Raw genomic sequence first — 288,358 nt, 5'->3', positions numbered from 1 at the left:
AGCTACTCGGGAGGCTGAGCCAGGAGAATGGCGTAAACCCAGGAGGCGGAGCTTGCAGTGAGCTGAGATCCGGCCACTGCACTCCAGCCTGGGCAACAGAGCTAGACTCCGTCTCAAAAAAAAAAAAAAAAAAAAAAAAAAAAGAAGTTAAATGTTGTTTAATGCTCTTTTCTGTGTCCGTTGATACGATTATGTGGTTTTTCTTCTTTAGCCAGTTGTTTTGCTAAATTATGTTAGTTGATTTTTGAATATTGAACATATTTGCATGTGTGGAATAAAGTCCACTTGGTCATGATGTATTATGACATTTGATCCAATTTGTTAAGATTTTATTGAATTCTGCTTTTCACTAGGTTCTGGGTTATGGATATATGGAAGCTATGACCAATAGATTTCATTTTTCCTGTCAGGTGTGGTCTGCTCCAATTATGTAAAGGTAAAGGTGATTTTAGGGGTACTGGAAAGGGTCTTACCGTAATGCTCTCATGCTTTCTGATGACTAAAAAATTTTAAGGAAGAATAAATTATTTTATTCCACAGTCAGAAATAAACAATTTGAAATTTAAAAATCTTTGGGAAAAATAGTATAGTGGCAGGTTTTAACCCTGGGGGAGGTAGTGATACAGACATCTCCAACTTTGGCTACTGTGAACAGCAATGTGCAGAAATATTGGATATTTGCCACTCCCCCTCATCACCTATTATCCCTCTATTTCTCTTCTCCTACTCTTTCTTTTGTTTTACTTTTATTTTAGGTTTAGGTTCAGAGGGTACACGTGGAGGTTTGTTATATGGGTAAATTGCGAGTCATGGGGGCTTGATGTACAGATGATTTAATCACCCAGGTATTAACAGGTTATTTCATCACCCAGGTAATCCACCACCTGATGGATAGCTTTTCATTCCTCACCCATCCCCAACACTCCAGCCTGGCGTTTGTTGTTCCCTGCTTTGCAGGCCCTGGTGTTTATTGTTCCCTGCTTTGTGTCCATGTGTACTAAATGATTAGCTCCCAATTATAAGTGAGAAAATGTGATATTTGGTTTTCTGGTCTTACATTAATTCACTTAGGATAATGGCCTGCAGCTGCATCCATGTTGCTTCCAAGAACATGATCTGGTTCGTTTTCATGGCTGTATAGTATTCCATGACATATGTGTAACACATTTTCTTTATTCAGTCCACCATTGGTGAGCACTGAGGTTGATTCTGTGTCTTTGCTATTGTGAACAGTGCTTCAATCAACAAACATGCGAATGTGTTTTTGTGGTAAAAATCTATTCCTTTGGGTATATACCCAGTAATGGGATTGCTGGGTTGAATGGTAGTTCTAAATTATTTGAGAAATCTCCAAACTGCTTTCCACAGTGGCTGAACTAATTTGTATTCCCACCAGCAGTGTATAATTGTTTCTCCACAATCTTGCCAACACCTGTTATTTTTTGACTTTTTAATGATAGCCATTCTGACTGATGTGAGATGGTATCTCATTGTGGTTTTGATTTGCATTTCTCTAATAATCAGTGATATTAAACTATTTTCATGTGTTTATTGGCTGCATGTATGTTTTCTTTTGAAAAGCACCCATTGATGTCCTTTGACCATTTTTTAATGGACTTGTTTGTTTTTTGCTTGTTAATTTGTGTAAGTTCCTTATAGATTCTGGATATTAGACCTTTGTCAGATGCACAGTTTGTGAATATTTTCTCCCATTCCATAGGTTCTCTGTTTACTCTGGTGATAATTTCTTTTGCTGTGCAGAAGCTCTTTAGTTTAATCAGATCTCATTTGTTAATTTTGGTTTTAGTTGTAATTCCTTTTGGCATTCATCATGAAATCTTTGCTAGGGCCTGTCTCCAGAATGATATTTTCCAGGTTTTCTTCCAGGGTTTTTAAAGCTTGGGGTTTTACATATAAGTCTTAATCCATCTTGAGTTGATTTTTCTATATGGTGAAAGGGTCCAGTTCCAATCTTCTGCATATGGCTAGCCAGTTATCCCAGCACCATTTATTGAATAGGGAGTCCTCTCCCCATTGATTCTTTTTGTCAACTTTATCAAAGATCAGATGGTTATAGGTAAGTGACTTTATTTCTGGGCTTTTTATTCTGTTCCATTGGTCTATATGTTTGTTTTTGTACTAGTATCATACTGTTTTGGTTGCTGTGGCCTCATAATATACTTTGAAGTTGGGTAATGTGATACCTCTGGCTTTGTTCATTTTGTTTAGGATGCTTTGCCTATTCAGACTCTTTTGTGGAATAGCTTTTTAAAAATCCGTGAAAAAATGTCACTGGTCATTTGATAGAAATAACAGTGAATCTGTAAATTGTTGAGGAGTATGGCCATTTTAACAATATTGATTATTCCTATTCATGGGCATGGAATGTTTTTCCATTTGTTTGTGTCATCTCTGATTTTTTTCAGCAGTGTTCATAATTCTCATTGTAGAATTCACCTCCCTATATTCACCTAGCTATATTCCTAGGTGTTTTATTATTTTTTGTGTGTGTGTCTATTGTGGGGATTGCATTCTTAATTTGGCTGTCAGTTTGCATGTGGCTATATAAAAATGCTATTGATTTTTGTACATTGATTTTGTAACTTGAAACTTTGCTGAAGTTGTTTATGAGACCTAGGAGCTTTGGGCTGAAACTATAGGGTTTTCTAGGTACAAAATTATATTGTCTGCAACAGAGATAGTTTGACTTCCTCTCCTCCTAAGCAGATGTCTTTTATTTCTTTTTCTTGCCCAATTGCTCTGGCTAGGACTTCCAGTACTGTGTTGAACAGGAGTGGTAAGAGAGGTTATCCTTGTCTTGTTTCAGTTCTCAAGAGGAATGCTTCGTGCTTTTGCCCATTCAGTATGATGTTGGTTGTGGGTTTGTCATACATGCCTCTTATTATTTTGAGTTATGTTCCTTCAACGCCTAGTTTGTTGAGGTTTCTTTTTTTTTTTTTTTTTTAACATGAAGGAATGTTGAATTTTATCAAAAGCCTTTTCTGTGTCTATTGAGATGATCATATGGTTTTTGCTTTTAGTTCTGTTTATGTGGTGAATCACGCTTATTGATTTGTGTATATTGAACCAACCTTGCATTTCAGGATTAAAGCTTACTTGATCATGGTGGGTTAGCTTTTTGATGTGCTGCTGGATTTGGTTTGCTAGTATTTTGTTGAGGACTTTCGCATATGTGTTCATTAGGGATATTGGCCTAAAGTTTTCTTTGTGTGTGTGTGTGTGTGTGTGTGTGTGTGTGTGTGTGTGTGTCTGCCATGTTCTGATATCAGAATGATGCAGGCTTCATAGAATAAGTTGGGGAGGAGTCCCTCCTCCTCAATTTTTGTAATAGTTTCAGTAGGATTCGTACCAGCTCTTCTTTATATGCATGGCAGAATTTGGCTGTGAATTCTTCTGGTCCAGGGATTTTTATGGTTGGTAGGCTTTTTATTACTGATTCAATCTTGAAACCCATTATTGATCTATTCAGGGTTTCTATTTCTTCCTGTTTAAATCTTGGAAGGTTGTATGTTTCCAGGAATTCATTTCTTCTAGATTTTCTAGTTTGTGTGCATAGAGGTGTTCATAATAGTCTCTGAGGGGTATTTTTTTTTTTTATTTCTGTGGGGTCATTACCAATGACCCCTTTGTCATTTCTGATTGTGTTTATTTGGATTTCTCTTTTTCTTTATTAGTCTCTCTAGCAGTCTATCAATATTATGTATTGTTTCAAGGAACTAACTTTTGTTGATCTTTTATATGGTTTTATATGTCTCAATGTCATTCAGTTCAGCACTGATTTTGATTATTTCTTTTCTTCTGCTACCTTTGGGAATTGATTCACTTTTGTTTTTCTGATTCCTCTAGGTGTTATGTTAGGTTGTTAATTTGAGATCTTTATAACTTTTTGATGTGGTCATCTGGTGCTATAAAGTTTCCTTTTAACATTGCTTTAGCTGTGTCCCAGAGATTCTGGTATGTTATATCTTTGTTTTTATGAGTTTCGAAGAAGTTCTTGATTTCTGCCTTAATTTCATTGTTTACTGAAAAGTCATTCAGAAACACATTGTTTAATTTGCATGTAATTGTATAGTTTTGAGTGATCTTAGTACTGATTTCCATTTTTATCCAATTTTTCTCTCTCCAGACTCCAAGAGTGTGGGTGGTATTATTTCAAATTTTTTGAATTTGTTGAGAATGGTTTTATGGCTGATCATGCAGTTGATTTTAGTGTATATGCCATATGCAGATAGGAATGGGAATAATGTATATTCTGCTGCTAGATGGAGTGTTTTTTTAGATGTCTGTTACGTTCATTTGTTCAAGTGTTGAATTTAGGTCCCAAATACCTTTGTGAATTTTCTGCCTTTGTCTAATACTGTCAGTGGGGTGTTGAAGTGTCCCACTATTACTGTGTGGTTATCTAAGTCTCTTTGTAGGTCTCTAAGAATTTGTTTTATATATCAGGGTGCTCCAGTGTTGGGTGCATATATATTTAGGATAGTTAGGTTTTCTTTTCGAATTGAGTCCTATATCATTATATAATGCCTTTCTTTGTCTTTTCTGATCTTTACTGGTTTAAAGTTTGTCTGTAATTAGAAACGGAGACTCCAGTGTTTTTGTTTTGTTTTCTGTCTACTTGGTAGACTTTTTCTTCATCTCTTTACTTTAAGGCTATGGGTGTCATTGAATGTGAGATGGGTCTCTTGAAGACAGCATACTGTTGGATCTTGCACCTTTATCCAACTTGCTAGTCTGTGCCTTTTAAGTGGGGGCATTTAGCCCATTGACATTCACGGTTAATAGTGATATGTGTAGCTCTGATCCTATTATCATGTTGGTAGCTGGTTGTTATGCAGACTTGATTGTGTAGTTGCTTTATAGCATTTAATGATCTTTTTACTTAAATATATTTTTGTGGTAGCTGGTAATGGTCTTTTGTTCCCATGTTTAACACTCCCTTAATGATCTCTTGTAAGGCAGGTCTGGTAGTAACAGTTTCCATTAGTATTTACTTGTCTGAAAAATATCTTATTTCTTATTTGCTTATGAAGCTTAGTTTGGCTGGATATGAAATTCTTGGTTGGAATTTCTCTTCTTTAAGAATTCTGAATGGAGGCCCTCATTGTCTTCTGGCTTATAGGTTTTTTTGCAGAAATCTCTGCTGCTAATCCGATGAGGTTCCCTTGTAGGTGATTTTCCCCTTCTTGTTAGCTGCCTTTAATATTTTTGTTCTTTTACATTGATCTTGGAAAATCTGATGACTGTATCTTGGAGATGGTTATCTTTTATAGTATCAGACAGGGATTATCTGCATTTCCTGAATTTGAATGTTCATCTCTCTAGTGAGGTTGGGAAAATTCTTGTGAACAATATCCTGTAATATGTTTTCCAAGTTGTTAGTTCTCTCTCCTTTTCTTTCTCTCCAATGTGTCATAGGTTTGTCTCTTTATACAATTGCATATTTCTCAGAGGTTTCATTCATTTTTATTTTTGTCTAAGTTGATTTAAGAACCCATATTTGAGCTGTGGAATTCTTTCCATAGCTTGGCTAGAACTATTCTGCTGTTAATACTTCTGACTGTATTATGAAATCCTTTTAGTACGTTTTCCAGCTGTATCTATCAGTGTGGTTCTTTCTTAAAATGGCTATTTCTTTCAGCTGTTGTATTGTTTTATTGGATTCCTGAGATTCCTCGGATTGGGTTGTGACTTTCTCCTGAGTTTCAATGATCTTCATTTGTATCCAGATTTTGAATTCTATGTCTGTCATTTCTGTCATCTTAGTCATTTCAATCTGGTTATGAACCATTGCTGAGAAACTAGTGCGGTCATTTGGTGGTAAGAAGACACTATGACTTTTTGAGTTATTAGAGTTCTTGCATTGGTTATTTCTCATCTGTGTGAGTAGATATTCCTTTAATCTTTGAAGTTTCTATCCTTTGGAGTTTTTTGCTTTTATGTTCTCTGATGCCCTTGAGGGTTTCACCATGGTATTAGGTGGGTTTGTAACCACCTAGTGGGTTCACTTTGCCCACTGCCTAGACAGTGCCCATTTATCAAGGCAAGGGAATTGCAATGGTGAAAGAGTAACTCACACAGAGCCAGCTGTGTGGGAGACTGAAGTTTTATTATTACTTAAATCAGTCTCTCAGAGCATTCGGGAATCAGAGTTTTTAAAGATAATTTGGTGGGTAGGGGTTTGGGAAGTGGGGAGTGCTGACTGGTCAGGTTGAAGATGGAATCATAGAGGTCAAAGTTATGTTTTTTTTTTTTAATGTCTTCTGTTCCTGGGTGGGTGCTATGGCAGAACTGGTTGGGCCAGATTACTGCTCTGGGTGATCCATTGAGTGCAGGGTCTGCAGAATATCTCAAGCATTGATCTTAGGTTTTACAATAGTGATGTTATCCCCCAGAGCAATTTGGGGAGGTTCAGATTCTTGGAGCCAGAGGCTGCATTACCCCTAAATTATAATTTCTGATCTTATAGCTAATTTGTTAGTCCTGCAAAGGCAGGCTGGACCCCAGGCAAGAAGGGGTCTTTTTGGGAAAGGGCTATTATCAATTTTGTTTCAGAGTCAAACTATGAACTAAATTCCTTCCCAAAGTTAGTTCAGCCTGTGCTCAGAAATGAACAAGGACAGCTAGCTTAAGGGTTAGAAACAAGATAGAACTGGTTAGGTTTGATTTCTTTCACTGTCATAATTTCCTCAGTTACAATTTTGCAAAGGCAGTTTCAATCCCTCTCTTTGGGTTTTATAATCTTAATCTTAATCTATACCTTAATCTTAAAGTGTAGGCTACAAAGATGAGAAAAGGCTATTGATCGCTCTCGCTTCTTCCTGCTGACATGGGACGTAATGGGAATGGGAGTGAACCCCAAGGTGGGAAGAGTGGAACTGCTTTGCAACTGTCTGAGGGTACTCATGCAGGCCTGGCTGTGCTTCCAAGGCTTGCATGGCAAAAGTATTAGTACTCTCAGCTGTAGATTTACTACAATATTTAAGTGAACCACCTACTATAAGATAAATAATGAGTCCTAGGATGAAGAGTACAGTTCTCAACTTAAAAGCAAAGATTAGAAAGAATTAGTTTGAGGACTTTTAACCCACAAATAATTTAGGATTTAGTCCAAACTGTAGACAAAACTTAAGGACAGCTAACAACATGTGTATAATAGGTTTTCTTTTAAAGCATAATTTTTCTCTCTCTAGACCCCATTTGTATAAAGAACAAATCATGATAGAACTGATTTGTTTAAAAAATAAACTTTTGTCTTACTGTAGTTGGCCTGATTATTTGCATAAAGTATAGCAATAATACTTATTTTTCACTTAGGCTCTTTTTTTGTTGTTTAAATTGGTTTTGATGGAACTTTGTTCCATGAGGAATCCCAGAGAAGACTTTTTAAAAGCCGAGCCCAGCCACGGTTTTGTACCCTCAAACACCTATGAGTTGGGTAAATTCCTGTCCTCTCAAGGTCCTAAGATAACTTGGAGCTCCTGAACCTGTTAGAAAGTGACATTATTTACTTACCACAGGTCAGGAACCTTGTACAGGGACTCTGTGTAGACAAGGTATGGGGCCAGATTCCCCAAGGGACTTTTATTGCCTCTATAAGTCATCTTTGATTCTTCAAAGGAAGCATGCCATTCCAGTCAAAGCCTTGGTAAAATAACCAATTTTTCCAATTGTGCCCTGTACAAAAGAAAACAGATTCTTATTGCACTTATGCAATTAACTATATTGCCATAAATTGAGAATACTTACAAATGTTTTCCAAATTCTGGAGAAATCAGGTAGAGAGAAACAAATGTGCTCCAAATTTTTTCACAGGAGTATATTTTACTTATGCATTAAAAGTTGCAAATAGCTGTAAAGAAATAAGTTATCTTGACTCTGAAAACAAAATGATTAGCAATGTTTAACACATCAGCTTTCCATGAGAGTCCTAGAAGTTTCGTTTTTCCCTCTATTCCAACTGCACAATTTTTAAAGTTATCTGTGACCTGCATTCAGAGTCCTATATCTGATTATAAACTGGCTTTTGAAAAGGACCAAAGCAAGACAAAATGTCTGTATATGACAAAAGTGTATAGCCACTATTAAAGCTACAATTGACTAGGAATTTTGACTATTTCTGTGGTATACAACAATTTTACATAATAATTATAAGTATTAATAATGTACACTAAATCATATCAGAATTATAGAAGTTTCCCATAATTTCTGGAACACATGTTCATAACATATTCATACAAATACAGCTCAAAGAAACCAAACACCATTCACTCTTCTATTTGAAAGTTTTTCCTCTATTCTAATGTCACAATCTCCAGAATTATTAATCAGACACCTGCATTTAAGAGCACCTGTTGAATTTTATAGTTGATTACAAAACCATCTGTTAAAGAGGACCAAAATTATACAACCATTATCTGTGGATGACAAAAACATTTTAGGGTAGCTGCAGTTAAGGACACAATTGACAAAGAAATTTGTTACCTCTATAGCACACAGTCATTTAACATAATAATTATAATTATTTTTGATAACATATACTAAGTCATATTAGAATTATGAGTTTTAAATAATTTTACAACATATACCATATAGCCCAAAGAAAGCAAAACACCATTTCATATTTGACAATGCTTCCCGTATAACTTCTATGCCAAAGAAGCCAGATACCATTTTTGGACTTTAGGGGACCTAATACCTAAAATATTAGGTTAGAAAGAGACATAATTTATAATTTGATTTTGGAAAGTTTGTCAAATATCAAAGGTTTAAAACACTGGATATCACAAAATAAAATCCCAGGTCACCATAATTCATTCATTTGGCCAAAATGATAACTCTAAACTTTTTAAAAAAGAAACCTTTACACTGATAGAGCACTTAGCTTTCCAAACAAGACCCAATAAAGATAGTATGAGGCTAACTGAATTTGCCTCTTTTCTCTCCTCCCCACCTTTTTCCTGCCATTTACCCAAAGGGACAAACAAAAACCTTTCTATTATTTTTTAATATTACATAAAAATATCTTCAAAAGATAAACCAAATTTCATGTTTGCATTAGTGCATGTTTCATGCTAAGGCTAGTTTAAAAAAATTATAAATTTACCCAGTTTTAATTAGTTTGACCATAAGGTAAGACTTTTATAAACTTTTTAGAAAACTTTACTATTTTTCCATCAAACAGCAGATTGATTTTCTAAGAAAACCTTGTTGTTCGGACACATGGGCCCAGATTTTGGCCCCACATCAGTATGATTTTAATATTTTATCCTATGGAAAAAAAGCTAAGTAATTTCTTTCAAATCTTAGACAACTTGTTTATACCCACAGAATCTTTACAAGATCAACCCGTTACAAACCCTTCTCACTTTGCTTAAACCTTCGGTTTTGTCCCGTTACTCTTTTAGTTTAAGACAATTTGTAAAACCCTCTGAACTAGACAAAATTATGTTTCCTTTAACAAAAGCCATATTCCCATGCCTTCTGATAATCTTTTACCAAAAACACATTCCCTACACACATGGTGTGTAAAACTGTTTCTCCAGTGGTCTTAATTTCATGTTACAATGTTAGCTCTTAGCAACTTTTATTTTTAGTGAAAAACCTGAAAAGTAAGCAATTTTAATTATATACTGGGGGTGGAGGCTAAGACATTAGACAGAAGTGAAGATAAGGTCTGACTTTTTTCAGCAGGTAAATTGAGCAATATTCAAAAGTCAAGGAAACAGTTTGACCTTAAAGCATTTAGCAAATCTGATATCTGACCTTAATTTAGACCAAATATCTACATTTTCAAGATATAATTTTACCAATAATCTTAAAAACAATCTTTATTTCTAAAAGATTGCTGAAGTCATGTGAACTAAAGGCATTAAAGTTTCTATTTTTTCTGGCAAAATATTTGATTTAAGCACTTATTTTTCTAAGCCAATCAGAGCTTTTTTTATATAAACATACAACACATAACATATATAAATACACACACAGAAAATTCAGCACCTGTAAGATTTTTTATTTGCCAGGTTTTTAACTGGATTACTGGCTTCAGGGTGGAGCCCTTGGAGGGACAGGGGCAGGAAAGTATACATTCTTTTCGGGAGGCCAATAAGCATGCAGAGGTGAAGGCAAAGACAGATCCCCAAAATTAAGGGTGCCATTTTATGCTGGATCCTGGATCCCCAAAAGGAGGGAAATACTATGGGAGGAGACCGTGCCGCGCTTCGGTTCCCGGAACCAAGCCTGGTCCGGCTGCGTTTTCCTGAGACCCAATAACGAGAAGCAAACAAACTAAGAAAGAAGGGAACGTATTGCCGTAACCAGATACAGGGAGGAGGTCGGAGATAACTCCACCAGACCAACTCAAAGTGTTACAATTTTCTTAGTGCTTTTATAGGTTGGTGTTACGTGTCTACATGCAATATAGCATTTGCCTAAGTCTATTGGTAACTAATTCTGTTTCAACTAGAAGATCAGAGGCAAAAAATGCTTGCTAAGTCTGATTAAAAGGGCCCCAGTGCCTTCAAGGCCTGTCTACTGTGGTACGGAGTGATTTTTTCTACCTCATCTCCTTTACAGCTTGGTCCGGAGAGCTGCCTTAGACTCTCCAACGAATCTACTCAAACAGCTGCCTCTGTTACCTTGACTTGTCTCAGATTCCGTCGACCTGAAATGAGTCCTGGCACTAGGAAGGTAAGACTGTCTCTACTATTTTGTTTGCTCCAGGTTAGGGAGAAGCCTGTGCAAGGCTCCTGCTGACCATATGTTTCATTTCTAGCTCTGATGTCTGGGCACTGACTTCCCCAGGTTTAACTATTTGCTCAAATGTTAAGGCAGTGCTGTGAAAATCTGTCTGTGTAACTGGAGTGCTCTGCAGGCCTGTCTGTGTGACTGCCATGCAGGCCCGTCTGTGTGATTGTCAGGGAGACTTGGCCTGCCACGCTTCTAACCCACATTTTATTGCAAAGCAACCCAAAGCCAATCAGCCCGTTTTGTAATCAGCCCATCCCCCATGAGAGTCTCATCTCTCAGTGGGGGACGGGGATGTTTCCGTATCTTCCAGGTGGCCAAGAGTGTGTTTCTCTGAGCCAAGTGTGCAAAGAGTCAAGTATCCCTCCAAAAATACTATTAGCCATCCCTTAAGGTGTATTTCCTACCTAGTTATTGTCATGCACGTCCGTGTGAAGAGAACCCCAAACAGGCTTTGTGTGAGCAATAAAGCTTTTTAATCACCTGGGTGCAGGCGGGCTGAGTCCAAAATGAGAGTCAGTGAAGGGAGATAAGGGTGGGGCCGTTTTATAGGATTTAGGTAGGTAAAGGAAAATTCCAGTCAAAGGGGGGTTGTTCTCTGGCGGGCAGGAGTGGGGGTCACAAGGTGCTCAGTAGGGGAGCTTTTTGAGCCAGGATGAGCCAGGAAAAGGAATTTCACAAGATAATATCATCACTTAAGGCAAGGACCGGCCCTTTTCACTTATTTTGTGGTGGAATGTCATCAGTTAAGGCGAGGCAGGGCATTTGCACTTCTTTTGTGATTCTTCAGTTACTTCGGGCCATCTGGGCATATACGTGCAAGTCACAGGGGATGCGATGGCTTGGCTTGGGCTCAGAGGCCTGACAGTTATAACACACCAAAGCACTCTCATAATGCCAAGTAATTTCTGATACCTCCAAAACTCAAACCATCAGATAACACAATGCAAAACAGAACAGAGCCTTTGATTTCGAGAAGGATCTATCCACTTTTTATTCCTGGGTTTCATCAAGAAAACAGAAGATTTTGGTTTTTTTTCCCTTTTTTTCCCCAAACTGGGTCTGTGGCACCTCCTCTGTTTTTCCCAAGAAGTCCCAGGCTACCAGAAGTTATCTTAGGGACTCTCATAAGTGCATCAAGAGTGGCAAGATGAAAAATGGAGAAAAATAATACAGTTGACTGAGAAGAAAAAACCTTTTTCAGAAAAACAAGATCCAAGAAGAGAAAAGCACAAAAGTCTTTTAAATGTATCCATAGCTTGTTTATTCACTTTTAATTAAGCTGACTTTTAACCATAGTGCTCTTAAAAACATCTTTTAAATTTCTTATTAGCCAACTTTAGCCACGCTGCAAATATTTCCGGCTTTTGAACTTTAGCAAAGGTAACGTCTCAGGTGCTACAAAAACATGGTAAACAGTTTCTTTTTACAGGATTTAGAATTTCCCCAAGGTAGTTCAGAGAAAGGACAATTCAACGGAGGAAATCAGAAGCTATCCGTTGCGGGGTGGGGAACCTCAATGAATGGCAAAGTTATGCACATAACAAACCAGAAAGGAATTATTCTGGAAGTCACTCATAGGTGGGAACTGAACAATGAGATCACTTGGACTTGGGAAGGGGAACATCACACACTGGGGCCTATCATGGGGAGGGGGGCGGGGGGAGGGATTGCACTGGGAGTTATACCTGATGTAAATGACGAGTTGATGGGTGCTGACGAGTTGATGGGTGCTGCACACCAACATGGCACAAGTATACATATGTAACAAACCTGCACGTTATGCACATGTACCCTAGAACTTAAAGTATAATAATAATAATAATAAAAAGAAAGAAAATGCTACTTATAATGACAAAAAAAAAAAAAAAAATAGAACCCAGGCTGTTATTGTCAAAAGGCAAAGCCTTAGCTACTGAGTTACAGCATTGAGCAGCTTCTATTGCTCTTCCCAGAAGACGCCTAGAGAAGCCAAATTCAAGCTTGCAAAAAGTTTTTAACTGCTCAGGATAATTTTGAGGACTATGACACGGACCTGAAAATTCCTGTCCTCTGGATAGTAGAAACCAACAGAAAGTATCCCCACATGGTCACAAGCTTAAGCTCTTAAGGACACAAAACAAGACAGACAGATTTCTTACAGTACTGGTTTCAGAGACCCCTAGCAAAGTTTGTAACTGACCAGACTGCTAAGCTGGCTTGAAAAGCAGGCTTATAGGGGTCCTAAACCCATGTTCTATCCTGTGACACCCTTCTCTCCATTACAGAACACAGAAAGACAAATTCCTAGCACAAAATACACCAGATTTGCTATAGCCTAAGACCAGTATCACAAATCCTTTTTTCTAGTAATCAAACCCTCGCAAAGAGATGAATAGTGATGTTTACTGTTTACACAGATGGAGAAAGAGAGAGACCAGAAACCCAGCTGGTAAGAATTTCTTACCCTTTTTGCTGGCAGGCTAGGTTTCCAGTTCTCTTTCTCTGCAGCTTCCAGAAGAACGGAGTGGCTTCTGATGACCCGGCTCACCTGTGCCATAGCTGTGGGGTTCAAGCCACTTTACAAGAGGAAATCACCCTTTTCTGGTTTACGGAACCATAGGCAAGATTCTTACTTTGCAAGATGCTGCCCAATGGGCTGCATGGGGAACCGAATTAATATTTTCCATCCCAGCAAAATACACATAGCAAAACAGACGCTAGTCACCTCATTCAGCACCCAGTATCAGCCTGGCAAAGCTCAAACCTTTTCCCGTTGGTCCCCGTTGTCTTTGATCCGCTCCAGGTGGGGAGAGACAAACTTGGAACGTTAATTCACAATGGGGCCTCTGGGCAAGGCGAAGAGCAGACAGTCACCTCGAGACAGGCCTTTGAGCTTTCTTCAGGGCTCACCGAATGTAACCAGACGAACAAGGAGGGTTTTCTGAGTTAGGCCTGCTGGACTTCAGCAGTTCCTTCTCAGATCCCCTCCACATATGCAAACACACACAAAAATGAGACAGAAGGCCTTCCAAATCAAATGATCCCTAACCAAGAACTCCAAGAGCATCCCTTCCAAACTGTCCTCCTATTCTCCATCTGAGAAGCCTCCTCAAAATCTTCCTGATTGAGACGTCTGTGGAACCAAGACTCTTCCTACTAGTTAGAAAGAGCCAACTGAGACCCCCCCAGGAGACAAACAGGCAACCCGCAATGGGACTACAGACACAGATACCGGATGGTGGAGCTACAAACAGACACCCCACAGTGGCGCTACAGACACCCCACCACAGGGCTACAGAACTGGTCGGGAGAAGGAAGGAGGCGTTGGCAGTGCCGAGGATACTCATCAATCCAGACACCCGGCAATGGGGCTACAGACAGACACCACACAATAGGGCTACAGGCAGACACTCTATGATAGGCCTATAGTTAGAAGATTTCAAGGAGCAAGGGCTCAGCTAAGCAGCCTGGCTGCATTCTGTAATCCTGGGTGGCTAGTACCAGGCCCACAGCTTTGCTTTCTGGCCCCTCAAGGTTAAGCACTTGCTACACTGGAGGTGCGAGGTGATTCCAGAGTGTTGGCAGTAACACTGTAATGGAGGATACCGGCCAAAGCACTTCATTAGGTGGTGGCAGAGGGGTTTGCCCTCATACACATGTGCACTGGTCAGGGCAAGGTAGTGACAAATGCTCACACAGGTGAGTGCCAGCCAAACGGTAGGGTGAGGCTGTGGGTGTGTCAGGGAAGGGTGTGAACAGGCTGCAGTGGGAGGAGGCTGTGGTTGCATGGGTATGTGTTGGCTGGGATGCATCTGCTGGATCTCTCCAACAGTTAGGCGAGGTCTGGTGGTAAAAGACCTATGGCAACAGCCACCAGGAACGCCAGTGGGCATCTGAGACTGGGCTGCAAGCAGATGCAACCAGGCAGGGACCCCAGATGAGGGTGTAGAGAGGGAGGTGCTCATGTCAGACTGGCCCTGTCCAATGGGCAAGAGTGCCCTGCTCTGTCAAAGTTTGACAGTCAGCAAAGGCTAGAGCCATCTGGAGGAGTGTGGGGAGCCTTTGAGTATGGGCATCCCTGGCCATACTCCACTATAGCTGTTGCCACACCAAACCCTCTGAGCTCTGCACAAGCTGGAGTCCTGTCCCTGCCACCTACACAAACAGTTCTCCCTCTCAGCTCAAATGTCCATGACAGTCTCTTGCAGCTAGGATTCCAGAGGTCTGTGGTAAGAGTGGGCCACTTCTCACCTATTTAAGCATCTGGGGCCAGGAATGAGTCCTCATGCTTAGCAGCCCTATGCAGGATTCCAGCTTCCTCTCCCTTCAGCCCAGGGTCTGTGTCCTCCCTCTATCCACTCTCAATTCCTTCCTTCCAAAGATCTGTTTGGAGGGTGCCAATCTTCTTGGTCTGGTCTCTTGGTGGGAGAAGCTCTTCCCAGGTGCATCTAGTCAGCCATCTTAGCTCCCCACTCCTTCTCTTTCTTAACACACACCACATCAAAGCTCCATTACCAAAACAATCATAAAACTGTTAAAAATTACAAAAAATACTTTTTAAAGTTTTAACATAGATGTGGTAACATATAATAAAATGTATAGATCTGAGTTGTTTTGATAGAAGTGAGATAGTTGGTGAAGAGACTTAAGCCCAACTCATTTTTTCTTGCCAAGAGTTTAAAAACCAGTCTTCTAATCCATGTTCCCCTGGAAAATATGTAGGACGATTGCTTGAGGGGAGAGGAAATCTTCAAGTAAGCCAATTTCTTTTTTGTTAATATCACATAGCTTTGTAAAGTCTGGAGATGAAAGCCTAATCAAAGTTATTGCAAACATTACCCTCTCTTATTACCTTTAGAACCAAAGTAAAATGAAATGATGTGCAAGACTGAAGAAGGAGAATGTCTATGTGGATATGACTTAGATATCACAGTGATCAAAGATAAACTCTAAATCTTAAGTTTTGGCTGCAGACAGGATGTTTACTCTGTGGGCCTGAAGACTCTCCCTTTTCCTAGCATTGTTGTCCATCTGTCCCAATGTGGATCCAGTGAACTTTTCATGCTACCACTGTCTTTTGAAGAATATATTTTGAAGGGTTGGAGTTAAAGTTTTAGTACTCGTCTCTACATAAATATATGTGATACATAAGACCAAAAAATTGAACTGACCATAGTAAAAATAGAAGTTGTGTTAAGGTGCTGGGGTTATGGGGTTTTATTTTTCCATGAATTTAGACAGTATTCAAATTTAGAGTTTAGTAAACTGTATACTCTATAGCCTTGATAGAAAAAAATGTAACTGGAGTTTCAGTTAGCCTAATTTGCCCTTCCCCAGAGAGAACATGACAATGAAAGACCAGTTACGGCACAGTAGAAAGAATCCTATATTGAGGCAGGATGTTTATTTTCTATCTGTGGTCTTGGAATTATTAACAATGTAATTTTGAACAAATCACTTCATATCTCTAGCCACAATTTTCTGCAGAACAGAGCTAATGTTTTCCTCAGAAGGGCACATTTTTAGGTGTTTCAAAGATACATCTGCATCTGTCATGTTACAGGAGAGCAATTTCCTGTATGTAACTAAACAGTTATTTACACCTGATAGAATTTACACATGATAGATAGTGCATGTGAATCACCCAAGGATCTTATTAAAATGAAGACTAATTCAGTAGACCTAGGGTGGGGATGGAGACTCCACATTTCTAAAGAGCTTCCAGTGAATGAGGATGCTGTGGGTCCAAGCACCACTCTTTAAATGGTAAGCGTGTAGACCTCCTGTGCAACTTCCTCTTGGAGAGATCAAGTCACAGACACCATCAAGAATGTTCTTTCTAGGAAAAGGGAAAGAAAAATTCAGCTTGGAAACTAAGTTTGTATTTCAAATGGCAAAAGAAACACATAAATTATTTTGGGCAGGATTGAAATATAAATGGTTGAATTTGTAATTAAAATGTCAACTCTAAGAAGGCACTAAAAGAATGAAGGCAGTTGATCAAATACCATTCCTTATTTTTAATGAGATATGCTGGGAGGTAAAGGCAGAGGTTGTGGTTTGTTTTGTGCGTCTATGCAAAGGGCAACTTGATTATTATCTTGTAATAATTGAGAATCACTTCAGACAATGGTTGGGTTAATAAAATTCTTTTTTTATTGGAAGGTTTCCTCAGCAATGAAAACTTCCATTTTTAATCATTCAAATTTGTACTTCTTATAAATATGGAAATTGGACTAGGAAATATTTCTTTTTTTTTTTTTTTTTGAGACTGAGTTTCACTCTTGTTGCCTAGGCTGGAGTGCAATGGCACGATCTTGGCTCACCACAACATCTGCCTTCCGGGTTCAAGCAATTCTCCTGCCTCAGCCTCCCAAGTAACTGGTACTACAGGCATGTGCCACCATGCCCGGCTAAATGTTTGTAATTTTAGTAGAGACAGGGTTTCTCCATGTTGGTCAGGCTGGTCTCGAACTCCCAACCTCAGGAGATCTGCCTACCTCGGCCTCCCAAAGTGCTGGGATTATAGGCGTGAGCCACCACCACACCCGGCTGGATATATTTCTTTGTGTAGGGGGAGAGGGCATAAAGAGAAATTGATTAATGGGTACAAATATATGGTTTGATAGAGAAAATAAGACCTCAAGTTATATAGATCAGTAGGGGAACTATAGTTTATAGTAATCTATTCACAATAATAATCTTTCACAATAGCTAGAATGAAAGAATCAGAATAGTTTTAGCATAAGGAAAAGACAAATATTGGGCCGGCTGCGGTGGCTCATGCCTGTAATCCCAGCACTTTGGGAGGCCAAAGTGGGCAGATCATGAGGTCAGGAGTTTGAGACCAGTCTGGCAAACATAGTGAAACCTCATCTCTACTGAAAAAATTAGCCGGGTGTGGTGGTGTGCGCCTGTAATCCCAGCTACTTGGGAGGCTGGGGCAGGAGAATCAAGTGAACCCAAGAGGCAGAGGTGGCAGTGAGCTGAGATCTCCCCATTGCACTCCAGGCCAGGTGACAGTGAGAGACTCAGTCTCAAAAAAGAAAAAACAGAAAAAACAAAACAAAACAGAACAAAACAAACCCCAAATATTTAAGGTCATGAATATCCCAAGTATACAAATGGTAGGAATGTACTATTATGCATCAATAAAAAATTAAAATAAACTTCTAATTTTTAAAAATCAGTTTACATAAAAAGCAAGCTCATTTGAATGAATTTTTAGGATCCAGGATCTCATTCTTAACTTTGGATGTTTAAGATGTTGTATTATAAAGGTTAACTATGATATCAATGTTGTTAATTTACACCAAAAAAATAAAACTGTCCATTACAACAGTTGTTTTTTACTTCTAATCAATACATATTTTCATGCAGGCAAACCAGTAATGATGTTATGAGAGAGACATGGTCTCAGAATAGAGGAATTCATTATATGATCTAAATGCTCAATATCATCAAATTCTGACAATTTAATGTTTCAGTCTCCACAATGGAGATGCCTCTGCAATGGGGAAAGTGCGTGCCCCAATCTGTATGAACAGATACCACCATTGTTCAGGATTCTGCCTATAATTACCAAAATGGTACATAACTGCTGAATACCAGCCCAATCTGCAAGGGAGATGGGACACTTGAGTCAATCCGTCAGGATACGCTCATCCTTACACAGCAAATGATGGAGTCATTGTTTTTATTCTATGCTTTTTTCTTGACCACCACAGTCTCTGTTTCTAAACACACACTGAATGCTACTTTTTTCTTCCCTTTGGGACAATAGAATAGAATTAATCATCCTCTTCAAATTGTGGCTAACTCAGGTCATTCTAAGACTTCATGATTATTTGGTGATATTTTATTATTATTTTTTCACCAGCCCCTGTGCCCAGTTCCATTTCCCCATCTCTTTAATAGACACACACTCTAGTATTTGTAATGTATGTTCTTCCAGTCCACTTTCCATATGTGTACTGAGCTTTGAAAAATGTAAGGTGTGATTTTATATACACAGTTTTATATACATATACATTTTATGCCAAAAATAAAAGTTATAATTGCATTCTCTTTCTTACAATTTGTGTGCAAGATTATGTTCTTGATGACCATTAATGTTAGGAAGTCTAGTTCAAAACTTCTGACTTTTACAACAGTGGTTCCTCTCTGTGTATATATTACACATGACATAGCCATTCCACTAGCAATGATCATGTGAGTTATTTCTACCTTGCTACCACAAGCTATACTATGTGAGCATATGGCACACTCAATCTTTTGATAGAACTTTCTGGTATCTATATTCAAGAGTGAAATTGCTAGATTAAAAAGTATAAATATGCACCTAACATTTTCTATTAGGTTTCCAGTATTTTATTGCTCATTTTAGGAGTTCTTTGTGTATTCTCAATATTAGACCTTGTCAGTTATAAAAATTGCAGATACTTTTCTCAGCCTGTCTTCTATTTATTTGTTTTGTCGAGAGGGTCTTTTATTGAAAAACTACTCCATTTTGATGTAGTCAAATGTGTGTATTTCTTTTCACGGCTTGTGTTTTTGGGGTGAGTATGGTTTACAATAATCTATTGTATATTTCAAATTAGCTAGAAAAGAAGAATTTGAGTGATACTATTATAAAGAAAAACAAAACTTTAAGGTGTTGGATATACCAATTCAATCTTTACAAATTATGTGAATGTGTTACATTATCACATGTATCCCCAAACCATATGCATCTATTCTGCATCAATTTTTTTTTTTTTTTTTTTTTGAGACTGAGTCTGGCTCTGTCGCCCAGGCTGGAGTGCAGTGGCCGGATCCCAGCTCACTGCAAGCTCCGCCTGCCGGGTTCACGCCATTCTCCTGCCTCAGCCTCCGGAGTAGCTGGGACTACAGGCGCCCGCCACCTCACCCGGCTAATTTTTTGTATTTTTTAGTAGAGACGGGGTTTCACCGTGTTAGCCAGGATGGTCTCGATCTCCTGACCTCGTGATCCGCCCGTCTCAGCCTCCCAAAGTGCTGGGATTACAGGCTTGAGCCACCGCGCCCGGCTGCATCAATTTTTTTAAAAGGATTTTTTTTCCTGATTACAGTCACAGAGATATCTTGTGTCTTTTTCTTCACTATTTTACATTTACATTTCACTTATAGTTTATTTTAACATATGGTAAGAGGTAGACATCTGGCCTTATTTTTTTTCCACATAATGACCAATTATCCTAACAGCATTTTTATAATTACTTCATTCTCTTCCAAATTGAAGTTACCAAAATATCATATACTAAGTCACATGGCTACAGAAGTCCACTTGTGAATTCTCTTTTTGCTCTACTGGTCTGTTTATCTGATATAATACCATACTGTTTTAATTATATGACTTTGTAATATAGCTTGAGTACAAACCAGAGATGTAATGTCATAAAGATATTAAACTCTTTCTAGTTTAAATACTTAATGTTCTAATAACCATACTGAAACATTTTTTTGAGCCACACAAATTGGTTCTAAAATTTGTATGGAAAAGTAAATTAAGAGTAACCAGAAAAATATTATAGTAGAAAAGAATGAGGGGAATTAGTTCCATAATATGTTAAAACATAATATAAATTCACTATAATCAAAAGATACACTATAATGAATTGTATAATGAATTATATTGTATATAATTATATTGTATATAATTGTATATATTGTATATAATTATATTGTATATAATTAATTGTATAATGAATTATAATGCAAACTAATGGAATAAAGAAATTAAAAATCAATCATAAATATAGTAATTCTGCATATAATAAATTTTAAAACTCATAATAATAAATGAAAAGACAGACTTTTTAATAAGAGGTTGTGATGGCTAATTTTAGGTATCAACTTGACTGGGTTAAGAGATACCTAGGAATCTGGTCAAACATTTTTCCTGGGTATTTCTAGAAGAGATGATCATTTGAATCAGTAGACTGAGTAAAGAAAATCTACCCTCACTAATATAAGCTTGCATCATCCAGTTCACTGAGGGTCCAAACAGAACAAAAAAGTGAAAGAAGAGAGAATGTTAAAAACTGAAGACCTACTGTAACCAGTGAATATTACTATACAGTAAGCTGCTAGAAAAACCTTAACAGAGAAAAGATTTCCTCTACCTGACCTTAGAACAATAGTGACTGTAAATCCCTAGCCATGTGGAAGGAACTAAAGGACTAAAAACTGAGAAAGAATCTTAAATTTCATTTAGTCATTTTATTGTTAGTAAAATTTAAAATAAACTATTACTAGTTTAAAATTACATTTTTACCACGGAATAAAGCACAGAATTAGGTTAATATTGTTAGATATTTAGAATAAGAGAAAAAAGATACAATTATAAAATCAAAGAGGTTAATACTAAATCTGAATGGGAAATATCAGTGGAATTCATATTTTATTCTTTAAAAATATGTATTTCTTAATTCTGGTTGTTAAAAAGGCCTAAAAGCAATGATAACCCAAGCTCAGGGAGCAGGCATAATGCCCAGATTGTGGTTTCTAAGAAATATTTCCCACCAAAAGAGCTTTGGGTTCTTTACAGAAATGACAGATTCCAGCTCTGGGGCAAAAAATACACAAAATAAACCTGTCTATCTTATGCCAGAAGACAAGAAAGCTATCAAATTCTTATGGCTTTGCATAAAAAGGATATAGAAACCAACTTGAAGAAGTTCTCACTTGCCAATATAGAAAAGCATTTTAGCAACCCCTGCCAACTTGCCCCATGAAAAGACTGCACCTAATGAAAACATACTGAATATGGAAATATAATTCATTTGTAAGTGAAATAAACCATGAAGACAAAGATGCCAATGAAAATGAAGGCAAAAGAAAAAAAAAAAAAGCTCTCAGTCACAATTGCAGGATGGCAAGCTAACTCTTAATATTGAAAACCAATAATTAAAGGGAAAAAAATAAGTATTTATCTTTCCCAGCTCGAGATGTGTTCCAGGCAATCAAATAGACCAAATGAATGAGGGAGAATTGTCAACCAAACTATTCCATGTAGTAGATGCAGAAGAAATGGTAAAGTTGGAAAAACACAATTTTGTAATTCTGCAATTAAAAGACAAAAACGGACTCAGGCAATGGTTATTATCTTAGTCCATTCAGGCTGTTATAACAAAATATCATATACTGCATAGTGTATGAACACAGAAAAATATTTCTTACAGTTCTGGAGCCTGGGAAATCCAAGATCAAGGCACTGGCAGATTCAGTGTTTAGTGAGGGCCCCCTTCCTGGTTCCTAGAGGTGACTTCTTGCTGCATCTTCACAGGATGGAAAGAGACAAGGCAGCTCTCTGTGGCTTCCTTTATAAGGGCCCTGGTCCCATTCATGAGAGCTCCACTGTCATGAACTACTCACTTCCCAAGAGCCCTATCTCTTAATACCATCCCTATGGTGATTAGATTTCAACATACGAATTTTGGAGGGACATAAACATTCAGACTATAGCATTTATTAATGGTTGGAGATACCATTAGGTAAAAGACTGATAAGAAACTTTACTGATAAGGAAGTTTACCACCTGCACTTACTGACCAGTCTTAGGATTATTAAAAGAAAAAATAAATTGTGTGCCTCCTGATGTAATGCTATATGAATTACATAGCACCACTTAAGAAATTTTCTTGGCCAGCTCTGCCCTGTCACGCCCCCACACCACCCCTGCCAAAAAAAAAAAAAAGTAAAAATAAAAATTTGAACATGAATTGAGTATTTACTTCTAACTTCTACTCTAGTGGACATACGGGGGAAAAGGACATGTTAAAATATCATGAAGAAGCCATCAGCCAAATCTGGAATGTGGGGTATTTTATAAGACAAATGACTGTTTTTCTTAAAATGTCAATGGTATTTTAAAAATAAGGAGTTGGGATTGCTATAAATTAAGAGACTGAAAGGTGACTTAAGAGATAATCAAATCCGTTGAGTGGGCCTCAATTGCATCTCATAAAAACAAACAAACTTTATTTCTAATTTTGGGACAATTGGACATATTTGAAAATAGCTGGCCGGGCGTGGTGGCTCACATCTGTAATCTCAGCACTTTGGGAGGCCGAAGTGGGTAGATCACGAGCAAGAGTTCGAGACCATCCTGGCCAACATCATGAAACTCTGTCTCTACTAAAAATACAAAAATTAGTTGGGCATGGTGGCGGGCGCCTGTAGTCCCAGCTACTCAGGAGGCTGAGGCAGGAGAATCGCTTGAACCCGGGAGGCGGAGGTTGCAGTGAGCTGAGATCACACCACTGCACTCCAACCTGGGTGACAGAGCAAGACTCTGTCTCAAAAAGAAAAAAAAAAAAAAAAGAAAGAAAATAGACAGTGAATTATGATAATAGGGTATTATATAATACACATTAAGAAATTATTGGTATTTTTGTTAGGTATGGTAATAGTGTGTTTTAAGAAAATGTCATTTATGTTACTAATACTCTTATTAATTTTGCGATTCTTTCTAAAGTAGATATAGATCAAATTTCATGGGATCTAGGATTTACTTTAAAAAAACTCGTAATAAAAGGGGTTAATGTAAGGGAGGGGAAACAAATATGGCAAAGTGTTGATAAACGTCAACCTGGGGTGCTTGGACTCTTTATTTTTGTTATACTGTATATTTTCATGTTTGAAATTTTCTTTTTTCTTTCTTTTTTTTTTTTTGAGGCGGAATCTTGCTCTGTCTCCCAGGCTGGAGTGCAGTGGCGCGATCTCGGCTCACTGCAAGCTCCGCCTCCCGGGTTCACGCCATTCTCCTGCCTCAGCCTCCCGAGTAGCTGGGACTACAGGGGCCCGCCACCTCGCCCGGCTAATTTTTTGTATTTTTAGTAGAGACAGGGTTTCACCTTGTTAGCCAGGATGGTCTCAATCTCCTGACCTCGTGATCTGCCCACTTCGGCCTCCCAAAGTGCTGGGATTACAAGCGTGAGCCACTTCGCCCGGCCTGAAATTTTCTTTAAAATAGTTATCACACAGTATGACCCGGCCAGAACACGGGGAGAACTAAGGGAGGCAGGGAAGCTGGAGAGCGGAAGGAGAGTCCTGACCTCAGGTCTAGGATGCTGCCTGTGCAGGTGACCGCTGACCATGCAGGCTACCTATCACAAAAGCAGCCCAGCAACCAGGAGCAGGTTGAAGGGGACCAGCTGCACACGACAGGCAGTGCAACTCAGACTGCCAATGTTCCAGACAAAAATAATCCATGGAAATCAAGCCAAAGCTGGCCTCAACAGACCAGATAATTAGATACAGGAAGAAAATGTTGCCAAGTCCAATACGAAGTTTGGTTCTTGTTTGACCATTTCAGAATAAAAATGAAATCAACATGTAGTGATGTACTCAGTTCATAAGTGAAGCAAATTACAATTGATTCTGGCACTTATTCAATGAGGCAGAAAAGTTTACGATTGCTCTTCCCTTGTAATAATTTCTTATATATTGAAATACATGATAAACGTACTTCTTGACTTTCTACTGAGATTAAAAAGTTAGAATCAGTTTAGCCTTTCTTATTTTTTCCCAATCCTTTTATTATTTTTCTTCTCATTTGGAAATCTCAAAATCTACATTGTAATTGCAGAGTACATCAACATACTATAAAAAGTAAACTTTAAAGGAAAGATGTAGGGACTCAACGAAGAGCAAGAATTCTGCACATTAAACAGTAATCATAGGAGTGGCATGGACTGATGGGGCAGATAATTGGCCTGCAAATAGATAGTGGCTCAAATTACACTGGCATTTTCCACAAAGCAAATTCCCTTTAAAGTAAATATAATATAATATCCTCCATCCAGAGATGGAAATCCTTCCTTCCTTCCTTCCTGATGGAAATCTTTCCTTCCTTCTTTCCTTCCTTCCTTCCTTCCTTCCTGATGGAAATCTTTCCTTCCTTCTTTCCTTCCTTCCTTCCTTCCCTTCCCCTCCCTTCCTTATTTCATTCCTCCCTTTCCCTCTTTCCTTTTCTCTTCTTCCTTTCTTTATTCCATAACACAGTAGACAACTAAAGAAGCATTTGTGTGTGTGTGTAAAGTCCTCATAAGGATCAGCAGGTTGCCAATTAGATTTGCATATGAGACCTACTCCCTACTCCTTCCAAATATAGGCCTTCTGCCTCTCTCTCACCAAGGCATCACTTTTTATCATTTTATTGTCTCAAATCCAAAAACATTGTCTTCCAGTCTTCCATGGGGTATTCAGTTACCCATCTGGATTTCTTTTTCTTACTCCTTTTTAACTTCAACATACTATGACGCCCAATCGAGTAAAGATTCCATGAAGTGTTTAGGTTGAGAGACAATTTTCCAGGTGACTTATTTTTTGCTTAATGGAAATTGAAAGTTCTATATACATTTCTTCTGCTTAAGGATGAGAAATTACATATCAAAGAGAATAAAAATTGCAGAGGGGAATCAAATAATTCCACTGTTCTTATTTTGTTTAGAATTAAAATATATACTATGTTAAATATATGTAGGTGTGTTGGTTAGTCATTAAACCCTCAGTGCTCTATTTACCATGTGTTTATGCAGCTGATGTGATGCAGTTTGGAAAAATGAAATATTAGAAAAATGGATGTCCTTAGTTTGGTTTGTGTAATGTTATACACTAATTTTTGATTTTTATTTCAGTACCTGCATATGGTTTAGAAATTTAGATAGCACTAAAGTCTCATTTTAAACACCCCTCCCCAACTCCCAGCCCCTACACGCAGCAGTTACATGCCCCATCTTCCCACCTCTGAGTCCCCTTGCTTAAGGAATATTATTTTTCAACATTTTCAGCTACTATTCTAGCATTTACTTCCATATATCCAAACAGTATGCTTATTGGCCATTAAATTTTTTTTTTTCAAATTAGGATAATATCTAATGTCTTTCTACTCTGAAGATTTAACCCTTTTACATTATACTCCACTCCAGTGAACTTCCCCTTTATTCCAGTACATATATTTAATAAATTTTGGTTAAATCACTACTAGGTACTTGGTATACTATGATTACATTTTTTTTCTTGCATACCTTTTCATTTCTCCTGGACTTCACCATCTTTTTTTATTTGCATAGTTTTCTATGTATCTAGAAAATTCAGAAGGTGAGGAGGAGCACGGAACATCACTACGCCTCTCAGGAATTGGCTGAGAGTAGTTCTCTAGCTGACATGCGTCTGCGGTCGATGCGGAAACCGCTCCTAGGAGACAGGAGGCCTAGGAGCACTGTGTGCGGTAGTGCTAAAAGACCTTGGGATCTTCCTAGGGTACAGATATACATAACACTGCAGAGAAAGGAAGGCAATGTATGTTGCTTGGAGAGGTTGCATGCTAAAAATGAAAGGAACTCTACTTACAAGAAGCCTCCCCGTGACATGAGAAATATTTTTACCAAATTTATGCCTAGGGTGCCAAGTATGTGGAGCTTAAAGGGTAAGTTGAAATTAAGACCTTGTAAATATGTGGAATCCAGGAGCAAAAAAATAAAAGAAAACAACATAAAATAAAAACGGCTCAGGGAGACTGCAATGCCTTAAATGCTCTAAGAGATAAGGGGATTGGATATAGATAGGTGTTTTCCCCCAAGATAGGGGACACTTGTGATGAGGACAATTTATCTCTCAGTGTGATGGCTGTTGGAAAGGAATTTCAGCTCCCAGATTGTGAGCTTCAGACTACTGCTCACAGACTTAACGGCCTCCTGCTGCCCTGACGCCAAGACATTTTCCCCCCTTATCTCTCGTATTTTATGTCTACTCTTCTTTCCAAGCTAATACGGAGCTTTGACCTTGGTATACTTCTGTAGGTATGGGTTGTCTTGAGGTCTGGATCATAAATTTTACCTAGGAATTTTGCTATAGATACCAAGGATTTGTTTTATGCCTATGAGGCCAGTGATGTGATAACCTCATATCCTATTTCGTCTGACTGGAAAAGAGATACACACATTTTAAAAGTCGAAACAACAACTTTGGAGGTGTCAGTGGAAGACAGCACAAGATGAAACAGCTGCTAAAGAAACCCAGATTAAGGTAATATCCTGTAACTGAGTTGGGCTAAAGAGAAAATTGATTTTGAACTTACATTTTTTAATGCACAAGAAGGCTCTTTATCAAGGGATTTAATTCTTTCTGGTAACTTCATCTTTGGGGATGTATATATTATTAATTTTCTGGGTATTTTACCATTTTGATATATTATGTTTTTGTTTGGGCATCTCTTATAATCTCAGATGAATTATGGTGAATAAAGTTACTGGGCATAAGTTGAAGTGTGAAATAAAGTTGACTTTTTATGTAGACAGCATCACTGACTTAATGAATGTTCTGATCCACACCAAAGCATTTGAAGGTCAATCATTAAAGGGGCCATTTCACAAATTTCAGGAGGATGTATCAGGGCCCCTGGTGGTAGTGCGGCCGGGCATCCTGAAGGACAATTCATTCCTCCACTCATACTTCCAGTTGACCAAAGGCTTGGCTGTAAAGTCTATTGGCTATGACAGAACAAAAATTTGTGGAATATTGATGAGACTGCATGACCCTATATTACTGTTTTGGCCCAGAGACAAGGGTATTTTTATTTTCCATCCTACTTGCGAAATAATCTCATATGTCACATCCTTACTTATTCCTTCCTTCAGAGGAGCAAGAATAGAGTCTGAACATTCTTTCAGTCATGGTTTTTTACTAATGAATGGGGTTACTTTGATTTAAAACTAGAAAAATGGCACCATCTAGTCAGAAATTTAGTTGCCTTACCTTGTTCTTTAAGTCTCCATGAGGAAAGAGAAAAATAAGGGCTTTTCCCGGGAGGCCCAGCTAAGTCTGCTCTCTCAATTACAGCTTCTTAGTATGCAGTTGGGTGAGTAAATCAGATCAGCCTTGCCCAATTTTGAAAACTTCTTCAATTTGTGGTGCGGGAAAAAATGGCCCATCATGTTGTTAAAGTCAGTGTTGTCAAAGGACGCTGCCCTTTAAGACAAAAATCAGCACTTGATTGGCACTTGATGAATAAACCTGACACTTGAGTCTCATTAGCTATCAACTCCTTGTGCCTATTCTCTATTACTTCCGGAAGGGTGATTCTTCCATTCCTTCCTTTTGCAAAGCTTCCCAGTGTGTCGGGTGACTATGAAGTAACTTGAACCATCACGCTTACATCAGCCAACCATATGACCACATTGGTAGATACTTCGGTAGGCCAAGCTGACGAGCATCTGGCAAAGTGGGTCTCGATCCTGGATTGGAATCATCTGGGGCACTTAAAAAATTATACCAGCTGGCTCTACTCCCAAGGGATTTGATTTAACTGGTCTGAGTTGCACTCCCAGGGTTGATGTTTTTATAATGGTCCTAGGAGTTTCTAATATGCAGTCAGAGTTGACACCTAAATATGATTAGAAGCTGAACAACAAGTACACTTACTTCTGAAACAAGCAAGACATTAGGCTTCTAGGTAACACGACACTACTTTAATTAAGCCTTCTTTATTTTTCCCCATTCCTCCAACCCTAGTTTCCTCAGGGAAGAAGAATAATTAATGATAATTATTATCATTAATAATTTACAGACTTTGTCCAAAGGCTGTAAAGGGTAACATCTCTGGTGTTAATCCTCATCACAGCAGTTATATTTTCATCTTATGGAAAAATCAAAGGCTAATGGTATAATAACTTCCCCAAGGTCACACTGGGAAGTGGAAAAATAGGATTAGAATACTGGGCTGTTTGAATTAATCCATTATCTTATTTCAAACTTATTTGGTAAATAGTTTTACAAGTTTACATTTTAACACCGATATATCTTTATTTATTGAAATTCATTGTATTTGCAACTATTTTAAGAGAAAGGAGTAGATGCAATTTGCCTTTACTCCACTATCTTTAGTTATAAGTCAACAGTACAACTCAAAATTTATTATTCCCAGTAACTTCCAAAATGTCAGAGGTGGCGTAGCTTGCTTAGTAGTTAAAAGAGTATTGGACTTGGAGCCAGACCACATCAGTTCAAATCTCACCTCTATAGTCTGTCCAACCTTGAGTTTACCTAACACCTCTGTGCCTCAATGGTTTCCACATTATGTTTAAGTGTTAATGTTATTAATTAATTCTGAATTATCAACTTAAGGTATTGCATACTAAGGTTTTCTCTCTAATCTTCCTATGCTCCTATCTTTTGCTTTACCCCCATTATTTATTTTTATCATCCAGCCAACAGCCCTTCTAGCCTATTAGCCTAAAGTTTCCAAGACTTAAGGTATTGCAGGCTACCAAAATATTTTTACTTTATGGCAGAACACAAACCAAACCTAATTTGACTGCAGGTGTTAAAACTCATGGAACTTGGCAGAATTAACAGATTTTAGCTGTTTGTGGAACAACTTGAATGTCGTGACTCTGCCCCTTGGGTAGGATGGTGGTTTCGTATGCTGGAAACCTGTAAAGATGGCTGCATGCCAATCCTTTGAGTTAGAGACTTTGAAAGTCTCTGCAGAAGCTCTATTGGCCAGTTTTATTCTCCAATAGCTGCTTGAGAATAAGTAAATAAGTGGCTAACATGCTGTGCTAGTTACAAGTACTGTAGCTTGCTTGTTCTGCTGGTTTACAAAGTAAATGTGTGAGTTTAAAACTTGTCACACAGAATGTTGTAAATTACCTTTGAATCTGGACCGTGGTGAGAGAGAACTTTGGCAAGAGTACCAATGTATATCTGCAATTTGTAAAATTCTTCTTACCTACTCTGATGCAACAATGTCATTACTTGGGTTCCTAAGCATTAGTTTAGAATCAATCTTTATATCTTGTGTCAACCTTTTAAAGATTTCACAGTAATTATAGAAATAGAAAGTCATTCAGTATGCTGAGTATCTCTTATCTATACGTTTATGATATCCGTGTTTAAGAAGACAGACAAAAATATCTGGTCAATATGAGTTTACTGTTTAGATTGCAAGATAACGCATAAAATATAGGCAACATATAGGTAGTAAAGGTAATCAATGCTGTAAATTACAAACACAAGACATGTAGTCAGGTAAGACTTCAAGGAAAAGTAATGACTTAAAGGAAAAGCCTTGAAGAATAGGGTTAGTGAGATTACTGTCATGTGGGAATGACATGAACAAAGGTATTGCCACAAGAATAGTTAGGTATGATCACAAACAGGAAGGAAAGGTTTGTGTTCAATATCAGATCCCTTTTAGAAAATATACATTTAGAATTTTGCTTGGCCTTCTGATTAATCTTTTTCACTATACAAAAGCTATTTTTGAAGTAGCTTCTGTAGTGTACTTCTAGAACATATGCCTTATTCTGACTTTTGTCATAGAATGTTGAGGGAACTAGGGAGTACTGATCTCTAGGATCACCCTTTTCTGGCAATGGCAGAAGGTTGAGGATTACCTGTTCACTGGTTCACTGCTTGTTCACCACCAACCTACTGTTGTAGGTGCCATCATGATGCCAGAGAGCTCATTCTCTACACAGCACTGCTTACACCCTTGCTGATAAGCTAAGTTCTCTTGTAGGAAGTCATATATAGCATCTTGATTTTTAGCTCCTTCTATATCTAATAATGGGGTGAAGATGGATGGATAGAAAGACTTAAGATAATCTTTAGATTTCTACAGATGGGCTTTGTTTTCTCCTCCCTCCAAGTAGTAGTAGCAGAGCCTTGATCAGTACAGGCCTTCTTCCAGACCAAAGCATCAAATGACATTATGGTTAAGGGTATAAATTCTGGAGCCAAATTGTCTCTGTTTGATTCCTGGCTCCCCAGTTTCTAGCACTGTTGACTTGGCCAACATATTTAGTTCCTTAGTGCATTGGTAATTTTATCTGTAAAATGGAAATGATAATAAATGTCTACTTTCTTGGATTGTTCTGAGATATTTAAATATTTAATATATGCCTTTTAAAAGTTCCAGGCACAAAGAAAGAACTCGAAGCATTGTATAATTGTATTTATAATTACATATTTTTGTTTACTAATATTTTTTCTGTCACTGAATATTTCCTACTACATAGGATTAATACAATGGCCAAAACTTCAAATGAATCATGACAGGCTTGTACATATTTTCTCATTTAAAAAATCACCCTATTATATTCACCCCTCTATGTACTTGTGGAAGTTTTACATTTCTCTGGATAAACTGTGCCCTTATCGTCAGCTATCATGTAAATGTATACTCTACTATCACAAAGACTTTTCAGCAAGAAATGTTCTATCTTGCTTCCCCAGTTGCTAAGAAGGGAGAAGGAAAACAATTTTCTCTCCTCCCTTTAGCTCCCTTTCACTCCTCTTTACCCCCCTCAACACAGACATATTGGCACTAATTCTTCTTCAGGAGACTAGAATAAGAAAACAGGAACAAGGATTTTTAGTCTTCCACATTAGAACCTTTTGGACACAAGTTTAAACAAATTTGTCATATGTTAGCCACATGTTTAAAAGTCAGCCAAGTCATTAGATGTCTAATATCCAAACATAAGCTGCAGAGTTTAGAACTACAGTACAAAATTCCCTTTTTGTTCAGAGTTGGGCTACACAGTGGAGTTTTAATGTTGTATGATTTAAAGGGAACCTGACAGCCTTCTTTTTCTGTCCAAAGAATATCCTTCTTTACCCTGTGTCTCTTTTACTAAAGTATTTTTGGGGAAAATGATGAAGGCTTGTAGGCTAATGCAAGTTAGATTACTTTCTGTCCAGGGAGGATTAGGAAGTATGAAACTAGCCAGTAAATTGAAATACTTAGTTGAGTAACAGGAAACATGGGGAAAAAACAGGGCCCTTAATTAAACTTTACCCACATGATTCTCTTGCTGAAAGAGTTTCTGTTTTACTTATTTCTAAAATTCTTTGAAGGCAGATTGGTTCTGTCTAGGCCTCCCTATGTTATCAGGTAAGTAATGGTTACCTCTTATAAAATAGAACCGTAAAACCAAAGTCTATTTTAATTTAAGTAAGGACAGAGATATTTGCCTTTGAGAGATGGTCTAATACTCGATGGTTGTGATGTGACATGTAGACAATATTCACTTAGTGGAAAGCAAGAGTAGAATAACTACTCACTGTTTAGTCTTAAGTGTATTTCTTCAAAAGTGATTATCTTAGTTTACATCCCTTGTTGTTGCCAAGAAGTACGAGTACAGAAGGAAATTAACAAAGTATCTGCAAACCCTGTGAGGCCCCATCTCAAATCTAGCTATGAGACACTGACTCAACCAAATATCATTATCCAGAAAATTTTATTTCCACTTATTCCACTTACTCTCATTGCCAATAATAAGAATGGTAACAGACTAAAACTTTTCTTGTTTCCATTTTACCTTTGGAAACCATCTCTATTTTTGTATAACTGTTAGTTTCCAGTGTATTCAGTGGTCTTACCTTTACTACTAACTACTTTTTTTGGACCTTAGGTTTTTTTTTTTTTTTAAGCTTTAAACTAAAGGTGGCTTGATTAGGAAGATAGAGTAATATACTTTTTGAGTCATTATACTCACATGCGGATCATAGCTTTTTAGCCACCTGTTTCCGATCCTTCAGTCACATTGGGAAATGCTACCTTATATAGATGACCGAATCCATTAGGGCTGGTTAGACCAAGGTGTCATAGTTTGGCTTTGCTTTTGGGGCTATGAATTGTTTGTGGAATAGAGCAACTGTAGACCATAAACACTATAGGTTAAAAATTTAATTCAGTGGCCGGGCGCGGTGGCTCAAGCCTGTAATCCCAGCACTTTGGGAGGCTGAGGCGGGCGGATCACAAGGTCAGGAGATCGAGACCACAGTGAAACCCCGTCTCTACTAAAAAAAATACAAAAAATTAGCCGGGCGCCGTGGCGGGTGCCTGTAGTCCCAGCTACTCAGGAGGCTGAGGCAGGAGAATGGCGGGAACCCGGGAGGCGGAGCTTGCAGTGAGCCGAGATCGCGCCACTGCACTCCAGCCTGGGCAACAGCGTGAGACTCCGTCTCAAAGAAAAAAAAATTTAATTCAGTTGTGGATGTGATAAAACATGAAAATAGCAAATCATGGGTCTTGAAGTTTGACCTCAATTCAGATCTTGCCTCATTACTTGTTATATGACTTTGAGCAAGTTATTTAAACTTTGAATGCTAGTTTCTTTTGTTTAAATGAAGATTTGAAAATATTCCTAGCGGGCTAATATAAGAAGGTAACAAAACAAAACACATTTGTAGATAATCAACAAATAGTAGTTGCTAATATTAACATTAGAGATTTCTAAATTTTCTTTAATCCACTTAATATCAATGTCATCCAAAAGACTGCCAGGAAGGCTAAATAGTAGAAAGGAGAGCTTTATTGGTAATACCAGTTTGCAAACTGGGAAGAGACTGTCTCCTGCATGTACCAAAGGTGCTCTCCCTTTGAAGAACGAAAGGGTAGGTTGATTTTTATGCCTCACAGGATCTACATTATACAATAGAATCATACATATTCAGCAAGTTTAGGATGGAAAGCCATACATATTTATGAGGGGAGCTGAGAGCATGTGGAATGGATAAACATATAGGTAACATGCATTCTATGTTCACTTTGGGGTGGGGTTTCATTGTTGGTGCAAAAGTAATTAGGGTTTTTGCCAGTAAACGTAATGGCAAAAACCACAATTACTTTTGTACCAACTTAATAGCATTAAAATGAGGTGGAATTTTGCTCTTTATGTCAAAGATAAGCTATAAGATACAAAGACAGTTTGTGCACAGTTTCTATAAGCCGGCTGAAACTGAATTGAGGTCTAGAAACATCATCAGGAAATAATGTCTGTAGGGCCAGTTCTTTGTCCAATCACAGTTGTAGTGATCTGGGTTAGTAATCAGAGATAGGAAGCGTCTGACAATTTGCCTGATAGCTCCTATTGTTAGAGAGTTTAGCAAGAGTGTGGTTTGTCTGGTAGCCACAGGAGTTTAAAAAGATGCCATGCCAGTTGAGCCCTGAACTCTTGATCTGCAGGTAACTTTTGTTTCCTTAACCTTAGGGTCCCATTTAGTTGATAAAGGGGCATGCATCTGTTTTGGTCTCTCAGATCACAGCACCATCATGATGAGTCTCTACATTGTCTACTTATTTTTATCCATGTACTTGATGGATCAGATCTTTTTGTAGCCTAATAATAGTTGATACCACACAACGTGAGTGGGTCTTAATTAGCCCATAAAGCAAAGCAACATTCCTTAAGACTGTCTGTGAGTATAATGAACCTCTTATGCTGTGAAGATGTTTTCAGTCCTGTTTTGTTTGGGAGAAAAACCTCTACTCATTTTTTAATTACCTGATCACATACCGCAGATTCAAACTAATTTTGTAAGCTTTTTCTGTATGTTATGCTATATTGCCAACACAAAGATATTTAATCTCCAAACAGAATTCTCCAAAACACCTTGCCCTGTAAGACATTCACTGAAGGCATTGTCCCATCTATTTTGGGCATTTTTTGATCCTTTATCTTGTGCTTAATTTAACAAGTTGGTTAATATTTTTGTTGGAACCTTAGGTGGCTTTAGTTTTCTAAATTCACAGGATGTCCCATGACTAGTGTCAGGCCTCGGAGCCCAAGCCAAGCCATCGCATCCCCTGTGACTTGCACATATAAGCCCAGATGGCCTGAAGTAACTGAAGAATCACAAAAGAAGTGCAAATGCCCTGCCTCGTCTTAACTGATGATATTCCACCACAAAAGAAGTGAAAATGGCCGGTCCTTGCCTTAAGCGATGATATTATCTTGTGAAATTCCTTTTCCTGGCTCATCCTGGCTCAAAAAGCTCCCCGACTGAGTACCTTGTGACCCCCACTCCTGCCTGCCAGAGAACAACTCCCCTTTGACTGTAATTTTCCTTTACCTACCCAAATCCTATAAAACGGCCCCACCCTTATCTCCCTTCACTGACTCTCTTTTCAGACTCAGCCCGCCTGCACCCAGGTGATTAAAAAGCTTTATTGCTCACACAAAGCCTGTTTGGTGGTCTCTTCACACGGATGCGCATGACAACTGGCACTGCCATTATTTTGGAAATAAGACATGAGCATCAGTTAGCTGTAATCATGGGGTTAATCACTTGCATTTACTTTAGAAATATTTACTGTAAGAAAGCAAGTGAAGGCCAGGGAAGTGAGCAGTGCTTCAATATATCCACTCTTTCCAGTCTGAAATAGATTCTGTCTCTATCACTGCCTCATGTCCTATCAAAATTATTCAATGTATTTGTCAGAATTTGAATTCAAAAGGAAAATTCTTCATTAAAATAAAATTGGCTAAATTAATTTGAGTGATAAAACTATTTGACAAATTTAATTTAGGTTCCAATGAGCCAGGTTTGGGGGAATTTATTACAACATCTTTAGAATGGCACGTGGCTTGTCACCGGCATTTAAGTATATAAGTCAATATTCCAATTACATTTCAGAGCTATTTGGAAGTAGCTACCATACTACCATAATGAACTATCTTCTATAAGCTATAGATTTGAACCACAGATTTTTAACTTTCAAACAATTTTAAAAACAAAACAATTATTTCTATTTAGAAATTGTTATACTTTGTTGTATAATACATAAGGTGTAAATTTAAAATGAGCAGGTTCGATGAGGACTGATCTCATCCAGTTAGAATAGGACGGATCTTTTCTAATTCTGGTTTTATCTCCAGTTTTTATGTGGAATGTTTCCTTCTAGTTCATTCTGGGTCGGCTGTTCTACTGCAGGGATTTAAATTCTTGATCTTTAGGCTTTCGATATTAAAGGCTTTCAGGTTTGCTGTTTCCCTTGGCAACCAGTTTAATTGAACAAATAAGAGTCCTTTCTGTGATCATAAACTAAAAGGCTGTTTGTAATTTGCCTTTTAAATTTATCCTCTCATCTAAGATCTCTCATATTCTTTCATGCAATAAAAGCAGGAGTAGACACTGTCATATAAGATGTCTCTCTATTTTGAAGCCCTGAGTATGAAATGTTCGGTTTTTTTTTTCCTTGTGAGTTTGTTTCTGTTACTTGACTCAGTAACAAATCATAACATTTGTATTCTGCCTTATAATTTATAAACCACTTTAATATTCTCATATTAACTTTGTAATAAGCCTATGAAGTAACAGAGTCATTTACTGAACCCTTGGCATATAGTAGGTTGTTAAAGATTAACTGAATGGGCCAGGCTCAGTGGCTCATGCCTGTTATCCCACCACTTTGGGAGGCTGAGACGGGTGGATCACCTGAGGTCAGGAGTTCAAGACCAACCTGGCCAACATGGCGAAACTCCATCTCTACTAAAAATACAAAAATTACCTGGGTGTGGTGGCGCATGCCTGTAATCTCAGCTACTTAGGGAGGCTGAGGTAGGAGAATCGCTTGAACCTGGGAGGTGGAGGTTGCAGTGAGCTGAGATCGTGCCATTGCACTCCAGCCTGGGCAACAAGAGAGAAACTCCGTTTCAACAACAACAACAGAAAAAAAGATTAACTGAATGAAATGTAGATATTAGTATCTTATTCTAAAAACAGGTATTTGAAGCTATGATAAGTTGAAATCATTTTCTAAGATCATTGGGTAGAGTCTGGGCTCATTTTCAGCTGTTCTAGATCACAGGGCTAGGTTTTTTTCCTTTATGCTATATCACACTGACCATATTTGAGGTTTCAGTTTTTGCGTTTGTTTTTAAGGTAAAATTTACATAGATTGAAATGTTCGGATATTAATGTACAATTTGAGTTTTGAGAAGTACATTTATCTGTACAGTGAAAACGTCAACCAAGATATCAAATATTTCCATCTTCCCAGCGCCCCTAGGGATATTTCCCATACCCTTTACCCCATGGCAATCACTGTTCTGACTTTTTTTCCTGCCATATGTTAGTTTTGCCGGGTCCAAAATTTCTTATAAATGAAATCATATAGAAGATACTCTTTATGTCCCAGTTATTTCATGTGGCATAATGGCTAAGATCCATCCACATTGTTGTGTGTATAAGTTGTTTATTCCTTTTTATTGCTGAATAATATTTATTATATGAATATATCACAATTTGCTTATCTGTTCTGTTGATAAGCATTTTGGTTTTTTTTTTTTAGCTATTATAAATCCAACTTCTATAAACATTTGTGTACAAGTTTCTTTGTGAATATAAATGTTTATTTTTATTGGAGACTTACTAGATTATAAGGTAGTTGATGGAGAACATAATGTAGCTACCAAGTCTTTTTCTAAAGTGGTTGTACTATTTTATACTCCTACCAATAACATATAAGTATTCTATTTGTTCCACATCCTAGTTAATATTTACTGTTGTTAGTCTTTTACATTTTAGCTATTGTAGTGGATAGACAGTAGATTTCATTATGGTTTAATTTGTGTTTCTTGGTTAATGTGCTGACATTTTTTTCCTGTTCTTATATGCCATTCATGTATTATTGTTAGTGAAGGGTCCAACGTTTTCCCCACATTTATTTAAGATTCTCTTTTTGTGAGTCATGGGCATTCTTCATATATCCTGGATATACATTTTTGTCAGATATGTTTATTGTGAATATGCTCTCTGAGTTGGCAACTTTTCAATTTGTTTTCTTAATGATATCTTGATGAATAGAAATCTCCCTTGATAAGATTTAGTAGAAGGTTTTTAATTTTATTGATCTTTCCAAAGAAACAATTTTGGCTTTAATTTTTATATTATCTGTCTTTTTTATTTTATTGATTTAAGCTCTTTATTCCCTTCCTTCTACTTCCTAGATGAGCAAATTAAACCCAAAGGACTTTGAGAGATCTTGGTTTTTATTCTAATTTAATTCTGTTGTGTTCAGAGAATGCACTCCATGAGAATTCCTTTTAAAATTTACTTAAATTTATTCTATGATATGTGTGGTCCATATTGGTAAATACTTTAATGCACTTAAAAATATAATATGATTATACATAATTATAGTATAATTCAGTTGTTTCATACAGTGAACAATAAATGTGAACTAGGTCAGGATGGTTATGGTGTTTAAATTTTCTCTCTCCCTACTACTTGATTGTGTACAATTGTTTTATTAATTGCTGAGGAAGAGATATGGACATCAGCCTATTTTTGTCTGCCCCTCCCTTCCCAAGGCATTGGAGGGGAATGTGCCAACCGGCAGTTAGAAGAGAAAGATGGCATTGGGGGAAATTTTAGAGAGTCTTCAAACTCTTTTTTATTCTCATGTTCCATATTTCTAATTTTAACCTAAATAATGTGCTTTTACACTGGATTGTAAAAGGCATGTGATTTTAGAGATTTTATTTTGGGATGTACTGTCTTAATGCTGTATTAAAGGGAAACAATGATTAATGTGCATCACCCTATCTTGTTTTTGATGCCAGGGTAGTTGTATGATTTTGTTACTAGCAGTGCTATACCTGAATGTGACTTGGTTACCTTGGAAATGCAGGAACTTATATGAAAGTACTGTAAAATAAAATGAGGATTGGTTCCCAGGAAAAAAAATTGTATATTTTATTTTTGTAGATTTTCTTTAATTCTGTCCATTTATTGCTTCATGTATTTAGAAGATCTGCTGTTAGGCACACACATATTTATAATTCTTATGATTTCAGTTGAATTGACCATTTTATAATTATGAAATAACTTTGTCTTGGGTAATATTCTTCCTTAGTTTACTTCAACTGCTATTAATGTAGGTACTCTAGACTTCTGCTGACACTTTTCATGGTGCCTGCTTTCCATCTACTTACATTCAATTTCTCAGGGTCTTTATATTTAATGTGTGTTTCCTATACACAGCATGTAGTTAAACCTTCCTTAAAATTTTTTATTGATACATAATATTCGTACATATTTATGGCTACATGTGTTATTTTTGTAACATGCGTAGGATGTGTAATGACCAAGTCAGGGTATTTGGAGTATCCATTCCCTTAAGGATTTATCATTTCTATGTGTTGAGAACATTTTAAGTCCTCTTTTCTAGCTATTTAGAAATATACAATACATTGTTAACATACTCACCCTGTTTTGCTATAGAATATTAGAACTTATTCTTCCTGTATAACTGCATGTTTGTACCCATTAACCAACCTCTCTTCATAAACCCCACAAATACATGTTTCCTAGCTTATGGTCTCTATTATTCTATTCTCCACCTCCATGACATTTTAGCTCCCACCTTGACAATCTGCATTATTTATGTTTCTGTGCTTGGTTTATTTTACTTAACATAATGACCTCCAATTCCAACAATGTTGCTACAAGTGACATGATTTTATTATTCTTTTATAGCCAAGTGTTATTTTATTTTATATATATATATATTCCATATTTTCTTTATCAGCTGAATCATTGATGGACACTTAGGTTGATCTCATATCTTTAGTATTATGAATAGTGCTGTAATTAAAAAAAAGTTACAGGTATCCCTTTGATATACTGACTTCTTTTCCAATGGATAAATACTCAGTGGGATGGCTGGACCATGTGGTGGTTCTATTTTTTTGTTTTTTTGCAAAATTGCAATACTATTTTCCATGGTGGCTATACTAATTTACAGTCCTACCAACAGTATATTAAAAGTTTCCTTTTCTCTGCATCCTTACCAGAATTGTTTTTTGACTTTTTAATGATAGCTATTCTAACCGGAGTAAGATGATATCTCATTGTGGTTTTGATTTGCATTTTTCTAGTGATTAGTGATGGTTAGCATATTTTTATATACCTGTTGGTCATTTGTATGTTGTTGTTGTTGTTGTTGTTTTTCTGAGATGGGGTCTCGCTCTGTAGCCAGGCTGGAGTGCAGTGGTGCAATCTCAGCTCACTGCAACCTCTGACTCCCTCCTGGTTCAAGTGATTCTCCTGCCTCAGCCTCCCGAGTAGCTGGGATTAGAGGCATGTGCCACCACACCCAGCTACTGTTTGTATTTTTAGTAGAGATGGTGTTTCACCATGTTGTCCACGATGGTCTCGATCTCCTGACCTCATAATCCACCCGCCTCGGCCTCCTGAAGTGCTGGGATTACAGGCGTGAGTCACTGCACCCGGACTGTATGTTGTCTTTTGAAATACGTCTATTCATGTTTTTTGCCCATTTTTAATGGGACTCTTTGTTGTTGTTGTTGTTGTTTTCTGTTGAGTTCCTTGCATATTCTTGACATTAGTTCCTTGTTGGATGAACTTTATAAATATTATCTCCCATTCAACAGGTTGTCTCTTCACTCTGCTGATTGTTTCCTTTGCTGTGCAAAAGCTTTTTAGTTTAGTATAGTCCCATTTGTCTGTTTTTGCTTTTGTTGCCTGTGCTTTTGAGGACTTAGTTATAAAATCTTTGCCTAACCATTGTCCTGAAGTGCTGAACTATGTTTCCTTCTAGGATTTTTATAGTGTTGGTCTTGCCTTTAAGTCTTTAACCCATCTTGAATTGATCTTTGCATATAGTGAGAGATAGGAATCCAGTTTCATTCTTCTGCATATGGATGTCCAGTTTTCCAAGCAGTGTTCTTTATAGAGGATGTTATTTCTGCTGATGCGTATTCTTGGCACCTTTGTTGAAATTCGTTTAAACACATGGATTTATTTCTGTGTTCTTTATTCTATTTCATTAGTTTATGATTCTGATTTTATACCAACACTCATGTTCTGGTTACTATAGCCCTGTGATGTTTTGAATTTAGGTAGTGTGATGCCTTTGGCTTGGTTATTTTTATTCAGGATTGCCTTGGCTATTTGGGAACTTTTCAGTTCCACACAAATATTAGAATTGTTATTTTTTTATTTCTGTGAAAAATGACTTTGTATTTTGATAAGGATTCCATTGAATCTGTAGATTGCTTTGGGCAATACAATCATTTTAATAACATTAATTCTTCTAATCAATGAGAACTGGATGTATTCCCATTTGGTTTTGTCCTCTTCAATTTCTTTCATCAGTGTTTTGTAATTTTCCTTGTAGAGGTCATTTATCTCTTTGATCAAATTTATTTTTAGATTTTTTTTTTTTTGCAGCAATTGTAAATGGGATTGCCTTCTCGATTTCTCAGCTAGTTCATTATTTGTGTATAGAAATGCTACAGATTTTTGTATGCTGATTTTATATCCTGTAACATTACTGAAATTATGTATAAGTTCTAAGAGAATTTTAGTAGTGTCTTTAGGTTTTTCTAGATATAAGATCATGTCACTTGCTAAGAGAGACACTTTAATTTTCTCTTTTCAAATGTAGCTGCCTTTTATTTATTTTTGTTGTCTGATTGCTCTAGCTAGGACTTCCAGTACTATGTTGAGTAGGAGTAGTGAAAGTGGGAATCCTGGTCTAGTTTCAATTCTCAGAGGAAAGACTTTCAGCTTTCCCCCATTCAGTATGATATTAACTGTGGGTTTGTCATACATGGCCTTTATTATGTTGGGGTATGTTCCGTTTATGTCTAATTTGTTGAGAGTTTGTATCATAAAGAGATGTTGACTATTATCAAGTGCTTTTTCTGCATTTATTGAGATGATCATACGATTGTCATTCATTCTGTTGATGTGATGTATCACGTTTATTAATTTGCATGTGTTGAACTGTCCTTACCTCCCAAGGATAAATCCCACTTGATCACTGTGTATTATATTTTTGATATGTTGTTGGATTCAATTTGCTAGTATTTTATTGAGGATTTTTGTATCTATATTCATCAGAGATATTGGTCTGTAGTTTTCTTTTTTTGTTGTTGCATCTTTGGTTTTGGTATTAGGATAATGCTGGCCTTATGGAATGAGTTAGGAAAAATTCCATTGTCTTCAATTTTTGGGACAGCTTGAGGAGAATCGGTGTTAGTGTTTTGTAAGTTTGATAGAATTCAGCAGCGAAGTCATCTGATTTGGAACATTTCTTTGTTGGGAGATGTTTTATTACTGAATCCACCTAATTACTGATTATTAGTCTCTTCAGGCGTTCTATTTCTTCCTGATTCAATGTTGGTAAGTTGTGTGTGTCCGGGAATTTATCTATTTCCTATAAGTTTCCCAGTTTGTTAGTGTACAGTTGTTCATAATAGCCTCTGATGATTATTTGTAAAATATTTCTTTGGTATCAGTGAGTATGTCTTCTTTTTTGTTTCTGATTTTATTTGGGTCTTTTTTTCCATTTTCCTTGGTTAGCCTTGCTAGTTGTTTACCAATGGTATTTATCTTTCCGAAAAACCAACTTTTCATTTTGTTGATCCTTTTTATTGTTTTTTAAGTCCCTATTTTGTTTAGTTTTGTTCTGATCCTTTTTTTCTTCTACTAATTTTGAATTTGGTTTGTTCTTTTCTTTCTAGTTTCTTTTTTTTTTTTTTTTTTTGAGACGGAGTCTCGCTCTGTCGCCCAGGCTGGAGTGCAGTGGCGCGATCTCGGCTCACTGCAAGCTCCGCCTCCCGGGTTCACGCCATTCTCCTGCCTCAGCCTCCCGAGTAGCTGGGACTACAGGCGCCCACAACCGCGCCCGGCTAATTTTTTGTATTTTTAGTAGAGACGGGGTTTCACCGTGGTCTCGATCTCCTGACCTTGTGATCCGCCCACCTCGGCCTCCCAAAGTGCTGGGATTACAGGCGTGAGCCACCGCGCCCGGCCTCTTTCTAGTTTCTTAAGGTAAATTGTTAGATTGTTCATTTGAACTCTTTCTATATTTTTGATGTAGGTGTTTATTGCTATAACTTCCCTCTTAGCATGTATTTTTGCTGTATCCTATAGGCTTTGGTAGGTTGTGTTTCTATTTTCATTAGTTTCTAGACATTTTTTGATTGCCTTTATAATTTCTACCCTAACTTGATGATCATTCAGGATCATGTTGTTTAATTTTCATGTATTTTTACGGTTTCTAAAGTTCCTTTTCTTATTGATTTCTAGTTTTATTACATTGTGGTTAGAGAAGATAATTGAAATGATTTCAATTTTTAAAAAATTTTTGAGACTTGTTTTGTTTCCTAACATATGGTCAATTTTGGAAAATGTTTCATGTGCTGTCAAGAAAAACGTGTATTCTGTAGCTGCTGAATGAAATATTCTGTAAATGTCTGTTAGGTCCATTTGATTTAAAGTACAGTTTAAACTCAGTGTTTATTTGTTAATTTTCTGTCTAGATTATCTGCCTAATGCTGAGGGTGGATTGTTGAAGTCCCCAGCTATTATTACATTGGAGTCTATTTCTCTCTTTAGGTATAATATTTGCTTTATATATCACAGTTCTCCAATGTTGGTTGCATACATCTTTATAATTATTATATCCCCTTGCTGAATTGATCCCTTTATTATTATAGAATAAACATTGTCTCTTTTTCACTGTCTTTGTCTTAAAGTTTATTTTAATTAAGTATAGTTACTTTTGCTCACATTTTGTTTCTGTTTGCATGGAATATCTTTTTCCATCCATTTATTTTCAGTTTATATGTGTCTTTACAGATGAGGTGGATTTCTTGTAGGCAGCACATAGTTGGGCCATATTTCTTTTATTCAGTCAGTTTATATCTTTTAAGTAGAAAGTTAAATCATTTTATATCCAAGGTTATTATTTTTATGTGAGGGTTTATTCCTGTCATTTTATTGATTGATTTCTGGTTGTTTCTCTATCCTTTGTTTTCTTTCTCCCTTATTTATCATTGTGATATGGTGGTTTTTTGGTAGTGGTAAAATTTGAGTCCTTACTCTTTCTCATTTCTCAACCCATTTGCTCTGCCAGTGGGTTTAATACTTTCATGCAATTTTATAACAAGAGATATAGTCCTTTCACTTCCAGGTGTGGGACTTCCCTAAGCATTTCTTGTAGGAGCAATCATAGTGATATGAATTTGTAATGGTGATGAGTATTTTTAGCTTTTGCTTGTCTAGGAAAGAGTTTATTTCTCATTCATTTATGAATGATAACTTTGGTCTGTATAGTATCCTTTGCCAGCAGTTTCTTTTTCTTTCAGCACCTTGAATATATTATGCAACTCTCTCCTGGCCTGTAAGTTTCTGCTGAGAAATCTGCTGTTAGTCTGATGGGGGTTCCCTTATAAGTGACTGGACAGTTTTCTCTTGCTGATTTTAAAATGTCCTCTTTGTCTTTGACTTTTTACAGTTTCACTCTAATATGCTGTAGAGATGTTTTTGAATTTTATCTATTTGGGGAATCCCTGAGCTTCCTATATCTGATGTGTCAGTCTCTTGCTAGACTTAGGAAGTATTCTGCCATTATTTTATTAAATGGTGTTTCTATCCCCTTTGTTTTTTCTTCTCCTTCTGGGACACCAAACATTTGATATTTGGTTTCTTTATGGTGTCCCATATCACATAGAATCTGCTTATTCTTTTTGATTCTTTTTTCTTTATTTTTGTCTACTGGGTTATTTCAAAAGACAAGTCTTTGTGTTCTGAAATTCTTTCTGCTTGATTGTGTCTCTTGTTGAAGCTTTTGAATGTATTTTGTATTTAATGAAATAAATTTTTTAGTTCCAGAATTCCTGTTCCATTCTTTTTAATGATATCTATCTTTTTGTAATTTTAAAATTCATATCCTGAATTGTTTTCTGGATGTCTTTTTATTGTTTGTTTGTATAGTCTTGTATCTCACCGAGCTTCTTTCATATCATCATTTTGAATTCTTCTGGGATTTTATAAATTTCTTTTTTATTGGTATGTGTTGCTGGAGAATTATTGTTTTCCTTTAGAGATGTCATATTTTCTTGCTTTTTCATGTCTTATTTGCCTTTACATTGATATCTGCATATCTGATGTAACAGTCACTTCTAATGTTTTTGAATTTGTTTTCATGGGGGAGGACATTTTCCTGAAGATTAATCTATGTTGTTGGTTGGATAGGGCACTTTGGCTTAGATTCTGCGCACAGGCAGTAGTGCAGTTCCTGTACAATTTCTTCAGCTTTAAACAGCATATATGGCATCTGTGATTTTCTCAGTGGTTTAGGTTGCATTCGTATTGGAGGCTGTGGTGAAGTTTTGCTGGGGATGGGGATGTCAGGTGGGCCAATCCTTGTGCCCCACTGGTGGCAATGTGGGCCAATTGTACCTGAAGTGGTGTATGCTGGCACTGGATTAGCAGCTCCTTGCATGCTGATTCTTGGGCATTCGGGAAGCTTGCTCAGGTGCCAGTAGTGGCAGTGGTGGGCCAGGCAGGTGGGCAGGTCCTCTAGCCTCTGGGCATTAGGCATGGCAGGGGTGATGGCCATAGCAGTTGCAGAACATGCCTGTCTCCCAAGTGGTCTGCACTGATGTTGGTGCTTGGTGCTGTAGGCTCAGTAGGCCAGTCCCTGGCCCACAGGTGGCAAGTGAAGGTAGATGCTGTCTGTTGTGGTAGTGGCAGGTTGGTTGGGCTTCACATCAGGTTCCTGGGAGGAGTACCCAGGTACAATGATGATGAATGGGGCTGGGTGATCCCCAGGCTCCTAGATGATATGCTCAGGCCCTGAGGGGGCAGAGCTGGACAGGGAAGGCCTGTCCTCAGGCCCCTCATTGCCGTTTGCGGGCACTGGCTGTAGCAAGCAGGGGTTGGAGTGATCCCTGGGACTCTGACAAAATGCTTGGGTGGGGTTATCAGTAACTGCACTGTGGACCTACTACTGGGGTGGCCAAGGTTGCTTTTAGTAGGAGCAACCATAGGCAGGGGGCTGAGGAGAATGCACTTCAGCTCCAGGTGGCAGCTCTGGGTGCAGCAGCCTCCCGTCAGGGAATTTGTTAATGCACAGTGCCTTCATGACTGGGGGGCAGTAGGGTCATTGTCAGTAGATTGCCCTTCAGCTTTCTTGAGGTCCCCTGTTTCTTTGCTCCAATCAGAAAAGTGCTCCCAGGCAAAAAGTCTAGGTCATTGTTGGACTAATCTCATGCATTCTCCTCCCTGAGGGATCACCATTCTATACTCTCTGTTGTTCATCATCTGACAATAAGCCCCTCATGTATTTTGTCTTAGGTTACAATTTTTTTTTTAATCTCGAAGGCATTAGTTGGATACCAGTTAGTTACTTCACTGTGGGCAAGAGTGGAAATCTCATGGGCAGAAACAGAAGTCTTAATTACTGATTATTTTTTAGCTACTTTGTCCCGACTAAATATCAATAGCTTAAAATAAGTGTTTACACGTACTTTCTACTCATCTTTCCCACATCAGCATAAGCTACTAAGAGAGTTTCCTTGTTTCCCTAGAACAGTAGTTCTTGAAGTATAGGTTACAGACAAGCAACACCGGCATCGTCTGCACAACTTTTAGAAATAAAAATTTACTGGCCTCACCCAAGATCCGATGAATCAAAAAGTGTGTTTGGGAACCAGCTGTGTGTTGTTGTAGCTGTTGTTGTTGAATAAGCTTCCGGTGATTCTGATGTGCAGTGAAGCTTAGCTCCTATCCCATCAGGTCTCCTGCTGTCTCTACAGTATCCTTTGTTGTAATTACTTGATTGGTTGTGTAACTTCCCTGTAAGATCTTAGAGAAAATGTTTCTCATAGTCACCTGATTCCCAAATTTATGACTGACAAAAAATTTGAGTATCTGTGCTATTGCTTTGTCTTCCTTTCTTAACACAATTTTTCTCCTTATACTCTAAAAGGTTCATAAATCTCCCAAGGTTTTTTTTTTTTTAGCATGGAAAGATTATATTTTTTAAATGACTTTAATTGGTTTCATTTCATGGGATTATTATACTTTTTCTTTTGGAGAAGAAAAATTCACAAGTTTATGTAGATACCTGAAAATTTTTTTGTAGAGTAAACTTGTCCAAAGAAGCATATCTTTGTAGTTTTCAGTTTAATGAATGCTTTTAGGTTGAAGTAGATATGGGAGATAGTTCCCATTCAATGCAATTCTGCTTTCAGGAGTCCTATCAGTTGAGTATTTTAGTTAGACCAGCGCCTGGTGGAGTAAGGAATGCTTCAGGATACAGTTATTTGTCTTCCTGTCATGATCCCCAGAAGTAGGATCATGATATCATAGAGTCTCAGGGATGGAAAAGATAAGAAATTTTTGATTAGTATGATAGAAACCACATTCAAATAAAGACTGTGTGGTGAAGATTCTACATCTATTTTGGGCACTAAAGTAAATTACTATGAGGAAATTGTAGAACCTTTTAACATCAGTTTTATTATCTGTAAAATAAACATGATTTTCTTCAATGCAAAGACTATTTACTCTCAGTTTACAGCTTCACTATCCTTCTGCATCATACATTTCTTCTTCTTGACTGGAATGTTTCTGTGAGCTTACTTATTTTGCAATATATCTGATTTTTTATCCCTCTTTTTAATCCCATATCTCCCCACCACCCCAAGAAATAGCTAGCCTTTTACTTAATCTTTGTCCTACCAGGCATTCTGTTGAAATTTGCTTAAAAGAGAAGATGAAAGTCTTTAAATCTATGTTATAAATCCTATCATGAATTGTAAATTAGTTATCATTAGTAGCATTTAGTGTACCTCTACTAACCTCATAGCCTTAGAATTGCATGTATTGCTATGGCATTTATTAATTTTCACCTTTACTGCCAGTAAGGAACGCACACACGTAGTCGTGTGCCACATAATGATCTTTCAGTCAATGACTGAATAATCCCATAAGATGATAATGGAACTGAAATTTTCCTATCACCTAGTGACTTGTGTTACAGTTGCCTACAATATTCAGTACAGTAACATTCCATACAGGTTTATAGCTTAGGAGCAATAAGCTATGCCATATAGTCTAGGTGCATAGTAGGCTGTACCATCTAGATTGCATAATTACATGCTATGCTGTTCATACAGTGACAAAATCACCCAAAGTTGCATTTCTCAAAACATATCCCTGCCATTAAGTGTTGCATTTTCCCCTTGAGTTTCCATATATCTATTCTTAAATTATAAGCTACTCAGTTTCCTAAAAATGTAGTATATGCTTACAGGCAATTGAAATGTAGGAAGTCTAAGGCCTTTTCTGTGTAGCCTATCTGAATGTTCAAATTTATCTTTCATCTTTTGTCTTTTTAAATATACTCAGAAACCTTTAATTTATGCACATATTCATACAAATTTTCTTCTGATATCAGTGGATTCAGAAACATGGCTTGAGATCCTTATTTAAACATTTTGTAGTTTTTTAACATAATACATGCTTATCTACAGCTTTAAAAAACTAACCAGAGTATAAAACATTGTCTTGGTCAGCTCAGGCTGCTATAACGAAAATACCATAGACTGTGCGGCTTAAACCCGGGGAGCCCAACCCCTGGGCCACAGACTGGTACTGGTTTGTGGCCTATTAGGAAATGGGCCGCAGAGCAGGAGATGAGTGGCAGGCAAGCGAGTGATGCTTCGTCTGTATTTACAGCTGTTCACCATCGCTTGGATTACCACCTGAACTCTGCCTCCTGTGAGATCAGTGGCACCATTACATTCTCATAGGAGCACAAACCCTATTGTGAACTACACAAGCAAGTGATCTAGGCTGCGCATTCCTTATGAGAATCCAATGCCTGATGATCTGTCACTGTCTCCCATCACCCCCAGATGGGACTGTCTAATTGCAGGAAACAAGCTCAGGGCTCCCATTGATTCTACATTATGGTGAGTTGTATAATTATCTCATTGTATATTATAATGTAATAATGATAGAAATAAAGTACATGATAAATGTAATGTGCTTGAATTATCCCAAAACCATCTCTCATCTCCTGGTCTGTGGAAAAATTGTTTTCCATGAAACCAGTCCCTGGTGCCACAAAGGTTGGGGACAATGACTTAAACAACAAACATTTATTTCTCACAGTTCTAGAGGCTGGGAAAGCCAGTATTATGATTCTGGGAGATCTGGTGTCTGGCGAGGAACTGCTTTCTGGCTTGTAGACAGCTGCCTTCTTGATTTCTCCTAACATGGCAGAAAAGGGGATCTCTGGTTTCCTTTTCTTCTTATAAGGACACTAATCCCAGCATGGAAGCTCCACCCTCATAATTTCATGTAAACCTAATTACTCCCAAAGGCTCACCTCTTTATAACGTCCCATTGGGGTTGAGGTTTCAACATATAAATTGTAGGGAGACAAAAACGTGCCATATATAATGAATATTTGATCAAACATTCACAATTGCCATAAACATCCCAAGTACCATTCTATTAACAGCAAATATTGCAAATGTTAACAGTAAATGCTTGTTCGTGCCTCAACTTTCTCTGATATGAAATCCAGGTCATTATGAATAAAATGAGAGATTTACTTTTTCAGACAAGCCTGTTTTCAGTAGAGTCACAGAGAAATCAGTTACCATGACTACAAGGTTAGTTGCCAGTTCATTTGCTTATTAAATTACTGTCTAATAGTCATTCCTACTTCCTGGTCCAGATACATGATCTGACCTTTCATTTTGAATTGCTAAGTAAAATTATGAATTCATGTTTTCATTTTCCTATTTGAGAAGACAGGTTTTTGTGTTTCCTTGGTTATCAAGATTAATTTTTCTGGATTGATTCTACTAAGTCCTGTTACATGAACTCTCAGGGTGGAGTTATATAGGTTTCAATGGTTTCACTGATAAAATATAATTGACTTCCTACAATGGGAACTTAAGTTTCTTTTCTATGAAAATTATAGCATGCCGATAAGTATTTGATACTGATATTACTACTGCCTATGTATGGGATTTTACGTATATCTTGAAATGAATTCAATAAAGTCAGCTGGCAATAACCAGATACATTTTACTCATTGCCAAAAGGAAACTTCCTGAATTAAGTTTGAGATGGGATCATATTAGCTGTTTATTTTTACTCTGATGTCTTAAAAGCATTATATTACAAGATATGCTTTAGAAATGAGAGAAGTATGTAAAAATGTTCACATTAATTTGATTTTTTTCTACTTCAACTTTCCTGTAAGGAGTCTTGGTTAAGGCATTGGAAACTGTCAAGCCTCTGGAGGAAGATATAAAATTAATTCACTAAAATGAGACATATTATAATGCATGCTAACCCTTAAAAATACTGAGGGAACAAGAGGAAGAGAGTTGACTCACGAGAGATTGGCATCAAAAGAAGTGAATTGGTTGCCTTTATTTAGATTAAGACTTTTCCTTTCAGTGTATGTTAATCTCCTGTTTTGCAAAATGCCTGGGCATGTCTTTGGATCTTTCTGAATAATTGAGAAGGAAATGATTAATGAATCAATGCAGTGCTAAACTTTATGGTTAATCACCAATATGTGTGACCTACTGCTACTCTGCTATGTATATATCAGAGCACACTGGCTCAAAGATTCGGTTACAGAATGATAACCAAAACAGCATGGTACTGGTACCAAAACAGATATATAGACCAATGGAACAAAACAGAGGCCTCAGATGTAACAACACACATCTACAACCATCTGATCTTTGACAAACCTGACAAAAACAAGCAATGGGGAAAGCATTCCCTATTTAATAAAAGGTGCTGGGAAAACTGGCTAGCCATATGCAGAAAACTGAAACTGGACCCCTTCTTTACACCTTATGCAAAAATTAACTCAAGATGTATTAAAGCCTTAAATGTAAGACCTAAAATCATAAAAACCCTAGAAGAAAACCTGGGCAATACCATTCAGGACATAGGCATGGGCAAGGACTTCATGACTAAAACACCAAAAGCAATGGCAACAAAAGCCAAAATGGACAAATAGGATCTAATTAAACTAAAGAGCTTATGCACAGTAAAAGAAACTACCATCAGAGTGAACAGACAACCTACAGAATGGGAGAAAATTTTTGCATTTTATCCATCTGACAAAGGGCTAATATCCAGAATCTACAAAGAACTTAAACAAATTTACAAGAAAAAAACAAACAACCACATCAAAAAGTGGGCAAAGGATATGAACAAACACTTTTCAAAAGAAGACATTTATGCAGCCAACAAACATATGAAAAAAAGCTCATCATCACTGGTTGTTAGAGAAATGCAAATCAAAACCACAATGAGATACCATCTCATGCCAGTTAGAATGGTGATCATTAAAAAGTCAGGAAACAACAGGTGCTGGAGAGGATGTGGAGAAATAGAAACGCTTTTACACTGTTGGTGGCAGTGTAAATTAGTTCAACCATTGTGGAAGACCATGTGGTGATTCCTCAAGGATCTAATACCAGAAATGCCATTTGACCCAGCAATCTCATTGCTGGGTATGTATCCAAAGGATTATAAATCATTCTACTATAAAGACACATGCACACATATGTTTATTGCAGCACTATTCACAATAGCAAAGACTTGGAACCAACCCAAATGCCCATCAGTGATCGACTGGATAAATAAATTGTGGCACATATATGCCATAGAATACTATGCAACCATAAAAAAGGATGAGTTCATGTCCTTTGCAGGGTCAAGGATGAAGCCAGAAACCATAATTCTCAGCAAACTAACACAAAAACAGAAAACGAAACACTGCATGTTCTTGCTCATAAGTAGGAGTTGAACGATGAGAACACATGGTTACGGGGAGGGGAACATTACACACTGGGACCTGTCGGGAGGTGGGGGGCTAGGGTAGGAATAGCATTAAGAGAAATACCTAATGTAGATGACGGGTTGATGGGTGCAGCAAACCACCATGGCACATGTATACCTATGTAACAAACCTGCATCTTCTGCACATGTACCCCAGAACCTAAAGTAAAATAATAATAATAATAAAAGAATCATCCTGCATTATGTCTCAGCCACTGTGACATTTAAGAAAGTCATATTTTCCTTCTGGCCTCAGTTTCCTTACTGAGGAATTGATTATTGGATTCAATAATCCAAGGATGTTGAAGTACACGATCTATGATTCTTTTTGGTATTTAATATTATATTATCGTTTTCACCAAAAAGCTATATATTTCCTTCTGACCATGGCTCTGTGATCATTTGAATGTACACAGGTTTTTGTGAGAATTGACTTTAGAAATTCCAAGAACATTTGAGTAAATTAAATATTTTAGATTTGAAATCTATCTTGTAACTTTTCTAATTTTGTTTACAATTTTTTCAGGCTACAAAGGCAACCTTTGTCAAGCCCAAAAGCAAAATTGTCATTTTTATACTAGATGCAGTTAATTATAAATGTAAAAAAAGTAAGAGCCCCGTTCTGTATGAAGCTGGTGAATATGGCAGTGAAACTTACAGAAAAAGGAAATAAGCTAAACAGACCATCATCCTAAACCCTAACAGTGATGTCTCACTCTTCGATGAAGAAAAACTACCCAGAGCAGAATTCCAGTTCTCCTCCTTAAAAAAAAACGTGCTTGATCATCTTAAAGTATAAAATATCTCTCACTCCCGTGCTCCTGGAGTTATTTATCTATTCCAGCGTGTTCACTTTTTTTACTTGACTAATGACTAAGTTGAGATTGAAATAGGAATGTGTGGGGACTCGTATTTAAGTCATTAGGAATAAAAATAGCTTGTAGGTTGTACTGTTTCTTACTATTTCAAGAAAGAAGTGATATCTTCTCCACAGTGTTAAGAATAAAAGAGCTTTCTATCAAATACAAACATACATATGTAACCCAAATACAAACCACACATAGGGTGGTTTGGGCCATGGGATGAGTCTGTGATAGTTGTGTACTCTACTGTTACTAGCCAAACACAAATGGAACTATATTACTATTCAGGAAAACTACAGAGGAAATTGATGTCTCATAGGCTCCCAAGAGGTACAATCCTAGTGAATGTCGAGATGATCATGCTGAGTCTTCCTTCCATTCACTTATAATCTTCAATATTTGTATCATGGTTTATAATGGTCAATAGGACCCATAGTCCTCTTACGTGATGAAGAGGTGTAATTATAATGTTGTGGAGGTCAAACCAACTCCACCTTGGATGTTAATCTGCTGTATTGACTTATGATTAACTCGTTTCAGGAAGCCTCTACGATTTCCATTTACCTATTGTTCCTTGTTTAAGAGGATTTACTTACTGTAAATCCTACCCTTAAGTCAAACAACCTTTGTAATCGTAATTTGGTTTTCCTACTCTCCCTTCTGAATCACACTTTCCCTATGGTATATATGCCCTGGGTCTGGGGGATAATAGGATGGGAATCCACCATCTTGTCTTGTGTGGCAGGAGACGTAGATGGGGCTTTTGTTCATAAGTTATTATTAAATATTTCTTTCTAAGAAACTGGATATGTCAGCCTCTTTTTTGGCATCTCAGCTTCCTTGAACTTTGAGAGTAGGTTTGCATGGACTTGCCTACCACAAAACAAATGTTATTATTTATAAACAGATGAAAGAAGTATTTAACATTATTTAAGAACAAAAACTCCATCACAGGTTTCTGAAAGAAGGTAAATTAAAGCAAATTTCCAAAGCATCCTAGTTTTGATTAATCTTAACATACTATGTTGTAATCATATTATGTTAGACTTATGGTTTTGTTAGCCAGCATAGGTGTATGTATCTATATCATTTTGTAAATATCTATTTATATTCAACAATGACAAAATTCAACACCAAACCGGCTTTGCTTATCTGTACCTATTATTTGTTCCCAGTCCGTACAGTATGATAATCGGCCGGCTATTCTCATTCTGTTCTTTTTTGCATGATCCTTCTTGAACCAGTTGTCCTCCTTTCATCCTGCAAACTCTCACACTGCACTAGATTTGGCTTAGCCTTAAAGATGCAGTTCCAGAGTTTATTCTCTGCCGCAAAGCTCTGAGTCCCTCCCACAGCCACCCTGCTTTCTGGATCAGGTGCTTTATCTATCACCATCTCTATCAGAGCACAATATTACACCGAGGTCAATACAATGTTTTAATTCATCCATCTTCTCCAGTAGACTCAGAACTCTTGAGGATAGAAATTTGTCATACTTATCTTTGTATCTTATACAGCATTGTGGTCAACTTAACCTAATAAGAAATCTGTAAACAAAATGAATAAAAATACCAGAAATAACACTTTGGCTCAGATGGAACATCAGAATGAGGACATTGTGGGAAATGTCAAAAATTTTTATACCCCTTGTTTACATATATAGCTGTTATTACAAAGGTACCTTAAGTGTCTTCAGACAGAAACATCTGATAAACAGAGTCATCTTCAGAAGTTTGGACCAGTTTACTTTCTTTAGCCGCCTGAGCATTTGTATATATAATTGGGATTGCTCTGCTTGAGAGAGACCCTGTGACTATTAGTCATACTATTGCTACTACATACTAGTAGCATGAACTATCTTCTCTTCTTACATGTGCATGCCATTTATGTCCAACTATGTTTTAAGATTGAGCTTCCTGATTGTGTTTTCCGGAGATACTTTTTCAACCTCTACTGTTTAAGGATAAAATAAAAGAGAATTATAACACTGTGGGTAAAATTTTGATTTAAAATTATTGGCCAGTCACGGTGGCTGATGCCTGTAATCCCAACACTTTGTGGGGGAGGGTGAGGCAGGTGAATCATTTACGTTCAGGATTTCGAGACCAGCTTGGCCAACATAATAAAACCCGCTCTCAATACTACCACAGCTGATGCTCTCTTGAAAGCACCACCTCCCAGCAGGAGGCCAACCAGCACAAAAATAGTGCACTAATTGACCAAAGCTAAGGACCCTCACAGAGTCCATTTCATCTCCTGCCACTTCCACCAGAGCACGTGCTGGTATTCACAACTGAGAGAACCACAGCCGGTTCAGATCACAGGACTCTGTTCAGACAACCCCCAGTACCACCCCAGAACCTGGTAGACTTGCTGGGTGGCTAGATCCAGAAGAGAGATAACAGTCACTACAGCCTGGCTCTCAGAAAGCCATATTCCTTGGAAAAGGGGGAGAGTACTACATCAAGGAAACACCCTGTGGGACAGAAGAATCCGAACAAGAGCCTTGAGCCCTAGATCTTCCCTCTGAAGAGTCTACCCAAATGAGAAGGAACCAGAAAACCAACTCTGGTGATATGACAAAACAAGGTTCTTTGACAACCCCCAAAATCACACTAGCGCAATGAATCCAAACCAAATAGAAATCCCCGATTTACCTGAAAAAGAATTCAGAAGGTCAATTATTAAGCTAATAAGGGAGGTACCAGAGAAAGGTGAAGCCCAATGTTAGGAAATTTAAAAAAAAGATACAAGAAGTGAAGTGAGAAATATTCAACAAAACAGATAGCATGAATAAAGAACAGTCAAAACTTCAGGAAACAATGGAAGCACTTATAGAAATCAAAATGCTCTGGAAAGTCTCAGCAATAGAATTGAACAAGCCGAAGAAAGAACTTCAGAGCTTGAAGACAAGGTTTTCAAATTAACCCAATCCAACAAAGACAAAGAAAAAAGAATAAGAAAATATTAACAAAGCCTCCAAGAAGTCTGGGATTATGTTAACTGACCAAACCGAAGAATAATCAGTGTTCCTGAGGAAGGAGAGAAATCTAAAAGTTTGGAAAATATATCTGGGGGAATAATTGAGGAAAACTTACCCAGCCTTGCTAGAGAACTAGACTTCCAAATACAAGAAGCTCAAAGAACACCTGGGAAATTCATAGCAAAAAGATCATCGCCTAGGCACGTTGTCATCAGGTTATCTAAACTTCAGATGAAGGAAAGAATCTTAAGAGCTATGAGGCAAAAACACCAGGTAACCTATAAAAGAAAACATATCAAACTAACAGCAGATTTCTCAGCAGAAACCCCACAAGCTAGATGGGACTGGGGACCTATCTTTAGCCTCCTCAAACAAAACAATTATCAGCCAAGAATTTTGTACCCACTGAAACTAAGCTTCGTAAATGATGCAGTCTTTTTCAGACCAACAAATGTTGAGAGAATTTGCTACTACCAAGCCAGCACTATAAAAACTGCTAAAAGGAGCTCTAAGTCTTGACACAAATCCTAGAAGCACATCAAAACAGAACCTGTTTAAAGCATAAATCATACAGGACCTATGAAACAAAAATACAATTAAAAAAACCAAAAACAAAAAAACAAGGTATACAGGCAACAGATAGCATGATGAATGGAATGGCACCTCACATCTCAGTAATAATGTTAAATGTAAATGGCCTAAATGCTCCACTTCAAAGATACAGAATTGCAGAATGGATAAGAAATCACTAATCAACTATCTTCTGCCCTTGAGAGACACACTTAACACATAAGAACTCACATAAACTTAAGGTAAAGGGGTAGAAAATGACATTTCATGCAAATGGACACCAAAAGAGAGCAGGAGTAGCTATTCTTATACCAGATGAATGAAACTTTAAAACCACAGCAGTTAAAGGAGACAAAGAGGGACATTATATAATGATGAAAGGCCTTATCCAACAGGAAAATATCACAATCCTGAATATATATGAACCTAACATTGGAGGTCCCATATTTATAAAACAATTACTAACAGACCTATGAAATGAGTTAGAAAACAAACAATAATAGTGGGGACTTTAATACTGCACTGACAGCACTAGACAGGTAATCGAGACAGAAAGTCAGCAAAGAAACAATGGATTTAAACTATACCCTGGAACAAATGGACTCAACAGATATATACAGAATAGAACATTCTACCCAACAACCACCGAATATACGTTCTATTCAACAGTGCGTGGAACTTTCTCCAAGACAGACCATATGATAGGCCACAAAATGAGCCTCAATAAATTCAAGAAAATTGAAATTATATCAACCACTCTCTCAGACCACAGTGGAATAAAACTGGGAATCAACTCCAAAAGGAACCTTCAAAGCCATGCAAATACATGGAAATTAAATAAACTGCTTCTGAATGAACATTGGGTCAAAAATGAAATCAAGATGGAGATTAGAAAATTCTTTGACCTGAAAGACTATAGTGTCACAACCTATCAAAACCTCTGGGACACAGCAAAGGTGGTGCTAAGAGGAAAGTTCATAGCCCCAAACGCCTACATCAAAAAGTCTGAAAGAGCACAAACAGACAATCTAAAGTCACACCTCAAGGAACTAAAGAAACAAGAACTGACCAAACACAAACCCAGGAGAAGAAAGGAAATAAGAACAGAGCAGAACTAAATGAAAGTGAAACAAAAAAATATAAAATATAAATGAAACAAAAACCTGGTTCTTTGAAAAGATAAATAAAATTGATAGAGCATTAGCAAGATTAACCAAGAAGAGAGAAAATCCAAATAAGCTCAATTAGAAATGAAAAGGGGGATATTACTACGGACGCCACAGACATACAAATGATCATTCAAGGCTACTATGAACACCTCTACTTCCATAAAGTAGAAAACCTGGAGGAGATGGATAAATTCCTGGAAAGATACATCCTTCCTAGCTTAAATCAGGAAGAATTAGATACTCTGAACAGACCAATAACAAGCAGCGAGATTGAAATGGTAATAAAAACTTACAAGGAAAAGTCTAGGACCAGACAGATTCACAGCAAAATTCTACCAGATGTTCAACGAGTTGGTAGCAATCCTATTGACACTATTCCACAAGATAGAGAAAGAGGGACCCCTCCCTAAACCATTCTATGAAGCCAGTATCACCTTAATACCAAAACCAAGAAAGGACATAACCGAAAAAGGAAACTACAGACCAATATCCCTGAGGAACATAGATGCTAAATTCCTTAACAAAATACTAGCTAAAAACAACATATCAAAAAGATAATCCATCATGATCAAGTGAGTTTCATAACAGGAGTGCAGGGATAGCTTAACATGTGCAGGTCAATAAATGTGATATACCACATAAACAGAATCAAAAACAAAAATCATGTTATCATCTCAATAGATGCAGAAAAAGCATTCAACAAAATCCAGCATCTCTTTATGATTAAAACTCTCAGCAAAATTGGCATACAAGGAGATATATCTCAATGTCATAAAAGCCATCTATGATAAACCCACAGCCAACATAAAACCGAATGATGAAAAGTTAAAAGCATTCCCTCTGAGAACTGGAACAAGACAAGAATGCCCACACTCACCACTCCTCTTCAACATAGTCCTGGAAGTCCTAGCCAGAGCAATCAGACAAGAGAAAGAAATAAAGGGCATCCAAATTGGTAAACAGGAAGTCAAACTGTTGTTGTTTACTGATGACATGATTGTTTACCTAAAAAAAACCCTTAAAACTCTTCCAGAAATCTCCTAGAACTGATAAAAGAATGCAGCAGAGTTTCTGGATAAAAAATTAATGTACACAAATCAGTAGCTCCTCTATACACCAATAGCAACCAAGCTGAGAATCAAATCAAGAACTCAACCTCTTTTACAATAGCTGCAAAAAATAAAATACTTAGGAATATACCTAACCAAGGAGGTGAAAGATCTCTACAAGGAAAACCATAAAACATGCTGATAGAAATCACAGATGACAAACAAATGGAAACACACTTCATGCACATGGATGGGTAGAATCAATATTGTGAAAATGGCCATACTTCCAAAAGCAATCTACAAATTCAACGCAATTCCTACCAAAATACCACCATCATTCTTCACAGAATTAGAAAAAATCCTAAAATTCATATGGAGCCAAAAAAGAGCCTGCATAGCCAAAGCAAGACTACGAGAAAAGAGCAAATCTGGAGGCATCACATTACCTAATTTCAAACTATGTTATAAGGCCATAGTCACCAAAACAGCTTGGTACTGGCACAAAAATAGGCACATAGACCAAATGGAATGGAATAGAGAACTGAGAAATAACCCAAATACTTACAGCCAACTGATCTTCCACAAAGCAAACAAAAACATAAAGAGGGGAAAGGTCACCCTATTCAACAAATGGTGCTGGGATAAGTGGCAAGTCACATGCAGGAGAATGAAACTGAATCCTCATGTCTCACCTTATACAAAAACCAGCTCAAGATGGATCAAGAACTTAAATCTAAGACCTGAAACTATAAAAATTCTAGAAGACAACATTGGAAAAACCCTCCTAGACATTGGCTTAGGCAAGGATTTCATGACCAAGAACCAAAAAGCAAATGCAATAAAGACAAAGATAAACTGCTGGGACTTAATTAAACTAAAGAGCTTTTGCACAACAAAAGGAACAGTCAGCAGAGTAAACGGTCTACCCACAGAATGGGAGAAAATCTTCACAATCTATACATCTGACAGAGGACTAATATCCAGAATCTACAACAAACTAACAAATCAGTAAAAACAGACAATCCCATCAAAAAGTGGGCTAAGGAATAGGCAATTCTCAAAAGAAGATATACAAATGGCCAACAAACATATGAAAAATGCTCAACATCACTAATGATCAGAGAAATGCAAATCAAAATGGCAATGCAATACTACCTTACTCCTGAAATAATGGTCATAATAAAAAAAAATACAAAAACAATATATGTTGGCATGGATTTGGTGATCAGGGAATACTTCTACACTGCTGCTGGGAATGTAAACTAGTACAGCCACTATGGAAAACAGTGTGGAGATTCCCTAAAGCACTAAAAGTAGAACTACCGTTTGATCCAACAATCCCACTACTGGATATCTACCCAGAGGAAAAGAAGTCATTATACAAAAAAGATACTTGCACATGCAAGTTTGTAGCAGCACAATTTGCAATTATGAAAATGTGGAACCAACCCAAATGCCCATCAATTGATGAGTGGATAAAGAAACTGTGGTGCATATATATATATATATATATATATATATATATATATATATATATATATATATATATATATATATATATAATGAATATGATGGAATATTACTTAGCCACAAAAAGGAATGAATTAATGGCATTCACAGTGACCTGGATGAGACTGGAGACTATTATTCTAAGTGAAGTTACTCAGGAATGGAAAACCAAACACTGTGTGTTCTCACTCTTAAGTGGAAGCTAAGCTGTGAGGATGCAAAGGCATAAGAATCACACAGTGAAATTTGGGGACTGAGGGGGAAAGGGTGGGAAGGGGGTGAGGGATAAAAGACTACAAATTGGGTGCAGTGTATACTGCTCAGGTGATGGGTGCACCAAAATCTCACAAATCACCACTAAAAAACTTACTCATTACTTACTCATGTAAACACCACATGTTCCCCAATAACCTATAGAAATATAAAGTAAAAAACAAAACAAAACAAAACTGTAACAACTCATAAAAATTTCAGAATAAAGTTCCTTAAAAAAAATATCAATCGCTACTAAAAGGACAAAAATTAGCCAGGTATGGTGGCATGTGCCTGTAGTCCCAGCTGCTCAGGAGGCTTAGGTGGGAGAATCACTCGAACCCAGGAGGCAAAGGTTGCAGCGAGCCAAGATCATGCCACTGCACTCCAGTCTGGGTGCCACAGCAAGATTCCATTGCAAAATAAAATAAGATTACTTGGACACCCTCACCCCCACCACCATTTTTAGCTTCAAAAATTGTGCCTTGCCAAGTGATTTGTCTTACAGAGAAAGAAAATTTTACGGCAATTTTGAGTGTATGACAAGATATCTAGAAAACAATTTTATTTCTTTAAAATTTAGTTGTCCAGAAGTATACATTATAAAAACATGCTTTTAAAAAAAGAGATTTATTATAATCTTTGCAGGTTCCTGAAGTGAGACAAATTTCCATATCAAGTAAAATCTGATTAGGAATCTTAGTTTTTGCTTCAACAAGTTTTTCTGAATGGAGTTATATTTAGTTAAATGACATACTCCTGGTTTATAGTAAAGTTTTCCTGTTAATTTCTTGGCCCATAGTCTGTTAGACTTAGATTTCAAATGTTATTCTTCATTCATAGTTCAAAACTTGATTGAGTTCCTCTTACGTGGCAGACGGTGTCCTAGTCCCTAGGTAAATTGTCACAGACAAAACAAACATGATGCTTATTTCTGTGGAGCTGATAGCAATCCGGATGGAAACCTCATGGCCCAGACATGTTTCTTTGGCCTTGTCATTTTTCTATCTGACTTTGACAAAAACTTTCAAAACACAGGGCTTATCAGGACAAATATTACCGGAGAGATCTTTGTTTTTGAAGAGTGGGGATTTCTGGACTGCCCAGCACACAGGGAGACAGGAAAAACACAGAACAGGGGGAAATTTGTGTTCTTAAAACTTTTTTGAAGATACTATACCTCTGACCCAGCAATCTCATTACTGGGTATATACTCAGAGGGACATAAATCATCCTATCATAAAGACACATGCACAGGAATGTTCATTGTAGCACTATTCACAATAGCAAAGACACGGAATCAATTGAAATGTCTATCAATGACAGACTGGATAAAGAAAATATAGTACATATATACCGTGGAATACTACGCAGCCATTAAAAAAGAAAAAGATCATCTTTTGCAGGAACATGGATGGAGCTGGAAGTCATTATCTTTAGCCAAGTAATGCAGGAACAGAAAACCAAGTACTGCATGTTCTTACTTGTAAGTGGAAGTTAAATGATGAGAATTCGTGAACACAAAGAAGGGGACAATAGACAGTAGAGGCTACTTGAGGGGGGAGGTGTGGAGTAGTGAGAGGAGCAGAAAAAATAACCATTGGGTGCCTGGCTTAATACTTGGATGATGAAATGATCTGTACAACAAACTCCCATGACATGAATTTACCTATATAACAAAACTTCACGTGTACTCCCGAACCTAAAATAAAAGTTAAAAAAAAGAAGCCTTTGAAACTTGATCTCAAAAAATACCAGTCCAGGTGTGGTAGGAAAAAAGAAAAAAGGAAAAAAGTACTACACCTATCTTTCTCTGATTAATTGTGAGGTTTTCTTTTGGTTTTTGGCTTTCAGCAATTGATTATAGAGTGCTTATGTATGGTCTTTGTATTTGTCATGTATTAGATTTAAGTGTAGTTGATGTTGTTGATCGGGTTTTTAAAATTATCTACCATTATTTCTCAAATATTCCTTCTGACTCATTCTCTCTTCTCTTCTTTTGGAACTTTAATTAAAGGTGTTAAACTTTTAGAGAATGTCCTATACGTTCTATTCTTTCCTTTTTTTCCCCCCTCAGTGCTTTAGTTTTTATAATTCCTATTAAACTGTCTTTGTATTCACTAATCCTGTCTCCTGTGCTAGTCTACTGTTAAATTTATCCAATGAGTTAATTTCAGATGTATTTCAAGTTGCAGTTCTAGAACACCTATTTAATTTCTTTTTAGACTCTGTCTACATTTAAATATTCCTTTTTAAAATCTCTCTACCTGCTTCTCTATTTTTTATCACGTTAATTAATGTTACATATTAACTTCTACATGTGACTCATCTCTGGCTCTCATTAATTAATCTCTTTTATCACCTTTTCCTGCTAAATCACATTTTAAGATGATACATTGTTGGGCTCTACATTATGGTATCCTCCTCTAACAGGTGTTGAATTTTGTTCTGATGATCAGTTAAATTATTGACAGATCATTTGGATCATTTGGATACTTTATTTTAGGTTTTATTATGGCAGGTTAGTTTTATTTTTCCCCTACTTGTGGGATGCGACATTTGTGGGTTTGGAACCCAAAGATTAGAGTGTTCACCAAGGTCTCTGCATTCTGGCTTAGCTTAGACTCTAACCTCTACCTACCCAGTACTGTGTAGTTTTCTCTGCTTTGGAATTTTTCCCCGTGGGTATGTGACTTAAGCGTCAGCCAAGGACCTGAGGTAAATTTAATTTAAAAAATGTAATTATTATTGGTACTTAATAGTTATACATGTGATATTTTGATTCTAGCATACGATGTGTAATGGTTAAATAAAGGTACTGTAATCCCAGAACTTTGGGAGGCCGAGGCAGGCGGATCACCTGAAGTCGGGAGTTTGAGACCAGCCTGACCAACGTAGAGAAACCCGGTCTCTACAAAAAAAAAAAAAAAAAAAAAAAAAAAAAAAAATTAGCCGGGCGTGGTAGTGCATGCCTGTAGTCCTAGCTACTCAGAGGGCTGAGGCAGGAGAATTGCTTGAACCGGGGAGGGGCCGGGGGGGGAGGGGGCGGAAGGTTGCGGTGAGCCGAGATGGCGCCATTGCACTCCAGCCTGGCAAGGAGAGCAAAACTCCGTCACAAAAAAAGGAGGGGTAATTAGGGGATACATCTCATCAAGTAGTTAGCATTTCTTTGTGTTACAAACATCCCAATTCCACTCTTTTAGTTATTTTAAAATATGTACTAGATTATTGTTAACTACAGTCACCTTATTGCGCTACCCAACACTAGATCTTATCCCTGAAGGGAGTTTTAAACCCAGAGGTTTGAATTCCAATTCTGTTGTTCTCATCTCCAGGACTTTCCCTCAGATCCCACCTGCTTTGGCAGCCCCACACAATGACTGTATCTTCTTGACAACAAGACCATCATTTTTTTCTTGAACTCTGTTTTCCTGCACTGAGGTTTGGAAGATGCCGTCAGTGAGAGCAAGGAAGAATGTAAGGCTCATCTTGTCTTCTCCTTCTCTCAAGGATTATAGATATGCTCTAGGTGCTGTTCAGGGCCTACAAAAAGCGATTTCTATGTCTTGTCTATCTCTTAAATATTTATAACAAGAGAATAAGTTCAGCACAAGTAATCCCTCTTGGCTTTAGATAATATAAATTCCTTCAAAAATTTTAAAATCAAATTAATTCTTTTCATGTGAAATCCACGGTCTTTAAGTTACTAGTCAATCAAGTTACTACCTTCTCTTCCAAGAATGTTAAAATCAAGGGTAGGGAGAATAGTCCAAATTTATTGCCTTTGAGTTTTTGTCTCCAACCCATCGTCCCCTGCCAATATGATTTTTGACATCTTTGCTTTATGGAATGTTCTGTACAAGTTCAATGACTTTTAGTTTATCTGAGACAATAGATTTATCTTGTTTTTCTACCTGCTTGACCTCTGCAGCATTTGTCATTAGTAACAATCATGCTTTTCTTAAAATCCTTCTTATATTACTCTGTTTTTATATCTCTGACTGCAATAAACTGAATACTTATGTTCCCCCAAAATTCATATGTCAAAATCCTAACCCCTAAAATGATGGTATTGGGATGTGTGGAGCCTCATAAATGAGATCAGTGTTCTTATAAATGAGACCCCAGAGAACACTTTCATTCTGTTGGCCGTGTGAGTTTATAAGGAGAAGCCTGCTGCCTGTGTGGAAGGGGTCCTCACCAGACACCGAATCCTCCAGAGCCTTAACCTTGGACTTTCTGGCCCCAAGAACACTGAGAAATATCTTTGTGTAGTTTATAAGCCACCCAGTTTATTTTGGTTATAGCTGTCCAAACAGATTAAGATGTTGACAATATTTCATTGTCATCTTGATTCAGTGTTCTCTGTAGGTGTTTATAAAGTTTCTCTCCCCAAAACATATTCTTTCTGTATTATCTTTTAGTCATTCTAATTGACTCCTGTGGCTTCGACCATCACCATTAAGCAAATGATTTCCTTGACCGTAGCCCTAAACTTTCTCTCAGAGCTCAAATATCTACCTTTTTTTTTTTTTTTTTTGAAACTATGGAATTAATGAAATAGCATTGGATTGAGTACTTCTGATATTATTTTGTAGAAAATTGAGAGCAATCTGCTCCACATTTGTGGGAATCCCTGTCTTCTTCCCAAATCCTTACTAGTTCATAAGCCCCATAAAGGCAAAGACAGAATCGTATTTGTCTGTGTTGATTTTGCAGTGCTTTAGAAACAGTTGATAAACATTTTGCAGAGTAAATGTTTATCAGTCATTTATATTTGAAGGCTCTATTAATATTCCAAGGACAGTAATCCTGCTAGTCACCAACTAGATTTTGAGTGTGCCCTTTTTACGGCAGCCATAAAAGGTGAATATTTTAAACAACAAACAGGGCCTGAATATTCTGCAAAAGAAGGAGGGAAGGATGAGATGAGAGGAGTCAGGGAATGGACGACTGGATGGATTCTGAGAGGGGTAAAGTCAGAGGGAAATTACAAAGGCATTTTGGGTACAGGAAATCCATTCCATGATTGGAATCTGTTTACCTTGCTTTAGTATAGAACCCTTTTTCAACACCCTCAATTCTCCAGTGAAAATGACTACATTCATGAATAATTTTGGCAGGTATTTTTTTTTTTCTTTTTACTTCGATCCTTAGAATTAGAAGAAGATTGTGTTTCACATCCAGACCAATGGATTGAGGACCAGAGAGATCAGATATTTAGAGACAGATGTGACCACAAGAAAATTTATAGAAATTTTGGAAACATCTATAGACTTCCATAGGCTATGAAGTTTCTATCTGGGTCTTGATATCTCAGTTAATTTCTAAATAATAGTAACATTTATAATGCACCATTTAAAAAATATTATCAAGGCCGGGTGCAGTGGCTCATGCCTGTAATCCCAGCACTTTGGGAGGTGGAGGCGAGTGGATCACCTGAGGTCAGGAGTTCAAGACCAGCCTGGCCGACATGGTGAAACCCCGTCTCTACTAAAAATACCAAAAAAAATTAGCCAGGCATGGTAGCGGGCGCCTGTAATCCCAGCTGCTTGGGAGGCTGAGGCAGGAGAATTGCTCAAACCTAGGAGGTGGAGGTTGCAGTGAACCAAGATCACGTCATGGCATTCCAGCCTGGGTAACAGAGCAAGACTCTGTCTCAAAAAGAAAAAAAGAGAAAAAAATACCATCAAATGTAATTTCTTATTTTTCTTGGCATACCTAAGTTCCTCAAGGACAGAATCATACCTTATTCATTTTTTGTTGTTTCTTCCTTTTCCATCCCTAAAATACAGACCAGTGAATTACTGGATGAATTATATAGTTGATCAACTTAAATTAATGAAATGAATAAGTTAATGAATTTAAGCTAATTCCTCACTGTTTACAGCCAATAAACAACCAGATTACCTGATTTCCAAGCATTTTCTTCTTAAAGAAATTGAATGAGGAGTCTTCCAAATGTTAGCAATTACACAGACTCAAGGAAACAACTAGGTTAGTAGTTCTTATACATTAATATACTTCAAAACAAGCTGGAAGGTTTGCTAAAACAATTTTGGGAGGTCCACACAGAGTTTTTGATTTTGTAGATCTGAGGTGGGTCTCAAGACTTTGTATTTCTAACAAGTTCCCAGGTGAAGCTAATGCTACTGATTTGTAGACCACACGTTGCAAACCACTCATGAAGGTGACATTATTAAAACACACAGAATTCTCTCCACGGAAAACATTGTAGGAAGACTGTTCTTGAAATGCTTAAAAAATCTCGTTCACTGCCCTGTGGCATAACAAAGTGGAAGGTATCCGTGTTGTACAGCCTCAGCTCTGACACCCACTCAGGATGACCTTAGGAAAGCCACATCCTGCCTTCGTACTTCAGCTTCTTATAAAGAGGTTTACCGTAATTTTTGTATTCTGCAAGCTCTTTCTAGAATGTAAACTCTGACTACAGAATTGAAAGTACATTAACCTTTTATGAAGAACGTTAATTCAGCTCTAGTGATTCTCCAGAAGCTTTGGTTATGAGATTCTGTCATTAGCCAGACCCTGGAAAAGTAACATACTAATATTGGTCATAACTAAAACCAGAAATTGACCTTGCTCATTCTTTTATACTTTCTCTAATACGAAGACATTGAATGTACCCGATTTGGACTGGGGTCTAGTTTCTCTCCTTCCATATCATGTAAGGGCTGCAGAGATAGGAGAATGGAGCAGTTGCCTTCTTTGACTGCGTGTCAGGGGAACTTTAGCTCTTCAGCAGGTGCACAGTAATTTCAACAGAACAACCACTCCAAACGAACAAAGTCTTAAAGGAAAAGCATTTCAAACTCAGTATCTTTTTCTGTTACAAACAATATCCATATTTTAAAATCAGCCACATAGGATAAATATATTTTTATTCTCTTCCTTTTCCAAAAAAGATTTGATTCTTCGTAACCAGAATGCCTTTTTGGATTTCTGTATGTACGGGGTTGGTCTTGTGGATTTACAATGGTCACATAATTTGAAGAAATAGGCAAAACCTAACATTAGTTTTGAGCTTCTGTATGTGGTGATAGGTACCCAAGGTAGTTAATAGTGAAGCATTGCCAATTCATTTACTTGTCTTTGGTAAATTTTCATTGTTCATTTACTTGCCAGTTCATTACTTGTTCATGCTTATTCATTTTTTTAATGGTTGACATAGGTTGACACCATCTAGACCAAACAATTGATTATATTTCTCATCCTTTTGTTTGATCTTTTGTTTGATAGAACATTGAAACAAGTTGCATTCCAAGTGGTACCTTTGATCTGTGAGCTACCACATGCTCTGTAGAAGAGACTCGTGCAGCATCGGGGGGTCACATTCCACTGTTAAACATCTCTAATTTTGAGTGTTCTGCTCTGTATCCCTGTAAACACCATGTGTTAGACTGATGTTTTGATTCTAGCAGAAAGAAGAAAAATGATACAGGCAAAAATAAGATGCAAAATTTATGAAAATCATGGTACTTTTTGAGCAATAACATACTTTCAGAAAACAATCGCCTTTTCTTAATATTATGTCAAAAGTGGTTTATGTGTTACGGGGGTGACAATTGACCATAGATGCCATTTGTCCAGGGACAGTCCTGGTTTATGCCTATTTACTCAGGAAACTTACTAATAATGCTCTCTTTTGTTACCACATGCTTTAGTGTGGATGATAAACATGGTCACATTATTTATTAGCAAGTGTAAACCACACTTAAAAAACTACTGTTTTGTATGTTTATTAAAGAGGTAAGCTGTAAACATTTTCCGATTACTAGTACATATACAGTTTCTAAAACATGGGGACAAAAACAGTAATTTACTTCATCATATAATTAAGCCTTGATTCAAAAAGAATATCTGATAGACACACTGAAAGTATAATGGCTATGAAACGAAAAGTAGTAGTTCTTCTTTTCCCCATTTACCCAGTCCAGAGTAGTATCTCTTTTCACACATATAATTGTCATAAAAGCTAGGAAAATTAATTTTTATTGAAGCATTCAGAATATAGTCCCTATAAAAAGGGATTCCTACATGTAGAATTTAGGTAAGAAGGGAAACTAGAAAGTTTTCATTTCCTCAGCAAAGGAAGCAAGTTGTCCTTGTTGAGAAATTCAAGAGAGGAAAGCTTGAGGTTGATGTTCAATGATTTTAGAAAGCCTATAACTAAATCTCTTTTTGTCTGAACTCTAAGAGAAGGGTAAAACACTAGAGGAAATAGCCAGAAAAGTTAAGTAGACTAGAGCTCACCAAGATGGCAGAAAAGTCAGAATTGAACCTGGATTCTAAACATTAAGCTAGCACATTCCCTCAACATCAGATTTTTCTATAGCTCAGGTATATACACATTTTCAGTAGGAATACTTGCATGGAAATTAAGTAAAGTGCATTTCCAGCTGTCTCAAATGGTAACATTACTCTCTATATTTTTCAGATGAGCATTTTATGAATATGTTTGAATTGTTGGACATTATTTTTCTACATCTGTTAAAATATTGTTCATTTATACAGGACTAACTCTGTATTCTTCACAAACATAATTGAACTAAATTAAACCGTAAACAAAACCTGGGAAGCAAACCTCACCCAGACCAATTAAATCCATCACTGGAAAGCGGGGATGAGGTCTTATTACTGGGAGGGCATGTTTATTAGTTTTTTAGGGCTGCCATATCAAAGTACCACAAACTGGTTGGCTCAGGCAATAGAATTTTTCTTTATCTTGTAGTTCTGGAGACTAGAAATACAAGATCAAGGTGTCAGCAGATTTGATTTTTTTCAGCGGGCTCTCTCCTTGGCTTGCAGATGGCCGCCTTCTTACTACGTCTTCAAATGGTTGGCACTCTGTATTGTCCATGTCCTGATCCCCTCTTTTCATAAATACATCAGTCAGATTGGATTAAGATCTATCCGTATGACCTTATTTTATCTTAATTATTTCTTTAAAGGTCCTGGTTTTACACAAAGTCACATTCCTTGGTATTCAACATTAGGGCTTTAACATACTAATTCTGGGTGGAGATAATCAGCCTATAACATCATGTGCGTGTTAGAAATCCTACTTCAGAGAGTCTCTGGGCCACTTACACTGCACACCTGGAAATGTTTAGAACACATTTCATGTAATTCATAATTTTGCTTATAACAGGCTGAATCTTGAAGTCAAGAGCCCTGACTTCTTGGGAAGCAATAGGGGATGTTGGAAACATATAAGCTTTGTCAACTGCAAAAGTGGCTCTTTTGACTGACAATTATATGGATTTTGTGGAGTAATTTAAGCATTCCAAGCCTTACTTTTCTTATCTGAAAAATAGGGATAATGTTTATCTCATGGATTATTGTCTAAGCTAATTATGATAATATTTAAAGTAATTAATATAGTGACTGACATCAGGACTCTTAATATTAGTAAAAACAGGATCCTACTCCTTCTTCTATTTATTGACTCTGTATTTGTATTAGTTTTATTTTGCTACTATAAGAAATTGCTACAAACCCAGTGGCCTAAGACAACACTGATTTATTAGGTTACAGTTTTGGAGTTCAGAAGCCTGACATAGTTCTCACTGTTCTAAAATCAAGGTGTTGGTAGGGTTGTGTATGTGTGTGTGCATTTTTTTCTTTTTCTTTTCTTTTCTTTCCTTTTTTTTTTTGAGACGGAATTTTGTTCTTGTTGCCCAGGCTGGAGTGCAATGGCACGATCTTGGCTCACCACAACCTCCACCTCTCAGGTTCAAGCAATTCTTCTGCCTCAGCCTCCCGAGTAGCTGGGATTATAGGCATGCGCCACCACGCCCGCCTACTTTTGTAATTTTAGTAGAGAGGGGTTTCTCCATGTTGGTCAGGCTGGTCTTGAACTCTTGATCTCAGGTAATCCACCTGCCTTGGCCTCCCAAAGTGCTGGCATTACAGGCATGAGCCTCTGTGCCCGGCTGGGTTGTTTTTTCTGGAGGATCTGGGAGATAATACGTTTCTTTGTCTTTTCCAGTTTCTAGAAGCCACCTGCCATTTCTTGGCTCATGGTCCCCTTCCTCTATCTTCAAAGCCAACAATGGTGGATTGAGTCCTCATTTTTGTGACCCTGCTTTGGTCATTGTCACATCTCTTTCTCTGATTCTAGCCAGGAACGTTTCTTTGCTTTTAAGACCCATGTGATTAGATTGGAGCCATCTCAACAATCCAGGATAATTTTCCCATTTCAAGGTCCTCAACTTAATTACAGTTGCAAAGTCCTCTGCCAAGTAAGGTGACATAGTCACAGATTCACAATAATGGGGCTATTACTCTGCCTGCTGCAGTATCCTTGGACACATTTCCACCGAGCCAATTGTTTGACACTAACGTGGAGATACTGCTGTAACTGCCCTTACATTGAGAGGTTTATTTTGGAAAGTTAATGCATTATTTTTTTTTGAGAATAACAATTGTGTAGTGAATAAAGTTTCTTATTTTATTCTATAGCCATATGAGAAATGAAGACTTATTATCAAAGCCATAAACAGAAATTCTATCAATTCTCCTTACATTGTGGTAAATTTCTTACCTTTTCTTTCCTTGTTTTCTTCTGTACCTGACACCTATCCCACTGATTCTCTTGTACTTTAGTGATAGCTCTTGCTTATCTTTCAAGTTCAATACAAAAGGCTACTATATAATTTAATTAATCAAAATATTTCATTTGCCAACTATTATAGAAACAAAAAAAATTGAAATTTGGATGTAGTTCTTCTCTATTGGATACTTAGCCTGATACTGAGCTTAATGCTATATTCTTTTAAACACTTATTAAAAGTTTATTTTTGTATAGATGAGGTTTTAATGTGTTGCCCAGGCTGGTCTTGAACTCCTCAGCTCAAGCAATCTACCTTGGCTTTCCAAAGTGCTAGGATTACAGGCATGAACCACTGCACCTGGCCAGTGCTATATTCTAAGATTCCTGAAAGCCATTATTTTTTGAGCTGGTTCCAAGATAAACTGATGATATAATTTGGAAGTACATGATGTTTTTCCTTGGAATGTTACTGCCTCCAGTTTGTTTGTAGAGGCTAGTCCTTTTCTGTGCATAGGGAATTAAAGGGTAGGCAACACATATTATACCTTCATCTGTTATATTGATAGACTATAAAACAGTACTTCAGAATTGGAGTTTTATAGGCAAAGATACCAGAGTTTAACCCTTGGTCTGCCATTTTTCTAGCTGACTGACCTTGGGAAAGTTTTACCTTATTTAGACCTTTATTTTCTCATCTATTGAATGTAGTAATAGCAAATGTATAGGCTTGATTTGGGAATTAAATAAAATAATGCTTAAAATACATATTTCACAGTGTCTAGCACACAAGAAAGAAAATATTTATTAACTTTAGTTATTATATTTTGTCTTCAGCTTTCCAAATGGCTGCCATGAAGGAAATGGGAAAGGGGAGAAATTTAGATTTATAAAAATTAGTGTAAATGAGTTTTTCCTTTCCTATGGGAAGACCCAAAACACTTATAGGAAGTAAAAATGGTGAACAAATTTTAAAATGTAAACACCTTCCAGGTAGGAACTTATCTTCCCCATCAAAGTGGGTCTCAGCTTTTCTCCATCAGTTCCTTCCTGTTTACTATTCACTGAAAAAAAATTCTATCCCTTTTAGATTTGTCCTTTAGGTTAAAATCAAGGTGTCGGTGAGGCTCTGTATTTTTTCTCAAGGATCTGGGAGAGAATATGTTTCCTTGTCCTTTCCAGCTTCTAGAAGCCACCTGCCATTTCTTGGCTCATGATCGCCTTCCTCCATCTTCCAAGCCAACGAGAGTGGGTTGAGTCTTCGTTTTTGTTACCCTACTTTGGTTGTTGTCACATCTGTTTCTCTGATTGTAGTCAGGGAAGTTTTTCTGCTTTTAAGGACCCATGTGAGCCATCCCAACAATCCAGGGTAATTTTTCCATTTCCAGGTCCTCATCTTAATTACATCTATAAAGTTCTCTGCCAAGTAAGGTGACATAGTCACCTCAATACAAAGGACCTAATTCACATGATGCCGAATCTGGAGACGTGAGCAAATGGGAGAAGAAAATGGGAAAATATTTCCTGGGGGATTTGAGCAGAAATGCGCTGCAGGAGTTGTCGTAGGAGTTGTCAAAAGACAAAATTACGATAAACTTAAAAATTGAATTGGCTTTTGTTTGTGATTCTGGAATAGAGCAAAACATCATTTTATAAAATAGAATGAGTTGGGCATGATAGAATGGCTGGTTTTTGTAAGGTGGGGACATGAAAACAGAAAAATAAAAAAAGTGACTGGTTAACATCAAGTCACTCCAGGTTCCTTTTCTTGTAAGTGTTAAAGCAAAGAGGACTTCCTTAAATGATGCTGACTTAGATTGACTGTGCTCTTTCTGATAGATTTCTGTGAATCTCCTCTTTCCAGGAAAAATTGGCTTAAAGCGCAGTTTGATTGTGTGGTATTTAGCATGCGTTGACCCCATTTTTATTTGTTTTGGGCTGCTGGGGCCTAGGCAGGACACTAATCCAAAACAATGGATTCCACAAATTTTAACATAGGAAAAAGAAGAAAGAGGATTCTAAAAATTATTGTTGTGGACTGTGTGTTTACTTTGAGATGTTAAAGAAATACCATAAGCAGGTGATTATCTTGAACTTAGGTTTTAGTCATGAATCCATTTATGTGCTATATAGTTCTTTAATGGGACCATGTGAATCACAGCCTCAATAGGCTTACACAAAGTGTTAAAAGAAAAACCTTAGACAAATTAAATATAACAGAGTTTAATTGAGCAGAGAAGGATTGTCGCATTGGGCAGCCTCCCAGGCCAGGGTAGAGGCAGAGAGACTCCAGCAGAGCCACGTGGTGGAAGAACATTTATGGACAGAAAAAGGGAAGCAACCTACGGAAAACAGGTGTGTGAGGTACGGATTGGTTACAGCTCCGTGTTTGCCTTATTTGAACACAGTTTGAATAGTTGGCTGCCTTTGATTGGCCAAAACTCAGTGATTGGAACAAGAACAGGTTACAGTCTGTTTATACATCCAGTTAGGTTACAGTTACTGTGCACAGAGAAAGCATGAGGCCAAATTTTGAATATATAAGGAGGCAACTTTGAGCTAAATTTAATTTAACAAAAAGGTATACATGTTTTGAAAGGATAAGTTTACAAAATAACAGATATTGTGGGAGAGAGAAAGAAATAAATGAGAGAAAAGGAGAAGGAAAAGAGAAAGCAGGAGGGGGAAAAAGATGGATATGAATAAAAAAAGGGAGGAAGACGTAAGACAAACTACTTATTTCAACATTCTGACTAAAGTAGAACCCTGCAATCTGAGTTGTTTGTATCCAGATTCAACCACTCAGAGTCACATTTAAAGTCACATTTTAGGCAAGGCAAGACCACAGATCAATTTGCTAACCTTACATTTTAAAAGCCTTAACCACTGGTTTATTTTGGGTGCCATGGAAACAAATAACTAGCTTTACTAACCGGACACTTTTAAGCTGGTGGTTTTGGCTAGGTGTGGTCACAGCTAGAATCAGGGACCAAAACTGAGCCTCAATCTTGACTAAGCAGATGCAGAGATGTTCAATAACAAGTGACATTTTCATCTTAGACACAGATTACAGATTACACGCTCTCAAATTTCAAATTTTGGCTTTGTCATTAGACCATAATTCTACCTCTGGTATATCGTTTCATTTTTGCTCATCCTTTTCTGGAAGCAATAGCAATTTTCATGCGGAGACTGATCTCATGTCCAGGTAGCTGATGTCTCGCATTTATGAGTTAGATGCTGGTTTGATTTTTTTGTTTGTTTAGCCCCTAGCCATGTCCTCAGAAGCTCATTATAGAGAAAGCAGAAGTTATAGTAACCAAAAATTAGAGCTATAACTCTTACACTTTCAAATTCATACAACAAAGTGCAGATGAGTACCAAGGTTTTAGAAGACTCTGCTCAGGGTCACAGAAACCAAAATCAAAACAAGGCAGGACTCCTACAATTCAGTGAATGATGATCTGGTGCACAAGACTGGCAAAATCATAAATCGCCACCATGCAAGTCAGAAAGTGATCATTATAAACTCAGTAATCTCTGAGTACAAAGAAGAAAAAAGGGAAAATGCCACTGATTAGGAAGTTTATTTTTAATTCTGTAGCTTATCTTTTCTTATCCTAAGAGATTATATGTGTGCAGGTTATTGAGTAAACATCAAAACTAGTCCTCCATAATCTAGTAAATGATAATTACTCTGCCATTTTCTTCTCTTTCAATTTTTGTCCTTTTATACATAGTTTTACTTGAGATTTAGCTGTATAATTTGTATCTCACTTACCTTTTTAAAAATGTCACAAACACTTTCCCATGTTTTTAGAAACTTTGTCAATAATATTGCAAAGTCTCTATAAAATTTATGTATAATTTTTAACATCCGTTATTATTGAATACATAAATGGCTCCCTTTTTTGTTTAGTTGATTTTAACATTAAGTTAATTAGGGGGATTTTGGTATTCAGGTGAATGATGGTGGCCTGAATTCTTTGTACCATTTTAACGAAACAGACATTATTATAAAATTGGTGTTAAGAAGCTTCATTTTAAATTTGGTTTCACCCCATCTCCAGGAGTTACACAAATTACCCAGGTGCTTTTGTCAAGGCTCTCAGAACTCTAAGAACGTTGAAGAACCTTAGCTCTGGTGCAGTAATGTGAAGATCTGGCATACCCCTCTGTATGGTGGCAGAAAACTGAAACAGTATAGAGCTAATTCCCTTCCCCTTGAAATTCACAGATCCTTCAGTAAATAGACATTTGATATTTGATATATTTGATATAGTTTCTTGTTCTGCCTGTCTCTTTGGCCCTACTGCAGAAATTGTCACACTTTGATGTAAAATAAATTCTTTGAAGAAAAAATAATCACTTAGGGAGCTTGTTACAATGCAGATTTCTGGGCTCCCCTGCCATACATTTAGTTCAGTAGGTCTGGAGTAGGTCTAGGATTTAAATTCCTAATGCACTTCCCAGAAAAGCTGTATTTTGAAAAACATTTCCACAGGAAATAAAGCACTGAGCTGTGCCAGGACAGCATGGGGATTCTCGTATTCCCCGCCAAGCTCAAGTTGGAGATGGGATATCATACTTTCCTATTAGTGTGCTTCCAACAGACTTGACCAAGATGGTCCCAACAGAAAGGGCCAATTATTATGGATTCAGATTTCCCCCCATGTTTTACCTTTGACTCCTTAGCAAGAACATGATTTGCAACATAGAAAAAATATCTGGCAGGTTGGCAGTCCAGTGTGTAATCTAGTTTTAGGCTAAGCAGAATTCAGACACAGCAGTAAGGTTTGTGGGCTGGTGCCCAGTAATTACAGTTGGTGAGAAGAGTTCCACTCTGTTTTACTTGCTCATGGTTTGAGGTCACAATCAGATCATTTATCAGCATCATACATTTGTCCAGCATCATTTCTCTTCTGCACTCTGAGTTGACATTTTAATGGATTGTTTATAGCCAACATGGTAGCAAGATACAGGATGTTGATTCACTGTTAATTTATTTCAATGGGGAAGATTACCAAAGCAGCATATGTCTTTGATATGGTTTGGCTGTGTCTCCACCCACATCTCACCATGAAATATAATAATCTTCCTGTGTTGTGGGAGAAACCCATTAAGAAGTAATTGAATCATAGGGATCATAAGGGCAGGTTTTTCTTCTGCAATAGTGAATAAGTCTCATGGGATCTGGTGGTTTTATAAAGGGAAGTTCCCCTGCTCATGTCCTCTTGCTTGCCGCCATGTAAGACATCCCTTTGCCTTTCCTTCATCTTCTGCCATGATTGTGAGGCCTCCCTAGCCATCTGGAACTGTGAGTCCACTAAACTTCCTTCCTTTATAAGTTACCCAGTCTTGGGTATGTCTTTATTAGCAGTAAGAAAATGAACTAACACACTCTTGTTTGTTTTTGTTTGTTTGCTTTTGTCATTGTGAGCAACCCAGATAGATGGTGCTTTCCCTCCCTTGTTCTCACCTGTCCTTTGATTGTATGACTTTTCTTCCATAAAAGCTTTCATTTAGTATAGTATTTCACTTGGGACATAATATTTTTTATCAGTAAAAATTAAAGTAATAGAGCTAAGCTAGCAAACTCAAGACCCACTTTTTTTCAAAAAGTCAAACTCAATGTAAAACATCCTAATTTTCCATAGAAAAATAGCTTGATAAAGTTTGTGTAGCCAATTAAATCTCAATTTGCCTATTCAACACCTCAATTGTTTTGTATTTTTATTTTTTTCCAAGGTCCCGTAGAATCAGTTGGCTGGAAAAAAATTAGCAAACTGAATTTTAAAATACAATTTGTAAGTAATATCATCTGGCTGAGAGGTGAAAGCTGAGCAGATAAGTTGAAGCTGGACACCCCTTCTCTAGAGAGAAATGGAGAAGGGCTAGCACATTACTAACTTTGCTGTGGTATCTGAGTTTATTACATGTTTGTGTTGCTGACTTAAGTACTTCATACAATGAAAATGTAGCAATAAAGAGTTGCTCTTTAATCTACCATATATGCTCTGTTTTTCAATTTGGAAAGTAGCTTCGCTGCACAGTGGATATACTCTGGAAAACATGTTTGCAAATTGTATTTTTTAAAAAGAAATCACACGTTTTCTGGAGGTAGACAATTTTTTTTTTTTTTTTTTTTTTTTTTTTTTTTTTTTTTGAGGCAGAGTCTCGTTCTGTCACCCAGGCTGGAGTGCAGTGGCGTGATCTCAGCTCACTGCAATCTCCGCCTCCCGGGTTCACACCATTCTCCTGCCTCAGCCTCCCGAGTAGCTGGGACTACAGGCGCCCGCCACCACGCCTGGCTAGTTTTTTGTATTTATAGTAGAGATGGGGTTTCACCATGTTAGCCAGGATGGTCTCGATCTCCTGACCTCGTGATCTGCCCGCCTCGGCCTCCCAAAGTGCTGGGATTACAGGCATGAGCCACCGCGCCCACCTGGCAATTTTTAGGAATAATTCTGTGGTGATCTTTTAAAAGGTGAAGTCAGAAATTTCTTCATAAATTCAAATTGTAATGTTTCCATTTGAGAATATTATTGGTTGGTATGTCATTATATATAAGGGAGAAAAGAATGTAACCTAGCTATCGAGGCCTGCATTCCAATCCTGTTTCATTGTTTTGCTCTAGAGTTGAGAGATGGCATTAAATGATGTTTGAGTAGACTTTTACTTTTATAATTCCAGAATTTCAATTTCCAATTTTTAGTGACTGGCTTTGTTCAAAATAAAGCATGAGCATGCAATAGATACCAACATATTCTGATGTTGCACCATCCAGTACAGCAGCCACTGGCCACATGTGGCAACTGGGTACTTGAAAGACGGCTGGTCTAAACTAACAAGTGCTGTAAGTGTAAAGTGCATACTAGATTTCAAATATTTGATTAAAATGGTGAAATATCTCATGAATTAATACTTTTTATATTGATTATGTTACTGTGATATTATCTTGGATATACTGGATTCAGTAAAACATATCAAAATGAATGCCATGTGTTTCTTATTTTAAATGTAAACATTTTATTTTATTTAACTTTTATTTTAGATTCCGGGCATACATATGTGCAGGCTTGTTACAAAGGTATGTTGTGTGATGCTGAGATTTGAGGTACAATGGAACCCATCACCCAGGTAAGTGAGCATAGTACTGAACAGGTAGCTTTTCAAACCTTGTCCCCCTCCCACCCTCCCCATTCTTGTATTCCTCAGTGTCTATTGTTCCCGTATTTATGTCTATGTGTGCCCAGTGTGCAAACATTTTACATTTAAATAATTTAAATTTAAGCAATTAATCAGAATCTGGTAAACCATCTACTAAATACAAAATTTAAACTTCCTTATGGCTTACATTATATTTTTATTGGGCAGTGCTACTCTTAAGGGACAGCACATCCTACAAAGGACCTCTCCTTAAAAGCAGAGAACTTTTCACTACTGGTGTTGTTCAAGAAAAGCCTAGATGATGTAGAAGAGAATCTTTGAAGGTAAGACGAAAACATTATTTCTCAAAGTACAGTTCACAGAACACTAGTCCCTGAGATACACCACCGCAGTCAAGCAAGTTTAGGCAACTCTATGCTACTAACCTCCTCTTTCTGATTCCCAACACTCATTAGTGTAATGAAGGCTCAGAGAAGTTACCCTGTAGTGAAACTTACTTTCCTTGAGTTAATCCACTTTTTTTTTTCCAAATTCGTTTGAAAAAAAAAATCCTTTTAAAAATGTATTAATGATACCTAATAGCAGCCTGTAGAATCAAGAAAATCACTTTGAAAAATTCTGGTAAATTAGATCATTGCTAAGTCCCTTTAGTCTGTTGTATGTTTATATGCAATTTATAGGACCTCATCCTAGGGATTAGGTGTAACTGCTTCTGTGTATATATGCTTCTATTCAAAAGAATCCTTCCCCTGTTCTATGTAAAATGTTTTCCTTCACTTTTCTAAGCTATTTGAAATATCATCAGTCGGACGTATTTGTGTTATCAGCCACCCTCTTGAAAAAATTCCTAACTTGCCCTACTCTTCAAAGAAGGTATAAAATCAAGAGTTCAAGGAGGGGCTACTGCAATGTGTGAGAGATATATAGAAGGATAGGCGAGGGGATGCTAAAAAGACACCTGCCCTTTTTGAAATGTTATGTTTAGTGTATTCCCTATCAGGAAAAGTGCTGCTGTGTTATGGGTTAAATAGGTGGCTACAGACTCACTGGGGAGCCTAAAGATGATTTATAACTTTGTTATAAAGCATTCCAAAAAACCAATTTACAAGCAAATGTTAGGAGCATAAATTGTAAGTTAGACACTACCGGTGTATATATAGATTCACTCAGAACCTCAGGGAATAGAAGTGATCAATGTCCTGTGCATTGCTTCAATGCACAGTCTTGCTTTTTGCAATAAGCTCTTTGCTTCTTCAAACAGCAAGAAGATGGAGAGAAAGAACAAAAGTTTTATAACAGTATTTGAGGATCTCATAAATTATAAAGTAACATCAAGAAGCCCTCACCAAGAATTTCCCTAGATTACAAACAATGAAACAATGAGGTTTCATTCTTTTTTTTTTTTTTTTTTGAGACGGAGTTGCGCTCTTGTTGCCCAGGCTGGAGTGCAATGGCGTGACCTCGGCTCACTGCAACCTCCATCTCCCAGGTTCAAGAGATTCTTCTGCCTCAGCCTCCCAAGTAGCTGGGATTACAGGCGCCTGCCACCACGCCCGGCTCACATTTTTTTTGTATTTTTAGTAGAGATGAGGTTTCGCCATGTCAGCCAGTCTGGTCTCGAACTCCTGACCTCAGGTGATCTACCTGCCTTGGCCTTCGAAAGTGCTGGGATTACAGGCGTGAGCCACCACATCTGGCCAAGGTTTTATTCTTAAAGATACTCTTTCATAAAATAAACCAAGTTATTTTTTTCTCATAGAATATATAAGAGTAGATAGACATATACATATGCGAGCAGCCCAAACTTAAAAAGCCTCAAACACTCATCTGCAGTTTTTAAGGAAAAATACATTTATTGGATTCACAAGGCATTAAATCACACGTAGACTCGTAGTGGGTGTTTATTGATTTGACATACTTCAGGTCAGAGAGCCTGAAATGGGGCAAAAACAAGGAGAATTTAAACGAAACTATTATTTTAAAATATTTATACTTTATTAAAACTGGAAAAGATATTAAATATTAACCCACGCTGAGATGTGGAACATTTGTTTTTTTGTTTTTTGTTTTTTGTTTTTTTTTGAGACGGAGTCTCTCTGTGTCGCCCAGGCTGGAGTGCAGTGGCCGGATCTCAGCTCACTGCAAGCTCTGCCTCCCGGGTTTTTACGCCATTCTCCTGCCTCAGCCTCCCGAGTAGCCGGGACTACAGGCGCCCGCCACCTCACCCGGCTAGTTTTTTTTTTGTATTTTTTAGTAGAGACGGGGTTTCACCGTGTTAGCCAGGATGGTCTCGAACTCCTGACCTCGTGATCCGCCCGTCTCGGCCTCCCAAAGTGCTGGGATTACAGGCTTGAGCCACCGCGCCCGGCCGGAACATTTGTTTTAAAGGGTTTCAGAAAGTTGCTCTTCGACCTGCCTTCTTTGTTGAATGTGCAAATGAATATGTTTTGTTTTCTAATTTGCATTATTGAGATAAGAAGTTATGAACAGTAAGTAAACCACTTTTCGATGAGTTTTAACAGATATATATGGTCATTTAACCAATTATTCCTTTGGATTCCTCTGTAGTCCATTCCTGCCCATTATCTGCAGCCTCTGGCAAACACAGATCTGCTTTTACTGTAACTTTTCCTTTTCCAGAGTTTTGTGCAAATGAAACCTTGTCTTATAATACTTGTGTAGTATCTTGTGTTTGACTTCTTTTGCTTAGCATAATGCATTGAGATTCATCCAGTAGTTTGATCTTTTTTTAAAAAAATTGTTTAGTAATATTTCTTGAATGAGTTTATTCATTCATTCATTCATTCGTTCATTCATCTGTTTATTCATTCACCCATGATGGAAAACTGAGTTGTGGCTAGTTTTTGGTCATTATGAATAAAGTTGCTGTGAATGTCAACAGACACATCTTTATGTGGACATAGATTTTTATTTCTCTTGGAACATCTTTAGGAATAGAATTGCTGGATTGTATGTGAAGTTGATATGCTTAACTTTAGAATTAACTGCCAAACCATTTTCCTCAATGACTGTTCCATTTTATATTCATACTGGCAACATATGAGAGTTCCAGGTGCAGACATCGTCACAGAGGTGTGTTGCATCTTTTTGAATATTAGGCATTATAATGGGTGCATACTGATAATATACTGTGGTCTTAATTAGCATTACATTAATGGCTAATGACGTTGAGCATCTTTTCATGTAATTATTTAGCTTTTGCATATATTTTTAGTGAATTATGTATTCAAAACTTTTGCTCAAGTTTTAAACTTGTCATTTTTAAACTTTTAACCCAATTTAATTTTCCTATTACTGGGTTTTAAGAATTCTTGATGTATTCTAGAAATAGATCCCTCATAAGATAAATGTTTTCCATGTACTTTTTCCTAGTCGGGCCTACTGCTGCGTATTCTTAATGTCCTTTAAAGTAATACACTTTTAATTTTGCTTTTAAATTGTGTTCTTTGTGTTCGATGTTAAAATTTTATACCTAAGTCAAGGTCCTAAGGATTTTTTCCCTGTGTTTTCTTGTGAAAGTATTCTAGTTTAGCTGTTACATGTAGGCAAATGATCCACTCAGAATTAACTTTTGTATATGGTATGAGGTATGGGTTGAGGTTTATTTATTTGTTTATTTCGCATATGGCTATTCAATTATTACAGCACCGTTTGTTGAAGAGAATATCCTTTCCCCATGGAATTACCTTGGTACATTTGTCAAAAATCAATGGGCCATCTAAATACAGTTCTGTTTTTTTTTGTCTTTCTATTCTGCCTTATAGACCTGTATATCTAACCTTCCACCGGTAACAGGTTATCTTGACTAGTGTAGCTTTATAATAAGTATGAAAATCAGGTAGTATAAGCTCTCTCTTTTTTTTATTCTTTTCAAAAATTGTTTTAGCTCTTCTAGATCCTTTGAATTTAAATATTCGTTTTAGAATTAGTTTGTTAATTTTACAAAATAGCCTGCTGGGATTTTGACTGGGGGTTTATCGAATGTAAAAATCAAAGTGGGGACAGCCGACAGCTTAACAATGTTGAATCATCCTAACCATGGACACAATATGTCGCTCCATGGATTTAGAGCTTTAATTTCTCTAGGCAATGTTTGATAGTTTCCAGAATACAGGTCTTGCACATATTTTGTAAAATTTATTCCTAAATATTATATGTATATGGGTGTTACTGTAAATAGATTTTTAAAATAATTTTATAATTGTATGCTGCTAGTATGTAGAAATGCAATTGATTTTGGGGTACCACCTTTATACAACTAATTTTGCTAAACTCATTAATTAGTTCTAGTAGTTTTTCTTTAAAGATCCCTTAGGCATTATAGATGTATAGATGATTATATCTGTATAGATGATCATGTCATCCACAAATAAAAACAATTTACTTATCCATTCCCTTGATTTGTTGTGCTGTCTAGAACCTCTGTATAATGTTGAAAAGAAGTGGTGAGAGCTTATATCCTTGTACCCTTTCTTAGGGGAAACATTTTTGGTCTTTTACCTCTAAGTATGATGTAGAAATTTTGAAGATACACTTTTTTGGAGTCAGGAAGATCTCTTCTACTTTCAGTTTGCTGAGAGATTTTTTTGTTTTTTGAATTTCAAGATCAGGAATTGGCGTTGAATTCATCAAATTATTTTTATGAATCAATTGAGATTATTATGTATTTGTTATATTTTAATCTGTTAGAATTGTGAGTTACATTGATTAATTTTTGAATATTAAATTAACCTTGCAATTCCTGGTATAAACTCTCTTGGTCATGATGTATTATGATATGTGTGTGAATGTGTGTGTTTGTGTGTGTGTGTGTGTGTGCATTCATCTGCTAAAACTTTGATAAAGATGTTTGTGTTCATGTTGAAGAGGAATATTAGCTGGCAGTTTTTTAAAAATAATATGACTTTTCTTGCTTTGGTGTTAGAGTAATGCTGGTATCAGTATAATATGTTGATTTGTACTGGATTTTTTTTTCTTCTCTAATATAAGATGTTAGTGTAATTAATTTTATTCTAGCACAGCTTTGGCTGGGCCCCACAAATTTTGATATTTGGTGTTTCCACATTCATTTTGTTCAAAACATTTTCTGACTTCCCAGTTGATTTCTTCTGTGATTCATGAATTATTTATATGTTATTTAATTTCCCAATATTTGGTTATTTCCCAATTATCATTTTGTTGACTATACGTACTTTAATTCTTTTAAAGTCAGAGAACATTCTTTAAGATGTAAATTATTTTAACTTTATTTAAACTTATTGCCCGACATGATCTAGTTTGATAAATGTGTACACCTGAAAAAAATGTACTCTGCTTTTGTTCAGTGGAATGTTCTGTAAATATCACATCAATTTGATTGATAGTTTTGTTTATGTGTTCCATAGTTTTACTTCTTCTTAAAATCTATTTGTTCTATCAATTACTGAAAGAAGACTTGAAATATTCAATCATAATCATATATTTGTCTATTTATAATTTCATTTCTATCATTTTCTTTATGTGTTTTAAGGCTGTGTTATAGGTGCATACATTTAGAAGTGTTATGTCTTTTTCAGTTGACCTCTTTATCTTCAGGAAAGGTTTCTTTTGGTTCCTGTTAATTTCCTTGCTCTGACATCTATCTTGTCCAATATTAATATGGCTACTCTGACTTGCTTTAACTAGTGTTTGTTTAGTGTATATTTCTGACTTTTGTAGTTTTAATCTATTTGTATCTTTTTGTTTAGTAAGAATTTCTTGTGGACATAATGTAGGTTGTTCTCACTTTATCCAATTAGAAAATCTATGATTTTTAATTAGAATGTTTAGACTACTCATATTTAGTAAATTCATAGATATAATGGAATTTTCTTCTTTTAATCCAATCTGTTCTTTTTTCTTTTCCTGATTTTTTATTAGAGTAATTGAATATTTCTTATGATTCCATTTTATATACACTATTGGCTTATTAGCTACATCTCTTTGTTTTAGTTTTAAGTGGCTGCCCTAAACTTTACAACGTATACATTTACCTTATTATCACTGCCTATCTCAAAATGATATTATGATATTTTACATATAGTTTCAGAAACTTCCAATCTATTCCCACCCTTCCTTGGTATTAATGTTATTATGTATTTTGCCTGAAAAATGTGCTTTAACCTTTCTGGCATTACAGACTGGCTGGTGATAAATTCTCCTGGATCCTTTATGATTATTTTACCCTTATTATTGAAAAATATTTTCACTTGGAATAGAATTGTAAGTTGACATTTCTTTTCCTTCCATTTTAAATATTTCATTCCAATGACTTCTGGCTTGCATAGTTTTGAAAGTAAAGTTGGCTAGTCATTCTTGTCTTTGTTTCGCTGTACTTAATGTGTCTATTTTCCCCACTGGCTGCTGGGTTTTTTTTTTTTTTTTTTCCTTTTCTTTTTTTCTTTGAGATGGAGTCTCACTCTGTCACCCAGGTTGGAGTGCAGTGGCATGATCTTGGCTCACTGCAGCCTCTGCCTCCCAGGTTCAAGTGATTCTCCTGCCTCAGCCTCCCGAATAGCTGGGATTAGAGGTGCCCACCATCACATCTGGCTAATTTTTGTACTTTTAGGAGAGACAGGGTTTCACCATGTTGGTCACGCTAATCTCAAACTCCTGACCTCAGGTAATCTTCCCACCTTGGCCTCCCAAAAGGCTGGGATTACAGGCATGAGCCATTGTGCCCAGCCCCTACTGACTGCTTTTAAGATTTTCTCTTTATCATAGTTTTGTAGTAATTTGATTTTGATGTATCATGATATTGTTTTCTTTGTTTTTTACTCCTTAGGGTCTTTTGAGTTTCTTGGATTTGAGAGTTTATAATATGAATTTTTTCAGCTATCATTTGTTCATTTTTTTTTCAGTCCCACCATCCTCTTCTCTACTTCTGGGAGTCCAATTATATGCATATATGTTAGACTGCTTGGTCTTATCCCAGAAATCACTGATGATGTGTTCATTTTTATCTCTTTTACCTCTTTTTTCTCCCTTTTCTTCATTTGGATTGTTTCTATCATTATGTCATCAAGTTGGTCAATTTTTCAGAGTCTAATCTGATGTAAATGCTACACAGTGTATTATTATTTCAGATATTGTATTTTCTATCTCTAGAGATTACATTTGGGTCTCATTTATAACTTTTACTTCTGTCTTCACTCACTATGTTTGTATCTTTCCCCACCTTCTTGAACATATGGAGCATATACATATAATGGCTGTATTAATTTTTGTTGTTTGCTAATGCTAGCATTTGTCATGTTTTTGTCTGTTTCTATTGATTGATTGATTTTTCTTCTATTTATGGATTATATTTTCCTGCTTCTTTTGCTGTGTAGTAATTTTTGACTGGATGCCAGTCACTGTAATTTTTATCTTATTGGGCACAAGATTTTAGTATTTTTTTTACAGTGTGTTGGATTTTTTTCCAGCATAAAATCAAATTACTGGACTCAATTCGATCAATTTCAGGCTGCCTTTTATGCTGTGTTAGAGGTGTCACTTAGCATCCTGGTCTAGCACAAATTTAGACTCACAATTCACACAATGTCCTAATGTCCTGTGTGTAAACACAATGTCTAAGATCCTGTGTATTACTTGTATATTACATGGTCTTTTCAATGTGGCTGGAGGGTATACAAACTATTCTCAACCTTATTTATGCTCCCCCCAAATTATGACCTACTGCTTTTCTGCACTTCTTGCTTCATCCATGGGTAGCATCCTCTTACCATATGATCCATACTAACCCAAAGACCAGAAGGAACTCTTTTGTGCATCTATGGAATTTTCTTTCTGTTAAGTTTCCTTTTTTCAGACATTCTATCCCACAGATTCTTATAAACTTGACATCCCCCAATTCTGATTTTTGTCTCTTCAGCTCAATGAGATGACCAAGTTCTGTGGTGTTTTTGTTTGTTTGTTTGTTTGACAGAGTCTCACTCTGTCACCCAGGCTGGAGTGTAGTGGCATGATTTGGGCTAACTGCAACCTCAGCCTCCTGGGCTCAAGCGATTCTCCTGGCTCAGCCTCAGCAGTAGCTGGGATTAAAGGCATGCACCACCATGCCCAGCTAATTTTTGTGTTTTTAGTAGAGATGGGGTTTTGTCATGTTGCCCAGGCCAGTGTCAAACTCTTGGACTCAAGTGATTCACCTGCCTTGTCTTCCCAAAGTGCTGGGATTACAGCCACCATGCCCAGCTTTTTCTTTTTTCTTTTCTTTTCTTTCTTTCTTCTTTCTTGCTTGCTTTCTTTTTTCTTTCTCTTTCTTTCTTTCTTTCTTTCTTTCTTTCTTTCTTTCTTTCTTTCTTTCTTTCCTTTCTTTTCTTTCTTTCTTTTTCTTTCTTTCTTTCCTTTTCTTTCTTTCTTTTTTTGTCTCCTTTTTCTTTCTTTCCTTCCTTTTTCTCTCTTTTTCTTTTTTCTCTTTCATTTTTTTTCTCTCTCTTTCTTTCCTTTTTATTTTTAACTGTACTGCTTCTTGGAACCTGTCACTTGGCAGTAAGCTGAAGCATTCGTAGGGTTTACATCATTTCTTTCCCTCCTTTTGGGGATCAATGCACTGTATTGCTTGTTATTCAATATCTGAAAACCATTGTTCTGTACATTTTATCTGACTTTTTTTCTAGTTGTTTAATATGTGAGAGTAAATCTGGTCCCTGTTATTCTATAATGGCCAAGTGAATATTACGCTTCTCATGCAGAAAATAGAACACTGTCTCTACTTTTTACAAAGGGAATCTTGTTTCCTCAGCATTCATAAAAATGAAGCTCAGCTTCTAAACAACTAGTAATATTAACTTATTTATAATCTTATATTTAGCGAGAAGGCTGGGGCATGAGAGAAATAATCAATTTATATTTGTACAATCTCATGCTCTTCTGTAATTAGTGGTTGAAACTTACGCCAATGGTTGTTTGCTTTTTAATGTCCGGATTTGTATTCACACATCTAGGGTAGTTTCTGATGTTGGTGACTGTGTGTTTAACTTAGTTTTTTGACTCAAGAATGACATCCAAGTATTTCACTATGCTTCCTTATGAGCTTATTTTTAATAGGAATTGGCTGAACTATATTTCCAAGTATAGATATAAGAGAATCAAAGTGACTAATTCTAGAAAATAATGAAATTTCAAAAACAATTTTTATCTGCTTCCATTTCCCCTACATTGTCTAAAAGGACTTTACTGAAAATGCATCATAGCTAAGTTTCCCAATTTGATTCTTTAGTAGGTAGTTGCTTGCAGAAATAGGAATTTTTGACTTTCTTTCTTCCCTCCTGCCCCTTCATTTAAAAAAGAAAATTCCATTTTGTTCTCTTTCCCTTTTTCCTCTAAAAATGATATATGTGGTCCTCTAAACTCCTTCTCATTACCACATTTACCATCATTGTTCATGTCTCTATATTTTGATTCCATGCTATTTCCTTTGCCTAGAATATCTTTACCATATTTCTTTCTTGGATGACTCTCATGGATACTTTAAGGCTCAGATTAGACACCATCAAATAGACTAATTTGTATCAAGTTATGTGTCCAACATGTATAAATATTTGTAATCAGTAAACGAAAACATAAAGTGAATTATCTGCTTTGGTATCTTCCCCGCTGCAGCTCAAGGATAAGAAGTATATAACTGATAAGAGTTCTAGGGGGTGGAGCAAGATGGCCGAATAGGAACAGCTCCAGTCTCCAACTCCCAGCGCGAGCAACACAGAAGACCGGTGATTTCTGCATTTTCAACTGAGGTACTGGGTTCATCTCACTGGGGAGTGCCTGACGATCCGTGCTGGTCAGCTGCTGCAGCCCGACCAGCAAGAGCTGAAGCAGGGCGAGGCATTGCCTCACCTGGGAAGCGCAAGGGGGAAGGGAATCCCTTTTCCTAGCCAGGGGAACTGAGACACACAACACCTGGAAAATCGGGTAACTCCCACCCCAATACTGTGCCTTAAGCAAACAGGCACACCAGGAGATCATATCCCACTCCTGGCCGGGAGGGTCCCACACCCACGGAGCCTCCCTCATTGCTAGCACAGCAGTCTGTGATCTACCGGCAAGGCAGCAACGAGGCTGGGGGAGGGGCGCCCGCCATTGCTGAGGCTTAAGTAGGTAAACAAAGCCGCTGGGAAGCTCGAACTGGGTGGAGCTCACAGCAGCTCAAGGAAACCTGCCTGTCTCTGTAGACTCCACCTCTGGGGACAGGGCACAGTAAACTATAACAAACGCAGCAGAAAACTCTGCAGATGCAAACGACTCTGTCTGACAGCTTTGAAGAGAGCAGTGGATCTCCCAACACGGAGGCTGAGATCTGAGAAGGGACAGACTCCCTGCTCAAGCGGGTCCCTGACCCCTGAGCAGCCTAACTGGGAGACATCCCCCACTAGGGGCAGTCTGACATCCCACACCTCACAGGGTGGAGTACACCCCTGAAAGGAAGCTTCCAAAGCAAGAATCAGACAGGTACACTCGCTGTTCAGAAATATTCTATCTTCTGCAGCCTCTGCTGCTGACACCCAGGCAAACAGGGTCTGGAGTGGACCTCAAGCAATCTCCAACAGACCTACAGCTGAGGGTCCTGACTGTTAGAAGGAAAACTATCAAACAGGAAGGACACCTACACCAAAACCCCATCAGTACATCACCATCATCAAAGACCAGAGGCAGATAAAACCACAAAGATGGAGAAAAAGCAGGGCAGAAAAGCTGGAAATTCAAAAAATAAGAGCGCATCTCCCCTGGCAAAGGAGCGCAGCTCATCGCCAGCAACGGATCAAAGCTGGACGGAGAATGACTTTGACGAGATGAGAGAAGAAGGCTTCAGTCCATCAAATTTCTCAGAGCTAAAGGAGGAATTACGTACCCAGCGCAAAGAAACTAAAAATCTTGAAAAAAAAGTGGAAGAATTGATGGCTAGAGTAATTAATGCAGAGAAGGTCATAAACGAAATGAAAGAGATGAAAACCGTGACACGAGAAATACGTGACAAATGCACAAGCTTCAGTAACCGACTCGATCAACTGGAAGAAAGAGTATCAGCGATTGAGGATCAAATGAATGAAATGAAGCGAGAAGAGAAACCAAAAGAAAAAAGAAGAAAAAGAAATGAACAAAGCCTGCAAGAAGTATGGGATTATGTAAAAAGACCAAATCTACGTCTGATTGGGGTGCCTGAAAGTGAGGGGGAAAATGGAACCAAGTTGGAAAACACTCTTCAGGATATCATCCAGGAGAACTTCCCCAACCTAGTAGGGCAGGCCAACATTCAAATCCAGGAAATACAGAGAACGCCACAAAGATACTCCTTGAGAAGAGCAACTCCAAGACACATAATTGCCAGATTCACCAAAGTTGAAATGAAGGAAAAAATCTTAAGGGCAGCCAGAGAGAAAGGTCGGGTTACCCACAAAGGGAAGCCCATCAGACTAACAGCAGATCTCTCGGCAGAAACTCTACAAGCCAGAAGAGAGTGGAGGCCAATATTCAACATTCTTAAAGAAAAGAATTTTAAACCCAGAATTTCATATCCAGCCAAACTAAGTTTCATAAGTGAAGGAGAAATAAAATCCTTTACAGATAAGCAAATGCTTAGAGATTTTGTCACCACTAGGCCTGCCTTACAAGAGATCCTGAAGGAAGCACTAAACATGGAAAGGAACAACCGGTACCAGCCATTGCAAAAACATGCCAAAATGTAAAGACCATCGAGGCAAGGAAGAAAGTGCATCAACTAACGAGCAAAATAACCAGTTAATATCATAATGGCAGGATCAAGTTCACACGTAACAATATTAACCTTAAATGTAAATGGACTAAATGCTCCAATTAAAAGACACAGACTGGCAAACTGGATAAAGAGTCAAGACCCATCAGTCTGCTGTATTCAGGAGACCCATCTCACACGCAGAGACATACATAGGCTCAAAATAAAGGGATGGAGGAAGATTTACCAAGCAAATGGAGAACAAAAAAAAGCGGGGGTTGCAATACTAGTCTCTGATAAAACAGACTTTAAACCATCAAAGTTCAAAAGAGACAAAGAAGGCCATTACATAATGGTAAAGGGATCAATTCAACAGGGAGAGCTAACTATCCTAAATATATATGCACCCAATACAGGAGCACCCAGATTCATAAAGCAAGTCCTTAGAGACTTACAAAGAGACTTAGACTCCCATACAATAATAATGGGAGACTTCAACACTCCACTGTCAACATTAGACAGATCAACGAGACAGAAAATTAACAAGGATATCCAGGAATTGAACTCATCTCTGCAGCAAGCAGACCTAATAGACATCTATAGAACTCTCCACCCCAAATCAACAGAATATACATTCTTCTCAGCACCACATCATACTTACTCCAAAATTGACCACGTAATTGGAAGTAAAGCACTCCTCAGCAAATGTACAAGAACAGAAATTATAACAAACTGTCTCTCAGACCACAGTGCAATCAAACTAGAACTCAGGACTAAGAAACTCAATCAAAACCGCTCAACTACATGGAAACTGAACAACCTGCTCCTAAATGACTACTGGGTACATAATGAAATGAAGGCAGAAATAAAGATGTTCTTTGAAACCAATGAGAACAAAGATACAACATACCAGAATCTCTGGGACACATTTAAAGCAGTGTGTAGAGGGAAATTTATAGCACTAAATGCCCACAAGAGAAAGCAGGAAAGATCTAAATTGACACTCTAACATCGCAATTAAAAGAACTAGAGAAGCAAGAGCAAACACATTCGAAAGCTAGCAGAAGGCAAGAAATAACTAAGATCAGAGCAGAACTGAAGGAGATAGAAACACAAAAAACCCTCCAAAAAATCAATGAATCCAGGAGTTGGTTTTTTGAAAAGATCAACAAAATTGACAGACCACTAGCAAGACTAATAAAGAAGAAAAGAGAGAAGAATCAAATCAACGCAATTAAAAATGATAAAGGGGATATCACCACCGACCCCACAGAAATACAAACTACCATCAGAGAATACTATAAACACCTCTACGCAAATAAACTGGAAAATCTAGAAGAAATGGATAATTTCCTGGACACTTAAACTCTTCCAAGACTAAACCAGGAAGAAGTTGAATCCCTGAATAGACCAATAGCAGGCTCAGAAATTGAGGCAATAATTAATAGCCTACCAACCAAAAAAAGTCCAGGACCAGATGGATTCAGAGCTGAATTCTACCAGAGGTACAAGGAGGAGTTGGTACCATTCCTTCTGAAACTATTCCAATCAATAGAAAAAGAGGGAATCCTCCCTAACTCATTTTATGAGGCCAACATCATCCTGATACCAAAGCCTGGCAGAGACACAACAAAAAAAGAGAATTTTAGACCAATATCCCTGATGAACATCGATGCGAAATCCTCAATAAAGTACTGGCAAACCGGATTCAGCAATACATCAAAAAGCTTATCCACCATGATCAAGTGGGATTCATCCCTGGGATGCAAGGCTGGTTCAACATTCACAAATCAATAAACATAATCCAGCATATAAACAGAACCAAAGACAAGAACCACATGATTATCTCAATAGATGCAGAAAAGGCTTTTGACAAAATGCAACAGCCCTTCATGCTAAAAACGCTCAATAAATTCGGTATTGATGGAACGTACCTCAAAATAATAAGAGCTATCTATGACAAACCCACAGCCAATATCATACTGAATGGGCAAAAACTGGAAAAATTTCCTTTGAAAACTGGCACAAGACAGGGATGCCCTCTCTCACCACTCCTATTCAACATAGTGTTGGAAGTTCTGGCTAGGGCAATTAGGCAAGAGAAAGAAATCAAGGGTATTCAGTTAGGAAAAGAAGAAGTCAAATTGTCCCTGTTTGCAGATGACATGATTGTATATTTAGAAAACCCCATTGTCTCAGCCCCAAATCTCCTTAAGCTGATAAGCAACTTCAGCAAAGTCTCAGGATACAAAATTAATGTGCAAAAATCACAAGCATTCTTATACACCAGTAACAGACAAACAGAGAGCCAAATCAGGAATGAACTTCCATTCACAATTGCTTCAAAGAGAATAAAATACCTAGGAATCCAACTTACAAGGGATGTAAAGGACCTCTTCAAGGAGAACTACAAACCACTGCTCAGTGAAATAAAAGAGGACACAAACAAATGGAAGAACATACCATGCTCATGGATAGGAAGAATCAATATCGTGAAAATGGCCATACTGCCCAAGGTAATTTATAGATTCAATGCCATCCCCATCAAGCTACCAATGACTTTCTTCACAGAATTGGAAAAAACTGCTTTAAAGTTCATATGGAACCAAAAAAGAGCCCGCATCTCCAAGACAATCCTACGTCAAAAGAACAAAGCTGGAGGCATCACGCTACCTGACTTCAAACTATACTACAAGGCTACAGTAACCAAAACAGCATGGTACTGGTACCAAAACAGAGATATAGACCAATGGAACAGAACAGAGTCCTCAGAAATAATACCACACATCTACAGCCATCTGATCTTTGACAAACCTGAGAGAAACAAGAAATGGGGAAAGGATTCCCTATTTAATAAATGGTGTTGGGAAAATTGGCTAGCCGTAAGTAGAAAGCTGAAACTGGATCCTTTCCTTACTCCTTATACGAAAATTAATTCAAGATGGATTAGAGACTTAAATGTTAGACCTAATACCATAAAAACCCTAGAGGAAAACCTAGGTAGTACCATTCAGGACATAGGCATGGGCAAAGACTTCATGTCTAAAACACCAAAAGCAACAGCAGCAAAAGCCAAAATTGACAAATGGGATCTCATTAAACTAAAGAGCTTCTGCACAGCAAAAGAAACTACCTCAGAGTGAACAGGCAACCTACAGAATGGGAGAAAATTTTTGCAATCTACTCATCTGACAAAGGGCTAATATCCAGAACCTACAAAGAACTCAAACAAATTTACAAGAAAAAAACAACCCCATCAAAAAGTGGGCAAAGGATATGAACAGACATTTCTCAAAAGAAGACATTCATACAGCCAACAGACACAGGAAAAAATGCTCATCATCACTGGCCATCAGAGAAATGCAAATCAAAACCACAATGAGATACCATCTCACACCAGTTAGAATGGCGATCATTAAAAAGTCAGGAAACAACAGGTGCTGGAGAGGATGTGGAGAAATAGGAACACTTTTACACTGTTGGTGGGATTGTAAACTAGTTCAACCATTATGGAAAACAGTATGGCGATTCCTCAAGGATCTAGAACTAGATGTACCATATGACCCAGCCATCCCATTACTGGGTATATACCCAAAGGATTATAAATTATGCTGCTATAAAGACACATGCATATGTATGTTTATTGCGGCACTATTCACAATAGCAAAGTCTTGGAATCAACCCAAATGTCCATCAGTGACAGATTGGATTAAGAAAATGTGGCACATATACACCATGGAATACTATGCAGCGATAAAAAAGGATGAGTTTGTGTCCTTTGTAGGGACATGGATGCAGCTGGAAACCATCATTCTTAGCAAACTATCACAAGAACAGAAAACCAAACACCGCATGTTCTCACTCATAGGTGGGAACTGAACAATGAGATCACTTGGACTCAGGAAGGGGAACATCACACACCGGGGCCTATCATGGGGAGGGGGGAGGGGGGAGGAGGGAGGGATTGCATTGGGAGTTATACCTGATGTAAATGACGAGTTGATGGGTGCAGCACACCAACAAGGCACAAGTATACATATGTAACAAACCTGCACGTTATGCACATGTACCCTACAACTTAAAGTATAATAATAATAAATTAAAAAAAAAAAAAAGAAGTATATAACTGATAATAATGCGGAGTCTAGAATCCAACCTTTTTACTCTTTGAGTTCAAATCCTGGTTCTACCCACTAAATAGCTATGCAAAATTGGCTTTACTACATTTTTCTGCTTGTGACTCAATATCTTTATCTCTATAATTGTGCTTACAGTACTAGTCTTGCACAGAGTGATTGTGAAGATTTGATAATATATAAAGCACCTAAAATAGCACCTAAAGACTCCAAAAGCAGCTATTCTAATCAACAGGAGCTAATTTTTTTTTAATATCAGGTTCACTGATTTGTCAATTTTGCAATTCAGTTGTCTCCTCGCGTCTCCCTTCAAATTATAAATGTTTCATGTTATCACAAGAAAGATTACCCAAATATGACAGAATGAGAAAATTATGCTTTTTATTATAGTCACATAAAATAAAGTCAGTTACACCAAGTTGTCCAAATGCATTGGTGAATTAATGCCTCCAACTCTTACAAATTTTTATACATATATCTATGCATTTATAAATACATACATATGTAAAAGATATATATTTTCTACTAAAATAAAGTACCCAAATCTTGGTATATAGGGGCATAATGGGGGAGAAAAGAATCACAAAGTTTTACCAGTTGTAGACTGTACTTTCAGAATACAAGAATCTGTTTTAGACACATTTATTCAGCTGTAATGAACTTTAATCACCCATTGTTTTCTGAATTTTCCTAAGTGAGTTAATGTATCCAAAATATCAAAACAAATTATGTGGCAGACTTAATGAATCAGAGGCTAATTTTTCTTACTGTGCCTGACTCAAAGCCTAGACTTCCCAATGGAGGCATGGTTAAGCTCCATTCTTAATTTTCTTGTTTTTTGGACTATGGTTTTGCTGCTAAGGTGATAAACAAATAAGATGTCTCTAATTCTACATCTTCTACTAGCATTCGATAAAGTCAGGGTTTGGTGAAAAGATTTCCAATGTTTTTACATCACCCTGACTTGATGAAAAAAGGCCCAGCAGGGTCTGAATTTCCTGCTGCCTTTGTTACAGCAAAAATACTGTTTGAGCCACGGAAGGAGAATTAGGGTGTAATAATCAATAGATCGTTGAGAGAACCAACTCAAATTGAAACGAATTCTCTGTTATAGTGAAAAACATTAGTGAGAAGATGCTTGAACTTAAGAACAAAATAAAATGTTAAAGAAAACCTAGATGATATTGGATAATTCAGAAAATCTTCACTTCAGACAGAAACTAGAGTTCTTTCTATTTCCTGTTCCAATAGCTCAGCTTCTTCTCCTGTGTTTTTACTGTATTTTCTGCTATCTTAGACTTTTAAGACAATTATTTGTAGTATCTGACAAGAAATTGAATTTTTAAATGCCTTTGGAAAAACTTCAGCCTACTTAAGCAAGGTGAAGATGCCTAAAAATAGCTTAATATAAACCAGTCATTTCGGAATCTCTGCTGATTACATGTTCAAATGCCATTAGAGTGTATCTTTATTCAAGCAGGAAAGGAAGAAGTTGTTAGCACTGAAATTGCATAAAACACGCTAAAACTTCCCAACCTACGGGAGGCTGGGAACAATGGGAAGCCCAGACATTTCCCAGAATCAAAACAAAGAATGCAATATTTCGTTTTATTTTTGAAAGGGGAACAGAAGGGGAAGAGTGTTTCCAATTATGTGGTCCACCTCAGCTGGGCTGCCTAACTACTGATTTTGGTGAGCATCTTGTTAATGGCTTGCTTGACGTGCGTGGTGGAGCTGCGTCGCCTCGTCTTGCCCTGCACCATCCTCCGGCGACGCACCTCTCGACACAGCTCATAGAATATCTCTGTGATATTCCCTTCTCCAGTGCAGGCAGAACACTCGTAAAAAGCACAAGCCAACTCTGTGGCCAGCTTCTCTCCTTCTTCTGTGCTAACCTGCCTGGAGTGGTCCAAGTCAGCTTTGTTTCCAACCAAGATGAGAGTCACATTCTTGGGCTTTTTGATCTCATCTAGGATGTTCTTAAGTGGCAGCACTTCCTCAAAACTTCCTCGGTCAGTAATGTCATAGACCAGCACAAAGCCTTCCCCCCATCGCATGTGTCCTTCCCTCTGAATGGTATCTTCCTGTTGGCAAAGAAAAATGGCCGTCAAGAGACCTGGAAATAATCAAAATAGATGGATGCTGGTAATACTGACAGTAATCCCTTAATTACTATTCTTTATATCCAAAGTCATTAAAATGTCGTGGTACTCTAATTGTACAAACTTTCTAAATAAGTTTTAAATACAGTCATTACTTATTCATCTCAACATATTTCAGGGAACTAAATATTTTCTAATTCAATAGATTTTGCCTTTCTGCTTTTATTTTTTTTCTTGCCATATCATTAAATCTGTAATCATAAGAACCAAAAAGAAATTATAACCTTAGTTAAGCACATCACTTTTGAGACTTTTCATCACGATTAAGGAATTAGCAATTTTTTAACAGACAAGTAGCCCCTATCCCACCTTTTAAGTATCATAATTAGAGTCAAAGTTTAACAAGATGCCATTTTGGTTTGTTTATTACTTTTTTGGTTTGTTGTTTGTTTTAATTTTCTCTTTCTTCAGATTATAGACAATTAACTTCCAGTAAAACTGTGACAAACTATTTAGAGAATCCAACTCTATGCTAAAGGATTTGACTTTTTTCCTTTTCCTATCTCAGAGCCCCCAAAATGTCATGTAGTACCAATGACAGAAACTCTATTATAGAACTGATTCTCAAAGTGGGTTATCATTCCTTCATAGGAAAGTGGCATGTATGATTTGAAAAAGCATTGCCTTCCCAGGTTTAAATGACTTCTGGAGGCATGCACTTCCCTGCTGCCTCTCTTCAGAATCAGTGCTCTGTGAAGGTCAGAGAATAAGTAGGTGGTAATGAGATGGAAAAGTGGGTAATTCATTTCGAGAACATTTATTGGTTTAAATACTTTGATTCAAGTCTTTTTGGGCATCACAGGTCATTGATAAAGTACCATGGAAAACTTCAGCTTTCTGTCATTCCAGTGGCCATTTCTTTTTTCTTTTTTTTTTTTTTTTGAGATGGAGTCCCGCTCAGTTGCCCAGGCTGGAGTGCAGTGGTGCGATCTGGGCTCACTGCAAGCTTTGCCTCCCGGGTTCACGCCATTCTCCTGCCTCAGCCTCCTGAGTAGCTGGGACTACAGGTGCACACCACCACGCCTGGCTAATTTTTTGTATTTTTAGTAGAGATGGGATTTCACTGTATTAGCCAGGATGGTCTCGATCTCCTGACCTCATGATCCTCCTGCCTCAGCCTCCCAAAGTGCTGGGATTACAGGTGGGAGCCACTGCGTCCCGCCGGTGACCATTTCTATACCTGAAAACTAAACCTACCTATGAACCCTTTTGTAATCTCAGAAGTGACTGACCTAATACCAAATACTATAAGAAAGACACCTAAAATAAAGTATTCTGAAACAAACAAACTTATATGACATCATGTAAGTTTAGAATACAATATATACTAAATCTCTTTCTTAAAGACTCACACATACGCATGTTAGAGGTTTTGAGAATTCTTTCAGTAAACACACCTGTTTAACTTCAGTTGAGCATTTCAAAACACATTTGACTATGAAAACTTATTAATATCTTGGTATGCCACAAAATATAGGTGAGTGAGTCTAACCTAGATGATATGTGAATATTATAGTATGTTCAAAACCCTCTTGAAACACTGGGCAGTTTACATAAGGATGCGTATACAGATATTTACAAATACATTAATATATAAACTGACTAGTTAATTAGAGAAAAAGGTTTTAGGCATGCAAAATTTAGTTGAAGAAAAGTGCCTTATTTTTATTCATAGCATAGATTTCTCAGTTTTATTTGATCCAGAAAAAATATTTTAGCTGAACTCTTTATTCACCTGACCAGCAGTGTCTAGTATCTCCATGGAAACAACTTCATCATCGATGGTTGCTTGGTGTCGGTAGGTTGATTCTAAGGGAACGAGCAAATAAAAAAGGCAAAAAGGTAAATACATGCAAGATTTAATTTGATCGTTAAAACTGAAAATGGGCATGGGAAAAGTATTCCTGATTTTGCAGCATAAGGAACTGTGTAGTCTAGGAAGGAGAGGATGGATGTGCAAAAATGTAGAATCTTCATACTTAGCTCCTGGGCATACCAAGTTCTAACATGGGTGCCGCCAACTTTCAGAATATAGAATAGGGGGAATCTCTTTGCATCTTTGCTACCCTATCCTTTCCTCTTTTTTTTTTTTTTTTTTTTTTTTTGACAGGGCTCCGTTGCAAAAAAAAAAAGCTCTGTTGCAAAAAAAAAAAAGCTCTGTTGCACAGGCTGGAGTGCGGTAGTGCGATATCAGCTCACTGAAACCCGGGTTTCAAGCAACTCTCTTGTCTCAGCCTCCCAAGTACCTGGGATTACAGGTGCCTGCCGCAACACCCAGTTAATTTTTGTATCTTTAGTGGAGACGAGGTTTCACCATGTTGGCCAGGCTGGTCTTGAACTCCTGTCCTCAAGTGATCCTCCCGCCTTGGCCTCCCAAAGTGCTGGGATTAAGGCCTCAGCCACCGTGCCTGGCCCTATCCTTTCCTCTGAAGATTCCATTTTATTTTTCTGAAAAGACAGGTCCCTGGTGCTCTTTTCCTTCTATAATGAGACCTCCACAATGTAAATTGAGAAGGTGATCTTCACAAAATGCCTTGGTACTTCTAAAAATCTAGTTTCTGGAAACTGCTGTTTCTAACAAGATAACATACCAAGAGAAGCTACCAATTTCCTTTCAAACCTCAACTCTGGAAATGTAACAGATATTACCAGGAGGTGAATGGTTCTTGCCAAATGATGTAAAACTATAAGAAACTCAAGGGGTAGTAAAAGGTGGTTAGACCCCAGATTGGTGAGGAACGGTAATCCAAAGTAGAGGAGGGTTGGGCAGCATGGAGGGGAGGTGGAACTATATGGAGTCCTCTTGCTCATGCTGCCTCTTCAAAGCAGAAAAATGGCAGATGCTCAGTACCAGCTGGAGGCTGGTGGATCAACAGCAGAGTGGTCACCAAGCTATGTGAGGGGAAGGAGAAGTTAGCAGGTGCAAGAAGACTGGGTGGCCCTGCGTATGCCCCTCATCACATAAAATGGAAACCACAGGTCAAAAATAAGTGCCAACTGGTGCTTCTCTGTATGAAAACTAGAATAATAGAAAGAAAGAACCAAATGAATGACCTGATGAGATTCAGGTTGAGGAACTCTCTCAGAAGTGTCAGTAAGTATAAGTAAGTAAAACAAAGGAACATGTAAAAGTAAAATTTAATAAGAGGTATGGATAATAGAACAAGAAATCTTAATATCCTTTATAAAATGAGCCTCAAAGGAGAGAATAAAATACATACAGGAGTGGAAATTATTGAGGTTGTAATGGCTGAGAATTTCCCTACGTGAGAGAACAATGAAAGATTTAAGATTAAAGGAACTAGCAGGACACATGAGGAAAAAGTTCCATATTTAAACCTATTACAACAAAATTTAAGGATATCAATGACAAAAAATGTCTACAGGGATTTAGGGAATAAAACACATCACCTACAAAAAGATACGACTCAGATCGATGTAGAACTTTTTGCCAGTGAAACTGAATTCAAGATGTCCATGAAAACAATAAAACTACATCAAAATCAATCTGGCATTAGAATTCTAGATGATTCTATCAGTATATCAGGGTGAAGATGGGGGAAAAGGCCAGAAACAAGTATGTGTGAACTAATGTACTTGTCTGATTCCAGAAGATGATATAACTCTTAAAAATCTAGAAAAAGTCAACTCAATAAATTAGAAGAGAAGAAACAGAATACATTCAAGACAACATAAGAAAAGAAAATAAAAAACATCCTGAAAAAGAAATCAAAACCAAAGCATGGTATTTGAAAAGATATAAAAAGAGGGCAGAGCTGTAAAGATCTGACGATATTGCCATTAAATTAGGAAAGACAATGCAATTAAAATTTAGCATAAAAAGAGGAAAGTGTACTTTCTGCTGAAATAAAAACAAAATAATACGAAGTTTATAAGCAATAATTTCAAGCTCATGAATTCTGGGAGAAAAATACAGTATCACTAGCATTATTCTGTATCAGCAAAAGCCATGTAGGAGAGGTGAGAGAAAACAGGAAGCTACTCCCAATAGTAGTAAAATAAATAATATTTAGGAAGTAATAAAAATATACAAAACCCTTCAAAACCCTCCAAAAACAAAAACAAAAATTTTCTAGAATAGAAAATTTTAGAACTTTATAACAGTAAATAAAGACTTGAATAAATAAGAAAATCCTCGGAAAATGGAGAAACAACATTTTTAAAACATGTCAGTTTTCCCCAAAATTAATCTAGAATTTAACGCAATTCAAATGAAATGTCCAGGTAGACTTTTTGAGAAGCTCAAGAAATTTATTTAAGATTATATAATACTATATAACATTACTTGAAACAGTGTGGTACTAATATCAGAATGCACAAATTTACCAAGGCCTTAACAATAGACTCATATTTATATAGGAACTTAGTATATGACTGAGGTGGCACCACAAGTCCCTTAGGGAAATAATAAATGGTTCAAACAGTAGCATTCGGATTAGAACCAATAAGAAAGAACTGGCCACTAAATGCACAAAATAAAGCTGGGCTTCTAGGGCGTATATTAAAAGTAAATCTGGATGAATTAGAGATCTAAACTCACCTAGATTTGAAGAGCGAAACCTAAAGTTAAAAAAATTAAAAGTAAGAAAATATAAAAGCTCATGCACAGACCAAAAAAAAAAAAAAAAAAAACGAGACAAAAAATAAATGGGTTGACTACATTAAAATTAAGAATTTTGTGCAATATTAAATAGGCTAAAGACTGGAGAATATATTTGTAATATCATAAGCAAAAAGTTGATTAATATCTAAGGTATGAAAGAAATTTTAGAAATTAAAAAGATAAGTGAACAGGAAAGAAATACGGCCAAAGTATACAAAGAGGAAATTCACAGAGGAGGATGCCCAATTAGTGAAAACATATATCAAATGATGTTTTACCTGCTTACTTACCAGAGAGAAGCTTATAAAATGATTTTATGACAAAAAGATCGGCAAAAATTATAAAACTAGGTAATATAATGCCTGACTAGTTACAGGCAGCTTCTCTACACCGGCAATGAGAGAGTAGACTAGTACATCGTTTTGAAGAGCAATTCACTAGAACTTGATGTGGGCATACCTTATGATTCAGCAATCTCCCTCTCAGGTACATGCACTGGAAAAAACCTGGTCCAGGTTCTTACAGCACTGGGCCTCCAAGTGTAGTGCCTGAACCAGTAACATCCAGCTCACCTAGGAACTCGTTAGAAATGCAAATTCTCAGGCTCCACCCCAGACCTATGGGCAATCTGTGTTCTAACAAGTCCCCCAGGTGATTACGGTGCATGCTAAAGTTTGAGAACCACCGATTTAAAGGTATGTTTTCCCTAGTGACATTAGCAGTAGCTCATATTGGAGGCAACTTAGGTGTTTATCATTGGGGAGATTAGTTAAATGTGGCATAGCAAAGAATACCATGTAGAAAACTAGAAGTAAATAGAGAAAAATGCATGGATCTTAAAAATATCAGATTTGGTTCTAATGATTAGAAGTGTATGTATATATAAATATATAAAATTTATATAAATTTAAAAAATATATATACAGAACACTATTTTCCCTAAGTAAACATACAGTAATAGCTAGCACATACTGCTTCTATTTGAACAACTGTTCTAAACACTTTATTTATGTTAACTCATTAATCCTCACAAATATCCAATGAAGTATATACTGCTATCAGCTCCATTTTACAAGAAGAAGCTAAGCCATAACAAGATTAAATAACTTGCCAAAAGTCACACTGACAATAAATGGTAGAGGTGAGATTTGAGTCAGGGAAGATCAGCTTTGGAGCTCCGGCTTTTAAATATCATGCTTAGTTTCAAACACACTAGACTCTGCACTTAAGGCAAAGAGGAGGGCAGTGGGTGTCAAAATAAGGGATGAAGGGGAAGAGAAAGTAGAATAATATAAGGCCTCCCATACACTAATAATAGCATAACACCATGAAAAAGAGTAGTATGATTAACATAATTATTAACTCAATTCTTTGTACCCAAACTACCCAAATCATTAACCAACCAACCAACCCAATAAACTCGGAAGTTTCTGCTCCCATGGGGGTAGCCTGTAAGCCAATGGTTTTATAATTATTTTTTCTATCTACCTCATGTTTCTGACTTTCATTTCATCAACTATTTTGTAGTCCTTTTTTGATCACTGTTTTCTCTTACTTTACTGTAAATATAATCTGTCCAAAACACAAACTGTAGAATGCAGCTTCGCCAGCCATATCCTTGCCTTCTACTTCCATCAGCACTGTGTAGTGATCATTGGCCACAGGCATGGCACATTGCTCAAGTATTTTCCAAAAAGTAAAATTTTAAAATTAGATTATGTTCAATATTTTAATAAGTGTATTTTACGTTATTGTCATTCTCCTAGAATATGTAATCCATACATGGCATATCATAGTGATTCGCAATTTCAGAATATTCCGTCCCCCCTACTCTTTTACGTTAAATGGGAGATTATAGTTTTGTATGATTTAATGCTCTAAAATACTATTTACAGCAGCCACTTGTCTCCAAGTGTTCTCTCAATAATTTTCTTTTTGTATCTTCAGTGCCCCAGCGTGAGGAAGAGCAGCCCAGACGGCATCACACATGCTGGGGGGCCATGCCCTTTGGCTTCTCCCTCTGCTGTTCTTTAGTGTCCTTTGTACTGACTTCCCTTTTAGAAAGACTGGCATCAGCCCCAGAGACTGGAAAACAGAGTTCTGGGCTCTATTCCATCTCTTTGCACTAAAAGTTGTCTGAGAGACAGGGACATTTTTCTCTGCTGCTTCCATGATAAATAGGATATGTATTTCAATCACAGAATGCCACAGTAGGGGGGAAATGGAATACAATAAAAATTGTATGAAGTTGTGTGATTCTTTGGTTATTCGTTAACTGAAACAAAAAGGATAAAATGCAGGATATGAGAGAATGTCTGCCCCAGACGTAGCAGCGGGTGGTAGCAGTGATTTTGTCTACGCTGAATACTGGTTTCATACCATTTTAAGAAATTTTTCTTTCAGCTTCTCTCTCTCATTAGAAGCCCACTTTCTCTATGTGTAAAACAATGGAAGTATTGCCCCAAAAGGCAAAGTGTCTATGTGCTAACTCTTCCAGAGTTAACTCTAAAAAAATGTACTAAGTAGTTTTTGAAATTAGACTCCGCTACGCATCTTAACACATAAAAGAAAATGTGTATGTATTTGTTTGGTGGATATTCTTTTGATTTTGTTCATACTAAACAAAAATAATAAATCGAGCCTTTTTTGTGAAGGGTGGGGGGATGATTATTTAGGAGATAGATCCAAATGAACCAAAATATTGTATACTGTAAGACAAATATGAGTTTCAAAATGGAATGAGGCATTAAAAGTTACACTTGAATTTCACTGTATATGAGAGATGTATAATTTAAAATCTGCACTCACTAGTAGTCTAATAACTAGAAGTATATTTTATGTACTCTAAGAGGAGTTGATGCTCAAAGGGATGTTGCATGTGGTTAATCTTTTTACTGATTTAGCTTTTGTTTTTGCAAATTTCAACACATTAGTATGGACACTTAGCCAGCACAGTAACAACAGCAGTTAGTCACGCTGATTTATGCCAGAATGGAAATTGTACTGAGTTGAGTTCTATTCCTAGTCTAACCACAACTGGACATGTAATTTTGATTAAATTTACTTCTTTGTACCTGTTTCCTTATTTGTCAAATGACAATCTCCAAGTTCCTTGCAGTGCCAATATTAAATAACTAAACAATTCTATGAGTTGGCTAAGCACTTCTGCTTTAGAATCTGGTTAAGATCATTTGTTCTGGGTGTATCTATTTTCGTATGAACCATCCAAGCAGCAGGAGTTGTAAGGCAGGCAAGAAGAACCAATCACAGAACCAAGGAACGAGTGGGTCTGATGTCTCCTGATGCCCATCCTCACTTCTATCTGAGCCTTTTCTAAGCTGATTCAAACAGTGCCTCCAATGTACCAGTCACAGTAGTGATAGAGGCTGAAATACAGTCTCTCTCTCCCTTTCCAAATGCCTCCATCACACACACACACACACACACACACACACACACAGTCACAGGCACACACATTCTAAGCTTCTATCTGTATTCTCTGCGGTGACCAGCATTCTTAGAGGGTAATATGTCTCTTGGAGGTAGGGATTCAGTTCTTGGTTGGGATCCATTCAGAACATGGATCCTGTTGTTCTACAATCAGATCATTGCTGCCACCACCATCAGGGGTTTTTCATGGTTAGATGGTCCAACTCCCACATCTTATGAGCTTCAGTGGTGGTTTTCAAATGTGGTTCATAGACATCCGTGTGCTGGTGTGCTGGCCACCCCCAAAGATTTCACTGATCCACAGTATAATAAGGAAAATTAAAATAAAGCTAAAATTGTTCCATGTAAAGAACTGATTTTTTTTTTACATTGTATCCTTCAAAACACTCGGATGTTAAAGCAATTTCTTTCTTTTCTGAAGTGCAAGTACAAGTAGAGCGTAGGTTTAGTTCCCCCTGTCTTTCTTTCCCTTGCCTGCACTCCTAATTGAATTATATAGGCTTTCTCCATAAAAATCAAATAAAAAAACACTGGGTCTGAAACCGAAAAGTTTAGGAGTCACTTGCTACTATAGTAGCAGGCATTTTCTTCATTGAATTATTTCAAAGCAGTAAATATTCTAATTGTGTTAATATGTAGAACGATGTTCACAGTCTTCAGCTTCTCGAGGAGTAACAATTCTGTTCCAGGTTGAAAAAAACTGCCCCATGTTTCGCAGCAAAGCACTGACTTCAGAATTCAAGACTGCTTCTTGTATATAAGCCACTTGGCTTTTTAATGTAGTTATCTCTTCTGGTGGTGGTTTTGAAACTTTTAAAGTAGCTGATATGGTTTGGATCTGTGTCTCCATCCAAATCTCATGTTCATTTGTTATCCCCAATGTTGGAGGTGGGGCCTGGTGGGAGGAGATTGGATCATGAGGTGGTTTCTCATGGTTTAACACCATCCCTCGTGGTGCTGTCATCACAATAGTGAGTTCTAGTGAGATCTGGTGCTTTTAAAGTGTGTGGCATGCCCCCCCCACCCTCAGTCATGGTCCTGCCATATAAGATGCCTGCTCCCACTTTCCCTTCTGCCACGAGTAAAAGCTCCCTGAGGCCTCCCCAGAAGTAAATGCTGCCACGCTTCCTGCACAGCCTGCAGAGCCATGAGCCAATTAAACCTCTTTTCTTTGTAAACTACTCAGTCTCAGGTATTTCTTTATAGCATTATGAGAACGGACTAATGCAGTAGCCATGTATTCAACAAAGAATCCTATCTTCCCCAAGGTAGTATGAAGTTAAACTCAGGAAATGCTAATTTCCCTTGAATCAAATGCATTGAGAACCCCTTTCTGCTGGAACAAAAGTGACCTCTTGCACACATGCATATAGACACACAAATCCAGCCTCCGGTGTGAGAGAATTAATGAAGCCCTCACCAGGGAGTGAGTCATATATCCATGACTCCTGAAGACTGATGAGGCAGTGCTTGTTGCTTAGCAGCTGCCATCCTCTTTGAGAAGTACCATACAAGGTCACTCAATAAAGTTTCTTTATTCTTACTGAAGGAAGCCTGCACTATACATAACTGATGCAGGCAGATTACTATTAATAGCAGTTGTTTTTCAGAATGAATAAAACAGAAGGGAAAATGGTTCGACTAAGACTAATTAAGAATAATAAGATTAGGTACTGGAACACATTCAGGGAGAGTTCATTTTATGAGATCGTTTTTTCTAAGCTTCATCTTTCATTGAGATATATGGATACAGCAATAAAAAAAATCTGTATTTTTAAAACTAAACTCCCATAAATCATTAAGATTCTCAGATAATCTCCATAAATCCTATGTAAGTAATAAAAATATAAGAGCAGAATAAGTATTCACTTGGTGGGTGAAATAATAAAGAATAATTTTTTTTTGAATCGGGTGCATTTTTAGATCCAAATATATCATCTTAAAATTAGTGTGGCTACATTTAAAAATATGTTGAAAAATTTGGATGTGAAAACTCTCACGTATTTAAAAGCAAAAACAGAATAATAAATAATAAATGTAGAGACATGCTAGTCTCCTAGATTAAAAGGTGGAATAACATAAATATATGAATCTTCTCAAAGTAATTTATAGTTCTAGTACAATTCCAATCAAAATCATGTCATACTATTACAGAGTTTCTAAACTTGATCTGGAAAAATCAACTGAACAGAGTAGCCAAAATAATTTTGTAAAAAGTAATAAGGAAAGACGTTCTCTACAAAGTATCAAAATGTTCTGTACAGCATACAATTAATGAAAAAGTGTGCCTCTTCTGTTTGGTATGAAAAGCAAATCTAGAATGGTGTTCTGGTATAAACAATTCAACATATGAAAAGATTGCATTGGAAGTAGTGGAGAAAGGTAGAGAGTATTTAATAAATAATAGGAGGAAAACTGGTTAAAGATTTGGACAAAAACGTTGGGTTTTCACCTTGTACTTCTTACTAAAATAAATTTCAGAAGTATTAGTCAAATACTAACTAAACTATAAGATCATTCTATATTCCCTTCCTTATTGTTTTCCTTCACAGCCCTTATCGCTATCTCACATATATTTGTTTGTTTATTGACTCTTCTGTCTTTCCTAGACTGTGCACTCAAAAAAGCCAAGGCCTTCTCTTGCTGTATACTGATTTATCCTTAGCACCCAGAACACTTTGACACACAGGAGGCGCTTGATAAATATTTGTAGAATGAATGAATAAAAACAATGAAAGAAGCCTTGCTCCCTTTTAAACTGAAAATCTTGGAGTGACAAAAATAAAACAAAACAAAGAAATAAAAAAAAAAAAAAACAGGAAGAGTGTTTGCCTACATTTTATACATCAACATTATTGCTACTTTTAAGATCCACAGACATCATATTTTGCTGCTGCTTCTCTCCGTAACAGACTTTAGTCAGATGTACTGGAGAGAAAAAAAGAGAGAAACGTTATTTTATTTTTCCCTAAAATCCATATTCAATAGTTTTATTTTTCTGTTACTCTTCTCAGGATGCCATTCTATTACGCACCAAATTTCCCATGTCCATTTTATCCTCTTTCTCCCATTAGAATGATACTGCATTTTTCTGATGTGACGGCAGCGTGTTGTACCCACTTCCTTTCTTTGTGGCTGAGGCTTGACCTAACTTCTTCATCTATGCGTTAAAATCCTGCAGGGTTCCAAGCACAGACAGCATGAAACACACATCTAGCCTCATAGAGGGCTTCTTTGCATGATTTGAAAAGCACTTCCAAATCAGCTAAAAGGAGTTTAAAAATGTTGCAACAGAAAATATTATTCTTTCTCTGGGGCCATAAATTTTTATTGAAGAGGAGAAGGAAACAAAATTTGACCTACCGAGGGTGGGATCATATTCCCAGATGAACCGTTTGGTCAGAAATCTCACTACAAGAGCTGTGGAAGAAAAGAGCAACATTTCAAAAAGTAATTTGTTAATTTGCTTAGCGCACCTATCTTTTTAAAGAAAGCGAAATGCTCCACACAACCCTATAAATGCTTTATATTTCCTTGGTATGTCAACTGAATAAATTTTTTATGTTTATTCAAGTAATTTTCCAATTTCATATTATGGCCTAAAAACCACTGTAATGTTTGAATGGGTTTATTGTGCATTAGTCAACAATTAGATTTGTTGCTTTAGTCACAAGGTTAAAAACAAAACAAAAAAACGTATAACGTGAAAATGCTCATATATAAAATTTTTAGCAAAATGATGAATTCAGATATAAAAGGTCACAATACAGGTATCCGAAGTTTGCATATTGATAAGGATTGGCAAAGGCAAGTTTTAAATGTGATAATTTTTAGTGTAATGAAAGATCACTAGCAGGTCATTTGCATTTTTAAAAAGTAGATATTCAAAATTAAGACTCTTTATTAGAGATCTGTGAAAGCTCATCCAAAGCAGCACTGACAGAATACAGTCAGAATCAGGTTCTGGAACTGCACTATGCAGTTTGCTTTCATGATCTCCTCAATCCTCACTTCATCTTTATGAGGCAGGTACTATGATAATTCCCATTTTTCAGATCAGGAAACTGAGGCGCTGAGGGGTTAACTCATTTAATTAAGCTTATCTAGTTAGTTAGTGGCCTGGTAAGGATTTGAATCCAGGAAGTCTGTAACTTATCCATTGTACCAAACCGAATTTAAGTCCTACGCCATCTGGATAATATTTAACTGGAAGATGGGCTGGAGAAAAGCACTGAAATATATGGACTCTATTGTCCTTATAAATTGATGAGACATATGCCAAACATTTTCTTACACTTGTAGTATACTTGAAAACAGTGGTTTTAAATTAAAACAAAAAAAATTGGAGCGGGATGTCACAGGCACTTAAAAAATGGAATGAAAGCATTGGATCCTTTTCCTGAAAAAATATGCATACACACATTTGGCATATAATTTAGCAGGCTCATGAGCCCTCCATAGACCCCTGATGGTCTCCCTGGGATCCCACTGACCTTAATGAAAGATTCATTGTCTATCATATTTTACAGTTTTAAAATACCCATTATAATGTGTATTTTTATTTTTATTGAAATGCCCTTAATGTAGCAGCCAAAAGATACTCCTTGAAGAAATAAAACTAGTTAGCGGAAGGTCACTGTCATTCTTTGCCTATTCTCACTTTTAGCAACAACAGAGGTATAACCTTCCTCCTGTAAAGTTTTATATGAGAGATGGCAGTGTAAACTGCATGAGGACTTCACAAAACAGAGGACAACGTGGCTTCATGACGGGAGGCTGGAGATGGAAAGTACCAATGATCTTTGTAATTACAGAGTGTGAGGCTGAATTTGAGCCAAAATATTTGCAGTGCCTAAAGTAGCAAGGCCACTGACCCCGTAATACTTCCCACAGTGACTGTACTTGTGGTTTTATCTGCAGTCTTCAGAGTCTGTCACTGTTCACTCTCTTGAGACTGAAACTTTTATTTTTACATACAGGATGCAGTAAGCAGTAAACATATTTTTTCTTTTTTACAATTAGCAACGTTAATAAACACTCAACAGCTCGCATGATTTAAAGAGTTCCATCTTTTGTTACACTAGGTAGTTGTTTTTTTTGTTTTGTTTTGTTTTGTTTTGTTTTGTTTTGTTTTTGGAGACGGTATCTCCCTCTGTTGGCCAGGCTGGAGTGCAGTGGCGCCATCTCAGCTCACTGCAATCTCCACCTTCCGGGTTCAAGCGATTCTCCTGCCTCAGCCTCCCAAGTAGCTGGGATTACAGGCACGTGCCACCACACCCAGCGAATTTTCGTATTTTTAGTAGAGACAGGGTTTCACCATGTTGGCCAGGGTGGTCTCACCATGTTGGCCAGGGTGGTCTCAATCTCCTGACCTTGTGATCTGCCCGCCTCGGCCTTCCAAAGTGCTGGGATTACAGGCGTGAGCCACTGCGCCCGGCCAGACTATGTAGTTTTAACACTAAAGGCTGCAACCTAGAAAACTTAATTATCTGCCATCATGAAAAAATGAGCTTTATTTTTTACGTAAGTGCGGTTTACAGTTCTTCAATTCCAAAACCATTTAAATTTGAATCATTTCTCAAAATCTTTAAAAAATGTATTAGACACTCCATCGGCTTTCAAAACCAAGTATACTGAACATAATTGAATCATTTGTAAATGCCTGGATCTCAGTTAAGAACCTTGGTTAGTGCCCGTGCAGTTATGCAGCAATACTTTCTGAAGCTATAGGGTGGATGGGGCAAAACAGCTCTAGAGTACTAGAGGTTTTGAGCATATATATGTATACGAATGTTCAAAAACTCAAAAAAGTTGGCCGGGCGCGGTGGCTCAAGCCTGTAATCCCAGCACTTTGGGAGGCCGAGACGGGTGGATCACGAGGTCAGGAGATCGAGACCATCCTGGCTAACACGGTGAAACCCCGTCTCTACTAAAAATACAAAAAAAAAAACTAGCCGGGCGAGGTGGCGGGCGCCTGTAGTCCTAGCTACTCGGGAGGCTGAGGCAGGAGAATGGCGTGAACCCGGGAGGCGGAGCTTGCAGTGAGCTGAGATCCGGCCACTGCACTTCAGCCTGGGCGACAGAGCCAGACTCCGTCTTAAAAAAAAAAAAAAAAAAAATCTCAAAAAAGTTATATATATTGACTATTCTATATCAATATATTCACAACAGTTGTATAACTTACTACATTTAAATAATAAATATATTCAAAATAGTTATATAATTTATTAAATTTAAATAATAAAATTTAATCCCAGTTAATTTATTGTTTATACAATAGATATTAAAATGTATTAAATTTTAATAAATTTCTAAATTATTAATAAATTAATAATCTAATTTAACTATAATTAATGAAAACAGGTACTATAAAGATTGATCTAATTTCCTTTTGACTCCCTACCCTCTCCATCCCGACTATCTTGAGCAAAGTTTGTCTTTGGAAGTAAAATGGTGGTACTGATTTTTACTGCTACCGGAATTCTGATTTAAGGCCTTGTTGCTCCAGAAGTTTTAAGGTTTGACATATTTGATTACTAGTTACTCTTGAGTCTCTGCCTTCTGAAATATTTTATTTTCTTCCCATTGCCTTGACAACCCATACCTTTCCATTAAACAAGCCAAACATGTCCAATGGCTAATGTAGGGAAGACTGTTTTCCTCCTTTTGCCTAATTTACAACCTACTTGGCTAATTCTTCATCATCTGTGGTTCCATTTTAGTATTACTGGTACTATGAATTTTATGATTATTAATGAAAGTTGGTTTCTAACAAAATGGAAAATTTGGTAACAAAAGTTCAATCAAATATTTTTAAAAGCCACTTAATGTAATAATTCAGTGGCATGCTATTCCATATATAAGTAAGAGCTAAAGGTAAATCCATTACATTAAAATAGTCATGTTATTTCTAAAAATTAACCAATCTATGCTGTTTACTTGAAATAATTCCTGACAACATTATCGAGAAGAAGCAGGCATCAGAAGTGCCAGATTTAGTGTCAGAATAATATTTTAAAATGAAAATTAATTAGGTATGATCTGTACAGTAAATCAGCTTCAGCAAGAAATCAACTCTTCAAGGTAAATGTAAACTAACACACATGCTATTCCTTATTTAAGAGTCATATTCAAGAGGGATTCAGGTAAGACTTTCAAATGTTACCTTTCAGTATCATACTTGAAAAATATGTCATTACTTTTCTTTATAGAATTCAGGAAGTAACTTGATTGACAATGTATATAATGCAATTTTTTAAAAGATACTTAAGCATATGTAACCTCCTATGCAATTGTGATTGTTCTTTTCTATAGGTCTCCAGGCATAGAGCTATTGCCATATAACAAATCCACCCCCAAAACTCTGTAGCATACCACAATAAGTATTTATTATGGAAAAATATTGGAAAACTTGTCCAGCTGGAAAAAGCATTATGTATTTATGGGACTGTGGTGAGTTGATTGCATTGGAAAAATATAACTAAAAGAGTTTAAAATGGCCAGGACAGATTTTTTTTAGGTTAGGAAAAGAATTTCTGCTCCAATTAAAAGTGCTTCAAGGAATACTACTCATCACCTTCACATCATGAATACCTTTTGAATTTTGTCTATGATCCTGGTAACACACCCCATGAAGACTCTTGATTTAATATACACTCTACAACAGTACAACATTCATATAATAATGAAAACTTACTAGGGATGTATATTAAGTGATTTATATCATTTTCATTTGTAACCTTAGTGCCTTCACAAAAAATACATACTTTTAAGTTGTAGAATCAAGTAACTTTAAAATACTTTTTAAGGGATTTCTACAGGAGTTTGCCAACTTTGGGACAATTCCGTCACAAAGAGTTTCAAATATTTTTGAAAAACAAAAATTTGTGTTATATAAAGAGAAGGCAAATGCGGATAATACTAGCACAACGTTAGTCCATTATAGGTTGTGATATGTATATTTATCACTTGTTATCTGAACTATTTTTCCCACGTTGATTTATAATCAAAAAGTTAGAAATGTTAAAGCTTAAAAACTACATGAATAAATTATAATAAACTTACATAGTATCCTAAGTATGAAACTTTTCAAAGTTGGGATGCCTCCAGGAGATAGAGTAGCTCTCTTCATTTCTCTTCCATTTTCATTTCATTATAGTACTTACAGCATAACTACTTGACCTTATCTTGACCAGCAAAAACCAGGAGGCAATGATATACATTACCAAGTCCACAAGGGTTGTAAAATCAACACTAAATTGTTTTCAGTTTGATTTTTATGATCTACAGTTAAAATGTCATAATAAATAAAGCAAGTGTTTAAAAAATAATGGAAGAGAGAAGAATGAGAGGATTCAATGCAATGTGGGAACTGTTTTCTCATTTCATTAAGCATGACCTCAATTTAAATAATATTATAAAAATTATAATGGAAAAAGTTTGAAGTATATGCAGTAGTGTTGTTATTATTCATCTTCAGTTAGCGTGTGCTCTATTAGGTTAGGCATTATGGTAAATATTTACACATGTATCTTTACTCTTCACTTCCTTATAGTATAGAATATATGGACATGGACATGAATATGATGTATGTATATTGATGAAGAAACTGAAGCTCAAATTGTTTACATTTCTTCCTACAATGTGGGCTTACTCTTTCCTGGCCTCAGGATCTACACTCTTTTTACAGATGAGGACTTTGCTACCAGGGAGCTTAAGAGTCTTACTGGGGTATTCCTCTATTGTCTAAACCCTTAATCTGAAAAATTCCATGGAGAATGTTGTATATGCCTTATACATATATATAGATTTTTACACATACAAACATTCTTCCATTTGAAAAAAATGCATAATCTAGTCTCAATCTTCTTTTGTTACAAAAGAAAAGACTAAAAACCCTGGTGAAAATGAAACCTGAAATGTCTATTAAAATCTGATATTTTAGACATAAACTTCTGAACATTTATTATCCTCTTTTATTGCCTCGGTTTGGAGCACCAACACTAGTCCCTTAATTCTAACAAACATGGTGTGCTAACACACACACAACATAATTATCCTCATGATACCATTTTGCTTCACCATCTTAATTTACTTGACTGTACATTTCTTACAGGGTTTATTGCTATTATTTTAAATATAGTGCAGGGATCATTACATATTTGGAATGTTCCATAAATACTTACAAGTCGATGTTAGTTTAGCTTAGCGCCCTTAAAAGCCCAAATGAACTAATAGCTTGTCAGTATTTTAAGCAGGTAACCCAGACTGGAATTAAGTCAAAGAAAGGGGAACAGAAACACATATTTAAAATGTACTAACTCATATCCAGATAGCATTTCTACCTGTGGTATCTAATGAAGCATCCCATCCCCTCCTCTTTAAAGTCTTCCCTGGCCTTCCCAAGCCATTAATCACTCATATGTGGCATGAAATACCTTGTAAACATTTATTTATATTCTTGTATGTCTTAGAAATGGTGAATGATCTGAAGTCACAGATTAAGCCTTGTTCATCTTTATGTCCCATGGCTGGCACGGCACTTGATACGTATGTGCCCAATAGGTATTTGAGAACTGAATGAGAGAAAACAAGGAACATTTCTTTAAGCTATGTGTCTCACTATTGCTATTGTGCTTGGCTCTGTACTCTATTATGTTTTTGTCACTTGAAAGACATGTTCTTTAAAGTGGGACTTTCATTTTTTAAAAATATATTGACCACGTCTCTGGTCAGATGTCCATCTGGTCAACCTACTTTGCACATCTGATTGAGAAAGGCAAGACCCAGCACTCTTACTCTCCTAGGCCAGAGTGGAACTGCTACCCCTGACCTCACACCACTATCAGCCCTAAATTTAACACAAACCCTTAAGTGGTCAAAAGGCTTCAGAGAAGTAAAAATGAGTGTGACTCACAAAAACAGGAAGACTCTACCCTAGATTTGCGGAGATAGTTTCTTATAGAATGAATTAATTTTGTAGAACTAAGTATCCATTTATTAATCATGTAGTTGTTGGATTAAAGTGTATATGCTTTTAGAAAATGCCATTAGGTAAGTTTTAGCTAATAATAAAAAAAAATACACTAAAAAAAATAAAAACACTACTGGGATGTCTCGAAGCTTAAATATCAAAAGGGGGCTTAAGTATATATTAAATACTGACTATATGCTGATTTTAATTCATAAAAACTCTTAAAAGTAGAAATTAATGTTCCCACTTTATGTATAAGAAATCTAACCAGAAAAGTGAATAAATTGTCTAATTTACAAAGCGTTTAAGTGATAAAACTGATATGAACCCAACTTTGTTTACCTTAAAACCCATACTTTTTCCAATATACAGTACTTCCCACTATATTTTAATATTTCTATGTATATGATATAATTCTACATGCTTGATTTTTTTTAATGTAAGCATCATCTTATGGAGAAGCATGCTTTGAAAAGGGAATATTTTGTTCGTGATTAGATTTATTCTTCCTTAGTAGAGAAAATATCTATGACCAGAAACCATGGCAACACAGAAAGAGAATGTGAATTTCGAGAAGCAAGAAGAAAACTTTTAGATAAATAAGATTTTTGTTTTTCTCTTGAAAACATCTTTAAGAATGCTGCAGATGAGGAAAACAAGTATCTGAAGATGTAGGCGATGAAGCAGTATGCGAAAAGCAAATTTTTTTTATGAGTTTCCTCAGTCATTAACAATAAAAGTTAGCATACCAGGAACCATTTTAGGCAGTGAGGAAGTCAGCAAAGAAAATAAGATACAGTTTCTATTCATAAAGCATTGAAAGTTTGCACCTTTGCATGTCCCAGGAAAAATATAAAGATATGTGGCTAATTTTGAATATTATCCAATTGAAGTCCTGTTATGACACCTATTCTTATTGCAAGGACTGAGTAAAAGGGAGGCCAGACTGAGGTGAGCTGGATTCACTTGAGTGCCTCACAGGGAGCAAACTTGTGTTTTCCAGAAAAACTTTAGTAGATGAAATAGGAGTAATGTGTATGGTGTGTCAGCCTTATAATGGCTTGTCTTCCAGCTTAATGACAACAACGCAGTGGGTCTCCCTAAATAAGAGGCAATTCAGCTCCTTCTTCTTCCCTCCCTCACCTGCACCTCGAGCAACCTCCTGTCAAATCAAGCCTCCAAATCGAATTTTCCAATTCCTTGTCCCCTGGGTCCAACACTTTTGGTTCTTCATACCTTGTTCCTGGGTCTTTCTTCTATCACCAACCCTCAAGTGTATGTTCTTTTTTACAGCAGTCCTTCCTCTCTTTTCTGTGACTGTTCTGGTCTCCTCCAAGAAACATGGGTCATTGTGCCTCAGATGGAGGTGTGAAGCATGAGATCCCAGCACTGAGTGAGTCCCGGCCTAGAAGGCCACCTGGGGACCATGGCAGCTAATTGAAGCTTCACTTTCACAGCTGTTGGTGATGGCTGAGACCAAGATTATGCCAGTTTGGAATATTGGACCCCTTAGTCAAAGGAGATGAAAAACTATTTCTGAAGTGAGGAGCTGTTCTGGAAGGCAATGGAAATGAGTTGGATTGGAAATAAGATGCCAAAAAAAAAAAAAAAAAAAACCTCAGAAAATTGTGTGATTTGAAATGTTAGATCTTTTAAAAAAAGGGGCTCAGAGCAAAGATGTGTACACAAGAACTAGATTTCAGATACATTTGCTGATAATTGAATGCAATAATTTTTCAAATGCTTATCCATTTTGATCTCCTATGAAATCTATCTTTCTCCACATATGTGACTTTCACACACATTCATTTAGTCAATAAATATTTATTGACCACTTTGCAAAGCACCAAAGAAAGCAAGACTGAGAGGATGCCTAGGCACAATATTAGAAATGACTTTATATTAAAGCTAAGCCATAAGCTGAGTCTGAGAAGACTGAAGCTCACTATTTTAGGAAGAGCATTTCAAGCAGAGAGAAAGTCCCAAAACACAAGAGAACTAGTTCAGTTAGGAATCACACATGGTTCAGGGTGGAAAGAGTGGCATGTAGGGGGAGCTATGTTGGTGGGGGGTTCAGGTTGTGACATTCTTTAGAGCCCAGACTATGAAGGAGCTCCTAGGTCACATGAAGGAGCTTGGATTTTACTCTGAAGTTTTTGAGCATACAGGGGTTCTGAGTAGGAGAATGGCTCGATTTGATCTGGTCATCTTGGGGACTGTTCATTGATTAGAGGTGGACAGTGAGGGAGAGGGATTAGTGCAAAGACTCCATATGAAATGAAAGTCTGGGGGTAGCATTATTCTTTGAGAATATAATCGGGAATATAATGGGGAAACAAATTAAAAATGATGTTGGACTTGAACATGTTGAATATAAGACATTAATGAAAACATCATGTAGAGAATTACCATCCATCCATTCGTCCATCCTTTATCCTGCCATTCATCTGCCTATTTATCATACATACACAATTACTGAATGTTTATCAGGCCCCAGGTACTGTGCTAGGCACTGTCCCATAAGCAGTGGACATCAAAGCCTGAAGCTGGAGGGAGTGATCCTTGCCAGAGTGCCACCTTCTGGTGGGTGGTGGCATGCAGTGGGCGTGGTTAACATGGTCCAGGTAGACAGTTTAAGTAGAAGACGACTTAACTTAGAATTCTATTTTCAGATTCATCTCATGGTGGCATCTCTTGCTTTTTATGTTCTCCTCCACCTAAACTCCTCAGATGTTTTAGCCAAACTAAAAAAGTTAACAGATCAAGCCAGGGGACAAATATCTCTTCATATAGTGATTGTTTCTGAAGGAACCCTCTCCCTTACCCCTTATTTCACCTGTCCCCTTTTTCTATTCCCTGTGAAGGTCAAAATAAATTGACATTGAAAAAAACAACCATTTGGCTTTATAAAAAATAAAATTGAGCAATTTAATGGAAATTTAAAATGAATGCTATATAAAATGCATGCTTTATAATGCCAGAAGTTAAAATGAGAAGTAAATTAGTTCCAGATGGGGGTCTAGGGATTGCTTTTAAATTACTGTGTTTGCTTAAGCCTGAAAATTTTGACTACTCTTGCATTCTCACAAAAATATCACTGAGAACACATCAGTTCTCTGTATAAATCATTTCTTAAGGCTAAGTGGTGTAATCTCCAAGAATTATTAGGGAAACACTTTTGTTTTTGAAAATCTAGCCTGGGAGTCTAGCTTCAGTGCACCTCAAGTTCTGAAAATTGGCTTTTATTTTTTAAACTCGGAAATGGTAAGGTAAAGGTTAATCTGGTCCTGGTAATTTGGTTTTGGGCTGACACACGATGAGAGGAAAAATGGCAGAATCATTGCTTTTAATTCCTAACAAGTTTGAAAAGCAGTGGCGATATTGGAATGCTTAAAAATAATGCAAAATCAAGAAGAATGTTAGTTTTCTATAGAAAATTAACCTGTATGATTAAATGATAATATTTTCTTGAATAATTTAAATTGAAAGTAGAAACAAGAGAAAATAAATTTGGAATACGGTAATCAACTGATTTGGTTTTATCTTTTTGTTTGTGTCTTGATGGTTAATAAATCAAACGGGTTTTGTGTCCAAGATTTCAAAGCAATTTTATATAAGTTGAAAATTTTTATTTATGTTAATTTAAAAAGCGATGGTTAATAAATAAATTACTAAATTTCCCAAGGCAGTGTTTTCAATTTAATAACTTATATTTCATTCCAAACCATCATGTTTAAACAGAATTATTTGTAAGGTATTAAGCATTTTGTTAAGTTGTCAAGGGATTTGGATATAAAATTGAGATTTTTAATTTTTACTTTTTCTTGGAAAAAGAAATACATATGATGTTAGTGCCTAAATTTTTTTCCTACACTTATGTTACTAGGGCACATAAGAAATTGACAACTGAAAACATTTGGACTTTAATGTGGACATAAAAGTGACTCAGAGTGACTAAGTATCCCAGAGAAGCAGAGGAGTATCTGGCATAATCCTCACTGGATGACCTCCTTATACGGATCCAAGGATCTTACAAGTTACTCTCTTCATCATGTCCTTTTCTTTAGACTGATCTGGGTTCCTGTTCAGATGGACACATACAGTTCATTTGCAGTTCCTAAATAGGCTGTGCCTATGGATTCTAGTCCAGGGGGAAACCTCTAACAGTAGGGTGTCTCCATTTGCAGCCCAAACACCACTCCCATGACTACCTTTATACCCCATAAGAAGACAGGAAGCCTTAAACATATGGAGAACCAGGGCCTGGTGAAATAAGGGTGTGAGTGGAAGGAATTATGGGTGTTTGAGCTGGAAAAGCACCCCAATTCTGAAAAGCTTATAAGCCAGCCTAAGAAATTTCCAATTATGTTTAGGATGCTGGCAAGCCATTAACGTATTATAAACCAAAATATGACATGAACATATTTTTGTTTTATAAAGGTCACAGCTGTTTCAATGCCAAGATGAACTAGGAGGATGAAGGTAATCATGGACACAAAAGGCCTAGTTAGGAGTCATTTCCAGTACTACAAAGGGAAAGAAAGTAGCACTGAAAGGTTTCCCTTTCACTCCCACCATTAGTAAATGTGTCTAATAATAATTGGAAATATACAGTATGTGACCTATTCAGACTGGCTTCTTTTACTTTGCAATGCACATTTAAGGTTCATCCATGCCATTGCCTGGATTGATCACTTATTTCCTTTCATTGCTGAATATTCTATTGTATGGATATACCACAGTTTGCTTACCCAGTAACTAAATGAAGAACATCTTGGTTGCTCCCAGTTTTTGGCAATTATGTTTTGGCAATAAAGATGTGCATGCAGGTAACTGTGTAGACATAAGTCATCAAGTCAGTTGGGCAAATATTTAGATGCATGATGGCTGGATTATGGTAAGACTTTGTTTAGCTTTGTAAGAAACTGCGAAACTCTTTTAAAACTGCCTGTACCACTTTGCATTCCCACCAGTAACGAATGAGAGCCCCTGTTGTTCTACATCCTTCTCAGCATTAGAATATCGCTTTGTCAGGTTTTTGGCTTTGGATTTTAGCCATTCTAATAGGTGTATTGGTATCTTGTTGTTTTAACTTGTAAGTCTCTAATTACACATGATACTGGGAATATTTTCATGTGATATTTTTGCTATCCATATATCTTGTTTGATGGGGTGTCTGTTAGATCTTTTGCCCATATTTTATAAATGAGACTTGATTTTTTAGAGCAATTTTATGTTCACAGCAAAATTGAGCAGAAAGCACACAGAGTTTCCACATACTCCCTGCCCTACCCACCCCTCTCCCCCCTACACACAGCCTCCCCCATTATTCATATCCCATACTAGTGTGGTAACTTTTTTTTTTTTAACAGTTGATGAATCTACATTGATACATTATTACTACTAAAAGTCTATAGCTTTTGCTATGGTTCACTCTTGGGGTTGTATATTCTGTGGGTTTTGATATGTGTGTGTGTGTGTGTATGTGTGCGTGTATATATATATATATATTATATATATATATATAATGACATGCAACTACTATTATAGTATCATACAGAATAGTTTCACTGTCTAAAAGTCCTCTGTGTTCTGCCTATTCATCCCTCTCTTTCCCCTAAATCTTAACAACCTCTGATCTTTTTACTGTCTCCATAGTGCTGCCTTTTCCAGAATGTCATATAGTTGGATCATGTAGTGTGAAGCCTTTTCAGATTGCCTTCTTTCACTTAGAAATAAGCATTTAAGTTTCCTCCATGTTTTTTCATGGCTTGATAGCTCCTTTCTGTTTAGTGCTGAATAACATTCCATTGTTTGATGTACCACAGTTTATTTATCTATTCATTTACTGAAGAATATCTTAGTTGCTTCCAAGATTGGCAATTATGAATAAAAGTTCTACAAATATCCATGGGCAGGTTTTTGCAGGGATATACATTTTCAGACTATTTGGGTAAACATCAAGGAATTTGATTCCTGAATCATATAGCAAGAGTACCTTTAGCTTTTAGTAAGAAACTGTCAAATGTCTTCCAAAGTAGCTACACTCGTTTTGATCTCCACCATCAATGACTGAGAGGTTTTTTTGCTCCACATCCTCACCAGCATTTGGTGTTAGTGTTTTCGATTTTGCACAATCTAATAGGTGCGTAGTTGTATCTCACTGTTGTTTTCATTTGCAGTTCCTAAATGATACACGATGTTGATAATCTTTCCATATGTTTATTTGATATCTGTATATCTTTTACGATGAGATGTCTTTTCAGATGTTTTACCCATTATTTTAGTTGAGTTGTTTTCATTGTTGAGTTTTAGAAGTTCTTTGCATATTTTAGATCACAGTCCTTTATCAATTATGTCTTCGGCCAATATTTTCTCCCAGTCTGTGGCTTGTCTTATGATTCTCTAGACAGTGTTTTCTCACAGAGAAGTTCTTAATTTTAATGATCTGTTTGGAAATTATTTCTTTCATGCATCATGCCTTTGTGTTGTATAAATAAGTCATCACCATACCCAAGGTCACACAGATTTTCTCCTATGTTGTCTTCCAGGAGTTTCATAGTTTTACAATTTACATGAAAGTCTGTGTCTCATTTTGAGTTAATTTCTGTGATTGGTGTAATATCTATATCCAGGTTCATTTCTTTCTTCCTTTTTTTTTTTTTTTTTTGCATGTGGATGTCCAGTTTTTCCAATATCATTTGGTTAAAAGACTGTATTTTCTCCATTCTGTTGTCTTTGCTTCTTTAGCAAAGTTGACATTATTTGTGTGGGTCTATTTCTGATGTCTCTATTCTGTTCCATTGATCTATTTATCTATTTTTTCACCAGTAGGATACAGTCTTCTGATTACTGTAGCTTTATAAAACTTGAAGTCAGTCCTCGAATGTCCTTCTCATTTAATATGGTGTTACCTATTCTGAATCTTTGGCTTTTCCATATAAACTTCAAAAAAAATTTTTATTTTAATATATATTTTTTGAGATGGAGTCTCGCTCTGCTGCCCAGGCTGGAGTGCAGTGGTGTGATCTCGGCTCAATGCATCCTCCACTTCCCAGGTTCAAGTGATCCTCCTGCCTCAGCCTCCCAAGTAGCTGGGATTACAAGCATGTGCCACCATGCCCTAATTTTTGTATTTTTGGTAGAGATGGAGTTTCACTATGTTGATCAGGCTGGTCTCAAACTCCTGACCTCAAGTGATCTGACCGCCTCAGTTTCCCAAAGTGCTGGGATTATAGGCATGAGTCACGGTGCCCAGCCTCCATATAAACTCTAGAATCAATTTGTTGATATCCACAATACAATTTGCTGAAATTTTGATTTCAATTGCATTGAATCTGTAGACCAAATTGGGAACTGACATCTTGACAATACTGATTTGTTCTATACATGAACATGAAATATTTCACGACTTACTTAGTTTTTCTCTAATTTCTCTTATCAGAATTTTGCAGTTTTCCCCATAGAGGTCTTGCACATATTTTTGTTAGATTTGTGGCTAAATACTTCATCTTGTGATAACATAAATGGTAGAATGTTTTAAATTTCAACATTTTTTCCACTTGTTCATTGCTGGTATATGGGAAAGTGATTGACCTGTATCCTGTAATCTTTCCGTAATTGCTTATCTGATCTGGGAGTTTTTTGTCTATTCTTTTTAAATTTTCTACATAGATGATCACATAATTTGTGAACAAAGACAATTATATTTTTTCTTCCCAATTTGTATTTTCCTTTTTTTGTCTTATTCCACCAGCTAGGACAGCATTATGATGTCAAAAAGGACTGGTCAAAGGAGTTATTCTTGCTTTGTTACTGATCTTAGAGAGAAAGCACTTGGTTTCTCACCATTAAATGTAATGTTAGCTATGAGTTTTTTGAAAAACGTACCTTATCAAGTTGAGAAAGTTCTCCTCTATTCCTAGTTTGCTGAAAGTTTTTATCATTAATGGGTGTTAGATTTTGTCAAATGCTTTTTCTGTATCAGTTGGTATGATCATGTGATTTTTCATTCTTTAGCCTTGATTTGATACATTTCATTAATTAATTTTTGAATGTCAACCAGTCATTCCCATTTATTTGGAATAAATTCCACTTGGTCATGGCATATACACCTTTTTATTCATTGCTGGATTCAACTTGTGAATATTTTGTTCAAGATTTTTGCATTTATGTTCATGTGCGATATTGGTCTATAGTTTCCTTTTCCCTTAATACCTTTGCCTGCTTTGGGGATTAGGATAATACTGGCCTCATAGAATGAGTTAGGACATATTCCCTTTGCTTCTATTTTCTGGAAGAAATTATAGAGAATTGCTATGTTTTTTGCTTAAATGTCTGATAGAACTCACCAGTGAACCCATCTGGGCATGGAACTTTCTGTTTTGGGAGGTTATTGATTATTGATTTAACTTCTTTAATAGGTATGTGCCTGTTCCAGTTGTCTATTTCTTCTTGTGTGAGTTTTGTAGATTGTGTCTTTCAAGGAATTTGTTTATTTCATCTAGGTTATAAAATTTGTGGGCTGAAATATTTGCCCATATAGTATTCCTTTATTATCCTTTTAATGTCCATGAACTCTGTCATGGTATCTATCCCCTCTCTTATTTCTGCCATTAGTAATTTGTATCTTCTTTTTCTTGGCCTGGCTAGAGGCTTGTCAATTTTATTGCTCTTTTCAAAGAATTAATTTTTAGTTTTGTTAATTTTTCTATAGACTTTCTATTTTTAATTACATTGATTTCTGCTCTAGTTGTTATTATTTCTTATCTTCTGTTTATTTTGTGTTTAATTCACTCTTGTATTTCTAGTTTCCTAAGGTGGAAGCTTATGTTATGATTTTAGATCTTTATTCCTTTTTAATACATGAATTCAATGCTACAAATTTTTTTTTAGTCACTGCTTTTGCTGTATGACACAAATTTTGATAAGTTGTATTTTTACTTTCATTTAGTTCAAATTATTTTAAATTTCTCAAGATTTCTTCTTTCACCCATATGTTATTTAGAAGTGTGTTGTTGAGTCTTCAAGTATGTCGGGATCTTTCCAACAATCTTTCTGTTGTTGATTTCTAGCTTAATTCCATTGTGGTCTGAGAACATTCTTTGTATGATTTATATTCTATTAAATTTTTTGAGGTGTTTTTTATGACCTAGAATGTGGTCTATCTTATGAATGTTCTCTGTTAGCTGAAGAAGAAAAAAATGTGTATTTTGCTGTCATTGGATGAAGTAGTCTATAGATGTCAATTATATGCAGTTTATTTATGGTGCTATTGAGTTGAACTGTGTCCTTACTGATTTTCTACCTGCTGGATCTGTCCATTTCTGATAACAAGGTGTTGAAATCCCCAGCCATAATGGTGGATTCATCTATTTCTCCCTAAAGTCCCATCAAGTTTTACCTCACACATTTTGATGCTCTGTTCTTAGGCCCATATATATATTAAATATTATTATGACTTCTTGGAAAATTAACTCTTTTATCATCATGTAATGTTCCTTTTAATCCATTATAATTTTCCTTTCTCTGAAGTTTGTTCTGTCTGATATTAATATAGCTATTCCAGTTTTCTTTTTATTGGCATTATCATATTTCTTTCTCTATCCTTTTACTTTTAATCTATATATGTCTTTATATTAAAATATATTTTATATTGGATGCACTCTGACAATCTCTTTTAATTGATGTATTTAGATCAATGATGTTTAAAATGATTACTGATATATGAAATTAATACCTATCATATTTGTTATGTTTTCTATTCATTGCCTTTCTTTGTTTCTATTTTTTGTCTTTTACTTTTTTTCTATCTTTTCTGGTTTTAACTAAGTGCTTTATTTGAGTCTATATTCTCTCCTTTCCTATTATATCAATTTTACTTCTTTTTTTACTTCATTTAGTACTTGCCTTGGAGTTTGCAAAAGATATAAATTTACAATTAATCCAAGTCCACTTTCAAATAACACTACACTACTTTATGGGTAGAGCAATACCTTATAACAATAAAATAATCCTAATTCCTCCCTCCTGTTCATCATATCTTCGTTGTCATTCATTCAATTTATACATGAGCTATTACAAATACATTGTTTCCTTTACTACATTGACAAACTGTTATTTGTTAGCTAAATTAAGAGTAAGAAAAACTAAAATTTTAATTTTACCTTTAAAATTACCTTTTTCTGTAATGCTCTTCCTTTCTTTAGGTACAATCCAGTTTCTAAGCTATATCATTTCCCTTCTCTGAAGAATGTATCATATCATTTTTTTTTCAAGGCAGGTTTATTGGCAGCAAATTCAATTTTTGTTGTCTAAGAAAGTCTTAATTTATCCTTCACTTCTGAAGAATAATTTTTCAGGGTATAGAATTCTAGGTCGGTAGATTTTATTTTTTGTCAAAATGCTTCAGATATTTCATTTCACTCTCTTCTTCCTTGCATAATTTCTGAGAAGTTTTAATATTATAAACCTGGCTGTCATTCTTTGGCATTTATCCTGCCTGTGTTCTCTGTGCTTCCTGGATGTGTCGTCTGGTGTCTGACATTAATTTGGGGGAACTTCTCAGTCATCATTTTTTCAAATACTTCTCTTATTTTCTATTTCCCCTCCTTCTGGTATTGCCTCTCCATGCATGTTGCATGGAAAATAATGTATATTTGTACCACAGTTGTACCACAGTCCTTGGATATTCTGTTCTATATTTTTCAGTGTCTTTTCTCTTTGCTTTTCAGTTTTACCAGTTTCTATGACATATCTTTGAGCTCAGAGATTTTCTTCCTTTGGCCATGCCCAGACTCATTAGCAAAGAGACTGAGGAAAAAGGCATTTACAGGTATTCTTTATTTCTGTTACAGACATTTTAATATCTAGCATTTCTTTAGACGTCTTTCTTAGACTTTCTATTCACATTAATCATGAGTTTTTGCATATTGTCTACTTTTTCCAATAGAGACTTTGGCATACTCTACCCATGTTTAAATTAGGTTACTTTTTTCTTATTGTTGTTTTAATACTTCTTTGTATATTTAGGACGTAAGTCCTTTTGCACATACATGTTATTTGCTTTGCGAATAACTTTCTAACTCTGTGGCTCATCTTTTCGTTCTATTAACAGTGTCTTTAACATATCAGAAGTTTTAAATTTTAATGAAGTCCAATTATCAATCTTTTTTTATTTTCATGGATCTTTTTTTTTGATGTCACTTCTAAAAGGTCTTCATGAAACTGAAGTTTACCTAGATTTTCTCCTATATTATCATCTAGAAACTTTACAGTTTTGCATTTTACATTTAGATATATGATCTATTTTGATTAATTTTTGTGAAAAGTGTTCATCTGTGTCTAGACTTTTTTTTTTGTTTTTTTTGCACTTGCTTTTTACAGCACCAATTTGTTTTTAAAAAGCTATTCTGTCTACATTTACTTGCCTTTGCTCCTTGGTAAAATATCAGTTGACTTTATTTGTGTAGGTCTATCTCTGAGCTCTTTATTCTGTTTCATTGAACTAATGTCTATTCTTTCATGAATACCATGCTGTCCTACAGCCTTATAAATAAGCCTTGAAGTCTGGTAGTGTTAATGATGGAACTCATTATTCCTCTTTAATATTGTGTTGGCTAGTCTAGGTTTTTTTACCTTTCCATATAAATTTTAGAAACAGATTGTTGATATCTACAAAATCAGTTGCTGGGATTTTACTTGAGTTGGATTGAATCTATAGGTTAAGTGTGGAAGAACTGGCATCTTAACAATATTGAGTCTTCCAATCTGTGAACATGGAATACCTCTCTATTTATTTAGATCTTCTGTATTAGATCAGAGTTTTATAATGTTTCTCACATAGATCTGGTATGTATTTTGTTAGATTTATACATAAGCATTTAATTTTCCATGTGCTGTTTTAAATTATAATGTGTTTTTAATTTCAAATTCCATCTGTTCATTGCTAGTATATAGAAAAGCAATTAACTTTTATATATTAACCTTGTATACTGTTATTTGATATAATTACTTATTAATTCCAGGGGTTTTGTGCTAATTTGGGGGAATTTTCTACATAGAAAATCATATCATTTGTGAACAAAGACACTTGCATTTCTTCCTTCCCAATCTGCATATCTTTATTTCCTTTTCCTGTCTTATTACACTAGTTAGGTCTTCTGGTGAAATGTTGTATAGAGGTGTTAAGAGGGGCTATCGTTGCCTTGTTTATGACCTTAATAGGGGAAAAACCCAATTTCTTACCCCTCAAGTATACTATCTTCATCTGGTTCTGCTGCTAGGCTAATGCTGGCCTTATAGAAAATGTTCACTGCTTCTATTTCTGTAGAAAATTGTCTCACATCTTTCTTAAATGTTTGGTAGAATTCGCTAATGGAATTTCTGTCTGCTTTCTTTTTTAAAAAGTGTTGTGAACTGAATGTTTGTGTCCCTCCAAAACTAATATATGAAAATCCTAACCACCAGGAGGTGAAGTCTTTGGTAGACAATAGATCATGGGAATGAAACTCTCATGATTGGGATTAATGCCTTTATAAAAGACATTCCTGGGAGTTCTCTTACTCTTTTTCTCCCATTTGGGGGTTAGTGAAAAGACAGCTACCTGGAAACCAGGAAGAGAGCCCTCACCAGATACCAAATCAGCCAGCACCTTGATCTTGACTCCCCAGCCTCAAGAAGTATGAGAAATCAATGTTTATTTTTTAAGCTACACAGTTTATTACACTCTTTTATAGCAATTCAAACTAACTGAAACCGAATGTTATTAATTATTGATTCAGTTTCTATTTCTTCAATAGATGGTTATCTATTTCTCACTATGTGGGTTTTGAAAATTTGTGTCTTTCAAAGAATTGGTCCAATTCACTTCATTTTTAAATTCGTGACCATAAAGTTATTCATAGTATTCCTCTATTAAACTTCAAATGTCAATTACCAGCGGTAATTACTCCGTTTTCATTTCTGGTATTAAGTTGTATCTTCTCTCTTCTTGGTCAGCCTAACTAGAGATTTATCAACTCTATTGATCTCTGCAAAGAACCAGCTTCTGTTTTTGTTGACTTTACTGATTTCCTCTTTTCAATTTCACATGATTTCTGCCCTATGTTTTAATTTTTGTTTTCCTTTTGCTTGCTTTAGATTTAACTGTTCTTTCTCTAGTTTCCTAAATTGAAAGCCTAAATCATTAATTTTACATTGTTATTCTTTTTTAAACAAATGCTTTCAATGCTATAAATGTCTCTCTAAACACTGCTGTCACGGTCTATCATAATTTTGATAAATTCTATTTTTACTTTCATTGGCTTCAAAATATTTTATAAATTTCTCTTGAATCTTATTTACCTTGTGTGTTATTTAGAAGTGTTTTGTTTAATCTCTAAGTACTGGGGGATTTTCCAACTATCTAGTTTGATTTCTAGTTTCATTCCATTATTGTCTGATAACATAGTTTGTATAATTTATATTCTTTTAAATGTGTTGAGGTGTGTTTTATGGCCTAGAATGTGATCTATCTTGTTGAATATTTCATGTGAATTTGAAAATAGTATGTATTTTGATGTGGCTGGATGAAATATTCTATAAATGTCAATCAAGTCGAGTTGACTGATAGTGATTTTCAGGTCAACTATATCCTTCCTGATTTTTTCCTGCCTCCTTGGTCTTTCAGTTACTGAAAGCAAGGTGATGTATTCTCCAGTCATAATAGTGGGTTTGTCTATTTCTCTTTGCAGTTTGCCTCAGATATTTTGATGCTCTGCTGTTAAGTGCATGTTAAGAATGTTATGCCTTCTTGGAGAATGAACTCTTTTATCATTATGTAATGACCCTCTGTTTTAATCTATTCAAGCTGCCACAGCAAAATACTATAAACTGGGTGGTTTGTGAACAACAAACATTTATTTCCAACAGCTCTGAAGGCTGAGACGTCTAAGATCAAGGCAACAGCAGATCAGTTCTCTGGTGAAGGCCTATTTTTTGTTTCGCAGCCTTCTCGCTGTGCCCTCACATGGTAGGAGGGATTAGCTAGCTTCTGAGGTCTCTTTTATAAGGGCGCTAATCCCAATCATGAGGGAAAAGCCTGATCATCTCCAAAAGGCCTTATCTTCTAATACTATCATCTTGGGAGTTAGAATTTAAACATATAAATTTAGTCAGGGGGACACAAACTATGAGACTATAATATCCTCTTTATCCCTGATAATTTTCCTGTTCCAAATTCTGCTTGTCTGAAATCAATTCAACTAGTACACCTTTCTTTTGATTCATGTTAGCATGGTATATCTTTCTCAATCCCTTTAGTTTTAACCTGTGTCTTTAGATTTAAAGTGTGGTGTGTGTTTGTTGTAGACAACATTTTTTAAATTCACCCTGACAATCTCTTTTAATTAGTGTGTGGAGACCATTTACCTCGGAAGTAATTATTGTCATAGCTGAATTAATATCTACCATGTTTCTGTTTTCTATTTGTTCAATTACTCATTGTTTCTTCTTTTTCTTCTTCTCCTTATTCTGACTTCTATAGTTTCAATTAAGCATTGCATATAAATCCATTTTTGGACATCTCTTAGCATATCGATTATACTTTTAAAAAATTTAGTTCGTCCTAGAGTTTGTAATATACATTTACAACTATCTAAGTCCACTTTCAGGTATTCTTAGTATATACCACTAAGTATACACTTAGTATATACTTAAGTAGTGCAAGTTACTTTATAACAGAATGTTCCCAACTCTTCTCTCTCATCTCTTACATTACTGCCTTTCATCTTCCTTACCATATGCTACAATCACCCAATACATCATTCCTATTATCATTTGAATAACAGTTATTATTAAATCATTTTAAAAATAAGAAACACAAAAGATTTTGTTTTACCTTATTTATTCTTTCTCTATTGTTTTTTCCTTTTTAATGTAAATCTGAGTTTCTGACCTATGTAATGTTTTTTCTCCCTGAAGAATTTTTTTTAACATTTCTTGTAGGGCAGCTCTGCTACCGATGAATTGTCAGTTTTTGTTGGCCTGAGAAAAATCTTTATTTCGCCTTTACTTTTAAAGGATAATTTCACTGGATACCTAATTCTAGGTATTTTTTTTTCTTTCAGAACTTAACATATTTCACTCCACTGTCTTCTTGCTTGGGTTCTGATGAGTCCACTATATAATTCGTATACTTGCTTCTCTATAGGAGAGATCTTCCCCCAACACCAACTTCTTTCAACATGTTTTTAGTCTTTGATTTTTTTTTTTTTTGGAGTTTTATATGATTTTCCTATGTGTATGTGTAGCTGTTTTGGTATTTACTTGTTGTTATCTGAGCTTTTGGATGTGTGATTTGGTAGTTGTCATTAGTTTTGGAATATTCTAAGTTATTATTTCAAATATTTATTTTGCTCCTTTCTCTTTCTTCTTTTTATGGTATTCTAACTATGTGTACATCTTTTGACACTATCCTACAGTTCTTAGATACTCAGTGTGGGGACTGTTCATTTTTATATTTTTCATTCTTTTTTCCCTTCGCATTTTATTTTGGGAAGTTCCTATTACGTATTTTATTTTATTTTTTTCTATTTTGAGATGGATTCTCGCTCTGTTGCCCAGGCTGCAGTGCAGTGGAGCAATCTCGGCTCACTGCAACCTCCACCTCCCGAGTTCAAGCTATTCTCCTGCCTCAGCCTCCTGAGTAGCTGGGACTACAGGTGCCCACCACCATGCCCGGCTAACTTTTGTATTTTTAGAAGAGATGCGGTTTTACCTATTGGCATACCTTAAAGCTCACTGATTCCTTCCTCAGCTGTGTCCAAGCTACTGATGAATCAATGAAACACATTATTCCTTTCTGTTAGTTTTGTTGACTTCTTATTTCTAGCATAATATCCTTTTGATTTTTTTTAAAGTTTCTATCTTTCGCTTATATTACCCATCTGTTCTTGAATGTTGCCTATTTTTAATATTAGAGAACATTTCACAGTCCCATCAGCTTCTGTTCAGGTGAACCAATCTTGGCTGTGATTTTCCGTATTTGTCTGTCTTTTTCCAGATTTCCAGGTACGATGGATTCCCTGGGAATTTTAGTATTCTGACTGGTCCAAGAAAAGCGATTGTTATTCAGCTTGTTTAGCTTTTTCTTTTTTTTAAGAATGGAAGTGATGACTTACAAGCTCGTTGCATTTCGAGGCTGAAATTAGAAGTCTGTTCCAGCTTACTGTTCTAGTAAGGTTCTAGAACTCCCTTATTCAGCTATTATTCTTGTCTCTTCAATATTTTTTCATTTATTTGGGCTCAGCCATGTGTTATATATATTTCAGCATTTTTAAAGTGTGCAATACAAAGAGGAATTTATCTTACCCTCATTGACACTGTAGGTCTAGAAATAGAACTCAATTGACAAGCATTTAACATTTTTCTATTAGTTTTATTTGGTTTGTTTCTAACTTTTTCAAGTTATTCATATTCGCTTAACTTTAAAGAATGTGCAAGAACACATATCTGTTAATACATTTATATTTAATCACAAAATATAGATTATTCTCCATTAATAAATGTGTTAAAATTATTTCACAGACTCAAATATTTACGTATATCATCTTTTAGCCTTAATAATCCAAGAGTCATTACCTTATTCAAATTAGAAGATTCCACTTTAGATTCACTTTGCCAGTCCTATATTCTTTTCAACACAAATGCCACAGGAATATTCTCTTGCTAGCAACTCTAAGAGTAAATTTCTTAGTAAATTGTCAGACAAAACCAAAATCTAACAGCTATACAAACATGGACACAGACCAATGTTTCCATGTAGCACACTGGAGTATTTTATAAGAAAATTTCACTTTGTACCTCATCTATTTTGTTCTCTTTGTTTGGAAATAAACTAATTTAAAAAGCTCATCAAAGCATTGTTATGCTTATTTATTATATACATGACCCTAATATAGCTATATGGCTGATATGGCTCATGCACTGTAATTTAAGCATCGATTTTGGACCGTTTGATGGCGATTTATCAGTTGGCCTCTTCTTTATTTTGCTTTTGTTTTTTCTAGCATTTCTCTGGATAATAATAATACTTTGGGTCTCAAGAAAGAGAAGAGAGAGATGGGGTAGGAAAGAAGAAATAAAAATGTAACAATAGTCTCCCTCGTAAGATATTTTAAGTAGTTAAACCACCTAAAAAACCCCCTGAAGTTTCTTTATACTCACTTTCTGAAACTATCATCATCTGTTATAGTCTCATTTTGAAATAACTGGCACAAGTCTTGATACATATACTGGCAAAAGCACACAACTTAGTTAGCTTTCTTCTAGCTGTTCCAAACCCATTTCTTCACAGTGTGAGGTAGAAAGGCAAATTGCACCACAGGGAGGAGTACATTTGGAGACAAAAAGAATAAAAGTGACTTCCCAGAACCCTTCTTTCAAGTCCAAAGGATTTGGTTTAGTGATCTTTCGTACATGCTGTCTGAAGCTCTGCTGGAGGATGGAGGCTGGTGTATATGTTAATGTAATAGGTTAGTGTTAGTAAGTATTACCAAACACATCTATCCTGTACAGGTGCCAGGCTTTTGCTTAAGAACACTAAAAGAAAATTCTACAGTAATTAATGAGATTTTCCCTAGAAAACCTCAGAACAAAGACAAAAACTGTGGAAAATATAAAGTAAAAACATAAATGTATATACACCCATATATGTATATATTATACACACATGTATATATAATATATATACATATGTAATAATACATATGTTATTTATTATATATTATATTTTATTATATATTTATTATATATATTATTTTCTGTGAGTTTTAGAGTTCAAGACAACTGCTCATAGATTTAAGCCATTGTATTCATTCATGAAACAAATATTTACTAATACCCTACTCTGTGCATGGCAATGAGCTGGTAGCTGAGTAACTGTACTGGCCCCAAGTTTGTTCATTTTATTCAATATTGATTGAGCGGCTACAATGTGGCAGGCTCCTGTAGGTCCTAGACATGTAAACAGATGAAATCCCTTCCCTCAAGCTTCATGCCTTAGATTTTAGTACAGGAAAACAGATACTAAAACAAAAACCAAATAAATAAATAAATAAATAAATAAATAAATAGTATGTTATATGGTGGTAAGTGCTATGAAGAAAAGTAAAGCAGGGAGAAGAAAGAGGAGTTGGAGGGGTTCGACTGGTATATTATTTTAAGGAGGGTGATCAAGGAAGGCTTCACTAACAAGATGTCATCTAGACCCAAAGCAAATGATGAAGTGAGCCATCCAGTATCTGGTGATAGAATGTTCCAGGCAGAAGGAAGGACAAGTGTAGAGGTTCTGAGGCAGACATGCACTTGGCCTGTTTAAGGAACAGGAGGCTGCCAGCGTGGCTGGAATAGAGAGCACAAAGCAGGGCAAGTGGAAGAAGAAGAGGTAAGTGGGGAGGTTAAGAAGGGTGTGGAGTATGACAGGAAAAGAGGAGTGAAGGATGACTCCAAGGTTTGTGGGCAAAGAAATTGGAAGGATGAAGTTCCATTTCCTGAAATAAAGAAAGACTACAGGAAAAGCAGGTTGGAGAGTAGGGATCAAAAGCCAGTTTTGTGCAAGATAATTTGGTAATATCTTTTAAACACGCAATGGAGATGCTAAGTGACCATGGAGTGCAAGAGTCTGGAGTTGAGGGCAGAAATTCAGGAAAGAGGTACAAATTTGCAAATTTGTCAGTATGAAGGTGGTATTTAAAGCCACAAGATTGAATGAGGTCACTTGAAGACAGCATAGATGTAGGAGTACCCTGAACTCTGAGGCACTTTAAACAGTTGGGCTGATGAGGTAAAAACTAGGGAAGGAGATTGGAAAGGGGAAGTGGGAGGAAAACCAGGAAAGTTTAGAATCCCGGAAATTGTGCAAAGAAGGTTTTTCGTCGAAAAAGGGATTGATCACTTGTTTCAAATATTGCAAATAAATACGATGAGAACTGGGAACTGGATTTGGCAGTGTGAAATTGTTGGCCTAGTGGTGTGGATGGCAGCGTGGATGGAGTGGGCTTAACAGAATAGGGAGGGGTGGCAATGCAGAGAGTCAATCTAGGCTTTCAAGCTATTATCAAATGGTTCTGAATCACATATAATTCATGGAGACAGGCTCATTATAAACATTTATCCTTCATCATTTGGTCTGAAGATAACATTGTGAATCACACAAATCTAATGATATATCCAGCTACTATTTAGTAGTGTACCAAATATGGTTTAAATGCACAATGCTGTGAGAAACAGAACTAGAACAAAATGACAGAAAGTTGTAAAGTGAGTGGGAGCAATAATGTGGTGAAGCATTTACTTAAGTGTTTTTTAACAGAAAAATTTCCTTTTCTTTTTTCCATTCCTTCTCTTTCTGATAGATCTTGATCTCCACTCCCCACAGGGAAGGTAAACCAGAGCACAGATGCAAATAGAAACCACACATAGCCATTCCTACATTTTAACAGACAAATGTCTTGGCATTAACAATTAGAGTCTAACAAGAACCCTCTGCTCCTCTAGTTCCCAAACAACCCCTTTCTCAGAGGCCTGAGATAAACACCCTTTCTGGACTAAGAAGAGAGGAGAGTTAGAAAAGCAAGGGAGAGAAATTTTGATGTGGATTTATACCCCCTTCCTCTTAGGCTGAGCCAGTGACCCGAGACTAAAGAAGAAAGAGACAGAGCAATTCCTGGTTAACTCTGAAGGAGTTCGAACAAGGGGAACCTCTCCTTCACAGCCTGTCAGGGCCATGAGAGATCTCACCAAATCCCCTTTGATAAGGAGGAACAAGGACCACTCACGGGATGGCCAGGCAGATGGATCTCAAACAGGGTCGCAGAGCCACTCTGCAAATGGGGCCCGAGGTGGGTCCGATGCTAGCTCCCTGGCTCTGAGAGTGCCGCAGGTGTGCCATCAGAGTCACCGGACCTGTTCACGTGCTGCAATCTGACAAGGGGATCTCAAAAGCAGGTGTGTTCAGGTGCTTCAGTGGATGGCAGCACAGAGGAGCAGCTGCGCCTGACCAAATGATGAAGGCCTTCCAGCGCTTGGCGTAAGCCCTTGTATCTTATAGATTTCACACCAGGGAGTAAAGAAGCAACAGCAGAACCCCATGGTGGCTGAATTGGCCATAAACCCACTAAGAGAAATCTGAAGTTTTAGGCTGAATTCACATAAAATGGACTATTTCAAGTTTCATGTCAGAACACAGAATAAAAGTTAAGATAGAAATTAGCTCGTTTTAAGAAAAAATAAAGTTACAGTTGCTTTCCATGCCTACAGTGGTTGATTGAGAAATTTGCACCAGACACATGAACCCAAAGTTGCATAGATAATGTGTTTACAAGCCCTTTGGGAGAAATCTGTAGTACAAGGAAAAACAAAACACTATGCTTGGAAAGATAAAACTAGATTTCTCCTAGCTCTGTTACTCTCTTTAATATCAAGAAAAGTAGTACTGCTTTTTGAGTCTTAACACTTATTGATAAAATGAAATGCCTCTCAAGACTGTTGTGATTATCAAATGCCATAATGCGATAATACACAAAAGTGTTAAATAAACTTTAAGTGTTTCAAAATAAAAAATGAAGGAACTGAAACCAACTGCTACAATATGCCAGGCTCCTTATCTTATGGTAAACATGATATATATTTTACATTTAATGTAATAATTTATAGTAATACTGTATTATATTATTTTATATTATATTCCTGGCTGGCCTGGGATAGCCATATTTTACAGATATCATTCCAGCATAATTTTTAATAATGCCCTTTTTACTCTCACAACTTCTGATTTGCATGATAAATTACATAGTCAATCCATACATTCTTTCCATACACTCTCCTTGCAAAGTAAGGTCCGTATTTTATTCCCTTTTCACAGATGAGGTAACTGAAGTTTACATGGCTTGAGTAGCTAACCTGTGCTCTCACAGCTAGTCATGCTGCCCTGTTGGAAATCAAATCTGGGACTATCAACTTGAAAGGTCAGGCTATTCAATTTAGTGTACCATTATGTAAGGTGCAACATGACTCTTTCCATTTGTGTTAGAACCATAGGCATGTAAAGTGAATCACTCTCTCCCAGGCACAGAGCATGGGACCCATCTAAACTGACAGCTGCGAGTTAAGAGCAGAATGAAGGCTAGGCTTTGAATTCCTGAGCAAGCAGCTTCCCAAGTCCTGTTTACTTTCAGCGATTTGGCCTTTGCGTTGCATTGGAGAGCAGTACAAACATATGCAGATTAGCCTTAAGTAAATCAACTTGGAAATATTACATTAACAACCCCTCTCTTTGGTTTCATTTTTATTTAGGTTTTATTCAAATATTCTTAAAAGAAAAGCCTACATCTCCTTCAAACACGCCTTCTTTTTGACATTCTAAAGCTTTTAATTGTGTCCAGCTTCTAAATCTAATTTAGTGAAGTCAAAAAAAAAAAAAAAAATTAAGGCTATGTTTATTTCAGTTAAGCCTGGAGTAAAAGTTCATGCCAGATCTCATTTTAACAAAATGAATTCACCATCCCCTAGTAAACATTGGATGAAACTTATAATTACACTGGTGACAAGAAAGAATCCCTGGCCTTGGTTTGCAGAATTATATGACCTTCCATTAATATTAGAAATCTAAATGATTAAAATCTAGGTTTGCAAACGGACATCATTTCTATTGTAAAATTTGCTTTCAGCAAAAAAAAGCATTTTGTAACCATGTTTCACTAAAACTGTCTTTACAAGCCAAACAAGAGGGGTATTTATTTGGGGGAACAATTTTTAGTTAATTCAGTACAAAACAATCTGAATAAAGATGGAGAAAAAGCGGAATCACTTCCTAACTGTAGTTCTACATGTGTATATTTATTTTCAAGAATAGTGAGGGCAGGGACATTGAAACTTTGTTTTAAAATACATATACATGTAGAACATGTATCTGAAGTTATGCCCACTAATCTAGAACACCTGTTTCAAAACTTGACGACTTGTTTAGGAACATCCAAAAGCAAACACACTATTACCCCAGAATGTTCAACTAAGGATCAGAGCAGAACAAACTAAGAGGTAAATTGTAAGAAATTCATGTATTTAGATATTGAACCAAAAAGAGAGAGACCACGGAATTGTTTTCTACTTGGGAAAATGTATGTTCATTTAAAATGGAAAGGAATCCTTCTACGATTTCTATACCATCAAAAATAAGTCTCAGGAATTGGACAGCACATCTATGAGTCTCAGTGGACAATATTATTAACCTGTGTACATGAAACACGTAAAACATACATCAGATTCTCCCAGAATAATGTGGAAGAGTGTCCAAATCTGGGATCTCCACTTACAGAGTGGGTAGACACAAGAAAACACTGCAGAAGTTGAAATGATGTTCCTGTGCAGACCTAGATTTTAATCATTTTGATTTATACTATTTGTGTAAAGTCATATTCTGCAAACCAAAGCCAGGGAGCCTTTCTGATCAGTATGATTACATCCTTCTAGCCCAGGGAGTGAGTGGAATATATTCTTAGATAATGTGAACTGAGAGAAAAAAGCCAGAGAGAGATGTTTTCCAAAAGACGAGGCTATCTATAGGTGGATTCAAAACAAAACAAATTACAAGTGAACTATAGGTAATAAAGTCAGAAGACGCCCAGACGGCTAGGCAGACTGGCCATTATGGGGACTTCCGGGATTTTCAAAAGGAAGACTGGAAATGTTAATTGGAATAAAACAAGAAGGTGTGAATAAAGAAGGTAGAAATGGGGCGGGGATGAGGGTGGGAAATGATCGAGAAAACAAACAGCAAATGAAGGACCATGCCAGTGCTGGTCACCTACAGTGAGCCTCCTGTTTCTGGAAGAACATGGAGCTGAGTGTTGCAAGAATCAAACCTAAGACACTGGGAATATATTTCTGTCCATGTAAGCATAGGAAACTTTGTAAGGAATAATCTAAGTGTATTCATTATTAAGGAATACAAGTTGTGTGCAGTGACTTGTTAAATAAGCCACTGATGCCAAGCAAGTGCAGAGACATTGAGGAGTCATGAAGTGGATAAGTAAAAGTCACTTTTATTACAACTACTAATTGCCCAGGAATTTAGAGATTTTTAAATACTCGTATATTGCAGCATCATTATTAACATGTCTATTTAGCACTGAAATTTTGGTCTGTACATGAACATCAATCATTTGGGCAACAGTTTCATTAAATTCATTTGTAGTCCTTTAACTCTTAATGTTCAATATCCAATAGTGACTGAGAAAAACAGGGCTGTGTTTATTTGCTTATTTGTTCTTTCTGAAAAATCAAGAACATTTTCATTTTTTTTATCACTTCATCTCAGGCTTTCCTTATATAGACTGGATTCTGATACTGAATTCTTAACATATTTTAAAATATTAATAGTAAAATGTATCTTTATATTTAAAGCCAAAAAAATGTATCCACACCTACTATGAACAAAGAAAACACCAGTGCTAGGCACTGGTGGGAGGGGAGGTGGATGACACATGAAAGCACAAGACAGAATTAGCACTCAAGGGCTTTGCAGTTCTGATGGGGAGAAAGATGTTCACTAATAACACTAGCTCATGGCAGAATGTGACCTGTGTTGCATACTGGAGGGGCAGAGTGCTACTTCTATAGAAGAGGGTGGAGACTTTAATGAAAGGAATTCTACTTCCAGTAATTTCTCCCAAAAGATCTACTGGACAAATGCAGAAAGTTACATGCACCTAGGTGACTCCTAGGTTAATATTTAGCCTATTTGTACTAAATAGCCAACAGCTTGATTATGCCAACATGCCAATTCACATGGACACTGGATTTAGAAATGATAGAAAATAAAATACTTTCAAGAAAAGTTGTTTCTGTTCATAAATGGTGTCTAGGACCAGCCTACAGACCTCCACCATCCTCATTTCATGTCTATGACAGACATTACTAATTGATCATGGCATACTTTCCTTTGTGCTCTATGGCCTCAGAATCCTTCCTTCCTGAGAGTTACAACTTACTGAGATGAATGCATTTGCATATCCAGGGTATAGATAGTGGTTCTCCTACTATGCAGCTTTGCTCTGTGAAACCCCCTGAAGGCTACTGGGGGAAAGAAGGGGGAGGGACAGTAGATAGAAGGCCAAGATTGCTCACTTTTGGAACACACCTATGATATTAGAAGGGAGCTTAGTAGTCACTTTTGGATGCAGGCACAAGGAGATTTTTTGGGATCTGGTAAAGATGCGGTGATGGTATCTCAGGCGTTTTTCATTTGGGAATATTCACACAGGTTTAAACTTAGGATCTATGCATTTTTATATATTAAGTATATTTTATCCTTCAATACAAATTAAACAAACAAGCAAAATAATAGCTAACCTATCAGAGCCAAAACAAGATGGAGAGCTCAAACTTTACAGACCATCAAATGTAGGCTCATATCTAGGCTCAACATTGTAACTTGCCATGTGATTTGGGCAAGTCATTGGAACTCTCTGTTTCATTTTCATTACCTGAAACAGGGATAAAGAATATCTAACTCATAGGATTGTTATGAGGAGTAAATGGCATAATAATAAACTTAGTATCATGACTAATATATCATAATATATTAATAATGATAACTAACATTTATAGAGTCCTTCCCCTGTTCCCAGCTCTGTTCTAGGGACTTAATTTTCTCCAAAAAACCTTGTGGGGCAGGGCGTTTATTTTACAATAAAGGAAACTGAAGCAGAGACTTTAATTACTCATCCAAGATCTCTCACCTACTAGGTGGAAAAGCCAGAATTGAAATTCAAACAGGCTGCATATTAATCACTGCATTCTCATGTGTAATAAGGACCTGTTAAACAGCAGTTACTACTATTACAAGAATAAATCTTGGCAGAGATGTGGGAGGTTATAGGGAAGAATTGAGTGTGGGCTGAACTTTTGTTCTCCAGGAGGCAAAGGGCAACTCTAGGTTTAGGCTTTGAAATTCTGTGCCGAATAAATGGCTGCTATTATTATTATGCAATCTCCATACCGAATTTGAGACAGAAAATGAAAGTACATAATACATGCAATATTGTTGTTGTACTTTATAAATAGAGAAAACAGCTTGTGGAAGGTTAATGCCATGCTCCCCTTTGGTCCACTAGAGCCTGCTTCTAAAAGCTACCCCAGGGAAGCATCCTACCTCCGTAGGCTATGTCCACAATCAATCTTGATTTTGTTGTGACTATGGGTGATTTTTTCCTCTGTATTTTCTACATTTTCTATAATGAACACATTAATTTTATAGTGGAAAACTGACTTTGAAAATAAAACAAAGTAAAACAAAAACCAATCTCGGTGAGGCAATAAGAACCACATGTCTTCTAAATGGAAAACATGCTTATTTCTCCTTTGTTTAGTGGAAGCCGCTTGCCAGATACACGGTCCGCAGCTTTGAACCATTTACATAAACACACCCAAGCCAAGCGTTTCCACGCAACAGCCAAATTGCACCCATATTAGCAATTTAATGACTTTGAAAGTAATAAATGGTAGAAACTGATATTCACTTTGCTAGAATTCACCTTAGATATTCCTTACAAACCACAATCCAGTGGCATTTGTTGTAGATGGTAGATGTAGATATTCAAGAAACTTTGAAAGAAAACACTATTCATCCTGAGATGGGGGGGAAAATGCTAAGTGGTGACAAAAGGCAGAAATCTTTCAGGTGAAATGTAATGTCCAGGAACTGAGTGGTAGTGGATCATTGTAAATCATCCACCAGAGGGCACTGCCAGAATATACAAAGTTTTCTTGGGAAACCTTGGACACCCCCTAACTCTTAGCAAAGAGAGCTAATATGGTTAGCTTAACAGAATTCCACTTTTATTATGCTTCCTTTGCCTTTATAAATCAGGTCAGTCTTTTCCTCCTGATGAAGGAATTCATGAACTGCATGCTACCTTTAGTGTTATGACTCTTTTAAAATTGCTGCAACCATCTGATTGTAAAAATATTTTACAAGAAATGCTGTGTTCCATGTGCTAAGTACTGAAGTTATTACCATGATGACAAGACCACCTTCTTGCCTACAGTTCGGAGATTAATAAAGGGCTTCTGAGATAACCACAAGGCACATGAAATAACTCGGGAACTATAAACTGCAGAAGGTAGATGCTGTTTCGTTTTGCACTGTTAAGTACCATTGCTGTCCACTGAAGGGAATATTGCCCACAGATGTTTTGGAAAGCCATCTGAGGAAGGCGCAGAAGGTTGTACAAATAGAATAGGCAGAAAGGAAAGCAGAACACAGCCTTAGCAAAGTCATAGGAGTCAAAATTTCATTGCTAAGGGAAACTAGTGCCTTTCGTTTCATATTTCTGGCTGTCCTACTGACTTGGAATGCTTCAAATGCACCAATTCACCTGCCTTAGATATCGACCGATACTTCAGTCCCATCTGCTGTAATAGGTGGGCTTTTCATATTTTCTGAAGCTGTTATCCATAGTGTTTCCCCTCTAATTTCAAAAGCCTAGAGAGAAACAAAGTGGAAAAACTCTTGTTTTGGACAGAGAAGGCTCTGAAGCAAGCCACCTCCTAGAGATGGAGAGCCTCATTTTGTCCTGCCTGAGCCAAGATACAACACAGTAGAAGTTTGCTGCAAGAACACAAACACATCAGGTTTTCATGTAGCAGTGCCCTAAGAAGGAAACTGGACAAGGATGACTCGAATTGAGGAAACCAGTACAGCTGGAGCACCTCCCTGTGGTTTCCCATGGACTAGGAATAGAAATTTGCTCTGAAGAAATATATTTTTAAAAGTTAACCTTCACATAGTATTTGAAGTTTCATAGAACTTTTTTGGATTGGAACCAGATCTAGCTTGCATGTTCTTAGGTATTAAAGCCTAATATTATATTACTCTTTGAAAAAAAAAAGAATTATTTCCTCATAATAATTTTCTTCAAAAATAATACTACTTTTTACTTATATTAAATTCTCTACTGTTTCTGATGTTATGCTACTTAGGAAAATGCCATTTTCTTGTTAAATTAATATGTGCAGACAAGTATTTACTTACCACACAGGAACATGACCCCCTTATAAGTCATCACTCCTAATATTTATGGTCTAAGAATGAGGTAGTTTGGGTGAGTCACATATTTAGACTTAGCAGAGAGATTAAGAAAAAAATTAGGACCACAATTTCCCTTAAGTAATGGAAAAAATGTGACTTGTAACACATTTGTTTTCTGTGTCAGTGTTTTTCCAGCCTTTCCATAGAGTCTTTAAGGTCATCCAAGGTTTCTGTAGGTTTTCCTAAAAGAAAGAATGGGGGAGTTGTGATGGGTGCTTGATTTTAAATGTGATAACAATTATCTGCGACTTTTAGAGAACGCAACTAACCATTGTGAAGGTTACTGTTCTGGATGTTGAAAAATATGAACCACCAGTATAGGCTTTGAATGTTTGAAATGGATGATCTTAAATTTCTCAAATAACACGGCCCCAGACATGCACTTTGCTCACAAAAGAGATCTTTTACCCCGATCTTTAGACATTTGCTTCAAGTGGGAGAGTCTAGTATTTATAAATAGAAGGAAAACAGTAAGATTCAGAAAAATACCATTGAGGTTCATAAGGAAATAGAAAACCACAGTTCCTGGAAAATCCAGGAATAATTGAATAACTTTTATAATATACAGAAAAAGAATATTCATGGTGCATTGCTTTTGGCAGCCTATCATCTAAATATGGCACCTAGAATAAATGCATTGACTGAAGGGAAATTATATGATTTGCATCAACCTTACCAATGGCTAAATCATCCTCTCTGGTGATTTTTCAAGATAGATAGTGTTATGGGTTGAATTGTGTCTCCTCAAAGGACATTGAAACCCTAATCTTAGTACCTGTGAACGTGACCTTATTTAAAAAGAAGATCTTTGTTGATGATCAAGCTAAGATGATTTCATTGGGGTAAGTCCTAAGTAATTAAATATGACTATGTTCTTACGAAATGGGGAAATTTGGACACAGAGACAGACACACACAGAGAGATGATATGGAAACATAAGGAGAACACCATCTGCAAGCCAAGGATGGCCTGAGGTTACCAGAACCTAGGAGAGGGGTAGGGAACAGATTCTCCCTTATAGACTTTGGAAGGAACCAATCCTTCTGACACCTTGATTTTGGAGTTGTAGCTTCCAGAACCATCAGGCAGTAAATTTCTGTTGTTTAAGCCCCCGAGCTTGTGGTACTTTGTTAAGGCAGTGCTAGCAAACTAGTAGAGTTATATATTCTGAATTCTTGTCTTTCGGCTTGCCATTTAGCCCCCGAGTCTCCCTGGCAATCAATAGAGCACAGAAGTTTTGTTCAGATTGCCCAACCACCCGGTTCGGTTCTGGACAACCTCATACTACTGTCCACATAAGGCAAGTTCCTTTTAAAGTTTGCCAGACCAAAGCAATTAAGAGGGCAAATCTGGTGGAAAAACTCACATATGGCATTATGAAGCCAAATATAAATTCTACTTTGATTATTGTTCCTTATGAAGGAGAGCAGTGTCTCCAATCATCAGAAAAGAATCAGGGATTGATTGTATTTCATTTTCTTTGAGGAATATTTGGCCAAATAGCTAAAGTAACCCGATTAATGAGAAATTTGCGGAATGGGAAAAACACTGCAATTATAAGCAGCAACCATGGACATCCACTGATAGCCAAAGAACATAGCCAGTCTTCTGGTGCGTACATTATGTGGCAGCTCATTGGTCTCCTGCCAAATAGGCCAATCAATGTAGGCTGAAATTTGTCTCAATCTCACTCAGCAATCATATTCATAAATAGTGCCTCTGTGTCTTATTTAGGTGAGACAGCAACTTAAAGACTATTATGCAAACAGAATTTTCATAACTAGAATTTTTAAAATATATTAAACTTCAAAAGGGTCTTTCCCAATATTTGATGGAGGAGCTTTAGAATAGTTAATTTGAATGAAATTGTAGTATTATATATTTTCATTTTTTAAAATGTTAAGTTGCTAAGTGTGAAGGCTTTAGACACTGACACCTCACCTTGATTCTTGCTTTACAGTGTATGTATAAAATGATTAATTGGGATAAGAAACTCAGCTAAGAGATAATTCAGACTGGAAAAAAAACTAAATAATGAATATAAAACAGACAATTAAAAATCAAGGGAAAAAGCAGGCATAGTGTTGAAGTATATAAAGTAATCTAACACCACCATGTTTTTTCATCTTCATTTTCCAGTGTCTATACTGCATTGTAACTTTCGGAAAACCATGCACACACCTGGTGCCACCTGGGTAGGTGTGACCAGAACCAGTCTGTTGGAAAATAAAGGATTAAAAAAATGAAATGAGAGAAAATGACACTTAAAAGGGCAACTTAAGGTTTCCGCAAAGCAAATATATAACTAAGCTGATCAACCCTCCAGCATAGTCCTTCTGAGCTGTGTTTCCACGGGAAAATGAGGGTGGAGGCAATCACAAAAGTCTTGGCTCTCATCCACCCCTGTGGCCTGCTGACACAGGCCCAGCTCCCCAGAGCACTGGGGTCGCAATGAAGTTGTTGCCAGAAGAGCCGCTTTCATTAAAATTGAGTAAGAAGAACAGATAATGTGGTTGGGTAGAAACTAGGGCCTGAAAGTGGGTGGGATTGGGGGACTCCTCTCTTCTAATTGGGAAGGGTGGGTAGCACTGTTTGGTAGTACCTGACAATTCTCTTGTTCTAGCATTTACAGCCTTTCTCTACTCCTGGGGCCACTGCAGGGTCCCCAGGGGACTCTGAAAGCAGCTAGTTGTTAAGCGAGGGTATTCTCCACTAGGGCTACAATGAAGTTTATATTCTAGAACCGGATCCTACACTCTTTTTGTGCTGTGAACCATTTGTGCATAGCCTGTGAACTATTTCTCATAATAATACTTTTAAATATATATAAAATATGTCATTACAAATAAAATCAACTAGGTTGAAATAGCTCTATAAAAATATTTAGAAATATTGATATACTGTTACAAAAAACATTTTAAAAAATAAATAGGTGATAGTAATTATATTCTTTATTAATATGTTCAGTATAATCTGATGTTGAGCTTATTAATTATGATTTCACATTAATGATGACTAAAAATAACATTTTGAGATATCAGCAACAACCGATATGAATGGAAATATCCATCATTTCTATTAGGGACAAAGTCACAGGTAGTGCTAACACTGTGATTTGTTTCTACATTTATCATGGAAGGCAGTGCCAAATGCCATTTAAGGGTGTGTGGAAATGAAGATGAAATGTTTTCCCATACAAGTCCACAGACCCCCTGAAATCCACCTGTGGACCCTTTGCTGGATCTGGAGTTCAGGTTAAGAACCTTGCCATAGAGGCTTACCCATCCTGATACGGAAGTTTACCATAAATACCACATCAGCTTTCATGCAATTGTATGATAATTACCAACTTTTAAAATAGTGTCAATTTAATCTCTATCTCTCTGATGATTCAGAAATCACTTCAAAATTTTCACAAGAAGTAACACTGTGAGTATCAAAACATTTGACCTGTAGACTTGAGGAATGCTTGTTAATGAAATTGCTAGGTTCAGAAAATCTCTAATAGTTTAGTATTTTCTTTCTAAACAAGAATGTGCAACAAATTATGCAAGAGCTGAATGGTATTATCATTGCTTTGCGAGTTCTCAGGAGGAAGAAGTAGAGTGATCAATATAATCAATAAAGCAAGGCAGTTTAAGCTTAGTCAGACCCTGAAGTCAGGCACATTTTCGTGCAAATCTCAACCCTACTACTCATGCAAATCTCAACCCTACTACTCACATTTGACAAGTTATTTACTTCTCTAAACCTCTAAACCTGTATCTGAGCTACAAAATAGGGATAAACATAGTGCCTATCTCACAGAGATATTGAGGGGATTAAATGAGGTAATACATGATAAAATGCTAACTCAGGCTTTGTTGTTAGAGGAGCCATTGCCCTTATTGCAAAATGGGAAAATGGAAACTATCTTCAAGTCTGTCAGACATCTCTCAGCTGTCTTTCCTTTCAGCCTCTTTTCTTGGAGTTGCTCTAGATTTTCCACTTTAGTGGATGGTCTCTGTTTTACATTCTGCATTGTAGGAATGAAACTTGACGAATAGACAGTTTTTGAAAAGAGACAGACAGTTCCTGAAGACAGGAGAAAACAGAAGAGGCCACTTATTTTGCATATAAGACAGATGCTCAGGGCATACCAGAATAGCTTAGAATTATTTGTAATCAGCAGATATGAGTGTAGGTCTGCTATCATCTTTAAAATGTTTTGTAATGTTGAGAAATATTTTACAATCCATCCACCCCCAGTTTTCCTATGACAAAATGTCAAGAGGGACGTGCAAGAAGCTTGAGAACTAGCAAGTAACTTTTCATATGAATTCCCACTAGTTGGGACTGACTTGAAGGATGTAATTTATGGCCACTCTTGGGAAACGACCATGAAAATGTAGTGTTAAAGCTTGTCAGTTGCTTCCTGTCCCCTAAAGTGGTAGCGGTAACTTACCAGAGTGTCCCATTTTTGCTCCTTTTGGTTCCCACATTATACTTAACAGATACAAACAAATAAAAACAATACAAACATGAAAGATAACCCTAACTTCAAAGCACACAAAGATAACTGATGACTAGGAAATAAGAGCTTTGGCTGCTTATTTGAATAAGCCAGGCTTTTCTTTTCCATCACAGTGAAATGTAAATGACTGCCTTTACTGATGAGAAAATTTTGCTTTTCAACATTTTTTGTCACTCTTTTGTATATATTTTCAAATGTAGAAAAAAGCTATGAGGAAAGATTACATAACTCTCATATTCTGTTTATCCAGATCCACACACTGTTTATACATTTTTCCCATTTGTTTTATCATTCACTCTTTCTTCTCTCTATACATATATAAATATATATGTATAAATAAATACATATACACACACATATTCACATTTTTCTGCACCACCTGAGAATAAGTTAGAGACATTTTGCCTCCTTACCTTTAAGTGTTTCAATATCTATACCTCATAATAAATATATTTTGCAAGATAACGAAAATACAGTTATCAATATCAGAAAATTTAACATAATGCAATAACATTATCTAATCCACAGTCTATATTTGAATTTCTTCAATTGTCCCAATAATGTCCTTTCTAGTTACTTTCCTCTCCTTGGTCCAGGATCTAATCTAGGACTGAACATAGCATTTGGTTGTTACAACTCTTTACACTCTTTTAAATTGGAATAGTTCCTCAGTTTTTGTTTTGTTTTGTTTTTGTTTTTGTTTTTGTTTTTGTTTTTTTTTGAGTTGGAATCTCGCTCTGTCATCCAGGCTGGAACACAGTGTTGTAATCTTGGCTCACTGCAACCTCGACCTCCTGGGCTCATGTGATCTTCCCATCTCAGCTTCCCAAGAAGCTAGGATTACAGGCACACACCACCACACCTGGCTAATTTTTGCATTTTTTTAAGAGATGGGGTCTCACTGTGTTGCCCAGGCTGGGATCAAACTCCTGGGCTCAAGTGATCCACCTACCTCAGCCTCTCAAAGTGCTGGGATTACAAGTGTGAACCACTGTGCCTGGCCTCTCAGTATTTTTTTTTAAAGGATATTTCAACTTTGCCATTTTTGGAGAGTATAAGGAATTTTGAAGAGTACACAGTTTTTGAAGAGAGACAGACTAAAATGTCCCTCAATTGTCTAATACTTCCTCAAAATTAGATTCAGATTAGGTATTTTGGGGCAAAAATGCTAGAGGGATGTGTGTCCTTCTTAGTGCTTCATATCAGGAGGCATATGTTGTTGGTCTATGATCGGTGACATGAACTTTATTTTATTAAGGTGGCATTTTTTTAAGAATTTTCCACTGTAAAGTTATTATTTTTCTATCTGGTAATTAATAAGAAATCTGTGAAAGATATTTTGCAACTGTGTAAATATCCTGATCCTCACCACACATTCACTTATTAGTTTCAGTCTCCACTGGTGTCTCCTACCTGAATCAATTATTTTGATAATTTCCGAATGATAGTTTTCGAACTTGTCATTTCTTCTGCCTTTATTGGTTGATATTCTATTGTAAGAATGAACTTGTCTTTCTCCCCATTGATTTTTTATACACTTACTGTTTATATCAACAGGGGGGTCCCATGTATTCTTATACCCATGTATTCTTTTTTTTGTTCAATGGATTGTGATCCATTACTGACATTATTTACTTTGTCTCAGTGAGACAAAGTAAAGCCAGTGAGAGCCCCTTCAAGCTGGCTCTTGTGCCCTCTTGACAGGTCCCCACCATTTGTGGTGTAAAACCACATTAATACTTCATGCTTTTGCCTTATTTTTTTGCCTTACTAGTACAGAAATATATTTTAGTTCTTACATACAGATGATTCTTTTCTTTTACAGAAGGGAGAATTATTATTGATTTAACTATATATTTTAAACTTCATATTTGGCTTATCAGGATTTTTAGTTTTTAAATAAAAGTTATTGATTTGGACGCATTTACATTTATTGATACAATTTTAAAAATCTTAATGGAAACAAAACAAACAACAACAAAAAAATTCCAACCAAATTTATCTTCCAAACAATGGAAAAGGGCGAGATTTAATGCATCTTGGCCTAAGACAATTGAGAAAATTTTGATATTCCATTGTCAATATAAGAAGGAAGAGAACTGTAGAGATTATCATACATTTTGGAAAATAGAGGGAAAAAGGAACACAACCATTTAGTATCTATACCAAATTTCTACTTGTATAAAACAGCAAATCTGTTTCATTATAATGGCTAAGTACAGTTCTCCACAGTTGAGCAGTTTTTATTTGTGCATGTCTATATGTGTGCATATACATATATGCACACATTTTGGTCATTTTTTGTTTTGAATCCTTCTCTTGATATTGTACTGAAAAGAGTAGTGTTAGATTGTGTATTTCATGGATTCTAAGTACAAAGCACTGTGACCCTCGCTGGGCAGGACGGTAACCATGCGTGGGTACCGGCCACGTGACCAGCTGAAATGAAGCATGCAGGGATTGCAGCAGGGGCAAGGCATCTCAGGTGCAGCTGAAACAGGGCTTTTAAGAAAACTTTTGCTAAGCGTTTTTCAAAACTTTTGTTAAGGGCTCCATCTATAAAGGAAACAAGAAAAAAAATCACACAGCAGAAGGTATGCGGAATTTGGAGTGTAGCCTTAGATTTGTTAACTTTTCAGTCTCAATTTCTTCATGTCTAAAATAGAAATGACAGTAATATTTACATTATTTATCCCACAGGGTAATTTTAGTGATCAAAAGAGATACTGCCACAATAAAATACTTTGCATATGAAAAATAATTATATTAATTATGATCATGCTTTGTTCAAGGCATTACATAGAATGCTGGAAGTCAAGAATCAATGCATCCCCACAGCTTGGATGGCAGCATAGTGGAGGTGGAAATGTAAGAACTGAATTGGAAAAATACATCAGGGGTTGCTCAACAAGCATTAAAGCCATAGGGAATAATACTCCGAAACAGGGGCATCAGCTGGGCACGGTGGCTCATGTCTATAATCCCAGCACTTTGGGAGGCCGAGGCAGGCAGATCACCAGGTTAGGAGATCAAGACCATCCTGGCCAATATGGTGAAACCCCATCTCTACTAAAAATACAAAAATTACCCGGGTGTGGCGGCGTGTGCTTGTAGTCACAGCTACCCGGGAGACTGAGGCAGGGGAATTGCTTGAACCCAGGAGGTGGAGGCTGTAGTGAGCCGAGATAGTGCCATTGTACTGCTGCCTGGGAGACAGAGTGAGGCTCCATCTCAGGAAAAAAGAAAAAAAAAAAAAAAAAGAAAGAAACAGGGCCATCACTTAGTGTTGAGCTCTATCTAGTACAAATAAAGTATGCCACTGTGTCACACAATATAATCTCTATGTATGGACCAACCCAAGGAAAACATCAGTCAACAAGTGTATTCTTTGGAGAATGTTCATCTTCTCCTTAGGTCCTCTCCTGTCTCAGGAATAATAAACTATTTCCTGAAAGCCCCTTGTACGGTGCACAGACCTGTTCACCAAACACTCTGGACCTCCCTTCCTCCTTCTTCCCATTAACATTTTGCCTGTTCAGGAACCAGCCAGATCCCCTTCACTCACCATGAATAGCTGATGTACTCAATTAATTCTCGCAGAAGCACATGCATTTTAGAAAGCGATTTTGGAGACTCATTCATTCACTTGATTGATTATTTATCAAGCACCTATTCTGAATCAGACCCTATCTTAGGAGCCTGGACTTGAACCATACACAAAACCTATGGTCTCTGCCCTCATGCAGGTTACTATCTGGTGGTAAGGATATATAATTAAAGAATCAATACTAACAATACTAATAATAATAACACCAACAAACCATATTATTGACCATGTATCATGTGCCAAGCACTGTTCTAAGTATTTTGCATTAAAAATCCTCTTCCCAAAACATACGAAGTATATTCTGTTATTATTCCCATTTCACAGGTTTAAAAATTAAGTCTTGTGAAGCTTAAATACTTTTCATACAGTTACCAAGAGGCGGAGGCAAAATTTAAACCCAGTATCTTCAGTACCTGTACCCTTGGGTAAGGAGATTCGAGAGCATTGTAGAAATATACTCTAACTTAGACTAGTGGTAGGAATGGAAAGTTTCTCTGAGGAAGTGTTGTCTAAAGAAAGACTTGAAAAATGAGACTACTGCCTTAATCAAAATGAATCTCTTATGAATTTCAGGATACTTACACAGAACAAGAGCAAAGCAACGGGAAGAGGAATGTTTGAGGGCTGAAGGACCCAAATCTCATTGCTGAAATGGTAGGCTACTCTGGTTATACACTGAGTGAACCAAGGCCCAGGCACGGCCCTGGCCAAGGACTGCTGCCAGGACAAAGTATGGTTTGGGTCAATCAGAATAGAAAAAGAAATCAGGAGATCAAATCTTCTAATATATCAGATAAATCCTCCAGCTAAGAGGGTTGGGGAGAGCTTGGGCACATAAATATTAACTATACAGGCTTAAAATCCATAATTAAGAACCCCATTAGAGTTTTCTCTCATTCTTAGAGATAGGTCCTATAGCATTGCTTTTATGACGAAGGAATGATTAAGATCCCTAATTATCATACATGTCCCATTATACATAAGCATCATACATCCATTGGTCAAAAACATAAATGGTAATACAATGGATGGGAGTACTGAAGTGAGAAAAGACAACAGAGAAGGTTTTCTTCTGTATACATGAAGAGATCTTTTGTTCTCAAGGAAGGAAAATAAGGCATGAAGAATTTTTTAAAAACACAACCAAATAAATTTACGGTGTGGTTTCAGCTTTATGTTTCTGTGTTCTTAAAGATGACCTGGTCCAATTCCCTTATTTCACAAATGTGAAAATTATCTCAGAAAGATAAACTTGCCTATCATCACACAGCTAATTCCTGCTACTGTGAAAAATGGAACCTAGACCTCCTTATAATATTGCTCTAGACCTTAGAGTTCTATAACATACGTTTATATTGTGAAGAGTTTCCATTCTTCCTATTAGCAATAGCTTTTATGGGGATGTTCATGTTAAGCCTAGATTTTTGCTACGAATTTTTATGATCTTTGCTGAAGCAATAAGAGTATTACTTGCCCTTGAGCCCCCAGTTGTGTTAATGAGGATCCCTAGTTTCAACCTTCTGTTGAAACATCACAGAATGTAGGTGGAGATTATAGCACTTCCTTTTGCAGCGAGCCAACAATGCCAGAAGCACTACACAAAAGCCAAGCAGACGTTATCCCTGCCAGGTGGCTTGATATTGAAAAAAGAGAAAGAAATAATGTACTAGAAAAATTGGATGACTTAGGGAGCAGGGAAGAAGAAGAGATGAAAATTAAAACTGATAACATCATTTTGTGACTCATAGAGTCATTTTTCCTGGATCATATTTCAAACATTGCCCTTGTTAATTTTCCAATGAATATACAGATTTGAAAGCAAAGGAATCATGACCCAAAAGAACTAAGGTTTGACATCAATGTGAAGAATTGGGTTACACAGGGGAGGTGTTTCCAGTAGGGGATAAGACATACATGTAGAATAGAGGAAAGAAAGTAACTTAATAGTCAGATGGTCTCTGCTGCAATTCCAGATCTGCTCAGTGGGAGTGTATCATAGGGCCTAGCCAGGAAAACAGAAACCACTCTAGGTCTTTCAAACTCATGGCATTTAATAGAGGGAAATTATTACCCAAAATGATGAAAAGCCTGAGAAGCCAGTTAGGAGATGGAAGGCAATAGCAGAAAACTGTAACCACAACTACAGGTGATGAAACAACAGGAGGAAAGACATAACCAGAGCCCAGCATCTGGAGCTGTCCAGAAGCTGGAGTCAGTGAAGACAGCCTAGTGGGGGAGAGGATCATTGAAGGAGGAGCTTTCTTAAGGTAATTAGAACTCTAGATGGGACCCAACTACTCCACAGGAATGGAAACATCACAGGAGACACTGCAGGAAGGGGTGTGGAAGAGAAAGAGAGGGATGGGAAGAGAGAGAGGGGGAGAGAGAGAGAGAGAGACAGAGAAAGAGAAAGAGAGAGAAACAGAGAGAGAGAGAGAGAAATTGTGGTTTTCCCTTCCCATATTGCAGTCTTCTGCTACTACCTCACATTGGCCAAACGTGCTAGGAATGAAGAGGAGAAGCGAGACAAGGAAATGCAGTTCTGTTGAAAAGAGAGCAAAAAAAGCAGGGAAAGAGCAAGAATGGATGAGGTTACTCAGTTAATTGACCAGCACAGGGCACAGTTAATAAAGTCTAACTCCAGAAGACTCACTGATCTCTAAGCCAGTCCTGACCGAAGCAAGTTTTACATAGGGTCTCCGTTACCATTTGTGGAACCTGGATTCATCCATCCTCCTTTCTAGAGCTTCTGAAGTAAGCTCAAAACTCATTGCCTATTCACCAAACTTTAGACTTCCCCTAAACAATCAAAGTATTTGGGACATTCATAAAGCTAATGTCCAGTTTACCACATGAGCCTTCTCTGAACCTACTATCTTCTTTTGAGACTTTGACAGCCTGTGAAGCTCATTAATTCCCTCTTCCAAGGGACATGAACAAGGCTTGCACCCCCAACTTTGGGCTAGAATATTGATCCAAAAAGGATTAATCATCTGGTGCCTCAGTGCAGCCACCTATTATATGTTCTATATCACCACTAGCAAGTTTCTCCAGGCTCTATGTTTCCACCCACCCACTGGACCTCCTTGATATAGTCAACAGCAGAATTTTCTATGAGTTGCCATACCCTGAGCTGTAGACTTTGTCTTAGGGGGCCAACAGAACCACTGTTTAGTTTCCTGGGCTTGGATTACCCATGGTCCACTAAGCAGTCACATTGAATTTTCCTTCTTTATCTCTCCCTCAGTAATTTGCCACTCACAAAAGGTGTTAACTAGCACAAAATAGTCAAAGGTATATGAGAATAAGAGTTGAAACAAAATTTCCTTTGGGAACTTGACCTTTTGCACCTGGAGAGAATCCAAAAGGGTGTTATTGAAGTTTTCCAGTGGAGCACTCTCTTCATTACGCCAGGGTGCCACTCTGGAAATTTTAATGTAAGAGCAAAATTGTCAATAATCCTCTTGGCACTAAAGGTTGTGCTCTCTCTTTGAGGCTTCAAACAGCTCCTCTAGAGCAGACTCAGAGCTAAATGAAGAATAGGAACAAAATGTACCAAAACCCAAATTGATTCTGAGGACACGATCAGATTCTCAGTCATTTTCCTTGTCCGTGCGGCACTTTAAAGCTGAAGGTTAAGGGAAGGACTCCTGCTAAGCCCTGGCTGCATTAGTCATAGCGGCATGTCTTTGAGTGGCGAGCACTCAAAGATAGCAAATTACGGATTTCTGCCTCTGCATGTAAACTGTCTCCGTACAACTAAGGAAACTAGATTGGAACTCATGTACCAAACACTTATTCTAGCCAACAATCTTTTAACTTCTGCCAAGACTTTTTTTTTTTTTTTAACTAAAATAAAGTTGCTCGGGCTCCAAAAATAACATCTGTTGCTCAGAGTAACATTTTCAAACAACATAATAAATTGTACTTCCAGAAAATATACACTTTATGCTTCCCTAAGGGAACTCACAAATGGGTGATGTGGGATTCTCAACTCCTTCATTTCATGTACTGCCTGCCCTTGGGTAAGTTGTTTAGGTGGTACGGGTGGTGTTAAGACTCACCATGTGCAATTTACCTTCATTTACAGCATGTAGGGACTGGAGTAGCCTTAACTAACAACCCCCCACCAGATAAGCCTAGCAGATTAGCAGAATGAAGTTTTAAAAGGGAGTCATGGTGCCCTGGAGTAGGTACCAGGGAGAGCCAAAGAGGTTAAACAATCATATTAATAACTGTGACACTCCAAGTATGGCACATTTTTAAATTCCCTGAAAGTTAAATACTTTCTGAGATCAACTAATGGTCTCACTCTTAACTCTGAAACCTGCCAATCTTAGGATCTTATCCTCTCCAACTCTCCCTGTCAACCTTTTAGAGATGGAAGATGGGCTAAGCATGGTTATGCTTGGATCACAATTGGCTTCATGACTGTGAGCTCCCCTGACCATTTCCTAGGTGTAGGTCACTAGTACAAGAGACCGGGAGAGGTTGTGCAGGTTATGTAAAATCATTACCACTACTGGAGATAATTCAAAACACTCATTTCTATATGCACAGGGTAAAGGACTTAACTCCATGAGAACCCTCATTTCTAATTTGAGAAGAAATTCCAAAGATATTTTTATTGTTATCAACTTCTTGAAAGCATGAGATATCCCTGCTATCTGCCTTGGCCAGGATGTGGCTGCCAAGGGCAGAGTAGCAAGGAGGCCTAGATAGTAAGCCCAGGGTTTCTTCTAGAATGAAAGGTATTGAAAATAAATATCCCATCCTCATGGGCTTGCAAGGTTTTTTAGAACTAGAACATAATATTCATACAATTAATCTAATTTAATCAAATTCCTTAATCCTATGAAGGTGTTATGCAAAAACAATGGGAAAATGTGAATTTCAGTGTCTCCCTTTTAACTTTGGGACTCTGGACAAGTCATCAAGGCTCTCTGAGCTTCAGTCTCATGAAGATTGATGATGATGATGAGGATGGCAGTGATGGTGGTGGTGGTGGTGGTGGTGGTGGTGGTGGTGGTAGGGTGATGCCACTAGGACTGCTTACCTTCCCTAATGCATACATTATTTGAAATTCACATCAGCATATATGAAATGACTTTATGGTAAGATGTGGTGCTTTGAAAGTATTTATTATTGTTGTTGCATTCATTGTTGTTGTTATTCAGAATGTTGTAGTCAATCACTATACTGCCTGACAAAGGGCTGGACTAGATCACTTTTAAGAACCTTCTTGACCCTAAGATTCAGTTTTGCTATATGTTCACGTGCTTTCTCATGTTCTAAGGTCAAAACATCAATGAAAATATGTCTTACAAGCAAGGCAGGTCTTATTAAGGAGACGATGCATAGGCAAGCCTTGGTGTAGAGGGTACATTTTCTTACCAAGTAAAGGGCATGTATAAAAATTACTGAGGGCTAATCTGACTTGACCTTCCCAATTAAGCCTACTTGGAGGCCTGAGCAAACCAGAATGTCCCAGACACTAGACTTGGCCTGGGTTGAATGTGACTCTCTGCTGGGTTGCCCTGAGAGGAGTCCAGGCTCTAGACTGGCCCTTCCTCTTTGTTCTGTAGTGAGTTTAAAGGGGATTTAGGTTCTGCATCGGAAAAACTCCACCCCGGCTCTAAGTCAATGCCTGCCTCTTCTGGACAAGTGGCTCTCAAAGTTCAGCATCAGCAGAATCACCTGGGGAGGGACTTGTTAACACCCAGATTGCTGGACCCTAGGCCAGGGTTTTTGATTCAGTGGGTCTAGGGTGGGGCATGAGAAACTGCATTTCCAAGATGATGCTGATGCTGCTGCTCTTAGGACCACGTGTTGAGAAGTAATGTTCGGGAGAAACCATCATATATTCTGGTATCTAAATTGACCCTCTATATATGCCAAAAAGACAGACAGTTTTGTGAGCTGTTTTTGACGGAAGCTGGAATGGAGATACTTTAAAAAAGATAGTAGTAGTGGGTGTTAACTTCAAAAATAGATAATCTAGTTATATAAATTACATCCAAATAAAGCATTCCTTTTTTTGCATAGACTTCCCTGTTTAACATTTCTAATAAAGACAAAAGAAATCATACTTTTTTGGATTAGTCATTTTTCCCATCTCTGGCTATTAAAAGTGAACAGTTTTAATTGGTTCTTTGCTCAAATTGAGGCAAAAGGCTTTCAGATTGGCGACACAGAGTTACAAATTGCCCTTTGAAAGTTGAATAATAATTGAGAACTATGGCCCTGAGAGAAGGTAACGTTAACTGTACACCTCAGTTTTTCCTTTCATTAGGCCTGCAAGTCTGGCTTATGATTGCCTCTCATCTAATTAACCAATTAAGCTTTTCACCTTTTGTTGTGACATTCAAATGTCCAAGGCTCTGTTTTAATAGGACATTCCGTCATCATAAAAATGTGTACAGTTCCCTACTTTCCAAAGAAGATTGCATTTCCTGAGATTAATGTGCTGTTTTCAAGTTCAGCATTAATGATTTGGATGTGGTCCCCTGTAGCTTTAATCACTCCCCACAAATAAGAGGTGAAGTATAAGCACCATTTAGCCTCTTCATCGCGGTCTGCCTTATTAGCAGGAGAGCAACACAACAGCGAGAGAGCTCTGCACTGAGTCTAAAGACAATTTCCATTCCAGCTCAAATGCTTACTGGTTCCAGGACCTTGAGGAAACCTTTTGACTCCCCAGAGGTTTTCAATTTTGAAATGGGGCCAATAACCTGTGCCTGGACTACTTCAGAGGGTTGTTTTGATGATCAAAATCAAAATGAGATAACACAAGTGACAGCACTTTGGAAATTCGTAAGTCTTAAAAGAGTCAAGATCTCCTTCTTCCTGGTGTCATGCTATGGGTACAGTGTATTCTCTGTGATGGATTGTTAGTTTGCCCTGGGCTGTGTCCGCAGGTTTCATTCCTGCTCCCAGCAAGCAGTTTCTCAAATGTGTGCTGCTGGTTCCTACTTGAAGACTGATGAGAAATGATGACAACTCCACATCAACTCTCTGTGATAAGGCTAACATTTCTCTGCCACTGTAAAGGCAATAAAGTCATTTTCCAGCACATGAGGTCTCTCAACCTTTATAACCCTGTGCAGTTAATATTATTTCCCCCAATTTGCAGATGAAGAAACAAAGATGCAGATTCTTATTGTCTTCTCAAGTACACAGTGAAGAGCAGAACCATTTCTTCTGGAAAACCAGATTTCAACAAATAGGTAGATAGGCAACTCAAGGGTATGGTCTGCTGATACACTAAAGGTTTTTTTGTTTTTTTTTTTTTTGTTTTTGTTTTTGTTTTTCTATTTTAATGACTCTGGGGGTGAAAGGTTGCAAATTAAGGGAATCCCAAGGTCAGAAAATAAAACAAGTTCTCATTGGTTTGCCAGTAAAATGAATGATAAGCGCAAACTTAAACCTACAAGATTGAAGAGATGAAGTTTAAATAGTAAGTTCTATAAGAGCCAACCTATAAAAACAGATCGGTAGTGTTCCTTCTAACTATGCAGGGGAGTGATGGTTAATTTTATGCATTAACTTAACTGGATCACAGGATGCCCAGATATTTATCTAAACATTAGTTTGCATGTGTCTGTGAGACTGTTTCCAGAGAGATTGGCATTTGAATTGACAGACTGAGTCAAGATTGCCCTGACCAATGCAGTTGGGTATCATCCAATCCTTTGAGGCCCGGACCGGAAGTCAAGAAGGAGGAAGGGAGAATTTGTCCCCTCTGCCTGACTGCTTGAGCTAAACATTGATCTCCTCTTCTTGGCACTTTGGGTTCTCAGGCCTCAGACACAGACTGGAATCTACAGCATCTGTGGACCTTTCCTGGGCCTCCAGTTTGCAGACAGCAGGTCTGCAAAATCCGATCAGTGGATCTGTGGAACTGTATAGCCTCTGTCATCCTGTGAGCCAGTTCCTCATAATAAATCTATTTACATGTATGTATGTATCTTATTGGTTCTGTTTCCCTAGAGAACCCTAATACAAGGGAATCCCTCTCAGATGTGTATAGAAATTTATTTTTATGAGTTTCTAGCCAGGCATTCATGTGACACCAATTCTTGGCCAGTACTAAACTTCGACACTTAATGATTAACCCACACTCTTTAGGGAGACCACAATGTGGGGACACATTAACAGAAGCCAAACACCACATAAGCAATGAAATAAGAAGGGCACACGTCATCTGCTAAAAATGTGTGTGTGTGTGTGTGTGTGTGTGTGTGTGTGTGTGTGTAAAATCAGGGATCAACAATGCATGAGTTCGGGAAGACCACATGATGAGACCTAGCTTACGAGGTATTTTGTATTTCTAATTGTTATAAAACCCTCCAGATTCAAAGTAAATGAGAAACACATATATAGAAATGGCACTCATAAATGAATTCAACTCTAAAGTGAATCAAACTTAAGACTATTTTAAAATAAAAGTGCAATTTTATTTAAATAAAACAAATGCTTTGAATTATTTTAAAATAAATATTAGAAGAGTGAACCCAAATGTAAACTATGGACTTGGGTGATAATGATGTGCAATGTAGGTTCATAATTAACTGTAAGAAATTTACCACTCTGGTACAGGAGGTGGATGGTGGGGTAGTCTGGGTGTGTGTAGGGGGCGGGGAGTGAGAGGACAGAGGGCATATGGGAACTCTCTACTTTCTGCTCAGTTTAGCCCTGAACCTAAAACTGTCCTAAAAAATAGAGTATTTTTTTTTTTAAAGAAAGAAATTAATTTTTTAAAAGCACATTTTCTGGAGTTGTGATCTTCAGGGTTACTGCTAGCAACCCCATTTTACAAACATGCAGAGGCCAGTGGCTGCCAATCTCTGAGTATTAATATGTTGGTCTGGAGAATAGACTCTGTTTACCTTTTGGATCCAGACTTTGGTTCTGAACTAACATATTTTGCAGAACATGCAATGGGCAGCCGAGCTTGAGGAAGGCTGCAGAATTCTGCAGTGTGAAGGCACACTGAGCAGAGATGGCATTTCCAGTTTTCACAGCAGATGCCACAGCTCTTGCATATATTCTATCTCCTTCCAACTTAAGTTCGCAAAAGGTAAAATCACCCTAAACAACCGCTTTTAAAAATCTAAATCACTTTCCTAAAAACCAGAGGAAATGAAAATCACAGTTAATATAAAACCAACTGCTAATACTTCCTCTTCTACTACGTGACTGTGTGCATAAATAAAGTTCTGCAGACAATTCAAGGAAGCTTTAGAAAATCCCAGGTATCTACATAGGTTATTGTTCTCTTTGATTTACCAATAGGGAGACTTTAATTGGTGCATTTATTGTGTTTATCACTGTAGTAACATGAATGACAATTTTCAGGTCTCTGGCTTACAAGGATCACTGCAACGCGATGCCACTGTCTTCCTTCAGGATGTGCCCACGTGCTGTGGGATGTGTGCATCCACCCGTTTAGGAGGTCGTAATCAAAACTGGTGGTCAGAGCTGGTGTTGGACCTTCCTACTGCACAAGCATGAGTTGATTAATAGCATTAATTTTTACTCCATCTTGTGGTCTTCTGATTTCTCCCCACATATCAGTACCTTGAATTTACAGTACGATTAGTAGACTTTGAACAAATATTTTAACTGAATGACTAATTGAATAAATGACGTAATTAACACAAGGTGAGTTTGGGGACCAAATAGTTTGGGTGATTTACAAGATTTATGAAAGAGCAGCAGATAAGGCTGGACTGTGGATTGGAGATAGAGTGTAGTATATCCTGAATGCCCAGCTGAGGAGGTGGGAGGAGAGGAGCCTCCAAAGGTTTCTGAGTGGGGCGGGAGCACAATAAAAGCATGCTTTAGTACAACTGTGATTAGAAGTCATGAGTCAAAGTAAATATCTGAGAGACATACTTAAAAAACAATTTTCTTATTTTTCATATTGTTAATGAATTATTTTTAAATGGGTTTTAAGTTAACCTGAAAAGGTCTTGAAATTTCAATAAAATTAAAACATTCCATTTCCCAGAGCTCATGCAAAAGAATAGTTCATAAGTGATGTATTTCCAAGGAAAAGAACATTGACATACACTCTGACTACATGCTCCCTAAAATAATAGAGGTTACTGGTTAAACATATTAATAACAGGAATCATACTAATAATTAATAAGCTTATGTGTAGTTCTCTGACTTTTTTGAAATAATTTAAACATGTGTAAGACCTAACATTTTTACTTGTTCTTTAAAGCTACATACAGCTTTTTAAAAAGAGCTTTATTAAAGAGATATAATTAACATATCATGAAATTCAGCCATTTAAGTGTACAATTCAATGTTTTTAGTATATTTGCAGAGTTGTACAACCATCAACACAGTCTGATTTTAGAATATTTTCATCACCAAAAAGAAACCCCATATGCATTAGCAGTCAATTCTCACTCCACACCGATCCATCCCCAGCCCTAGGCAACTTAGTCTTTCTGTGTCTATAGATTCGCTTATGCTGGACATTTCATTAAAATGGCATCATACAATATGTGGTCTTTTATGACTGGTTTATTTCACTTAGCATAATGTTTTAAAGATTCATCCATGTAATAGCATGTTTGAGTATGTATTTCTTTTCATACTGAATAATATTCCATTATATGAATACGCTATTTTTTTAACCATACATTCATTTATGGACATTTGGGTTGTTTTTATTTTGGGCTATTATGAATAATTCTCCTAGAAACTTAAATGCACAAGATTTTATGTTGGCAAATTTTTTCTTTCTATTGGATATATATCTAGAAGCAAAATTGCTTGGTCATCTGGTAACTCCATGTTTTACATTTTTAGGAGCTGCCAAACTGTTTTCCAAAATAGCTACACTATTTTACATTCCTATCAACATTATTTGAGAGTTGCAATTTACCACATCCTTGCCAATGTTTGTTACTATTTTTAACTAAAATCTATCCTAGTGGGTGCAGGTGGTATCACATTGTGGATCACATTGTGGTTTTGATTTGCATTTCCCTAATGGCTAATCAATGTGAACATCTTTTTATGTGCTTATTGTTCATTGTATATCTTCTGTGGATAAATATCTATTCAAATCCCTTGTCCATTTTTAATTGGGTTATTCATCTTTTTATTATGAGCGTGAGCATTCTTCATAAATTCTGGCTACAAATCCCTTCTCATATATTTGATTTGAATGTGTTTTCTTCCATTCAGTGAGTTTTTCTTTTACTTCCTTTGGTAATGTCCTTTAATGCATAAAAAGTTTCCAATTTTCATAAAGTTCAATTTATCAATTTTTTCTTTTGTCACTTATGCTTTTTGTGTTATATCTATAAAAACCACTGCCTAACCCAAAGTCACAAACACTCTTAGGTTTTATTCTAAGAATTTATCATTGTAGCTCTTATTTTTAGGTCTATGATCCATTTTGAGTTAAATTTTGCAGATAGTGTGAGGTACAGGTCCAAATTCATTCTTCTGCATGCAGTTATCCCAGAACCATTTGTTGGAAGTACTTTTCTTTCTCTACTAAATCGTGTTGGTACCTCTGTCAAGGATCAATTCTTCATAAATATATGGGTTTATTTCTGGGCTGTCAATTCTATTCTGTTGATCTATATACCTATCATTGTGCCACTACCATAGTGTTTTGATTAATGTAGCTTTTATAATGAGTTTTAAAATCAGGGAATATGAGTGTTCAAGTTTGTTCCTCTTTTTCAAGATTGTTTAGTTATTCTGAGTCCATTACATTTCCATATAAATTTTAAGATCAGCTTGTGAATTTCAGCAAAAATTCCAGATAAAAATTTTTACAGGGATTGCAATGAATCTGTAGATCAGTTTGAGGAATACTCCCATCTTGTCATCTTAACAATATTAATTCCTCCAATTCATAAATAAATATGGATTTTTCCCTTATTTCAGTCCTTTAAAATTTATTTCAGTAATATTTTATACTTTTCGTTGTACAAGTATGACATTGTTAAATTTATAACTATTTTATTCTTTTTATGCTATTGTTAATAAAATTGTTTTCTTAATTTCATTTTTAATGTTTCATTGTTAGTATATAGAAATATAATACAGTTTTGTAAATATCTTGCATCTTGAAACCCTGATAAACTCATTTACAATTTTTATTGAATTCCTGAATATTTTCTATATACATGATGATGTTGTCTGCAAATAGTTGTTTTACTTTTTCCTTTGTAATATGGATACCTTTTATTTAAAAATACTTTTATTCTGCCTTTTATATTTATCTATGCAGTTACCTTTACTAGTGCTCTTTATTTATTCACGTGGAGTCAAGCACTCCCTATTGTCCTTTCAATTCCATATGACAGATTCCTTTTAATACGTTTTGTAAGGTAGTCTTGATAGAGACAAATTCTCTCAGTTTCTATTTGTCTGGCAGTGCTTAATTTTTCCTTCATTTTTGACATATAGTTTTGCTGGATGTGAAATTCTTCTATTATAGTCTTTTTCTTTCAGCACTTTAGATACATCAGCCCCAATAAAAAGGAATTTGAGGGAAAAAAATAGATATGTCATCCACCGCCTTCTGGCCTATGTAGTTTCTGATGAGAAGCTAATTATTAATCTTAATGAAGATTCTTTACACATGACAGATCATTTTCCCTTGTTGCTTTTAAGATTCTTTGTCTTTATCTTTTGAAAATTTGACTATAATAATGTATAGATATGGATCTCCTTGAATTTATTCTACTTGGAGTTTGTTGAGCTCATATATATATATATTTAATCAAACTTAGGCAGCTTTGGGCCATAATTTTTTCTTTTCTTTTCTTTTCTTTTTTTTTTGAGATGGAGTCTTGCTCAGTCGCCCAGGCTGGAGTGCAGTGGCGCGATCTCGGCTCACTGCAAGCTCCGCCTCCCGGGTTCACGCCATTCTCCTGCCTCAGCCTCCTGAGTAGCTGGAACTACAGGCGCCCACTGCCACGCCTGGCTACTTTTTTGCATTTTTTAGTAGAGAAGGGGTTTCACCGTGTTAGCCAGGATGGTCTCGATCTCCTGACCTCGTGATCCGCCCGCCTCGGCCTCCCAAAGTGCTGGGATTACAGGCGTGAGCCACCGCGCCCAGCCCATAATTTTTTCAAGTAGTCATTCTGCTTCTTTCTTTCCTCTATTCTCACATTCCAATTACACATACACATTTATATACTTGATGGTCTCACAGATCTCTGAAGCTCTGTTTATTTTTCCTTTCTGTTTCTCACAATGGATAATATCAATTGATCTACATTAAAGTTCATCAATTTTTTCCTCCTGTCAGCTAAAATCTGCTCTTGGGCCCCTCTGGTGCATTTTTCATTTTAGCTCTACTACTTTTCAATACCAGAATTTCTATTTTTTTAAGTAATTTTATCTCTTTATTGATATTCTCTGTTTGGTGATATATTGTTGTCATACTTTCCTTGAATTATTTTCTTGTTTTCTATTAGTTCTTTAAACACATTTATAAAAGCTGATTTAAAATCTTTGTCTAATAACTCTAAGATTTGGGATCCCTCAGGGACAGTTTCCATTGACTCCTATTTTCCTGTGAATGGATAATTCTTTCTTGCTTTTTTATGTGTCTCATAATTTTTTGTTGAAAATTGGACGTTTTAAATAATATAATGTGGCAACTCTGGAAATCAGATCAACCCCTCCCAACCAAGTTGTGTGTGTGTGTGTGTGTGTGTGGTTGCTATCATTTTGTTGTATTTGTTGTTGTTTGTTTGTTTTGTAACTTTCCTAAGCTAATCCTGTAAAGTCTGTATTCTTCATAGTGTGTAACCACAGCTCTGTTCAGTTACCTTGTTAATCAGCTAATGCTTGGTCAGAGATTTCTTAAATGCCTCCAAAAATTAAATCTTTCAACCTTTACTCTCAGGCTGTGTGTGTGTGTGTGTGTGTGTGTGTGTGTGTGTGTGTGTGTGTGTTGGGGCATGCTTTCCATGTTCAGGCAGCCAGTTTACAAACTCTACCTTAGACTTCATTTCCTGCTTGCACAGGGCTTCAAGATCAGCCAAAGGTTAGAGACTGGGTCTCTTAACATTTCCTGGGCTTTTTCCAGGTCTTTCCTGGGCATACACACAATCTTGCATGTAAGTGCAGCCATATAGAACCCCAGGAATATCTTCGAGCTTTTGAAAAGCCCCAGGGACATCTCATTTCCCTTATCTACTTTTTAAGTTTCTGGCCAAGCTCTTGTTTCTCTCTCATGTTAAGTAATTACCACTAATTGTTTTTGAAAAATTCCCTGGGGATAGGGCTTTTCCTTTAACATGTGTTGTGAATCAGATCAAATAACAACTGCTCCTTTTGAGTGGGCTTTTCCAGAGGCTGTGAGATAGGTCAAACAGTGACAGTGCTCTGCAGATGGAACATTCTGTGGAGTTACAAACCCCATCTGCCCCTCCAGTGGCTGCACGGCTGCAGTTTCTCATAGCTACTATGATTGTGAGGCTGCTGATTTTCCAGGCTACTGCAGCGCTGGGGAAAGAGTGATAATAGCAGATCAAGTTAAAGTACCACAAACTCTGCAATTCTTAATGAGGTTCAGCAGTTTTTCCTGAATAAGCACTTTTCAGATTGTTACGAGACTTTGTTAATTTCTAGAAGTCTAAAACGTTGTGTTTTCATGGCTTAGTGTGCCAGTGTTTTCATGGTTTTTATGGCAGGGCAAGTTATAGAGTCCTCATTCTGCCATTCCAGAAGTTTCTTACTAATATTATTGTTAAAGGAAAACAAAGTTTAATTGAAGATTTTCATACATTATAAATGATTCTTCATCTTTATTTTCTTTTTCTTTTTTTTTTTTTTTTTTTTTTGAGATGGAGTCTTGCTCTGTCGCCCAGGCTGGAGTGCAGTGGCGTAATCTTGGCTCACTGCAAGCTCCACCTCCCAGGTTTACACCATTCTCCTGCCTCAGCCTCCCGAGTAGCTGGGACTACAGGTGCCCACCACCACGCCTGGCTAATTTTTTCTATTTTTTAGTAGAGACGGAGTTTCACCGTATTAGCCAGGATGGTCTCGATCTCCTGACCTCGTGATCCACCCGCCTCAACCTCCCAAAGTGCTGGGATTACAGGCGTGAGCCACTGCGCCCGGCTTATCTTTATTTTCAACTATTTTATTTAGGCAATTGCATATTGTAGTTCAAATTTCAATATTAATTTACAGAGTGTGACAGAAGCCTACAGTTTCCTAGTTTCTTTCAGCACCTTCTTCGTATCAGGTATTTCCTCATGTTATATAGAGGGCTGAATCTCCCAAGTAACTCTCCTTTTTATTCCCCTTAATTTGGTTTTGCTTTTCTTACCATGTGGTACCCAGAGCCAGACATATTATTTTTTATGTAATCAGATCTTTGCAGGCCATAGGAGGGCTTTCACATTTCCCCTGTTAAGGGTTTTATGTTTTTATTGCTGTTGTTTGTTAGCGAACACACTTGACTGAGTATTTAAACCTAACCAGATTCAAATCAACTTGAAGCAAGACACAAGATAATAGAAATTGTAAGATAAATGCTGAATAGGTTGTTTTTTATCTTTTGGAGTTTGGGGACTTGGGTTCAGTGAGATCTGAAAATACCCAGAGGACTAGCAAAATACCAAAGCACACAAATTTACTTGGTATTTTATTTTGTTATTCTTTAAAACTATTTTATGAAATTTATTTAAAGTAGATTAACAAAATATTTCTTCTTCCATTGTGAAATGCATTACTTTCAAGTATCTTTCTGATATTTGGTAAAAGAGCTCATTCTTTCCTGTTAACTAGCCACACATATACCCTTTTAAATATTTTAAATATCAATAATACAAAAAGGGAAAATACACTTATTTGGCCATTAAACCTTTCTGGCATCTTATTAAAATCTTATCATAAGGCATGAAAATCATTGATTTTATTGAAGATGTCCTCACTCAGTTCATCTATATCTAAGTGATATGCAGTATGCATAATCCTTTGTCAACATTCAAATAAATTTAAGACCATATTTTAGCATGATAAGTTCTACTTTCTTAAAAATTGTACAATTTATGGCCGGGCGCTGTGGCTCACACCTGTAATCTGAGCACTTTGGGAGGCCGAGGCGGTCAGATCACCAGAGGTCAAGTGTTTGAGACCAGCCTGACCAACATGGCAAAACCCTGTCTCTACTAAAATTACAAAAATTCACTGAATGTGGTGGTACATGCCTGTAGTCCCAGCTACATGGCAGGCTGAGGCAGGAATATCGCTTGAACCCAGGAGGTAGAGGTTGCAGTGAGCTGAGATCACACCATTGCACTCCAGTCTGGGTGACAGAACGAGACTCTGCCTCAAAGAAAAAAATTTTTACAATTCATACAGAGCAATTTTCCCACTATAATTTAGCCACGTTATTTATGATGTTCATCTGAAATTCATGCCATTGCTTAATAGAATACCTCAAAGTCTCTCTGATAAATTCAGTAGCTCCACATTTGAGCATGAAAAGCAGCAGAAATCATCCAAGTACATTTTAAAACTGAAGACAACTAAACTGTCAGTTTAAAGGAACACTTGTTATCAAACTTCTATCTTACAAAACATTTAGGCTTCACCTAAAAATCTACAGCAAAGACCAAAACATTGTTTTGACAGAGTCTAAGATGAACATGAGGAATAAAGAAACAAGAGAAAACATGAAAAACTAAAATTGATATATCTCTCGTTTCCTCTCTCTTTTTCTTAACCTGTATGACTTATTAAATAATTGTTGCCATTTATAACAAGGATACTATACTTTTCTATTTGTAGTGTTAACCAGAGGCACAAAGCACACAGAAATGGGGAGCTGGATGCATACATTTACATATTTAAATTTTATAATCCCTAGATCTCTACTTTTTAGCTTCTTTCTCAAATGGATTGAAACCCTTCCCTGGATGACTGATGGAACAGAAAGGAGTTTTATTCCTAAAGGGGAGTAAGAAAGTAGAAAGCTATGTGCTATAATGGAGGCGTACTTTGCAATTCTTTCATTGTGAATATATGTTAACAACTTGATTCTATAATGGAATAACTTCAAGAGTAGCTCTAAGCTCTCTACAAAATGGCTAACTATATTCTTCTTATTCATTTCAACCGTTCTTCTAAGTAAAACACGTGACCTTTTCACCCCCACTTAAAATGGCAGCATTGAGTTTTCCTACAATATTCATTATTATATATGTCTCTGAGCCTCTGTTAAAAATATGAATATGGAACCTTGGCACTAATGAATGAGCTTGATCTATACGATGCAAAAGGTATCAGAAATAATCGGTACACTATCTAGGGAGAAGTCCAAGACAATATCCATTTGGTTTTCTTCCTTTATAATTTTATAGACTTATTTTTTTATTTGGTGAGAGAAGATTCTTTGCATTCAGAGTGGCCTAGATTTGAGTTTCAGGTTTATCTCTTACTAACTGTGAGAACTTATGCGAGTTACTTCCATGTACTAAAATATACTGAGTCTCAATTTCCTCATCTGTAAAATACGGATAATAAAACCTGTTGGCAGGACCAAATCATAAATATATATTAAATGACTGCATTGAAAGGAGAGTTTGACTCCTACGAACCTCGAAGACATTCATTGCACAGCAACAACCTCCAAGTTTCTCAATGTATATAGAGATTCAGTAAAAGGACTGTCTCATTAGAGATGTGAAAAAACGTTTTCCTGAAGAGATTACCCCATCAATATAAAATTATTTTATTTTCTGTAGTTACAACTGTGTTAAAAATTACATCAACTCTTTGTTGTAGGAAGTGAGCATTTAAAGTAAAAGTTTCTTAATTGTCAATACCTTGTATTGAAATCCTAACCTAGTACTTTCTCCAGCTGTTCTGCTGCTTAGAACAGATCGTTTCCCCATGCCCCAGTTAAAGATTTCAGGCATCAGATACACAGAAATTAAAGAAAGAAGGGAAGGGAAGGAGAAGCGCAAGAGAGAATGTATGTTTTGAGGGTAAGGGAGGGAAATGGGTAGTAGCAATGTGTGTATATGTGTGTAGCGGAGGTGCTGGTAAGAGTGGCTACTTCTCAACTATCTGAGGATGAAACTAAATCTCTCTATTGTCTTTTAATTCACATAATCCCTTCTGAAGACAGATGTGTTTTTCTTTCCTTATGTTATCAGGGTCACTTTTTGCAATCTCAAAAGCAGTTCAAAACCAAAGGATGTTAAAAGCCAGTGCAGTTTGGAGGAAGTCTGAAACCCAGGGCTCTGCACTGCTTGTCTCTTTCTAAATTGAAGTGCAGAACTGCATTAAGGTTGTTGCCATCAATCACTGTTCAAGTCCAGGATAAAAGATCTGTACCTACTAGAAAGCAATCTCCCACCCCACAGTGCTGCAATCAAGTGTATAAATTTTGTGAATTTCTACCAAAGCTTTCTAAAGTATCTGGCTTATGCCCCTGATTGTATTATCTTCCATGTGTAGGTTATATCTTTCCCCCAAAAATTGTTAGGAAACATTTGCTTACTGCCATGTGACATCTAAAAATATAAAGACATTAAGAGATGTGAGAAAATGCCTACGGGTTTTCGTATTCCAATTGCCATCCCCGAAAGCCACAACAGAGTGATTCACTGCTTTTCATGGAGAAAATTACCAATCAACAGAGAAAGAAAAAGGAGACACTGAGGGATATAGTGTGGGCAGCTCTAGTTATAGTCATTCATTATCACAGCTTGTATACTGCACAGTGGGCGCTTCAAAAGATCACAGCTGGACTTTGCATGAAGCACATGTTACAGGATATCGCAAGCTGGGTCCCAGATCATCTGGGTCAGGGGCCAGGCCAAAGTTGTAATGAAAAGCATTACAAGTTTAGTAGTTTTCAGAAGAAGGACGAAGAAGAGATATAAAATTCACACATATGAACCTATTTGGGAGAAACTTGATGGAGGAAAATGAAAGAAAAAAAAACATGGAACAAGATCATTCCTAGTTAGAAATTTAACTTTTTTAAACCAGGAAAACCAAGGAATGCAATAGAATAGTGTCCATTTAAACAGAGAAGAATATGACTCCATAAGCAAGGCCTTGGAATTTTGCTGCAAAGGGCTGACATATGTAGTGAGCAAAGATCAGAATTTCAAAATAAAAAATAAAAATGTAGCCCTATTTCCACGCTGAAGTGAACTGACAAGCCATACCCACTATGTGCCTGGGAGTCCCTGTCTTGGGTCATTCAGTCTCCCAGAACCGTCCACAATCCAGTGGACAGTTTCCTTCTCACCTTGGAGAGGTGGGGAGAGCTGGGGTCCTGAGTTGAAAGGCTTGAGCTACTGGCAATGGCTCTGACATGAAAACGAGCCCTATCTCTCCGTACAGGCCCCACAGCCAAGCTTCCGGCAAGCAGTAGCTCTGGGTACTGTAGCCAAGAACGATCAAAAGCAAAACCCCAAGTCCATGAGGCAGATCTAATACATCATCCACAGCACCCTTGGAGGCGCAGACTTGGAGATGGAAGTGCACTGGCTGAAGTCAATAGGGACGAGGTAGAGCCCTTTTACCTGCTAGAAACTTGTGATCCTGAATGCTGATTTGTCCCGTGCACTACCGATAAAGAGATCTCTGAAATGGATCTGTCTGCCCCACTCATACGCTAAAAGCCTCATTCCTGACTCCACGGGTCTGTATCTCCCAGCTTTGTGAGTAGGAAGCAGAATTTTTCGAATGCTCTTGCTCCAAACTGGGGAGTAAGACCACACAGCCAGGTGGCTTCTAGCTTGGCATCCCCATGAGTTGCGAAGATATTTCATATGCTTTCAGATTCAATTCGTCTCACATGTACAAATGATTAATAGCAGCAATTCTATTGCATCCAGATATCCATTTTTCCAGTTGTTTCCCACCCCTCTCCCCTCGCCATGGAAATGTCATTTTAGCCACTAAGAAACCAAACACAGACATCGATAGCTTTAAAACTCTGTTTTTGGTTCACCTTCTCTGGTTTCATTTGGAGTAAGCACAGCACACATTGCAGCAGTCCAAAGAAAGTCCTCCACCAGCCCTGGATAATGGAGGCCCTTGGAGAGACTGATAATGACTGAGTCATGGGGATTTAACCCAGAAATCCAACAGCCAGCAAGCTAGTCTTCTTCATCTTGAAAAATCTTAATAATCCAAACAATATGTGAAATATTAAGCTAGAGCACTTTCATGAAATTCCATATCTAATTCAGAAACTGGCATGGGATTTCTTTCTTTGTTTGTGTTCACAAATACCCCATTCATCAAGATTGCTAATGGCTGGGCTTTGCAGACTTAAAATGTGAGAAACGAGATATTGTAAGACGACAGTGTTGGCAGTCTGGGCTGCTAAGTTTCAAACCCTGGCCCTGCCACTTACTAGTTACGTAACCTTGGATATCATGCTTAACCTCCCTCTCCTCCATTTCTCCATCTGTAAGCGGAGATAATGTTAGTTATTTCATAGGATTGTTATGAGAATTAATCACTATATGTAAATTGTTTAGAATAATCTGTGGACATCATAGGAGTTCATTAAATGTAGATACTATTATGTCTGGGTGAATCTTCTCTCCATTTATAGAGGAAGAAGGCAAACGACTAAAGCCTGCTGGGGTGTTGACGTTTATATTGATGAGGAGAGAGTAAAGAGTGGAGAAAAGAAAGTAGAAGTGATGTCACACATAGAACCAAGTGGAAAATACCTGCAGGGCATTGCAAGAGGGTGGCTGCAGGGCTTTGCTATTCACAGAGCAAACTCTGGGAGTATGCCATTGCAACCACTGACCACTGGCCGGAGCCATTTGGAAATTCAGTCATTTTCTCTCTCTCGGACTTTGAAGAATTAAATCACTGTTCACAAGACAATCGTATCTCAGAAAAAGAAGAAGAAAGTAATACTAAATGAATTAACTTTTTTTTTTTTTTTTTTTTTGAGACGGAGTTTCGCTGTTGTTGCCCAGGCTGGAGTGCAATGGCATGATCTCGGTTCCCTGTGCCTCCGCCTCCCGGGTTCAAGTGATTCTCCTGCCTCAGCCTCCCGAGTAGCTGGGATTACAGGCATGTGCCACCACGCCCAGCTAATTTTGTATTTTTGGTAGAGGCGGGGTTTCTCCACGTTGGCCAGGCTGGTCTCAAACTCCTGGCCGCAGGTGATCCGCCCGTCTCAGCCTCCCAAAGTGTTGGGATTATAGGTGTGAGCCACCGCGCCCGGCCCTCTAATTAACTTTTAAAAGATCTCCTGGATTCTTACTAAAATAACTCTCCATCCTCACCAAATATCTCCTCCCAGGTCTTAGCCATAATGGGACCAAGGGGCCACTGTTAGCTAGGAAGACTTTCAAAGGTTAAAAATAATCGAATATTGACTCAAAGACATACTATCACATTATAAAGTACAGGTCTTATTTTTTCTCATCTAAAACAATTAAAAATTTCTATAAGTCTAAAAAAGATGAGCCAATTGTTATGTAATAGCAATTGTTAAATTGCAAAACATATGCTTTCCACATATTCTTGTTGATTCTGGAATGACATCAACGTAAAGTGATATAAAGTGTTCATCTTTACATTCTGACTTAACAATAATAATTTTTACTCTCTGACGATCTCAAAATACTTAACAGCCATTATCTAACTAAGAAGGTATTAAGCCACGTATGGTGGCTTAAGACTATTATCCCAGCACTTGGGGAGGCTGAGGCAACTGGATGGCTTAAGGCCAGGAGTTTGAAACCAGCATGGGCAAAATAGGGAGACCTTGTTTCTACAAAAAAAAAAATTAAAACACTAGCTGGGCATGGTGATGTGTGCCTGTGATTGGTCCCAGCTCCTGAAAGGCTAAAAATGAGAAAATCCATTAAGCCCAGGAGCTTGAGGATGCAGTCAGCCATGATTGCACCACTGTGCTCCAGCCTGGGCAACAGAGAACTTGTCTGAAAAACAAAAACAAAAACAAAAAACACAAAAGAAAGTATTAACGGGAGATTTTTATGCAAATATTATAAAAAGTTGGAGTAGAAAATATGGGGATGTAAGATCTAAATTGTGATAAATCTTTGAAACGTAATAATAATAACTCATTATTATATTGTCTTTAATGGTTTAGAATATATCTTCCCATGCATTATATCATTTAAATTTTAACATAAACCTCTAAGATAGGTGGATAAACATATAATAATCTGTAATCAAGAAAGCTCCAGAATATTGAAATTGAGTAATCAATTTAGTTTCAATTTTAAAAAGTAAATGCAAAATTAAAATAATTTTGTATATAAATTCAAAACTTTGTAATCTTCCTGAAATGTATATTAGTAAAGAAAAGCATTTCTTTTTTTCAGATAAAAAAAGGCATTTATCTCAATTTTTAGTGAAAGAAAATCAACGGAGACATGAAATGCAGTATTCAATCGAAGCTTCTAGTTCAGGTGTACAATTTTTAACCCAGGACGAATATTTTCCCTCACGTTCTGTAAAGTTTTATGCCTACAACATCTTATTTTACAATCTGTCATTCTGAGATATTAGGAAGCTATTACGGCATTTTCTTTAAATAAATGATCTCCATATATCATTTTAGAAAAATAATTTTATTGTACTTAGTTCCAAATCCAGGAAATGCACAGCTTTTACACAGGCCCATAAATAGCATGGAAAACAAAGGTCTTCCAGATTTACCCTAAACTTACTTGTTTCAGGGTTAACCTGTCATGAACCCAGCTGGGAGTAGTCCCCAGTCTCATCAGAACTATGTATCTTTTCATCTTCCATAAAGAGTAGAATGAGGAGCCTATAAACAAACACTTAATATCTCTGTTTGCCCATCGAAGTTTCGCAGGAAGCCAGATAATCTTTCTAAAAGTAAAACGTGTGATGCGAATTTATGGAAATTCATTCTACATCATTGTCACTCTCCAGGACACATCAAACCCAGTGACACTCAGGAGTCAGAATGTGATGGTGAACACAAATCAGAGAAGGGAAGAAATCAATTACTTAATGTCTTTATGTCCATTTCCTCGTTTACACCACTAGTCTCCAAAGATATAGAAGAAGAAAATATTCAAACTTCTATTTTTGTTATTTTAATCTCATTCTTCCAAAATGTCTACATTTTATACTTTTTATAATGTGAATAATATATTAATACAGTAGTGACAGGTAGTAAATCCAAATGAACCTAGTTGAAACAAGAGGGAGAATATTCAATATTCCTTTGTATATGAGAGCAGTCTTGCAAGGAAGAAGGACTTTTTTATACTCAAATGGATGTATTCTGCTTTTCGAAACTGGCTTGCTTCTTAAGGAAAAAGAAAAAAAAAGAAATATGACCAGTGAAAAATTTTCTAGAGAATATGTGATAAACCACAATGTCTGAAATTTCTAAATCCAGTAAAGTTTCCCCTGACTTATGCTACGTGATCAGGATGAGTCTCATTTATCAGGAATTCACTGAGATCCGGATCATGATTACAGGCTGTAAACCTGGGAACACAATATGTTTGAAGTGATGAATTCAATAGCGTCCGATGACAGCAAATCATAACGACAGAAGGTGTGTCATAAAATCAGTCAGAGACGAATTGTGAAAAATGAATATTGCCAAGTCAGCTTGTGGGAAATTATGTGATTTTCCCTGTATTTCTAACATTTTAAGAAGGTCAACCTTCAGGAGTCCTTTCAGAATCTGAACTGAGGTACTTAGGAGGTCTCTCATAGATTCCATAATTTGAAATACCACAAGAAAGAATGGGGGCAGGCATAGAGAAGGACATTCTATTTTCCTGTAATTTTATTTTCCCTTAACCTAATAAAACACTCCAATGGAAAGTGACAAAAAAACAGCTCCAGTAATTTGTCAAACGCAGACTAGGAACTGCATAAATAGCCTCAATATGGTTCCGCCAGAATTGACTTCATTCCTGCGCAGGCAAGATCTCAGGGACAGGTACAGACCCCCAATTTTTTTTTCTGATGGCTATGTTTATATTAAATAATATTCATTCTCCCTGAAGTACTTAATCTTAGATTAATTGCCACAATTGCCAGAATACACATAAGTTGGACCCAAATTCTACCATGTTTCAACAACTAGAATATAGAACACGAAATATTTAGTTCCTTTGCTGCTGTGATATCAATCTCATATCAATCCTCTTTCACATATTCTTAACCGTGGCCTAGACGTCAAGATTTTTAAAGCTCTCACATAATTGTAATGTGCACCCTAAAACTGAGAATCAATGGACAGGGGACTCAGAAACTCACAGAGAAGATCTTTAGGGAGCTTGCAATGTGATTCAGAGCAGAGTGGCCATCTGCTCTTAAAATCCCTCACTCCCCTGGATCTCCTGGAATGCCCCTACCTCCCGCTAGGTGAAGACACCTCAGTTAGTGTCAAGAAATGCTCCAACCTGTATGAAAGTAATTGTGTCATTTTTTAGCAACAGTAGGGTATTTTAAGGGAAAATTCTGAGGTTGGGCTCTCTGGGGGGAAATAATTATTTTAAACTCTTTCCCATATTATCAGGTTATGGCCCTAGACACCAGGGTCTACTAGAGAGGGAAAGGTAGGAGGAGGGTGAGGATCAAAAACTATGCTCACTACCTGGGTGAGGAGACCATTTGTACACCAAACTTCAGCGACATGCAATTTACCCATATAACAAACCTGCATGTGTACCCCCTAAACAAAAACAAAAGTTGAAAAGAAAAAAAATTAATACAAAACATAAATTTGATAAAACACTAGTAAGGCTGATGAGAAAAAAGAACAGAAGAAAAAACTTAAGAATTTGAGGAATGACTACAGATAGATATTTATACAATGATTTGAGAATACTATGAAGCAAATTATGCCAACATATATTAAGATATAAAAATGGGCAATATTTTAGAAAAATATAACATCAAAAATTGAACTGAGAAAACCTGGAAAACTGTTTTTTCAATGACCAATGACCATTAAAAAGTTGAACATACAAGACTTAGAAAAATGTTTTAGTAAATCTTAGAGGAATAGATAAGCTTTCTCTTATATACATTATTTCAGAGGATACCCAAATAGCTATACAAATTATATTTAAAAATACATTATATTTTAGATTATATAAAAATCAGTAGCATGATGATATCAGGAAGTGAAATTACTTATTTTTTTTCCTGTTCAGCATTTATAGCATTTCATTTTGTCTGGATGTTTGCTGGGCCATGTGCTCCAGTCAAAGATTAACCTTTGTAGGAAAAACATAAAAAAATTAAAAATGCACATTTAATTCTAACGTTTTAAATCTTCTCTACTCAGAAGAGGTTGAAATGAAGATAAAAATTAGTTTATATCAATCTAATATATTATTTAGATAGTCTGGCTTTGAGTCAAAGAGATGAGGAGGAAGAGAAGAAGAGCAAGGAGGAGAGGAAGAGAAGAGGAGGAGGAAGAAGAGAAGGTGGCAGAAGAGAAGGAGGAAGAGAAAAAGGAGGAGAAGAAAACGTTAATTTAGAAGAAGGAATCAAACCAAGAAAGACATGGAGGCTACTTCTTCACAGCCATATGGGATAAATGACAAAGAACAGGCCTTGCTATTTAATGAAAATAAGCTGCCAAAGTACAGGACCATGCAGAAAATAACAAAGCATTTAATTATACAGTGACAGTTGCAGCACTGGGGATTTCCCAGAGATTAATGGAGCAGCTGGGAAGAGTCGATGGCCCTGGGGACAGCCAATATGATCCCAGTCAATGAATAACACTCGGGAAAAGCTTCTTGTTAACTTCACTATTAAGCAGAAAATGGAGGAGAACTTGGGTGCTTGGCTTGTTTTCCTCTTTTTCTTCTTATTAGAAAAAAATTAACATGGGGTAATTTGATTTCAATTAAGATTCCCACAGAGATAATTAGACCATCTAGTTCATCTCACTCACTATGCAACTATCTTAACGATGGATAAAACTTTTCCACTACTTCAGGCTAAACTGGAAGTTATGATCAACATAATCTTTGAGGAGATGGTGGGAGGAAATAGACTTTGAAAACTGACCTTTCAAGAGCAGAGGGGTAGAACCAGCTCTCAAGGCAACAAGTAGGAATAAAGCACAATGCTGAATACTAATAAAATACACTACTCTTGTTGGAAAGTAAAGCTTAAAATGTGCTGAAGAGTAAATGCAGTACTTAGCAAATCCAAAGTCTAACTATATTAATACAAACTAAATGTGCTTCGACTGGAAGCCAGCAAACTCCTTAAGTCTGGGGTCTGAGCACAATTGTTTACTTGTTCACACTTTATTCGGTGACCAGCCATAACACCGATGGGTCTTAAGTTTGACAATGTCAGCTACAAATGTGAATTAAGGCCATACATATTTACCACATTTTCTTAGTCATTTAGCTATTCTTAATAGCAAAAATAAATGCTGTGAGAACTTATTTTTTATTATTTTGACATGGAGTTTCGCTCTTGTTGCCCAGGCTGGAGTGCAATGGCACAATTTTGGCTCACTGCAAACTCTTCCTGCCTCGTTCAAGTGATTCTCCTGCCTCAGCCTCCCGAGTAGCTGGGATTACAGGCACCCACCACCACACCCAGCTATTTTAGTAGAGACAGGGTTTTGCCATGTTGGCCAGGTTGGTCTCGAACTCCTGACCTCAAATGATCCGCCCGCCTTGGCCTCCCAAAGTGCTGGGATTACAGGTGTGAACCACCGCACCTGGCTGAGAACTTTCTCTTGGGTTATACTAGATGAATTACAGACTTTATTATAATTTTATGAGACTACATATTGTTCTCCCTTTTATTATCAGGAAATAACTAAATACTGAACATATGAGGACATGGAGAATGTTTTCCCACCAGAGTAAATGATAGAGAACACCAAACTGGGTTATAGAGTTCCAGAGCTAGAATGGGTCCTAGACAGGCAATACTCGTATCTTAAGGATGAGGAATAGATATCCAGAGAGATGAATTACTACGTTTGCAAGGCCATATGGTTAATTAGCAAGAAAGCCAAGACTATAACTCCTGTTCCTTGCTCACCAGTCCAATGTTCATGTATTTCCAGCAGTGTTTTGTTTTGTTTTGTTTTTTTCTCACACAGTTGCCTTTAATGCCTCCTTGGTGAAGAGATATTTATCTTACATGCTCTAATAGAATAGGTTTTTGACAAAGGACAAGACAGAACACTGTGTCCAGGGACCCCAGCTTGGGTAACCACTGTTACTTAGAGAAGGTCACAGTGTCTCTACAGAGATATTCAGAAAGTTACACAAACACACAAAGCTTTCTAATCTATTAACATTCTCTTTGGATTGTCATGCATGAAGAAATCCCCCAAGAGGAGGCAGCATCAAGTACGTTAACAAAAAGTGATGATCTTGTGGATTATTTCATGCTCCCACTCTGACTCCTGCCCTGGCCATGGCATTCATCTTTCGTGAACTCCAGAAATAAAGATATAATATATTTTTCATATTTAATGTAAAGATGAAATTTTTTTAAAAAATTAGGTGTATCTAGCACATAACAGGTGGACATGATGTGTGCTTATACCAAAGCATATTAAAACTGTATCTAGACTGTAATGGGTGCTCAACAGTATGAGATTATTTGCTCTTCCTTAAAAGGGTTTTTCAGCTGAAATTATAGTCCTTAGAGATAAGTAAATATGCTGCTTGGAGAAAGGATGAAATCAGCTATCCTTTCCATAGCTTTCTGTTCTCTATGGGCAGTAGTTAAGAGAATGCCTCAGACGCCCATGCACTCTCAGAGTAAGGCGAGAGATCACTTGTTCTTTCTATCAGATTTCTTGATTTCTTCATCAGTCACCAGAAAATGCAAGGAGTCCCATATTGTCTCTCCTCCCCATGAGTCCACTAGGCTGCATTCAAAGCTGTCCTGGGCTATATGCTGTGCACAGCATATAGCTATGTAATGATGGTAATGTTCTATGTTTGCCCTGCCTTACTTGGATTATTGCAGTAGCCTCCTAACTGGTTTCTATGTTCCTACCCTTGTTTTCAACCTCTTTCCTGTAAACACACACCATATTGTTTTCTTAGCATAGAAACGATAGACTGTTAAATGTGACACATGTCATTTCTTTGCTTAAAATATTCCAATGGTTCTTCATCTTATTCCAGTAATAGTCAAAGTCTTCATAGTGACCTGCAAGAAGCTACATAGTTTCACCTGCCCAGTAATCTCCCGGACCTCTTTCTTCTTTTCCATTCCACTCTACTCCACCTAAACTGGCCTTCCTTTGGCAGAAATAGACCCTTTCACTTGCTGTTTCCTTTGCCTAAAATACTATTCGTCCATATATCCACATGATTCGCTCTCTCACTCTTTTCAGATCTTTGCTTAAATGCAATCTTCTCACTGAAATATTCTAGTTATTCTGTTAAAAATTGCAACTCTTATTATTTTTAGTCTCATCATTTTTCCCCATCATAGCTATCACTGACACACTGTGCATTGAAGTAGTAATTTTCTTATTATATCTCTTTCCCTTTAGAAGGCAAATTTCGTTTTTAAAGCTCTTTTGTTCATTGCCATATTCCCATAGCCTTAAACAGTGACTTACATATAGTAGGTGGTAAATAAACATTTGTTGAATAGATGGTTCTACAGCTAGAGGATTAGAAAGAAGGGTCTTCTGGGAGAGGACTTTGCATTACCTTAAACCAAACATGAGGATTAAGAAATGAAAGGCTTACTGAATCTGTTCTCAAAAATTCATGGAAAAGGCAGAAGGCCACGGCCTCCTGGTTATCACCTATGTCAGCAAGGTTACAAACCAAGGAGCTTGACATTCAGAAACCTGCATGATTTCTTAAACTCTACACATTCCCAAATATGCCATTTTTACAATTCTCTATCCATTTCTAGGTAGTAGTTTACAATGTTACACTTCTCAGTAACAGTAAGATAAGAGAGAAGGGTACAGTATATGAAGTCCAGTTTAAGAATAAGATTACAGGTGTGAGAGTTCAATTCCATAAGAGTTAAAGTAGATGAGGATAGCTTAAAGGCTTAAAGAAGCTTAGGCCTGCTGCTTCTGTGGTAAGGGACATAAGAAAGCACGGGAAGTCAGTTTGGGTCTACAACAGGTCCTCATGGTTCCAGGGGTGTCCAATCTTTTGGCTTCCCTGGGCCACATTGGAAGAAGAATTGTCTTGGGCCACACATAAAATACACTAGCATTAATCATAGCTGATAAGCTTTAAAAAAATCACAAGAGAATCTCATAACATTTTAAGAAAGTTTACAAATTTGTACTGGGCTGCATTCAAAGCTGTCCTGGACTATATGCTGTGCACAGACCGCAGGTTGGACAAGTTTGGCAAATAGTGGGAATGTCTTGGGGTGCTCTAATACCCGAAAGCAAATGTCACTGGTAATGGCTTACGCATACAACATAGTTCTAGGTTGACCAAAGAGGGCAAAGATGTTCCTTAATTTGTAGGTCAACCCAGTTCTGATAGAGCCAAAGAGAGTTTTCAACATTCAGAATATACAGGTTAAGTAGCTGAAAACATAAATGATAGGTAAAAACAAGAAGAAAGCCCAGTTTAAGACCTTGATAATGGACAGAGCCAAAGATGGGAAATACAAAAGAAGGAAGAACGCGGTATCTGGAGTGAGTATACTCAGTATCTGGAGTGAGTATATTCATTTTCTGTTGCTGCATAACAAATTGCCACAAGCTTAGTGGCTCCGAACAGAACCCTTTACCATCCCATAGTTTTCTGTGGTCAGAAGTCCTTTGCTCAGCATCTTGCCAGGCTGCAATCAAGGTCTCAGTTGGGATTGCAGCCTCATCAGAGGCTTGACTTAGAAAAGATTTACTTCCAAGCCTCCTCAGGTTGTCAGTAGACTTCAGCTCCTCGAAGTTGTGAGACTAAGGTTTCACCGTTTCACTGGCTGTCACCCGGCACCACTCTCAGCTCCTAGCAGTTACCCACAATTTCTTGCCACGTAGCCCTCCCACAACATGGCAGCTACTTCTACAAAGACAGCAAAGAGGTCTCGCTCACTTGTCTGCTAAGACAGTCTTACGAAATGTAACTTTTAATTATGTAAGTGGCATCCTATCACCCTTGCTATTTCCTATAGGTTAGAAGACAGTTACGGATTCTATGCACATTCAAGGAGCCAGGACATGACTCATTAGAGGTCACATCAGGGGTGCCTGTCACACCCACACAAGGATCATAGATCTTCAGACAATCATATTGCAGTCACAGGCTGCTGCCATACATGGTAGCGTGGACTTATGTGTAGACTACAATGATTTGCTAATTCTAGATGTAGAACTGAACATTCTAAACAGTAAATCCTTTCTCTCCCTTATTGTCTGTATGCAATCAAGCATTAGCTTTTGTTAATTATGCCTTTCTGAGACCTCTGAAATCTGTCCACTTTCTCTCCAAGCCACTCACTATAGTGTCAAGGCCTCATCTTCCCATTATAATCTATTCCTCATAGGGAAGCCAGATAATTTTTTTCCAAATTATAAATTTAATAACATCACTCTTGATTCAAGCTCTTTACTAGCTGCTATCATATTTAGGTTAAATCACAAACTTCTTAACATGATGTGAATTCTACTTACCTTTCCAGCTTCATCTCTCTCCAGCCTCCCCTTGAACTCCATGATCCAGTCAAGTTAACTTTTTCTTCATTTTACAAAGGTTCCTTGTTTTCTCTTACCTCCACTTCTGCTATGCTATTTCTTCCACTCTAAAGACATCCATATCATTTATCCCTTCTCTCCTCAGTCAATTCCAACTTGGCCCATTCCTACTCATCTTCAGCTCTGTGACCTCTGATCCCCACAAGCCTAAATTCAGTGTTGCTTCTATACATTCTCATAGATCCATGCACTTCTCTTATCCTGGCACTTACTGCTTTATCAGGATCTGCCTGACTTGTCAGCCACAAAATCCCCAAGGCTAACAGTGACTTGACCTAGTGACTGCTGAGCTGCTGTTGAATGAACAAATGCCAAGTGTTATGGTGAGCATTGTATTGTCATTGTCCTGGACGCCTAATATAGTTTAGATCTGTGTCCTCGTCCAAATCTCACGTTGAGTTGTAATCCCCAGTATCAGAGGTGGAGCCTGGTGGGAGGTGTTCAGATCATGGGGCAGATTTCTCATGAATGGTTTAGCACCATCCCCTTGGTGCTGGCCTCGTGACAGTAGGTGACTTCTCATGAGAGCTGGCTGTTTAAAAGTGTGTGGCATTTCGCTCTCTCTCTCTTGCTCCTGCTCCTGCTATGCGAGGTGCCTGCTTGCCCTCTGCCTTCTGCGATGATTGGAGGCTTCCTGAGGTCTCCCCAGAAGCAGGTGCTGCTATGATTCTTGTATAACCTATAGAATCATGAGCCAATTAAACCTCTTTATAAATTACCCAGTCTCAGGTATTTATATCAATACAACAATAGCCTAACACAACAGCTTACAGTTATTTTTCCTCAGGGTTAGAATGTATTTTTTAAAAACCCTAAATATTGCCTATGCAATACCTTTTATTTTGAGATAATTTTAGACATATAAAAGTTATGAAAATAGCACAGAACAGAGAATTATGTATTACTTCACTTAACCAAAATGCAGTGATTAAAACTAAGAAATTAATATTGGTACAATACTATTAACTAAACAACTGATTCAACTAGATTTCATCAGTTTTTTTTCCAATAATGCTGTTTTTTTCTCTTTCTAGTATATGATTCAACACCCTACACTGTATTTACTTGTCATGTTTCCTTGGTCTTCTGTAATCTGTGACAGTTCCTCAGTCTTTCCTTGTCTTTCATGACCTTAACACTTTTAAAGAGTACTGGCCAGCCATTTTGCAGAATGTCATTGATTTGTGGTTTGTCTGATATTAACCCATAATGAGTATATACATTATTGGAAATAATGCCAGAGAAGCGATGTGCCCTTCTCAGTGCATCATATAATCATGTCAGTATATCTCATTCCTAATGATGCTAACCTTCAGTATTGCTTAACATGGTGTCTGCCAGATTTTTTTCACCATAAATTCCACTTTTCTCTTGGTAATGAATAAATATTTATTTAAGGGGAGACACTATGGGACTATGCAAATATCCTGTTTCTGCTTAAATTTCTACCCACTAAATCTACGATGGCTGCTATTAGTGATTATTCCTCTGGTATTCTAACATTCTATTCCACTCATGCATTCTATAATTCATTAATTGGAATTGTGTTCTAAGGATGACTTGCTGTTTCTACTGCCTTTATTCGGTTATTTGTTTCAGTATGGCCTCAGGGATATCCATTTTATCCCTTGAGTTATATTCAGTAATATTTTTGGCTTTATGCTGTTATTTATTTTGCTTAAACTGTGTAACTCCTGGCATGGGGAACTGTTTTTATTTGAGGTTGGTAGACATGCCTCCACCCTTTCATTTTTCAGCACTTCCTTACTTTCAGACACCACAAGATGTTCCTCACTAATCTTCATTCCATGCCCCAACCCTTGAATCTAATCACTTCTCCAAAAACTCCACGTGCCTTCCATTGGAGAATTTATATCTGCGTCTCAGAACACTGTGATGGCTTTAACTCTACACTCATCCCATGTTGCCCTCACTGGGGCTCTCTGTCTCACTTCTGGTTCCCTCAAAGAAAGATAAACTCAAAATGACAGCTTTAGGAACTCATATGGGCCCACAATATAATAATATAATAATGAACACATGACCATATAATATAGGAGCAAGAGTTCTGTGCTTAGAGCTGGGAGATATTCCTGATCATCTGGTATTTTCACTCTGGGTCCGGTTTGGATGGAAAAATATTGTAAGTAAGAGGAAGTACAAGTATAATTGCAAATGAGAGAAATCAGTCTTAGAACGTTTTGGCTATCATTTCCCCTGGATGTGTTATGTTCGTCAGTTTTCAGTGGTAGGCAAATGATTCAGGTTATTATTAATCCTATAGAAAGGAGCAAATCAGTGAAAAGAGGCTTGCTTCTTTTTATTCTCTACTTTCCCATCCCTCCCTCCAAAAGGATGGGAAATCTCTTGAATGTGAGATTTCATATTGACAGCAGGAAAAAAAAGTAAGTACCTTTACAAGAACAATCAAAACAATGACTCATAAACTCTGTGCAAGAATTTAAGATTATTTCCCTGTTTTGAAAACCTTTAGGGGATTATGCTAAATCATATGCCGACAGGTGAAAAGGAGAGAGTGTGCGTGCAGCTGGGGGACATCTATGTTTGCATGAAACACATTTGCAGGGTTCAGGCTAGGCTCTAAATAACAAACAGTGGTTTCCTTCAACAGCACATTCCAGGCCTTGCTGTTAGGGAGCAAAGGCAAGACGCATTTAAGTAAAATCATGAATGATCATTCAGAAGTCACTGAATGGTCCCTTGAAACACTCTTCCTACTCTCTCACATATTGTCTCCCACTCCTCGGTTCTCAAAATATATACACTCTCCCCTCAGAACATGTGCTTTTGAAAATCAGTTTTATTAGACCGAATGTTTTTAATTTAAAAAACGAAGAAGAGGAAGAAGGAGCCCGATCTCCCTAAAAAGTTTGGTGTTCGGTGAACTCTCCATTATGAATGCCACACTCTTACTTCCATTCCATCATCTCAGATTCATACACTGTACATACAGCCTTGGTGTTGCTTAAAATTTTGGAGCCCATCTCTTCCAAGAATGCTTAACATGATATTCACCTCTCAGATGCCAAGAAAGGAGTTCTATTTTGCTTTATTGGTTAACAACAGCAGGATCTCTTGCTGTGTCCATTTTTCACCCTCTGGTTGCTGCAGGATGTTGGGCTGAATGTGTCTGACCACTGAGAACTTAATGAAATTCACAGAGGAAATCTTACAGGGGGCATTGGGTTCTCTAGGTGCAATTTCCACAACCACGTCATATCCACTATCTCTGTAAGACCAATTTCCAGGCTGCCAGATGGCACATGGTAACTGATGCCAAGGATTCAGTCCTTTACATCCATCAAAAATTGAGAGTGTTTTTCCATTTGTTTTGTTTTCTAAATATCTATATATATATTACCTTCCAGCGAACGCTTTGTGGAAAGGTTTAATCTACTACCCAGAAAGCCAGAGAGCTTGTCAAATTAATGCTTGCAAAGTGGCTTGAATAAAGCCCTTCTGAACATCATTATAGTCATGAATAAATAACTGCTGACATGAGAACATTCTAGATAGCCCCCGAGATATGATGGCAGAGTGGAGGAGATTTCCACAATGCCTCCAGGAATACTGCCTTGGGTAAGGTCCAATATGACTGGGATGAGCCCAAGCTGTTACAAATGGAATGACATACAAACCCTATAAGACCATCCTGCCTCCCCTTTCCACCTCTCACACAAGTGGCACTGCTCAGAATGCCAAGGGTGCCTGATTAGGGAACGAAGAGTTGGAGCAACAGAGAGGCCATTGTTAATCTTTGTCTTTCTTGCCCACTCATTTTCCTCTTGCTAAGTAGGTGGCCGTCACCCTATTCCATGAAAGATTATATATTCCGGTTCCATAACTTCCCATGGAAAATTTCCACTTACCTTCTTAAGGCACAGCAAGCTTGGCTGTGTGTGTGTGTGTGTGTGTGCATGTGCGTGCATGCATGTGTGTTGTATTCTGTTGGTTTAGTTAATTACCCAAATCCATCAGCATCTATTTGTCTCAAATTGAACTGCGGTCAAAGGGTGGGAGGAAATCAGTAACTGCTGCCATATGGCACCAAACCGAGACATGCAGATACCTAGAAGTTGCATCACTAATAATAATTACATTGCTAATATGCCACCCACCTTCCTGGAAGGCTCACAGCTTCGGTTCTCATCCTGCTGCCTATTAATATCTCCAATTCATGACTTAAATCAAATGCATGAATAACTTAAGGTGAAAAGCCAATCCATCAGCTGCTTTTGTGTTTTGTGTGTCTTGGGAAAGTTTTTCAAGCCATATGGACAAGCATATGTGGAAGGGACATAGGTGTCCAGCATAATGCTCAATGCTTTGCACATGTGCCCCATCCAAAACGATACCCCAAAGCTAGGTGTGAGAACTTTGACTGCCTAAAGAGTATGATTCGATGACTTCTCTCCCTCTTTCAGGCCATTTAAAATCTGAGAAAGGGATTTCTATTCCTCCTCAAGTTTCCATGAGTAAGCTCCATCTGGTCAACAATTTGTTGAACTGGAGTCATGTTAAGTCAAATGAGAAAGCAGTCAGATAATATCTATAGATACGTAGGAGTGAGGACATTGCCCATCCCTGTTTAATAGTATGGATGCAGCTCTTATATTTATCTATAGAAAAAGAAAGAAAAATCATTTCATTTTACCCAGGCACAGGTTCTCTGACTGAAGAGATGACTGTGGCTTCAGCTTCCTGAACTGAGATAATTAACACTGTCAGTTTATTACAAGACTGGCATAAACATGCTAGAAATTGACACCTTGTCTTAATCATTCTTTTCCCCTGAGGACATATTTCTCAAACAGATGCAACTCCAAGCTAGGGCTTCATATTAACAACTGTGTTCAAGGTCAAAGCCCTGGTGTAAAGGTCAATCAGGTCCTCAGCTCCCAAGACTGTAGGCCTTGCACCAAAAATATGCTTAGGGTCAACTCAAACACATGAATGAGAAAAGCTTTTAGTGATTGGTGAGCATTTAGTTTACACTAAAAATGAAACACATACTGCCTCTCTGGGATGCGAAATCATTTCTAAAGAACTTTAGAGGTGTTGATTCCACAATTACTGTCAGTAATTCATTGAGGTAGGTATTTTGTACATAATTATGCTGTACTAGAAAGGGAAGGCTATTCCTGAGCATTCACAGCAGTTTATATTTTTACAAACGCTGTGCAATCTTTCTTAACTGCTGACACTGAAACAAAACAGTCCTAGGTGAGAATGAGAAGAGAAGTGAGAAAGGCCAGGAACATGAGGGGAGGATTCTAATCATAAAATAACCAAACCTCCTAATTGTTAGCATCTCATGAGACCACAGGTCTATTCAATCACAGGTCCTGAGGCTTTAATTTCATGTATAATGACAGCTAACTTTGAGTATTTATTAGGTGCCAGGCAATGTTCTAAAGCATTCTCATGAATTATTCTGCTTAATGCTTACAATGACAATCTGAAGCAGTATTTTATTCTCCAAATATTTACTGAGCAACTAGAATATGTCAGACGAACACACAAAAATGCCTGAGTTCTGTAACTTAGATTGTAGTGCAACCAGGAAGCAGAGGAGCCAAGATTTGAATCCAAGAAGTCGGACTATTGGATTATAAAACTATTATAGTTAGCAGGCATCATAAAATGCAGTCTCTCTTGGAGATCAATGAGAATCTCATAAATCATAAACAATTCAATGTGAAACAATTGGGAGATGTTTGTGTCCTGGGCCTGATAGTACTGGATTCCTAAGACTGAGCTATTCTTGATTGGAATAGTCTGAGCAAGGCCAGAAACTGAAAAGATCTGGCATTTGGAGTGAGCACGGATGAGTTCAGGTACTGGCTCTGCCACTTAGTAGATATATGCTTTGGGCAAGTTGTTAAACCTGTGTGAGCCTCAATTTCCTCATCAATAAAATAGGGGACTTAAAATAACAGAATTTAATTCATTGCATGTTGGTGAGCTATTAAAGGAGGTAGGTCAAATAAAATAGTCGATAGAGTGCCTGATATTGTATAAAGTAAGCCATTTTTATTATTTGCCTTTATGGACCTTTAAACCTAGACAATAAAATATGAGAACCTAATTTAAGTCATTTTAGAAATGTGAGCCTTGCACTTTATAAATTCCTGACTATATGGAAGGAAGCAGAACTATAGTCTATAGCCACGGGTCTTCAGTATGTGTGTGCACAGGGGTGGGCGGTGCAGAGAGAAAGGATGGGCTGGGCCTGTATTACCCAGGGGCACCATTCAGCTCAGCCTGTCTTGGTTGCTGAGTCCTTTTTGCCCAAGGAGACTGGCTCTTTCATCTTGTGTCACCAGCTTTGCTTCCTGTAGGTCTTGCCCTCAGAATAACTGTGTCATCCAGGACTCATAGAAAGCAAAGATGCCTGAGAATCACAAACTGATTTGTCTGTAAGGACATCGCCTGGACTGGCCACTCTACACTTGTTGCATTGGTTCTTTTTAGTTCTCAACCTCTGGCTCTATTTCCTTTCCTCTCCATTTTTCCTATCTTGTCTCTTGATGAGGAGGCATTCACTTATAAATCTAAATGGTTCAACTTACTGTTAGTGACTTCTTCTGTTTTGTGTACAGCTCTCAATGCCCCCCCTTCTTGGTCAAAAGGGGTGCAGAACTCAACTCCATTCAGGCTATGCCTAACCCAAGTGATCTCTCAATGTGATCCCTTAAATTTAGAAATTAACCAGCTATGACTCTTCAGGATGTTGGTCATCTCCATCCATTTGGTGTTCCCATCTGATTGAGGCTCCATTCCTGAGTTTCCAAAGGCTATTTTGAACCTCAGAGTGAGGGGGAATATGTGTGCAGAGGCTCAGAAACTTCACTCGGTATAGAATATGTTGATACTCAGCAGTCTCTTCTTGTTGTAATTTCAGTATACATATGAAATCAAGGCTTCTGGGAGCCACATTCAATTTTTATGTATAAGAATCCAAGTTATCACAAACTTAGTGGCCTACAACAATCAAATTTACTATCGTAGAGTTCTGTAGATTAGAAGTATGACACAGGTCATGAGGGTCTCTCTGGAGGCTCTGGAGGCATTTTCCTGCCTCCTTCACCTTCTAGAAGCCACCTACATTTCATGGCTAATGATCCCTTTCCCCTCTCCTCAAAGCCAGTAACATTATATTTCTGTGACCATTCTTGCTTTGTCACATCTTCCCCTGGCTTCAGCCTCTGACCTCAGCCTGACAAGGTTCTTCACCTTTAGGGAATCATGTGATTAGGTTGGGCTCACCCGATAATCTAGGGTAATCTCCCTGTCTAAAGGCCCATTACCTCAATCATATCTGCAAAGGCCCTCTTGCCATGTAAAGAAACATATTTATAGGTGCTACAGATTAGAGCATGAACATCTCTGGAGGTCATTATTCTGCCTATCACAGTCTTCTCTCTGTTCCCTAAGGATTCACATCTGTTTCACCTGCAAAATACATTCATCTCAAGGTCCTCAATGTTCTCAACCCATAATAGTGTCTACTCAAAGTCCAAAATCTCATCAGCTCAAAAATCCCATATCTCATCATCTGCCTTGTATAAATCAGGCATGGGTGAAGCTCCAAGTGGCGACATGAGGTACTCTTCTTCAATGTAAATGTTCTGAAGTAATTGGGTTGCTATTGTTTCTACGGGTTTACACATTTTATCAAATGCTTCCATTTGATTATGGCATTCTGAGGCATTTTTATCAAAAGGGCCATGAGTGGCTTTTATTTTTTTTTTTTATTTTATTTTATTTTTTTTTGAGACGGAGTCTCGCTCTGTCACCTAGGCTGGAGTGCAGTGGCCGGATCTCGGCTCACTGCAAGCTCCACCTCCCGGGTTCACGCCATTCTCCTGCCTCAGCCTCCCGAGTAACTGGGACTACAGGCGCCCACCACCTCGCCCTGCTAGTTTTTTTTTTTTGTATTTTTTAGTAGAGACGGGGTTTCACCGTGTTAGCCAGGATGGTCTCGATCTCCTGACCTCGTGATCCGCCCGTCTCGGCCTCCCAAAGTGCTGGGATTACAGGCTTGAGCCACCGCGCCCGGCCGAGTGGCTTTTATTTTTTGTTTGTTTTTTGTTTTCTACAGGTTGCCATATGTCTACTGTATGTCATTTCAATCTTCCTATTCTCGGTCCAGCTCTGAGTCTACAGTGGAGATGGACACATGTTTTCCTTACATTCCTATATTCTAGACTGGTATTTACCACAAATGGAGGAAAAAGCTAAACATAAGACTAAATATTGAACCCCTTGGTATTTCAATATTTTCCAAGTTTTAAGTCTAAAAATCATCAAAATCCATAGATGGTTTAGGTTCTGATTTTCTAGGATAGTAGTTTTAGCCAACATACATATAGACACAGACACACAGACGCACACACACATGCACTCACTCATATATATGCATTCATCAAATGGCAGTGGGGATTTGAACATTATATAATTTAATATAGCAGTTAGTGTAGTGTCTTTAGTGCCTTAGAAGTTTATTATTATTTCTACCTGTACCAATGCACCTTTATAGAAAAAGCATTCTAAGATTAAAATAAATTTCAGATTTCTTGGCAGTTCCTTTCTTTTAGTACGTTTGCATTTGCTTCTCTACAAAATGAAATTCTTTCATTGTAAAAAAAATTATTTTACAGTAATTTTTGGGCCATTCTTACCAATACATGTTAGAAATAAAACACATTAATACCGGGAACAATATTGTAACGCCACACAAAGTGCACAAACAGAATAAACTTGGCTGAATAGACAAAGGTATTTGGGAGACTATAATGAATACTCTGCAGATGACCAAGAGAGAAATGTTTACTTACTGAAAACTATGGCAATACTACATTGCATAATTCAAGAAAATTTTTAAAATCTTGTTTCATCATACTTTAAATAAGACACATTTACGAGAGCTCATGTTTTCTTAGTGATGCTTGGCTTGAGGAATTTTTTAATTTGTAGTGAACAAAACTTCCTTTCTACTGAACCTGAAAAAATGACCTGAGAAAACTGTATAGTAAAGTTTCCAGTTTTTCATCAAAGCTATGTGTGCCAATCATTCATCCAAAAAGCATCATCATGTAATTCTGAATAATCAATTACAGAATTAAAACATAGCAACCATAAATGACAGTGATCCCTTGCATTTATAAAAAGCATCACCGTTTTTAACGATATTTATTGACCTAGAAGTCATGAATTGTTCATAGCAGATAAAAGATCTCCAGTTATCTGATGGGATCCAATTCTACTCAATCTGCCCTCACAAAATGTTTGAAGCCTCCTGGCATTTTGCCCTTTGTAGGGGCTTGATTCTTCCAGTTATTTGGTTCACAAGAACATCTTGTATTTTAGTGAAGAATAAAACATCCTCCTATTGCGATGAATAATGAAGAAAATGTCTGCAATCCAATATTTTGAACACATATCATCATTTAAAAATTCCGACTTGACTATATATTTTCCTTAATGTTGACATGTTAGTACTCTTGTGTTTTTAAAAGGCTTCTGAGTTTTGCTTCTGGGGTTATGCCAGGTCAAATTATTAATGTACCCTCCCTTTTCACTGAGGATATTTGACACGCTTCGCATTTTTTACATATTAAACATTACGCTCTTCTATCTTCCTTTACAATTTCCATCCTCCTCCCTTAACACTTCCTTCACATACTGCTGGGCCCTGAAAGCCAAATAAGAGGTTTTAACATGAAATCATAGGCAAAATTTGGAAGAAAAATATTATTTTTAAAACTGAGTTGACTAACAATATAATGTAAGGCCATAAGATATTTTAGTAGTTTAATCACAGTTTCCTCCATTCTGGTTCCTCATTTTTTTCTAGCAATGGTTCAGGTTAAGTACTTTTCATGGATACTGATTAAATGAGTATTCCTAAGTAACATGGAAGAGAGGACAAGGGAGGGAGAAGGGAAGAAAATATTTGTTGAGTGCCTACAATGTACTTGGCATTTTGTTAGAAATTTTTAGAGTACTAGAATCAAATCAGACACTGGAGCCAAATTGCCTGAGTTGAATACTAGCTCTACTGAAATCCCATCACTGCCTGTAAGATCGTGGGCAACTTACTTACTTACTTTGGACCTCAATCTTCTCATCTATAAGAACAAGGTGAATACATAACGTAGTTCTGATCAATTTATGAGTTCATATGTGTGAAGTACCATGGCAATGGTTGGCTTATGGTAAATGAGATGCTAATATCATGAGATCTCATGTCAAGTGCTCTTAATATACACACAGACATATAAAACAGACACAAAAGGGAAAGGAACACAAGGAAACTTGAGAACTATAATACATTGATAAAAGACATTAAGGAAGATACAAATAAATAGAAAGACATTTTGTGTTAATGAATTGGAAGACTTATAATGTTAAAATGTTCATCCTACACAAAGAAACCTACATATTCACTGCTATTCCCACCAAAATACAAGTTTTTATTTCTTACAGAAATAGAAAATATAATTCTAAAGTTTATATGGAACAATAAAAGATCCAGAATAGCCAACGCAATTTCAAGTAAGAACAAACTTGGAGGCATCACATTTCCTGATTTCAAACTATATTACAATGCTATAGTAATCAAAACAGTATCATATTGGCATAAAATGGGCACATAGACCAATGGAACAAAATAGAGAGCCCAGAAATAAACCCACACATATGGTCAACTGATCTTCAGTAAAGGCACCAAGAATACACAATAGAAAAAGGATAGTGTCTGCAAAAAATGGTGTTGAGAAAACTGAACATTCATGTGCAAAAGGATGAAACTGGACCTCTATCTTACACCAAAAAAATCAACTAAAATGGATTAAAGACTTAAATGTAAAACCTGGAACTATAAAGCCCCTAGAAACAAAATAGAGGAAAAGCTTCATGACATTGGTCTTTTTCTCCTTCTAATTCCAACATTAATAACATGTGAATTGCTATGAAGATAATATAATTTTGAAACACAATAAATAAGAGGAAAAGCTTTTCCACTCCTTCCCATAAAAATCCCACTGAACTTACAGTATTTCAAACTTACTGCCTCCCTAAAGGCCTCCCCAAGTATTTCTCACTGATTTTTCTTCTTCCTATTGACTCCTATAGCATTTATGGCCAGAACAAAATAGCTTAAACTTGGTTACATATAATTTAAATAGCTAAGTTGCACATAACAAAAGATGTACATTTCTGATAATAAATAGCTTACCAAATTTCACTTCTTAAAAACTCATGATGAGCTCTACCATTTCTTAAAGTTTCTCCTTCTCTATCCTTTCCTAGTTGTATTTTCAAATAGGCCTTGGGCCTGAATTGAGTCAAAAAGCAGTAATTCTAGGATCTGTAGCTTAATTGTGTATCTACATCAATCTTCTTGTTTTGCTAATGCATTGTGATCATGTAAGATATCATCACTGAGGGGAATTAGGTGTAGGGTACACAGGAACTCTCTATTATTTTTGCAACTCTATAATTATCTAAAATTATTTCAATATAAAAAGTTGTAAAAATCATTTATTCTGCTGAACACATACTATCACTGGCTGATTTTGAATTGTAAGTTATACATACTCAGGAAAACACTATGGTCCCTGAGGACAAGAAAAATTTTACATAGTTCTTTGAACTTCTCTCACAAATATTAGCATTTTATTGGGCTTATAGGGGGAGGACTGAAGAAAGGGTGGAAGAATTGGGAACACAGTAGGATTTTAATAAATATTTATAAACTGAAAAGTGAGAGACATAAGAAATTGTGGGACCTGAAGACTCAAATGTACTGTGTTCTTGATTTTACCCCTTTCGGAGCACCGCTAAAAAGTAGATTTAAGATACGAAATATTTGAATGGAAAAAAAGTCCCAGGCTTTAGAACAGATCACTATTATTCATACTACCATGTGTGGTTGAGTCTTCCATTAAACCATCAAACTCAACATGTGCTTCCAAATGACTAGGAAGCTGGCTCAGTTGTTAGATTCAGTTGTAATTTATGGGGTTCTTACTGCAAAAATAACTCAATTACTTTTCAGACAAATAGTCACCATTTTTTATTCGTACTTTTTCTTTTGGACTTCACCTCTTAAATTAGTCCAATGGCACAAAACAAGAAAGAAATTTTTTAAAGATTCAAAAAACAGGAAATGCATCATTGAGGAAAAGATGTTATCTTTGTACCTAAAACAGTGGAAACTTAGGAACTTCAATCAACACTGCTGTTCATTCTATTTACCATTGCATAAGTTTTATAAATGCCACCATCAAAGAGCAATTTAAAATCATTTTTCCAAATACTGGGGAAAGAAAAACAATCTGACTTTAATTTGGTTTTATCTAAAACTTAACTATATGGAGCAAGGTGTCAATAAGCTCAAGGTTATGGGTTCAACTCCTATACGGCTACTTAGTTTCTATCAGCAGAAAATTTGTAACAGGGACATAGACTATATGTTTAATCCCCAAACACTTACCATGCAATCTAGCTCAATCCATTCCCACTATTATCAAATAGCACAAAGTATCATCTGAAAATCAAAGTTCACCCTGTCACAATTGTTGAGGCTTACATTTTATTTTTAAACAAAATTCACCCTTCTATGATGTAAACAAAAAGTTCTAGTTTTAAGGAACCGCAGGAAAGCTTCCCATGTGCTCTGGCCCACAGAATATTTTTTTACTCACGTAGTCTATTCTCACTAGAATGTGAACTCCATGAAGGTAGACAGCTCCTTGTTTTATTACTACAGTGTCAGTATACAGCCAACAGGGCCTGGCACTCAATGCACTGAATGTGCAGCTCACAAAAAGTGATACGATTTTCTGAAGCTGAAAACACATGCCTCAAATGGAAATTGAGTACTCAGCAAACTTAACACAATGATTCCCAAAGTGTGGGCCCTAGATTAGCAGCATCAGCATCACTGAAGAACTTGTTAGAAATACAAATTCTCTGGCCTCAGTGCAGACCTACTGAATCAGAATCTCTGAAGGTGGGGTCCTGAAACATACATTTTAACAAGCCCTGCTGGTGATCCCGAGGCATGGTAAAGTTTGATATCAACTGTTATAATCCAATAAAAAAATACATTTCCAAACTCAGCTCTGGTTTGGTTTGCAGCAGCAGTGCTAAATCACATAAATTCAGCCATTTTAGTACAAAAGTATTCATACATATCTTGGAACAAATGCCTGGGAAATGAGTTTCTGCATAGGATAGATATTTGGGCCAATAATGGTTGATCACTGTTATGCACTTTCTGTAGCAATGTGTCTTAATTCCTAAGAAAAGCATGGCAGAGAGAAACAAGAGACATAAAATATAATATTAAGCAGGAGATTATAACTGTGAGGCTTCTCCCCAGCTCACCTTGGTTATGGCAAATCTCCTAAACAGAAGTTATTTACTGACCACAGAAGCAATGTGATACAGTGTTAACGTGCCTACACCAAGAACCAAAGACCTATGTTTTTGTTAACCAGTTGTAAGTTATCCAAAAAGTGACATAATTTCACTAGAATATCTCATCGTCTCAATGAGCTAAATAATACCAAAGTGGAAAATTCTGTGATTCAATGAGAGTGTCACAAGGGTCTATAATGTTCCAAAACAAACATTTCCAGATGATAGAAAGTGGGGAGGGATAACAGACATGCTGGATCCAAAAGGCTCCTGATGCGCCAGGATAATTGATTAAATCTAACAAAATAATACTTAAGAGAATGAAAATAAACATCTATACCTGGGTGAAACATACACGCATTGCTCAGGTACAGATTGGGGAAGGTTTGGCTCAGCAATGACATACATTAAAAAAAAAAAAAAAAAAACAGTCTCCATTTGCAATAAACTCCCCATGAGCCAACATCATGTTGTCTCTCATCCTGAAACCAACAGTGACCTTAGGATGCCTCAGCAGAAATAAAGGATCTAGAAGCAAAATCACAGTTATGCTCTGATCTGTTCTGGGTACACCACATCTGAAATGTCTGTCTTCAATTTCAGGTCCACATTTCATGGAGTGCATTGTAGAGCAAAAGAGAAAGGATGATGCTATGACCTCATGGGGGTAAACTAAGAGACTCTTTGTAGCTAGACTATAGAAGAAGAGACTCAGGCATGAGTCAAGGCATGCTGGCTATATTCAATTTTGTGAAGGGCTGTCATAAGAAGAGGGATTTATCATGCTCTATGTGACACTGAGGGGATAAAGTTAAAGTCAATGCCTACAAGCTACAGAAAATCCTTTGGTTCCAAAGAAGGAAAAGCAACAAACAGGAAGAACTGTTGGAATAATTTTATTCCAACACTCTTCATGTGACATATTTGAAACCAAAAATTCCTAAGGCATTGAAACTACAACCTCCGGATATGCTGTCACATTCCTCCCTGTTAGGCAGTCCATGGAGGAACACAAACACTAATGTAAGGGTTTTGTCTATGTAGTTAATATCATTAGACTGATAGTAGTAAAGGAGACTACCCCTGATAATATGGGTGGGCCTCACCCAGTTCTTGGAAGGCCTTAAATGAAAAAACTGAGGTTTCCTAGAGCAGAAGAAATTCTGCCTTAAGACTGCAACATTATCTCCTGCCTGAGTTTCCATCCTGCCAACCTTAGAGATTTCAGTCTTGCCAGCTGCCACAATCAAAAGAGACAATTCCTTTGAATGAATGAATGTAAGTGTGTGTATTCTATTGGTTGTGTTTCCCTGGGGAACCCTGACTGATACAGTTGTGCAAAGGCGGATGTGCAAGAATGATTTACTTCCGGTCATGTTGCATTCCTGTCACTGGAGACAGTCAAGTTCAGGCAAGGAAACCACTTTGGTCATAATAAGGAGGCTGTTTAAAACATATGACCCTTGATACAGTTTTAAAGCACGTGTGCCAAACTAGACAACATAGTCTAATTCAAATGTTTCATTTATTTATTAAGTCCTAGTATGTGTCAAATACTGCATGAGGCTCTAGAGGTGTAATGAACAGAAACAGCTACTGCTTTGCCTTTTTGGTAGATACATGGATCCTGCATGATATGCAGGGGTACCAGACCAGCTCTTCTTGAACACAAAATTGGTGCTCAACAGATACTTGTTGAATGAACAACTGAATGAATAAAACTATATTTTAAGACTGTAGAGAAATAGATAAATACACACACATACATATACATGTACATATATGTTAACTGAAAACTCTATCAAAAATATTAAAATGTTTTAAAGCTTTCTTTTATATAAAGATAAGATTTGATTATTAAAACATTATATGAACACACCATGTTCCCTTCTCCGATAAGGCATAAGCCTAAGTTATTGTCCTAAACCCTCCTCTCCTTTTCGACTACCCACTTTACATACTGATACTTAAAAAAAAAAATCAACTCAATGTCTCTTCATGTGACATATTTGAAACCAAAACTTCCTAAGGTATTGAAACTACAACCTCTGGATATGCTGTCACATTCCTCCCTGTTGGGCAGTCCATGGAGGAACACAAACAGCCAACTGCTGGACTGAGTGTATTCATCTGGCCTTCAGTAGTAGACAGCCAAAGAGTTCACCATGCTGCTTCTCCAAACACAAATGTTAAGAAACATAAGGGAAAAAAAATGGATGCAGATCAATAATAACAGAACCTTAGTATTAAGCCCACATTTGTATCAGACTTGTAATTTTTCAAAGTACCTTCAGTGCCATAATTTCATTTGGTAAAATGCATTCTGTAAAAATTTTACCTGCATTCTGTAAAAATTGAAAAAGAACAAATGAATCCATCATTGGGCAGATGAATACAAGGAGATAAGGATGAAATTAAAATGAGGTTTTAATCTCAATCTTTACAGTCAATTGTGTGCTTCTTTACTATCAGATCATAAGGACAGGACACAGTGTAAGGTAGGCTATTTACATAACAATGAGGAACACATTCTTTAGCAAAAGATGATTCACCAGTTTTGTTTTTTTTTTTAACACTTGATCCGAGGCTATAAGAAATAGAATACTGCATCACAGGAGAACACTCTTTTATATAAAAGTTGCTGAGAATTTTGGCTATTTTGGTTAGTAATGCACCTGGTACTCCCAGAGGGCTTTGCCATGCATCGGTTATTTATTGGTTACTGTGAATTTCTTATAAAAACAAGATCCATCAGGTTTTACAAAGTTTGTATGATAAAATTCTAATGGTCATTTCATTTCCTAATATAAAATATCTGAGGAGATATGGAAAATAACTGAATGATACAAAATGAAAACCTTTGATAGCAAAGTTGCAAGAGCCTTGCGTTGAGTCATAGACTGGAATTCTAGACTTGGCTCTAGCACCAACAAGCTGGGTGATCTCGCCAAAGATCTCTCTCACATGTATCTCTCATATGTATGGATAAGCTTTACATATTTGTTTATTCATGCTGAAATTATCTATTTCAGACTGCCTGGCCTTTACAATATAGCAACTCATTTTCTATGGGATGGAAGAAATTATGGCTGTTTTTCTGAAACCACATCAATTTTCAAAGGCAGCTGTAGCAACAGACATGCATTTGCACTGGAATTTTGGCTTCAAGGCCAGTACCACGTTGAAAATCTGGCTGATTTCCGCAAACCCATAAGTTGGAGAAATACCAGGAATAAAAAGAGGAATTACAAGGATGATTTAAAATTTTCTTCCCTCCATTTAAAGTTAGTCTTTTCAAGTTGCCAAGAAAACAAGTCGAGATCAAAATGGAATTAATAGATAGCTAGTATTTAACTACAGAAACATTTCAATGAATAAATTAGCCATTAGTTTAAAATAAAGGACAATTGAATTTTAATAATATATTCCAATAAAAAAAGCAAGAACAGAGATACGCCCTTTTGGCTTTGAAAAATAATTCTTGATTTTGTTTTGTTTTGTTTTCCAGTATTGTTTTCCCCCCAATTATATTTTTCTTAAGAGAAAAGCCTTAACTAAGAAATGGTCATTGTCGACCTGCAAAGTACTTAGCCACCTACCAGTAACAATTAATTTTCATTTTTTTCTAGTTTTTTATTTACTTCTATTTTCCTATGCCATCTTAAGCACCATTTCTCTTTTTACTTCCTGGGCATACAAGAAAGGTCAACAATGACTTATAAATTGCACAGAGGTCTGCCTTTTATACATATACATGGGCATACACCTGCAATTTGAAAACATGGTTTCATTGGTCTTGGGGTAGAAAAAACAAATTACAATTGACACATCTAGGCTGTTTGCCTCTTTTCGCTTTTCTGTCTTTGCAGGTGAAGGAAGAGACAAATGCTGTAAAGCCACAGGTAACCAGAGCACTATATTTTAGGACAACAGAAAGGCTCTTCTAAACACATCCAAACTTGTCTCAAAACCACCTCCCTCCCTTTGGTCCAGTTCTTTAAAAAACAATTATTCCTCTAACCACCAACTACGCAAGGAATCAATAGGCCGCATTTCTGGTAATCCTTCAATTTCATAAACCAACTAGGAAAAGCTTCTTTATATACACACATGTGTTAAGGGGCCATGCAAGCTCCGCATCCACATGGGCAGAGGGAAGCATAATCTGCCCTTTTTGCTTATCTTGATTAATGTTTTTAGCAAATTTACCATAAAGATTATGTAATCTTATGTCTACACTCCCACGTTCACTGCAGAATTTTTCACAATAGCCAAGATATGAAAACAACTTAATGCCCATTAATGGATGAATGGATTTTAAAACGTCATTTTATATTTTTATATATATATATGTGTGTATGTATATGTGTATATATATATACACACACACTCATACACACACACACACACACACACACACACACACACACTATGGAATGCTATTCAGCCTTAACAAAGCAGAAAGTTCTATAATTTCCAACCACATAGAGGAAATTACGCTAAGTGAAATAAGGCTGGCCCAGAGAAACAAATACCATATGATCTCACTGATATGTGGAATCTAAAAAAGTCAAACTCATAGACACAGAGAGTGGAATGGTGGTTAACGTCACTGGGAGAGGTATCAATGGGCCAAATGGGGGCATTGGTCATAGGGTACAAAGTTTCAGTTACACAGGAGGAAGAAGTTCTGGTGATCTGTTGCACAGCATGGTGACCATACTTCATAATAATGTATTGTACACTTCAAAATTGCTGACGGACAGGATTTGAAATATTCTAACCATAAAGAAATGACAATTGAGGGGATGGATATGCTAATTCACCTGGTTTGATCATTCCATAATGCATATATGTATCAAAACATCAAATTATATCCCATAAATATTTACGGTTACTATTTGTCAACGAAAAATAAAACAAAAATCTGTGATTGATGGTGAAAAATACATAGAATCTTAGAAAATAATGCTCCAAAAGTTTAATGGGTCCTCAAGGAGGTAAAAACTGAGATACAGCGTTGTTGTCTGTCTTCACGTTCACATGGTATGCACAGCCGAGGCTACTTCTTATACCTGTGGTCCTCAAGTGGACCTGAAACCTATGTGATATTAGAGCCACAAATAAACTTGTTATGTCTTCCTGAAAAGTCCATTTTAGTCACTGAGTTTTAGGGAAGATTGTTTTTATGTTTAAACAAACAGATATATTAGGAATTCATAGTAAGTTTTGCATACATTTTATATAACTATAAAACATGCAAAATGCTTACATGATTCTGAGATGTTTACATATCCCAAACCCCCTAGATCTTTCTTTCTCTTATTAGATGTACTTTGAAAACAATGTTCGAAAAGCATCATACTATGCCATTCAGCCTGAAGAAGGGGAAAAATTGGTATATAGCTACTTAAGTAGAGAAAAAGTTCTAAAACACAAAAGGTAGTTCTATAGCGTAAGAAAATTGATCTACCGGAGATGCGACTGATGTTTCTGTTTTTTTATTTTATATATATGAGATCTCATACATATATCTCAGTCTGAAGTATACATATATTTTAAAGCAGGTTTTGGTGGTTATCTTAAAAGTCACATTTATAATTAGAATAGTCCCTGTCCCACTTGAAAATAAGATGAAAAAAGCTTTAAAAATTTTTTTTTATAATTGACAGAGAATAAAGCAGGCAAGAACAAAAAATAGGATGAAAAATCGCTTCTCTTTGTGCCACAGAAAAAAATATCACAAGCTTGTTTTTGGCACCCAGTTTATAGCCTAGCAATCTGAGTCTATGAACTTAAGCCTTCATGGATGAGTGCACCAATTGGCTTTTGAATTACAGGATAGCATTACTCAATTAACTTTGAGACTAGCTAGCCCTTTCAAGCAATATAGTTAGCAGTGGCACACAATATTTCAGTTCTAAAATGAGAATGTCAACTGTGAAACTAAATTTACAATTTCAGTTGTTTCTCTATCAGCCCCCTCCCACACTTACTACGAATTTGAATAATACAACTACAAGAAGCACTGAAATAAAAACGTGTGCATTCTAGGCTTATCGGCAAGTCCTATCACTTTAATTACTTGGAGCTTGTCAATATATAGGCTGATGCACACAAGGAAATCTGTGCCCTGCATGCCACATTATTAATGCTTCACCCTTAGCCAATGAAAGTAAATGTTTACCCGGCTGGGGCAACAAAAGATAGGAAGGGCTGGGAAATCATGACCCTACACTTTGCAGCGTCCCCATAGAGTTCACCGTACTATCCCTATGCCCGCAAGCTCACTTGAAGACCGAACTGCAAGATACAATTAGAAGGAACAAGAATTCCCCCAGTACAGCAGACCATGTAAATACTTACATATTACACACATGTGTGTGCACATACACGCATCCCTCACATGTTTTATCAGTACTCCTTAGTAATAAGCACACTATTAAATTTTGCCTCTGCTGACAAGTCTATGGTCAAACTGTCAATGAAAAAGTTCTGGTAAATGTTAAATTCTGTTTTAAATATAGAGGGCCTATCTATCACCTGGGCTTAGGAAGCCATCTGCCACATACCAGAAGCACTTTCACATTTAAAGGTGTTAATTTATTGGTGACACTAACATATTTCTGGCTTTTTACAAGATTAAATATAAGCCATATGAAGTATTGTTACGATCATCTGTAGTCAAGCTATAATTGACATTAACCAGATTTTAGGTTTAAGAAAGAGAAAAAGAGAGAAAGTATGTGTGTGTGTTTGCGTGTGTGTGTGTGTTCAGGGTATGCTGAGCAGGGATATGGAGTTTTTACCTTATAAGCTGTCTGACTTAGTGAAAACCAAAATACTCACTTGAACGCAAGTATATCTTTAATTGTATGTTTTCACTGTGGAACTTACAAATTAAAAAAGCATACCTTAACAAATTATAATAATATAAGCTAATTTTGAGCATTTGCAATGTGCCAGGAACACTTGCATGTAACAACTCATTCAATCCTAGTAACAACTGACGTGCTATTATATGTTTTTCATAGTTGAAGAAATTGACAGGTTAAGTAACTTGCCAAAGTTGCCAAGTTCACAGGGCTAACAAAAGCTCGCACTCCTGATTTCAAGCCATACGACTCCTTGTTAGCAAATGGGCAATAAAGTCTTGTTTATCCTCAATTCCTACTGGTATTAAGTGTGAGGAAAGTAGAGGGGACAAGGAAGACGTGAAGCCTCTGAAACAATTCAGTGAAGAGTTACTGAATTACATTCCAACAGGTATAATTTCTTGCAGACTTAAACAAGGAAAAATTACCTATAAGATTGTTAAAGCCTCTGCAGTAGAAAGAGAAATGCGTGATACAATGATGAGGCAGAGACATCAAATAGCCATATTCACAAAGAATTAGAATCAACATAAATTCAATATTGTTGTAGTCTATTTTCAAAATGGTTGCATATGAGCCAGGCGTGGTAGCACACACTTGTCGTCCTACTTACTGGGGAGACTGAGGTGGGAGGATCCCTTGAGTCCAGGAGTTGGAGGCTGCAGAAAGCTATGATCATGCCACTGCACTCCAGCCTGAGTGACAGAAGGAGACCTAGTGTCTTAAAATCAAATTGGTAGATATGAAGTAGTCTGTAGTCGTTTTCACTGAACTATGGAAAAAGGCTTCACAATTGTCACCCATGCATCAAACAAGTGCTGCTTTTAAAATGTGAGGTGCAGTTACAGGTCTCAGAAAAATAATTTAATGTTGAAAAAGGAAAACACTGTCTGTTTACAGATGACAGACAAAAAGGCAATTGTTAAAGGTATGTAGTCCGTCATTGTCATTTTCACCTAAATGAAAATAAACACAAATGGTGGAATGTATTTAAGGCAAATAGAGAAAACAGTCCAAAGAAGATTTGAATGTTGTTAGAGTTGGAAAGAAACTTAGTGAGCAATTTCAACCTGTGCATGTTACATAAAATAAAATTAAGTTCAGCAGAATTTGATCTCCCTGTGCAGGTGTTATCTTCAGCTCTGGGTATGAGTTGCACTTCTAGCGGCAGTGTATGGAGTTAAGGACACAGGAAGATGATACCTAGAACCCTGGAAGCTTCAACTTTGAGAAGTGGGCAGATGAAGAGCAAACCATGAAAACAGCTAGTTAGGAGCAATGGAGAGAGAGCAGCAAAGCCAAAGAGTGTGATGTCATGGGAGCCTGGGAAGGAAGGAATTTCAGGAGAGAATAAGCATTGGTGTGATGAGAGAAAGAAGTCTAAGAAGATCAGCACTGGAAAATGATCATTAGATGTGTTGGTTATTGTTTGGTAGTGACGTTAGCAAAAGCAGTTTCAGGAGCGTGGTTATAACAGAAGATGGCTATGTTTTAAGTAATGAATGGGAGAATAAAAAAACAGATAAGACAGTAAGGGAAGAACTCATATTCAATAAGCTTGAAGAAAAGAAAAAGATGAAGTAGTGGACAAAGAAATGCGTAAGGAAAAATGGTCAGGTGAGAATGAGAGGAATAATTGAAACCATGTGGGGAAAGGCAATGAAAACAGGTGTCCCAGCTCAGGCTGATGCATGAGCCTTGACAGGAGACACCCAGCGTGCTCTGAGATCATGAAGATGGGAAATGAATGGACACACGTACAGCTATGTGGTTCTCTCATCTGAGTTTTTTTTTTTTTTATGTTTGACTTCTTAAATCGCATGTAGGTTATTTTAACAAACGATACAAGGTTTTTAAAAATCTCCTTCCCTTATTGCCCATGAGAAGTCTGGAATGAAGGAATAAACGGTCAGCCTCAAGCCTGGACCCTGCACTCACAAGGAGTTAGACAAGCTCTTGCTGGCAGTGTGCCTCTTCTCCCACACTCCCTTCCCTCCATCCTCCATTCACGGGAATCATTTCCTCATTCTCCAGATCCTTCCACCAGCTACGGAAATTAGGTTCTCACGCCATTAGAAAACACTGAGGAGATTAACAGGGAGGAGTTTAACTATCTTCAGTCGTGTGAAGGCTGGCAGGTTCTTAGCCTTGCCAACTATCTATTTTCCTTGCGTGGTTTCTGCCAGAGGCAAGAGCAAACAGCAAACAGAAGAAAAGGGTGGTAGCAGGAAAGAATACTCTTGAAAAAAATAAAAGAAAAAGAAGAGACAGAGACTTAGAAGAGGGAAGATTACTGCTGAAATTAAACCAGAAGCAGGTTACAAAAGAAAGGTTGGTCACAGAATTAAAAAGCTATTATGTGTATTTGTCTAAGATTTTTGTGGATTACCTAATGTATTGGATTATACAGCTTATTTCCAAACAGGTTTCCCTCTACAAACATGCACCTACCAGATATCTGTTTGAGTCCTTTCCTGAGAACCAAAAGCTCTGTGTACAGTTAATTATGGTTCCTTCCTCCAGTAAGAGACTAAGGCAAGAGGTTACCCTGAAAGGTCATGCTGCCCTAATATTTTAGCAACCTCGACTTTGGAATTCTTTAATTGTAAGATCGAAGATATATTTTTCAAACTAGATATTAGATACATTTTTCACTTCCACCATTTCACCCTTAATCTTAAAGGTCTGCTAGTGATTTCTCAGATGGGGAACAAAGTCTCTGAATTACTGATGTTAGCCAGAACTTGCTAATTTAAATTCACTGCAGAGGGATTCGCAATAGCTATCTTGCTTAAGGGCATGCACTCCTAAAGTTTCAGGAATCCTCAGGATTTTCAAGTGTTGGGCAATAATGCAATTCTGCTTCTGATAAAGCTAGATTCACTTAAGCATTTTTAAAGCACCTAACACATGCTTGACACTGGGCTGTTTGCTGAGAATATAAAAATGAATGATATGTAAACTCAGTCCCTCAAGATTGCATACATAGAGAAAAGCACAAGTATGTATTTTATAATTTCCAAGATCTGATTTCTTTGGAGGTTGTTAAAAATCAGAATGCCAAGACCTCTGATATATCCATTATCTGTGTGTTATCAGCAAAGCTACTTCAACATAAATAAGCAAAAGGATATATAACAGTCAATTAGGCAAACTAAAAGTTCTAGATGAAGAGACTTTATCTAAAAGAGTAACAAATGAGCATAGGAGAAATATCAGCTACCCACCTGACCAATCCCAAGAAACGATAATAAAGAAACACAGTCACCCACACACACACACTACAACAACCACAGTGAAAATCTTACCTGACTTGCCCACGCCTGCTCTCCCAAATATTGCCAGTTTGACCTCTGCACTTTTAGCCATGATGGGTGCTGGTAGACAATTTACTGTTGTTAAAACTAAAACACTGAGCAAATCTTTTTGGTTCCAGTCTTTGGATTCACCATATCATTGTAAATCTTGGAAGAGTCCACAATCCTTAAACAAAAGAAATTTGGGAATTCATAAGAGACTGGAAAATGAATTAATATTTATTAAGCATCTAGTATATGCCAGCCACCATTCACTTTATCAACATTTTCTAGTTTGATCTTTACCACTATCCTGTGAGAAGTCTATGGTAACTTACTGTAAATGATTTAGCTAATAAATGGTAGATTCAGGACTTGGATTTTGATCTGGTTGGTACTAAAACATGCATTAGCATATCACACACAATAGCATTTCTAAAGTACTTCCTCAAGAAATTTTTTTATGAAGGTATTGATTCTTGGTAGTAATAGAAAGTAAATACTTAAAGTATGTGAATACACACATTTACCATCTATCTGTAAACATTCAGGGTACAAATACATGCAGTGGGGCAATGGAGAAAGTCACTTTTGGGCCTCTTCATGTCTCTTTGGGTTGAATAATATACATTCATATTAGTCAATTCCAATGCAACACAATTCAATTTTGCATCTCAAAGTTAAATTTTATCTCAATTCACACTTGATCACATGATGAAGTCATGTGACAGATACAGATACACATGTTCTAGGAATCAACATATAATACGTAGATTATATTTTTATATTTTGCTGGGCACCATGCCCTGGTACACAAACAATAAATGCCATGCTCCAAGTTATTATTCCTTTTCTATGATGACTTCAAGTAAATTAGTTTATAATGCTGTCTTAAAACTTGGGAAATAACATTACGTACAAAGTAAGCACATCTTATTTAGTTTGGTGCTTTAGGAATGACATCTAGGTTCTTAGGACCACGGAAATGTAAATTTGGAAAGAGCTTTGGTGGTGGTGGGGGCTGGAGTGGGGGTCATCTGAAGGAATCTTCTAGCCATCCTTCTAGCAAGAATCTTCCCTTAGGACATAACAATCATTCCATATTCCATTCCTGACTTACCACTTTCAGGTATGAAAGGTAGGCTCATTACTTCTGAAAGCTGCTTCATTTCTCCAATTAGGAGAAACTGCCTTTCTAATATTGAGCTCTAATCTGTCTCCTTGTGGCTTCTACTCATTTGTCCTGGTTTTTCTCTATGAAATAACTCAAAATAAGTCAACTTTTTATTTCACTCAGAACCGTTCAAGGATCCTAGTGTCTAGTTGGACCCTTGCTCCATCCTAGGCTTCCTTTTTCTAGGAACTTGAGGCCCAGCCTGTCCACTTGTTCTTCCTGGAATGCACACTCTCGTTTATGTTTTTTTGACCTTTACTCCCTTTTTCATCATGTGCATTGCCTCCTCAACATCTTAATCACTTTAAAAACGTGGTGTCCACTGCATTCCACTTTGAGATATGACCTGACAAACTGACCCAGTATAAATTCCCTGAGATTTTCACTATCGTTAATCTGCATACCATGGCTGTACTGTAGCACAGCCAATCACAATAAGCCTCACATCTTTTACATGGACTGCAGACCCCCGCTTTCTGAACTTTTGCAATCAATGGCTTAAACCTAAATACAACACTGCACTTTTACCCGTGTTAAACTTAATCACATCAGTCTTCATAATTCATTCAGTTTTCAAGTCTGTAAAGACGTTTTAAACACAAATATGTTATCTAAATGTGTTAACTGTTCCTGCTAGACTTTTTCCATCTATAAATTTTTACAAAGAGCTTCTTAAGAGAGAGAAATAAAAAAGTGGAAACCCTTCTGAAAAAGTATTTCTACAAAGACATTAACATGCAATTGTTTTCTTCCTTATGTATTTAAGCTATCATCCTGTACCTAACAAGGTTTTGTATTTGCTGATTTTCAAAGTGCCAGAGCTTCCTCTGAAGGAAGGAAAAATCAACATTAACATTAGCTATTGTTTACTTCATCCTCAATAATGAAAAAGTGTCTAAGTAATCATTAATAACAAAAACCAGAAGCTTAAACATCTGCAATTTGTCCAGTCCCATATTTTTGGCTAAAGATAAAAAGATTTCCTTATTTGTCACTTCAGATGCATTCATTAAGAAAAGGCCCCTATGTCTTCAAGGTTTAGTGCTTCATCACAGAAACATAATATATGGAGATACATTAACTATTTAAATTATAAATGAGAAGAGGTGCTGGCAAGTATTTCTTTGAAACATTGAAGTGTCTGGAGCTAGTATAAACAATAATTTTCTATTTCATGTAAAACTGTTAATATCCATGGATATAAAATGCAAGTAATTATCTCTCTGATTAATATTTCATGAAAGTAGCCATCAAATGTGGTTTAAAAAAAAAATGACAAGTCCCATTTTTTAGTAACTCCTAAATGGCCTCAGAGGCATAGGAATTTCACTTAAGAAAGAGAAATTGTGTGAGCTATTTCTTCCATTTATAACCTAATAAAGATACAGCTGGTTATTGTCAACCTAGTGTTATGTTTAGAAAAATCACTTAAAGGAAGACACAAAACTGACATGAGTTCTTCAACATTTTATTTCTCACATGAAAATGTGAAAAGTTACATTTGACAAGATAGAAAACAAAAATAAATTTGTAAATTGTTGTAATAAGTAAACTGTTGCCAAGTTTCTGATGTTCACAATAATTCATAATCTGAGAGCTTCCATATGTGGATCTAAGAAAATCCATTTGTCCTAATGTTCTGCTGAAATATTCTGAGTAGGGCTGAAATTTACCATTCACTTTTTAGGTGGACGGTGCTTTATTAGGACAAAAACATCTCAGCTCCTATCACTCCTAGAGGTAAAGTCATACCTATTTAGTTTGAAGGTGTAGGTTTTTTTTTTTTCCTAAACATAAATTAAAGGAAAAAGGAAAAACTCTAGCCTCCAAATCCTGTATTATTAGTGATGCATTCAATGATTTATTCCACACTTACGCTACGCACATACAAATAAAAGTAGCTCCCTTCGAAGAGCTTACACTCTGTTAGACCTATGATATTTAGATCACTGTAACCTTATTTACTTACTTATTTAAAGAAAGTTTTCATTCCTAATAAATCATTCTCAAGGCTATATTTATCAAGGTTCATGCTTTCTGCTTCCTCTTGGGGGTGGGGCAAGCAAGCATCTTTATAAGGTAATCATGCTTGGAACTTCTGTTTTCAGGCGCTCATCAAAATCAACTGTAGCTATTTAGGGAAGCAAAGACCCTAGTCTAGTCCTGGAAATGAGATTCTCTTCTTTTTTGGCCTCGCCTTCTCTGGTTCTGAAATTAAGTTTTCCTGGTCTCATTACGAGGAATTCTCCCTCTTCTTATCACTACGCAGTACCCACAGCAAACCAGGATTAATTGTATAAGCCTCTTGGCTATTTAATGTTGCTCTGAAATCAACAGGTATCTCGCAATAATAAACAAACCCATTGTGGACTGCAAGTCACTTGCTTTCAGGCTAGGGAGAAAATGCAGCCTTAAGTCACAAGGGCATTTTTCTTCTCAGCTAGGAGAGCCCTGTCAAGCCAGGCTGCCGGTGTTCACATCTCCCTCTCAGCGAACCCCAAAGCCACCCTGGGAGGAGGACCCGGTGACCAAGAGGACTGACTCAGAGGCCGAGTGCGCTCAGGGGCTCGGAATGGGTCTGCAGGAAGTCGTCCCGAAAGAGCCACCTGGACACGTGCGTGACACTCACCTGTTCACACTCTCCAGGCCAGGAGAGCCACGGTCCTCTCTGCAAGTTCGGAATGGGTCCCCCAAGATCGCGAAGCCCTCCCACGCTGAGCAGCCCAGGCTTCGGGTTGCGTTTGCAGTTGCTGGGCTGCGGTCGTGGGTGGGACTAGCCGCAGAAGCAAGTGCCACTGGCCCGGCGGGGGTCTCCTCACTCTAGCTCGCTCCGACTAGCGGCGGAGGGACTGCGGCAGGACGCGAGCTGAGCCCGGCCAAGGCCGCTGCGCTCCGCGGCCAGGATGCTGCAGTGCGGCGCTTCGGCGCCCCCTACTGGGTTCAGGGGTAGGCTCCTCCCGCCGCGCTGCCTCCCAGGCCTGCGAGCTTGGGTCTTTAACTTGCTGCACCCAAGACGGGCTTCCCTTTTTCACTGGTCATTTCCAGGCCTCTAGGCTGTCACCGAAGGGCAGCTTTCCTCGGTTAAAAGCTTGCCTAAGAAAGCATCACTACGTGGTGTTTTCTAATCCTTACTTCAAATGATCCTTACAATATCTCTTTGAAGTATTTTTAATTCTCTCTCCATGATACCCAAGAGGAAACTGAAGGAGAAGGTAATGCAAGGCTAGCAAATGACTGGAATGAAATCCAGACTGGATTGGAAACTGAGAGATGCTAGGAAAAACAAACACGGAATTCAATTGAAATTCTACTCATACATTTGAGAAAGTTCCAAAAACTTCTTGTCCTTCTCACAAGATCAGCATTTATAGGATTTGCATTGGAGTCATACTCCATTATTCTCAGACCGTAATAAAGACAATTAATATGCGAGCTGTGCTGGACCTGCTTTCATATCCCTCATCGGATTTGATTTTTACACCCTCTCTTCATGTAAGAACTAGTATTATAATTACCAGCCTTTCACAGATGAGGAGGTGAGCTTCAGAGAGGTTAAATGATCTCCCGGAAACTGAAACTTCTGAGCAAAGGAGCAGGAAACACTTATGTTATTGTTTTTCCCTTACAAATCTGGGTATTCTTACCAAGATACCAAGCGGCTTCCAGAAAACCAGTGTTATATAGAACAGACAGGGGCCTAGGGCAAACTGAACGATCTGCAGAATGTCATCAATGGGAAGGGAGGTAACCATGGGGGCAATTTCCAGAGGCCAGGCTGACCTGGAAAGTCACTGCAGCCACGAGTGAATGGCTGAATGGAACAGCTAGATCTATGGCAAAAGGAGGAGTTCCCTTAGCTGAGCAGAAGTTGCCCTGCTAGTTCTTTGAGAAAGCTCAGACACTGTATGGTTTACGAGTTTCCTGATGCCTCATGTATCCCTCCCTCCACACCCACACATCTGGATTAGATGCCTCCCTCTATATCTCACAGGACCCTGTGATCTTATCATTGTGTTTGTGTCGTACTCATTTCTGCTCCTCAGTCCTCTCCATTAAACTGTGAGCTCCCAGAAGCCAGGAATGTACCACGTGTGACTCTGGATTCCCAGCATCATCCATACAGTGTATATACCTACAGCCTGGCATATGGTAGGTAGTTAAAAATACCTACTGAATTGAAGGAATTAAGATAAAGAAGAAGTTGTGACAGGATATGTTTGAGCTTTTTTACATACTGGATTTAGGATACACCAGCCAGTAAGAAACTGAATGTATGGGGCTGACATTTAAGAAAGAGGCCTGGAAAAGAGAAAGACTTTGGTGTCTTAGCACGCAGAAGACCTTTGAAGTCTGGGATGAGATAATAATCGCCCAGATTGATTCTATAGAATCTTACAGAATTCCAATTACATGGAATTGTGTGGCCTTAAGGTGTTCAGGTTTCACATGTTACCTTGTTTCCCCCATTAAATCTTATACTCAGGGCAAGATTTAATTTTAAAAAAATTCTGTGACCCTATATCGATAAATATACTATTTACAGAGACCTGAGTTGGAATTCCCACTTTGCCACTCTTATTTAATAGGAGTTATTGACCAGCCTGGCCAACATGGTAGAGACATTGTCTCTACTAAAAATACAAAAAATTAGCCAGGCGTGGTGGCACGAGCCTGTAATCCCAACACCTTGGGAGGCTGAGGTGGGCAGATCACCTGAGGTCAGAAGTTCGAAACCAGCCTGGACAATGTGGTGAAACCCTGTCTCTACTAAAAATATAAAAATTAGCTAGGCGTGGTAGAAGGAACCTGTAATCCCAGCTACTCCGGAGGCTGAGGCAGGAGAATCAGTCGAACCCCAGAGGTGGTGGTTGTAGTAAGCCAAGATTGCACCATTGCACTCCAGCCTGGGTGACAAAGAGAGACTCTGTCTCAAGAAAAGAAAAAAAAAAAAAAAGAGTTTTCGAAGCGGGCCCAAGACAGGTCCCATTTGTAGTAGTTCTTTTGGAACTTGCCTATGGAACCTGATTCTCCCCATTTTCCTGCTTAGCCCATATACGACAGCACTCCTCCCTCAACTAGAGAGGCGTTTGCACACACACCTGCAGTTCTTGATGTGCTGCTCTAAGAGAGATGAAGTAGCTATCTTGGAGCCTGACACCCACTGTGTTATATTTTCTGTATGTATCCTATATTCTGTAGGCTGCTTCCTTTGTCTTGAAAGCAGCAAGAAGAAGCATCCTCTCTTGTACTGCCTGCCTCATGGATCAGTAGGAAGGGCAGAGGACACTTTGTACTTATGGTTCCATGATCTACGTCTGCTGGGCAAGAATTCTCCTGGGGAAAGGGGAAGTCCTTGTCACATTCCAGTCTCTTAGCCTGGCCTTAGGCTTCAGCTAAAACCTCTAACACAAAACAAGTAGATGAAGAGTTCGTATAACCACAAAGCATGTTAGAAACTGGAATTGTGTGTGTGTGTGTGTGTGTGTGTGTGTGTATAGCTGTTAATCATGTTTGTTGTAAATAATTCAAACAGAAGAAAAAATACAAAGATGTAGACAATCACTCCCAGAATCACACTATCCAGAAATAATAACCATTGTTAACATACGGGGACCCTTATCATTCCAGATGTTGTAGAAAACAGACATCTTGATGGACAGGTATGTGAAATGGCACAGATATGCTAAGTATCATCATACTGTAGATGCTATTTTTAATTTAAAAGTACACTTAATGAAGCAGAAGATAACAAAATTAAAGTGAACATTAAAGAGTGGCTGAACTTTAGATATTTACTCACTTCATGAGTTATTCACCCTAAAGATTCCTTTACAGTTTGAATTATTACATAAAACCAGATCTGAATTCATTATGCTTAAACATATATTTGTTTTAGTCAATATCAACTGACTGTTTGCTATTTAAAAAGAAGAAAATAGCTCTTTCATTATGTCTCTTTTTTTTTCTTCTCTCCTTTTATATTTTTACACAGGTTGTATTTGTTAATTGTCAAGATTTATAACATTCACATTCCACTTACAACTCTCATTCCCAAAGTTATTTAAACTTAGTTCTATATTGAAATAGAATAAATTTCTTTAATTAATTCTTTTGTCATGGTTTTTCTATTATTGATTATTTTGATTCATCCCTTGATATCTTCATTAAGCAGTGTTTTCAAGAAGGTCTTGCAGGTGCTGTATTGTATAATTGAGAATACCTGTTTCCTCCTTTTCTTGTTGTTTTTAAATTTGTTATTAGCCTACTTTTGCTTACAATGGCCTTCTTCTCCTTTTTTTTTCCTGCGTAGTGTTTTTATATTTATTATTTGTTTCATTTTAAGATCCGGACTCATATTTGCTATGATACAAATTCAGTTAATTGTGCTTGACTTCATTCCTATCTTATCTGAAGCTTGTTTGTTTTTTCTGTAAAGCAATGGTTTGAAGATGCGCATTGTATTCTGTCTACCAATTCCGAGATGAGAAGATGGTAAAGGAAAGAGAAGAGGGTTTCTGAGTCTCTGTGCTGCCTCTGATCGAGGTTACATGCTCTACTTTTGTTCTCAGGTTTTGCTAAAGACTCTGTCCCGGGATTTAGTGCAGACAGTCAGGATCACATACTGTTTCAGAAAGATTCCCTTAAGCCTGAGATTGCATTCTTCATTCATTCTTGGAGCCCTCTGCTCTCTCTCCCAAGCCATTTCCACTATGACTACTCACTCTGCCCTCTCCTCCCGTCAGAAAAGTGTAGTTGTTCAGTTCATTTCACTCCAAATTTGGAGACATTCTTAATTAGTGAGAAAGAATACTTAGGATTTGATCACTCATCAGTACTGCTTCTGGAAAGCCGGGACTTTCTACATCGTGATCTTTTATTTTCTTTATTTCATTTCGAAGTTACATGGCAACAAATGATACTCCTTTCCTTATTTCGTTGCTACTAATGATTATCTTTTGACTTTGGGATGGGCATTTTATTGCTGTTACCATTTATTTAGGTAAATATTAGGCAAAGGCAAGACTAATTTTAGTTGAGATTGAACTTTCCTGTTTACTGGGAACAACTATAAAGGCTAACCAAAATATACAAAATCGCTGTTTGAAGCATTGGCAAACAACCAAGGCAGGACTGCACATCTGACAGAAGGAATGTGCTAGAGTTTAGCCCCACAGGCACACAGATTTTCTTGTTGGGGTCACCTTAAGGGCCCATATCCATGAAAGTGAAGCCCAAACATCATTGAGAGGTTAGAGTTCAGGGCTACTAAGGCAGCTGGGTTCAGAAGGCTATCAGAAAGGGCAGCAGCCACAGAGAGAGAAGCTCAGATATTTGCATGGAAATGTCCCTAGGATCTTGGCTAATTTCAGGGCTGCACATTGCGTGGTGAGTCTCTGAGACATCTGGTAAAAAACAACTTCCTAAAGTCTGAAAGCTCCTGAATCCCAAGATCTGAATTCCAGAGTTCTCTGAGTACTGAGAAGACATCAGAGGTTCAGCCCAGTCAGAATTCAGCAATCTTTGTGAAGTAGGAGTGAGGACAATGCCTTAGGCAGAAGAGCTGTAACCTAGGACTAAGGGTGGATCTGAAAGACATCCCCCCACAACAAAGACTGAAATGAGACCTTTACAGGAGCAATCTCATCCACCAGCAAATTAACAGCCTGCTGAAACAAAATACAACACTCTTGAAAAAGTTAACAGGATCCAGAGCCTGTATAACCATCATCTACAATGTCAAACCTACTGAATTAGTCTGCTCAGGCTGCCATAACAAAGTACCCCAGAATGGGTAACTTAAACAACAGAAGTATATTTATTACGTGTATGGAGGTTAAGAAGTCCAAGAAAGTTTCATTATGAAGCCTCTTCTTTTGGCCAGCAGGCGGCCCTCTTCTTGTGCTCACAGGACTTCCTCTGTATGAGTGTGTGGAGAGACAAAGAGAGCCTTCCAGTGTCTCTCTTTGTAAGGACATTGGTCTTATTGGATCTGATACCACCCTTATGACCTCATTTAACCTTAATTCTTTTCGGAAAAGTTCTATCTCCAAATAAAATCACACTAAGAGTGTGGCTTCAGTATAAGCATTTTGAGAGTACACAAACATTTAGTTCATAACATAGACAATAAACATTTCCAGATAGGCAAGAAGCACATAAAATTTACCAATACCCAAGAGATAAAAATAGATGATAGATGATCTGAAGTAATTAGATGAAGACTTCAAAATTGCTAGATTATTATGCTAAAACCAAGAGAGGAAATAATGGACAAAACCAGATAAAAATATAAAGTATTTATCATATTTTTATCCATTTGGGGATATTTCACAGAGAAATAGAAACTATGAAAAGAATCAAATAAAAACTTTAGAACTATAAATAAATACTTAAAATTAACAATGCATTTGAGGGGTTTAACAGTAGATTAAAAGACTGGAAGACAGAATTAGTAAATTCAAAGATCTGTCATTAGAAAATGTCCAAAATGGGCCACAGAAAAAATAGACAATGGAAAGATGAAAATAGAGAATGAAAAATGCAGAACATGATCAAAAGTCATAACATACATGTAATTGGAGTTCTAGAAAGAGAAGAATGAAAGGATGAGATAAAAGCAATAGTTGAAGAAATAATAGCTGAAAATTTTGCAAATCTAATGAAAGATAGTAATCTCTCAATTCAAGATGTTTCACGAACCCCAGGCAAGGTAAATAAAAAGAAATCTAAACCTACATACATTTCAGTCAACTTTCTGATCAAGATACAGAGGAAATACTGAAAACACCTAGAGAAAAAAACAAAAAAGACACACTGTTTTTAAGGAAAAAATACAGTAAAAATGGATTATAGCCTCTCAATAGAAGCTATGGAAAACCTAGGACAATGAAAAAGCATCTTCAAAGTGCTGAGCTAGAATTCTATACTTGTTGAAATAAGTCATTCGCAGACAAAATTTGAGATAGTTTATTGGTTGCTAGCAGAACAATGAAAAAAATGATTTCAGATGGACGCAAAAACAAAAAATTCTAGTAGTATCAGCAACTCCTGATAGGGTAAATAAATGGGTAAAAATAAATGAAGATTAACCAATGAAAACCACAGTATAAAAATGTCTTGTGGATTTATAATTTCTGGAGGTTAAATATATGACAGTGGGAAACAAAGTAAGAGGTATAAATTAAGTTGCGCTGTTATAAATTTCTTACACATTGAGGGATTTGGCAAAATTACTAACTTAGACTAATAATGTAAGAATTCACTTGCAATTTCTAGGAAAACACTAAAGGTATCCCAAAGTATAACCAAAAAACCTAATAGAGAAGATAAAATAAAATATAAATATTCCATTAATACAAAAGAAGGAAAGAAAGGTGAAATAAAGGAACAAATAGATGGAAACATTTGTCAACAAATAAGAAGATACTAGACTTACATCCAACTATCTCAAAAATTACATTCAATGTACATGTACTGAACACTCCAATTAAAACACAGAATATGTCAGCTTGGATTAAAACTGATGCAACTGTATGCTTTTTACAAAAATCACTTATTAAATATAAAGGCACAAATAGACTGAAAGTAAAAAAAAAAAAAAAAAAGGAAAAAGGTGTTCCATGCAAACACTAGTCAAAGGGAAAGGCCAATTCTGCAACCGACTTTCATTCCATGTCTTTGCATACATGAAAGTTAGCCCAAAGCCTGTGTTCTGAATCATAATGCTTCACTACTTTTATAATGCAGCGAAGTTCATCTCCCTTTGTAATATTTCCTTGCCTTGGCCAAGGTTGATTGCCTCCATTCTTCTTTCCCATTCTCCGTTCATTTGGTGGTGTTCCGAGCACGACAACAGGAATACTAGAAACGAGCATGTGTACAGAAAAGTAAGCTGTAGTCAGTATTTTATGTCTCTTTTGCAGATTCTCACTCTGAATCCTCCTGCTCATCTGGTCATACCCTCTGGTGGGCAGGATTGCTGGAATGACAGCCCACTTTGTTGAGGAAAGGGAGAAGACAGTGAGTGCCTGTATCTTAGCAGATCTTTGAACCATACTCTTTGAACCAAATTTAGTTCTCATTAGTCCATCTCTGTTTAAACTATTTTTCCAGACTATTGGAGATTAGATTATCCTAAAAGAATTGGATTTCTTGCTGAATTTTTATTGCTATCACTTTTACTGACTTTTAAGTGGACAGAAGAACAGTTCTAAGATTAGTTGCATATGTCTCCATGTTAGTACTGTGCAATAAGGAAAGAGAGAGACTATCTGCTAACAGTAAATGCAGTTTAGTTATCACTAGTTATATAAGTATTATAGTTATATAAGTTAGAATCTTGATGAAATTAATAAATTCAAATAGAATAATATATTCCATTGGAGGTTAATGCTGCTCAGATGCTATCGGAGGATCTTTACCTAATTAACTGGCAGGGAATTAGAAACACATTTGCAAAGTTCTGACAATTTGTGGGACCTGGAATAACATAATAAAAGCAAAATTTAGCTTACCACAGGGTCAATGTGAAAAACTACATTTACTTATATAGGATAGTCCACATGGTTTTGTACTTCCTACCTTTACCTTAATGATACGTAAAAACAATTCCAAACTGGAACATTTTTTGAACCTTACAAAATCCAACTTATCATCTATGGTTAAAAAAGGCCAAGAAGCCACATGAGCTGGGATAGTTTTCCTTCCATTCTGTCTCTTATATAGGGTTGAAAGTAGAAACTCTTCTGAAATGAAATCATCATTTAATGAATCCAGTTGATACAGAGATCCTAATGTTTAATAACAGCCACCAACTGATGCCAATAAGCAGCTAACTCAGGGAAAACTCTAGAAGGTGGAAAATATTACAGTTTTACTTATTTACATAGTGGCTGGCATGGAGATAGAGCCTGATTCATTTTCAGTATTGTTGAATAAAATAAATACAATAAAATATGTATGATCTGTGGATGATTGAGCATGAAACAGACACATAGTAATTTCTGGTTTAATATTTCATCTGGCTAGCTATCCCCAGCTAAGTCTTTCCAAAATGCTGCCAGTATACATCAAATAAGACATTGATAAAGATGAAAACTCATGCCAAAATCTAAAGCCAACACTCAAATAAAGCAAACTAACAGTTTAGGATATATTCTTCCTCCTTTGTGTGTGTACTCACACACACACACACATACACCCCCATAAATATGCATTTTAAAAAATTCTTACATATTGAATCATAATGTACAAATTGTTCTTCTTCTCATTCACTGTGCTTTAGAGATCTTTTCATTTCACTATATACAGATGTACCTCACTGATTTCAACTGTGTTGTCACGGTACTAAGGAACTATATACCAAATACCATTTATGTAATTTTTAACCATCTAAAAGTACATTTTTATATTAGGCATATGATTCATCATTTTAATGAGGTAAATTCATATATACTGACATAAAATATCTCCAACACAAAACAAGGGGCAATACATAAAATCTGATGCCATTCATGTGAAAAAAGAAGTCTACATAATTTCTATGTGAAGACACACATGATTTCATAGTAAATGTATGAAGGATAGAAAGCTAACAGATGAAAGTCCCTTTGGAGAAGTGTCTGGGGTTGGTGTGGGTAGATAAGGGGGTGTTAGGCTTATCTGTAATGTTTTAGTCTGTTTTATTTAGCTTATCTTATAATGAAGATATATGTATTGCATTAGCTGGCAAAATAAAAATTATATCATATTTTTAAAACTAAAAAGTATATAAACTGGAAAATGAATACATGTATTCTAGAGATGGTTGGAAAAGCTTGTCAAGGGAAACTGGTCCATCAGAAGCAAGATCATCAGTGCAAACATGTAAAATGGTTGGATTTTGCAGTTACATCTTTCAAATGAACACTGTCAAGATGATACCTCATATACTTTTTTCTGGTGGCTGTGAATATTATTTTAGCCAGCTTGTTCATGAAGGATGATGACAGAAAGGCATGGAAGTCAATTAAAAGATGTTGTCATTTATGTCAAACTCTGGGACTGAGCATGAGAGTCACGCTACTGTCAATCATGCTGGTCCTTTGCATATTAGTGTCCCTGCAGGGCTGGCTGCGCAGGGGCTCACTTTTATAAAAGCTGGATTCCAGTGCAGTCACCGTTTCAGTTGCCTTGCTATCAGTGCCTTTTTCTCCATTACACAGATGGTTTGCCCTTATGTTTTTCCCTTTACCTTTAGCTGAATTATAATATTGAAGGATAGAGTTGCTGGAGCTTATTGAAACACAAAAACCAAAATTTGCAATTTACTTTTTAAATATATCCATGGCTCAGAATTTCAGAGGTGAACAAAATAAACAAACAAATATAAAGCTGTATCTAGGTGTTTCCCAAAATGGAAGAAAGCAATTTCCTTTCTATGTTAATAGGTTAAAGATCTGTAATTAAAGTGAACTTTTAACTAAAACAAGAACTGAGGACTTTTCAATACTGCTACAAAAGAAGTGAATGTTACAGCTGAGAATGAAATAATAACCTAGGATTAATAGAAGAACATCAGTAGAATCTGGATTGTGTATGAAAACACATCTGGAAACCAATAGGCAGAGAGATAGTTATCTTAGCTGCTGCCTCTAGGGCTCTTACTAATCCTTCAACACGATTGAATAGCAAAGGACAATGATGTCAAAAGACTACTCTGCAACACGTGCAAATGCACATAATTATTCCTGAGTCCACAACATAATGTAGCCATTCTCAGATTCTATAGTTTTGTTTTTATCATAATGTAATTTTATCATAATGTCATAAAGTTAATGCACCTCCTCAGATGTAGCCTTGATAGATCCCATCTAGTCATTTTGTTAAGATTTTGCAAATCAATTAAGCAGATCTCTCATCAAAACTATATTTAAAAATTTTAAAAACTTAAAATGTACGTGTTGCGCATCACATAGAGTGGTGAATGCACAGCGGAAGAGGAAAAATTCAAGGTTTTCAAGTGTGTTGATCCTGGCTGGTGGAAGAAAAGAAGAATGCATGCCTGAAAAGAAGCTCTCACATGTATCTACCCTTGTAGCACACTACAAAGAACTATAGAAATATTTGCCTAATATTAGCTGACCTGCCACCCCAACCAGAGAACATTGGGAGGGACTGGGTTACAGGCTCAACAGGACAAGCCAAGTTTAAAACATGCAGATATGAAAGCCTAGGGAGCTGTCAAATGGCAGAAGGGCAGAAAGGAAGAGAGGCAGGTTTATCAAAGTCAAAATCTGAGACCAGGAGACAAGTAGAAGCAAAAACTGGTAGGAGCTAAATAAATAACCTATTTTACAATTATCTATTCTAGGGATTCCATTCTTTTATCTATTGACTTCCAGATGCCCAAATCCACCGTGCTCTAAGCTGAGTCTGTGCTTTCTCTGTAGCATACTCATATCATACATCTCCATTTTCCCTCCTTCCCTTTATACCTCCATCAAATAAACCTGTCTGACGTCTTATTCTCTTAGATTCTGGCTGGGTGACAGAAGCAGTCTGATAAATTAATTCCTGCCAGATGTTATCTGGGGCAATAACATCATGGATAAGATCAGGAACAGCATAGGTTGGAATCCAGACTCTTTTCTATTAAATTGTGTGTCTGTGAGATAGGTGCTTTTCTTTTTTAAGGTGAAGTGAGTTTATTGGTGTGTACCCTAATCTAATATGGCCACAGGTCTTATAAGGAAAGGTGTTTAGGACACAAAAAAGCTCTGAATACGCCTCTGAATACAGAGACAGAAGACAGCCATCTCCAAGCTAAGAAGAGAGGGCTCAGAGAAACCACCCCAGACTGACAGCTTGATGTTGGACTTCTATCATCCAAAATTGTGAGAAACTAAACTTCTGTGGTCAAGCTCTTCAGTCTGTGTGTCGTATTATGGCAGCTCTGGAAAACTATTCCAGCCTATTAGGACACACATAAGATGCTCCCCGCAGAACAGCTGCATGGAAATGGAATCTTATCATGACAGCATCCACCAGCATTGAGAGGCTGACCTGCTATGGGAAATGGCTGCCCTTAAGGAATAGTATGATGCCATGTGAGGGCACCTCCCGATGGAGCTCCTCCCTGATGGGGCTAGAGGGATGAGTTCTGTGTGATGACCCTTTACAGACAAATGCATGGAGTAGCTTCACCTCCTTTTTTGTGTGTAATCCCCTTACTTTTGTGTAAAAACCTCCCCAGTAAATGTTGGACTGTGAGTCTTGGAGGATGTCTAGCAGGGCCATGGAACTGCGTGCTATATGAGATATCTAGGGTTGGAAGTTAAAACAAAACTGTGGCAACATGCAGGGATACTCATGGTGTTTTCTCTGATCCTCCTACAAGGAGGTGAAAGGGATTTTGCATGTAATCAAGTTGCTACTGGGGAATAATGTCAGCCAGATTCCTCTGGGAGGGGACAGTGACTCAATTGGGAAAGCCCTAGGACAGAGCCCAGGAAGTTTCCATATTCATTTATATGTCCTGGGTTCACCATCTTCTGACAGGTGGCTGTCTCTGAGGACCACTCGGTGCCTACTCTCACCCTAGAGCACTGCTGGTCATGGTTGGTGGCATGGTACACCTGCCCTTCTTTGAAGGAGGTGGAGAAGGTGAATCCATCCAACAGCTCCCGCTTGATATGTTGCATGGAACTCTGAAAAGAGAGTGTCCAAAAGCCAGGCCATGTGGCGTCAATGACCAGCCTTGCTGTTTCCCCAGGCGGTCACCCAGATTAGAACTTTCCTCCCAAGATCAGGCACATAGGAGCATCTGCAGAGAATCTCCAGTCAGAGAGGAAGCTAGATGACAGATTGAAGTCTCAGGATGAACATGTGAAAAGAAAAGCTTTGTCCCCAACACTCCCTTTCCCATCCTGCCAGCCATGACCAGAGTATGAATCTGACAGACCCACCTGGCTCCCAACCCCTGACAACCTACTCCTGTCCAGGGAGAGCCCCTCATCTCTTGCTTCCCTAAAACACATGGTGATGGGGAGGGGTAAGGAACAGCCCTGATTGGATCACAGCTGAGGCCTGGCCTGGAAGGGCCTACCCCTGGGCTGCCTGTGTTACCTGTGGGTGCCTTCTACCAAATGACCAGAGGCGTCGAGGGTGAGGGTTCAGCGAATGTCCACAGTCTTTGGAAAGATTCTCACTTTGGCCTTTGTTGAGACAAGGACATAGACAAATGGAGATACAGCAGGAGAACATCTTGCTCTCTTGAGCATCCCCACCAATGGCTGGATATGGAGCTATCCCTAGAATGTGGGTGTCTAGTTACCAGAGTTCTAAAATCTGTTGAGGTCTGTCCCAAGGAAGTCAGGTCACTTCTTCAAGGTTCCATCACCTAGGCTCTTTCCTTTCATAAGACCTACTCAAAGGCCCCACTGGGCTTCTGACCACTCACCCTCCCCTTATCAACTTCTTATTTTTTCCATAAGCCTTTGAAGTACTGGTGGTCTTTGGTTACATGAGTAAGTTCTTTAGTGGTGATTTGTGAGATTTTGGTGCACCTATCACCTGAGCAGTATACACTGCACCCTATTTGTAGTCTTTTATCCCTCATCCCCCTCCCACCCTTCCCTCCAAGTCCCCAAAGTCCATTGTATCATTCTATGCCTTTGCGTCCTCATAGCTTAGCTTCCACATATCGGTGAGGACATACTATGTTTGGTTTTCCATTCCTGAGTTACTTCACTTAGAATAATAGTCTCTAATCTCACCCAGGTCACTGCAAATGCTGTTAATTCATTCCTATTTATGGCTGAGTGATATTCCATTGTATATATATACCACAGTTGCTTTATCCACTCAGTTGATCAGCATTTGGGTTGGTTCCATGATTTTTCAGCTGTGAATTGTGTTGTTATAAATATGAGAGTGCAAGTATCTGTTTTGTATAATGACTTATTTTCCTATGGGTAGATACCCAGTACTGGGATTGCTGGATCAAACAGTAGTTCTTTAGGGACTCTCCACACTGTTTTCCATAGTGGCTGTACTAGTTTACATTCCCACCAGCAGTGAAGTGTTCCCTGTTCACCACATCCACATCAACATCTACTGGTTTTTGTTTTTAATTTTTTAATTATGGGACAAATTGCAGGAATAAGGTGGCATTACATTGTGGTTTTGATTTGCTTTTTCCTGATCATTAGTGATGTTGAGCATTTTTCATGTTTGTTGGCCATTTGTATATCTTCTTTTGAGAATTGTCTATTCAGGTCATTAGCCCACTTTTTGGTGGGATCGTTTGTTTTTTTCTTACTGATTTGTTTCAGCTCCCCTGTGTTGGAGTCAAGGACTCTGGTGCTTCTGACTCCTGTCCAGAGCTCTGCCTACATTGCTGTCTCCAGCTGTCACATAACTGTGCTCCTGGATCTCCAGCTTTCAAGTAACACATGTGATGTTTTAGCTTTCATCAACCTCCATTACCTTAAAGCATTCCACTAGGAATTACCTTTAGTCTTAAGAGACCAGGGTGTTCCTTTCCACAAAGTGTTTACTGTGAATTTTTTTTTTTTTTTTTGAAATAGAGTCTTGCTCTGTCACCTAAGCTGGAGTACAATGGCGCGATCTCAGCTCACTGGAAGCTCCGACTCCCGGGTTCATGTCATTCTCCTGCCTCAGCCTCTCGAGTAGCTGTGACTACAGGCATGCACCACCACACCTGGCTAATTTTTGTATTTTTAGTAGAGACGGGGTTTCACCAGTCTGTTGGCCAGACTGGTCTAAAACTCCTGGCCCCAAGTGATCTGCCTGCCTTGGGCTCTCAAAGTGCTGGGATTACAGGCATGAGTCACTGCACCCGGCCCCACTGTGGTTTTGAGGGATGTTTTCCATTGCCCCTTCCTTTGCTACAGTGAGGGAGGCTTTCTACTGATGTAAAACTCTCTAGCAACCTTGGTAGGATAAGAAGAGTCTGAGATTTGGGTACTCCCTATAAGACTTTGTGTTGGGAACAGGCTCCAAAATCTGGCCATAAACTGGCCCCAAAACTGGCCATAAACAAAATCTCTGGGCACCGTGACATGCTCGTGATGGCCATGATGCCCACGCCCATGCTGGAAGGTTGTGGGTTTACCGGAATGAGGGCAAGGAACACCTGGCCCACCCAGGGCAGAAAACCACTTAAGGCGTTCCTAAACCACAAACAATAGCATGAGCGATCTGTGCCTTAAGGATATGTTCATGCTGCAGAAAACTAGCCAGAGCCCATCCCTTTATTCCGGCCCATCCCTTTATTTCCCGTAAGGAATACTTTTAGTAAATCTTATGAGTGGCTTGCTGTCAATAAATATGTGGGTAAATCTCTGTTCAAGGCTCTCAGCTCTGAAGGCTGTGAGACCCCTGACTTCCCACTCCACACTCTATATTTCTGTATGTGTGTCTTTAATTCCACTAGTGCTGCTGGGTTAGGGTCTCCATGAATGAGCTGGTCTCAGCAACATTGCCTGTTATGTATCTAAACCTCCACTTTATAGTGAAGTGACCCTCACTTTATAGGTACTTAATAAATGATGGAAGTTTCCTCAGGTCTACACTATGTGGACGGAAACTGATCACTGGCTGCTTTACAGGATTTTAGTTTTAATATTTTGTGACAACATACTTATGTTACTTTTGGTTCAAGGAATAGTTCATTTAGGAGCTTAATAGTAAGAATTTGTTAACAACAAGAACAGAATTTTTACCCCTGCATTAGATTAATTCCATAAATTTTTTTAACAGTTATTTGCTTCTACATTTTAATATAAAACAACAGGTTTAAACTCTGAAACACAGATTAAAATCAGACTAAAATAATTGCCAGTTTCTTTTAATCACAGAGGAAACTGGGCAAGGAAAATCTTAGGATGGAGAAACTGATAAACACTAAATTAGGAGCACTTGATTTGATATATGTAACCTAACTGGGAAGCAGACATGCATTTTTCTCATTTTAAAGATAAAGAATGGAAATATGTGATTTTCCTCTGTGTCCAGCAAGTCAGGGGCAATGAGTTAGGCAATGAGCTCCCACAAAGTTGTCTCTGAGACGCATTACTTCTCACATAATGCAATAGACATGAATGGAAGTGATTAATGTCCTAGAGTGTAATAATTACTCTATCAGCTTCCTATTGTCAATAAGAATGAAAACAACAATCTCTAACACTGAGATAGCATTTTTGTAATGTTCTTATTTCTTTCACTCTACTTTTCACCTCATCATTTTAGAGAAAAGGACGCTGAGAGCTGAAGCGCATTTTGTCTAAATTTACAAGGGTAATAATTATTAAGTACAAGTTAGAGTTTTTTAAATGTAGTGTGGATTTTGTTTTGAGAAACATATATTTGACCATTTAATCTTTCACTTATAGGTTATCTATATTGCTTATTCCTTTAATACACATTACTGAGGCCCTAATATACCCAAGGTACTGTGCTAGATTCTGAGGATACTTCAAGGAATGATTCACACACAGTTCATCCCCTGCATAATTTACAGTATATTGATGAGGACAGTTATTAAACAAGGGATGAATATTATAAAACAATGTCAGTGTTTTCCACACTTGCCTCATGGTTAGTCTCAGGTATAGTGTGGTATCTTTCTTCTGCAATAGACTGGTAGACTCAGCCACACTGGATGGTAGTTGGATGATAACTGCTTTGAAAGAACCAAGACTCATTAAGTATACATAAAGAGGGTTGGTGCTGTTCAGGGGACAGGAATAGAAATCATGTCTTCCAGAGGTTTACTTAGGTGGGTAGACTGTGAGGCTGAATTTCAATGAAGAGACTTAGGTGAACATCATCAAGAATACAAAGACAGGAATTTCCCAGGGCAGGAAAGGAAGGAGTACATTGTTCAGACCAAATTCAACATATGCAGGGGCAATGTCCATAAGCTATATTTTTGTGAAGAGGATAAAGAATGGACAAAACAGAAGCAAAGGCCAGAGTTACTCTAAAAAAATAGCTGTGGCCAATAAGTGGCTTGGTGGGCAGATGCTATCTTCAATGAGGCAGTTCAAGGCTTTGCTGATAGGCTTCTCTAGGGCTACTTTAGTCAGAAAGAGGAGAGAATTTCCTAATACAGTCCATTTCCTTAATGCAACCAGAAATCAAATGAGAAACTCATTTAAAATTCCAAGAAAATTGGGTGGAGAGGGAGAATATTTTTCTCAGAAAAAAATCCCCTTCTAGGTATAGGCCCTAACGTTGTTGGGTAAATATTTGGATATTATGATTAGCTAAGAATGGAGACCATCAAAAATCAGGTTGAATAACAATGGCTTATTGACAAATTGCCTTTTAAGGAAGGCAAGTCCAGTTGACCCCAGATGTTCTTCAAGTGAGATTACTTAAGTTTTAAGTGGAATCTGAATTTGTTGGGACAATAGAGTATAACTTAGAGATTTATGGGGAAAACGTCAAGAAAGAAAAACATCTTTAGGCTGGCAGCTGAAGAATTACTCTCTGGGAGAAAAAAAGATCTAATGGAGATTGTTACTAAGTTCTTTGCTACGAAGTGTGCAATGTGAATTTGCTGTTTTATTTCTGCAATTAAAATCTGCATTGTGACTTGCATTTGACCTTGAAGCACGTCACCAAGTATTGTGTTCTTATTAAAGTTGATACAGGAAAAACTAAAGGTTATTCATATGGAGTGCCAACTGTGGATTATAATACTCATAATAATAGATACCACTTACTTAGCATTACTATGCCCTAAATGTTTTCTTTATGTTGTCTTATTTGCCCTTTACCCCAGTTATATGATTTAGTGTGTAATTGCGGTTTTAATTTAATTCAAGCCTTGGCTTGAATTGACCTATATCATTACTTCTCATCTTCCACTGGCAAAACTTAGTCACATGATAACACCATAATGGGCACCAGCAAATAGAGCCTCCAGCTGTACTATTTCTTCTCAGATATAACTCTCTACTGTAAAAGAGAGAGCACACATTTGATAGACAGCAGGCATATTGGCCACGTCAGTCGGGCAGATAGTATCCCCATTATATACATGAGAAAACAGAGGCTTAGAAAAACTGAGTAACTTCCTCAATATCACACAAATAGAAGGGGAAGAGCCTGATCCATACCAGATACTTTTTAGATGCTTACTACTTATGATCTAATTTAAATGTTAGGTAAGGTTCTTTAAGTGAAATGAGTTAGATGAAATAGAATTAAACTGACAGCCCCAACCACCAGATAAAAAGGTAACAGAAGCCTTTCAAATGAATAAATAATCTTTTTATGTGGGGATAAGAAATGAACTCAAAGACACACTGTTAAATGGAAAAGAAAGAGCAAACCAGTAAGATACAATTTGTATATTAAAAAATTGTAATTTTTCACACCCACGGTGCTCAGGCACAGAGAATATCTCTGGAAGGGGGATTCAGAGCTGCTGGGACAGTGGTTTCTTCTGGGGAAGAGAACTGAGGGCTTGGAGAGGGACTTTCCTTTCATTATACACCTGTTTGAATCTTTTGGATATTTTATTGTGTGCATGCAATTACTTATGCAAGTTTAAAATTTTAAGTCAAATGGCAAAAGTTGATCAAAAGATAGCACAATCCTTTAGGAACTGCTGCTCATTCTCCAGGCTGGAGAGAACTCTTTAACGCTGGACTTCCCACCTTTGCGCTTTTGGCACCACGTAGCCTCCAAGGATACCATTCCTAACTCCTATTGATGTGAAACTATACTGGCTCCTGGAAATCTCAGGGGTCGTTGATCCTGGTACCATTGTCAATAGACAACTCTTTGACTCAGTTTTACCTCCCTATTTCCTGGCAATTAAACTATCCAGGTTGACTTAGCATTAACCAAGTCCCCTTCAAATTTACCACTTATGCTTGGATCTGTTCTTCCGAGACTGAAAGTCTAGCCAGTCTTTCTGCGTGACTGGTCCCAATGCAGCACACATGTAGGAAATCTGCAGAAATAAACCAAGATATATGATTGGCGAATGAGTGATTTGAGAACAAAGGATAATAACATTTCAAATGTGAATTCCTACAATTAAGGATTTGAAAGAAAATGGAAATCACATTTTTCTCTTCATGTTTATCAGAACAAATTATTAGTGATGTTTATGCCAGCTATCTAGTTAGGTCAAGCTTTACCATGGCCAGAACTGATTTTCATAAACATGCAAGCAGGTGGAAACAACTTAAAAATAGCCTTGAATGGAAATAATTACCATTTTATATTATCATGAAAGCATATCTTTGTGGCAGAAAGCCCCGTTCCTACTTGGCAAAGCCCTAATTACCACTGCTTGCAAGAAGAGCGTTGATGCCTTAGTCGAAATTCCTAGGTTCCAAAGTTCAACTTGTTTTTCCCTAGAGTTTAGAAAATGCCAAAAATTGTCTTTTGGTCCAAAATGGCTTCACAGACAATAATTGTTGTTCTAGTGATACACGAAGTATTGCTCAAGTACTTTTGTCTTATGTCGAAGCCTTTATTTTTTTAAAGGAACATAATGCAACTAAACAAATGTAGAAATTCATCATTAATCATAATAGTTAAATCTCTATTCAAAACTATATACACAATAGTTGTCTCGACTAGAAGTTAAAATAATTTGTACAATTACAAAGTTAAAACAAAATTTATAATGAAAACATTTTAGAGCATAAAATATATTAGACTAAGTTATACCATATTTCTTAACTAGAATATGATGCTCTACTTGAAATGCAGGAGGAAAAACATAAATTTGACCTTTCATACATTCTCAAATATTTCATGTTGTTTGAGGTATGGACATATTACACACATTCCTTAATTCATTTATATATTCACTGATGCCAAACAAACATTTCTAAGATTATTCATTTTAAGCTTATTTGGACAGTGAAAAATGTCAGTATACAATACGCTTAATTCTACTTCAGCTTAGAAATGGTTGTCTCAGCTCAAATGTCAACTTTTAAAACCAAATAGAAGAGCCAGCAATTATGTTCTAACATTTAGATCTCAGAGTGAAAATGAATACTGGCTGCCCTCTTAATCGTTTTCTCCTTTTGTTTTTGTTTTCCTTTTTGCTTTTTTAATTTCACTTCTCCTCCTTGCCCCACAAAACTCGAAGACTGAAATGTGGTAATTTTCTTTTGTAAGACTTTGTTAACGATTTAATGAATTAAAAGCAATTTACTTGTATTTTAAAAGCTTATATTTTGGTTCATCAATGCTTTCAATCTTCTCATAATGTTACAGCCCATTCCAACATTAACATATGGACTTATATCTATCAAGTGTCAACAGCAACAGAAACAAACTTCTTCTCTGGTAGAAAAAAAATGTATCATGATATTGCTTTGCCTTTTACCTTTCAAAATGCTGTGATACCAACCATGTATTTTTCCCCACATCTCTCCTAAACTCCATTTCAAAGTTCCTTCTGTACCTTAACTCTAAATATCAGAGTTCCTTGAATCCCTTAGATGAGATCCCTTTTCTTCTCTCTCTCTCTTCCTCAATGTTCTTGGGCAGACCTATAGTTCGAATGCTATCTCTGTACAGATGAATTCTGTGTTTATGTAACACTATGATATCTGTGAGTTTTCCTGTGTCTGGAGCAGAGGCCCCAAACGTTGAAAGCAACACAATATGAGGCAAGTATCTTATATCCTAGAGAAGATGCTAAACCAGATGGGGTGGTCACGCTAAGGGACTGTAAAACCGGTACCGCCAGCATTGGTCTGTTGCCTGCCTTCTGAATCTGTGAAGGAAGGCAGCAGATCCAAAGGAGGTTGAAGCAGCCACTTTCAAAAGAATTTCTTTACAGGGAATTATCAGTGTGCTATCCATTTCCCCCATGTGTTCCACACAGCTATGAAGGAGGGGAGGGGTACTCCCCTCTCACCTTCAACCGTGTGAGTTGGAGTTTGTGAGAAGTATTTAGAGTTTAGCACACACTTTTTTTTTGAGATGAGGTCTTACGCTGTTGCTCAGGCTGGAGGGCAGTGGTGCAATCTTGGCTCACTGAAGTGTCAACGTCCTGGGCTCAAGCAATCTTTCTACCTCAACCTTCTGAGTAGCTGGGACCACAGACATATGCCATCCCACCCAGCTAGTTTCTTTCAAAAATGTTTTTTTTTGTGTGTAGACAGGACCACTCTATGTTGCCCAAGCTGGTGATAAACTGGATTCAAGCAATCCTTCCACTTTGGCCTCCCAAAATGCTGGGATTGCAGACATGAACCACCACGTGGGGCCAACGCGCACACGTTTCGAAGAACACTGGAACTCGTACCAGACTTACTTGAAGAGAAGGTTATGTTGAGGTGTGTTGCAAGTTCACCAACTCAGGACAGCAGTACATGTTTTCCAGGTGCCAGATACGGACTTATGAACTACCTTGAAAATAGTCCTGCTGAGGAAGGTTTCCTGCCAGGGAATTGACTGGAGGTATACTAGCTGATCATTTTTGCCCTGCCCACAGGGCACCAATCCCATATTTTAATCATACCAGTTATTTATCTTCTATCCTCCAAGCCCCTTGGAATCTGCAGAGGCTCCGAACAATCATAAGCTACTGGAAGTGTGAGGGCATGTCCCACTATGGGGCTCAAGAGTCCAAATACAAAACAGCTTTGGGAAGAGGAAAAGTTTCAAATTGGATGAGAATCTGGAATTTTTATAGTTTGGAACCTACAATGGATTTTTAAGTTGCCTGATACTGTCTTAAAAGCCATGCAATTTTGCCATTCAAGGGGAGGGAAAGAGCAACTCAACAGAAAGGAATTAAAAGGACCAGTTGGAGAAAATATAAACCCGTTTCTGTTTGCAACCTACTGTGTACAGGTCCTTCCAAATAATGGTTGCCATTTTATATCACACACAGACTTAACCTCTAAGCTCTAAATTAAATATGTAACCGGACACTTGATATCGATATTTAGATGCTTTGTAGGCATCTCTACCTTAGCAAGTCCAAAACTTGATTCCAGCCCCTTTCAATGATGATCCAATTCTTCCTCCTTCCAGCCTTTCTCATCTCTTTACAAGGCATTATCACCCACTCACTCTCCCAGCCTAGTAAACAGAGAGAGATTACTCCCTCTACCCACCATATGTGTCTAGTATTTTAACAAGTCCTGTTTAATCTCTCTGCAAAATCCATAGCAAATCCATCTACATCTATCCATAGCCATGAGTCTAGCTCTCATCCAGAGCACAATCATCTTTCACCCAAACCACACAGCAAAAAGTCCTCTAACTGGTCTCTCCACATCTATGGTTGCCTTTTTTTCAGTCTTTTAACATAGCAGACACAGCATTAATTAAGCAACCATTTTATTAAGGTGTTCCAACTTGTATGAACATAAGGGGTTTTCTTTTTCTAATCATTGCCGAGCCATTGTTTCCCCCTGGGAATGTCTTCCTGAGCAACATCTCAGCCTGATTTCCTAAGTTTTCAGTCAGTTCTCACAAGTTGGTCTCATTCAGATTCTAAGACAGACCAGTTTACTTGAACACTTTAACTCTGTATCCATTTCAGATCTTTTCCACATCTGCTCTGCCCAGGTGACTCTTGTAGTTCATGTGGCCCTGAACAGAAGGGCTCTGTTTCTTATCGGCTCTAACCTGTCTAGATCTGGGGAAGCAGAAGAAGCCAGAGTGACAGGGTGATATCCATTGTGATTTCTTTGTAAGACCATAGCTTTCCCCCTGTTTGCTTGGGAACTGTTGCTCTAGCTTTATTGTCCATGACTTGCAGTGGACAGGTGGCAGCACCCTCCTGGACATTAGCTGTCCCTTGTAAAATTCAGAAATGTCTCTGGCTGAGTCCTTGCCATGGCAACCTCATGCTGTAGTTTTATGGCATCTGCACTTTTTGTTCAACATCATGTCCCCAACAGGCCTACAAGTCATTCTCCAAAACCGACAACACCTTTACACTATTGCACAGGGGCTGGTAGGATTCAGATTAGGCCCCCATCTAATCGAGTCTTTAATTGTAAAACTCTCCTTTCTTGCACCTGCTTCCCCTCCCTGAATAAACGCCAAGCCTTGTTTAGAAAGGATGTGGAAAAGAAAACGAAGATTATGTAATAACCACATTTCCAGGTTCCCGAGGATCTCTGAAATTTGTTCTAACTCTATCCTTCCTAGAATGTATGTAAACGAATACATTTCAACTTCTGTCAGTTTAGTTAGATTTATATCACTTAGAAACCAAAAACCAGGACTACCACAACAGATAAAGCACAGGGGTTTATGTCAATGAAACAGAGCCAAGGACCAAGCACTGGAGAAAATTCAGCAGGACTATTTTCTATTCTAAGTCATGGCTTTCCAGGATCTGTGGCTGATTTTTTGTTTGGTTGCTTTGCTTTCTTTTATTTGAATCCATGTTTAAATAAGACAGTACTACTAAAAGCACAGTCCATGAAAGAATAAACAGAGAAAGCACATAGAATTGAGAGCAATTTGGCACTGTCATGACATCCAAGTATGTGATCAGTGTACTCATCTTGCTGAAAAAGAAATGGACTGGTTTGAGTGTTTTCTTTTCAATTCATTTTCTAGTAATCCATTCTTACTGTTTTGTCAAAAGTCGAATTCTGTGATGAAGTGGGAAAGTAAGGAGAAAAAGGGGAAGAGGGGCAGAAGGAAGAGAAGGAAAGAAGGAGAGAAGGAGGGAAAAGAAAGAAAAGGAGAGAAGAGGAGAATAGGAAGGGAAGGCAAGGGGAGGGGAAAGAGAGGGGAGGGGAGGGGAAGGGAGGGAAGGGAAGGGAAAAGGAAGAGGAAAAAGGGAAGGGAAGCGGCAGGGAGGAAAAACGGGTAGAGGGGGAGAGATGAGGGGAGGAAAGAATGAGAGGGGAGGGGAGAGGAGGGGAGGAGAGAGAATGGGAAGGGAGGGGAGGGAAGAGAAGGGAGGAAGGGAGGATGGGGGAGGGGAGAGGAGGAGAGAGGAGAGGAGAGGAGAGGAGAGCAAAGGAGAGGAGAGGAGAGGAGAAGAGAGGGAAGGGAAGGGAAAAGGCTGGCGCTTTACCACAAATAGTTTAAGTATTATTGCACTCTAATATATTTCATGTTCTCTGTAAACTGCCTACGATTCCTTGTAAAAGTGGTAAGTAAAAAAATAAATACATAAACGGCCAACTCCACACAACTTCAGTTCTCCGAGCTGATAATTTGCCCTCCCTCCCACTGATGTTCTTTTTCCCACCCCATGCAACTATATGCACCTATTCATTTCCCCACCTACCCAGCCAATTTCCTCATCACCATACTGCCAACCACTACAGTTTTCTTCAATTTTGATGTTGCTTGAAATATTGTTTAAAATGAAATGAACAAATATCATAGTGCCTAAATGAAAGTGGTCTTGTGACCCAAAATGGATCATGATCTTCAATAACTTTTCATGCCATTTTATTGACTTCGGCCTAAATTTCCTTAACATTTGCAAGAAAATTTAATGTTCACTTCTTTTGAGTCAAACATTTAACAGTTTACATAAGACCTCTTTCTTTTAAAAAAAAAAGTTTAGGGAAATTAATGTATCAATTTGCTTTAGGAAAAGTAAGTATTAAGAAGAACATTAAATGTTTATGTAATAATGTTATTACACATTTTTCTGAATGCAGTCTGTTCAAAACTCTCCTAATTAAAAAATAAACAATATCAGTTGAGTTTATCTCAGTATGATGATTGTGGTTCAGTATTTATCAACAATAAAATATTTTGTTAAGGATCAACTGAAGGATTGCCTTTCCCTCAATCACATTTGGCTTTGTGTCAATGTTAGTAAAAGGTTATTTTTCTCTTCCATGTGGAGTAAATATGCCAAAGATGTTATCTATCTGTGAGATCGTTGAACAAAATGAAGAAGTATTAGGAAATACTGGGTTCTTATACATATTTCACTTGGTTAACTATTTTGCTAAAACAAAACCTTAGAAAATGGAGTATGTACCTGGAATTCTACAAGTTAAGAAAAAGTGTATTTTATTTAATAGTTTAAGTGTTTAAAAATACATTACAGTAAAACTATAAATACTGACTTCCTGTTCCAAAATGGTGGCATAGAAGCAACCTGACATCACTCCCTTCATCTTACAAAAAACCAAAAGCAAATGCATAGTGCCAAGATGATCATTTGTGATATCCCAGAACTTAAATATGAGGATAAGACGGTTGCTGGGGCCACAGAGACATAAAAATCTTCTGAGCAGATGGAATTTCCATGTCCATGATGCCTTTCCCCACAGTCTGCCTGGCACCAACCATACAAAATTTTCCTCCCAACTCACAGCTTCTCCACTGGAATAACTGAGATGTAGGTGAATGACCAGCATCCCATCATCTTGGGTTTTTTGGCAATAGACCTATTCCTGCCAACCAATTCGGAAGCATCTTGAGTGCCTGAGGGAGACATATCCCCGAGAAGAGCCAGAGACATAGGGAGGGTGCAGGACTACCATTACCAGCTCTGAAAACTTCTCTGTAACTAGCCAGAGACAAAATCAGAATAGCTGCTCAGCACCACTACACTGTGGAAGGTAAGTTCCATGGATACCCAGGGCACAAATCACTACCCAGCCTTGACACACTGAAGAGGTATCCCCTTTGGGACCTCAAATCATTGATTAGAGCTGAGGCAAATCTAGACATAAAGAGCCACCTAGAACCTAAAGGTAGGCAGTTACCTAATGGTAAAGAACCGCTAAACAAATATATCCAATAAAAAAACAAAACAAGCCAGAGAGAGAAGACTGGAATAAATAGCTAGCCCTTCAGTGCAAAAACATAGACATACTTACACAAGATAAATGAGCAAACAGGGAACCGTGACCTCCCCCAAAGGACAAAGCAAGGAACAAGTGATTGTCCTTAATGAGATGGTGAACTGTGAGCTCCCTGACCAAGAATTCAAAGTAGCAGTCTTAGGGAAACTAAGCAATTCCCAAGATAACAACAAAAAGCAATTCAGAAAGTTATCAAAGAAGTTAAACAAAGACATTGAAAAGCAATTTAACAAAACAAATCTTGAAACTGAGAAATACACTTACTGAACTGAAAAATTAATTACAGGTTTTCAACAGTAGACTGGATCAAGCAGAGGAAAGAATCTAAAAGCTCAAAGACAGGCTATTTGAAAATACACTGTGAGAAGAAAGAAAAAAAAGAATAAAAGGAACTATAATCATCTACAAGACATGGAAAATTATCTCAAAAGACCAAAATTAAGAATTATTGGTATTCAGGAGGGAGCTGAGCAAGAGCAATGGATAGAAAGATTATTCAAAGAAATAATAACAGAAAACTTCCTAAAGTTTGAGAAAGATATAAATATTCAGGTACAGGAAGGTCAGAGAACACCAAACAGATTTGACTCAAATAAGACTGCCTCATAGCATAAAATATTCAAATTTTCAAAGGTGAAGGACAAAGAGGACTTTAAAAGCAGCAAGAGAAAAGAAGAAAATAACTCATAAAGGAATGTCAATTCATCTGGCAACAGACTTGTCAATAGAAACCATATAGGCCAAGAGGAAGCAGGATGACATTTCCAAAGTGCTCAAAGAAAAAATCCTGCAATCCAAGAATATTGTACCTGGCAAAGCTACTCTTCAAATGTGAAGGAGAGATAAAGTCTTTGCCAGACAAAATTTGAGAGAATTAACCACCACCAGACTGGTCTTACAAGAAATACTATAAGAAGTTATTTAATCTGAAAGAAAAAAAAAAAACACTAACATGCAGAAAAGAAAACATTTGAAAGTTAAAACTCACTGGTAAAAAAAAGTGCACTGACAACCCCAGAATATTCAAATACTACAATTGTGGTGTGCAATGCATTCATATCTCTAATATGAAGCCTAAAAGACAAATGTATCTAAAACAAAAATAGCTACAGCACCTGTAAGAGACAGGCAACATGAAAATATGTAAATTGGAGCAACTAAACATGAAAATGGGGGAGATGGAAGTGAAGTGTAGAGAAGTTTTTTTAGTTGTTCCTTTGTTTGCTTATTTCTGTTATCTTTTTTGTGATCTAAGATAAGTTGTCATCTCTTTAAAGTAATTTCTTATATTTCTAATATTTTTGTAAGCCTCATAATAACCACAATGCAAAAACCTACAATATATACTACATATAAAAAGCAACAAATTAAAATATACTACCAAAGAAAATCACTTAATCTCAAAGGAAGACAGTAAGAAAGGAAGAAAAGAGTTCCAGAACAACCAAAAAAACAGGCAACAAAATGGCAGTAGTAAGTCCCTTTACTTATCAATAATAACACTAGATGTAAATGGTCTCAATTTTCCAATTAAATGGCACCAAGTGGCTGAATGGATGAAAAAAATAAGACCCAACTATATGCTGCTTTCAAGAAACCCACTTCACTAATAAAGACACACATAGACTGAAATTGAAGAGGTGGGAAAAGACATTTTATAAAACTGGAAACTGAAAAAGAAAAGTAGCTATACTTAGATAAAATAGATTACAAATCTAAAATTGTAAAAAAGATAAAATGGTCACCATATAATGACACAGGGGTCAATTCAGCAAAAGAGTATAACAATTATAAAAATATCTATGCATCTAACACTGGAACTCCCAAGTATATAAAGTAAACACTAATAGATTTAAAGGGAGAGACAGACTGCAATACAGTAATAGTAGGGGACTTTAACACCCCACTCTTAGCAACGGACAGATCATCCAGACAGAAAATCAACAAAGAAACAGCAGAGTTAAACTATACAGGAGATCTAATAGGCCTAACTAACATTTACATAACATTTCTCCCAACTACTTCAGAATACACATTTTTTTGTTTTTGTTTTTGTTTTTGTTTTTGTTTTTTCCAGCACATAGAACATTCTCCAGAATAGAGCATATCTTAGGCTACAGAATAGTCAAAACAAATTTTAAAAAATAGAAATCATATCAAGTATCTTTTCTGACCACAGTGGAATAAAATTAGAAATCAATAATGAGGAATTTCAGAAAACACAAACACATAGAAATTAAACCGCATGATCCTAAAGGACCAGTAGGTTAATTTAAAAAAAAGAAAAGAAAGGGAAACATTTCTTGAAACAAATGATAATGGAAATACTACATAACAAAATCTGTGGGACATGGCAAAAGCAATGCTAAGAGAAGTTTATCACTATAAATGCCCATATCAAAAAAGTAGAAAAGCATCAAATAACCTACCCTTAAGGAAGTAGAAAATCAAGAACAAACAAAAACAAAAATTAATAGAAAGAAACAATAAGGATTGGAGCAGAAATAAATGAAACTGAGATTTAAAAAAAAACAAAGAAGATCAATAAAATAAAAAGTTGTTTTTTTGTTCTTGGTTTGAGATAGAGTTTTGCTTTTTTTGCCCAGGCTGGAGTGTAATGGCGCGATCTTGGCTCACTGCAACCTCCGCCTCCTGGGTTCAAGTGATTCTCCTGCCTCAGCTTCCTGAGTAGCTGGGATTACAGGCGCCTGCTACCACGCCTGGCTAATTTTTTGTATTTTTTAGTAGAGATGGGGTTTCACCATGTTGGCCAAACTGGTCTCAAACTCCTGACCTCAGGTGATCCTCCTGCCTCAGCTCCCAAACTGCTGGGATTATAGGCATGAGCCACCATGTCTGGCCAAGGATTTTTGAGAAGATAATTGAAATTGACAAATGTTTAGCTAGACTAACAACAAAAGAGAGAACACCCAAATAAATAACATTAGAAACAAAAAAGAGACATTAATTATTGACATCTTAGGAATTCAAAGAAGAGAATAACTATACATTAGAGTCTATTATAAACAATTATATGTCAAGAAATTGGAAAACCTAGAAGGAATTGATAAATTCCTACATATACAACCTACCAAGATTGAATAATGAATAAATTAAAAACCTAATAAACCAATAATTAATAATAAGATGGAAGTTGTAGTACATAGCCCAGGACCTGATGGCTTCACTGCTGAATTCTACTAAACATTTGAAGAAGAATGTCAGTCCCTCTCAAACTCTTCAAAAAAAAATGGAAGAGGAAAGAATACATCCAAACTCATTGTACAATACCAGCATTACCCTGATACCAAAACAAGACGAGGACACAATGATAAAGGAAGCCTATAGGCCAGTATCACTGATGAACATATATACAAAATTCTCAACAAAATTCTAACAAACCAAAATCAACACATATTAAAAAAAAAAAAAAAAAGTCACTTACTATGACCAGGGAGAATTTGTCCCAGGGGTGCAAGGCTAGTTCAACTTATGCAAATCAATAAATGTGATACATCACATTAAAATAACCAAGAACAAAAAGCATATAGACATTTCAATAAATTCTAGTAAAGCATTGATCAAATCAACATCTCTTTATGATAAAACTCCTCATCAAACTATATAGCAGGAGTATATCTCAAAATAACAAAGGCCATATATGACAAACCCACATTGTATTGAATGAGAACAAACTGAAGGTTTTCTTTAAGGGCTGGAACAAGACGAAAATGCCCACTTTACTACTTTTATTCAGTATAACACTGGAAGTCCTGGCCAAAGCAGTTAGGCAAGACAAAGCAATAAAGGGCATCCAAATTGAAAAGAAAGAAGCCAAATAAGCCATGTTTACAGACAACAAGAGTTTATACTTAGAAAAGCCTAAAGATTCCACCAAAAAACTAAAAACAAATTAATTCAGTGAAGTTTCAGGACACAAAATCAACATACAAAAATGAGTAGCATTTATATATGCCAACGGCACATAAGCTGAAAAAGAAATCAAGAAAGCCATCCTAGTTCCATTAGGTACAAAAATATTAAATATCTAGGAATCAATCTAATCAGAGTAAAAGACTTATTCAGGAAAACTATAAAACTCTGATAAAAGAAATTAAAGAGGACACAAAAGTGGAAATATATTCCATGTTCATGGATTGGAAGAATTGTTATTGTTAAAATGACAATTCTACCCAAAGCAATTTACAGATTCAATGCAATCTCTATCAAAGTACAAGTAGCATTCTTCAAATGAATAGAAAAAAATCCTAAAATTTATAGTGAACCACAAAAGATCCCAAATGGCCAAACCTATTCTGAGCAAGAAGAACAAAGCTCAAGGACTAACTGACTTCAAAATCTACTGCAAAGGTATAGTAACCAAAACAACATGGTCCTGGCATAGACACAGACACATAAACCAATGGAACAGAATAGAGAATCCAGACATAAATCCCCACATTTACAACCAACTCATCTTCAACAAAGGTACCAAGAACATACAATGAGGAAAGGCAGCCTTTTCAATAAATCATTCTGGGAAAACTAGATAAGCATATGCAGAAAAATGAAACTGGATCCCTATCTCTTACCACACATAAAAATCAAAATAGGTTAAAGACTCAAATCTGAGACCTAAAACTATGACACTACTATAAGAAAACATTAGGAAAACTCTCCAGGATATTGTCATTGGCAAAGATATTTCGTGTAAGACTTCAAAAGCACAGGCAACCAAAGCAAAAGTAGACAAATGGGATTATATAAAGCTAAAAAGCTTCTGTACAGCAAAAAACAACAACAACAACAAAAACAAACAAGCAAAAAACCATCAACAAAGTGAAGAGATAACCAACAGAATGGCATAAAATATTTGCAAACTATCCATTAAACAAGAGATTAATAACAAAAATGTATAAGGTGCTCAAACAATTCAAGAGCAAAAAACAAATAATCAGATTTTAAAATGGGCAAAAGATCTGAACAGACATTTCTCAAAAGAAGACATACTAATGGCCAACAGGTATATTTTCAGAAATGCTCAACATTATTAATCATCAGAGAAATACAAATAAAAACTATCATGTTCTCTCATTTTAGTTAAAATGACTTGTATCAAAAAGACTGGGAGTAATGGATGCTTGAAAGGATGGGGAGTCAGAGGAACCCTTGTACACTGTTGGGAGAATGTACCTTAGTACAGTCATTATAGAGAAGAGTATGAAAGTTTCTCAAAAAGCTGAAAATAGAACTACCATACGAACTAGCAATCCCACCATATGAGCCAGTTATCCCACAATAATCCCTAGGTATACAACCCAAAGAAAGGAAATCAGTATATCAAAGACACATCTGTACTCCCATATTTATTGCAGCTCTATTTGCAGTAGTGAAGATATGGAATCAAACTAAGTGCCATCAATGGATGAATGGATGAAGAAAATGTGATATTTATAAAAAATGGAATGTTATCCAACCATAAAAAGAATGAGATCCTGTCTTATATGGGTTCATTCTGAGTCCCCAACCAAATCTCACCTTGAATTGTAATAATTCCCACATGTCAAGGGCAGGACCAAGTGGAGATAATTGAATCATGGGAGTGGTTTTCCCTGTGTTGTTCTCATGATGGTTAGCGAGTTCTCATGAGATCTGATGGTTTTATAAGGGGCTTCTACTTTCACTTGGCACTCATTCTGTCTCCTGTCACCCTGTGAAGAGGTGCCTTCCACCATGATTGTATGGTTCCTGAGGCCTTTCCAGCCATGCGTACTGTGAGTCAATTTAATAAACCTCTTTTCTTTATAAATTACCCACTCTTGGATATTTCTTCATAGCAGCATGAGAACGGACTATCCACTGCAGCAACATGGATAAAACTGCAGGTTATTTAGTTAAGTGAAATAAGCCAGACACAGAAAGATAAATATCACATGTTCTCACTCATATGTGGGAGCTTAAGAAGTGGATCTCATGAAGATAGAGAGCAGAATGGTGGCTACCAGAGGCCAGGAAGTTTGGTGGTCCGTGAGGAGATGTTGATTAATGGGTATAATTATATTGCTTGATAGAAAAAATAAGACCTGGTGTTCAATAGATCACTAGGATGATTATAGTCAACATTAATCTACAGTACATTTCAAAATAACAAAAAGAATAATTTGAATGTTCTAGCATAAAGAAAAGATGAATATTTAAAATGACGGACATCTCAATTACCCTGATTTGATATTTACAAATTATATTACTGTATGAAGTTATCACATGTATCCCCAAAATATGTACATCTATTATGTATCAACAAAAACTACAAATATCTAATACAGTTAAAAGATCCTAGAAATCAGGGAAACAAGAGGAAGCTACAGTGCAACAGGAAAGATAATGGCAAAGAGAGATTGTGTGTGTGTGTGTGTGTGTGTGTGTGTGTGTGTGTGTGTCTGTATGTCTGTGTCTATGTCTGTGCTTCAGAGGAGGAGGAGAACAAAGAGGAAGAGAAGGAAGAAGAAAACTGAGGACGAAGAGGGAAGCTACACAGACAGACAGCTCACAATTTTTTTTTTCACAAGATTTAGAGAAGCTGGAACATTCTTTATGTCCTAGTCCTCTAATTTTATAATGTTTCCCGTTTTCTGTACAACCTCCTTGCTCGTTACTATTTACCACCTGAAAGGGCATTGCTAAAGAAGAGATCCAAGCAAGTTTTCCAATCTCATTTCCATAGCAGCAGCAGCTGCTGCCTGGAATTTCAGTAGCAAGTAACTGAACACATCAGCTTTTTGCAACCTTTCCACTCCTTCTATGCTCACTTGTGATCTCCCTGGAATTCTTCCTTTTCTCCTTCTCCCCAAGTTAAAGTTAAGGTAAAGGTTATTGTGAGGAGATTCATAAAAATACACAGACTTTGGGTCAAATATTATTGTCAAAGAGAGCGTAGACTAACCTATGGGTTAGCCTATATGTTTCTCCTGTCCTCACAAGCATTTCTGGACCATCTAACATACCGGACACGCAATGCTCTCTCTTTCTCTCCTTTGCAACTGTGGCTGTTTATCTTCTTCCACTGCCACCCAAGCTGGTAGTTTGTAATTGAACTGATGGATGGTAGGAACTGTATGAAACCAATCGTTTGTATCTTATAAAAGCCTAGACTCATTAAAGAAATTATTACATGCATCCACAATGTGGAGAGTGAAAGGAGATCTTTGTGGACAGTAAGAGACAGAGAGAAAAAAAAAAAAAAGCCTAGCAACAGGGTGAGAAAAGGATGGAATTTGGTAGGCAAGAACAATGCAAACTTACTCTGCTTCTAGCACTGCCCTGGGGATGAAGGAGGAGTTTGGGCAGCTGAGTTTTAGCACCAACAAAGACCAGTCTGCAAAGGAGCACCAGAGCTCCAGGCATCCTGAGCATCAAAGGATTATGAGGACTTAGAAGCAACAGGCATCTGAAAGGGACCAGCATGAATCCCATACTGGAAGTGCCTCCTAAAATATTTGCTTTGCATAAAACTCTAGGACCTTTGCACAATCCTAGAGGAACATTGAGGATTTTGTCAGACAGACTGGTGGCATAGAAGCTTAGGTTTGGATTTAAATTCATTTTATGAAATGAAGAAATGTGATGTTTCTTACTCTGACCACTCTACAAGTATTATTAATGTAAAGAGGTACACATACAAAAAATACACAATCATGATATATGTTTATATGTGTATGATTATATAATCATCAAAAACATTATTTCTGTAGATTACATGTGGAAGATAACAATCCTTTTAAGCAAATATTAGTCTCCCCTTTGAGGGTTATGAGCCTCATTATGGTCAGGAATTCCTCCCTAACGGAGTCCTTTGCCCCAGAGGCCCTTTTGTGGGCATGCAGAATTCTAATACTCATGTTCTTGGCTCTCCATCTAATTAGAAACTAAAGAGAGGTTTTTGTTTTCAGCTCTCATAGTACAATTCCATCTAAAACAGTTGCTACCTTAATTCTCCGAGGTGGAGTGCAAGCCTGTTCAATATTTTAAGACACAAGTTCCTCACGTCTCAGCAAATGGAAACCTTCAGGGTTGTGGCAAGTCTTCAACATGTATGTCTCTCCAATTCTCCATTTTCTCTATTTAGTAGCAAGTTGTGTGTGTGTGTGTGTGTGTGTGTGCGTGCATGCATGTGTGCATGTGTATGCGCATGTATGTGTCTGATTGGTGGATTATTCCTCTATTTTTCTATAGCATTATCATTTCTCATTTTAAAACATTATTTCCTGTTACTGACCCTCCGTGCCAGAAACACATTGTTTTCTTTCTCTGTACTGGAGTATAGCAACACAAAAACTCAGCCAACAATTTCACTTGGTGGTCTGATGAACACTCATAAATGCCTTCTTTACAGCATAAGAACGTAAGTACATATTTATGTATATCTCTGACAAAATGTCCTTTCTGTATATCTGATGGCCATTAATTTGGACTTAACTAGTTTTGTCTAAAAATGAAATTCCAAGGGCCAGGAAAGAATATTAGGTACTTGAAAAATTTCTTCTGCCTGGTACAAATATTAAATGTATATGCTAATTGGAACAATAATGGTCCTTTGGATGATTCTACATTACAAGCATCAACTGAAATAAGGTCCCCAGTTGTCACTGAGAACATCAAAGGGATCTTACTTTGAGGAATAAATACATGATTATAGTGATTATATGTGAATTGCGGTTACATTCTTCAATAAAGAAACATGCTGGGATTTACAACTCTCCTCTGAGACTTAGTCAAACAAATTAACACATATTGAACACCCACAGGATTCCTGGAGCAGAATAAACAAATTATTTCACCAACCTGCGAAACATCAACTAGTGGACTAAGCTGCACAATGAACTCAGCTGAGCATGGCCCCAAGCAGAACAATTAAGCAGGCGGAATTTATTTTCACCGGGGATTACGTCTCCATTGTGCAATCTAGAAGAGTTCGGACTGGACGTCAGAACTGGATTCTGTTTCCAGCTGTGGCATCTGATAGCTGCATAATGGTATCCAAGACACTTCACCTTCCTGAGTTTTAATTTCCTAATTTTGAAATGGGAAATCATTGCTTCTGTCTCACGGAGCGTTTCAAAGGAAACAACAAGTGGGAAATTACTATTCAAATTGCTAAACATTCTACAGTCATAAAATATTGTTTATCTGCTTCATTTTTTTTTCAATACTTTCCTAAAGCAGTTTTTATTTTCATGATCTAATCCCTCTTCTCCTTTTTCTTCTAAATCTTCTCTCCAATCCCCTCTACATTGCTAAATCAGAACACTGTCCAATTCTCAGTTCTCATCTTACTTAATGAATCAGCAGCATTTGACAGAATTCACAGATTACTTTATCTTCCTTAAAACATTGTCTATATTGAAGAAATAACATTCCAAGGATACAGTGCACTGTATATAGATATATCTTCTAACATAGTTATCTATATCTTCTATCACTTTGTATCTTGGGAAATTACTTTTTTATTGTCTTTCTGCACATTAGAATGATTTTTTCCTTGGAAACAAAATGTGTATCTGTATGTTTTGGTACTTTTTCATCCAAAGCAATGAGAAAAATGCCTGGTATGAAATAAACAGACAATAAATAATTTTTAAATGAATGAATAAATGAGTATCCTTGTTACTGAACCTGAATATAAAACTAGCCTTAATAATTTTCCATTCTAGGGAAAAAGCTTTGTGAGATAAGAGAAGTTAAGTGGCTTTTAAAGTAGACACTTTTACATTGATTGAAGTAGGTTTTGATTGCTTGTGCCTAGAATTATTTACGAAGCTGATTCCAGCTAGCATATCAATTTGGAATAACTGGGGGACCCAGACAAAGGGGAATTTATATACATTCACAATCTCTTTCATTGTTCTTTACTGGGTACTTATAAGACTGGAGAAAAGAGAAGAAATTGGCAAGAGCCCCCTGCTTAGTAGTGCATATGTGAGGAGGTGATTGGATGCTTCTGGAGTCAAACACAAATCATAACCCACTTCCCTGGATTCTTCCCTCTTATGTTGCCAAAAAGCTGAGCCTCTGGGGCAGGAGTAGAAAACCCTTTTATCCCAGAGCACAGGAAGAGATTCTTGTATTCTTAAGTAATTGTTTTAATATTGTTATATTTAAATAAGGCAGAAGCTATATTTCTAATACTCCCGTATGCCATTTTTCATTTTATGTTGAAATTAATTTAACATAAAATGAAATTTTATTTTATTAACAAATGAAAGTTAATTGTTCTCTGGAGTTCCATGGGTAGTTTTTTTTTTTTTCATTTTAGCTTTAAAACTTTCTCCCAAAGTAGCAGGATGCCAGGCAATTTTGTTCAAGATTTCAGCAACTCCAGTAATAGGTTTCAGACACCATTACAATGGCCCTTTCTAATATTCAGCAGAGAGATGAAAGCTATAAGAAAATGTCAAGTAAAATGACTTGGAATTTTTTTTAAAAACCATGATATCAGAAGTGAAGAATTCTTTTATGTAGCCTATCAATAGTCTTGAAAGAGAAGAAGAAATAATGAATGAACATGAAAATAAGTCAATAAAAATTACCAAAACTGAAGCACAAGGAGAAAATAGAGTGGAGAAGGGGAAACAACAGAAAAAGGCATCCAAAAGCTGTGGGATATGTGTCAGTCTGACATATATAAACTTGGTGATCTTGGAGGAGACAGAACAGAGCAGATGATTATGTGAAAACATAATTGCCAAAATGTACCAAAAATAGTGGAAGATATCAAACCATGGGTCCAGAAGCTGAGAAAATGTCAACATGATAATTCTAAAAAATAGATACATTGCAGTCAAACTTCTAGAAGCCAAAGCTAAAGAGAAATCCTACAGGCAGACAGAGGAAAGAAAAAGAAATGTTATCAACAAAATACACAAAAATGACAACAAGAATCATAGCAAGATTCTCATTAGAAACTATATTATATTACATTATAATACCCTATGCTGGACTATTCGACTGTATCATGCACCAGAAGACAAAGCGTTGTCTTTAAAATATTGTCGACTCAAAATTCTATACTCAGCAAACATATGTTTAAGAATGAGAGATACAAACGTCAAAAGATGAAATAAACATGTTTTCAGAAAAACAAGAGAATCGACCGCTGGTAGAACAATATGTTTTTAAAAATAGACTTTCAGTTATAAGGAGTGTGAGACCAGACCAAAGCTTGGATCTACACAAAGAAATAAAGAGTGCATGAAATGATAAAAATGAGGATAGTAAGATAGATATTTTAATCTAATTTTTAATAATTTTAAAAGATAACTGTCTAAAGTAAAAATCATAGGTTTAAAACGTATGAAACTAAGTTGTTCATCCAATAATCTTGTTCAGAATAAATTGGATGACAACAATCATGTAAAGAAGAAGGGGAAAAACTTGAAAGTATATGCTTGTAAAGTTGTTGCACACTGTAAATGAGGTGGTAAATATTTAAAGGTAACCATGGTAAGTTAATGGTTTCTTTTGTAATCTATAAAGAAAGTACTAAAAACATGTACACCTAATAAACCAATAGTAAAAATTGAATAAAGCTATTTTTGAAAATATTCAATTAATCCAAAGAAAGCAGAAAAAAGAAGAAAGGTGAATGAACTTGGATGTGTTCAAATAGAATACACTCATGAGCTAGTAAATACAAACACAATTATATTAAGAATTATATATAATGTAAATGTCTAAACACTCAAATCAAATGGCAGACATTGAGAGACTGGTTAAAAAATTCCAACCACTGGCTGTCTACAAGAAATCCATTTAATTATAAATATGTGTAGAGATTTAAAGTTAAGGGATGGGAAATAATTATAGTATGAAAGCATTAACTCAGGAAAGCTATAATCACTACTTATATCAGATAAAGTAGACTTCAAAACAAATAGTTCCAGAGGGAAAAAGAGGTATTATATAATAATAAAAGAATCAAGTAGTCAATTAGCTCTAAAAATTCTATATGTATATGCATCAAACTATGCAGTTTCCGAATGCATGAAGCAAAAACTGGTAGACCTGCAAAGAGAAATAGAAAAATCTACATTTGTATTGGACATCTCAATATTCCTCTTTTAGTAACTGAATAAGTAAATGGGAATCAGTAAGGATAATGAAAACCTGGACAACATAGGCTGGGCATGGTGGCTTATGCCTATAATCCCAACACTTCGGGAGGCTGAGATGAGTGGATCACCTGAGGTCAGGGGTTCGAGACCAGCCTGGCCAAGCTGGAAACCCCATCTCTACTAAGAATACCAAAATTAGCTGGGCATGTTGGCAGGCACCTGTAATATCCCAGCTACTCGGGAGGCTGAAGCAGGAGAATCAGTTGAACAAGGGAGGCAGAGGTTGTAGTTAGCCAAGATCGTGCCATTGTACTCCAGCCTGGGCCTCAGAGTGAGACTCTGTTTCAAAAAAAAAAAAGAAAGAAAAAAAAGAAAACCTGGACAACACTATCAACAACTTGACTGAATTAATATTTTGAATACACTATACAACATGAACTAAATACATACTTGCATATGCACATGAAACTTTTGCCAAGATACACTGTGTTCTCAGCTATGAAGAAACATCAACAAATTTTGAACAATTGAAATCAGGCAACATATGCTATCTCACCAAATGGAATTAAAACAAAAATCAATTACAGAAAGAAATCTGGAAATGCTCAAATATTTGAGACTAAATAACACACTTTAAAATAGCCCATGGGTCAAACAGCAAAACAGCCATAGAAACCTAAAAATATTGTGCACTGAATGAAAATGAAAACTCAACATATGGAACACACCTAAAACAGTGCTTAAATTGCCATTTATGTAACGTTAAATGCCAATTTTTAAAAACAACAATGTTTTTGAAACAATATAATAAGATTTTAAGAAATCATGAAAAATAAGGGGACCAAATTAAACTCAAAGCATGAAGACAAACGGAAATAGTAAAATAAGAGCAGACTTCAATGAAATTTAAAAAACAAAACCTGATTACTTGAGAAAAATTAATAAAAATATAACAAAGATACCCAAGTAAAAGTTTGGGGCATGATAGCTGCAGAGCTGAATTCTACCAAATATTCTAAAAAGAACTGGTTCCAATCTTTTTCAAAATTTTTTAAAAATCCAAACTCATTTTATAAGATCAGCATTACCCTGAGACCAAAGCCAGAAAAGGACACTACAAGACAAGAATTTTACGGACCAACAGCTCTAATAATCATAGATGTAAAAATTCTCAATATTAGCAAACGAATCCAACTGCACATTAAAAGGATCGTTCGCCATGATCCAGTGGGAGTTATTTCTGGGATGCCAGAATTGTCCAACATAATCAATAAATGCGATACACCACATTAACAAAATAAAGGATAAAACTCATAGATCATCTCAACAGATGCAGAAAATGTTTTTGACAAAATTCAGCACTCTTTCATGATAATAGCTTAAGGATAGAATAAATATATCTCAACATACTAAAGGCCATATATGACAGGCTCACAGCTAACAACATACTTAACGGTGAACATCTGAAAGCTTTTCCTCTCAGATCAGGAGTAAACAAAAGTGCCCACTCTCACCACTACCACTTAAAATAGTATTCAAAGTCCTAGCCAGAGCAATCAGGCAAGAAATCAAAATGAAATACATCCAAATCAGAAAGAAATAAGTTAAATAGTCTGCAGACATAATCTTATGTATAGAAAACTCTAAAGATTTCCCCCAAAACTGTTAGAACTAATAAATAAATTCAGTAAAGTAACAAGATATAAAAATCAATATGTAAAAATCAATTGTATTATATCTCATGCTCATGGATTGGAAGGTTAACACTGTTAAAATAGCTATACGACATAAAGCAATCCACAGAGTCAGTGAAATCCTTATCAAAATTCCTATAGAAAATTTCACAGAAATTGCAAAACCACCCTCAGATTCTTACGAAATTACAAAAGACTCTAAATAGACAACATAATCTTGACAAGGAAGAACAAAGCCGGAGGCCTCACGCTTCCTGATTTCTAACCATATTACAATGCGTAGTAATCAAAACGGTTTGTTAATGGCATAAAAACAAACACATTAACCAATGGAACAGAATAGAGAACCCAGAAACAAACACACACAAATGCAGTCGTTGTGGTTTGAATGTGTCCCCTCCAAAATTCAGATGTTGACAATGTGATGGCATTAAGAGGTTGGGCCTTTAAAAGAGAATTGCACCATGAGGGCTCCTTCCACATAAATGAGATTAAAGTCTTTACAAAAGAGATTTCATGCAGCATTCAGCAACTTGTCCTTAGAACTTTTGCCATTTGAAGTCATAAGTTTCTCTTTTTCAGGGAATATAGACATCACCAGATGACCAAAACCTGCTGGTACCTTAATCTTGGTCTTGCCAGCCTCTACAACTGTGAGAAATAAATTTCTATTCTTTATACATTACCCAGTCTGTAGTATTCTCTTATAGCAGCACAAATGGACTAAGACAACAGTCAACTCATCTTTGATAACGGCCCAAGAGTAAACAACATGAAAAGGATAGTCTGTTTGATGAGTAGTTTTGGGAAAACTGGATATAAATAATTTGAAAGGGAATACAACACTTTCACGATTCATAGGTAATGTGATTGTAAACATAGAAATCTAGAATAATGTAAACAGTTTTTAAATTAACAAAAGGATTTAGTAGAGTGTCTGGATACAACCTAAATATACACATATCAATTGTATTCCTATATAACAGAAAAAAACAGGAAAAAAGTATCAGTTACAATAGCATTAAACAATCTAAGAATATTAGGAATTCATAAAATTTGTGAAAATCTCCATGGAGAAAATTATAATTTTATTGAGGAATATTAAAAAGACTGAAAGTAAAAGGAAGATATGCTATGTTTATGGAAAAAATATTTTTCAGATGTAAATTTTATCAAAATTAATCTATAAATTTCATGAGATTCTCATATAAAAATGAGAAGAAATAAGAACAGGAAAGATACTCTTGAAGCTATGGTAATTAAGACAGTTTTTTTTTGTTTGTTTGCTTTTTATAGCACAGAGATAAGGAACATAGACCAGTGACACAGATCAGGAGTTCAAATACAAGCCCTCATATATATGGACACAAAATGACAGAGACGCCATAACATGTCAATAGGTAATTGGCAAGCTTCAACAAATGGAACTGGGCCAGTGAAATGGCCACTTGAAAAAAAAATTTTAAAGTGTATTTCCAGATAGATGAAGAGCCTGAAAGTGAAAGACAAATCTATAAAACTTTAGGAGATAAGAAAATATCTCCATGAAGTAGAGTAGGAGAATATTTCTTAAACAATATACAAAAGTCACTAAGTAAAAAGGAAATATCAAAAAATTCAAACACATTCAAATTTTTAAAACTCATTCATAAAAGCAATATTAATGAGAGTGAAAAGCCATTGGAAGAGAGGTTACGACTGCAACACGTATCTTGAACAAAGATCTGGTATACCAGTGAAATCTTATAAATCAAGAATAAATACACCACCACCTAAAAGAAAATGAGTAAATAAGGCTTTAACAGTTTCCTTACAAAAGATGAGACCCAGGCGACCTGTAATGCATTAAACTGTGTCTCTCAAAAATTCATATAGTGAGGTCCTAGCCCCCAATACTGCAGAATGCAATAAAATTTACAAATTGGGATTGTTGCTTATGTAATTAGTTAAGATAAGGTCATACTGAAGTAAGGTGAGCTCCTAACTCATTATGATCGTTGTCTTATAAAAAGAGGAAATATGGACACAGACACACACACAGGGAGAATGCCATGTGAACATTATGGCAGAGATTGGGCTGGTGCATCTAAAAACCAAGAAACACAAAAGATTGCCAACAAACCATTGGAGCAAGTCAAGAGGCACAGAAGAGATTCTTTCTCACAGCCCACAGAAGGAACCAACACTGCCAGCACCCCAGACTTCCAGCCTCCAGAACTGTGAGACAGTAAGTGTCTGTTTAAGCCATCCAGTTTGTGGTCTTTGTTATAGCAGCCCAAACAAACTAATTCATGGTCAATTAACCTAAGAAAATGTGTAGACCAAGCTAGTAATTAGAAAAATCAAAATAATAATAACCTATTTCTACCCACCCATCAGACTGGCAATAGTACAAAAATATCAATGAATGGTGAGGATGTAGAGCAATAGAACTATCCTGTCATCCACTACTTTTGACAACCACTTTCCAAACAGTTTGGAACAACTTGATATCACCTGGTAAGTTAAATCTATACATTATTTCTTAATTCAGAAACTCTACTGTCTGGTGTATACCCTAGTGACTAATGAGTGTGTATAATGATTTCTATGCACCCAGGATACATACACAAAAATGTGTAATTAGAAGCTAAATGAGAAACAAACTAAATCTATCAATAGCAAAGTAAATAAGCAGATCAGTGTATATAATTGACCCTTGAACAAGACAGGTTTGAACTGCATGGGTCCACTTACATAGGAATTTTATTTTTTAGTAGAAATAGTAGGCCCTCTGTAGGGGCAGGTTCCATGTCCACACGTGGATCAAAAATACTGTACCTTATTCACAGAATGTGAAACCCTTATATAGGCAGGTATAACTTTTCATATCTGCAGGGCCAACTGTGAGACTTGAGTATGTGCTGATTTTGGTATCCATGGGTAGTCCTGGAACCAATGTCTCATGAATACTGAAGGCCAACTGTATTTCTTGCAGCAATGAAAAAAAGTAAAGCTACGCACAACAATATGGATGACCATCACAAACAAAATTTTAAAAATATGATACAGATGGTGACATAGGTGTTTGCTTTATGATTATTTGTTAAATCAAATCAGCACATTATTTGCTTTTCTTTAGTTATATTTCACAGTTTAAAAATTCTAATATTTGTTTTCTATTTGGGGGAAGTCCCACCCAATGTCTTCAATCTTCAGGTGGAAATTTGCCACTTGGCTACCTCTAAATGCACAGTCCAGAAGAGTAAAAACAGCAACAATGACAAGATTCTGTTTAAGAAAAAAGAAGAAGATAGATATTTGGTAAGGAATTAGCAGTATCTGCTCCCCTCATTCTAGTCGTTGTTTGACATGCTTGTGCAATTATACTTTTTCTTTTTTCATATACTTTTAAGGTATATATTTTTTCATACAACAATATGTATAAATGAGGTCTGCTCTAAAACTTGAAGAATAAATTTTCTACGTTGAACTTAGTGTGAATGAGTATGTCAGCGGTTACCTTGATTTACTTCTGAAAAACTTTCAAGCGGAAGTGTGCATCCTCAAGAACTAATCCCTCTGTGGGACAGATTATAGCCTATCCCTCTTCTGTGGAGTTGGCCTCTCACTCAACTTGGCATAGTGATCTAGAGAGGCCAGGCCCAGAACTATTTCCTGGTTCTGCTGAAGAGATAAGGATATAAACGAGATTATACTTTTCAGAATTTATCATTGCATTTTTACCTCAGGGTCACTTTTTTTTCCCTAAATTTCAGAGGATTTTGGTAATCCAAAATCTTCTGTGTGATGCCTGAGCCAACCCCTACTCATAATTCTTTTTCCCCTAGTAACTTAGGGAGCCTCTATGGAAGTGGGGAGAGACAGAAGTGGAAGGGCTGCTTCGAAAACTTTTGCTTTCTTGACACAAAAGGATCTTTTCTGCTTGTACAGAATGTTGTGGAGATGTTGGCAGGTGTGATGCAGCAAGCATGGAGACTAAAGCAAATCATGGATTGTGGAGCAGAACTTGGACCAAATCCAAATCCCAATAAGCATTGCTGAACACTTGCATCAGCTCAGGATTGCCTATCTATAGACTCCCACATCACACACCACTAGATGCAGAGGCTACATCCTAAGAAGTATTCCAGAAATGTTAGAACGTAAAAATTATTTCTCACTCTGTCTACCTGTTGAAAAATAGAGGCCATTGTTGTAGGGCCCCATCCAGGGGCCTATGTCATATAAATTACTGAACAACAGTTTATTGATCCATTCTCATGCTGCTATAAAGAACTACTCAAGACTGGGTAATTTATAAAGAGAAGAGGTTTAATTGACTCACAGTTTCACAGGCTGTGCAGAAGGCACGGCTGGGGAGGCCTCTAGAAACTTACAATCATAGTTGAAAGCGAAGGGGAAGCAGTCACGTCTTCATATGGCAGCAGGAGACAGAGAGAGTGAAGGGGGAAGTACTACACACTTTTAAACAACTAGATCACATGAGAACTCTATCACAAGAACAGCAAGGGGGAGGTCCACCCCCATGGTCCAATCACCTCCCACCAGGGTCCTCCTCCAACACATGGGGATTACAATTCAACATGAGAATTGGGTTGGGACACAGAGCCAAACCATATCAGACAGTCATTTGAAATTTGACTTAAAATCAGTAAACTACCTAGATAAGAGATTATAAATAACTTCAAAAACAATTTGGTAATAAACTCCTGATAAGTCATATATTTTTTAAAAATCCAGCTAAACTAAAACTAAACAAAAATGCTAATAATAGAGAGGCTTTCAAGTTCAGAAGAGGTAACACTAGTTTTATTCCTCATCTTTGTTCTCTCTCTCTCTCTTTTTTTTTTTTTTTTTTTTTTTTAGACAGAGTCTTGCTCTGTCACCCAGGCTGGAGTGGCATGATCTGGGCTCACTACAGCCTCCGCCTCCTGGGTTCAAGCAATTTGCCTGCCTCGGCCTCCCAAGTAGCTGAGATTACAGGTGCTGTGCACCATCACACCTGACTAATTTTTGTATTTTTAGTAGAGAGAGTATTTCACCATGTTGGCCAGGCTGGTCTTGAACTCCTGATCTCAGATGATCCACCCACCTCAGCCTCCCAAAGTGCTGAGATTAAAGGTGGGAGCCACCGTGCCTGGACTCCTCATCTCTTTTCTTACCTTAAAGAAGTTAACTAACATTTTAGTCTCAATTACTTAATCTGTTAATTAGTTAGTAATACCTTTCTTACAATATTATTGCTATACATGGAAAACAGCAATTACATTTCTAGTACATAGTACTTTTTCAATAAATAGTGGCTATCATTAAAGCTCACAAAATCAAGTCATTCCCTAAGGTCACTAGCTATGTCAATTGATTATTCTTGGGCCAATTGATTCTTCTTTTATATAATAAGTGGTTTAGGCAAAATGACTCTAATATTTTATAACTATGTAAGACAAAAATTGTCCCTATAAACCAGCATCTCATATAAGTGGAGTTGCAGAGAAAGAAAATGATCCTTGAGTTCTAGTCCTAATTCTACCGCTGGCTACCAGGTCAACAGAGAAACCACAGATCCCTTCTGTGTAGAATTACAGGGTTGAGTGAATATGAGCTCTGATAGTGTCTGATGCTGTTGATATCAGACAGAAATATCTAATACTTTTGGTCACGGTGGGCAGAAAACATGTGAAAGCAGAAGTGAGTTCAAAGCTGGAAGAGTTCACCATATTTCAGGATCAACTGCTGAGACTTGGATGTCTGGTACCATTTTGATCAAAAGCTCAAACCTGTGCCCCTTGACTCTGGTGTCCAGTGCTGGGAAGTCTATTTGAGACAAAGTTGCTTCCCTTGCTCTAGGATAAAAGGGAAGTTATAGGCTCATATTAATTAAATGTCTATAAAGTGTGGATGAGTGAGGCACATATACAATGAAAGTGAAAAGGGATGTAACCAGCCTAAGGAAGGAGTTCTAAACTCCATCAGCACACACTAGGCCTATACAAAGAGGTAACACAATAATTATAGAAAAGGGATTATAAGCACGAGGACCTGAAAATCCCCCTTTTTTTTTTTTTTTTTTTAATGGAGATGGAGTCTCTCTCTGTCACCCAGGCTGGAGTGCAGTGGCGTGATCTCGGCTCACTGCAACCTCCGCCTCCTGGATTCAAGCAGTTCTCCTACCTCAGCCTCCCAAGCAGCTAGGATTACAGGTGCCACGCCCAGCTACTTTTTTAAAAATTAATTTATTTTTTATTATTATTATACTTTAAGTTCTAGGGTACATGTGCATAACGTGCAGGTTTGTTACATATGTATACTTGTGCCATGTTGCTGTGCTGCACCCATCAACTCGTCAGCACCCATCAACTCATCATTTACATCAGGTATAACTCCCAATGCAAGCCCTCCCCCCTCCCCCCTCCCCATGATAGGCCCCGGTGTGTGATGTTCCCCTTCCCGAGTCCAAGTGATCTCATTGTTCAGTTCCCACCTATGAGTGAGAACATGCGGTGTTTGGTTTTCTGTTCTTGTGATAGTTTGCTAAGAATGATGGTTTCCAGCTGCATCCATGTCCCTACAAAGGACACAAACTCATCCTTTTTGATGGCTGCATAGTATTCCATGGTGTATATGTGCCACATTTTCTTAATCCAGTCTGTCACTGATGGACATTTGGGTTGATTCCAAGTCTTTGCTATTGTGAATAGTGCCGCAATAAACATACGTGTGCATGTGTCTTTATAGCAGCATGATTTATAATCCTTTGGGTATATACCCAGTAATGGGATGGCTGGGTCATATGGTACATCTAGTTCTAGATCCTTGAGGAATCGCCATACTGTTTTCCATAATGGTTGAACTAGTTTACAATCTCACCAACAGTGTAAAAGTGTTCCTATTTCTCCACATCCTCTCCAGCACCTGTTGTTTCCTGACTTTTTAATGATCGCCATTCTAACTGGTGTGAGATGGTATCTCATTGTGGTTTTGATTTGCATTTCTCTGATGGCCAGTGATGATGAGCATTTTTTCCTTTGTCTGTTGGCTGTATGAATGTCTTCTTTTGAGAAATGTCTGTTCATATCCTTTGCCCACTTTTTTTTTTTTTTTTTTGTATTTAGTAGAGACGAGGTTTCACCATGTTGCCCAGGCTGGTCTCGAACTCTTGAGCTCAGGCAATCTGCCCGCCTCGGCCTCTCAAAGTGCTGGGAAAATCCCCTTTGAATGTAAGGGACAGGTTACCTAAGAGAAAGGCACAGCATTGCAAACATAAAATTAAGTAAGTAGCTAATTTCAGAGGAAAAGACTGAGTTTTAGAAAGCCCCTGTTCACTAGCAATAAAAAAATGTGACCATACAAAACAGCCTGTAGCATCATTTCCAGCTTAGGCCAGTTAGTAGGGAGGAAATCATGGTGTGTTGTGTGTGTGGTCTGGGCCTCAAGCCATTGGAAAATGCTTAGAAGAATTTGATCTACTATGTTTGTAAGTCTGATTTACTTGATTTACAATTTCAGTACTTAGCAAGATGTTGTTAGATCTGTATTTGAGTGTTTAAAATAAAATCTGTACGTATCTTAGTCAATTAAACATTTGAGATAATACAGATGTTTTAAAGTTGTCATTGTAGTTTAACATATCCAAGGCAATTTTATTAAATACATAAAATGGTTTTGTTTGAAAAAGAATTTGATCTCAAATATCAAATTCAGAAAAGCATTTTTTCAAAATTACTGAACGTAAAAATAAAATAAGATTTATAATTCAAACTTAAAAGTCTTGAAAATTTTTAATTTAAAAATTATACATTTAATCAAAGGAATATTGATTAAAATCCAAGTTTTGGATGGAATTCCTGTTCCTGAACAAAATCCCCACTGGTATTATTCCTTTCAGTATTTGTCTTCCTCTAGTCTGGCTACCCCGGGCAAAGTGCAGCATAAGCTAGAAGAATCCCATCATAAGTAGGTAGGCACAAATCTAATAAATGTTTCTGCCCATGCCTGCATCTGTAATGCCACCTAGTGTTAGAGAGGGATGATAACATTTTTAGAAGTCAAGCGTGGAGCATGAAATCTGTTTCAATTATCAATTTTTTCTTAAATTCTTAATGCGTGAAACTTTCCAAAATCATGGTGTCTAAAGCCCTTTTTTCCCCTTCTGTCTCATGGCATTTTGTGTTTTCTTGTTTATATTCCCATAGCACATTCTATTCATATCATTGAGTGTATTTCTTCGCTTTGTGTTTAGTGAAACCTCTGCCTCCATGCAGCTTGTGCACTAGTAAGATTTTCACTTCTGTCATACTATTTATCACAGTTGTTTCATATTATCATCATTTATATATGTCCACCTCTTTTATTGCCTGGGAGCCGTTTTCTCAATAGCGCCTCATTACTAAAGAGGGCCTTGCATTGTGTTCAATGAATACTTATGGAATTAAATAGATGTCCAAAAAAGAATATTGAGCATGATGTACAAATAAATTGATTTTATAGATTTAATGTTCCTTTCATCTTTGTGTATTTGGTCAACAACTATTTTCTTCATCTTTTTATGCTGGAAGTCACACTGTTGTATACTTTCTAGCTAGAATAAGATATAAGATAATGGAATTTCTCTTATTTTGCATGAGAATGATTAGACGCTTGTAAAAGAAAATGGTAAAGTCTATGATTTTTACAAAATAACATCATTTAGTCATCTTTTCTACTGTATTCTATTTCCTAATTTATCAAATGTTATGTATCATGTGAGAAAAATTATTCAAGTACTACATATACAAACATCGTCTTCCACAAACATGTCATACTGTTAAATAAACATATCATTAAAGAATCACAATGTTCAACTCATTAAAAGAAATTCTAATTTTTTAAAAAGATAATTGATACTGGATGAGTTGAGGTAGAAATAATAGGTAATAATAATAGTAGTAGAATAATAGAAATAATAATGAATAAAAAATAATAGAGATATTTTATTTGATCCCAGGATACCTGATATCAAATGTACATTTTAGGGAATCTTATATAATAGTCTTTTAAAAATGTAAACAATATTAACTAGATTCACAATAAAGAAGCTGGTCTCCATAATTTTCATGTATTTGAAGTTCATGCAAATACAGAATGTAAAAACACCTATGATGTTTTGTTTCCTCAATCTAATCCCTAGAAAGTGTGAATATGCAATATAACATAGCAAAGTCAGTCTAAGGTTGCTGATAAAATGATAGTTCCTAATCAGCTGACCTTACAGTAGAAAGTTTAGCCGGGCTTATCCAGGTGGGGCCAATGTAATCATGAGGATCCTTAAAAGTGGAAGAGAGAATCAGGAGAGAGCACCAGAGGTGGTAGCATGAGAAGAAACTCAGCCTGACTTTGCTGGTTTTGCAGATGGAGGAAGAGGGCCAAGAGTGAAGAGGGCAGCCTCTAAAAACTGGAAAAGGCCAGAAAGCAGATTCTTCCTAAGAACTCTCAGAAAGAAACACTGCCCTGAGGGCACCTTGATTTTAGCCCAATATGTTAGTCCATTATTGCACTGCTATAAAGAAATGCCTGAGACTGGGTAATTTATGAAAACAAGAGGTTTAAGTGGCTCATGTTTCTGCAGGCTGTACAGGAAGCATAACAGCATCTGCTCCACTTCTGGGCAGGTCTCAGGAAACTAACAATGATGGTGGAAGGCGAAGGGTAAGCAGGCATGTCTCACATGGCTAGAGCAGGAAGAAGAGAGTTGCAGGGAGGTTCATGGAGGGGATGGTACTAACCCATTCATGAGAAACTGCCCCCATGATCCAATCATCTCCCACCAGGCTCCACCTCCAACACTGGGGATTGCAGTCTAACATGAGATATTGATGAGGACACAGATCCAAACCATATCACCCAGTGAGACCCGTGCCAAACTCCTAATCTAGAGAATTGCAAGTTAATAAATCTGTGTTGTTTCTTTGCTGCTAGATGTGTGGTATTGTGTTGTGGCAGTGATAGGAAATTAATTCATTCCTACATTCTTCTACTAAAGAATGATAGAGTCCGGGCGCGGTGGCTCAAGCCTGTAATCCCAGCACTTTGGGAGGCCCAGGCGGGCGGATCACAAGGTCAGGAGATCGAGACCACGGTGAAACCCCGTCTCTACTAAAAATACAAAAAAAAATTAGCCGGGCGCGGTTGTGGGCGCCTGTAGTCCCAGCTACTCGGGAGGCTGAGGCAGGAGAATGGCGTGAACCCGGGAGGCGGAGCTTGCAGTGAGCCGAGATCGCGCCACTGCACTCCAGCCTGGGCGACAGAGCGAGATTCCGTCTCAAAAAAAAAAAAAAAAAAAAAAAAAAAGAATGATAGAAACTGTTAAAATTGCATTCCATTAGCTGTCAACATTGTCTATATTAAGTATTTAAATCAGACTGCAAAAGTCAGGCAAGGAATAAACAATCCAGCCTTTTGATAGCAATACCAGAAGGAGTTCATTAATTTGGGATTTCCTAACACCCAGTTAGTAATATATTGAGAAAGACCAAAGATCAAACCCCTATTATGGAATAAGAGTTATAGTCATTTATTTATTATATATATACAAATTGTTCATACACAATATGTATATGTGAGCAATTTATTTCATAATCTCACTCCATATATATATGTGTGTGCACATATACATATACACATATATGCATTTTTTTCACATGTATATTTTATACAGATGCATGTGTACATATGTGTGTGCATACACACACACATATATATAAAATCAGGAACGTGTAAAAATATAATATAGCGACAAAACATCTCAGTTAGTTACTGGCCAATCTGCATTTGACTCTTTTCCTGTGCTTTAAAAGTGATATTGAATTTTCTCTGGATTTTCTATGCTGTTCTGATCCAGTTCGTGTTGCAACCCCATTTTCTTGTACCAAAACCCTTATCACAATTTGTAAAAGAGTCTCAGTACGTAAAATTTTAATTGCTTCTAGACTTTGTCATAAATACTTTTATAAGGTTTTGTCTTCTCCAACAGACATGAAAAATGCCAAGTTCTTACTTTGCCCATTATCCCAGAGTGACTTTGCTTTTAGCTTTCTCAGTGCTTCAGCTCTGCACTGAGTTCTGGTCTCTCTCCTAAGTCCTGTGTCTGCGTGTACTCACAACATGGGTAGAGCCAAGTTAAATCCTCCAATATGATATCGGGTCAGGAGCATAGCTTGAGACCTGTTTTCCTCATGGCTCTGCTACTTACTACCTATGTGACTTGGAACAAATTTTGTTGTCTTCCTTATTACTCCATTTTCTCATCTATAGAATGGAAGATGTTAATACACACCTAACAGAGTGGTTGTCAGGATGAGATGAGTATATATAACACTCATCCACACAAACATCTACCATATAAAATACCATTCCATGGTAGTGAACGCTACCATGAAAGTTGTGCTAACCAGAGCTAGTATTATCAAGAAGTATAAGGGGACTTAGCTTCTACATGTATGAATATGAGTACTGGTATGATATTGTCAAGACTCTCTTCCTCTCTTAGATCTGCTTTTTATTTGCACTTATCTCATTTTCAGGGTATCTCTTTGCGGTAGCAAGATAATTGGCAATAGCTTCATCTTCTGAGCAATGACAGCAGGATAAAAAAAAAACAACAGCAACAGAGTATATCTTTACAAGGTGCTTCAATAAAAATCCCAGAAATAGTTTTGATTGGCCCCAATGGAATCACGTGACCAGTCCCTAAACCAATCACCATGTCCAGAGGAATACAAGACTCTTACTGGACAGCCTGGAAACAGAAGCAAAATAAAATCCGGGGAAACAGAAGTGAAAAAGCTGGCACAAATAACAAGCAAAAGCTTCCAGAAACATCACCCCATTCAGCTGCATAGATCCTACACAAACGAGTCTGGTGAGGGGCCAGAAATCCAGTCAATTCCCTCTTGTCGCACCTGACTGGGAGCCGAAGACCATCAGGTGTCCTTTGTGCTAAATGTGGCCCGGATCACATTCCCTTCTCCACTGCATGTCCCCAGGCCATGAGTAGGGCCAAGCTGAGAGAAGGAGAAACGCTTTGAACTGAAGGGGAGATTAAAGTCTTATTTTGATTTGACGAGGTGTATATATATATATATTTTTTTTTTTTTTTTTTTTTTTGAGACGGAGTCTCGCTCTGTTGCCCAGGCTGGAGTGCGGTGGCCCCATCTCGGCTCACTGCAAGCTCCGCCTCCCGGTTCACGCCATTCTCCTGCCTCAGCCTCCTGAGTAGCTGGGACTACAGGCGCCCGCCACCACGCCCGGCTAATTTTTTGTATTTTTAGTAGAGACGGGGTTTCACCGTGTTAGCCAGGATGGTCTTGATCTCTTGACCTCGTGATCCACCTGCCTCGACCTCCCAAAGTGCTGGGATTACAGGCGTGAGCCACCACGCCAGACCGTAATATTCTTATAATACCTAAAAGGGACCCAAGATACATTAAGGGATGAAGAGAGATAAGACAGAGCAAACCCGAAGGTAGTAGTTGGAACAAACGTGTAAAACTGTGTCCTGGTCGTGCCTGTTAAGTCAGCTCATTCACTAAAGCTGCTTGCTTGTGGGCATTATGGTCTCTTTACACCACTGCTGAATTTTAAAAATTTGTATCAAGAATATATTTATTCTAGGCACGCACCAGGAAAAAAAATGTTTCATTTCTCTGCAAAACTGAAGAAGGAGGCCAAGGAAGGAAGCCAATATTTATTGATGTGAACTATGAACTCAGCCCTGTATCTTCTTGATCCCCTGGAATGCTCCCGAAGATCCTGAGACACATTATTATTTCACAGTTGGGGAAACAGAGGCTCAGAGATGATAAGTGATTTAACCCAATTCAAAGCAATGGTATACGGTGTTGGGAGGGTCAAATTTAGTCCATTTTGATGAAACGGTATTGAATTTCTCATCTCCTATTGTGTGAAAGTGAAAGCAGTTGTAGGATGGGCCCCATCTAAATCTCCACAGTCATTGAGCACTTCCTTGGGAACCCACACATTGGTCCCTCAAACCTTAACCTGTCTGGAGTCACCACACAGCCTTGACCTAGGTTAAAGTGAACTGAAGCTGATAAGGGTGTTGCGTAGTCCAGTTTCTAATCCAAACAGCTGAAGAACCGGGTGCGCGTCATAAATCACTGAACTTCACAACAGTGAACTTTTAATGTGGAGGCAGATAATTTTTTTCATATTTGTGCAAAAAAAAATTAAGTTAAATTTTTGCATTCAAATTCCATTCTTGCTCCTGGGGAAGGTGTGCATTCACTGGCGGATACATTCTCCTTTTCTCTTTGCGGGAACTGCAAAACCTGCAAAGCCAAAAAATTTACTATCTAGCTCTTTTCTTTAAAAAAAAAAAAAAATGAAAGAAAGAAATGCCAATCCCTGTCCTAGAGTATCGGTTGTTAAAGTTGATTGCATATTACAATCACCTGAGGAGTTTTTAAAATTCCAGATGCCCATGCCACATGCCAGACCAATTAATTCAGGACTTCACGGGGGTGGAACTGGCGTTATTTTACAAAGATCTCTACTAAGTTGAGAACTCCAGAGCAATGGTTTTCAAATATTGGTGAGCACAGGAATCATCTGGCCTGACTGTCAAAAATGCAGTCCAGGGCCACATTTCCAGATTGTCTGATTTGATAGGACCAGCAGGGTTCCAGGAACCTACATCAGCATACCAGGGCTTCAGACATAGGAGCCTCAGGACTTTATTTCAGAATTGACCAAGGCACACGCCTTTTAATTTCATAAAACTTGCTTTATTAAAAGTTTCACATCATCTCAAGTATTTACAGAACCACGATTTACAAGAATGAGTCATTATTACAAAGTACAACCCGTACCAGCAGTCCTACTCCTTTCCATTAAAAGTGATCCTGCACACAGAAAAAATGTCACCCACATCCTATTTTACTTAACCTCTGAGTGTCATTACTGCTGTAAATATCAGGCAAAAAAGACGAGTTTCTCCGGAACAATTCATAGTCTCTATGATTGCCCTTAGGAGTTTGCTCTTTATTAGCATAGAAAGAAGGAATGAATAACTTAATAATTTGAAACATCTAGAAAGATTTGTATTCCTCTGACTGTGCTTAAGGTTGCTTTAAAAATTAGCAGGACAAAAAGATCATTTTTATTTAATCGTAATATTTAAAAATTAATAATAACTTACCTTTTAGGGCAGCAGTGTCAGTGACCAAAATTTCTAATCAAATTATGATAAATGTGGACCAAACCCATTGTTTTTACAGGGTCACTGTACTATCTGCCTAATGGCAGGGACCTTAAATCAGTAGTTCCCACACGACTTCACTTTCTACATTTGCAGGACCTGGGTGTGGCAGTGGCTTTTCAGATTCCTCCTCCTTCTTTGGGCATTACTAGGATAAATGTAATTAAAGTAGTCAGTGAGATCCTCATTAAGCCTGCCTTTCACATCTACTGAGATCCTAGTGGAGTTTCACATAGGTCTTTCACAGTCTCATGGAAGAATCACCATCTGATCACTTATTTTCCTTTTTTTTTTTTTTTTTTTTTGACAGAGTCTCACTCTGTCACCCATGCTGGAGTGCAGTAGCACAATCTCAGCTCACTGCAACCTCCCTCTCCTGGGTTCAAGCGATTCTCCTACCTCAGCCTTCCGAGTCGTTGGGACCTACACCCGGCCAATTTTTGTATTTTTAGTAGAGACAGGGTTTCACCAGGTTGACCAGGCTGGTCTTGAACTCCTGACCTCAAGTGATCCACCTGCCACAGCCTCCCAAAGTGCTAGGATTACACTCCTGGCCTATTTTCATTTCATTTATCCTTATGTCTCCTAAAGGCTTGTTGGAATCCTGATCGATATCTGTGCAGTCAGGCAACGGGAGAAAAGTGAAGGAAAGCACACGTGAGATATTGATTGATTGCTTTAGGTTCTAAAATTCAAAGAAATAAAAATATCCAATACGGTTCTAAAGAAAACCTAGCACGTCCCTTCTAGTAGCATAGTCATTTGGCTGCATGGATTAACAATCCAACCTTCCACAAGATGAAATAACTTTTGGAAAAAATGAGTTTTTTTTTCTAGAAGAGGAGATGCTAAGCACCAAAGAGATGAGCGGGAAGGAAGGTCAGTTTTTCCCCAGTGCAGTGAAGAGGACTGATTCTAAAGCAAGGAACTCCTGGCAACTTGCAGTTCCTCACTCAGTGTCCGAATTTTAAAAACCAACAAATGTTATATTTCAATTGGTCACAAGATGGCAGGATTTCAGCACATTCACACAGATAATGGCCTCCTCCCCATCAGGGTTAATGGTTGGTAGTGATTTAAGCGTTGACACTCTCTTCTCAAGAGACTTTATACTCTCATAAATGAAATACGAATTGGTTCAAGGACTTACGTTTTATAGTTTTAAAATACCGAGAGTCAGCGATTCACATAATGTAATTGGCATCCACACATGTTAAAGCTATGGAAAAGGTTCTAGTTTTGTTAATGGGCCTCTCATCTATCTCACTGGATGAGGCCTGGGAACCACCTGGACTTTATTTTGCTTTGCTAAGCCTTTCTCAGAAGGAACAAGTCTTGCCGCTACTGTGGACGCACAGCTTCTGGGAGTTCCATAGGACCACGTGCGGAGAAAGGAAGGGACGCAAACTTTGACGGTAGAAATAAAGGAAAAGGGGCTGGGTGCGGCGGCTCACGCCTGTAATCCCAGCACTTTGGGAGGCCGAGGCGGACGGATCACGAGGTCAGAAGATGGAGACCACGGTGAAACCCCGTCTCTACTAAAAATACAAAAATTTAGCCGGGTGAGGTGGCGGGCGCCTGTAGTCCCAGCTACTCAGGAGGCTGAGGCAGGAGAATGACGTAAACCGGGGAGGCGGAGCTTGCAGTGGGCCGAGATTGCGCCACTGCACTCCAGCCTGGGCAACAGAGGGAGACTCCGTCTAAAAAAAAAAAAAGAAAGAAAGAAAGGAAAAGGTTGTCGGGGAAAAGAGAATGTTTTCGCTTTGAGTTAAAGAAAGACGGACAAAGAAGTGTCCAGTAGGGTACAGTCTCTCAGAAAACCGTAGACTGTGATACAGCTCTAGCATGTTCATTCATTCGTTCATTCATCTGTCCATCCGATATTTATTGAGCAATTGTGTCTCACTAGGCAGTATGCTGGTCTCAAGGAATGGGAAAAAAGGGGAAAAAATATTCTACCCTCAAAGAGCCAGTCCATTAGAACATTTCTTGAAATGACCGAGAAAAAGAAAAATTCCATATGGTAACTAGACTAAAACAAAACTACAGAACAATCGGAAAAGGAATTGGTGGAATTACAAGCCATGTGAAGAATGAAGTGGGCACCCTGCAGGGATTATCAATAAGAAGTAATAGGGGGCCATGAGATCAGATAAAAAGTCAGAAATGGGGTGCTCTTCGGGAGTTGGGGGTTGAACATTTATTTGTAGGAAGGTTGGGACCCTATGTGGTGGAGGAACTTGGGACTGGAATTAGAAACAACAATAAAAAATAGTTGAGTTTCATCAGAGATTTCAGAACTGGCTCGTTGTACGACCTTGAGCGAGTAGCTAAATCTTTCTAAGCTTCGATTCCTTCATCTGTAAAACGGATCCTGCAATAACTAACTCGGGGAGCTAATAAGGATGATAAAGGTGAAAACATAAGGGAGTGTGCCTGGAATAGAATTGTTCATTACATAATGTCAGTTGTTTTTCTTCCGTGTCAGACCATTTGAGAAAAGTTAGCAGAAAATATAGGGAGAGCAGGGCCCTCCAGGCTGCATAGCTAAACAGACGCACTTTCATCCCAGAAGCCCAGATCCTCCTCGGCACTCATACTTGCAGTAAAGGCAACCGTGATGGATTCCTGGGCTCAGAAATCACGAGCTAGCTAGACAGAGGCCCCATACTGCATTCCACTAAGGGACATGGAAACACACTGTTTGCCTTTTTACACAAACATGGATACATGCTCCTCATATAAAGAGAAAGAGAGAGAGACAGAGAGTTTAAACTATGAACCCTCTTTACACAGTACAATCATATGCTCCTGTTCATGTAACCACACAACAGTCTGGGATGTGGTCTCCTAGCTTTTGACTGATGCTTGTGTGTGTATGTGTGTGTGTGTGTGTGTGTGTCTGTCTGTCTGTGTCTGTGTATGTGTGTGTGTGCATGTGTGTGTATGTGTATGTCCTCATATATGCATGTCCGTGTACCTGTACCTGTAACTCAGATGCTGGCCATCTCCAGATGAACCCATCTCTTCCCCTCTCCAATCTGGAAGCTGGTGGTAGCATTTTTCTACACTCTACACAAAGGAAATTCACTCCACAGAGCATTAGGGAGTGATGTAGAATTTGCTGAAGTCTTCTTCACCCTAGAGCAAGTCTTTTCTAAGTCTTCCTTCACCACCACCACCAACTGGGAATTCACTTCTCTTTGACTTTCCCTAACACTGCACCGAGCCTTGAACCTGCCCACTGCCCTTCTTTACCATACTGAGCCTCTGCCTCCTTCCCCGTGAACTTCGGTCCTCAGGCTGAGGCACTTTTCTGATGTACAAGGGTCTTTTCAAAGCTTCTTTTCAACAAAGATAAACCCTTCCTCAAAATAATTTCTGTGCCAGTTATCATAAAGATTAATAATTTTCTCCATGTTATAATGTCTATATGACTATAACTACATACATTATTACATATACGAATGTTTTTAACATGAAATGGAATCATACGATCATATCATGCACATTGTTTTCTGATTTTCAGTTGCTTCTCAATTATATATTTTGTGTATCTTTCCAAGTCATTAGAAATAAGTCAAACTCATTTTTTTAAATTACTGAATAAAATTAGTACTTTAATGTGAGACATGGTCAATTTCTTTGTGCTGTAATTTTGTTATTGACAAGATGGAACATAATAACACAGAGTTATAATGAGAATTCCTCAGCTACAATATTAGAGACCTTCAGTTGCTTAGAACAAGTGAGCTACATAAATAATAAAAATTACGTTAGCTATATAAACAATGCTAATCAAAGTTGCTAACACTTCATCAGCGTTTTTCTATGTGCCAGGACCTATTCATAGTCATTTATATGCACTAACTCATTTAATCCTCATAGCGACCCTATGAAGGAGATACTACTATTATTCCCATTTTATAGATGATCTTTCTGAGTCATGGGAAAGTCAGTACATTGCACAAGGCAACGCAGCCAATAAGTGACATTGCCAAAATGCAGTGAGTCTGGCTCTAGAGTCTGTGTTGTTAATCACTAAACCATCTATCATCATCTCCAACAGGAAATACTTTGTACAAGCTTGCTTGCCAGGGACCCGAACTGGCTGTCATTGATCACCTTTAATAAACGTGCTCACTGCAAGTGGCGCTCCAGCTGATCCTGGCGTGGGGCTCTCTGTACTGCTCCAAATCAGGCAGCCAGGCCAAAAGAAGATATGTAGCATCCATGGGGAACAAAGCGAGGCAAGGTCTGCTGAGCAAGGCATGGTTTGGAGGGAAAATTGGGGTTGCGGGGAGAAGCTACAAGGAGTCAGAATAAAATAATGAAGAGGAATACTGCCAGGCACCTGGCCCAGCTGAGGAAGCCTCTGAGGTGTGCATGCCAAACCTCAGCAGCTCCAAGCCCAGCTCCCAGAATAGCTGGAAGGAGGCACACTGCCAGCGAGCCACTTATTACAGACAGAGCTGGGAGCACTTAATCAGATGCATCCGGTTTGTGTTCACAAGATATTAGGCGGAAATATGTGGTCAACTGCAATGAATTGGCATGCCCTGTAGTGGGCCAGCCGTTGCCGGAAGCCATGTCTCCGGCAAATTGAAACCTAATCTTTCTCTCCTCTAAGTGCCTGCCATAACTAACTGATTATGTACATTTTATCTCTGTATGATATACTATCTAAGGAAGAGGAAATATTTCTTTTTTTGTGTGATGGCCCAATGGAAATTGAGAATGCATAAAGCTAGTAGGACCAAATCCATGGAATACCCAAAGCAGGTACCCATCAGATAAGGCCAGTCTCCTACCTCCAGCAGGTTACTACACAGCGAATGTCATCTGATGCATCAGGCCCAGGGAGGCTGGCATAGAAAGCATGAAAACATTATGGAGAGGGTTAAAATGACCCTAAGGATTGCTGAGCTTCCTTTTCTGCCAGGAATTCCCACAAATGACATATCATTGTTGCTAGTTGGCTCCAAAGTCTTCCTGAATTAAGAGCTACCAGTTGGCGATCTCAGTGTACTTGGGGTGTTTAATATTCTTTTGAGTATTTTTTTTCCTCCTAAAATTGCATTGCAGACACTCCTGGTGTCCTGTCCAGATTCCCTTACCAGGCAAGTGCAGTCATCATCCAGTTGCTGTGACTGTTCCAGAGGATTGCCACCTCACCAGGACATGACTGGAAAATTGTACTAATCCTACAAGTGTCCTATGGCCTGTGGCAGACTGAAGTGAGGTTATGACAGTTCAGCCACCTTACCCACAGGCAATGCGAACTTTTTGTTTCATTTAAACATTAAAATTACTTGGGGGATCAGTCTGAAGCTAATATTCTCCTAAAACCTTGACTTGCCTCGTTTCTTATCGTGCTCTATCTCATTTCCCTTCCTCCGCTATAGGTTTGTCCTGAAAGTGTCCCCTCAGTAATTCACCTGGACAAAAATCCCTGCCTCAGGCTCTGCTTCTCAGAACTCTGGCCTAAAACAGTATGTAAAATATTTGTCAGCAAAAACCTTATAGTAAACACATGCCACCAGAGAAATACAATGCAGTTTCCCCAATCTCAGCTGTTCATACACTACCTACATTATTTTCCCATAATTGCATATTGCTTATACAGCTATTTACCTAGCAGTTATTTGTAAGTAGTTTTCAAACTAACTTCTTTTTCAAAAAACTAACCTTACCCTAGAAAAATCATAATTCTGCAACCATGATTTTGAGGCATTAATGAGATGTATCAATTACATAGTGAAATAATGTGTGTGTATATATGTATATTTATATATGGGCATTAATCTATGTATAACTTAAAAATTATTCTATCTTTCACCATGAATTGTATGTACATGAACCATGTCTTTTAAAACATCATAAAATGAAAAGTATGGTTTGTAAAAATCTGTTTTTCTACTTTATAGTGCTACTGCAGAGCTATCTCATATTGAAGATAGAATAAATTCTTGCTGATGTTTCTAAATTCAATAAATACTTTTTAATTTTCTCTTAGCCCCTGATCTTGCCAATAGTTCTAAGGGGATGCACAAAACATGAAGTAAAAAGAGGAAAGAAGTATCAATTTTTTAAAATAAAGAAATAATTTTAAAATCCTTAGCATTCTATCTTCAGTGCTTAGATTTTTCTGGGATCATCTGCTAATCTGCTCCTGTCACACAGGAACATGTTACTCAATGATTGAATTGACAGTGACTTGCAAGGAAAGAGAAACTTCCAGAAACTTGAAATTCCTGTTGCAAGGATGATTATCTGATATCATGAAAGTCAGATACTCCTCTCAGAAAAGGGAGAGCCATTGATGGCCATTACGGCAGGTTTTGGACCATACGGGAATGCTTTACATTGCACCTTTTCCTCCAAGTTGCAGCAATGCATTAAACCGCATGACCCTCATCCAGAGTATTTCAGTGTGGAAGGTAAAAGGTCAACTGTCAACAAAATACTTTAGGGTCAGGATTTTGATTCTCATCTCCAGCATAATGTCTTTTCTGATCCATTCATCCTTCATACATTCTTTCAGGAACAATCTAGTATTGAGGAAGTAGAAGCCTGAAGACCACTGTGTCTTGAAATGCATGCTTTGCACAGTTGCAAAGATTGCCAAAATCATACATTTCAAACCTGACAGGACAAGTTTAAAATTAGACGCTAAGGAAGCATAGCACCTGTAAATCAGGGAAATGAGTGCAAGCTTGGTATTAAAAAAAACCTACTTAACTAAGTCATAAAATTCTTTCCAAAACTAAAACCTGTTCTTTAAAATGTAATTCTTCATGTTTTTATCCACCTGAGCATGCTTCATTGAATGACAAGATCTGCTGACAGCAGAACTTCAGCTCCATTAATATATCGATTAATATATCTGTGCATAGAATTTCCTGGTACTGGGTATAGGATTTCTCTGATGCAGGAAAGTACATCATCTTGGTCTTATTCTTTAACTGGCAAGGAGTTTTCTTTTACAAGAGATTTGTACAAGAGATATTCCAGTAGTAGTTATATGAGTTGAATTTTTTAAATACAATCCCTATATGTCCCTTCATTCTCAGAGGGTTTTCTTCTTAAAGGCTCCTTATTGTGACAGTAGCTGCTTGAGTGGTCTGTCTGCTTCCATTACTCAATAGTTATAGCCTCAGGAGTCCAATTCTGTCCTTTCTTGTAGCTCTCTAATGTAGCTGAGTATATAAACAAGAGACATTATACCTTAAAGCCAAGTCAATCCTCTCTCCGTGGTGGAATGTGGCCCGAAAGATAAGAACTTTTAATTATATATTTTAAATTAAAAAAAATAGGAAAGTAAGCTTTTCTAACACATCATATATGGATTTATACTGGTGTCCTAATATATTCACATGGAAAAGAAGCAAGTGTCACATATGGTCACTGAGGCATGCTGGGAGAAGGGCAGAAGTTCTAAGTATAGAGGTGGGGTCAGTCCTGGCTTCATGCCATAGACTTCATGCCATCTTGCAAAAAACATGGACTAAACATAATAGCAATAATCCACAGACAAAGAAAAATTGGCAGAAACTTCCACTTTTAGTTTGATCTTTTTACCAAGCACATCAAAATGTTGAAAACAATGAGGATGTAATTAGATAAGACAGGAAGTAAACCAAAATGATTTGAAATTATCCAAGCTGTTTGAATCTCATGCTAGGTGTGTTTGCTGCCTTGACATGGTTGCAAATGATAATACAGAGCCATCATGATTAGTGAGACATTTGGGATCTGAGCATCCAGAGAATGCAGACAAACCTTTACAATTTTTTCCAAATTTTTTCTTAATGCGGTTTCAAGCCGCATTAAGCCCAATTTGCTAACCTGTTCAGGGAGAACTAGTGATTGTCAGTAATGTGCTACCCAGAAGATATCTTTCTCAAAATAAATATATAATCTATTCCTTCAAGGTAAAGGTGAGTTTTTTTAACAAAGAGTGAGAACCTACCTGTTTTTAAAGGCACTTGTCATGCAAAATATATTTGAGAAGTGCTATCAGTTAGTGTTTGGAGCAGTATGTGATTTTGTTGCTGAAAATTACATCACTTATGAAAGCTCTCATATCTGCATGCTTAAAAATACAGCCACAAATGTATTATTTAACCTATATCAAAAATATCCCAAATAGTTTTGATGGATTTTGAATCGTATTTTTAAAAAGAGAAATGCAACATATTACTACTTATTTTCAAGAACAATAATCAACATTGGGGAAAACAGAAATACAATAACTGAATTTTAACAAAAACTTTTGTGTAATTGATGGGTGGAATATAAAAATCAGTATCATAATACAATAAGCATAGACAACTCTGTACTTCATTTATTTAGCTCTCTAATTATTTGAAGATTTTTTAAAAATATGATAGCCACTCCAATCAATTTCTAAAATGAACGGAAATGAGAAACTTCCACTTCTTCCAAAACTGGATTAATGGAAACCAGATTTACCATCCTACTTGAAATGGGGGGGAAAAAACTGGAAACAATAAATAAAACCAAGATTTTCATGACATCGGACATCGAGCAACAAAAAACAGTGACCCATGACAAATGGGAAACAAACAAATAAGCCTAAGTTGATTCCAGCTTACTGCCTTCAGAGGAATTCCAGGCAGCAGCTCAGGGAGGGGAAACACGGAGTCAAGTGAACTCCCCGAATTGAGGGAATAAGCTGAGAGTCCGTAAAATCCAAGGTGGCTAGACTTTGCAAAGCAGAGTAGCAGAAAAGATAAAGCTACAAAGTGAGAGAACCCCAAAGATCTGCAGAAGATACATCCTCAAGTGATAAGCAGAATGCTTATTAGTGCATGTACGTGAGGAAACTACCTAGTTCCAGGGAAGAACCACCTGAAAGGATGAGAGAGAACAACAGCCAGCACTCATACGGGACTGGGAACAGTGCTAGTTTCCACCAACCAGACTGGAAAACTTCATAAATACCAGTGCATTGGTTAGAGGACTCATAAGGAGTCTTGCCTCAGGAAGGTGAATAATTAGTGTGCTCAGGTTCCACCTGCCAAATCAAAAACTGTCTCAACACGATGAGTTGTTTTGCACTAACTTAACTATATCACAGCATTAAATTCAAGAATATATGTCAAAACGCAAATTATACAGTACCCAATAATGTAAAGTTTATAATTTCTGATGCCCATTCAAAAATTACCTAACACACAAAGAAGCAGGTTGCAATCCATGAAAAGGACAAAAATCAATTAATTGAAGCTGACCCAGAACTGTCAGAAGTTTTAGTTAGCAGACAACACCACCTAACATTTATTATAACTGTGTTCCATATGTTGAAAAGTTAAGTAGAAACATGACAGACACTTTTGTAAAAGACCAAAATAAAACCTTTGGAAATGGAAACAATAGTACCCATGGTGAAAAATAAACTAGATAGGAGAAACAACAGATTAGATATTGCTGAAAAAATATTATTGAATTTAAAGACATAGTAATGGAAACTTCCTGAAATGAAACAGAACAGAAACAGAAAAAAGCACCACTGATCTGTGGGACAATTTCCTAATATTCATGTAATTGGAGTCCTCAAAGGAGATGGGAGAGAGGAGAAGAAATATAAGATGAAATATGGACAAGTTTTTCTTCCACATCTGAAGAAATATATAATATAAATGCACAGATCCAATAATCTCAATAAATGCTAAGTATATGTTGAGAGATATGAAGAAAATCACACCAAAATACATCGTGTGCAAACTGCTCAAAACCAATGATACATAGAAAATTCTAAAAGCAGCCTGAGAAGTGAGACATGTTAGGTGCAAAAGAACAAAAATAAGCATAATGGTAGATTTCTCATTAGAAACAATTAAGCAAGCAATAAATGGAGTGAAACCTTTAAAGTACTGAAAGAAAAACACTGCCAGCCAGATTTTATACTCAGATAAAATATATTTGAAAATGAAGACAAAATAAAGACTTTTTAACACATAAAAATGTAAAGAATTTATCTACAACTACTTAAACTTTAATTGATGTTCAACAAAGTCCTTTAGGAGGAATTAAAATTACAGTAGATGGAAATGTGGGTCTACACAAAGATACGAAGAGCAATGGAAATGGTACCTATGCAGGGAAATCTATAAGATTATTTCCTTATTATTTAAATGTACTTAAAGAGTAATAGATCATTTAATCAAAAATAATTACAATGTACTGGTAATAACATGTACAAATAAAATGTGTAACAGGAACAGCATAAGGATGGGAAAAGAAAAATGAAAGTATACTGCTACTATGTTTCTTACACTATCCATGAAGTAGTATGATATTACTGGAAAAAAAGACTGTGATAAGATAAAGATGCATACTATAAACCTTAAACCAATCAGTAAAGTAATGGAAAAAGAATTATAGCTAATAAGTCAAAAAGTAGATAAACTCAAATTATAGAAATTATAATTTATCCAAAGGAAGACAAGAAAGGGATAAAATGGAAACAAAGAACAGACAAAACAAAGACAAAATAAGATCATACATTTAAACCCAACCATATTAATAATCTTATTAAATTGAATTTATGTAAACACCCGATTATAATGTGAAGATTGACAGGTTTAATAAAAAAGCAAACCTATCTATATATTTTCTTGAGAAACACTTCAAAAATAAAGACAGAGTAGGTTAAAAGTAAAAGGATAGGAAAAGATATACCATGCGTACCCTAATCCAAAGAGAAGGAAATGGCAATGTTAGTCTAAAGCAGAATACGTTTCAGAGCAAATAGTATTAACCTGGATAGAGTCACTTCACAATTACAACAAGCTCAGTCTACCCAGAGAACATAACAATCCTAAGTTGTTGTACCCTTAATAACAGAACTTTTGTATACATGAAGAAAAAATTGATAGAATTGTAAGGAGAAATGGACAAATCTATAATTATTGTTTGAGACTTCAACACCACTTTCTCAATAGCTACTAGAACTATAGAGAATATAAGTGTATAGAAGACTCGAACAACACTATCAACCAACTTGACCTATTTGACATCTATGTGATATTCCACCCAACAGCAACAGAATACACTTTATTTTCAAGTGCACAAGGAATATTTACTACGATAGACCACATTCTGGGCTTAACTGTTGATAAAGTTAAAAAAATTTAGGTCATAAAAAATACTTTCTCTGGGCACAATGACTGAAATAAAAAACTAATAACAGAACAGGAAGATCTCTGGAAAAATACTCAAATGTTTGTAAACTAAGCCCACAGATCAAGAAAAAATCAAAGGCGGAAATTATAAAGTATTTTGAGCAAACATAAATGAAAACACAATATACCAACATTGATGAGATGAACCTAAATCAGTGATTCTCAGCTCGGGTAATTTTGCCCACTTGCCTTCAGCGGACATTGAGTAATGTCTATAGACATTTTTGATTGTCACAATGGTGAGGAAGAGGAGAGATGCTATCGACATCCAGTAGGAAGGAATCAGGGATTCTGCTAAACCTCCTACAATGTACAGGAGAACTCCCCATAATAAAGCAATATCCAGTTCCAAAATGTCAATAGTACCTCTATCGAGAAATTTTTATCTCTACCAATAACAAGGGAAAACGTTATAGCACTAAACACCTATATTTAAAAAGAACAAAAATCAAATAAATGAACTCAGCTTCTGCTTTAAGAAACTAAAGAATCAAATTAAACCCAAAGCAAAAGAAAAGAAATAATAAAGACTTGAGCAGAAATCATTATTTTTAATGGAAAAACAATAGGTAAAATCAATAAAACCTAAAGTTGGTTTATTCTGAAGATCAACAATATTTATAAACATCTAGCCAAACTGATCAGGAAAAAGAAGAAAGAAGACACAAATTATCATATCAGAAATAAAAGAGATATTAAAATGATAATAAGTTCATTCAAGAAAAAATAGATACCTTTTATATATATACCTTTTACACCTATACCTATAAAATAAATTAAAATTTTTATTACACAACTTCCAAATAAGAAAATTGTAGGTCTGGATGTCTTCACTGGTAGATTCATGCAAATATTTAAGAAAGATATAATACCAGTTCTATACAAACTCCTTCAGAATATAAATGGAACTTCATCACAAATTGTGCTATGATAACATTACTCTGATACCATAACCACAACATGATATTACAAGAAAATAAATTATATTACAATATCCTTCATGAGCATAGGTGCAAAAACATCCTAAAATTATTTTTAAAATTCTTAACAGTGTTTATGTATTGGAAGACTCAATATTGTTAAGATTTCAATCTTCTCCCAAGTTAATTTACAGATTCAAGGCAGTCTCAATCAAATTGCAGCAGGCTTTTAAAGAAATTTACAAGCTCATTCTCAAGTTCACAGGAAAATGAGGGAGACTAGAATAGCAAAGCAACCTGTCAAAAGAATAAAGTTGGAGGACTAATACTACCTGTTTTCAAAACTTGTAAAGCTACAGTAATCAAGATAGCGTATTATTAACCACAAAATTGACAAATAGATTTGTGGGACCGGTAGGAAGTTCAGAAATAAGCTCATGCATATAAGGACAACTTATTTTTCCCAAAAGTGCAAAAGCAATTTATTGGAAAAAGTTTTTTTTTTTCCCAGAAAATAATGCTGGGAAAATGTTCCTTTATTATTATTTTTTTAAATAACTTTAATCCATACTTTATATACAAAAACGAATTCAAAATGGATCACAGTCTAATTGCTGGAAGACAACATGTGAGAAAATCTTTTTGACCTAGGGTAAGGCAAAGATTTTTTTGATAGAACACCAAAAACATGATTCAAAGATTTAAAAAAATGATAAATTGAACTACATTAAAATAAAAACTTTCTATTATTTGAAAGACACTGTTAAGAGAATGAACAACAAGGAATAGACTGGAATAAAATATTTGCAAATTGCATAGGCTAAAGAAATTTCATCTAAAATATATAAATAACTCTTGGAACAAATAAGAAAATTAATGACTTAAACAAAAAAGGGAGAAAAGGATTGAACAGACAGTTTACCAAATAAAATAAATGGATGGCAAATAAACACCTATGGTAAAATTAAATTTATAATTTAGGTACAGTAAGAGGTTAGCAATAATAAATAATAATAGAGTGAAAATTATAATACACTGTAATAAATATTATGTTAATATAATATCTCAATCTCTCTGTCTCTCACACACGCACACACAAAATATCTTATTATACAGTACTCACCTATTTTTGGACTGTGGTTGACTGTGGGTAACTGAAGCCACAGAAGACAAAGCCACAATAAGAGGTAGCTACTGTATATTTCTTTCCTACTCATTCTGGTTCTGCAGAAATAACTATAGAATAGGTCTCAGTCTCACTGGACCAACTGTGAGATAGATTTGACCAAGGTCAGTCTGTTTAATTAGATCTTGTCCTTCATAAACCTCCACTCTGATAATCATACTGATGTGTCATTATGAGCCTCCAAGTGTTAATGTCTATTCTGTCAGTATCTAATAATTCCTGGGAGCCCTGGACATTTTCCTGTTCCCATTTCACAGCTGCTCTAGTTAATGGCCATAACTCTCTTTAGAGAAGGCTTGGGACTGGCTGTAAAACATGGTCTCCACTTTATTTGAGAAGTTTAAAGCTTGTGAACTGAGGAGTGAAAACTAGCTGAGAAGCTGTAAACCCTTTTTGAAGGCTCATTAATATTAAAATTTTAATTTTAACATTTTCTGATGTAGTGAGTCAAAGTCTCGGTTTAAATTTAGTTTTGTTTAAATATTTCTTTTTATTCTCAGTACTTGGGTGATGGGTACTGAGAATAAATTCCAAGGTTTAGAGTCAGCATCATGCAATATAGTCAGGAAACAAACTTGTATATATACCCCCGAATCTAAAATAACAGTTAAAAACTAAAAAAAAGAAAATAAAAGACAAAAATGTTTCTAATATATTTATTGGAGTATAGTTAATACACATAAAGTGTACATATTTAAAATGCACAGTGTAATATTTTGACCAATGTATATACCCATGAAGCCATCACTATAATCAAGATAATGAAAACATACATCATATTTTAAAGTTACCATGTATCCCTTTGTAAGCTCTCTTTCCTGTCCCTCCTCCTTAATCCTAAGGCAACCACTGGTCTACTTTCTGTTATTATACATTTGTTTGCATTTTCTAGAATATTCTATAAATGGAATCATACAGTACATACCATTTTGTGTATAGTTTCTTTCACTCAGCATAATCATTTTAAGATTCATTCATGTTATTGCTTCTATCAATAGTTCAATGCGAAATAGAATTCCACTGCACAAATATGCCATGATTTGTTTATCCATTCACATATTGATGAACATTTGGATTGATTCCAGTTTGTGGGCTATTACAAATTAAACTGATATAAACATTCATGTACAAGTTTTTGAATGGACATACGCCTTCATTTCTCTTGAGTGAAAACAATAGGGACATGTTCTAAGAAATGCATCATTAGGCGATTTTGTAGTTTCGTGAAGACCATGAAGTACTTACACAAACCTAGATAATATAGCCTACCACACACCTAGGTTATGTTGTATAGCCTATTGCTCGTAGGCTGCAAACCTGTACAGCTTGTCACTGTAGGGAATATTGTAGGCAACTGTATCATAATAGTATTTGTGTATCAAAACATGTCTAAACATAGAAAAGGTACAGTAAAAATATGGTACAAAATACAAAAATGGAGGCTGGGCAAGGTGGCTCACACCTGTAATTCCAGCACTTTGAGAGGCCAAGGTAGGCAGATAATTTGAGGTCAGGAGTTCAAGACCAGCCTGGCCAACATGGTGAAACTCTGTCTCTACTAAAAATACAAAAAAAAAAAAAGGAGTCAGGCATGGTGGTGTACACCTGTAATCCTGGCTACTTGGGAGCCTGAGGCATGAGAATAACTTGAACCCAGGAGGCAGAGGTTGCAGTGAGCCAAGATCGTGCTACTGCACTCCAAACTGGGTGACAGAGTAAGACCTGTCTCAAAAAATGTCTCTCTATATAAATGGTGCCCTTGTATAGGGCACTTACTATAATGGAGCTCTCAGGACTGGAAGTTGCTCTGGGTGAGCAAGTGAGAGAGTGGTGCGTGAATGTGAAGGCCTAGGACATTATTATACGCTAATGTAGACTTGATAAACACTGGACACTTAACCTACATTAAATTTATGAAAAAATGTTCTTCAATAATAAATTAACTTTAGTTACTGCAATGTTTTTTACTTTATATACTTTTTAAAGTTTAACTTTTGACTCTTGTAATAATATTTGGCTTAAAACACAAACACATTGTACAACTATAAAAAATATTTTCTTCCTCTATATGCTTCTTCTATACATTTTTTTTTCTGTATTTAGTTTTTTGTTGTTGTTAAAAACTCAGACTCAAGTGCACATATTAGCCTAAGCCTACACAGGGTCAGGATCTTCATCACAGTCCTCCAACTCCACATCTTGTCCCATTGGAAGGTCCTCAGGGGCAATATCACTCATGCACTCTCATTTCCTATGATAACAATGCCTCTCAGACGAATACTCCTGAAGGAACTACCTGAGGCTGTTTTACAGTTAACTTCAGTTTTTAATAAGGAGAAGGAATACACTCTAAAGTAGCAGTAAAAAGTACAGTGTAGCATTACCAGGTGGTAGGAAATTTGCATTGGAGCTAACCATTACAATCTTACAGGACTGCATGATATATGTGGTCCATCATTAACCAAAATATTGTCATGCAGAACACGACTCTATATGGGGTTTGGAACTCTCCATGGTTTCAGGTATCCAGTGTGGGCCTTGGAAGGTATAGTTCACAGTAAGAGGTCGGCAGGGGCGGGGTACTATTGTAATTAGTAAAAGACGGGACCTTTAGGTTCGTCCCCTGATTCATGACTATCGTGATATGAAGGATCAAGTGAAAGTTCCTCCAATCAAACCCCCATCCAACTCCCTCACCAAAGCAGTAAGTCAAAAACAACACCGTGTCCCTAGGTGTATTAAAGAGATTAGTGCTACCGTCTAAGAACTGAACATCTCTGGGGACAGTTTTTACCATTTAACTTGCCCATTTGGCTGGTGCAGAGGCCAACAGGTTCTGGAAGAATGACGGTGAATTATTGACAACATAATCAGAGGTAATCCTAATCACAGATGTAGCTCAGAATGTGATATCTTTATTAGAGAAAATTAGCATAGCACTTTGCTCATGGTATGCAACTATTCTGGATATGGAAATGTCTTTTCTGTCTGGAGGGTTTCTATCCAGTACACATTTGTAGACTTACAGAAAACCATCTTCATTGTTGTCATATCTCGTCCAACATCACATCCAACTGGGATACCTTTATTGCCTGGAAAGTGCAGCAATGAGCTCTACTTACAATTCACTGATGTTTCATGTATCCTATCACCTAGAAAAACCAAGCAGTAGAATGGTCTGTTGAGAATTCATTATGGTACCAGCTGGCATGCAATTCCTTAAATATGGGATGCTGTCCTTTTGGATATGGTATGTGCCATCACCCAACCAATGGACGATGTATGGAATGCTTTTAAAATCTAACTCCAAGATTCGTAATACTTATGTTTTTATTTGAAAATGATGTTGCAGCTTTGTTTTCAAATAAAGAGGCAACCAGCGTATGCACTAAAAACTGTAGGAAAAATTACAATAAAGATATGACAGATACAAATATAGGTTATTTTTCTGGATTTTTATAATGTTTGTGGTATTTATTAACATTTGTTTAATTTATTGTGATTTTTGTCCTCATTCAAAATAAATATTTGCTTTTACATGTAATATTGTATTTTCAGTTGTGTATTCTTTTTCTTAAAAAAGGCTTCCCAAACTCTGTAAGCCTTAAGGCTGCATATCTACCTTCACTTCTAAAGTTGCTCAATGTCACTTGACCAAGTCATTTCTCCCACCCTAACACACAGTTCCAGGCTGTCACCATGTAAAGGGTCTAGGATGGTCACTCTCCTTTGCTCTATTATTAAGGTGACTTAGGAATTTGACATTAGTTACTTTCTAGAGGATTCAAAATAGATTTTTTTAAACTGAAGTTTCACAGGACCCAAGTATTCTAAAGCACAAGAGTATGATACATAACCCACTAATAAAACTGACTTCATTTTAATATCCTGACTGGAATACTGCAGAATGATTTTTAGGTAGTTATTTATTTACTTTTAAATATAAGCCTTGTCTACATTTAACTTGTTTCCAAAATGCACGTGTGCTTTCAGCCATCAGCACCAATAATCTGGACTCTTATTAATTACTTAGAAACATTTCACATAAAATATGGAAATGCCAAAGTATTTTAAATTCTCTCTGATGTAATTCAAGAGTAGATATAAATAAATGACTCCCTTTGTGATGAAATAGATTATCAAGTCCTCCAATTTAGAATATCAGAAAAACTAATAACACACACATGCACACACAAAATGCTCTATAGCGAAAACGTGTGCTTGATTGAATCAGAAATATAAAAAGGCATTTTATTCCTATATATTACAGAATCAAATTATGGATAGAATTGGATGCGTATGTGTGGAAGGAAACAGCCAAACTACAGTTCTTGTTTCCTCATCATCCTTATCTCTGCTTAACCATGGTGGGTTAATGGAGATATCTTACTGGATCCATTATTTCAATACAAATGTCACTAACTTCTCTCAGACATAGTTTAATTGCTATTAGTTTCTAATGAAATTTATACTCCTGAGGGAAAGTGAATCTCCTTCAATAAGGTTCACTAGCTCACTACAGAATACTAAGCAGCACAAATTACTGATACTGACATAATTAATAACACTGCTTGGGAAGAAATTTATTCCAAAGGATTGGCCAAAAATTAAATGTATTAGATACTATACAGAATAATATATTTTCTAACCTATCACTATTCTAATGTAACATGCTACGATAATATTGATCATTTTTCAAAACATAGACTAAGAATCCCTTATTTGCAACACTAAAATTCATAGCAAATCTGACGCCTGGATTTTGTCATAGCTGCTGAACTGGAATTTTGCCAACCGAGATATGAACAACATTGTTCTTAATGTGTAGCAGGATCAAGGGACTTTTTCCTACTGATGTTTATTTTGATAAAATGTTATATAAAATGGGAAGCCGAGTAAGATGGCTGAATAGAAGCCACCACCGATCATCTTCCCCACAAGAATACCAAATTTAACAGCTATTAATATCTTCATTTAAAAAGCACCTTCATAAGCACCAAAAATCAGACAAGTGATTGTAGTACTTAGTTTTAACTTCTTATCACTGGAAGAGGCCCTGAAGAGGATAGGAAAGACAGTCTTGAATTGTCAATGCCACCCCTCCCGACTCCCTGGCAGCAGCTGTGTGGCACACAGATGGAATTGTGGAGCCTTGTGTTAGAACTCAGTGCTGCAAACACCGGGTGGAGCTCAGTCAACGCCCATGGAGGGAGCATTTAGATCAGCCCTAGCCAGAGCGAAATCACCCATCTCATCAGTCAGAACTAGAGTTTTGTCAAGCCTCACCACCACAGGTTAAAGTGACCTGGAGTTCTAAATAAACTTGAAAGACTGTCTAGGCCACAGTGACTGCAACTCCTATGCAAGCACTAGTGCTGTGCAGTGCCTGGAGCCAGTGGACTTGGTGGGCATGTGCCCTAATGAGACACCAGCAGGGGAAGCTAAGGGAGTTTTTGCATCACCATTCCCCAAAGTCAGGCAGCATGAGTCACAGCTCCAAAAGAGACCCATTTCTTCAACTTGAGGAGAACAGAAAGGAAGAGTAAAGAGGACTTTGTCTTGCAAATTGGACACCAGCTCAGCCACAGTAGGAGAGGGCATGGGACAGAGCCATAAGGTCTACATTCCAGGCCCTAGCTCCTGGATGACATTTCTGGACACTTGCTCCCTTGAAAGGAGGGGCCCAATCTTGCAGGATTTATTACCACCAGATGACTAAAGAGCCCTTGGTCCCTGAAAATCAGCAGCAGTACTTATGCAGTACTCACCATGGGATATGGGTTTGACTCTGGCATGTGCTGACTTCAGGTTTGACCCAGCACAGTTCCAGTGATGGTGGTCACAGGAGTGATGTGTCACCCCTCCCCCAGCTCTGGGTGCTCATCACAGAGAAAGACTTGGTTTGTTTGGGAGAAAGTAAAGGAAGAATGCAAGAGTCTCTTCCTGGTAATCCAGAGAATTCTTCCAGATCTTATCCAAGATCACCAAGGCGATACCTCTGCCCATCGGTAAGAACCACAGCATTACTGGACTTGGAATGCCCCCTATTGCAGATAAAATTGCGGTGAACAAAAACTTAAATTCCAACACCGAAGTCCTTTTGAATACCTGGAAAGCCTTCCAAAGAAGGACAGTAACAAAAAGAGTTCAGACTGCAAAGACTATAATAAAATACTGAACTCTTCAATGACCAGACGCCAGCTAACAATCACAAGCATCAAGACCATCTAGGAAAACATTACCTCACCAAACAAACTAAATAAGAAATCAGAAACAAATTCTGGAGAGACAAAGATATGTGACCTTTCACACAGGTAATTCAAAATAGCTGTGACAACATTTAGCTCTGTATCCCCACCTAAATCTCATATCAAATTGTCATTCCCAGTGTTGGATGAAGGGCCTGCTGGGAAGTGACTGAATCATGGGTGCAGACTTCCCTCTTTCTCTTCTCACGATAGAGTTCTCATGAGATCTGGTTATTTGAAAATGTGTAGCCCCTCCCCTTTCTCTCTTTCTTCCTCCTGCAGGCCATGTAGGATGTGCCAGTTTCTCCTTCACCTTCCGTCATAATTGTAAGTTTCCTGAAGCCTCCAGAGCCATACTTCCTGTACAGTCTGAGGAACTCTGAGTCAATGAAATTTTTCTTTGTAAATTACCCAGTCTCAGGTAGTTATTTACAGTGGCGTGAGAATTAACTAATACAAGCTGTTTTGAGAAAACTCCAAGAAATCCAAGGTAACATAAAGAAGGAATTCAGAATTCTAACAAATAAATTTAACAAAGGAATTAATTTAAAAAATCAAGTAGAAATTTTGGAGCTGAAAAATAGAAGTTACCTACTGAAGAATACATCATGCCTATATGATGTACAAAAAGCCTTAAAAGAGGAAATCTAAGAATTACTGGTTTTCAAGAGGAGGTAGAAAAAGCTAGGTAGAAAGTTTATTCAAAAGGATAAACAGATAACTTCACCAACATAGAGAAAGATACTTAATACAAAAAGGTTATAGAACACCAATATTTGAGTACAAGAAGGTTTTAGAAACCCAAGAATATTTAACCCAAAGAAGATTAACTCAAGGCATTTAATAATCAAACTGCTAAAGGTCAAGGATAAATAAAGGACTCGAAAAGCAGCAAGAAAAAAGAAACAAGTAACATAAAATGGAGCTGCAATACACCTGGCAGCAGACTTTTTAATGGAAACCTAATAGGCCAGTTGAGATTTGCATGACATATTTAAAGTGCTGAAGGAAAAAAATAAAACTTTACTCTGGAATAGTACATCTGGCACAAATATCCTCCAAACATGAAGGAGAAATAAAGACTTTCCCAGACAAACAAAAGCTGAGAGATTTCATCAACACCAGACCTCTCCTACAAGAAAAGGTAAAGGGAGTTCTTCAAACTGAAAGAAAAGAACATTAATGAGCGGTAAGAAACCAAGTGAAGATAAAAAACTCACTGGTAATAGTACGTACACAGAAAAAAGGAATATTATATCACTGTAATTTTGGTATGTAGAATCCTGATACCTTCAGTAGAAAGATGAAAAAATGAAACGATAAAAAATAACTACAACTTTCCAAGACACAGCACATTAAAGTTTAAATAGAAAAGACAAAAAGTCTAAAAGCAAGAGGATGAAATTAAAGTGTGGAGTTTTCATTAGTTTTCTTTTCACTTGCTTCTTGTTATGCAATCAGTGTTAAGTTGTCGTCAGTTTAAAATAATGGGTTATGGAATAGTACTTGCAATCCCAAATTGAAAAACATACAATGAATACACAAAAAATTAAAAGCAATAAATTAAAACATGCCACAAGAGAAAATTATCTTCATTAAAAAAAAGACAAGAAGGAAGGAAAGAAAGAAGAGATCAAAACCCAAGCAAAAAACTAACAAAATGGCAGGAGTAAAGTTTTACTTATCAATAGTAACATTGAATGTCAATGCAATAAACTCTACAGTGAAAAGATACAAATAGGTTGAATGGATTATAAAAAGCAAGAGCCAACAAACTATTATCTACAAGAAACACACTTCACCAATAGAGACACACATAGATTGAAAATGAAGGGATATAAAAAGATATTCCATGCTGATGGAAATCAAGAAAGAACAGAAGTAGCTACACTTCTATCAGACAAAATAGAATTCAAGAAAAAAGCTATAAAAAAGACAAAGAAGTTCATTTTATGATAAATGGGTCAATTCAGCAAGAGGATATAACAACTTTAAATATTTATGCACCCAACACTGAGGTACCCAGATATATAAGGCAAATCTTGTTAGGGTTAAAGAGATAGACCCCAGAAGAATAATAGTTGGAGACTCCAACACCCCACTTTCTACACTGGTCAGATCTTCCAAACAGAAAATCAGCAAAGAAACATTGGACTTAATCTGCACTATGCAGCATATGAACCTCATAGATATTTACAGAACATTTCATTCAACAACTACAGAATACACATTCTTTTTCTCAGCAAGGCCCCAAACACGTCTCAAAACGTTGAAAAAATTGAAACATTTTCTCTGACCACAATTGAATACAACTATAGATCAATAACAAGAGGAGTTCTGGAAACTATACAAATACAAAGAAATAAAACAATATTCTCCTGAATGTCTAGTAAGTCAATGAAGAGATGAGGAAGGAAATTGAAAAATTTCTCAAAACAAATGATAAGGGAAAGAGAACATACCAAAACCTGTGGGATAGAGCAAAAACAGTAATAAGAGAGACATTTATAACTATAAGTGCCTACATCTAAAAAAGAAAAACTTGAAATAAACAACCTATCAATGCATCTTAAGGAACTAGAAAAGCAAGAGCAAACTGAACCCAAAATTAGTAGAAGCAAGGAAATAATAAATATTAGAGCAGAAATAAGTGAAATTGAAATAAAAACAATAATACCAAAGATCTGTGAGATAAAGAATTGTTTTTTTTTGAAAGAATAAAAAAATTGACAAAACTTTAGCCAGAATAACAACCAAAAAGAGAGAAGACACAAATAATTAAAATCACAGATGAAAAAGGAAACATTACAACTGATACCACAGAAATTCAAAGGACCTTTATAGGCTATTATAAACAACCATATGCCAATAAATTGGAAAATCTAGAAGAAAAGAATAAATTCCTAGACACATACAACCTCCCATGATTCAACCAGGAAGAAATAAAAAACCTGAACAGATCAATAATAATTAATGAGATTGAAGCTGTAATAAAAAGTCTCCCAGTAAAGAATATCCCAGAATCCTATGGCTTCACTGCTGAATTCTACCAATCATTTAAAGAAGAACTAATACCAACCCTACTCAAACTATTTCTATGTATTAATCCATTCTCATATTGATATAAGAAAATATCCAAGACTGAGTAACTTATAAAAGAAAGAGGTTTCATTGACTTGTACTTTTATGTGGCTGGGAGCCTCAGGAAACTTACAATTATAGCAGAAGGCACTTCTTTACAGGGCAGCAGGAGAGAGAATGAGTGCAAGCTGAGGAAATGCCAGACACTCATAAAACCATCAGCTCTCATGGAACTTACTATCATGAGGAGAGCATGGGGGAAACTGCCCCCATGATCCAATTACCTCCACCTGGTCCTGCCATTGATATGTAGGCATTATGGGGATTACAATTCAAGGTGAGATTTGCATGGGGACACAGAGCCAAACCATATAATTTCACCCTGGACCCTCTCAAATCTCATGTCTTTTCACATTTCAAAACAAATCATACCTTCTCAACAGTCTCCGAAATTCTTAATTTCAGCATTAACTCAAATGTTCACAGTCCAAAGTTCATCTGAAACAAGGCAAGTCCCTTCTGCCTATGAGCCTGTAAAATCAAAAGTAAGCTAGGTACTTCCTAGATACAATGAGGAAACAGGCATTGGGTAAATGCTCCCATTCCAAGTGGGAGATTTAATAAGGCAGTCATTAAACCTTAAAATTCTTTTGACTACATGTCTCACATTCAGGTCATGCTGATGCAAGAGGTGGGCTCCCCTAGCCTTGGGCAGCTCCACCCCTGTGGCTTTGCAGGGTACAGCCCCACTCCTGGCTGCTTTCACTGGTTAGTGTTGAGTGTCTGCTGATTTTCCAGGCACACAGTACAAGCTGTTGGTAGATCTGGCTTTCTGTCACGAGGATGGTGGCTCTCTTCTCACAGCTCCACTAGGCAGTGCCCCTGTGGGGACTCTGTGTGAAGGCTCCAACCCCACATTTCCCTTCCACACTTCCCTATCAGAGGTTCTCCACAAGGGGCCCTGCCCCTGCAGAGGAGTTCAGCCTGGACTTCCAGGTGTTTCCATATATTCTCTGAAATCTAGGCAGAGGTTCCCAAACCTCAGTTCTTGTCCTTTGTGCACCTGTAGGACCAACACCACATGAAAGCTGTCAATTTTTGAGGCTTGCAACTTCTGAAGCAACAGCCTGAGCTGTACCTTGGCCCTGTTCAGCCATGGCTGGAGCAGCTGGGGCACAGAGCACCAAGTTCTGAGGCTGTACACAACAGGGGAGGGGGCATCCCAGGAAACCATTTTTCCCTCCTAGGCTTCCAGGCCTGTAATGGGAGGGGCTGCTGTGAAGGTCTCTGACATGCTCTGAAGACATTTTCCCCATTGTCTTGGTGATTGGCATTTGGCTCCTCTTACTTATCCAAATTTCTGCAACCAGCTTGAAATTCTCCCCAGAAAATGGGATTTTTGTTTTCTACTGCATTGTCAGGCTGCAAGTTTTCTAAACTTTTATGCTGTGTCACCTCTTGAATTTCTAAGATTTGCTCTTTAGAAATTTCTGCCCCTGGATATTCTAAATCATCTCTCTTAAGTTCAAAGTTCCACAGATCTCTAGGGCAGAGGCAAAAAGCCTCCAGTCTCTTTGCTAAAGCATAGCAAGAATGACCTTTACTCCAGTTCCCAACAAGTTTCTTGTCTCCATCTGAGACCACCTCAGCCTGGACTTCATTGTCCATATCACTATCAGCATTTTGGTCAAAGCCATTCAACAAGTCTCTAGGAAGTTCCAAACTTGCCCACATTTTCCTGTCTTCTTCTGAGTCCTCCAAACTGTTTCAATCTCTGCCTGTTACCCAGTTCCAAAGTCACTTCAACATTTTCAAGTATCTTTATAATAGCACCCCACTCTCCATGGTACCAATTTACTGTATTTGTTCATTCTCATGTTGCTACAAGGAAATATCTGAGACTAGGTAATTTATAAGGGAAAGAAGTTTAATATTCACAGTTCTGATTGACTGGGAAGGCCCCAGGAAACTTACAATTATGATAGTAGACACCTCTTCACAGGGTGGCAGGAGAGAGAATGAGTGCAAACAGAGTAAATGCCAGATGCTTATAAAACCATCAGATCTCTTGAGAACTCAGTCACTGTCATGAGAACAGCAAGGGAGAACCACTCCCACAATCCAATTACCTCCACCTGGTTCTGCCCATGTGGCGATTATGGGGATTCCAATTCGAGGTGAGATACCGGGGTGGGGGGGGGGGACACATAACCAAACCATATCATCCTATAAATAGAAGAGGACGGAATACTTTTAAACTCATTTAATAAGGCCAGTTTTACCCATATGCCAAAACCAGTCATAAATGCATTGGGGAAAAAAAAAAAAAAAAAACTATACTCCAATATCCCTGCTGAACATTGATGCAAGAATCCTCAACCAAATACTAGCAAACAAAATTCGACAGCACATTAAAAAGATCATTGAATATGATGAAGTGAGATTTATCTAAGGGATGCAAGGATGTTTCAACTTATGAAAATCAGTCAATGTGACATCATATAAACAGAATGAAGAATAAAAACCATATGATCATTTCAATTGATACTGAAATGGCATTTGATAAATTCAATATTCCTTCATGATAAAAACCCTCAAGAAACTGGGGTTAGAAGGAACATACCTCAACACAATAAAAGGCATATATGACAGACCCACAGCTAATGTCATACTGAATGGGGAAAAACTGAAAGCCTTTCCTCTAAGATCTGTAATATGACAAAGATGCCCACTGTCATGACTACTGTGTAACATAGTACTGGAAGTCCTGGCTAGAGCAATCAGACTCGAGAGATATAAAGGCCATCCAAACTGAAAAGGAAGAAATAAAATTATCCTTGTTTGAAGACGATATGATTTTATATTTGAAAAAACCTAACGAACCTATTTTCCTTAAAAATTATTGGAACTGACAAGAAAATTCAGTACAGTTTCAGCACACAAAATCAACATACAAAAATCAGTAACATTCCTATATGCCAACAGCAAACAATCTGAAAAAGAAATCAAGAGAGTAACCCCATTTTAAAAAGCTATGAATAAAATTAAATACATAGAAATTAACTGAACCAAAGAAGTGAAAGATGTTTACAATGAAAACTATAAAACACTGATAAAAGTAATTGAAGAGGGCACAAAAAATGGAAAGATCTTCCATGTTCATGAATTGAAAGAATCAATATCGTTAAAATGCCCATACAACCCAAAACCATCTACATACTCCTTGTAATACCTATCAAAATACCAATGACATTCTTTACAGGAATACAGAAAAACTCTCTTAAAATTAATATGGAACTGCAAAAGACCCAGAACAGAAAAAGCAATTCTGAACAAAAATAACGGAATTAGAGAAATGACATTATCTGACTTCACATTATACTACGGAGCTATAATTACCTTTAAAAGCATAATACAGGCATAAAAACAGACACATAGACCAATGGAACAAATAAAAAACCCAGAAACAAATTCATACATCTACACTGAAGTGTTTTTTGAAAAAGTTTCAAACAACATACATTGAGGAAAGGAAAGTGTCTTTAGTAAATGGTGCTGGGTAAACTGGATATCCATATGTAAAAGGATAAAACTAGACCACTATCTCTTGCCGTACATAAAAATCAAAGCAAAATGGATTAAAGACAAATTTAAGACCAAGCTATGAAACTACTAAAAGAAAACATTGGAGCAACTCTCTAGGGCATCCGATTCAGCAAAGATTAATTGAATAATATTCTACAAGCACAGGCAACCAAAGCAAACATGGGACAAATGGGATCACATCAAGTTAAAAAGCTTCTGCACGGCAAAGGATGCAACCAACAAAATGAAGAGATAATCCACAGAATGGGAGAAAATATCTGCAAACTATCCACCTGACAAGGGATTAATAACCAGAATATATAAGGAGCTCAAAAAACTCTGTAGGAAAAAATCTAATAATCTGATTTTTAATATGGGCAAAGGATATGAATAGGCATTTCTCAAAAGACGTACAAATGGCAAACAGGTATATGAAAAGGTGCTTAACCTCACTGATCATCAGATAAATGCAAATCAAATCTACAATGAAATATTATGTCATCCCAGTTTAAAATGGCTTATAACCATGCTCACTTCGGCAGCACATATACTAAAACTGGAACGATACAGAGAAGATTAGCATGGCCCCTGTGCAAGGATGACACGCAAATTTGTGAAGCGTTCCATATTTTTCATACTGAATGGGCAAAAACTGGAAGCATTCCCTTTGAAAACTGGCACAAGACAGGGATGCCCCCTCTCACCATTCCTATTCAACATAGTGTTGGAAGTTCTGGCTACGGCAATCAGGCAAGAGAAAGAAATAAAGGTATTCAGTGAGGAAAAGAAGAAGTCAAATTGTCCCTGTTTGCAGATGACATGATTGTATATTTAGAAAACCCCATTGTCTCAGCCCAAAATCTCCTTAAGCTGATAAGGAACTTCAGCAAAGTCTCAGGATACAAAATCAATGTGCAAAAATCACAAGCATTCTTATACACCAGTAACAGACAAACAGAGAGCCAAATCATGAGTGAACTCCCATTCACAATAGCTTCAAAGAGAATAAAATACCTAGGAATTCAACTTACAAGGGATGTGAAGGACCTCTTCAAGGAGAACTACAAACCACTGTTCAAGAAAATAAAAGAGAACACAAAGAAATGGAAGAACATTCCATGCTCATGGACAGGAAGAATCAATATTGTGAAAATGGCCATACTGCCCAAGGTAATTTATAGATTCCATGCCATCCCCATCAAGCTACCAATGACTTTCTTCACAGAATTGGAAAAACTACTTTAAATTTCATATGGAACCAAAAAAGAGCCCCCATTGCCAAGACAATCCTAAGCAAAAGGAACAAAGCTGGAGGCATCATGCTACCTGACTTCAAACTATACTACAAGGCTACAGTAACCAAAACAGTGATATAGACCAATGGAACAGAACAGAGCCCTCAGAAATAATACAAACATAATTTTCTCTTTTTAAAACTGACATGGTATATACATATGATTTTAGCTGCATTATTATGCATACTCGCCCACATTTAAAATACTTTACAAAAAAATTAAAGGCAAATTGCAATCTGAAAGATTTTATTTGCAATACATATTACATATTAAAGAAGATTAAATTATGAGACTACATAGGATTTTTTAAATTAAATAAAAAGTAGAATGGGAAATCAAATAAAAAAAGAGACTGAATATAAACAAGAAATTCACAAAAGAAATTTTAAAAAATAATGTGTTCAACCACTTTAGTGATCAGGAAAATGCTAATTATACTGTATGTATTGGCATATATTATATCTCATTAATTTGAATGATATTATCCAATGTTTCTAAAGGTGTAAAAAACTCTTGTAATCTATTGGTTGCTATACTTTCCTCTTCAGAAAGCAATGCACTTGGTAGCTTTTTCTATCCATTTGTACATATGCTTATTTTTTGTACATAAGTGGGATCACACTGTATATACTGTTCTATAAATTTTTTCTTTCTGTTAATATAAAAATATAAACATTTTATAAAAACTCATATAAACTGTTGGTTGTTAGGCATCAATCTGAGGGTAATTTAGAAAAATTAATGAAAATATAAACTATCCACACTTTCTTGCCTTAGCTAATTTACTTCTATGA

The 288,358-nt window shown here is 37.1% G+C and overlaps 1 protein-coding gene, 1 long non-coding RNA gene and 1 other non-coding gene across 5 annotated transcripts; 2 read left to right on the top strand and 1 right to left on the bottom strand.

The window, feature by feature from the left end:
- Nucleotides 1-93,582: 93,582 nt before the first annotated feature.
- LOC105481683 (RAS like estrogen regulated growth inhibitor) lies at nucleotides 93,583-219,433 on the bottom strand. 3 transcript variants are annotated; one of them, XM_011741393.2, is made up of 5 exons: nucleotides 219,284-219,433; nucleotides 203,017-203,191; nucleotides 106,818-106,874; nucleotides 97,116-97,189; nucleotides 93,583-95,302 (listed from the first exon to the last, which is right to left on the bottom strand). In XM_011741393.2, the coding sequence occupies exons 2-5, from the start codon at nucleotides 203,075-203,077 to the stop codon at nucleotides 94,895-94,897; spliced, it is 600 nt and encodes a 199-aa protein (XP_011739695.1). In that variant the 5' UTR covers nucleotides 203,078-203,191; nucleotides 219,284-219,433; the 3' UTR covers nucleotides 93,583-94,894. The 3 variants fall into 3 exon arrangements, with proteins under 3 accessions (XP_011739695.1, XP_011739694.1, XP_011739700.1); XM_011741392.2 differs by lacking the exon at nucleotides 219,284-219,433 and adding an exon at nucleotides 206,808-207,063; XM_011741398.2 differs by lacking the exons at nucleotides 106,818-106,874; nucleotides 219,284-219,433 and adding an exon at nucleotides 206,808-207,068.
- On the top strand, nucleotides 208,247-257,474 carry LOC105481704 (uncharacterized). Its single transcript, XR_003018098.2, has 4 exons — nucleotides 208,247-208,327; nucleotides 248,162-248,281; nucleotides 248,955-249,085; nucleotides 257,344-257,474. It is a non-coding gene; the product is annotated as an uncharacterized lncRNA (long non-coding RNA).
- Nucleotides 257,475-286,795: 29,321 nt separating this feature from the next.
- On the top strand, nucleotides 286,796-286,902 carry LOC112426861 (U6 spliceosomal RNA). Its single transcript, XR_003018233.1, has one exon. It is a non-coding gene; the product is annotated as a U6 spliceosomal RNA (small nuclear RNA).
- Nucleotides 286,903-288,358: the final 1,456 nt, after the last annotated feature.

Source organism: Macaca nemestrina, chromosome 10, assembly GCF_043159975.1.
Source record: "Macaca nemestrina isolate mMacNem1 chromosome 10, mMacNem.hap1, whole genome shotgun sequence".
Lineage (NCBI taxonomy): Eukaryota > Metazoa > Chordata > Mammalia > Primates > Cercopithecidae > Macaca > Macaca nemestrina.
The sequence above is the reverse complement of the archived record's forward strand: the minus strand, read 5'-3'. Positions and strand labels throughout refer to the sequence as shown.

What these genes read in the sequence shown, in the direction of transcription:
- LOC105481683 (XM_011741393.2), bottom strand. Translation starts at nt 203,077, where the DNA reads ATGGCTAAAAGTGCAGAGGTCAAACTGGCAATATTTGGGAGAGCAGGC. An exon ending in AGCAGGCGTGGGCAAGTCAG is followed by an intron (nt 106,875 to 203,016) that starts GTAAGATTTTCA and finishes TTTCTTCCACAG; the next exon opens with CTCTTGTAGTGAGATTTCTG. An exon ending in TACTAGACACTGCTGGTCAG is followed by an intron (nt 95,303 to 97,115) that starts GTGAATAAAGAG and finishes CTTTGCCAACAG; the next exon opens with GAAGATACCATTCAGAGGGA.